Raw genomic sequence first — 215,703 nt, forward strand, 5'->3', positions numbered from 1 at the left:
TTCATTCAATCTCCTCCAAACTCACACAACATGAAGTAAATATATGGAAGATCCTAAAATGTTGTGGTAAAACATATTAGAGCGATTTTAAAATATTCTCCGGTTTAAATGCAATGTGTAAATACAAATAATTATTAATAAAAATCTATATGAATATTAAAAAACATTACTAACAAAGGAAAAACACAGAATGAGTTCTTTTGAAAATGTGAAAATGCAGAAAGTTGTGTGATGGGTAGGTTTAGAGGTAGGAGCAGTGCAGGAGGACAGAATATAAGTTTGTACAGTATAAAAACCATTACCGAAAAGAGTCCCGAAAAAGATAGTGAACCAGACATGAGTGTGTGCGTGTGTGTGTGTGCGTGTGTAAGAGAGAGAGAGAGCCACTTTTCTGTCTAAAAAGATTACCTCTCAATGCTGTGCTTTGGCCTGCATTAAATGATTAAACATATTATTCTGGGTTTGAATAAAAAAATAAATGTATAGAACCAGTTTATTTGTAGGGCATTGACAATATTGTTTTATATAATTAGTTAAATAATTGTGGTAATACAAATAATTATAAATAAAAAAATATAAATATAAAAAAACATTACCCCCCCCTCTCAGGATCACTCTGTGTGTGTGCGTGTGTGTGCATGCGTGCGTGCGTGTGTGCGTGTGTGTGTGTGTGCGTGTGTGTGTGTGTGTGTGTGTGTGTGTGTGTGTGTGTGTGTAGGGGGTCTCTCTCACTCTGTGTGTGTGTGTGTCACCTTGTCTCTTGTTTTTTCATAATTTAACCATTTCATATCATAGGCTATCACAAATATCTATCACTTTATTGTGAAAAATAAGTAAAACAAAAACATATATTATATCTTTACTTAAATACTGGTCTTCTGAACTTTTTTCAGTATTTTCAGAAAAAATTTTGAGCTGCAAAAAATACATTTGCACATAATTGAAAGTGATATCCTAATACTTTAAATTGTTTTCTATAACATGGGCTTTAAAGAAGGTCATGTGCTGTGTTTGCAAAGATCACGTATGACACCCCCATTAAACTAATTCTTTATTGATAGAATTCAAATGGATAAAAAATAATAATAATTTCACATGATTTTATAAAAGTGGCTGTTTATAATAAACTTCCATAAATTATATGCACGCATATTACTCTTACCTGACACTGATATTAAAATCATTGTTGCGGTCTCTGTGATTTGGCTTATTTTTAAGAGAAATGTAAGGATAATACAACTTCAGCATTTGGACAGTATTCTGCACTCATTTTGAAATTGACATTTGACATCATCTGACATAAAATTAATGAATAAAATGTAATTGATCTCAGAGATGTGACTGTTGTGGTTCCTGGTCATAGCAGCACCAGTTGCTGCAGTTAATGAGGTGAATTCAAATGACTTTGACATAGTCCCTTTATTTATTTTTTCCCATATTAAATGCCTATTGCCTGCTGTGCACAGTTAAGCTGTTGCCACCGGGGTGGCGGTGCCCCCGGCTTGGGCCCGTCATCGCTGCTCGCAGCTTTAATTATTATTATTATTATTATTTTAACCCGACTATTTGGGCATTTTGGGGGCCCTTCCCATGCTCGAAAACTCTTGAAACTTTGCACACGCATCAGAATGCGCGGCCATCAGGGCCGGGCTGAGGCTGGGACCCGGGCGTGGCAGGGGGGCTCGACAGCGCCCCCTAAAGTGGGGTCTGAAAACGTGGTCTATAAATGAAACACACTTTCACGTACACATATGAAACTCGGTACACATATAGAGTTCATCGGGCCGAACAACTTTCGTGCTCTAAGTTATGTGTCAGCCCAACAGGAAGTGAGCTATTATGGGTTGTTCGGAAAACGCATGCTCTGGAATTTGCGATACTCCTCCTAGACGATTCACCCGATCAGCACCAAACTCGGTCAGCATGAAGTCAAGACACTGAGGATGCTAAATTGCAAGCAACTTTTTGATATCTCAAACGGTTTGGCCGTGGCGAAGAGACAAATTTATGGCGAGAAAAGGGAAACAGGAAGTGTGTTATAACTTTTGCATACATTAATTCATTTTGATGAAACTTCAGCTGTGTGTTCGTTGTAAGAGGCTGATCACATGGATATGACTTTTGTGAGTCAAAGTTATAGCGCCACCAACTGGCAGCAGGAAGTGTGTCACTTTTGTCCAAAGTGGGGGGGTTAGTTTTATCTACATTCACCAAACTCGGTATATATATTGTACATTTCGAGCCGGACAACTTTCTAATTTACAGTCATTAGCTCTGACCAACAGGAAGTCAGATAATTTGGTTGGAAGATAACAAGAAGTGGCAAAGCGAGCTCTGAGTTTTTACCTTCTCCTCAAAAGCGATTCATTCAATCTCCTCCAAACTCGGACAACATGAAGTAAATATACAGAAGATGCTAAAATGCGAACGGTTATTGGATATCTCAAACGGTGGTCCCGTAGCAAAAGCCTAAAAAACACAAAATAAGAACACAAGTGCCTGGTTCATAAATAAGGCTATACTCCCACCTGCTGGTTATTCTCTATATCACACTGTTTTTTGTTTTTTTTTTTTTTTCAACACTTATGCTCTCACTTAAATGACCAGTAGAGGGCAATATTGTATAAGTTTTCAAGCAAAAAAACCTTACCTCTGTGTGTGTGTGTGAATGGTTTTCTAGCCTGGTGGGGACTTAAACCTGAATGCACACAGACTCATGGGGACTTCCCAATGGGTACAAAAGCTTATAAATCAGACAGAATGAGTTCTTTTGAAAAGGTGAAAATGCAGAAAGTTGTGTGATGGGTAGGTTTAGGGGTAGGAGCAGTGTATGAGGACAGAATATATGGTTTGTACAGCATAAAAACCATTACATCTATGGTGAGTCCCCAGAAAAAGATAGTGAACCAGACATGAGTGTGTGTGTGTGTGTGTGTGTGTGAGGGGCAGGGGCAGGGGTGGGGGGGTGAAGGGGGGTGTTGTGGATGGGGGGATGGGCTGAGCTGATTTGAGTTGCCTGCAGCATACTTCAGCATTACTACTGTGTGTGTGTGTGTGTGTGTGTGTGTGTGTGTGTGTGTGTGTGTGTGTGTGTGTGTGTGTGTGTGTGTTGTTCTAGCCTGGTGGGGACTTAAACCTGAATGCACACAGACTCATGGGGACTTCTCAATGGGCACAAAAGCTTATAAATCATACAGAATGAGTTCTTTTGAAGAAAGTTTTGTGATGGGTAGGTGCAGTGTAGGAGGACAGAATATATGGTTTGTACAGCATAAAAACCATTACGTCTATGCTGAGTCCCCAAAAAGATAGTGAACCAGACATGAGTGTAAGTGTGTGTGTGTGTGTGTGTGTGTGTGTGTGTGTGTGTGTGTGTGTGTGTGTGTGTGTGTGTGTGTGTGTGTGTGTGTGTGTGTGTGTGTGTGTGTGTGTGTGTGTGTGTGTGTGAGAGAGAGAGAGAGAGAGAGAGAGAGAGAGAGAGAGAGAGAGAGAGAGAGAGAGAGAGAAACTTTTCTGTCTAAAAAGATTATCTCTCAATGCTTTGGCCTGCATTAAAGGATTAAACATATTATTCTGGGTTTGAATAAAAAAATAAATGTATAAAACCGGTTTATTTGTAGGGCATTGACAATATTGTTTTATATAATTAGTTAAATAATTGTGTTAATACAAATAATTATAATTAAAAAAATATAAATATAACAAAAATTACCCCCCCCTCTCCCTCTCTCAGGATCACTCTCTCTGTGTGTGTGTGTGTGTGTGTGTGTGTGTGTGTGTGTGTGTGGAGGGGGTCTCTCTCACTCTGTGTGTGTGTCACCTTGTCTCTTGTTTTTTCATAATTTAACCCTTTCATTTCATAGGCTATCACAAATATCTATCACTTTATTGTGAAAAATAAGTAAAAAACAAAAACATATATTATATCTTTAATTAAATACTGGTCTTCTAAACTCACAAAATTTTGAGCTGCAAAAAATACATTTGCTTATAATTGAAAGTGATATCCTAATACTTTTAATTGTTTTCTATAACATGGGCTTTAAAGAAGATCATGTGCTGTGTTTGCAAAGATCACGTATGACACCTCTTTAAACTAATTATTTATTCATAAAATTCAAATGAATTAAAAAATAAAATTTACATGATTTTATAAAAGTGGCTGTTTATAATAAACTTCCATAAATTTTATGCACGCATATTACTCTTACCTGACACTGATATTAAAATATCAATGATATTAAATTATATTATGATATTATATGATATTAAAATCATTGTTGCGGTCTCTGTGATTTGGCTTAATTTATTTTTAAGAGAAGTGTAAGGATAATACAACTTCAGCATTTGGACAGTATTCTGCACTCATTTTGAAATTGACATTTGACATCACCTGTCATAAAATTAAAGAATAAAATGTAATTGATCTCAGAGATGTGAGTGTTGTGATTCCTGGTCATAGCAGCACCAGTTGCTGCAGTTAATGAGGTGAATTCAAATGACTTTGACATAGTTTACATTTGACTTTATTTATTTTTTCCCATATTAAATGCCTATTGCCTGCTGTGCACAGTTAAGCTGATGCCACCGGGGTGGCGGTGCCCCCGGCTTGGGCCCGTCATCGCTGCTTGCAGCTTTAATTATTATTATTATTAGGGCCCAAGCCCTGAAAGGGCGCAGAGCCCTATTGTTCTTCTAAGGACAATTTAGCTTTTTCGACTATTCGGGCACTTTCGGGGCCTTTATCATGCTCGAAAACTCTTGAAACTTTGCACACACATCGGAATCTGCGGCCATCAGGGCCGGGCTGAGGCTGGTACCTGGGCGTGGCAGGGGGGCTCGACAGCGCCCCCTAAAGTGGGGTCTGAAAACATGGTCTATAAATCAAACACACTTGCACGCACATGTATGAAACTCGGTACACATATAGAGCTCATCAGGCCGAACAACTTTCGTGCTCTAAGTTATGTGTCAGCCCAACAGGAAGTGAGCTATTATGGGTTGTTCGGAAAACGCATGCTCTGGAATTTGCGATACTCCTCCTAGACGATTCACCCGATCAGCACCAAACTCGGTCAGCATGAAGTCAAGACACTGAGGATGCTAAATTGCGAGCAACTTTTTGATATCTCAAACGGTTAGGCTGTGGCGAGGAGACGAATTTATGGCGAGAAAAGGGAAACAGGAAGTGTGTTATAACTTCTGCATTCATTAATTCATTTTGATGAAACTTCAGCTGTGTGTTCGTTGTAAGAGGCTGATCACATGGATATGACTTTTGTGAGTCAAAGTTATAGCGCCACCAACTGGCAGCAGGAAGTGTGTCACTTTCAAAATTCTTTGAAATCACCATCTTATTTTTACCCGATTTACTTCAAACTTCATCAGTATAATGTCAAACCATAGCAGATATAAAGCTGGTAAGCACTTCCTGATATTGTATATACTGTTGCCACGGCAACACATCAAACTATAACATTCTTTTTCGCTCCTTTTGAGACTCTTAAAATGCTTCAAATTACATGAAACTCAACACACACATCAGACATGCTGTCCAGTAGATATGGGCAAAGACTTAAAAACGGGCATGGTTGAGGAGCTCAGTAGCGCCATCTTTTAACAAAAGTAATGCAATCTTTTGTCAAAAGTGGGGGGGTTAGTTTTATCTTCAGTCACCAAACTCTGTATATATATTGTTCTCTTTGAGCCGAACAACTTTCTAATTTACAGTCATTAGCTACGACGAACAGGAACTCAGATATTTAGGGCTTAAGGTGTGAGGACCTTATTGTAATTGCTAAAACCATCATTTTTCTTTTCCCAAATTAATTACATTTTTGAGGGCCTAAACACGCATGAAAACTCATGAAACTTTGCACACGCATCAGAAGTGGTGAAAACATACATCTGATATTGGTTTCAGAATTAGGTGTGGCAAAATGGTTCGATAGCGCCACCTACAAAATTTAAATTAAGCGTCATTCGCGCTACCATTCATGTATGAGTATGAAAATTCAGTAGACGCATTCAGCAGCCCAATACCTACAAAAAAGACCCAAGGCGCAAAGTCTGAAAAACCAACAGGAAGTGAGATATTTTGAATTTTCTTTGGTAAATTGGTGCAGTTTTTGCCATTGCCAGACGTTGTATTTTAACAAACTCCTCCTAGAGATTTAATCATATCAACATCGTATTTGCACAGTCTAATCTAAAGCCCTTTGTGGTGTTAAATTGGGAGGATCTTGAGTTTTCCCTGAAGGGTGTGTCTGTGGCGGCCTCACAAATGTTGATGTTTCGCCATGACACAGGAATTTGTTGTACCTCAGGCATACAATGTCCGATCTGCCTCAAACTTCACATGTTTGACAAGAGTCCTGGCCTGAAGACATCTACATTCCAATATTCAGTCAAAGTTATAGCGCCACCAACTGGCAGCAGGATGTGTCACTTTTTGAAAAAATTTTAAATCACTGTCTTACTTTCACCCGATTTACTTCAAACTTCATCAGTATAATGTGAAAACCCCATACGGAAATGTAATATATGTACATATATGTCCCTATATCCGAGTAGTGATGTCATATATGTTTCATATAAGGCAATACATTATTAGCACATATATCCATTCTCATGATATATGAAGATATAGGTTTATACCATGTATGAAATACCCATAGAAGAATTATTATATATACATATATTAAAATTATTTATATGTTGACTTTTTATATGGTACTGTATGTTAACGCCATATATGCAAACAATACATGTTGAATTTATATATATATATATATATAAGTTTATTTAAACATAATGTATGCAAACATTCAGTATGCTTGTTTAGGATTTTATAAGGATTTATATAGTGGTGTTTGAATCCTGGCATTTCATTCTAATTTAGTTTTGGTTCAGGCTTCGGACATTAAAAGCTCCATGTGTGTTTTTCTCCCCGTTGTGAGTGTACAGTTTGAGCATTCACTTGGTCTCGTGAGCATCTAGTTTTGCTTGGACAGTATATACTCTTTTGTCCATGTGTTTAGGGTTGTTTGTTTAGCATGCGGCTTCTGCTCATCATTAGCCATGGCGTGTACACTCATGACATTTTTCATCCTGTCCTCTAGAGGGCAACAAAGGGAGGAAGGGGTTTTAAGGTTACGAGTAGCATAGAGAGGAGAGGCATTGCAATGGAGCATGGGTGAAAATGCCTGGAATCACATTGCGTTTGAGAGTTAAGTGAATTGTACATTCTAATGCTTTACAATCTTATTCAAATGCACATTTTGATGTACCCATAAAAATGTTAATTCATAGTGCTTGGAAGTTTGCAGAGAAGCTAGCAGAGGACTCTGTTATGGGGCTTGAGTGCACTGATACCTACTTCTGACCTGTGTTGGATTGTGCCAGTGCCTTATCTGTGATTTAGGATTGTATATCTTCATTGCCTGCTTGGACTGGGCCTTCTACAACACTCATATAAGAGACTTGCATTGCAGACTGTATATCCTTTTCCTTCTACGGCATTTTGAATTGTTTGGTACTGTTTTTTGTTTGTGTATCACTAGTATTTTGAGTTTGGAATTGATGTACTGTTGTTTTTTTTACTTATAGTGTTAAGCTTCGATATTCACAATGCTGTCTTGGATATCTGTCCATGTGCTAATTGTTACTATGTTATCTAATTCAGTGGTTAAATAGATACAATTTATTTCCACTCCCACATTTAGAATCTTACAGTTAGTTTGAACACAAACTATTGGCAAAAGTGAATTCCCGTTTTTTTTAGGCTTTCTTGTTGTATAAAAAACTAAGGAGAGACAGTTACAAGCATGACAGGGTTTGTTTGTTTCGATTGTTTATTTTTGAAGTATAATAAAAAGCCCATTAACCTCTGCACCCTTGAGTCCTTCATCTCTTGCCTCACCTGACAATAAGTAACATTATAAATATTTTTTTATTTTAAATGTCATTTGTTTTATACATAGTATATATTTTAAGACCCTACGACATTTGACATTGATAGTGATTTGTCACATATATAATTTAAACATATGTTGACTAAAGATATATGTCAATATATGGAATTTCTGATGCTGTGCATATATGTGCATTTATGTTTTTACTCTATATGAGCATAGTAGGATATTTCATATATGAGACCTATATGTCAAAATATGTATTATACATTCATAAACATATATAATATATGGGATACATTTATATGTCAATATATGGAATTGTTCCAATTTCTAATATGTTTCATATATGTTTTTACTTTATATATCACATATATCGCATATATTGATATTTCATATATACACATGTATTGCATTTCCGTATGGGAACATGACAGACATAGACATACGAATGGATTCCTGATATTTAATAAACTTTTGCTATGGCAAAGTGTCATTTTAATAATTTTTTTGGGTGTTTTTGAGACTTAGCATGCTTGAAATTGTGTGTGTGTGTGTATTTGTGTGTGTGTGTGTGTGCGCGCGTGTTTTCTATACATGGGCTTTACAGAAGGTCATTCTGTTTTTGAAAAGACACATGTCTTAAAATTAATTATTTACTGATAAAAATCAAATTGATTTAAAAAGTAAATTTCACATGATTTTCTAGTTTATAAGTTGTCTGGGTATCACCAGACCAAGCTCAATTTAATATTTGATCAATGAGCATTATTTGAATGACTCTGTATGCAATTGGATAGTCAACTAAACAGACTACTAAACTCGCCAATAGCGTGCCAGGTGAATAAGTTAGTCTGTGATTTGTTCCCGCAAAAGTGTAACAGAAGCAGTAGAAATGAATGTACAGGTTTTCAGACTGTGTTGCAGGGCGAAGTCAAATCGCTGGCAGATCAGGCTGGCTTTACCCAGTCAGTCTAAGTAAATTTTATAATAAAGTTTATAATAAACTTCCATAAAATTTAGACGCGCATCTTACTCTTACCTGACACTAATATTAAAATCATTGCTGCAGTTTCTGTGATTTGGCTCCAATTGGTAATTTTGTAATTAACATTTTTTTATTGGATGCTACAAATATTGAAATGAAAGCATGCTTAATTGCATAAGATTGTAAACAGCTAAGGTAGGTCAAAAACACATGTAGAGAAGTGTTAGGATAATACAATATCACCATTCGGACGGTATTCTGCGCTCATTTAAAATTGATGTGACATCATCTGACATGAAACTGATTCATTAAATTGAATTGATCTCATAGATGTGACTGTTGTGGTTCGTAGTCATAGCAGCACCAACTGCTGCAGTTAATGTGGTGAATCCAACTTCATTTGAAGGGCAGTAACAATATAGTTTTATATAATTCGTTTAACAATTGTGTTAATAAAATAAAAAGACCATGAATTAAATACTGGCCTTCTGGACTTACAAAATTTTGAGCTGCAAAAGATAACTTTGCACATATTTGAAAATTACCTATTATATCATATTACATTAGAATTCATCTATATTTAAATTCCATCATGGGTGTGGCTTGTGGTCATAGCGGCACCAGCTGCTGCGGTAAATGTGGCATATTTGAGCGATTTTAAAATACTCTCCTGTTTAAATGCATATTGCCTGTCTTGCACAATTTGCCTGAAGCCACCGGGGTGGTGGTGCCACCGGCTTGGGCCCGTCATCGCTGCTCGCAGCTTTAATTAGGGCCCAAGCCCTGAAAGGGCGCAGAGCCCTATTGTTCTTCTAAGGATTATTATTAGGGCCCAAGCCCTGAAAGGGCGCAGAGCCCTATTGTTCTTCTAAGGATTATTATTATTAGGGCCCAAGCCCTGAAAGGGCGCAGAGCCCTATTGTTCTTCTAAGGATTTTTAGGGCCCAAGCCCTGAAAGGGCGCAGAGCCCTATTGTTCTTCTAAGGATTATTTGTTATTAGGGCCCAAGCCCTGAAAGGGCGAAGAGCCCTATTGTTCTTCTAAGGATTATTTGTTATTATTAGGGCCCAAGCCCTGAAAGGGCGCAGAGCCCTATTGTTCTTCTAAGGATTATTAGGGCCCAAGCCCTGAAAGGGCGCAGAGCCCTATTGTTCTTCTAAGGATTATTATTATTATTATTATTATTATTATTATTATTATTATCTTTTCGCCTTTTGGGCATTTTTGGGGCCCTTCCCATGCTCGAAAACTCTTGAAACTTTGCACATGCATCGGAATGCATGGCCAACAGGGTCTGGCAGAGGCCTTTGACCCGGGCGTGGCAGGGGGGCTCAACAGCGCCCCCTTGAAAAACTGGGTCTATATATTAAACACACTTGCACGTACATGTATGAAACTCGGTACACTTATAGATCTCATCGGGCCAAACAACTTCCGCACTCATAGTCATAAGCTTCGCCCAACAGGAAGTGAGCTATTATGGGTTGTTCGGAAAACACATGCTCTGGAATTTGCGATACTCCTCCTAGACGATTCACCCGATCAGCACCAAACTCGGTCAGCATGAAGTCAAGACACTGAGGATGCTAAATTGAGAGCAACTTTTTGATATCTCAAACGGTTTGGCCGTGGCGAAGAGACAAATTTATGGCGAGAAAAGGGAAACAGGAAGTGTGTTATAACTTTTGCATACATTAATTTATTTTGATGAAACTTCAGCTGTGTGTTCGTTGTAAGAGGCCGATCACATGGATATGACTTTTGTGAGTCAAAGTTATAGCGCCACCAACTGGCAGCAGCAAGTGTGTCACTTTTGTCCAAAATGGGGGGGTTAGTTTTATCTGCAGTCACCAAACTCGGTATATATATTGTACATTTCGAGCCGGACAACTTTCTAATTTACAGTCATTAGCTCTGACCAACAGGAAGTCAGATAATTTGGTTGGAAGATAACAAGAAGTCGAAAGCGAGCTCTGAGTTTTTACCCTCTCCTCAAAAGCGATTCATTCAATCTCCTCCAAACTCGGACAACATGAAGTAAATATACAGAAGATGCTAAAATGCGAACGGTTATTGGATATCTCAAACGGTGTTCCCGTAGCAAAAGCTTAAAAAATACAAAAGAGAGACACAAGTAACTGGTTCATAAATAAGACTATACTCCCACCTGCTGGTTATTCTATCACACTGTTTTTTTTTTTTTTTTCAAAACTTATGCTCTCCCTTAAATGACCAGTAGAGGGCAATATTGTATAAGTTTTCAAGCAAAAAAACTTGCCTCTGTGTGTGTGTGTGAATGGTTTTCTAACCTGGTGGGGACTTAAACCTCAATGCACACAGACTCATGGGGACGTCCCAATGGGTACAAAAGCTTATAAATCAGACAGAATGAGTTACTTTGAAAATGTGAAAATGCAGAAAGTTTCCTGTGATGGGCAGGAGCAGTGTAGGAGGACAGAATATATGGTTTGTACAGCATAAAAACCATTACATCAATGCTGAGTCCCCAAAAAGATGGTGAACCAGACATGTGTGTGTGAGTGTGTGTGTGTGTGTGTGTGTGTGTGTGTGTGTGTCTGTGTGTTGGGAGGGGGGGGATGGTGGATGGGCTGAGCTTAGCTGATAAGGGTTGCCTGCAGCATACTTCAGCATTACTACTGTCTGTGTGTGTGTGTGTGTGTGTGTGTGTGTGTGTGTGTGTGTGTGTGTGTGTGTGTGTGTGTGTGTGTGTGTGTGTGTGTGTGTGTGTGTGTGTGTGTGCGTGTGTGTGTTATTTTTTCTAGCCTGGTGGGGACTTCAACCTGAATGCACACAGACTCATGGGGACACGTGTCAATGATTTCTACTGTGTGTGTGTGTGTGTGTGTGAGTGTGTGTGTGTGTGTGTGTGTGTGTGTGTGTGTGTGTGTGTGTGCGTGTGTGTGTGTGTGTGTGTGTGTGTGTGTGTGTGTGTGTGTGAGCCACTCTTCTGTCTAAAACAATTACCTCTCAATGCTGTGCTTTGGCCTGCATTAAAGGATTAAACATATTATTCTGGGTTTGAATAAAAAAATAAATGTATAAAACCAGTTTATTTGTAGGGCATTGACAATATTGTTTTATATAATTAGATACCCCCCCCCCTCCTCAGGATCACTGTGTGTGTGTGTGTGTGTGTGTGTGTGTGTGTGTGTGTGTGTGTGTGTGTGTGTGTGTGTGTGTGTGTGTGTGTGTGGAGGGGGTCTGTCTCACTCTGTGTGTTACCTTGTCTCTTGTTTTTTTTAATAATTTAACCCTTTCATACCATAGGATATCACAAATATCTATCACTTTATTGTGAAAAATAAGTAAAAAACTAAAACATATATTATATCTTTAATTAAATACTGGTCTTCTGAACTTACAAAATTTTGAGCTGCAAAAAAATACATTTGCACATAATTGAAAGTGATATCCTAATACTTTTTAATTGTTTTCTATAACATGGGCTTTAAAGAAGGTCATGCGCTGTGTTTGCAAAGATCACGTATGACACCTCTTTAAACTAATTATTTATTGATAGAATTCAAATGAATAAAAAATAATAATTTCACATGAATTTATAAAAGTGGCTGTTTATTATAAACTTCCATAAATTATATGCACGCATATTACTCTTACCTGACACTGATATTAAAATCATTGTTACGGTCTCTGTGATTTGGCTTAATTTATTTTTAAGAGAAGTGTAAGGATAATACAACTTCAGCATTTGGACCGTATTCTGCACTCATTTTGAAATTGACATTTGACATCATCTGACATAAAATTAATGAATAAAATGTAATTGATCTCAGAGATGTGAGTGTTGTGGTTCCTGGTCATAGCAGCACCAGTTGCTGCAGGTAATGAGGTGAATTCAAATGACTTAGACAAAGTCCCATTATTTATTTTTCCCATATTAAATGCCTATTGGCCTGCTCCGCACAGTTAAGCTGATGCCACCGGGGTGGCGGTGCCACCGGCTTGGGCCCGTCATCGCTGCTCGCAGCTTTAATTATTAGTGAAACCATACTCAACAGAGCATGAAGACTAGATGTATCAAAGCTCAACAGCGCCCCCTTGAAAAACTGGGTCTATATATTAAACACACTTGCACGTACATGTATGAAACTCGGTACACTTATAGATCTCATCGGGCCAAACAACTTCCGCACTCATAGTCATAAGCTTCGCCCAACAGGAAGTGAGCTATTATGGGTTGTTCGGAAAACACATGCTCTGGAATTTGCGATACTCCTCCTAGACGATTCACCCGATCAGCACCAAACTCGGTCAGCATGAAGTCAAGACACTGAGGATGCTAAATTGAGAGCAACTTTTTGATATCTCAAACGGTTTGGCCGTGGCGAAGAGACAAATTTATGGCGAGAAAAGGGAAACAGGAAGTGTGTTATAACTTTTGCATACATTAATTTATTTTGATGAAACTTCAGCTGTGTGTTCGTTGTAAGAGGCCGATCACATGGATATGACTTTTGTGAGTCAAAGTTATAGCGCCACCAACTGGCAGCAGCAAGTGTGTCACTTTTGTCCAAAATGGGGGGGTTAGTTTTATCTGCAGTCACCAAACTCGGTATATATATTGTACATTTCGAGCCGGACAACTTTCTAATTTACAGTCATTAGCTCTGACCAACAGGAAGTCAGATAATTTGGTTGGAAGATAACAAGAAGTCGAAAGCGAGCTCTGAGTTTTTACCCTCTCCTCAAAAGCGATTCATTCAATCTCCTCCAAACTCGGACAACATGAAGTAAATATACAGAAGATGCTAAAATGCGAACGGTTATTGGATATCTCAAACGGTGTTCCCGTAGCAAAAGCTTAAAAAATACAAAAGAGAGACACAAGTAACTGGTTCATAAATAAGACTATACTCCCACCTGCTGGTTATTCTATCACACTGTTTTTTTTTTTTTTTTCAAAACTTATGCTCTCCCTTAAATGACCAGTAGAGGGCAATATTGTATAAGTTTTCAAGCAAAAAAACTTGCCTCTGTGTGTGTGTGTGAATGGTTTTCTAACCTGGTGGGGACTTAAACCTCAATGCACACAGACTCATGGGGACGTCCCAATGGGTACAAAAGCTTATAAATCAGACAGAATGAGTTACTTTGAAAATGTGAAAATGCAGAAAGTTTCCTGTGATGGGCAGGAGCAGTGTAGGAGGACAGAATATATGGTTTGTACAGCATAAAAACCATTACATCAATGCTGAGTCCCCAAAAAGATGGTGAACCAGACATGTGTGTGTGAGTGTGTGTGTGTGTGTGTGTGTGTGTGTGTGTGTGTGTGTGTGTCTGTGTGTTGGGAGGGGGGGGATGGTGGATGGGCTGAGCTTAGCTGATAAGGGTTGCCTGCAGCATACTTCAGCATTACTACTGTCTGTGTGTGTGTGTGTGTGTGTGTGTGTGTGTGTGTGTGTGTGTGTGTGTGTGTGTGTGTGTGTGTGTGTGTGTGTGTGTGTGTGTGTGTGTGTGTGTGTGTGTGTGTGTGTGTGTGTGTGTGTGTGTGTGTGTGCGTGTGTGTGTTATTTTTTCTAGCCTGGTGGGGACTTCAACCTGAATGCACACAGACTCATGGGGACACGTGTCAATGATTTCTACTGTGTGTGTGTGTGTGTGTGTGAGTGTGTGTGTGTGTGTGTGTGTGTGTGTGTGTGTGTGCGTGTGTGTGTGTGTGTGTGTGTGTGTGTGTGTGTGTGAGCCACTCTTCTGTCTAAAACAATTACCTCTCAATGCTGTGCTTTGGCCTGCATTAAAGGATTAAACATATTATTCTGGGTTTGAATAAAAAAATAAATGTATAAAACCAGTTTATTTGTAGGGCATTGACAATATTGTTTTATATAATTAGATACCCCCCCCCCCTCCTCAGGATCACTGTGTGTGTGTGTGTGTGTGTGTGTGTGTGTGTGTGTGTGTGTGTGTGTGTGTGTGTGTGTGTGTGTGTGTGTGTGTGTGTGTGTGTGTGTGGAGGGGGTCTGTCTCACTCTGTGTGTTACCTTGTCTCTTGTTTTTTTTAATAATTTAACCCTTTCATACCATAGGATATCACAAATATCTATCACTTTATTGTGAAAAATAAGTAAAAAACTAAAACATATATTATATCTTTAATTAAATACTGGTCTTCTGAACTTACAAAATTTTGAGCTGCAAAAAAATACATTTGCACATAATTGAAAGTGATATCCTAATACTTTTTAATTGTTTTCTATAACATGGGCTTTAAAGAAGGTCATGCGCTGTGTTTGCAAAGATCACGTATGACACCTCTTTAAACTAATTATTTATTGATAGAATTCAAATGAATAAAAAATAATAATTTCACATGAATTTATAAAAGTGGCTGTTTATTATAAACTTCCATAAATTATATGCACGCATATTACTCTTACCTGACACTGATATTAAAATCATTGTTACGGTCTCTGTGATTTGGCTTAATTTATTTTTAAGAGAAGTGTAAGGATAATACAACTTCAGCATTTGGACCGTATTCTGCACTCATTTTGAAATTGACATTTGACATCATCTGACATAAAATTAATGAATAAAATGTAATTGATCTCAGAGATGTGAGTGTTGTGGTTCCTGGTCATAGCAGCACCAGTTGCTGCAGGTAATGAGGTGAATTCAAATGACTTAGACAAAGTCCCATTATTTATTTTTCCCATATTAAATGCCTATTGGCCTGCTCCGCACAGTTAAGCTGATGCCACCGGGGTGGCGGTGCCACCGGCTTGGGCCCGTCATCGCTGCTCGCAGCTTTAATTATTATTATTATTATTATTATTATTATTTTAACCCGACTATTTGGGCATTTTGGGGGCCCTTCCCATGCTCGAAAACTCTTGAAACTTTGCACACGCATCAGAATGCGCGGCCATCAGGGCCGGGCTGAGGCTGGGACCCGGGCGTGGCAGGGGGGCTCGACAGCGCCCCCTAAAGTGGGGTCTGAAAACGGGGTCTATAAATAAAACACACTTGCACGTACATATATTAAACTCGGTACACATATAGAGCTCATCGGGCCGAACAACTTTCGTGCTCTAAGTTATGTGTCAGCCCAACAGGAAGTGAGCTATTATGGGTTGTTCGGAAAACGCATGCTCTGAAATTTGCGATACTCCTCCTAGACGATTCACCCGATCAGCACCAAACTCGGTCAGCATGAAGTCAAGACACTGAGGATGCTAAATTGCAAGCAACTTTTTGATATCTCAAACGGTTTGGCCGTGGCGAAGAGACAAATTTATAGCGAGAAAAAGGAAACAGGAAGTGTGTTATAACTTTTGCATACATTAATTCATTTTGATGAAACTTCAGCTGTGTGTTCGTTGTAAGAGGACGATCACATGGATATGACTTTTGTGAGTCAAAGTTATAGCGCCACCAACTGGCAGCAGGAAGTGTCACTTTTGTCCAAAGTGGGGGGTTAGTTTTTTCTGCAGTCACCAAACTCGGTATATATATTGTACATTTTGAGCCGGACAACTTTCTAATTTACAGTCATTAGCTCTGACCAACAGAAAGTCAGATAATTTGGTTGGAAGATAACACAAAGTGGAAAGCGAGCTCTGAGTTTTTACCTTCTCCTCAAAAGCGATTCATTCAATCTCCTCCAAACTCAGACAACATGAAGTAAATATACAGAAGATGCTAAAATGCGAACGGTTATTGGATATCTCAAACGGTTTTCCCTTAGTAAAAGCCTAAAAAAGACCAAATTGGGACACAAGTAATGGTTCATAAATAAGGCTATACTCCCACCTGCTGGTTATTCAATATCACACTGTTTTTTTTCCTGGTTTTTTTTTCTGTTTTTTCAACACTTATGCTCTCCCTTAAATGACCAGTAGAGGGCAATATTGTATAAGTTTTCAAGCAAAAAACCTTGCCTCTGTGTGTGTGTGTGAATGGTTTTCTAGCCTGCTGGGGACTTAAACCTGAATGCACACAGACTCATGGGGACTTCCCAATGGGTACAAAAGCTTATAAATCAGACAGAATGAGTTCTTTTGAAAAGGTGAAAATGCAGAAAGTTTTGTGTGATGGGTTGGTTTAGGGGTAGGGGCAGTGTAGGAGGACAGAATATATGGTTTGTACAGCATAAAAACCATTACGTCTATGGTGAGTCCCCAAAAAGATAGTGAACCAGACATGAGTGTGTGTGTGTATGTGTGTGTGTGTTGTGGATGGGGGATGGTGGAATGGCTTAACTGATAAGAGTTGCCTGCAGCATACTTCAGCATTACTACTGTGTGTGTGTGTGTGTGTGTGTGTGTGTGTGTGTGTGTGTGTGTGTGTGTGTGTGTGTGTGTGTTCTTTTTAGCCTGGTGGGGACTTCAACCTGAATGCACACAGACTCATGGGGACACGTGTCACTGATTTCTACAGTGTGTGTGTGTGTGTGTGTGTGTGTGTGTGTGTGTGTGTGTGTGTGTGTGTGTGTGTGTGTGTGTGTGTGTGTGTGTGTGTGAGCCACTCTTCTGTCTAAAAAGATTACCTCTCAATGCTGTGCTTTGGCCTGCATTAAAGGATTAAACATATTATTCTGGGTTTGAATAAAAAAATTAATGTATAAAACCAGTTTATTTGTAGGGCATTGACAATATTGTTTTATATAATTAGTTAAATAATTGTGTTAATACAAATAATTATTAATAAAAATATATAAATATAAAAAAAAACATTACTAACAAAAGAAAAAACACATTTTATTGTCTTTAAAAAAATAAAATAAAAATAAGTAGTGTGTGTAACTTAAAAAATGAGAAGATTAATGCCTTTTGTTTAAGGACAAAAATGAGAACCAATAATCTACTGGTATATAGAATAACCAGAAGGTGGAAGTGTAGCCTTATTTAGTAACCAGGTTGGATATGTCCTAGGGAACACTGTTTTGAAGATAAAACTATTGTTGTTTTTGCAAAACAGTGTTTTCAGACAGTGAAATAAAAACAATGTTCTCTCACTGTTTAGATTTTGTGTCTGTCATTCCCCTCCCCCCTCACTCTCCCTCTCTCAGGATCACTCTGTGTGTGTGTGTGTGTGTGTGTGTGTGTGTGTGTGTGTGTGTGTGTGTGTGTGTGTGTGTGTGTGTGTGTGGAGGGGGTCTCTCTCACTCTGTGTGTGTCACCTTGTCTCTTGTTTTTTCATAATTTAACCCTTTCATATCATAGGCTATCACAAATATCTATCACTTTATTGTGAAAAATAAGTAAAAAACTAAAACATATATTATATCTCTAATTAAATACTGGTCTTCTGAACTTACAAAATTTTAAGCTGCAAAAAATACATTTGCACATAATTGAAAGTTATATCCTAATACTTTTAATTGTTTTCTATAACATGGGCTTTAAAGAAGGTCATGTGCTGTGTTTGCAAAGATCACGTATGACACCTCTTTAAACTAATTATTTATTGATAGAATTCAAATGGATGAAAAAATAATTTCACATGATCTTATAAAAGTGGCTGTTTATAATAAACTTCCATAAATTATATGCACGCATATTACTCTTACCTGACACTGATATTAAAATCATTGTTGCGGTCTCTGTGATTTGGCTTAATTTATTTTTAAGAGAAGTGTAAGGATAATACAACTTCAGCATTTGGACAGTATTCTGCACTCATTTTGAAATTGACATTTGACATCATCTGACATAAAATTAATTAATAAAATGTAATTGATCTCATAGATGTGAGTGTTGTGGTTCCTGGTCATAGCAGCACCAGTTGCTGCAGTTAATGAGGTGAATTCAAATGACTTTGACAAGTCCTTTTATTTATTTTTTCTCATATTAAATGCCTATTGGCCTGCTGTGCACAGTTAAGCTGATGCCGCCGGGGTGGCGGTGCCACCGGCTTGGGCCCGTCATCGCTGCTCGCAGCTTTAATTTATTATTATTTTTTTACGCGACTATTTGGGCATTTTTGGGGCCCTTCCCATGCTCGAAAACTCTTGAAACTTTGCACACGCATCAGAATGCGCGGCCATCAGGGCCGGGCTGAGGCTGGGACCCGGGCGTGGCAGGGGGGCTCGACAGCGCCCCCTAAAGTGGGCTCTGAAAACGTGGTCTATAAATCAAACCAACTTCCACGTATATATATGAAACTCGGTACACATATAGAGCTCATCGGGCCGAACAACTTTCGTGCTCTAAGTTATGCGTCAGCCCAACAGGAAGTGAGCTATTATGGGTTGTTCGGAAAACGCATGCTCTGAAATTTGCGATACTCCTCCTAGACGATTGACCCGATCAGCACCAAACTCGGTCAGCATGAAGTCAACACACTGAGGATGCTAAATTGCGAGCAACTTTCTGATTTCTCAAACGGTTTGGCTGTGGCGAAGAGATGAATTTATGGCGAGAAAAAGGAAACAGGAAGTGTGTCATAACTTTTGCATACATTAATTCATTTTGATGAAACTTCAGCTGTGTGTTCGTTGTAAGAGACTGATCACATGGATATGACTTTTGTGAGACAAAGTTATAGCGCCACCAACTGGCAGCAGGAAGTGTGTCACTTTCAAAATTGCTTTAAATCCCCATCTTATTTTCACCCGATTTACTTCAAACTTCATCAGTATAATGTCAAAACATGGCAGATATAGACATATGAATGGATTCCTGATTCTAGAAAAACTGTTGTCATGGCAACGTGTCAAAGTCTAATAATCTTTTTTGGTGTTTTTGAGACTCTTCACATGCTTGAAATTGCATGAAACTCAACACACACATCAGACATGCTGTCCAGAAGATGCAAGCAAAGATTCAGAAACGGGCGCGGTAGAGGGGCTCAGTAGCGCCATCTTTTGTCCAAAGCGGGGGGTTAGTTTTATCTACAGTCACCAAACTCGGTATATATATTGTACATTTTGAGCCGGACAACTTTCTAATTTACAGTCATTAGCTCTGACCAACAGGAAGTCAGATAATTTGGTTGGAAGATAACAAGAAGTCGAAAGCGAGCTCTGAGTTTTTACCTACTCCTCAAAAGCGATTCATTCAATCTCCTCCAAACTCGGACAACATAAAGTAAATATACAGAAGATGCTAAAATGTGAACGGTTATTGGATATCTCAAACGGTGTTCCCGTAGCAAAAGCCTAAAAAACACAAAATAAGCACACAAGTGCCTGGTTCATAAATAAGGCTATACTCCCACCTGCTGGTTATTCTATATAATCACACTGTTTTTTTGTGTTTTTTTTCAACACTTATGCTCTCCCTTAAATGTCCAGTAGAGGGCAATATTGTATAAGTTTTCAAGCAAAAAAACTTGCCTCTGTGTGTGTGTGAGAATGGTTTTCTAGCCTGGTGGGGACTTAAACCTGAATGCACACAGACTCATGGGACTTCCCAATGGGTACAAAAGCTTATAAATCAGACAGAATGAGTTCTTTTGAAAAGGTGAAAATGCAGAAAGTTTTGTGTGATGGGAAGGTTTAGGGGTAGGAGCTGTGTAGGAGGACAGAATATGGTTTGTACAGCATAAAAATCATTATGCCTATGGTGAGTCCCCAAATAGATAGTGAACCAGACATGAGTGTGTGTGTGTGTGTGTGTGTGTGTGTGTGTGTGTGTGTGTGTGTGTGTGTGTTCTTTTTTCTAGCCTGGAGGGGACTTCAACCTGAATGCACACAGACTCATGGGGACATGTGTCATTGATTTCTACACTGTGTGTGTGTGTGTGTGTGTGTGTGGGGGGGGGGGGGGGGGGGGGGGGGTTGTTGTGGATGGGGGATGGTGGATGGGCTTAACTGATAAGAGTTGCCTGCAGCATACTTCAGCATTACTACTGTGTGTGTGTGTATGTGTGTGTATATGTGTGTGTGTGTGCGTGTTCTTTTTTCTAGCCTGGTGGGGACTTCAACCTGAATGCACACAGACTCATTGGGACACGTGTCACTGATTTCTACAGTGTGTGTGTGTGTGTGTGTGTGTGTGTGTGTGTGTGTGTGTGTGTGTGTGTGTGTGTGTGTGTGTGTGTGTGTGTGTGTGTGTGTGTGTGTGTGTGTGTGTGTGTGTGTGTGTGAGAGAGAGCCACTCTTCTGTCTAAAAAGATTACCTCTCAATGCTGTGCTTTGGCCTGCATTAAAGGATCAAACATATTATTCTGGGTTTGAATAAAAAAATTCATGTATAAAACCAGTTTATTTGTAGGGCATTGACAATATTGTTTTATATAATTATTTAAATAATTGTGTAAATACAAATAATTATTAATAAAAATATATAAATATTTAAAAAAACATTACTAACAAAAGAAAAAACACATTTAATTGTCTTTAAAAAGAAAAGGAAAAAAAAGTAGTGTGTGTAACTTAAAAAAATGAGAAGATTAATGCCTTTTGTTTAAGGACAAAAATGAGAACCAATGAGCTACCGGCATATAGAATAACCAGAAGGTGGGAGTGTAGCCTTATTTAGTAACCAGGTTGGATATGTCCTAGGGAACACTGTTTTGAAGATAAAACTATTGTTGTTATTGCAAAACAGTGTTTTCAGACAGTGAAATAAAAACAATGTTCTCTCACTGTTTAGATTTTGTGTCTGTCCTTACCCCCCCCCCCCCCCCCCCTCACTCTCCCTCTCTCAGGATCACTCTGTGTGTGTGTGTGTGTGGAGGGGGTCTCTCTCACTCTGTGTATGTCGCCTTGTTTCTTGTTTTTCATAATTTAACCCTTTCATATCAAAAGCTATCAGCAATATCTATCACTTTATTGTGAAAAATAAGTTTTAAAAAATGTATTATACATATATATAACACTGGTCTTCTGAACTTACAATATTTTGAGCTGCAAAAAATACATTTGCACATAATTGAAAGTGATATCCTAATACTTTTAATTGTTTTCTATAACATGGGCTTTAAAGAAGGTCATGTGCTGTGTTTGCAAAGATCACGTATGACACCTCTTTAAACTAATTATTTATTGATAAAATTCAAATGGATAAAAAAAATATAATTTCACATGATCTTATAAAAGTGGCTGTTTATAATAAACTTCTATAAATTTTATGCACGCATATTACTCTTACCTGACACTGATATTAAAATCATTGTTGCAGTCTCTGTGATTTGGCTTAATTTATTTTTAAGAGAAGTGTAAGGATAATACAACTTCAGCATTTGGACAGTATTCTGCATTCATTTTGAAATTGACATTTGACATCACCTGACATAATATTAAAGAATAAAATGTAATTGATCTCAGAGATGTGAGTGTTGTGGTTCCTGGTCATAGCAGCACCAGTTGCTGCAGTTAATGAGGTGAATTCAAATGACTTTGACATAGTCCCTTTATTTATTTTTTCCCATATTAAATGCCTATTGCCTGCTGTGCACAGTTAAGCTGATGCCACCGGGGTGGCGGTGCCCCCGGCTTGGGCCCGTCATCGCTGCTCGCAGCTTTAATTTATTATTATTTTTTTACGCGACTATTTGGGCATTTTTGGGGCCCTTCCCATGCTCGAAAACTCTTGAAACTTTGCACACGCATCAGAATGCGCGGCCATCAGGGCCGGGCTGAGGCTGGGACCCGGGCGTGGCAGGGGGGCTCGACAGCGCCCCCTAAAGTGGGGTCTGAAAACGGGCTCTATAAATCAAACACACTTGCACGTACATATATGAAACTCGGTACACATATAGAGCTCATCGGGCCGAACAACTTTCGTGCTCTAAGTTATGCGTCAGCCCAACAGGAAGTGAGCTATTATGGGTTGTTCGGAAAACGCATGCTGTGGAATTTGCGATACTCCTCCTAGACGATTCACCCGATCAGCACCAAACTCGGTCAGCATGAAGTCAAGACACTGAGGATGCTAAATTGCGAGCAACTTTTTGATATATCAAACGGTTTGGCCGTGGCGAAGAGACGAATTTATGGCGAGAAAAGGGAAACAGGAAGTGTGTAATAACTTCTGCATACATTAATTCATTTTGATTAAACTTCAGCTGTGTGTTCGTTGTAAGAGGCCGATCACATGGATATGACTTTTGTGAGTCAAAGTTATAGCGCCACCAACTGGCAGCAGGAAGTGTCACTTTTGTCCAAAGAGGAGGGTTAGTTTTATCTACATTCACCAAACTCGGTATATATATAGTACTTTTCGAGCCGGACAACTTTCTAATTTACTGTCATTAGCTCTGACCAACAGGAAGTCAGATAATTTGGTTGGAAGATAACACAAAGTGGAAAGCGAGCTCTGAGTTTTTACCTTCTCCTCAAAAGCGATTCATTCAATCTCCTCCAAACTCGGACAACATGAAGTAAATATACAGAAGATGCTAAAATGCGAACGGTTATTGGATATCTCAAACGGTGTTCCCGTAGTAAAAGCCTAAAAAACACAAAATAGGGACACACGTGCCTGGTTCATAAATAAGGCTATACTCCCACCTGCTGGTTATTCTATATATCACACTGGCTGTTTTTCTGTTTTTTTTCTTCTGTTTTTTCAACACTTATGCTCTCCCTTAAATGACCAGTAGAGGGCAATATTGTATAAGTTTTCAAGCAAAAAACCTTGCCTCTCTGGGTGTGTGCATGGTTTTCTAACCTGGTGGGGACTTAAACCTGAATGCACACAGACTCATTGGGACTTCCCAATGGGTACAAAAGCTTATAAATCAGACAGAATGAGTTCTTTTGAAGAAAGTTTTGTGTGATGGGTAGGTTTAGGGGCAGGAGCAGTGTAGGATGACAGAATATATGGTTTGTACAGCATAAAAACCATTACATCTATGAGTCCCCAGAAAGATAGTGAACCAGACATGAGTGTGTGTGTATGTGTGTGTGTTTGTGGGTGTGTGTGTGTGTGTTGTGGATGGGGGATGGTGGATGGGCTTAACTAATAAGAGTTGCCTGCAGCATACTTCAGCATTACTACTGTGTGTGTGTGTTCGTGCGTGCGTGCGTGTGTGTGTGTGTGTGTTCTTTTTTCTAGCCTGGTGGGGACTTCAACCTGAATGCACACAGACTCATGGGGACACGTGTCACTGATTTCTACAGTGTGTGTGTGTGTGTGTGTGTGTGTGTGTGTGTGTGTTTGTGTTTGTGTGTGTGTGTGTTTGTGTTTGTGTTTGTGTGTGTGTGTGTGTGTGTGTGTGTGTTTGTGTGTGTGTGTGTGTGTGTGTGTGTGTGTGTGTGTGTGTGTGTGTGTGTGTGAGCGAGCCACTCTTCTGTCTAAAAAGATTACCTCTCAATGCTGTGCTCTGGCCTGCATTCAAGGATAAAAAAATTTATTCTGGGTTTGAATAAAAAAATGAATGTATAAAACCAGTTTATTTGTAGGGCATTGACAATATTGTTTTATATAATTAGTTAAATAATTGTGTTAATACAAATAATTATTAATAAAAAATATAAATATAAAAAAACATTACTAACAAAAGAAAAAACCCATTTAATTGTCTTAAAAAAAAAAGTAGTGTGTGTAACTTAAAAAATGAGAAGATTAATGCCTTTTGTTTAAGGACAAAAATGAGAACCAATGAGCTACCGGTATATAGAATAACCAGAAGGTGGAAGTGTAGCCTTATTTAGTAACCAGGTTGGATATGTCCTAGGGAACACTGTTTTGAAGATTAAATTATTTTTGTTATTGAAAAACAGTGTTTTCAGACAGTGAAATAAAAACAATGTTCTCTCACTGTTTAGATTTTGTGTCTGTCATTCCCCTCCCCCCTCACTCTCCCTCTCTCAGGATCACTCTATGTGTGTGTGTGTGTGTGTGTGGAGGGGGTCTCTCTCCCTCTCTCAGGATCACTCTGTGTGTGTGTGGAGGGGGTCTCTCTCCCTCTCTCAGGATCACTCTATGTGTGTGTGTGTGTGTGTGGAGGGGGTCTCTTTCACTCTGTGTGTGTCGCCTTGTTTCTTGTTTTTTTTCATAATTTAACCCTTTCATATCATAGGCTATGTCAGCAATTTCTTTCACTTTATTGTGAAAAATAAGTTTAAAAAATGTATTATATATATATATATATATATATATATATATATATATATATATATATATATATATATATATATATATAACACTGGTCTTCTGAACTTACAATATTTTGAGCTGCAAAAAATGCATTTGCACATAATTGAAAGTGACCTATTATATCCTAATACTTTTAATTGTTTTCTATAACATGGGCTTTAAAGAAGGTCATGTGCTGTGTTTGCAAAGATCACGTATGACACCTCTTTAAACTAATAATTTATTGATAGAATTCAAATGGATTAAAAAAATAATTTCACATGATCTTATAAAAGTGGCTGTTTATAATAAACTTCTATAAATGATATGCACGCATATTACTCTTACCTGACACTGATATTATAATCATTGTTGTGGTCTCTGTGATTTGGCTTTATTTATTTTTAAGAGAAGTGTAAGGATAATACAACACTCAGCATTTGGACGGTATTCTGCACTCATTTTGAAATTGACATTTGACATCATCTAACATAAAATTAAAGAATAAAATGTAATTGATCTCAGAGATGTGAGTGTTGTGGTTCCTGATCATAGCAGCACCAGTTGCTGCAGTTAATGAGGTGAATTCAAATGACTTTGACATAGTCCCATTATTTATTTTTTCCCATATTAAATGCCTATTGGCTGCTGTGCACAGTTAAGCTGATGCCACCGGGGTGGCGGTGCCACCGGCTTGGGCCCGCCATCGCTGCTCGCAGCTTTAATTCTTATTATTATTATTATATATTATTATTTTTTTTACCGACTATTTGGGCATTTTTGGGGCCTTTCCCATGCTCGAAAACTCTTGAAACTTTGCACACGCATCAGAATGCGCGGCCATCAGGGCCGGGCTGAGGCTGGGACCCGGGCGTGGCAAGGAGGCTCGACAGCGCCCCCTAAAGTGGGGTCTGAAAACGGGGTCTATAAATCAAACACACTTGCACGTACATATATGAAACTCGGTACACATATAGAGCTCATCGGGCCGAACAACTTTCGTGCTCTAAGTTATGCGTCAGCACAACAGGAAGTGAGCTATTATGGGTTGTTCGGAAAACGCATGCTGTGGAATTTGCGATACTCCTCCTAGACGATTCACCCGATCAGCACCAAACTCGGTCAGCATGAAGTCAAGACACTGAGGATGCTAAATTGCGAGCAACTTTTTGATATCTCAAAGGGTTTGGCCGTGGCGAAGAGACAAATTTATGGCGAGAAAAGGGAAACAGGAAGTGTGTTATAACTTTTGCATACATTAATTCATTTTGATGAAACTTCAGCTGTGTGTTCGTTGTAAGAGGACGATCACATGGATATGACTTTTGTGAGTCAAAGTTATAGCGCCACCAACTGGCAGCAGGAAGTGTGTCACTTTCAAAATTGCTTTAAATCCCCATCTTATTTTCACCCGATTTACTTCAAACTTCATCAGTATTATGTCAAAACATAGCAGATATAGACATATAAATGAATTCCTGATTCTAGAAAAACTGTTGTCATGGCAACGTGTCAAAGTCTAATAATCTTTTTTGGTGTTTTTGAGACTCTTCACATGCTTGAAATTGCATGAAACTCAACACACACATCAGACATGCTGTCCAGAAGATGCAAGCAAAGATTCAGAAACGGGCGTGGTAGAGGGGCTCAGTAGCGCCATCTTTTGTCCAAAGCGGGGGGTTAGTTTTATCTACATTCACCAAACTCGGTATATATATTGTACATTTCGAGCCGGACAACTTTCTAATTTACAGTCATTAGCTGTGACCGACAGGAAGTCAGATAATTTGGTTGGAAGATAACAAGAAGTCGAAAGCGAGCTCTGAGTTTTTACCCTCTCCTCAAAAGCGATTCATTCAATCTCCTCCAAACTCGGACAACATAAAGTAAATATACAGAAGATGCTAAAATGCGAACGGTTATTGGATATCTCAAACGGTGTTCCCGTAGCAAAAGCCTAAAAAAGATAAAATAAGCACACAAGTGCCTGGTTCATTAATAAGGCTATACTCCCACCTGCTGGTTATTCTATATAGCACACTGTTTTTTTTTTTTTTTTTTTTTTTCAACACTTATGCTCTCACTTAAATGACCAGTAGAGGGCAATATTGTATAAGTTTTCAAGCAAAAAACCTTGCCTCTGTGTGTGTGTGTGAATGGTTTTTTAGCCTGGTGGGGACTTAAACCTGAATGCACACAGACTCATGGGGACTTCCCAATGGGTACAAAAGCTTATAAATCAGACAGAATGAGTTCTTTTGAAAATGTAAAAATGCAGAAAGTTTTGTGTGATGGGTAGGTTTTGGGGTAGGAGCAGTGTAGGAGGACAGAATATGGTTTGTACAGCATAAAAATCATTATGCCTATGGTGAGTCCCCAAATAGATAGTGAACCAGACATGAGTGTGTGTGTGTGTGTGTGTGTGTGTGTGTGTGTGTGTGTGTGTGTGTGTGTGTGTGTGTGTGTGTTCTTTTTTCTAGCCTGGAGGGGACTTCAACCTGAATGCACACAGACTCATGGGGACATGTGTCATTGATTTCTACAGTGTGTGTGTGTGTGTGGGGGGGGGGGGGGGGGGGGTTGTGTATGGGGGATGGTGGATGGGCTTAACTGATAAGAGTTGCCTGCAGCATACTTCAGCATTACTACTGTGTGTGTGTGTGTGCGTGTTCTTTTTTCTAGCCTGGTGGGGACTTCAACCTGAATGCACACAGACTCATTGGGACACGTGTCACTGATTTCTACAGTGTGTGTGTGTGTGTGTGTGTGTGTGTGTGTGTGTGTGTGTGTGTGTGTTTGTGTGTGGAGAGAGAGGGAGGGGGGCTGATTTCTACCTTCAGCTTACTACAGTGTGTGTGTGTGTGTGTGTGTGTGTGTGTGTGTGTGTGTGTGTGTGTGTGTGTGTGTGTGGAGGGGGGGTGGGGGTGGGGGTGTGGGCCGGTTTATACTTACTACAGTGTGTGTGTGTGTGTGTGTGTGTGTGTGTGTGTGTGTGTGTGTGTGTGTGTGTGTGTGTGTGTGTGTGTGAGTTCTTTTTAGCCTGGTGGGGACTTGAACCTGAATGCACACAGACTCATGGGGACACGTGTCACTGATTTCTACAGTGTGTGTGTATGTGTGTGTGTGTGTGTGTGTGTGTGTGTGTGTGTGTGAGCCACTCTTCTGTCTAAAAAGATTACCTCTCAATGCTGTGCTTTGGCCTGCATTAAAGGATAAAACATATTATTCTGGGTTTGAATAAAAAAATAAATGATAAAACCAGTTTATTTGTAGGGCATTGACAATATTGTTTTATATAATTAGCAAAATATTTGTGTAAATACAAATAATTATTAATAAAAGATATATAAATATAAAAAAAACATTACTAACAAAGGAAAAAACACATTTGAGTGTCTTTTAAAAAAAGTAGTGTAACTTAAAAATTAGAAGATTAATGCCTTTTGTTTAAGGACAAAAATGAGAACCATTAAGATATTGGTTTGATTTTGTGTCTCTGTCACAACCCCCCCCTCAGGATCACTCTATGTGTGTGTGTGTGTGTGTGTGGAGGGGGTCTCTCTCACTCTGTGTGTGTGTGTGTGTGTGTGTGTGTGTGTGTATGTGTGTGTGTGTATGGGGTCTCTCTCACTCTCTCTCTCTCTGTGTGTGTGTGTGTGTGTGTGTGTGTGTGGAGGTAGTCTCTCTCACGCTGTGTGTGTGTCACCTTGTCTCTTGTTTTTTCATAATTTAACTCTTTCATATCGTAGGCTATCACAAATATCTATCACTTTATTGTGAAAAATAAGTAAAACAAAAAAAATATATTATAACTTTAATTAAATACTGGTCTCCTGAACTTACAAAATTTTGAGCTGCAAAAAAATACATTTGCACATAATTGAAAGTGACCTATTATATCCTAATACTTTTAATAGTTTTCTATAACATGGGCTTTAAAGAAGGTCATGTGCTGTGTTTGCAAAGATCACGTATGACACCTCTTTAAACTAATTATTTATTGATAGAATTCAAATGGATACATTTTTTTTAATTTCACATGATTTTATAAAAGTGGCTGTTTATAATAAACTTCTATAAATTTTATGCACGCATATTACTCTTACCTGACACTGATATTAAAATCATTGTTGCGGTCTCTGTGATTTGGCTTAATTTATTTTTAAGAGAAGTGTAAGGATAATACAACTTCAGCATTTGGACAGTATTCTGCACTCATTTTGAAATTGACATTTGACATCATCTGACATAAAATTAATGAATAAAATGTAATTGATCTCAGAGATGTGAGTGTTGTGGTTCCTGGTCATAGCAGCACCAGTTGCTGCAGTTAATGAGGTGAATTCAAATGACTTTGACAAAGTCCCTTTATTTATTTTTTCCCAAATTAAATGCCTATTGCCTGCTGTGCACAGTTAAGCTGATGCCACCGGGGTGGCGGTGCCCCCGGCTTGGGCCCGTCATCGCTGCTCGCAGCTTTAATTATTATTATTATTATTATTATCTTTTCGCCTTTTGGGCATTTTTGGGGCACTTAACGTGCTCGAAAACTCTTGAAACTTTGCACACACATCGGAATGCGCGGCCAACAGGGTTGGGCAGAGGCCTTTGACCCGGGCGTGGCAGGGGGGCTCAACAGCGCCCCCTTGAAAAACTGGGTCTATATATTAAACAGACTTGCACGTACATGTATGAAACTCGGTACACTTATAGATCTCATCGGGCCAAACAACTTCCGCACTCATAGTCATAAGCTTCGCCCAACAGGAAGTGAGCTATAATGGGTTGTTCGGAAAACGCATGCTCTGGAATTTGCGGTACTCCTCCTAGACGATTCACCCGATCAGCACCAAACTCGGTCAGCATGAAGTCAACACACTGAGGATGCTAAATTGCGAGCAACTTTTTGATATCTCAAACGGTTTGGCCGTGGCGAAGAGACAAATTTATGGCGAGAAAAGGGAAACAGGAAGTGTGTTATAACTTTTGCATACATTAATTCATTTTGATGAAACTTCAGCTGTGTGTTCGATGTAAGTGGCCGATCACATGGATATGACTTTTGTGAGTCAAAGTTATAGCGCCACCAACTGGCAGCAGGAAGTGTCACTTTTGTCCAAAGTGGGGGGTTAGTTTTATCTGCATTCACCAAACTCGGTATATATATTGTACATATCGAGCCGGACAACTTTCTAATTTACAGTCATTAGCTCTGACCAACAGGAAGTCAGATAATTTTGTTGGAAGATAACAAGAAGTGGCAAAGCGAGCTCTGAGTTTTTACCTTCTCCTCAAAAGCGATTCATTCAATCTCCTCCAAACTCGGACAACATGAAGTAAATATACAGAAGATGCTAAAATGCGAACGGTTATTGGATATCTCAAACGGTGGTCCCGTAGCAAAAGCCTAAAAAACACAAAATAAGAACACAAGTGCCTGGTTCATAAATAAGGCTATACTCCCACCTGCTGGTTATTCTATATATCACACTGTGTTTTTTTTTTTTTTTTTTTTTTAACACATGCTCTCCCTTAAATGTCCAGTAGAGGGCAATATTGTATAAGTTTTCAAGCAAAAAACCTTGCCTCTGTGTGTGTGTGTGTGAATGATTTTCTAGCCTGGTGGGGACTAAAACCTGAATGCACACAGACTCATGGGGACTTCCCAATGGGTACAAAAGCTTATAAATCAGACAGAATGAGTTACTTTGAAAAGGTGAAAATGCAGAAAGTTATGTGATGGGTAGGTTTAGGGGTAGGAGCAGTGTAGGGGGACAGAATTAATGTTTTGTACAGCATAAAAACCATAATGTCTATGGTGAGTCCCCAAACAGATAGTGAACCAGACGTGTGTGTGTGTGTGCGGGGGGTGGGGGGGGGGGGTGGATGGGCTGAACTGATAAGAGTTGCCTGCAGCATACTTTAGCATTACTAGTGTGTGTGTGTGTGTGTGTGTGTGTGTGTGTGTGTGTGTGTGTGTGTGTGTGTGTGTGTGTGTGTGTGTGTGTGTGTGTGTGTGTGTGTTCTTTTTTCAAGCCTGGTGGGGACTTCAACCTGAATGCACACAGACTCATGGGGACACGTGTCACTGATTTCTACAGTGTGTGTGTGTGTGTGTGTGTGTGTGTGTGTGTGTGTGTGTGTGTGTTCTTTTTTCTAGCCTGGTGGGGACTTCAACCTGAATGCACACTTCAGACTCATGGGAAATCTTTTACTCATTTGAAAATGTAAAAATGCAGAAAGTTTTGTGTGATGGGTAGGTTTAGGGGTAGGGGCAGTGTAGGAGGACAGAATATGGTTTGTACAGCATAAAAACCATTATGTCTATGGTGAGTCCCCAAATAGATAGTGAACCAGACATGAGTGTGTGTGTGTGTGGGGGGGGGGGGGGGGGGTGTTGTGGATGGGGGATGGTGGATGGGCTTAACTGATAAGAGTTGCCTGCAGCATACTTCAGCATTACTACTGTGTGTGTGTGTGTGTGTGTGTGTGTGTGTGTGTGTGTGTGTGTGTGTGTGTGTGTGTGTGTGTGTGTGTGTGTGTGTGTGTGTGTGTGTGTGTGTGTGTTCTTTTTTCTAGCCTGGTGGGGACTTCAACCTGAATGCACACAGACTCATTGGGACACGTGTCACTGGTTTCTTCAGTGTGTGTGTGTGTGTGTGTGTGTGTGTGAGAGAGCCACTCTTCTGTCTAAAAAGATTACCTCTCAATGCTGTGCTTTGGCCTGCATTAAAGGATTAAACATATTATTCTGGGTTTGAATAAAAAAATTCATGTATAAAACCAGTTTATTTGTAGGGCATTGACAATATTGTTTTATATAATTAGTTAAATAATTGTGTTAATACAAATAATTATTAATAAAAAAATATAAATATTAAAAAAAACATTACTAACAAAAGAAAAAACACATTTAATTGTCTTTAAAAAGAAAAGGAAAAAAAAAGTAGTGTGTGTAACTTAAAAAATGAGAAGATTAATGCCTTTTGTTTAAGGACAAAAATGAGAACCAATGAGCTACCGGCATATAGAATAACCAGAAGGTGGGAGTGTAGCCTTATTTAGTAACCAGGTTGGATATGTCCTAGGGAACACTGTTTTGAAGATAAAACTATTGTTGTTATTGCAAAATAGTGTTTTCAGACAGTGAAATAAAAACAATGTTCTCTCACTGTTTAGATTTTGTGTCTGTCATTCCCCCCCTTCCCCCCCCCCTTCTCTCTCAGGATCACTCTGTGTGTGTGTGTGTGTGTGTGTGTGTGTGTGTGTGTGTGTGTGTGTGTGTGTGTGTGTGTGTGTGTGTGTGTGTGTGTGTGTGTGTGTGGAGGGGGTCTCTCTCACTCTGTGTATGTCGCCTTGTTTCTTGTTTTTCATAATTTAACCCTTTCATATCATAGGCTATCAGCAATATCTATCACTTTATTGTGAAAAATAAGTTTAAAAAAATGTATTATATATATATAACACTGGTCTTCTAAACTTACAATATTTTGAGCTGCAAAAAATACATTTGCACATAATTGAAAGTGATATCCTAATACTTTTAATTGTTTTCTATAACGGGCTTTAAAGAAGGTCATGTGCTGTGTTTGCAAAGATCACGTATGACACCTCTTTAAACTAATTATTTATTGATTAAAATTCAAATGGATAAAAAAATATAATTTCACATAATCTTATAAAAGTGGCTGTTTATAATAAACTTCTATAAATTTTATGCACGCATATTACTCTTACCTGACACTGATATTAAAATCATTGTTGCGGTCTCTGTGATTTGGCTTAATTTATTTTTAAGAGAAGTGTAAGGATAATACAACTTCAGCATTTGGACAGTATTCTCATTCACTCATTTTGAAATTGACATTTGACATCATCTGACATAAAATTAATGAATAAAATGTAATTGATCTCAGAGATGTGACTGTTGTGGTTCCTGGTCATAGCAGCACCAGTTGCTGCAGTTAATGAGGGGAATTCAAATGACTTTGACACAGTCCCTTTATTTATTTTTTCCCATATTAAATGCCTATTGGCCTGCTGTGCACAGTTAAGCTGATGCCACCGGGGTGGCGGTGCCCCCGGCTTGGGCCCGTCATCGCTGCTCGCAGCTTTAATTATTATATATTATTATTTTTTTTACCGACTATTTGGGCATTTTTGGGGCCCTTCCCATGCTCGAAAACTCTTGAAACTTTGCACACGCATCAGAATGCGCGGCCATCAGGGCCGGGCTGAGGCTGGGACCCGGGCGTGGCAGGGGGGCTCGACAGCGCCCCCTAAAGTGGGGTCTGAAAACGTGGTCTATAAATCAAACACACTTGCACGTACATATATGAAACTCGGTACACATATAGAGCTCATCGGGCCGAACAACTTTCGTGCTCTAAGTTATGCGTCAGCCCAACAGGAAGTGAGCTATTATGGGTTGTTCGGAAAACGCATGCTCTGGAATTTGCGATACTCCTCCTAGACGATTCACCCGATCAGCACCAAACTCGGTCAGCATGAAGTCAAGACACTGAGGATGCTAAATTGCGAGCAACTTTTTGATATCTCAAACGGTTTGGCCGTGGCGAAGAGACGAATTTATGGCGAGAAAAGGCAAACAGGAAGTGTATTATAACTTCTGCATACATTAATTCATTTTGATGAAACTTCAGCTGTGTGTTCGTTGTAAGAGGACGATCACATGGATATGATTTTTGTGAGTCAAAGTTATAGCGCCACCAACTGGCAGCAGGAAGTGTGTCACTTTCAAAAATGCTTTAAATCCCCATCTTATTTTCACCCGATTTACTTCAAACTTCATCAGTATAATGTTAAAACATGGCAGATATAGACATATAAATGGATTCCTGATTCTTGAAATACTGTTGTCATGGCAACGTGTCAAAGTTCAATAATCTTTTTAGGTGTTTTTGAGACACTTAGCATGCTTGAAATTGCATGAAACTCAACACACACATCTGACATGCTGTCCAGAAGATGCAAGCAAAGATTCAGAAACGGGCGTGGTAGAGGGGCTCAGTAGCGCCATCTTTTGTCCAAAGTAGGGGGTTAGTTTTATGTACATTCACCAAACTCGGTATATATATTGTACATTTCGAGCCGGACAACTTTCTAATTTACAGTCATTAGCTCTGACCAACAGGAAGTCAGATAATTTGGTTGGAAGATAACAAGAAGTGGAAAGCGAGCTCTGAGTTTTTACCTTCTCCTCAAAAGCGATTCATTCAATCTCCTCCCAACTCGGACAACATGAAGTAAATATACAGAAGATGCTAAAATGCAAACGGTTATTGGATATCTCAAACGGTGTTCCCGTAGCAAAAGCCTAAAAAATACAAAATATGGACACAAGTACCTGGTTCATAAATAAGGCTATACTCCCACCTGCTGGTTATTCTATATATCACACTGTTGTTTTTTTTGTTTTTTTTTCAACACTTATGCTCTCCCTTAAATGACCAGTAGAGGGCAATATTGTATAAGTTTTCAAGTAAAAAAACTTGCCTCTGTGTGTGTGTGTGAATGATTTTCTAGCCTGGTGGGGACTTAAACCTGAATGCACACAGGCTCATGGGGACTTCCCAATGGGTACAAAAGCTTATAAATCATACAGAATGAGTTCTTTTGAAAAGGTGAAAATGCAGAAAGTTGTGTGATGGGTAGGTTTAGGGGTAGGAGCAGTGTAGGGGGACAGAATTAATGTTTTGTACAGCATAAAAACCATTACGTCTATGAGTCCCCAAAAAGATAGCGAACCAGACATGAGTGTATGAGTGTGTGTGTGTGTGTGTGTGTGTGTGTGTGTGTGTGTGTGTGTGTGTGTGTGTGGAGGGGGGATGGGCTGCAGCTTATACCTGCAGCTTACTGTGTGTGTGTGTGTGTGTGTGTGTGTGTGTGTGTGTGTGTGTGTGTGTGTGTGTGTCAGTCACTTTCTCTCGATGGTAATAATTGAACCGTTACATAACATAGGCTAATACAAATGTAAAAAATAAGTTAAAAAAATACTTTTGAATTAAATACAGGTTTCCTGGACTTACAAAATATTTCCCTGCAAAAGATAACTTTGCACATATTTGAAAATGACCTATTATATCCTATTACATTAGAATTCATCTATAATTAAATTACATCATAGGTGTGGCTTGAAACTTTTCCCCACCGTTTAGACTTTACTATGATTGTTTTGCTGAAAAATATGTTTAATCTAAATCTCACTTTGCCTCTCTCTCTCTCTCTCTCTCTCTCTCTCTCTCTCTCTCTCTCTCTCTCAGTATGTGTGTGTGTGTGTGTGTGTGTGTTTGGAGGGGGATGGTGCCAGCTTCATTTTGATTGTAAAAAGATTAGCTCATTGCTGTGTGCTTTGGCAAGCATTAAAGGATAAAAAATATATTATTCTGGGTTACAATAAAATTATAGAACCAGTTAATTTGTAACAATAGAAAAAACACATTTGAGTTTCCTTTTCAAACAATGAAGTTTGTGTAACCTAAAAATAAGCAGATTAATGCCTTTTATTTGTGGACGAAAATGAGAGCAAATGATATAGAATAACAAGAAGGTGGGAGTATAGCCTTAGTTATGAACCAGGTTGGATATGTCCTTGAGAACACCGTTTTGAAGATAAAACTAATGTTATTGCAAAACAGTGTTTCCAGACAGTGAAGAAAAAAAAAAAACTTTCTCCCACTGTTTAGATTATTATTTTTTTGTTTGTTTCAAATCTTGTTTCTTTCGGAATTAGACTCTGTCTCTCTGTCTGTCGTTCCCCTCCCCCCTCACTCTCCCTCTCTGAGTTTCACTCTGTCTGGGTTGTTGTGTGTGTGTGTGTGTGTGTGTGTGTGTGTGTGTGTGTGTGGAGGGGTCTCACTCTTTGTGTGTATCACCTTGTCTCTTGATTGTCATAATTTAAACCTTCATATCACAAATAACTATCACTTTAGTGTGAAAAATAAGTTTAAAAAAAAACACAAAATATACTATATCTTTAATTAAATACTGGCCTTCTGAACTTACAACATTTTGAGCTGCAAAATATACATTTGCACATAATTGAAAGTGACCCATTATATCCTAATACATTAAAAAAAATCTATATTTAAATTTCATAATAGGTGTGGCTTGTGGTCATAGGGGTACCAGCTGCTGTGATACATGTGGCATATTAGAGCAATTTTCAAATATTCTCCTGTTTAAATGCATATTGCCGGTCGTGCACATTCTCAGCGGTATACAAACATGCTGCATGTTTTAGAGAGGTCGACTTTGACCAGTAAATATGGCATATTCAGATGACTTTGATATCGTTATTTTAAATTTAATTACATTTAAACATTTAAAAGTGGCTGTTTATAATACACTTCCATAAAATGTATGCAGGCATATTCCTCTTACCTGACACTGATATTAAAATAATTTTTGCGGTTTCTGTGATTTGGCTTTATTTTTTATTATTTTTTATTTAAAAAAAATATTGAATGCCACACATATTGAAATAAAAACAAGCATGCTTTTTGCTGCATAAAATTGGTGAACAATCACAAGCTACGGTAGGTCAAAAACACATAAAGAGAAGTGTAAGGATAATACAACTTCAGCATTTGGACAGTATTCTGCACTCATTTTGAAATTGACATTTGACATCATCTGACATAAAATTAATGAATAAAATGTAATTGATCTCAGAGATGTGACTTTTGTGGTTCCTGGTCATAGCAGCACCAGTTGCTGCAGTTAATGAGGTGAATTCAAATGACTTAGACATAATCTCTTTATTTATTTTTTCCCATATTAAATGCCTATTGCCTGCTGTGCACAGTTAAGCTGATGCCACCGGGGTGGCGGTGCCCCCGGCTTGGGCCCGTCATCGCTGCTCGCAGCTTTAATTATTATTATTATTATTATTTTAACCCGACTATTTGGGCATTTTGGGGGCCCTTCCCATGCTCGAAAACTCTTGAAACTTTGCACACGCATCAGAATGCGCGGCCATCAGGGCCGGGCTGAGGCTGGGACCCGGGCGTGGCAGGGGGGCTCGACAGCGCCCCCTAAAGTGGGGTCTGAAAACGTGGTCTATAAATGAAACACACTTTCACGTACACATATGAAACTCGGTACACATATAGAGCTCATCGGGCCAAACAACTTTCGTGCTCTAAGTTATGTGTCAGCCCAACAGGAAGTGAGCTATTATGGGTTGTTCGGAAAACGCACGCTGTGGAATTTGCGATACTCCTCCTAGACGATTCACCCGATCAGCACCAAACTCGGTCAGCATGAAGTCAAGACACTGAGGATGCCAAATTGCGAGCAACTTTTTGATACCTCGAACGGTTTGGCCGTGGCGAAGAGACAAATTTATGGCGAGAAAAGGGAAACAGGAAGTGTGTTATAACTTTTGCATACATTAATTCATTTTGATGAAACTTCAGCTGTGTGTTCGTTGTAAGAGGCCGATCACATGGATATGACTTTTGTGAGTCAAAGTTATAGCGCCACCAACTGGCAGCAGGAAGTGTGTCACTTTTGTCCAAAGTGGGGGGGTTAGTTTTATCTACATTCACCAAACTCGGTATATATATTGTACATTTCGAGCCGGACAACTTTCTAATTTACAGTCATTAGCTCTGACCAACAGGAAGTCAGATAATTTGGTTGGAAGATAACAAGAAGTGGCAAAGCGAGCTCTGAGTTTTTACCTTCTCCTCAAAAGCGATTCATTCAATCTCCTCCAAACTCGGACAACATGAAGTAAATATACAGAAGATGCTAAAATGCGAACGGTTATTGGATATCTCAAACGGTGGTCCCGTAGCAAAAGCCTAAAAAACACAAAATAAGAACACAAGTGCCTGGTTCATAAATAAGGCTATACTCCCACCTGCTGGTTATTCTATATATCACACTGTTTTTTTTTTTGTTTTTTTTTCAACACTTATGCTCTCACTTAAATGACCAGTAGAGGGCAATATTGTATAAGTTTTCAAGCAAAAAAACCTTACCTCTGTGTGTGTGTGTGAATGGTTTTCTAGCCTGGTGGGGACTTAAACCTGAATGCACACAGACTCATGGGGACTTCCCAATGGGTACAAAAGCTTATAAATCAGACAGAATGAGTTACTTTGAAAAGGTGAAAATGCAGAAAGTTGTGTGATGGGTAGGTTTAGGGGTAGGAGCAGTGTATGAGGACAGAATATATGGTTTGTACAGCATAAAAACCATTACGTCTATGGTGAGTCCCCAGAAAAAGATAGTGAACCAGACATGAGTGTGTGTGTGTGTGTGTGTGTGTGTGAGGGGCAGGGGTGGGGGGGGTGAAGGGGGGTGTTGTGGATGGGGGGATGGGCTGAGCTGATTTGAGTTGCCTGCAGCATACTTCAGCATTACTACTGTGTGTGTGTGTGTGTGTGTGTGTGTGTGTGTGTGTGTGTGTGTGTGTGTGTGTGTGTGTGTTGTTCTAGCCTGGTGGGGACTTCAACCTGAATGCACACAGACTCATGGGGACACATGTCACTGTAGGGGCCTAAATTGAGGTCCCAATGGGTACAAAAGCTTATAAATCATACAGAATGAGTTCTTTTGAAAATGTAAAAATGCAGAAAGTTTTGTGAAATGGGTAGGTTTAGGGGTAGGGGCAGGAGGACAGAATATATGGTTTGTAAAGCATAAAAACCATTACGTCTATGAGTCCCCAGAAAGATAGTGAACCAGACATGAGTGTGTGTGTGTGTGTGTGTGTGTGTGTGTGTGTGTGTGTGTGTGTGTGTGTGTGTGTGTGTGTGTGTGTGTGTGCGTGCGTGTGCGCTAAAAAGATTACCTCTCAATGCTGTGCTTTGGCCTGCATTAAAGGATAACACATATTATTCTGGGTTTGAATAAAAAAATAAATGTATAAAACCAGTTTATTTGTAGGGCATTGACAATATTGTTTTATATAATTAGTTAAATAATTGTGTTAATACAAATAATTATTAAACATATAAATATTTAAAAAAAATTACTAACAAAGGAAAAAACACATTTAATTGTCTTTTTCAACAAAAAGTAATTGGTGTGTGTAACTTAAAAATGAGAAGATTAATGTTTAAGGACAAAAATGATAACCAATGAGCTACCGGTATATAGAATAACCAGAAGTTGGAAGTGTAGCCTTATTTAGTAACCAGGTTGGATATGTCCTAGGGAACACTGTTTTGAAGATAAAACTATTGTTGTTATTGCAAAACAGTGTTTTCAGACAGTGAAATAAAAACAATGTTCTCTCACTGTTTAGATTTTGTGTCTGTCATTCCCCCTCCCCCCTCCTTCTCCCTCTCTTAGGATCACTATGTGTGTGTGTGTGTGTGTGTGTGTGTGTGTGTGTGTGTGTGTGTGTGTGTGTGTGTGTGTGTGTGTGTGTGTGTGTGTGTGTGAGCCACTCTTCTGTCTAAAAAGATTACCTCTCAATGCTGTGCTTTGGCCTGCATTAAAGGATTAAACTTATTATTCTGGGTTTGAATAAAAAAATTCATGTATAAAACCAGTTTATTTGTAGGGCATTGACAATATTGTTTTATATAATTAGTTAAATAATTGTGTTAATACAAATAATTATTAATAAAAAAATATAAATATTTAAAAAAACATTACTAACAAAAGAAAAAACACATTTAATTGTCTTTAAAAAGAAAAGGAAAAAAAAAGTAGTGTGTGTAACTTAAAAAAATGAGAAGATTAATGCCTTTTGTTTAAGGACAAAAATGAGAACCAATGAGCTACCGGCATATAGAATAACCAGAAGGTGGAAGTGTAGCCTTATTTAGTAACCAGGTTGGATATGTCCTAGGGAACACTGTTTTGAAGATAAAACTATTGTTGTTATTGCAAAACAGTGTTTTCAGACAGTGAAATAAAAACAATGATCTCTCACTGTTTAGATTTTGTGTCTGTCATTCCCCCTCCCCCCTCACTCTCCCTCTCTCAGGATCACTCTGTGTGTGTGTGTGTGTGTGTGTGTGTGTGTGTGTGTGTGTGTGTGTGTGTGTGTGGAGGAGGTCTCTCTCACTCTGTGTATGTCGCCTTGTTTCTTGTTTTTCATAATTTAACCCTTTCATATCATAGGCTATCAGCAATATCTATCACTTTATTGTGAAAAATAAGTTTAAAAAAATGTATTATATATATATAACACTGGTCTTCTGAACTTACAATATTTTGAGCTGCAAAAAATACATTTGCACATAATTGAAAGTTATATCCTAATACTTTTAATTGTTTTCTATAACATGGGCTTTAAAGAAGGTCATGTGCTGTGTTTGCAAAGATCACGTATGACACCTCTTTAAACTAATTATTTATTGATAAAATTCAAATGGATAAAAAAAATATAATTTCACATGATCTTATTAAAGTGGCTGTTTATAATAAACTTCTATAAATTTTATGCACGCATATTACTCTTACCTGACACTGATATTAAAATCATTGTTGCGGTCTCTGTGATTTGGCTTAATTTATTTTTAAGAGAAGTGTAAGGATAATACAACTTCAGCATTTGGACAGTATTCTGCACTCATTTTGAAATTGACATTTGACATCACCTGACATAAAATTAAAGAATAAAATGTAATTGATCTCATAGATGTGAGTGTTGTGGTTCCTGGTCATAGCAGCACCAGTTGCTGCAGTTAATGAGGTGAATTCAAATGACTTTGACATAGTCCCTTTATTTATTTATTCCAATATTAAATGCCTATTGCCTGCTGTGCACAGTTAAGCTGATGCCACCGGAGTGGCGGTGCCCCCGGCTTGGGCCCGTCATCGCTGCTCGCAGCTTTAATTTTATTTCTTTTTACTCACATCTGATCGGAATTTGTTGCACACTGTTAATGTGCTCTGTTTCTGTTGTGAGCTCGTGAACATGCACACGAACTGCACAGACGTCCAGGGTTGTTTTGAGAATAGTGATCTTTGGGTTATAATTTTGCTATTGACTGTCCTAATAATGCAGCAACAATCAAATAGGGATTGTTTTTTATTTCATTTTAAATCGCTAAGGTATTGCAATAGCGTCACTGTATGTATTGCTGCGTTTTGTCCTGACCACAGCTGATTGGCTGAATATCGTTTATATATGGAATTCATGTTTCTCTCCTCAGGAAAACCTCACATCAATTGTTGTATATAAGAAGTTTATAGAATATTTATTTATTTCCCCTCCATAATACAAAAATTACTATGAATAAACAGCGCTTGAAAAACAACAACGAAGACCCCCCCTGCGCATCTAGCTACATCTAGAATCAACACTTGAATAAAAAAGAACAAAAAGCTGAGAAAATCTATTTGTTTTAATAATTCCTAAGAGATTTTACGATAACCTTGACATGTTCACTGATAATGAGGCAGCATATGCATAATCGAATGGATTTATTGTTTTCCTCAAGACATTTTTCAGTAATTTGGAACAGTTAAGAGACCTACTGCAGGTCATTAGCACAAAAATAAAACAGGGATACTAATTATATCATTGTATATCATACTTTGTCCTTATTATAGAAAATTAAGAGGAACAACCGTAGACAGTGCAAGGCCTTCTTTTGTGCAAATCCATCATTCTAGAGAGAATGAGAAATATTTCTGTTGTTCATTCATCATATGGCTTGTGTAACAGAATTTCCTGTGAAATTGTGTGTATCCACTGCTGGATCTGCTCTGTCACTTTCTGAGATGAGCTCAGTAGCTTAATATATGCTGTACCGTTCTCCATCTACAGGATAATCATTCAACAATTAAGAACACTGCGATAGACATATATGCTGAGAAAAAGCATCAAAGCACATGATGGTTTTGTATTTAAGGGTCTCATGTATTTCATATGAAAACATATTAAGCATTCAAGTAAATCATGAAAATGAATCCATGAACTCAACACACTTATTAAGAATATGGAATTATTAGGAGTCCCGTCCGCTCTTGTCACTCTCATCGGATGACAAGTTCTGGTGCTGGTCGGAATCAGAGTCAAACATGGGGCTGCACTGTAAAGGATGTGGCAGACGACTCTGTTTGGAGGTGAAGGGAGGGGGCAGCGGGCAGGACAAATGATCCTCTACACGGGGGATCCTGGCAGGAGACTTGCCGGAAGTGCTGCGTAGGGCTGGAGCCATGGTGGCTGGACTCAGTGAACTGCTCCTCAACACCACCTCTTTCAAGCGCTGACTCTCTCTGGTCGCTGCCTCCCAAACCACCTCCAATTCACCTTCCACTTCTCTGAGAAACACACAAAGAGAGAGAGACGGGGAGGGGGGGATTGTTTCATTGCAGTATGGATAGGCTAATACAAGCTACCATCAAGCACTCTAAAAAGGATAATGCCTTGCTTCACACTCAAGCAAACACACACAAGCATTGAAAATACACATGATCACACACAAATCTCTGTGACCTTTCAGTCATTTTGTACCCTCCAGTCAATAGCAGTGGATTCGCTCACCAGGATTCTGAGGACTCAACTGTGCAATAATAACAGGTATTAACTGGAAATGTGCTGAGGCACAAACATGAGATGACCGAGTGGCAGAGGGGTGTAAGCTGTCATAATGATAGATCAATTAGCCCAACCAACTGTTGACGCACAACCTCGCTTCCACACACACACACACACACACACACACACACACACACACATGTCATGTTTCCATGTTTTATGGGGACTTTCCATAGGCGTAATGGATTTCATACTGTACAAACTGTACATCCTATCCCCCTACACTGCCCCTGCCCCTAAACCTACCCATCACAGGAGACATTCTGCATTTTTACTTTCTCAAAAAAACTCCTTCTGTGTGATTTATAAGATGTTTTCCTCATGGGGACCTAAAAATGTCCCCACAAGGACAAGGATTTCGGATATTGCCATCTTTGTGGGGACATTTTGTCCCCATAACGTAGGGATTACCAGGTCACACACACACACACACACACACACACACACACACACACACACACACACACACACACACACACACACACACACACACACACACACACACACACACACACAGAGTTAATGACAATTTTTCTTTGTCTCTCACCGTGTGGAAAGCGGAGAGTCATTTCTGTAAGTGCCCTTTACTTTGCGGAATTCTAATCTGTTATTAGGATGTGTTTTTTAAGCTGCCATTTTCTCCTCTGCCTGCCTCAATACATGGCATTCTCACAGACTTAAGCAGTGTAAAGCAGGTCTGACCTAGCCTAGAAATCTAGACGCACCCTAGCGGCAGCAAATTTAATTTGCCCGCAAGTGTCGTCTAGGCACTCTCAATACCCTTCTGAGCTGTGTTCCTCAAAATCTGGACGGCCCAATCACATCATGTATAGAGTCGGCGGGCGGGGCCATAATGACGACGGCCGAGTTGCGTTTGCGTGCTTCTAGTTAACACAGAAACTGGCGAACGGCGGCGGTCTTTCAAATCAGCTCTGACCGCGACTCTGGAAGACTTGGAGTTAAGCTTTTCTCTGAGAAAAGAACAAAGAGCGGGAAGATGTGTTCGTAGTTTAGCCGACCGGATACGGCGAATGTTTAATCAGTCAGCGAGCTCTGCTTCACCTTCGTTGCTCTGGTTGGTGTAACGTAGCGCTATCCTATCGCGTGCAGAGGGAGTTTGAAAGACAACCGTTTATCCCGCCCCTCGGATTGAGCCCTGTCTATGGTGAGTTTCCAGACCAAACATCTTGACGTGGTTCTGTCTCCGTCTGTAGAGCAGACTTGGTCAAGCTCATCTCCACTCACCACTTCAGACACCACGTACCTCAGAAACAGAATGAAATGTTTATGTGTGAATGTTTGTGATGATCAAATACAATATTTTCCCTTTCAAATGTTAACTCTACACTGTGTCTTGGAAGGATGCTATGGGATGCCATCACAGTAACCAGCGTTTAAAGTGCAAGTGAGAAGTTAAATAAGAGGACATCTGTAGTACACTTCATCAGCTTTTTTGTCTTCAGGAGCTGTTGTGTTGTTAGAGTGTACTGAAGGCAGGATCTAAAATGGAGAATCCTAGCAAGTATTTTGGGAAGTAAGTGCCTCTGTATCCCAGGTTTCAGAAGTTCACACTTTATAATTTATGGAGAGTACATTTAAATGCGTATTTGGCGTGCTGTCCAGGGGGAGGGAGGGCTTCAAGCTCGGAATTTGGCCTGAACCCAGAGTACCCCCGGTGTATGTATTGATTAAAACTAAAAGAGAAAAGTGGAGAGGGGGTGGTGGAGGGATTCTGATAACTCAACAAAATGGTGGTAAGACTGCTGCGTATATATACACCTCTTATTGCTGATTTAGCTGAGTGCTCTGCACCTGTGTCAATTATCTGAACGAGCTCCTCCTGAACCTTGTTTAACAAAAACATAATTTCTGATACCTGAGGCCACACGATCTGTGTTCATAGCTTGGGAGAGGAGCATGCACGGCCATTGTGAGAAATTAAAAAATGAGAAAGCTCCGTTCACGTTTGTCCCTATTCTCGAGGGATGTGGGATAAGCATCTGCGTCTTAGGCCCTGCTTTTGCAGAGGCACAGTGGAGACTTAAGTCGTGGGGATCGCAGGTCGAGCTCGCAGAGGAGTTCAAGAAAGGGATAGTTCTTTCTCGTACCTTGATCATATCGCTGGCATTATCCAGCCAGGAGGAAGCAGACATGGTTGAAGAGGTTGAGGAAAGTGTGTTTATTGAGTTCTCTCAATCTGCTCACCATGCATATGAGAGATTGCTAGACATCATGGCCTATGCAACAAACAGATTGGATCTTACTTGTAGGTGTGAAAAATTAGGAAGTCACTCATTGGAAGCCTGAACAAGCGCTTCCTGATAGGCCATGTTTGGTTCCCCATTGAGCCTTCTATTTCTTCCTAAACTCCACTGTGACATGGAGAAGTCCTGGATGAAGCATTATTCAGGGTGGGTTAATGCTTTTCAGCATCCAAACTATGTGAATGTGGAAGGATTAACCGAGAAGGGATATGTGAGTATGCCCCCCATGGAAGATATGTTTGTGAGTTATCTCTACCAGGGTGAGTCATTCTATTGGAAGGGCCCTATTTAGAGGCCTACCAGAGAGGTCTGCTAAAAGATGTGCCAAGGACTGTTGCCTGAAGCGGTTGCTAAAATGTGCCGCACCACAGACCTAGCTCTTTGTGTCACTAAGCAAACAGCCGCTGCTATAGGTCACTCGATGGCAGTAGTGTTGGTCACAACTCCAAATTAAAACCTACAAATTAAGAATGAGATATCATTAAGGTTCATGATCTCACCACTACTCCATTTCTGGACCTTTAAGGTTTAAGGTAAAGGGTCCAGAAATGGAGTGGTGGTGAGAGTTCCATTGATTCCATTTCTGAATCAAACTCAAAAATGCTTATTTAAAAAAAATATATCCACGTTTCAGTCACAACAGTTCATGACAGCAGATTTGTTCTAATACTGAATATTATACATAACTTCATCACTCATGGATATAGTGCCTGGTGTTGCTCTTTTCACATCCAGACAAAGAGTCAGGTAAATATTTATATTTAAAATAATGTATATTTTTCATATCTTTAAATACCTAATGAGATTCCCAACTCAAGAATCTTTTATTTCTCCTTGCAGGTGCCCTTTTCCTCTCCTTCCTCCTTTCTATTCATCACATATTGTGCAGTCTCAGCAAAAGCCAAACAAGGCCTTATCTATGCACACAGCTATCCTGCCCCTGTCACCTTAGAGATTTATAACAGAGAGGAGAAACAGAGAGATTGCTGTCAGTGGGTGGGTCAGCTGATCAATAGTGTCAGACAGTAGGACAGAGTGATGTGGGGAAGGCAGAAGTGAGAGACGAATAAACCCACAGACTGACAGATCAGTAGAAGAGACATGTCTGACAGATTAATATCAGATCTGAAGGTATAAATGGTATTCCAAATGGTATCATCAGACTTGTGCATTTTCTGTGCTGAAAATGGGGCTGAGAATATACTACACTATAATTAGTAGCTAAAAGCATCATCATATTATATAATAAAACTTTAATATGACTGATCAATGCATAGATTCTGATCAGTGCACTTCAACAACCCATACAGGAATTAACGTTGGTAGAAAACATTTCTCTCCTAATACTGTCCTCTTAAAATACATGAAGACAGAAATAATAATCATTCAGGTAATTCAATTCAATTCATGCTTCCTGCAGGCCCCTCTCACCATCTAATCGATTGCTAGTGTTTGCTTTCACTCTCATTCTCATGACCTAGTTGCCAAAAGAAAGAGGGAATAGGACCAGACGGCGCGAGTGGGCGTGAAGGAAAGAAGTGACACGTCTGAGTGCTGAACGTCAGGAGATGAAAGAGAGAGAGAGAGAGAGAGAGAGAGAGAGAGAGAGAGAGAGAGAGAGAGAGAGAGAGAGAGAGAGAGAGAGAGAGAGAGAGAGAGAGAGAGAGCAATATTGACCGGGCTGGTTTTAGCATCAAAGTCTTCTAGAAGAGATTAAAAAAGAAATGAGAGAGATGGGAGAGTACTTTGTGAATGCTGCACCGAGGAAGTAGGTTCATGGGAGCAGTAGTAATTTGAGTAATGAGGTTGTGCCACTTTCTGCTGTGTCACTGTGTGTAAAAAGCCACTTTGAATGATGCCATACATTTTATCTTCGTCAGACCAACCAAACTGTAATTTAATGGTGAACGGCTAATGTCAAAGATAGGAAATGTTGACTTCATGCTTGGTTTCTTCCTCATGGGGTTACTTAGTGGTTAAAGACATAGGTTGGCAACCATATGCAGCCACATACATATTGTTTTTAAAAGGGCACCAGTGGGAGTGTGAGGCACCAAAGAGGGCACTCGTGTGATATTGCATTATATTTAAACAAAATTACGCAAGTAAGTAACCGGGTGGCATAGGTAATCAAAGCCATGCTGATACTGTATATAGAGCGCTATTGCATGGCTACTTTGACAGCACAAAGTATAAATGTGTAAATAAACAACAACGGAGTGTCTTTTAAAACACTATTTTGTGCAGAACAACTTTCGTCCACCATGGATTCAAAATCTTAAATTGACAGTTTAACAGTTGAGACAAGGCCTCCATTACCAATTCTAAAACATCACTTTATAACTAGCAACGAAGGAACGCTAACTGTCTTAATTGAAGCTTATTGTGTGTAGCGACTCAGGCGAATCAAACACACAATCGCCAGTTACATTTAACAAATATGTTTTGAATGCTTTGTGCTTAGTAACAGGACCTTCCCCCAACACAACAGAGAAAGATTCTCCGTTACCCTGGAAACCATCTGATATGACGTTTTACGGCCCAAAAGAATTTGGCCACATGAAAAGTCCAGAGTTAAAGACACAAAGCTTGTAAAACACACGCTTTTGCCTCAAATTATAGACAAACCATCTATAAATGAACATGCACCCCAGGGCATTGTATGTAAACACAACTGTCTTGTAAAATGTTTCTTCTGTATGGTATTTTGCATCTTTTTGTCTTTGTCTTAACAACTTACTAGTTCAGGTAACCTCATATATGTCATGTCTCCTATCAAATTAATGCTCACTTCACGACTTACACTTTCATGTATGTCACTTATTCAGAGAATGCAGTGTGTGTTTGTTGCATTAATTAGAGTATGAATGGGCAGAGACCCATTGATTCAAGCTTGAAACAAAGAGCCATAAAATCTCCAGAGGAATTTCCCGCTTGGAAATCCCAACAATCTCATTGGTTAAGTCTAACCCAGGAGGGTGTGACTACTCCCAGACCTTAAAAAGAGAGGTGCTCAGATGCCCTCCCTCTCTCTTCTCTCTCTGGCTGAACCAACTCGTCATCGTGGCTGGCCTTTGAGCCAGGCCACCAATGCAGGCCCTCCAAGGAGGGAGGGTCTCCATACACAGAGCCATGTGCTGTGTGGGACCAGAAACCCGAGGCCCACACATGACTATTGAGCCAGCAGGCCCCAACACATCATGTGGACCTTCTTCGACCATCAGAGACTCTGCAAGTTCAGCATCTTTCCTTCACTCACCATGGAAGGAATCATACGTGGTAAACCCATCAGACCAAACCATCGAACTTTCTTCTGCGATTTCCACCTGGACGGTCTTCTACGGCTCAAGCCATATGCAAGTATCGTACGCAAAACAGATTGCTGTGTAGTGAGTAAAACTGTAAACCCCTTTGTTCAGACCAAGCGGCAACCTCCCGCGATCTCTCTTGAAGCCAATACGGAAGTAATGTAAACTGCAATTCCTTAACTGGCCGCTAGAGGCAGGCTCCAGAAGGGAGCAGAATCTCATTTAGCCCCATGTTAAAATTCTCAACTTTACAGCAGAATAAAACATGTTTACAGCCTGGTACAAATTGTGGTTTTTGCCTATACGGCTAATTTTGATCTTCATGACAACTGGGAGGGGGGTAAACTTTTTTATAACTCATTCGTTTGCGTTATATAAAGCCTTACAATTCTGCATAATTAAGGGCGTGGTTACAAGTGGATCGCCATTTATCTGCCGTCTATAGCCATTGCGTCACCTCAGCTCCGCGCACATCCCGCCTTTTTGCCCATTTTCTGTTATCCGGGAGTGACACGCAATGACTCGCTCGCAAGATGGTGACGGCTAGCTCAACTCTACTTTAAGCTTCAGAACGGCTTATCAGAATCCTATGGGTGACGTCACGGACACTACGTCCATATTTTTTTACAGTCTATGGTTCAGACAAAGGGGCTTGTAGTCATCGATGGTTTCTCTCAAGGTTTTAGACCCTTTAGACTTCATCCCTCTGTACTGACCCGGTTCCTCTAACCACTTTCACTTCAACTCTTGCTATGTATGTTTTGTGTATGTATGTGTTTCATGTCTCGTTCGTGATTTATAGATATTAAATTTTGTGCACAATATATGTTTGGTTCTGACTCCCTGCCTGCAAACAAATTGTCCCTTAAATGATCGATCTGGTTATGCGCTCTAAGCGCTTATATAAATACAAAGGAAGAATATTTTTTCTGTAGCCATGAAAAATATCCTTTTCTTAGAATTAAGTAATAATCAATACTAAATGTTCACAAATTAACTGATTGATTGATTGCAATATTAATGTAGCTACATAAAGTTAATCTATTTAAATGATTCAAATAGTCATAATTAATCATAATGAGTTATGAATAATTATTAATATTTCCCTTAAGAGCTAATTTGCTACATGTATTAGAGCAGCGTTTCCCAACTGTTTTTTGATAAGTAAAAAAAATGTATTAAGGACACCACTAAAAATTTTGTACAAACAAAATGACACAAACATACATTGCTTCAAATGGCATATTAAAACTATATATATTAAAAGTAGTAGTCACGTCACGGTAGCTAGCTATATTTTGTTGATGATGATAAAACAACACATTATATATTGTCGCTGTCAGGCAGAAACTGTGTATTAAATTAGGCACAGTGTTGTTGAATTAATTTTGGCTTTATATAAGACACTTGCACATGCCATTATAATTTCAACATTTTATGAGAATCAAGCTCAAATGCATTACAAGGTTTTTGACCAGCAAATGACAGATACTGTATATATTGTCTGTCACTGGAACAGCCATATCTGTGGCAGTAAGTGCACTAGGGCTGAAATGATTAGTCGACATTATCGACAATAAAAAATTCTTGCTAAAAATTTATCGTAAAAAGTTGTCAAGTAGTCGTTTGATCTCACCTGACCTAAGGGCCTGCAATATCACGATTTGACTGCTACGGCACTGTGGCGCTAGAGTGTAAGGCAGCCCTTACAAATGCTATTGCGGTAGAAGAAAACAGGGCATATTATGACAGAGTGCAAACGAATCCAATCTGGCAAAGTGTGGGAAAGTTTCACCAAATCAATTGTCATGTAAAAAAGATTGTAATTTGTATACTTGTAATAATAGTTTGCAGATTAATATTTTACCATTCTTTGTGTCCTGAAGTAAATGTCCCATTTAAGCAGAACCTATTATTGATCACTTTTTTCGTCAAAAGGAATTACAGCTAATTTTTAAGAGAGTAAGAGAACAGAATATTTAAACAATGTGTAGAAAGCAATTGTGTGTGATTTGAGTTGGACAGAAATCTGAGAACTTAAAGAGAATGAACTGTTAGGTTGTTCAAAGTTCATTAAAACAACCATTTCAAAAAGCTAAAGTGATTTTCTTTTTTTATATTATAGTTAGAATATGTATACCTCAATGTTTTAACTAATTGAATAATCGCTCAAAACTTACAATAATCGACAATTAGTCGATGAATCGTTCTAATAATCGGTAGATTAGTCTATTTAAAAAAAAAAAAAAGTTTGTTGCAGCCCTAAAGTGTACTGCATTACATTTTCATCAACTTACAGGTTATAGTTTATTGTACGATTTAGGCGAAAACTCTAATCATGATTTTTCTGGTCAAAATTGTGATCAAAAATTTGATTTTTAAAACAAATAAATTTTTTTTTATAAAGAACTCCAAGTTTGTTGAGCATGGATTTAAGGGTTGCACAATTTGCCCCCAGATCTTGTGCTTATTAATATGACTAATAAATTAATAATTATTATGTAATAATAATAATAATAATAATAATAATAATAATATAATTTATTTTATTTTACAGAGAACTTATTTTACGAAAAACTGCAGGGTTACCAGTTAACATGCTGATAGCCTATGACTATCATGGCCTAATATTATATTATGATAAAAATATCACTTAAAAAATATCATTTAAAAAATAGATAACATCTTTAACATCTCAAAAATGAGATTACTTTAACATCAAGTGGGGACTTTTCTTGAGTCTCCTGGGACAAAAAAATCTCACAATGGACAACTTTAAAGTTTTTGTAGAGATCTCCACATCACATACTATGCTCACATTTTTATCCTACCTAGAGTCTCTGCTGGTATTACATTTGTCTCCTCTAAAGTTTAGAAGTACTAGTACCTTTAGAAGTTAAGTATTTTCCTGTTCCCTTCTCACTTCTCTCATTGTTCCTGTCTCTACTCATACTGTCCTGTCCTTTAAAGATGAAAAAAAGGCATACAATAATAATAAAAATAGAGCAAACTCCAAGACAAAGAGATCTCCCATGTTTTTCACAGCCCATTCTCATGTTGGACTTTTTTCTCTTTCTGCACAAATTTTCCTGTGTCTCATTTGTCTGTCTCTTTTATTTCTCCTAAGGAACTTCTTAGACAACAGGAGACTACAGGAGTCTACAGGAGAAACATCTAAGACAACGTTTTATTAAAATGAGCGATATATGAGAATCTGATACAAGGCGAGACATTCAGGCAGGTAAAGCAGCAGGATGGGAAGCAGATCCAAATGCAGGTTTAGGTTTATTAAAATAATCCACAAGGTCATAGAACGAAAGATAACTGGCCTAAACAATTAAAACATGGAACAGGAGAAAACATGATAGACCAGAGAACATGCATTCAATGTCTGACAGAGAACAAGGGCTATATACACATACAGGGGCAGACAAGCTTTAAGTCCTCAAGAAATCAAAATTTACCATATTTACTTTGTGAGCACATATTACAGGTCTTAGAGTGAACAATTAATCTGTGCAAGTTAATACACAGAAAAAAAAATATTTGCTGCAGTAATCTTTAATCAAAATCTGAGAAGTAACTATTGGTCTGGAAACAGTGTTCCCTCTCACGGCTTAGTGATTTTAGGTTTGAAGATATTTTAAAGGGTTACTTCAGAGATTAGCATATGGCTTTCTATCAGTAAAGAGCCCTGGAGTATATTCGAATGATCATGTGAAAAATTAAAGTGTGCCAAGAAAACATCCCCCACACCATTACACCACTAACACCAGCCTGCACAGTGGTAACAAGGCATGATGGATGCATGTTCTCATTCTGTTTACGTCACATTCTGACTCTACCATCTGAATGTCTCAACAGAAATCGAGACTCATCAGACCAGGCAACATTTTTCCAGTCTTTAGCTGACAATTTTGGTGAGCTTGTGCAAATTGTAGCCTCTTTTTCCTATTTGTAGTGGAGATGAGTGGTACCCGGTGGGGTCTTCTGCTGTTGTAGCCCATCCGCCTCAAGGTTGTGTGTGTTGTGGCTTCACAAATGCTTTGCTGCATACCTCGTTTGTAACGAGTGGTTATTTCAGTCAAAGTTGCTCTTCTATCAGCTTGAATCAGTCGGCCCATTCTCCTCTGACCTCTAGCATCAACAAGGCATTTTTGCCCACAGGACTGCCGCAAACTGGATGTTTTTCCCCTTTTCACACCATTCTTTGTAAACCCTAGAAATGGTTGTGTGTGAAAATCCCAGTAACTGAGCAGATTGTGAAATACTCAGACCAGCCCGTCTGGCACAACAACCATGCTACGCTCAAACTGCTTAAATAACCTTTCTTTCCCATTCTGACATTCAGTTTGGAGTTCAGGAGATTGTCTTGACCAGGACCACACCCCTAAACGCATTGAAGCAACTGCCATGTGATTGGTTGATAATTGCATTAATGAGAAACTGAACAGGTGTTCCTAATAATCCTTTAGGTGAGTGTATAGTACTAAGTGTAAGGTGTTAATCTATTAAAATTACATGGTCTTGTTAATGAATCATCCGCAGCATGTATCCAATATAATTTGCAGTATAATCTACATTTTACAGTCTCATCTGTTGATTTTATTTCCTTACATTACAAAGTTAAATTAGGTGCACAAATGGCCACTCTGCAGCATTAATCCAATTCACACACATGACTAATATAATTCATTATTGGTGTATAATGGATTACAGACTTGATTCAGGGATGAGGGATGATTCAGCCATACTGCTGGAACAAATCACCATATAGGCTAGCACATGCACACACACGAACACAAACCTGTGCTCAGGTTTGAGAGAACAACAAAGACTGAATGTTACTGCAAGTCATTGCTAATCATGTATATTATACACAAATTATGGCCACTATTGACATCAAATTATTTAATACTTATACAAGTATCTTCTACGCTGAGTGTGTGGAAATGAAGTCAATGTTTCATCTGACCTGCAGCACTGCAGAGCGACATTTAGAATGTAATGCAAGGTCTCAGCTCACACAGAATGGCTGGTAGGCAAATTAATGTTTTAACATGTCATGAGTCACGACCTGTCTGGACCCAAAGAAAACGGAGCGTCATTAAGTGTGGTAGGGTCAGGGTGACAGGGTGCAATCACAACGGCTACAGGTCTCTAATTGCATAAGAGTGTCTCAATAAATGTGTGTGTGTGTGTGTGTTTCTCTAATGAGGAAAAAATATCCTGATGTAAATACACATGAAAAATAATCTCAAGCAGAGATGTGAGACGTATGTTGATGCATTGGTGTATTTTAAATGGTGTGTTCTGCTAAAATCACTTACACCAAACTGACCTACAAAATACAAAAACCTTTTCATACTCCTTCATTTTTAAAATGCTAACATGACAAGAAAGGTAAACAAACATTTTTAAAAACTGCTTTTTCAGATCCAAACACATTTTCCTTCTTTTAATCGATGCCTAATAACTTAAATATTTAAATAAATAAAAATTATTTAATAAATCCACAAAACTATTATTCAAACTATGCTTTTCTGCAAAAAGGGTTGCACATTATTAGAATGACAAGCCTTTCTGCAGGCTGTAATTTGTAAATGACATTTTTCCATTGTTCGTCCATCAGTTCTGTCAGTCAACTCAACAAAGCGATACAAAATACAGCCATGTTCACCTCAAGCTAAGTAATGTAGCCATGAGAACATCTGTCCCCTGCATTAAACTGTATTTAAAAAAATAATGATTAAAAGACACAGTTTTATGCAGAAAGACAAACAGGAGAGGGATTAGCAGGAAGAGAAAACAAGACATTAAAGGTCCCATGGCTTGACATTTTAATTTTGAGTTTTAAAATGAGTTTGAGTAAATGAGTTAATTAGTTTTTTCAAAATAATATGAGTTCCCCTAGCTTGAATATTGTCCCCAAGTGGCTAGAAATTTTTATCGGTGTAAACCGAATTCAGGCTGTCTTTCTCTGCCTTTGAGAAAATGACAGCCCAGACGAGCTGATCTTGAATTATCCTGCTATGACGTCATACCAGGAAAGGTTTCCTCCCCTTCCTCTGCTTTGCCTGCCCAGAGAATTGTTTAATACTGTCAGTCCCGCCGCTGGCCGCCTTGATGCATCAGTGAATCAAGCCAGTCACTAGAACGATCAACTTAACGTTGTTTCTGTTAGTAGCACGAAACAAATCTGTTATTTAAATGATCAACTACAGAGAGCAATCAAAGAACACCCTTTATAATGTTTGAAGCACACCTCGCGAGAGTATCTAAACACTTGTCCAAACTGCTGTTATAATAACTGACACTGTTAAGCTGCTCAACAGAAGCGCTTACTGTATTCATGTCGATGTTGTGTTTGTTGTTAGTTGTGGTAAAAGCATTTTGTGAAAGAAATAATGTTTAAAAGTTCACTCGTGTTTATTCAGAGCTCTCATACACTCACCTAAAGGATTATTAGGAACATAAGTGGCCTCGTAGGGCAGTGAAGCATTCTGGGAATTGTTGTCTTTCATCCCCATGAGACAAAAATACATTTTCTGTTTTTTCTTAGTCTAGAAAGAACTAAATAAAAAAATAATTTCACATTTCTACTACATTAATGACCCAGAAACAATGCCCAGGTAGGCCGTGGCATTTAAACAATGCCCAATTGGCACTAAGGGGCCTAAAGTGTGCCAAGAAAACATCCCCACACCATTACACCACCAGCAGCAGCCTGCACAGTGGTAACAAGGCATGATGAATGCATGTTCTCATTCAGTTTACGCCAAACTCTGACTCTACCATCTGAATACCTCAACAGAAATCGAGACTCATCAGACCAGGCAACATTTTTCCAGTCTTCAACTGTCCAATTTTGGTGAGCTTGTGCAAATTGTAGCCTCTTTTTTCTATTTGTAGTGGAGATGAGTGGTACCCGGTGGGGTCTTCTGCTGTTGTAGCCCATCCGCATCAAGGTTGTGTGTGTTGTGGCTTCACAAATGCTTTGCTGCATACCTCGGGTTGTAACGAGTGGTTATTTCAGTCAAAGTTGCTCTTCTATCAGCTTGAATCAGTTGGCCCATTCTCCTCTGACCTCTAGCATCAACAAGGCATTTTCGCCCACAGGACTGCCGCATACTGGATGTTTTACCCCTTTTCACACCATTCTTTGTAAACACTAAAAATGGTTGCGCGTGAAAACCCCAGTAACTAAGCAGATTGTGAAATAATCAGACCGGCCTGTCTGGCACCAACAACCATGCCACGCTCAAAATTGCTTAAATCACCTTTCTTTCCCATTCTGACATTCAGTTTGGAGTTCAGGAGATTGTCTTGACCAGGACCACACCCCTAAATGAATTGAACAACTGCCATGTGACTGGCTGATTAGACAATTGCATTAATGATAAATTCAACAGGTGTTCCTAATAGTCCTTTAGGTGAGTGTATACAAACAAAATAAACTCACGCTCTCAACAACTCGGTACAATAACCCTTTCTCAGCAATCTTTCCCCAGCTCCGTCTCTCTGAAGTCTCACAGCAGACACACCCCTTGAAACAGAGCATTCAAGCCAGAAGGCTGATATCAATATAGAAAAATGCCTTTCATTTCTAAATTATGAAATTTTTTGATGTTAAAACAGTACTAACAATATAAGAACACCACAGGAAACATAAAATAAAAAATGGGTTCACCTCTGACCTGCTGCCACAGACATGTCTTTCTATCACCAGACAAAGCTCAATCTGTTAAGAGTCTTCACTAGTTGTGTCTCATTTCATAAGGCTGCGTCCTCCGGAGGCATTCGAAGGCTGCATGCGTCATAAGGCTGTCTCATTTCAAAAAAGTGAGTAGGACACTCCAAATGCAACCTTCGAATGCACCCTTCTTTTACAGGAATTCAGATGTGTGCATGAGGTATATCCTTCGCTGCTGCAGATAGCCTACAATTCTTTGCGTCGCCATAAACAACCATCAAATATTTTTTTATATTATTTGAAAAAATGGCACCATCGCCAGATGTTTTTTAAGCTGTTTTACCTCAAACAGATTGTGGTTAACAGGATTACAAGTGTTTAGAGCTTTTTAAACATTTAGAACAGTACATTGCTGTCAAGGCAATAAACATTTCATAGTCATTTTCAAGTTATAAATAATTTTCATTCATATAACTGGTGTGAGAGCACAACGAGGCTGAACATGTTGGCATAGCAACCTGATACTTCCTGCCTGTGTGTCCTACAAAGGACGTCTCATTTAATTCTGATCCAGCACACTCTGTATACTGCGATGTGTCCTCCGGAGGACGCATCCTTTAAAATTAAATGAAATGAGACACAGCTTATATATTTTTCTACTGCACAAGAGATGTGATCAACGAGCATAATTCAAATGACCATGTATGCAATTAGATAGTCCTTCAACCAATCACACAACAAGAGGCGTGATCAATCCTTCTCTATCCATAATTGTGTTAAACCGCCAATAGCGCGCAAGCTTGATAAGCCAGTCTGTGATTGGTTCCCGCAAATGTGTAACAGAAGCAGGATTAATTAATGAACAGGTTTCCAGCCTGAGCTCCAGGGGAAATCAAATCGCCGGCAGATCAGGCTGGGTTTACCCGGTCTAGAGACACACAGTTGTCATTCAACACTACTGGGATGAGGAAGAAGGAATTACTATAAATGACACATACTCATAACAATAAAATGAGGGGGAAGACTATATAATTTGACAAAGCTAATATGTAATTTATTTATGTCCATTAATCTTCCCTTTCTTTTCTCTTTTCATTCTTTTCTTTTCTTTATGTTCTGTTCTCATTCACACAGCAAGGTGACATTTAAGTTTAACCAAGCTTTTTATCTCTCTTTCTTACTCACAAATCTCAGAGCACACACACTAATCTCTATATGATTGGAAGCTAATGTTTCAGCAGCCTACAGAAGCAATATGAGCAGTAAAAGATTAGCTAGATTAGATCTCTCCAGATCCCCATGAGTGCCACCTTTGGCCCACAATTGAACTTTTTCTCTCACTTGCCCCCACATAGCACTGCAAACTAGCCCATAGTTGGAATAAAATTCTCCAGAAATTTAGTTAACCTAAAAATTTTAATTATTTAATTTAGCCATCCTCATGTCATTCTAATCCTCTATAACTTTCTTCCTTTGGCTCTACACAAAATACATTTGATGCGTTTTTACAGTAAAAGTCAGTTTTAAATACTTTTCGAAAGATTTCTATTTTAAGAAATGTGGTTCTTTCACGATTTTTTTAAATCAAAAATTCCAGAAAAAAATAAATCAGTTTCCACAAAAATATTAAGCAGCACTGTTTTCAACATTGATAATAATAAGAAATGTTTCTTGAGTCCCAAATCAGAATATTAGCATGATTTCTGAAGGATCATGTGACACTAAACACTGAATATTCAGCTTTGCCATCACAGGAATAAATTACATTTTGAATTGTACATTTCACAATCTTACATTTTTTACATTTTTTACTACTGTATTTTGACTTTGAAACAAAACAAAAAAAGATCCCAAATCTTTTAAACAGCAGTTTGTATTATTTTGTTCTCCACATAAATCATACAAGTTTGGTAGTGAGTAAATTATTTTTAGTTTTCAGTTTTTATGTCATTTTAGGAAGCTCATGAACATGGCATATATCTGTTTTAATAAATCTGCCATGTGTGCGTATGCACATTGTTTGTATTGAAAAGGTTCCACAAGGACCCAGTTGAGTAAGTGTTTATGAATACACAGAGCACTCGACCAGAGAGCATTCCACCACAAACAATTATAAATAAACTTGTGAAGAAAAATAGGAAAAAAGAGAAAAAGTGTGTGATGGCAGCATTATGAGCAGTGGTAATCACAGACATGATCATTTGGTGAATTACTACAGGTTTTAAGGCCAAATAATGCAACATCAGTTCCTGAAAACAGCTCCTGTATTCACTGAGTTTAGTGCCAAAAGATAATGTCAAAAACAATAAAAAAATAAAAAATAAAACATATCAAGTGGTTGAAGCGGATGGGTGACCAGCTGCATATTAAGAGCATAAACGGTGAATATGAATAACAGAGTAGTCATTTCCGTTTAATATGATTCACAATGTCAAACACACATGTATAAAAACACATTCTTCTAAAGAAGATTTTACTGACGTATCAAAGCTGACATTTAAAACCCTCACACTCAAGCTTGGGAAGGGAACTGACTTCAAAATGAGCTTTGATGCAGGGTTGAGATAGAGAGAGAAAGACTGTAAGCATGCGAGTGAGTGCACTGCAAGGAGTTGAGTTGGACCAGTATTTATATATATATTACAAATAGTACATTACAAATAGCAATGTATCCAAACTTTTGGCCTGTATATGTGTGTGTGTGTGTGTGTGTGTGCATATATATATATATATATATATATATATATATATATATATATATATATATATATATATATATATAAATATATATATATATATAAATATATATATGTCTAAGGGAGTCGCCATATTTGGCATAAGTTACCCTTATTTGCTTATTTGGCAGAAACACTTTACTCTAAACAGTGTGCAAATGTCACAGCAGTCGCTAAGCGAACGCACAGAGTAACATCATATTATCTTTTTAAGCACACTTAAATGTATCTGATATGATAAACAGAGCTGTGTTACCTCTGTGTCAAAACGCTGACAACTGTGTTCCTTCATAATAAAAGTCCTGCTGCTTGCGAGCTGTGTGTTGCGCAACAATCGCTTCAGCAGCCTTGGTCAGCTCCCTCAACACTCAGCCCTGCTCGATTCTGCGCTCAAACCTGGCATCATCAAACTATGCCTTTGTTTTGAATAAGCACCCTTTAGCTGACCGAAAAATTAAATAGTGTAGCTTTAAATCAGATCATGTAATTGAACTCAATTTTTGAATTGTAATTGATTTCAGTTTTTTTTAAACTCTACTCTGTACAATAAACAAAGTTTCAAGCAAACTTGAAAAGGATGCTTTGTGAGTTGTAAGTAGGGGTGCAATATTTCCAGACCAGAAAACCATGATAGACCAACTACAGTACATACAGTTCACTCATGGCGCACTGAACACCCCCTGCTAAGAAATTTTGTTCGAGCGCAAAAGCATGCAAAACAACTCACTAGTGTTCGCCAACAGTTTTCTTTGACAGAGAGACGAGCCACGTCACATGTGACAATGCACAAGATAAAATTTGCTAGCTTGGAAGTTGCATCCTCACGAAAGTTTGTTAAGTGTATTTGTGTTTTAAGGTTTGAACACTCAAGCGATTTTTGACTATTCAAGAGCAACAACATGCAAAACAACTAAATTCAGTGCTCGCACGTTGTTTTCTGTGACATAGAGAGCAACGTCTCAGACAGCACGAGAGACACTGCACAGAACGACCAGTAAGACTAATCGCTCTCTCTCACTAATGCATTCAAATAAATGTAATCTAACTGTGCCAATTTACTTAGAACGGGCACAAATCTGTAGGAAATGTTATGACCTATAGACCAAATAACTGATGAAAGACATCTGTTATGTCAGAGCAATAGCACTGTGGGTATAGAAATTCCAGCGCTACCAAAATAATACATATGCCGCAGCACTGCACAAAGATCTGACTTCGAGTCCCCCTTCAAGGACAGGGCTTTCTCAAGTCAACATCAAAGTTTGTTTACAAACTTTAGCCTCAATTTTCTGACTAGTCTGCATTGGAGGTATATTTATTTTAGTTTTCTAAGCTAAGCTGACTGCACTAAAGAGAAATGTGAAGCCAATGTATATAGTTAATAAAGATAAAGTCATTTTATGAATCCAGTGTTCTTTAGGATTGCTGGTGCCATGCTATGAACCCTGCCCCTACAGCAAACTGAACTGTGGCATTGTTATAACGTTACAACCTTAGTTGTAACATATATTTTGGCTCTTGTCGGCCCTGAAGAAATGGTATTTATTTAAAAAAAGTGAAAATTATGTTTTTCAAGACAGGTAGGAAAATGTAAAACCCATTTTTCAAAGCTGCCTGGGGCATCTGCAAGCAAATACAGATACACAAACATAGAATTTTTTACTATTTAGAAAGCAGCAAAAAGGTCTCTGCTCTTCCAAATAGATAAGTAGTTAATAAATTGTTTTTTTTGTTTGAGCAACATTATTTAAAAAATAAATAAAAAGTAACACTTCAAAGTGTTTCTTTAATTAGTTATAATGAACTAAGACTTAGGGCCCTATCTTGCACCCAGCGCAATTGACTTTGTACACCGACGCATGTGTCATTCCTATTTTGCACCCGCGCAAAGCCCGCTTTTCCCCAGAAACACGTCGCTAAACTAGTGAATGAACTTGCGCTCCCTGGGCGGTTCAGCGCAAAAAAGGAGGCGTGTTCCGGCGCAAACAATCCCTGGTGCTATTTTGCTGTTCCATTAAACAATTGCGCCACTGACCAGAAAAAACCTAGTCTAAAGTCAGTGGCGCGTTGCGCGTTGTTCATTATGCTATTTTAAGGGCACATGCTCGACCATAATGTATAGCGTGCACAACGCGCATACAACTGCTCATGTAATCTACACAGATGCAACAGTTATTTTTGCAAATCATAAATTGTAATCATAAATCATAAAGATGTCCTCTGCTGGCGTCAGGTCCTGAGTAGAGGCAGATCCACCTCCCGTTACACGGCGTGCCCGATTGATGCTGGCAAGCTTGGACTTTCCCTGTCTTCTGATGTCATTGTAGCTTGCGGCACTGGTGCGACGTCCTGGGGATGCCAGCTGATGAAACAATTGTGGCTATTTCCTCCCACGCCTTTTTAACCAACGCTATTTTGGGTGGGTTTCTCCCATCCCCATATAACACAACTTCTCTGTCTTTCACTGCTCTTACAAGAACATCAGTCTCCTTGGCTGTGAACCGCTCCTGGCGTGCGCCTGGTAAATACGCCATAATAATTGCAATCCATAATGGAACTAGCGCACCTGCTTTTAAAGGGAATGTTGGATGATGCTCTGATTGGTTTATTCACGTCACGCCCAAACCACACCTATGAATAATGAAGCTACTTCAGACCAACCCATTTTAGATTTGTGCCGGGCGCAAGAGCCATTTATCCCGCCGGGAAAATAGCAACAGCACCGAGACCCGCCCACAATGTTACTTGTGCTTCGCGCTTTGACACTTGCGTTTCAGATAGTTAAAATAGGGCCCTTAAACTTTTTCCCATCAATTATTAAATCTAGGTTATGCTTAGACATGAGGGAGTGCGGCACTGATACCAGTTTCTCAATTTAACATATTTTTCAGTCAGAAAGTGGAAAACCCAAAACTAAAATCTAAACCGCAAGAATAAATGGTATACAGGGCCATCGAAAAGAGAAAGCAAATGTAATTATGAGAGCTCAAAATTATGAGACTACATGGAACATTTATACAGATGAGCCTGCCGCTGTGCCAGCTAGTCTAGAGTCCCTCCCCTCTCTCTCTCTCTCTCTCTCTCTGCTGTCTGTTATTGGTTTGTGCCTTTGTGACAGCTGCTCCACTACTGCTCTCACCTCTTTCTGCTGCATCCCTCTATTCACAGACAGCAAGAGGGGGAGAGAGAGAGAGAAAGAGTGTGTGCATGTGTGAGAGGATCACCTCTTCTGCTGCAGAGCTCCGTGCAGTTGTTCCTGTCTGTCTCTTAGTTGGCTCTGCAGGTGCTGGATCTCTCGGTGATAACTCGCTGCTTTCCCCGCAAAGTCTTCCTCCTGTTCGTGCAGACGCCGACCCAGCGCATATACACTTGCTGATGCCTTCTGCTTGTACACCTAGAGTGGACGGGAGAAAGATATGAAAACAGTAGTGCTGGAGAGCATTGAGGAACGGTGGAGTACCACTTAAAACTAATAAAAAAAATCAAGGGGAAACAAAATAACTGAAACAACCCTGGAGGAGCCAGAGACAGAGACTACACAGCACGGTAAGACTAGAAAAGCGCTAATATGTGTACAGAGACATGTTTATCTGTTTGGATTAGATACAGGAAAAGTGACAAACTGTTATTACCTGTAAATAGAGGAAAGATGAAGAAAAGGGAGGGTTTTGGGGCAATGGAGAAGGTCTGAATTTACAGTTTAATGCTCGAGGTAGTAAACATTTATGAGGGAATATTTTGCCTTCAGCTGGTTACCTTGTGGATGAAAAATGAACCAGCATACACACACAATAAAAAAAAAAAAAAAAAAACAGGTTGAAGGAAATGGAGTTAATGGTGATGAATGAGAGAGAGAGATCTGATGTGTTGGGATATTGCAGTGAAACGTTGAACTGCAGACTCAGGGCAGATGCATTATGGAGAGGAACAGATGTTGGCATGTCTGCTGCTAAAACAGATGTGAGCTATTTAGATAAACAAACATGCACATTTGTGCAGCACTTGGGGTTTCCAGGGAGAGGCAGCCTGTTGATATAACTCATCTTCACATAGCAAAGGGCAATGAGACAACTACAACCGCATGAGTAAACGTGAGTAGTCAGATATGCTCAGTCCATAAATGCCTCATGGTAAATACATGACACTGGGGAGGATATGAGTAGGATCTCTGAGAAAAATTAAGTGCAAAAAAAACCCAAAAGAGATAGACAAAATGAATAGAAGGTCAATAAAAGGGAAAGAAGCAGAGCAACAGATAAGTTGATGCTGAGAGTTGTGCTCCTTGGTAACTGATTTCTGGCACCATTGTTATTTCCTTCAGAGATCAAAACCCAGAGGGAGGAATGCACAAATTAACACCTAACAACATCCAGGAAGAAAATGTCCACATGCATGTAAACGTGAAAACACATATGCATGCATTTAGAGAGCTGATTAGCAATGATAATGCTTTAAATGGACCCCCTGTGTTATCATATCTGTTTCGAGCAGAGAATGAGCATGTGTGGAGAAAATGGGATTGTGTGTGTGGAAGAAAGGGAGAGGTTTGACTGTAACCCACTGTGGGGTTTTAGAACATATAGGGTCCAACCTTTCCCTCACATATGGATCAATAACACTCCACACAAACAAGTCTCAGTCAACAGCTCTTTCAGTGCATGTGTGTGTGAGCATTCAATTACAGCATTTCTGAGTCTCTCTGGTTCTCTCGCCCCTTTTTCTTCTAGAGATATTAGGCTTGTCTTGATCGTGTTAAAGACCATCTGAGCAGCCACCAGACAAACCACAAAACAATAAGGAGTACCAGAACTAATATTGCAAACAAGCGTGCCAACATGAAGCGATTTCAGTGACTGTGTTGGACTGCAATGAGTGATTTGCACCATTATAAAGATGGTGCTAATATGATTTCACTTTGTGACATGATAGTGATATATTCAATTTGAGCTTGTGATAGCAAACTTCTGGCCATACTGCTCTTCAGGCATGCTTGCTTGCTTTAGTAATTCTCACCATCATTGTAAATCTATCAGCTGGAGCTCCTAGTAGCATCGTCCATTTGCCGTTTGGACATTTCACTTATGTTCTTCAGTTTTTCTTTTTGGAAAGCATCATATGGTCTCCTATACTGATACGCTGATAAGGCATCCTAATGATATACCAAAACTAGTGTTGTTAAAATGTTAAGTTCATGTTAAAATGAATAGGCCCTATTAGTTTTTCTCAGATCACAACTGAAATTCTTAGAACGACTTGGTCAAACTCCACATCATCTAGTCATCAAGCAGTTTTTCATTGTTTTGAACAGAATACGAATGCTTTGGTACATTCTTAAATAGTGGTTAAAGGGGTACTTCAGCGCTGGGAAGATATGTATTTAAATACTCTGTATTTATACTGGGTCATCAATGTAGTAGAAATGTGAAATTATTTTTGAAATTGGTGCCTTCTAGACTGAGAAAAGACAGAAAATGTATTTTTGTCTCATGGGGATGAAAGACTACAATTCCCAGAATGCTTTGCTGCCCTGTGAGGCCACTCCCAAAGTCACCTACTGGATTACTGTGACTGAGTTGGAGAAGACACTACAATTAAAAACTGAACGTGTCCGTTCAATATAAAGAGTGAGTCACCGCGCGAGTATCAGCACTGAGCACTAACTGTAGGAGTGAAATAAATGAGCTGATGAGCTCTCGTGATGAGAGCTGAGGTAATCGCGACTACACTCGCGGCATACATTCACAACGCGAGTTCAGTCTGGCACGTTTCAGTTCATGCCTTTGCAAGCTTAACTTTCATATAAACTAATTTGAGAAGTTAAAAGACTTACATTGCTCCCCATAGCTCCGTTTAAATGAGTGCCTGTAGCTGAGCTGAGCTCTGAGTGTGATCTCCATCCCCCATGCGTTCAAAACATGCAGAAATGGCTCCCTCTGCTGGCTGTAGTGTTTAGCCTTTGGCCAAACATTCCTCCTATGATACAAATATCACAAATTTGCAAATATCGTCAATTTGCATCATAGGAGGAATTTTTCCTGAAATAAAATGCATAAATCTCTTGTCTCAGGGGGATATGAGGGGGTAAAGCACAATCATTTGAATATACTCCAGGGTTTCTACTGATACAAAGCCATATGCTGATCGCTGAAGTAACCCTTTAATGATGAAGCATTTTGACTTATTTAATTTTGATGACAATAATGAACCTATCACTCACTTTTGAAACAAACTTTTGCAGGTAATCCATTGTGTGGTGCTGTTTGTATGAATTGTTTGGAGAAATGCACTTACTGGTTTGCAAATCTTAAGGACAATGGCCAGATTCTTTCAGACAGTGGTCAGAATGAGGGTAAACACTAGGTAAATCTCAATCATTATCGATCTTTCGTGTCATTAATTACTAGTGATAATATTAATAATAATAAAAATAATAATATGTATTGTATTGAGATAGTGTTTGTTCTAATGGTTAATATTTAAATAAATTAATTGAAAGGCAAAATATGTAGCTTTTTCTCCTAGAGGTTGCTTATTTAAAACAAAGGGTATAACTTGATGACGCCATGAATGAGTGTGGAATCATGAGAGCTGTTGTCTTCAACTTCACAGCCGATGGAAAGTCAACGTGACTCGGCCAGAAATCATGTTTACAGACGAGCTAATGTATTAAAATGTTATTAACGTTACTGTTGTATGAAACAGGGCGGGCCAAAAGTCGTGGGAGTGAAATGAGGCCGGGGGAGTAAATGCTAATGAGTGATACACACCAGTCTCAAGTCCAGAGGAACTTTTATTATGCTTATGATGCAGCCAGCTGCTTCCGCTCGTTTTATTGCATATGTGGGTGTAACGCAACAATGTTTTACAATCATACTTAACATATTTGAGTGTGTTTAAAGTTATGTTATAATGGTACTCTGTGCATTCACTCTGTAAATGGTGTGAGACACTTGTTGGACTTTGCAGTAATCTAGATCAATATTAGAATCTCACATCAATAAAAGCTGGATGACTTGTGTTGCTAAATGATATGCAATTAATTTCAAAATATATTTTATGATGATAAAGCGGTCTCTGATTATGCTATGTAAGCCATTCTGAAGAATGGTAAAACATGTTACTCGCGGTAAATCAAGAAAACAATAAGACTAAATTGTGTTCAGCTATAAAACAATTATTCGTTTTCTGTGGATAAAGGTATCCAAACAGTTGCTCACCTATCTAATAAAACATAATATATCAAAGTGGTGTTTCCATGGTTTCTACAACAGTAAGACAATCATAAAAAATCGAGGGTAAAGCAGATATGACGTAATTGACAGGCGATGCCATGACAAGGTGCGTTAAAAGACCTTTATTATTAACCCCCTTGAGCCGTGAGGAGTACTTTTATGATCAAAATCTCGACTCCCTTTCACTGCCATTATAAAGTTTGGAAGAGCTGGGACTTTTTTTATTTTTATAAAACTCCTATTGTATTCATCTGAAAGAAGCAAATCATATACAATTAGAATGGCTTAAGGGTGATTCAATTATAGGGTTATTTTCATTTTTGGGTGAACTATCCCTTTAGGTGGGAGATTAAGTAGTGTTTATGTTTTGGTATGCTAATTTAGAAGAGTTTCTGATTTTTTTTTTACTATCACGGTGACAAGTGGAGCATGAGCTTGGTTTGAGAACAGATACAGTGAGGGAAAAAAGTATTTGAACGCCCTGCTATTTTGCAAGTTTCTCCCACTTAGAAATCATGGAGGGGTCTGAAATTGTCATCGCATGTCCACTGTGAGACACATAATCTAAAAAGAAATCCAGAAATCACAATGTATGATTTTTTTTAACTATTTATTTTTATGATACAGCTGCAAATAAGTATTTGAACACCTGAGAAAATCAAGGTTAATATTTGGTACAGTAGCATTTGTTTGCAATTACAGAGGTCAAACGTTTCCTGTAGTTTTTCACCAGGTTTGTAAACACTGCAGGAGGGATTTTGGCCCACTCCTCCACACAGATGTTCTCTAGATCAGTCAGGTTTCTGGCCTTTTGCTGAAACACACAGAGTTTGAGCTCCCTCTAAAGATTCTCTATTGGGTTTAGGTCTGGAGACCTGGCTGGGCCACGCCAAACCTTGATATGCTTCTTACAGAGCCACTCATTGGTTATCCTGGCTGTGTTCTTTGGGTCATTGTCATGTTGGAAGACCCAGCCTCGACCTATCTTCAATGCTCTAACTGAGGGAAGGAGGTTGTTCCCCAAAATCTCGCAATATATGGCCTTGGTCATACACTTCTTAATACAGTGCAGTCGCCCTGTCCCATGTGCAGAAAAACTCCCCCAAACCATGATTTTACCACCCCCATGCTTCACAGTAGGGATGGTGTTCTTAGGACGGTACTTATCATTCTTCTTCCTCCAAACACGTTTAGTGGAATTATGACCAAAATGTTATATTTTGGTCTCATCTGACCACATGAGTTTCTCCCATGTCTCCTCTGGATCATCCAAATGATCATTGGCAAACTTAAGATGGGCCTGGACATGTGCTGCTGGTTTAAGCAGGGGAACCTTCCGTGCCATGCATGATTTCAAACAATGACGTCTCAGTGCATTACTAACAGTAACCTTGGAAACGGTGGTTCCAGCTCTTTTCAGGTCATTGACCAGCTCCTCCCGTGTAGTTCTGGGCTGATTTCTCAACTTTCTTAGGACCATTGAGACCCCACGAGGTGAGATTTTGCATGGAGCCCCAGTCCAAAGGGAGATTGACAGACATGTTTAGCTTCTTCCATTTTCTAATGATTGCTGCAACAGTGGACCTTTTTTCACCAAGCTGCTTTGGCAATTTCCCTGTAGCCCTTTCTAGCCTTGTGGAGGTGTACAATTTTGTCTCTAGTGTCTTTGGACAGCTCTTTGGCATTGGCCATGTTAGAAGTTGGATTCTTACTAATTGTACCGTCTTTATGTAGCTAACGACCTCAAACAGGTGCATCTAATTTTGGATAATAAATGGAGTGGAGGTGGACATTTTAAAGGCAGACTAACAGGTCTTTGAGGGTCAGATTTCTAGCTGATCGACAGGTGTTCAAATACTTATTTGTAGCTGTATTATACAAATAAATAGTTAAAAAAATCATATATTGGGATTTCTGGATTTTTTTTTTTACTTTTAGATTATGTCTCCCACAGTGGACATGCACATAAGATGACAATTTCAGACCCCTCCATGATTTCCAAGTGGGAGAACTTGCAAAATAGCAGGGTGTTCCAATACTTCACATAAGGCAGTTTTTGCATTAACTTCTAAATCTAATTATTAAAATATATTTTTTCTCCAATTCAGTGTTGAAAAATAATCATTTATACACTCATTTTTATTTTTAAGTCATTTTCACGACAAATTTATTTAAACATAAATTAAATAATCAAGACATCACTAACAGGTTCAGTAGAATATAATGAATATATAGCCTAATATAGTGCATATATTTAGTAAGAGTTCATTTCTCTAGTGAACTAACCAGCTGGACACTGAATGACTTCTGATGTAATGATACATGACATTGTTTAACAGCTCTTTTATTGACGTCTTTCTACTGTTTAAACACTGACTGAGCAATTACACGACATATTTTTCAGTAAGATGTAATGCATCCTCAACATACCTTAGGATATGAATTCATGTTTATTCTTAAAGGGGGGGTGAAATGCTGTTTCATGCATACTGAGATTTTTAGACTGTTAAAGACTTGGATTCCCATCCTAAACATAGACAAAGTTTCAAAAACTAATGTTGGGCGTTTGATGGAGTATTTCTGTGTCAAAAATACTCCTTCCGGTTTCTCACAAGTTTCGGAGAGTTTTTTTAGAGTATGGGTCCGCTTGACGTCGACAGAGCGGAAGGTCCTTGTATGGGCCGTATGGGCTCTTGTCCCGGTAGGGTGCGCGCGCGTGACCAGAGCGAGAGAGGAAATGCACGCCCGTAAACACTGCTAGTGTGCTCTCAGGTGCAGAGCCACTCGTCTGAGCAACACTTCTGTGGCACCGCGCTCCACTTCATTCCTGTGGGTGACATCAAGCGACTTCAACGCTTACGCACAGCATTCCGGGAAGGCAGCTCCAAGAGGGGTTGGATCGAAGGCTGTCTCCTTCCACCCTGAAGGTTTATGTGGCTGCTATCGCCGTCTACCATGACCTCTTGGACGGTAAACATCCTCCTCGTGCTCCTCTCGTACCCTCTTGGGACCTCTCAGTAGTTTTAAGTGCACTGCAGAGGGCCCCATTTGAGCCGTTGCGGTCAGTAGATGTTAGTTTCTTGTCGATGAAGACAGCGCTCCTGACCGCACTGGCCTCCATCAAGAGGGTAGGGGACCTGCAGGTATTTTCGGTTGACGAAGCATGCCTGGAATTCGGGCCGGGTGACTCTCACGTGATCCTGAGACCCCGGCCTGGATATGTGCCAAAGGTTCCCACCACTCCGTTCAGAGACCAGGTGGTGAACCTGCAAGCACTGCCCTTGCCCTTGGAGGAGGCAGATCCAGCTTTGGCACTGCTCTGTCCAGTACACGACCTCTGCGCTTGCGTAGACAGGACACAGTGTTTCAGTCCCTCAGAGCAGCTCTTTGTCTGTTATGGTGGGAAGCTGAAAAGGAAGGCTCTCTCAAAGCAAAGGTTGTCCCACTGGATAGTGGACACCATTGTTTTGGCATACCAGCAGCAGGGGCGCCCATGCCCCCTTGGGGTCAGGGCACACTCCACTCGGAAATGGCATTGGGGGAGGGGCCCGCAGCTGTCGAGTGCCACCTCCAAAAACCAACCGCGAGCACTATTGACAGGGCGGAGTTCCACACCAGCCCGAGGCTTGCGGCTGCCCGAGATAACATGGCTGTCAACTCTAGGTCAGATTCTACAGTGCTAACACACCCGGAGGCGGAGCATAGCTGAATTGTCATCCCCAAAGGACTCTAGCCCACCTTGAGATGCGGCAATCGGCCTCTCGCCGCTATCCGGAGTGTGAACGAAACGAACAGGGCATCAGCAGACAGTCCCGCCGCTTCAGGCCAGCACTCGCTGGAAGCGATGTTCTTAATACCACAGCACCGCCCTCAGGTCACCCTGGCCACCAGCCAAAATACCACCTCTCTCGGAGATGGTAGATTGGGGTGTGGCAGAGGGGGCTCTCTCTCTTTACAGAGATCATTGAGTCTCGACCACAACATCGCGATGATCATGTTCCCGCAGAGGGAACACAGCACCTCCACAAACACTGTCCGGACGTGCTGAAGCCCAAACACGTCGAGCAGTGAATGCGTCCCAAAGACAGCAACAAACATCTACCGCACCCGGAAGTGCGCAGGCAAACCGTCTTGAAAAACACGCGCCACACGCAAGCTCTTTTTGTGAGAGGAAAGATCTGCAGAGTGCCGAAGCGCCCAGGAAAAACACACACAGCTGTTGCAGATTACTGCACAGATCAGCAGGCAGGCAATGTGAGATCGCTGGAACGTGCCGTTGCACCAACACCCTGGAGAACCGCTCGTCTCAAAGACTGAAGAGAGGACTTCAGAATTCAGGCTTGCAGGAGTGAAGAGATGCTCTTGGCTCCGAAGCAGAAACATAATGCGATCATGCCAGCTACTTCCTTGTATACCCATGTGGGTAGGCGGAGTTACGCGTGCAAATCTCGCATGCCCATGGCATTGGGACTGCCATTGGGCGTTTTCTAAGATCTCAAAGATGATTGGCTTCTAGGCGAACCGCCCCATTCGTCAGTCACTGACGTTACGTCGGAGTGACTGAACGAAAGGGAACTATTGTTTCCATAACCTCAAAAACACTTTTCTCATTATTTTGTATATTTTTAAATGACTTTGGTGTCATACCCATTTACTAACTTTATTGTATTATCAAAAACCCTGGGACTGCTAATATTTAATAGTATTATCATACAAATGTGTGTGTATGTTTTAGAAATTAGGCAAAATTTCTAAAAATAATTGGGTAGCGGCATAACAATCATGCAAAACCACTGATATTAAAGTATAGTACAACATACTTTTTAATGGCTGGGAAGTACATTTTTATTCAAATGCAATAATAAATATAATAATAAATAATATAATAATAAAAATAAGAGGTTCCAAAAAGAGATTTTCATAGCCATGGAATAAAATAACCATTTTGGGTATCCCAAAGAACCTTTCTGTTATTTATTTTTTATTTGTGTGAAGTTTATTTTAATAATATGAAGACCTTTTTCACCATGAAGAACCTTTTGTTTAACAGAACGTTACCTTACAGGTGTTTAAGGTCTTCACTGAACCATTAATACTAATAAAGTACATATATTTTTATTTTTTATTTTAAGTGTGTGCTCGGAAATAATGCAATTTCGGATGCAATATTTGTGCCTTTTTTAATGCGATAATATTGTAGAATTGTAAAATAAGCATGAATAAATTTCTGAATAAAAATGTGTCAAGGCTTTCAAAGTAAAATGTCAGCTGTTAAAGGTGCCCTAGAATGATTTGAAACAATATGTTAAATTTTTCTCTGATATCTACATATTTAAAGGCAAAAATTGTCCAGTTTTGTCCAGTACAATTGTCCATTGTAACGTTTTACAGGTCCATTTACAACCCTATAAATTGTCCCTAGGATGTAATGCTCTGTTTTTGCCTTATTTGAAAGGGTCATGAATTTTAACGTTGAGCTCTGCTCTGATTGGCTTATTTTAGCAGCTCACAGCTCAACACAGTTCAGTGAAGCGGCTCGTGAGTCCTGACCGTCCTGACACAACACAGACCGACTAAATGACACTTTAAGCAAAACATCTCAAATGGAGATTGATAAAATGCGGCTTACTTGTTAACTGGTGTATCCAGATCATCTGCGCGCGAGAAAGAGCCCGCTTTCGTGCTGTTGCCAGATTTCAGTAATTAAATCCCCCAAACAGTGTGGAAAAAAACATGTATACATCTGGTGTTTTACCTAAACATGTCCAATCTGGCAACCATATGGATGCGAGCTCTCTCTCACGCGCGCGCACAGATGATCTAAAAACACCAATAAACAAGTAAGCTGCATTTTATCTCCATTTGAGATGTTCTGCTTAAAGTGTGTCATTCAGCCTACATTTTAGACTTGTCTTTTTCGTCAACGATATTGCATGTTTATATAACGTTAGTCACAATGTAGGCCAACGTTACGCAGTGACTGTGATGTAGCCTAATCTAAAACACAAATAGGCAAAAGCATCATAGAAAACACCATACTTCAGTTCTCAAAAATATAAATATATAACATATTTTTACAAAATGAATAGCCTTGTGAAATGACTATTGTTTTAACTTATATGGTGAAAAAAGGTGATGTTTGCTAGAAGGATTGAGTAAAAGATCTAAGCAAAGTATCTACGGTTGTGTTTTGTAATACAAAATAATATTACCCTTTGTCATTAGACACACTATTTAGTTTGGTACTTGGTGTTTCCTATTGTTACTGTAAGCATCTTGCGTTATCTAGACAATGTTGTCTCTCTAAGAAACTTTCAATTTAATCAGAAATTGTTTAAACAGCCAATAAGTGGATAAATCGCTACTTACTGCTTGCAGGTATACAGTTGTAATTGCCACTTTCTTCAGTTTAAGATGCTGAGCAAAGCTTGCTTGAAATGGGCCGAACAAGCGAACAATCTTAAATTAAACTGCTGTGGTATCGGATTATAAACATCAACCATGACTGTTGACATTTTTTATCTGTGGGAAGGGTAGAAAAGCCTCCTGAACAGCCTGGAACATGAAGTGTGTCCATGCAAACAGCTTGTTTTGATAATTCGCTCCCATTTCCGCCTGACAATGCACATGTTTGGACAGATGCAAATGTTGGGGGTGTGAATATGAATGATCCCCAATGCTTGCGTCACTTTTGGCTTTATGTTGAGAAGCATTTTTTTTTTCAGTTGCGTTATGGATTCATGAGATTTACATAAAAAAGTAGGCGGCAATGATGTTTGAGACTCACAGTATGTGATGTCCATGTACTGAACTCTTATTATTTCCCCATGGCAAGGTTAATTCAATTTTTCATTCTAGGGCACCTTTAAAACTGAAAAATAGGCTTTGGAGCATATGCTCAGTCTAAGTTTTTTTTTTTAAGCATATAAGGTGGCTTGTTGATTTGCACCATCAGGTCTAACGCAAAAAATTTTAATTTCATCCCTTGATCATTAAAAGCTAGGGACATTTGTGCATGTGTATGTCAGTGTTCTATGCAGTTATTGGATTCTTTCAGGTGTGCATTCCTTCAGCTCAACTGTGAACTACAAATAACCCTCATTTTCAGTAGAACATCCCAAAATGATCAAATTAAATAAAAATCTTGTTCCCTCAAGCTATTCCCCATTTCCCACATAGCTTCAACTTAGACACTGAACCTAGAAAGCCTTTTTTTCCTCAAATCCTGGTTACAAAAGCATCTTTGAAGCCAAGGGTCCCGCTTAGGGACTTGTGAGTTAGGGTTGCTACAAACCACACACACACACACACACACACACACACACACACACACACACACACACACACACACACACACACACACACCAGATACCTCCCATAGGGACTCGTTACATACAAAAAGACCGGACACGTGATTTATGGCATTTTCACTCTGCCTGCCCTGTTTGACACATACAGCACTGTCACTAAGGTTGTCTATTAGATCATGGAGATCTAGTATGTATGAGATGTATAGTACTGATGGGAGATTACAGAAAGATAAAACCGAATGAATAATCTGATTGAGTTCAGTCCTCCAGTCTCATACCACTCCAATCTAAAGGTTTTAGGGAGTAATCATTATTATACTAAAACCCTCAGGCCCAAAAGATTCTAAACTTCTTTCATACAGTATGCCTTAACAAAAGCACCTCAACCCCAGATGCATCTTCTCTCTGACATATTGATACAAATAAACAGGTTAATAGGATGCTAAACAAAGTAAGAGAACACGTACAGTTAATGCAACTGAAAACTGCAGGGATGTAATTTAGGAAAGGGCAAGAAAACATTCAGGAAAGAATCCATTCTATTTTGCCTTTGTATTTTGTGAGTATAGATGGGAAACGTAAAAACATTAAATGTCTCTGGTTCTTTTACGGGTGTGTGGTACAGCAAAGATGAGGAGATCCAGGACTTCCAAACAGACAGGCTTTATTATCATAAACTTTAAACAGCCCACCAAACACTACTAATACAACGTGTAACTTAACTCAAGACCGGACAAAGACAAAGTGAACAAGAGGAACTTAAATACACACACTGATGACAGACTAAAAGAGGGGGACAGGTGACACAGGTGATAACTAACTAAACACAGCTGAAACTAAACTGATGACGGTAACCAAGGGAACAGACAAGTGGCACGAAACTGAGAACAAATGAACATGTGACAACTGAAACCAGGAAGTACAGGGGCCAAAACACAAGAAACACAGACCATACATGTAACAGGTTCTGATTCCTTGCATGTCTTCAGTTTATTAATGGTTTTAGTACTGTTACCAAATAAATATTTAAAATATATTGTGCCTATTCGGTGGTACACATACAAGCCAAAATACTGGCCATAACTATATATTTTGCCCCTATTATGCCATTTTAAAGCTTCCTAATTTTGTTTCGGAGGTCTCCTATAACAGGTGTACATGCCTCAAAGGTCAAAAAAGGTTCCTTTTCTCATAATATACATTGCACATCACCACATTTTTCAATGATTTTAAACACCTGACTTGTCCATGCGCTTACTCTGCTCTGATTGGTCAGATTGCGTGTTGTAATTGGTCGACCGCTTACAACGCATGTCGGAAACTTCTGCTCCGGAGGCTTCCTAAAGCTCAGCGATTGTACACACTGTAAAAATAGTAATGATGGTGTTGATTTTACCATATCAGTCTGAGCACGAATCCAATAATGAAATATTGGAATAACTTGTTATTAAACCCGACCCATCTTTCAAGAGCAGGTATTTTTTGCGACTCAAACGATTTGAGAAGCAGTTATCAGTAAAATTACGTGTTTGAAAGCAGGTCAAGTTGTTCACAGGCAGACAATGTACTACACAGGAGGGCATTATCACATGTAGCTGTAACTGATTAGGACTTGAATTCCTGGCAGCTCGTTTAGGCGAGAATCCATCCTCAAGTATACAAATAAACGTTTAACCTATTGACAGAAGCTGATGAGCAGGAACAAATGTTCACCTGTGTGTATATGAAGATTCTCTCACAGTGGTGGCAAATATATTTCTTTCTTTGTTCTCAGAGTACAGAAATAATGACATAGTCCAAATCAAATTGCCTGTCATACTGAGAGGATCCAATTATTTTAGCTGGCAGAATAGATTAGCAGCACAGACCTGCAATCTGCTTTCGAAAAGGGCCCAACAAAAAACACTTTCACTGTCTTCTGAAAAGCTCAGTTTACTCTATCATCGTCTCCATCCTTTCATTACATTACTATCTCTCCACAGAGGCAAACGTTACTGCAATACTTTTAACATTTCAGATTCTCTAACGGTGCAGAACTTGTTCAATCCAGTCAAATTTTCATTAAGTTGACAATAAGTAGCAAAAAGTGGATGGAGCAAGCAGGAAACAATTTTTCCACTGCTGTGCTCCAGTTAAAGATACAGCAGAAGACAGTGTATGTATATATGAATCCATGATTCATATATTAAGGGGGGGTGGGTGACTGAAACTGAGTGAAACACTGAGTGTCAGTCAGTCTCCTGTCAATCTTGAGTACCTATAGAGTAGTACTGCATCCTTCATATCTCCGAAAAGTCTTTAGTTTTATTATATTTATAAAAGAAAGATACCGTACCGAGTCATTCCGAAAAAAAACGTGTGGGCGGAGCTAAAGAATGACGAGCGCGCAGCTACAGCAGATTCAGATTCAACTAATACATATATGATCCAGAATCAGATCCGGAGGCTAAAATAAATTGAACAGGAGAAGCAACAACAGCAGGACGTCCGTCTCTGTGATATGTACTGTATTTAGTGGCTTGTCAACATTTGTGTTTGTTTACTTGTGGATTGTGAGGACATGATTTGGTTTATGGACTATTGTATGCGACTAAACCTTAGCAGTAGCAACCAAAATGGTTTTGCACGTCAGACTAGTGTAATAGTGGTATATAGAAAAACAGTAGTGCATTTGAATGTGCTTTGTGTGAACATCCCCATGGTTTATGTTTGGGGTGGTTTTACAATAAACAAACAGACACCTATAGTGTCTTTAGCTGTAGGTAGACACCTACAGCTAAAAAAAAATATTTAAACACACGCCATACATTTTTTCTAATCTCAGTTATATTTCATAGACCAATACAGAGTTGTATGAATAACTAGTGAATAAGAGCATTATGGGCTGCTTAGTATTGTCTGTCACTGAGGTCTTGATTTGTACCCCTTTCCTACAAGTGACTGAAATGCAACAGACAGTTATTTATATGTTATTTATATAGATAGGCATTAGTCACAGGCGAGCCACACTCCAATCCAAGGCAACCCACAACAGGAAAAAGAGCAGAAGAAGAAGAGACGATCTATGCACCAACCTAAAAGAAGTTCAGATTGCACACAATAGCCTATGTGCTGAGTTTAGATTTTTGGGACATGCTTCACTAACTTCATGGTAAGGAACCCGGGACGGCAGAAAGTGTCCAGGTTGTCTTCTTTATTTTACAAAAGCATAATGTTTCTATTATTGAAATAAATATATTTTAGATAAATGCTGTTCTTTTGAAATTTCTATTCATCAAAGAATCCTAAAAAAAATGTTTTACACAACTGTTTCAACATTGTATAATCATAAATGTTTCTTTAACAGTAAATCATCATTTTAGAATGATTTCTGAAGGAAATGTGACACTGAAGACTGGAGTAATAATGCTCAAAATTCAGCTTTGCGTCACAGGAATAAATTACCTTTTAAAATATATTCAAATAGAAAACTATTATTTTATATTGTTTTTTTTATTTTAAATATTTCAAAATATTTTATATTTTGTATAGTTTTTTTTCCTTTTTTTTCTTGTTTCTCTATGCGAAAGAACTGTACTCTATCACGATCGCATGTTGTCTGAAACAATAGACATCATATTCAGTTCAGAGTCCTACAGCGCGAGCACATCCACTATTTTCTCATGCGCACATATTTCTGTTGCTTTCTTTGTCATGTGCTGCACGTATATATTTAACTCTTCTCATTCCAATGTTTAGTGAATGGTGAAAGCTAAGCTCTGTAAACACATCATGACACCTTCTGTCACATATAGACGCAAATTAAGAAATACAGCTGATATTAGCACTGTCCTCCTTAAAGTACCGGTACTAATAAAATTCCACATCGTACCGTTTGTAATAGCAGGGTATCGCAATACTTTTCTAGTACTGGTCTGGTATATCGTGCAACACTACAATACTCTTAAGGCAGCTGTACTGTACCAACTACCTCAGGGTGGACTAAATGTCACTAAGTGGATTCTATTCTATGTACCGTCACACCCCTATAGAATAATAAAAAAAATTGTTAATTTATCTCAAACAATTTTATCACAGTATGAGAACTTAGAGCATACAGTTTTAGAAATCAGAATAAAACCACAACCTTGAGTAGTGAAATATGAACAAATCTGCATGTGCCTAAAATAAGATCCCAGCATCCAGTGAGCTTCCCTTTGTAGCTCAGTATTCACAAGGCATTCAAAATCATCATCTATAAATGAATGAACACAACTTTAAATAGCTCCGTCTTATCATTATCATTAAAACAGATAAGCACTCACAGTCCCACTTTCCCCCCTCATGCTCAACCCTTGTATCTTACATATCCAAGATGGTCTAAATAATTGAATTGACTTTGGTTTCTCAGGTCTCTGGAGAGTAAGATGAATGAAGCGACTAAATTTAAGAAGTCTAAGTGATTGCATTTAAAAGCGATTTAATGAACTGCATGTGTTGCTGTATGTGACGTAACTGACTTGCTGACATTCATCCAATAAGGAGCTTTAATTCACTTAGCTGATCACACACTGCACATCTCCTGGAGTATGATTTTATCTTAAAGGGATAGTTTAATTAAAAACTAAAATGTTGTCATCATTTACTCACCCTCGTGTTATTCCATACCTGTATGACTTTCTAAAGTATGTGGTACACAAAGGATAAAACAATACTTAACCCCATTGGCTTTGATTCTATGGACAATAGTACCAACAGGCACTGTAATAACATGAGGGTAAATAAAGATTTTTATGGTGATCTCTTATTCACTACCCTGACAGTAAAGACTTCTAGATTGTCACATTAAGACTTCTTTTTCAAATGAATTCGTTTTTCTTGATTTGTTCTATTCATCAAAATCCCCAAAAGTTTTTGTGTCACTGTTTCCACAAACATATAAAACATCCTCCCCTTTTAATATCGATTTTGATAAGTCTATATTGATACTCAAATCCAACAATTAATTTTTTAGTGCTGTTTTCCATTGATGTGTGTACAGTGGTAAACTAGAGAAGAACTATTTGCTAAATATATAAGTATATAATATATACATTAAATTATATATTCATATTTCTTAGCCTGTCGTACCATCTTTAATATATATCATGAAAAAAAGATATGACAGCCACAGTTACCGTATATATAAATATTTAGACTATGCTTCAAAAGACAAATTGAAGAAGAAACATAATTATATCAATAAAGGCCCACTGAAGTGCCTTGAAATGTGCAGCATTATTCAATTTGTTGATGTAATTTCCCCTGAAACGACTCCAGGGTTGCGTTCAGCCCCGACAATAGTTGCAAAATGCAGGGTCGGCTCCATGGGGGGAGAAGCTTGGCCCACCATAGACCCATGCCAAATAACTATTTCATTATTCAGCTCCAGATTTTGAGAGAGAACATGGTTTTCGGTTGCTTTGCTTGCCATCAAACAATCTGCTTGTTATTTAGAAACTAGAAAGCCTGATTTAGGTCTCTTTTTTCAAAGCATTTAAACGATTTAAAATAATTTTGTAGAAAGACTCACTCGCATAGCCTACACCCAAAGGTAGAGGGGCAGAAATGTCAACGAAATTTGTTTTTTTTTAAAAAGTTCTACTTTATAAGTTCCTTTTCTTTATATTTATAACATAAATCTATGATATATGAGTAATCACACAAGCGCCAGTGCTGTCTTTTCGAACATCTGCACTGTGACAACATAAAACAATAAGTTACTGAGTAACTCCCATAGACGCATTCTGTTTTTGCTCTATCAAAGAAAACAGACCAAACAGCACAACTGCTGCGCCTCCGAGCAACACTGTTTTATTCCTCAAAGAGAACAAATCAGATGAGTAAATTATTAATTTAAGATACCCATTCATAAATACAGTCATTTGCCAAGTTAAATAAATTAGCACTTTGAACAAATCAGTTGAATTCAATTCATTAATACAGTAGCTAACCAACTGGAGGTTTTCGTTTCATATTTAAAAAGTATCTTATTATTACAAAAAAATAAGTAGGCTATTATTGAATTAATTACTAGCTACTAATTTCATCTTCAAAAGTCTAATTGGATTACCTTTGCATTGAGTCTTGTAAATATAGAGAGTTCCTTTCAAGACTGTCCTCTTTTGTTATAAAATAGCTTTGTTAGTAGGAAAAATGTATAATACCGGATATATTTCCACATTAATCAGTATCAAGCTGAATCAGAATTTAATAGAATCGCAAACTTGTGAACTGAAATCGAATTGAGATGTGAAACGTGTCTCAATGCCCAGACCTAAATAAAAGCATCAAACAGTCCCCATGTGTGCTGACAAAACCGCAGTGCATTAGCCTGCGTCTGCTTCACTGTGTGGAGACAAGCTATTATATCCATTAGGCCAAAAAAACATTTCATTTATTTGTGAAATCTCTGGACCAGTCTGGATGTTTCTGTTAACTAACAAGATTGCACAGTTAGTTTAGGATAACAGGAAATAGTCAAATTATTCAACCTAAAAAACAGCTCAGAAATATTCTGTAGGAACCCACAATTTTGTTTTAGAACAGAAAAACACTGTAGAAACTTCCGCCAGCTTGTCCTTCTACTAACAGATTTTTCCAGGAAGATTGCTGCCCCAAGTACACATCAACATTTTGCTTTCCTGAGTGACATATAATGGCCCGTTACATTTATAATTTATATTCCATGACATTCATTAGGAGGACCTAATTCCAATGCTTTTTGTGAGATACAATTACAATGACAAAATTGCTTTTGTCCATTTGAGCTACAAATGAGCTTCTTATATTAGATTTGAAATGTAAAATAAGACGACCTTTCAGACTAGAACACAGCTGTCGTCTGAAAAGCATGTTAAAACACCACATGTCAAGAAAGGGAAGCAGTGAGAGAAGAACAGAGAGGAAAAAGAAAAGCTTTCATACCCTAACACATATGGGATTCACAAATACTGCAGTATATTACAATTACTACATCAATATGCCCTTCTCATTCAAACTCATTTCTAGCAAATATTCATTATAGTTCAGTTTATCTGAATATTTTTATTTCAAATCACACTGACATGCAGAAAAACTGATGATACTATAATAACAAATAACAAAACAGGCACTGGAAAAAACTACTCTGTAAACTGCTCATTTGAAAAGGCTCTGCTAATACAGTTTGAACCCCTAAACAGCCTACAAGCCTGCTTCTACTGACAGCCTCTGCTGGCTATATTCTTCTATCCAGCAAAGCAAAACAAATTCCTTTCAGAAATACAATTATGCATGGGCATTGTTATCATTAATAATAGAGAGGTTTGTATTTTGGAGGAACATGCTCTTTGCCCAAAGGGCCACTATTTTATTAATCTAGCAATCGGCATCCCTTTCTTTAGTATAACAATGGCTGGGTGACATTAGGGAAAAACAGTTGGCTCCCCAAGACAATGAAGCGAACTCACTATGTCGATCCCACATTTCTTTCCGTAATTAATTTCACAAACAGCGATTAACAAAGCAGCCTAATTAGGCCTTTGGAGAGTTGGAAACTAAATGAGACATAGAAAACATCCATGTGGCACAGTAGGATACTTCCTATGAAGACTTAATAGCATGGGTGTTAGTATATTACAGTGACACTAACAATGCACTACAATGCTTGATTGAATAACACTGTGGAAACCTCTTCCTGTATGAAATCACCAACAGTAACTAAACCCACAGATTCGTTTGCTGTTGTCAATGTCATTCATTTTTAATGACAGCTCGTTTCAGCTAGATATGAATGGTGATATAAATATTTCTGTAATAAATTATGTAATTAACAACTAAAACAATCAAGATCTAACATGAATTAACAATATTAAACATCTAGTAAACTGCTATTAAATTCCTTTAAGAACAGTGTGCATTCATTGTTGAACTGTAACATTTAGAGATGAGTTTAACATGTACAAGACGACTGTCACGCCTGTCAGCTGGAGTGGCGAAGCAAGCCACCAGAGGGCACTAGTCCTGCCTCCTTTATCACGAGTATCATGAATTGCTTTTTCCCATATTCATTGCCTGGACTCAATATTTTTTTTATTTCTAAAAGAAATTTATTTTAGTTTTTATTTCTTCTTTTTTTAAACAGGTGTTTGATTATCTAATTTATGTTTGACTATATAAGCCCTGCATTCTGTCAGTCTTTGCAAAGTCTTGGGGTGTGTTTGTGTTGCACTGTATTTTGGAACACTATCTCTGGTTTCCTTGTTATGGTTTTGTTCTTCTGGCTGTCTTCCTGGACTACCCTGCTTGCCTGTGCCTTGGACCTCTTGGATATTATCTGGATTGATTATCCAATGGTTTTGACCTTATGCATGTTATATGGATTACGACTATATATTAAACTAAATAAATCTCCTAGGGTGCATCTCAATCAGCTTCCTAGTTTAGTTGTCAGGGCACTGATCAGGGAGTCAGCCCATTGACTTATGTCCTGATCAGTGCCCTGACTAGTGAACTAGGGAGCTGATTGTGACGCAGGGCTAGTCTCCGAGCAGTACTCGTTGTACCAGAGCCATGTCATGAAATGACCGCCATGCCAAAGCCTTGTCATGACAAGGCCACTATGTCAGAGTCTTCAACTGTAATGGCAAAGACCATTCTATTCACCCATGTTTCGCCAGTGTTCCCGAAATGGCCGCATCGGCTCTAGTTGTCTAAGGTAGCGATTTTTGTTTCTGAAGCCTTTGTATGTCCTGCCTGCCATGCTCAAGAAAACCACAGATGAACTGTTCCTCTGTCCATCAGTGAAGTTCCTGCCTATTCTGTCAGGACCACAGTCTTTCACTGTCTGTCTTCCTCGAGTGTCCTGTCTGCTCTAAGCTTATTGTCTGCCTAGATATGACCACGGAAGTCGTCCCATAGTTTCCTGTCTGCCTAGATTCGACCACTGAGGTCACCCATGAACTTCTCGCCTGTCTTGTCTCTGCCAGCGAGGCTGTCATAAGTCCCAGAGTCTTGTTTGAGAAGGCCACTATGAAAGACTCTACTCACCTTGCATTGGACAGTATTCTTGGATGTCTTGCCTGCCCTGTTATAGCCACAGAGGCCATTACTGAACTTTCTGCATGTCTTGTCATGGCCCCGGGCCCAACCCTAACCTCTCTGTGCTTTTTATTCTAGTTCCATCTGCCAAGCCTTGGTGGTTCCCAGTCCCACCTGCTCTACTTTGGTGGTCCTAAGCTATGCCTAGGAGATCCTCAGACTCGTCCGCTCTGCTATGGTGTTTTTCTGCTATGCTGAGATGGCCTTCAGTCCTGTCAGCTTGGCTCCTCTATCCCATCTCAGTTCCAAATCTTGTATATTCATTGTTGCACTGCATTATGGGACACTATCCCTGGTTTCCTTGCCATGGTCTTATTCTTCTGCCGGTCTCCCTGGATTACCCTATTTGACTTTGCCTTGGACCTTTTGTTATTATCTGGATTGATTACTCTGTGGTTTTGACCTTATGCATGATACTGTTTATGGATTACGACTATGGATTACACTCAATAAAGCTTGCGTTTGGATCTCCTAGTCACATCTCTGAGCAGTATACATTACAATGACAATGCCATGGTTGGTTGGCAAGTTGAAGATCTATAAGCAGCAGACCTTATTAAACTCAAAAACACACAGGAGACCAGGAAACACGCAAAAGTACCATAACCTTAAAATGACGAGAACTTAGAAAGACCAATCTTCACATAGACCCGCGAAAATGGCTAGTACAGTTTTAGTACAGTGCACTCGAGATGAACCTATAGACACAAATTACATAATCTATAAATAATCTGTTTGATTTTCATTCAAAGGATGTTTATCTTGATAATAATGTATTATTACTTTATTTCAAGGTAAATTTCATTTTCACAAAGCCAGAAACATTCACTGTAATCCTAATTTTAGAATGTTCTCCTCTGATATAAAATTCATTTTTACCTCCTCTAAGAAAATGTCAAAACCTTTGAACAAAAAATGCTTCAAAAACATCATCCTTGAATCTGTTGTAAGGAACCTTTCATTTTTTATAAAGACATAATGTTGTATTGTGTTGATTTGTGCAATTTTTATAACCCTTATTTCTCACTGTTAATATCTGTATCCTTACATTTGCAAAAAACGCCTATAGACCAAACACGTAATTAATAGCCTAATAATAATAGCCTACGTATATGATGTCACCGTTTTCAGAGAGAGTTTTTGTAGTTTACACAGAGATGATAGTTTATGAAATGTATTTAATAGGGACCATACACAACACAAATGTTGTGCCACGGTAAGCTAAATAGCTAATTTACATCTGTATGTGGTCCCTGGGCAGGATGATGTTACATAAAATTACAACATTCCATTATAATCCAGAAAAAAAGAAAATAATAACATTATATCACAAATATTGATCACGATTGATTTTTCTTTAACCATAATTTAAGTTCAGTTTTAAAAATACTAAATGATGTACACTCTCTAATATGAACAGGCACGAATGAATTCTATCTTTCTGCTCTTCTGAATGAGAAAGCTGATTGTACAAAGGTCGTTTTCTTAAATTTAACTGAACAGTTGCTCTGGTGTCCCTAGAATTTTCTTCACAGAAAGTCACACATTGTTTAAGAGGTGGTGGCGCAAGATCGTTAATTAATTTATACATCAAACACATCTGCAAAAAAACTGTCAAACGTCAATGATAATGCATTAATGATTGCATTTCAAAAGTTTAAGTTTTGAGGTCACAAAAACGGTGTTGTTGTGTAAATAAACAGTTAAAACACATAGAAAGTCTTCAGCTTTTTAGTCGAAAACAACGGCTGAGACAAGAACTAACACATGAAAAAAGAGTAAAACAGAAACCTTGCGTGACAGATAATGCATTATCCAATATTTTAGTATGGGAAATTTACAAAATTTCCATACTAAAATATTCCATATTTCTATAATATGATTTTGTTGTTTATTATATATAAATATACTTATATATCTTTAAATGTGCCATTAATATACAATTATAAATACAAACAAAACAAAAAATCTGTGCATTTTGACATGTTAGTAGTAATAATGAATAGTATAATTTTTAGTTTGTTTGTGATAATTACTAGATTAGATCATTAGATTAGTATAACATGCCATTGGGAACCTTCTGCCCAATTTCTTTAGTAGGCATCTTATCCTAGGGGTCTAATTTCAATTTATCACTTCAAAAGATAAAGACTATTAATAATGCTATTGTACAAATCTAAATTAATGAATGGGTCCACAAATCAACAAATAGTTATTAAAATTCACAGATCACTATAATGTTTAAATGAAAAGTCGGGATTATACATAAATGTGTTGAAATTAGATTTAGTGGCATCTGTAGTCAAGATACATTTTTACCTTGCAACTTAAAATAAAAATGACTTTATGCTGTATATCGCTATATTAATGAATGTTGTCGTAATCTGTGCTAACATCCTGTTCTTGTTTCCCAGAGCATGAGGCCACGATGAGCTGTGCTCAGGCTGGACCAGAGGAGGGCTCCGCTAATGCCAGTGTTAATACAAACACCAGCCTCAATGGCACCACCAACGATGAGTTGGAGTGCAAAATCTGCTATCAGCGCTATAATGCACACAGCCGCAAGCCTAAGATTCTGGACTGCCTGCACCGTGTGTGCGCCAGATGCCTCAATAAGATACTGGACATTGGGGACGGTTCAAGCTCTATTAGCTGCCCTTTCTGCCGCCACGAGACGCAGGTTAGTGAGTATGATGTGGCCGGGCTGCCAGACGACTCGAACATTATGTCCCGTCTGGCCGTGCGCGACAAGTCCTGGAGCTCGGACCACAGTAAGGAGGTAGTGCTGACGCCAAAGAGCCTGTCCTCTAATGACAGCCCGTCCCACGACTCCTCCAACTGCCTGGTCATCACCATCATGGAGGTGCAACGAGATCAGCAGCGCTCGCCCAGCCAAAATGGCAGCTCTGATTATTACGGCGACCACAGTCTGGACTCAGTCTCTGTAGCATCCAACAGCGGTGCAGTGGACCAAGACGCACTATCCAAGTTCTGCAATCACGTGCCACGAGTCTTGGTGTGGCTGCTGGGCTTTTTCTACTTCGGTTCGCTGCCACTTGGCATCTACTTGCTGGTGATCCAGAGAGTGACTCTTGGGATTGTGTGCGTGAGCCTGGTGCCATCCAGTCTGACAGTCTGTCTAGTCTATGGCTTCTGCCAGTGTCTGTGCCATGGCATGTGCGACTGCTCCAACAGGGGGTGACTGGTACGAAACAGGCCACTGGTAATCAGGCCACATTATCTCACCACACCGAGAGGAGATAAAAATAAGCTCTATCTATCTGAGTCTTCTCTCTGCAAATGCTATGTGTACCTTCTTGCTTTAAAAGGATGTGTACAAGCAGCTGTGATAAGAGGATAAGTCAAGCATCAAAGAGGAAGGTCAGTCTGGAGGAAACACTATTAGCTTAACATAGCTTCTGCACACACCCTTCAAGCTCATTCTGAAGTAAAAAAGCTGACCTAAGAAAGTTCTCCATGCATATCAGATGATGATGCATGAGTGAGAGTTTAGCAAAGTGGAGTAGATGGACTTTATGTGTACAGCCAGGCAGAGTGGATGGGCCATCAAGAATAAAGTTTTATTGTGGTTGAGTCTCATTGCTGTGAAATAAACTGTGTGACCTGATTATCAATGAAAAGGCTCCATGAGCAGCACTGTTACAGGTTAATAAGACTGGAATAGTCTGTCTGTTTAAAGACTTCTTCTGTAAGTATTACCAAGTGAATGGGTGGGTAACCACTGAGGTATGAGGGGTGGTCTTTAAATTAATAAAAAGTTGTTGTTCTGTCCATCTGTTTAAAAAGACTCTATAGGACCTGATGCCGCTAGGACTATCATAACCAATCTTACAATTTAGTTTTCCCTCTCCCACTCTCAACGACATCAGAATGTGAAAATGTCCCTTTGAGATTGTGACACAAATTGAAATGTTGTTCCACACTTCCTGGCCAAGCTGACATGAAAACACTCCTAGAATTCAATAGAAGAGCACAAACTGTCCATTTAACACCACATGTGCTGGAGTGCAAGAAAAGTGGGGGTTTGCTATTGCACTAGCTAGTGGAAGGTCTTATACATAACCTTTGAGCCTTAACTCTTCAAAAATCTATATCTTTAAAGGTAACATTGACTCTAACAACTACAGCGGCTCTATAACCCTTCACTCAAGCCCAGTGTTTCTTCTCCCTGCAGAATATTTTTACAGCGTTTTTAACCTTGAGTTCCAATGGGAGCCATTCATCATTCAGAACTTGAACTAGAGACAGAGTTTGAATTCTGCCAGACATAGCTTACTTGGTCAATTCTACAACAGTATACACCACCATAGGTTTGTATTGAATCAAAACTGTAACTGTTTCCAAGCTCTCCTCTGGCCAATTAATAATTTTAGAGACTATCCTTTAATAATTTCAGAAAGCATCAATGTGCTACATTGAAAACAATAAGAAACTATGAACTATGTTTGGTAACCTGAACTCCGCCATGAGAATTGTATTTCACGAGTATTTCTGAGCAACTGGATCAAACCACTTTCTAATCACCACACAACACATTCTCGAAACATAATTTAACAATCAGAGAAGGATGGCTAAGCGTGTAATCTAAAAACAGTCCTCATCATCACAAAATTCCATTTAGGACTGTATTTATACACACAATCAAATATTCAACATCTTTTTTTCTTTCTTCCTTTCAGGCAAATGTGCTGCATAAATTTTAATAACCTGTGAATAATTTATACACAATATTCTCTCCTCTTTCACATCCCTCTATTTCCAAAAAAGTCCTTCTTCTCTTTCACCCACCTCCTCATCTCTCACTAATTCAACAATCCATCCAATTATCAATTTCTGAATCTTTATGAATCCTTCCTCGTCTTCACTTCAAATATGTTTTATTTTGGAAAACTTTTTAAACAGACACAGCTCTGTTTATCCCACTCAACATACATCACACAGACACACACACACAGCCACACACACACACAGCGCCTGAGGTCTTAGTCACACTGCTCTTCTACTACAGTCAAATCTGAATCTGAAATCTTAATTGGTGCCAATGGAGTGATGGTTGTCTGTAAACAAAAGTGTGTGTCTATGTGTTGCAGCTGTAAAAGGAGGTGTGCTAAACACTACTAAGAAGCCTAATTTATACAATGTTCATCAAGCCATGTCAGGTTTAACTTACCTTAAGCCTTTTTTTAGATCACAAGCTCTGCATATTGCTATATTTTCGAGACAAATTATGCACACAGTTACTGACTGTGCAAGGAATTCCACACAACTGTTTCGCATAACAGCATGTGTTTAGTTGTCTGGCTATCACAAGAAAGACCAAGCTTAATCTTTTAAGACAGAACACTGGTCTGGGGAGTCTTCTATGTATTTTCTACTGCACAAGAGACGTAATCAATGAGCATAATTCAAATGACTGTATGCAATTGGATAGTCCTTCAACCAATCAGACCACAAGAGGCGTGATCAACGGGCATCGATCCATCTTTCTCTATCCGGCATTGTGTTAAACCCGCCAATAGCACAGGGCTTGTGAGCAGGACTGAATTCTGATGGGGTAAATGGTGCTAATGATTATTGGAGCCCCCTGGGATTTCAAGACAAGACATGTCCGTTTTTAAAATGCAAATCAAATGTTCATACGGAAGCATTGCATTAAATTGGTATAGCATGTTTTATGATTTTATATCAAATAATTTATTTATATTTACAATTATTATGCATGCATTTAAAATAATTAACTGTATAAAATATATTTTTTAATCATTTAAAAAATAATCTATTACATAAAATATATTTTTTAAACTTACTTTAAATGAAATATTACATTGTAATCCCTAAAATTCTGAACGAGATTACAAAAAGAAACTGTCCTTTAACTTCTTAATCCGCACCGGTTCGTGGGCGGGGCGTCTAACGCAAGTGGGCGTGTCTCTACTTATAATTACTTTTGTTTTATACAAGCTGTTCAATCAACTATCACAAACTATGCATCATTTGAAAGCTAAAACACTCAAGATTCATGTTCAGAACTCGTTTTTGCAATAAATACACCAGAGAGGAAAGGGTTAAATTAAATGCTAAAGCAGTGGCTATTTAAACATTAGCATAATGAACGCGGTACTCATCTTTCATCTCCTGACGTTCAGATCAGATCGGACGAATCCACGAAACAACAGCATACATGTCTGTGTAAGAGTCCACTCTTCAAAATGCATCCCACTTTTAATCCAAAACAACGAAAAATAAGGGGAAAAAACTAAAAATCCTCCGTTGTTTGCATAAGCGCTTTGTGTTAAGAGTAATCAATCATGTCCATTTTCAATGAAATAGCGATTGTAAGCCTTATTTTGACAATCTCCCCTGTACTGTGGACTGTTCCGGTTATATTAAACCCTCCCAGGTCTCTCTCCTTCAATCAAAAGCTGACTAGGACACATAAATAGAAAGGGAGCGCGTCACTGGGTGATACATCTGTCAGTCAAACTCGCCGGTCCTTTGTTGGATAAGCCAGTCAATGCCTAGCCAATGCATAGCCAGCATAGATTTGATTGATGGATGTAGTAACGAATCAAAAGACAATATTTTGCGTAGTTTCTGTAAGAGATGTCGTAAGAAGCATTGGTGAATACCTCATGCTTACTTAGCGTCGTCTTCAAGGTATTCATTAGTATCCAGCGCCTGCCAGTGTAAGAGCCTGCCAGCCGCACACACTTACCATACACAACGCGCAGACTAAATTAGAGACTGTTTTTATCAACTAAATGAGTTTTTTAACACTTGTAAATTCTGTAAATAGTTGTTTTAGTTATCAGGGCCTGCAAATGCATTATAATTAGCAGTTTATTGCAGATTTATTTGAATAAAAACTACTCTTTACTATTACACAAATGTTCTAATATAATTGGACTTTATTGAAAGGACGCCCAGTCTTTTTTGACATAAAAGCTTACAGAAGCTACATTTTTGAGAGAATCGTCCTCAAATTTTAATCAAAGCATGATCAGACATTCAGTTTTATATTTAGGTTATTTTCAGGGCATTAAAATTAAAATCTCATATTTTTTCCATAAGGGAATAATAAAAAAATAAAAACGTGAGTCACTTACATGCATATTTCCCCTTGTTTTAATCTGTCCCTATACTACTTTGAGTTATTATGACTTTTGGGTAACATAATTTGAAGTGTCTAGTTTAAAATAAGACCACATTTATGGATATAGACCATAGGGTTTAAGAGCTGCAGACATTTTTATTTGGGGTATGTCATTTTTTAATTTATTTCTTGGCGCAGGGCGAAGGTTAAGAGGTTAAATGTCTGAATGGAGTTACCACAGAATGATATCACTTGAAAAGATGCAGTCAGATTAAGTAAAATATAAATGCCTCTTATATAATTTCATATGCTGGAACATTTTACCACACAAGCACTTTTCTTAAACATAGCCTATGCATTAAGCTCTTCTATTTTCTTAAAAGATCACACACACCATCTCATGCAATCTATCACCTGAGAGAGCACAGGAGAGAGCGAGAGACTCAAAAATAATCTTAAAGAAAACAATGTCTGCAACTAATGGTTCTTTCTTTCTTTCTTTCTTTCTTTCTTTCTTTCTTTCTTTCTTTCTTTCTTTCTTTCTTTCTTTCTTTCTTTCTTTCTTTCTTTCTTTCTTTCTTTCTTTCTTTCTTTCTTTCTTTCTGTGATTGTGTTTAAGGCTAAATATTTTAATAGCTGTGTGATTTCACTATATGGACTTTTTTTTTTTTTTAAATGACAAGAAAAGAAGTGATTATCATCCATCTGTTCTCAAGCACACACACACACACACACACACACACACACACACACACACACACACACACACACACACACACACACACACACACACACACACACACACACACACAGCAGAAGCAAAACAGCCTGTAGCTTTGAACACATATCATCAGAGCGCTCAGGAGCTATGAAGACTCAAGTCAGCCAGTCTCCTGTGTTCCTGCTGTTACTATAGAGACAGCTTGCATCAGAATGGAACGAAGGAAGCATGTGAACCTTTCTGTGTGCACAGAACAGAACTCACATGCCAGAAACAGAAAACCCCTTCTGCTGCTGAAATAAGACACCGACTAAAAGCAGGCAATTCAGATAATTTCAAATTCACTGAAGAAGTTCAGCTAATTCCAATTCACATATCATAACAGAATAATAAATATTTACAAAATAACAGACATCATTACAGACAGGAATCCATGAAGGACTGTTTTTCCTATTACTGTGAAACTGCTTTGAAATTATCTTATATAAAGTGGGACATAAAGGAGACTTGACTAACAAAATGCACTAACCTAATGTCATCAGAAATGTTAAAAAAGTGGAAAATACCCTCGCTAGCCATTTTGTTAGATACACCTAGTACTGGGTCGGACCCCCTTTTGCCTCCTGAACTGCCTTAATTCTTTGTGCCATTTATTCAACAAGGTACTGGAAATATTTTTCAGAGATTTTGGTCCATATTGACATGATAGCATCACTTGTTGCTGCAGATCTGTCAGTGATTTGAGATCTGGTGATTATGGAGGCCATTTGAGTATACTACATTGATTGTCATGTTTTAAGAAACAGCTTGAGCTGTTGACTGATTTGAGCTTTGTGACATGCCTTTTTTAATAATGCTCAATGGTCCAAAGTGTACCAAGAAACACACGTGATCACTGGAGTAAGTAGTCTTACTGCGCTAATACTGTCAAATACACACAAGGTTAACATCGGTTATTATCTAAAGTCAAAGTAAAATCGTGTGTGTCCATTATATGACATGCAAGCAGGTCGTGAACACTTGTCCTTAAAGGGACAGTTCGCCTCTAAAATTATGTTAATAAAACAACAAAAGAGAAAGAGAAAATCACTCTGCTCTTGAATAACAAATAAAAAACTTTAATACATTAGCTTTTAATCAATGTATATTGTATATTGAAGACTATGTAGTTTTAATTTTAGCCTAAATTTATTCATTCAATTTCATACTTAAATTCTACTGTACATCTCTGAGCTCCCACTGTAAATCTTTATACACTCCTGAACAATATCTTGAAACCAGGGAATGCATTGCAAGTTTTACACATTTCGCACTAGTGGATCATAACCGGGTTGTAAGTGCTGGTTTAAAATGCCACAAGAAGAAACAGGAGCAAGAGACAAAAAATAGAGAGTAGGCAATTTATTGAAAACTGCATTTAAACTCAAACAGGCCGTTCATCAGCTGATCAAAAGTTTAAGACCATAGCCCAAAAATAAACGCACAACAGTACTAAAAGTGTCAAAAAAGGACTCAGTAGTGAGTAGCCCCACCGTTCTTGTTGATCACTTCAAAAACTCGTTTTAACATGCTTGATGCGACTGTTTCCAGGAGGCTGGTGGGAATGTTGCTCCATGTGGTGAAGATGGCTTCACGAAGGGCATCCACGGTCTGGAATTGACGTCCATTTTTGTAAACTTCCCTTGCCATCCATCCCCAAATGTTCTCAATGGGATTTAGATCACGGTAACACGCAGGATGGTCCAAAAGAGCAATGTTATTTTCCTGAAAGAAGTCCTTCGTCAGGCGGGCTTTGTGAATTGCAGCGTTGTCCTGTTGAAAGACCCAGTCATTACCGCACAGACGGGGGACCTTGGTCAAGAGGGATGCCCGCTGCAACAGATCCACATAGCCTGTCGCCGCTTGACGCCACTGCACAACCTGAAGCTCCATTTTCCCATTGAAGGAAAAAGCACCCCAGATCATGATGGAGCCTCCTCCACTGTGCCGCGTAAAAAACATCTCAGGTAGGATCTCCTTGTCATGCCAGTAACGTTGGAAGCCATCAGGACCGTCCAGGTTAAATTTTTTCTCGTCAGAGAATAAAACTTTCTTCCACTTTTCAATGTCCCATGTTTGGTGCTCCCTTGCAAATTCTAAACGGGCAAGTTTGTGTCATAGGAGGAGACGTGGCCTTTGAAGACGTTTTTTGTTCTTGAAGCCCTTCTCTAGCAGATGACGTCTTATGGTTGTTGGGCTGCAGTCAGCATCAGTAAGGGCCTTAAACTGAGTTGAGGATCGACATGTGTCTTCACGGACAACCCGTCGGATCCTGCGGCTCAGTGCAGGTGAAATCTTTTTGGGTCTACCACTTGACTTTTTTGTCCCATAACTCTCAGGATTTTTTAAGAAATGTAAAATGACTGTCTTACTGAGTCCAACCTCAGCAGCAATGGCGCGTTGCGAAAGGCCTTGCTTGTGCAGCTCAACAATCCTGCCACGTTCAAAGAGAGAAAGCCTTTTTGCCTTTGCCATCAGGAGATCTTGACAATATGTCTGCTTGAAGGACAATGACATGAAAGCCATATTTTTGTGCAGATTTTACCCTTTTATGGCTATGGTCTTAAACTTTTGATCAGCCGATGAACGGCCTGTTTGAGTTTAAATGCAGTTTTCAATAAATTGCCTACTCTCTATTTTTTGTCTCTTGCTCCTGTTTCTTCTTTTGGAATTTTGAAGCAGCGCTTACAACCCGGTTATGATCCACTAGTGTGAAATGTGTAAAACTTGCAATACATGAGTGTATATATATACTTTATATTTTACAATACACTAGGAATATTTTAAGTAAAGTTTTAAGTTTAACGGTTTAAGGTTTTTCAAGTATTTGAAATAAAATAAAGAAAGAGTATTGTAATACAAAAAATTTCTCCTTGATCTCTTTTTGTTCCTGTCACCTAAGAATTGAATAGCAAAAAACCGAACTGAAATGAAAACGTGGTTAAAAACAGAGGTATGTATTGAACCATGGACTAACTGTATTGTTGCATCCCTAGCGCCAATGATGTGCTGAACACACCCTGTTTTCAGACTAGCACGCCTATGGGCGAACAGATGGGTGCGAGTGCATTTGCTATTTGACGACATGGCGCTGGACGTAAAAATGATAACTGCGTCAGGCTGAAACTAGCAAAAAAAAATACTTGCGTCGCACCTGGCATCACATTGCGCCGCGTGTATGATAGGGCCCCTAGAGGGGCATCAGAGGTACTAAAACACATATTACTAATCTGAATTCAACATTTTCCCCAAGCAATAGTGATGAAAAAGAGAAAAAAATTCTAAAGATCGGCATGCTCATAACCTATAAATCATCTACAGCTCATCCATTATTTAGCTATATGTGCAAGAGAATTAAAGAAACCTCATACATCATAATTATCCAGGACTTGTGTGGGGAAAAAATGGTTTCTCAGCTGGATGAACTACCATGGCATATGGTCCTACAGAGAACAAATGGGCCACATAATATGAATGACCCCATATGCCTCATGCTTTTGTGAGTCTGTGTGTGTCTAGAGCAAAAACAGAAGAACAGAAGCTTATGTTAGTTTGTTCAGCTGCTCAGTAAGGAGAATGACCCTTTGGGAAGGAACCACACCAGAATACTTGCCCTGACAAGCACAGTACTCTGTCCTCTCAATGTAGTTCACAAATAATTATACAAACACGGACACAGAAACCACTCTCAGGATACAGATTTGCTATTATAACTGTACGCACTTTGCCCTCAAAAATCTAGATTTCTTGTATTGTTCTATCTTTACTTTAAAAGCCTTGCTCAATTTCAAATAGCCAATGAATATATCCATAGTTACAAGAAATACTGAACGTTTAGATTTTATTTACATTGTCAGTGTGAAAGCAGCAGTTGTGTCACTGCTTTGCTCACATATTGCTTATGTCTATGGAATGAAATAGGTCGTACTATGTGTTTTTTCATGTTTTGAGTTCACACTTTCTTTTACGATCTTGTGTTTCTCTGTGAGGTAGTGATTAGTGATTTTCTGCATGTATTTACTCTGCGTGAGTCTAGCATCTGTTCTGTCTAATTAGCCACCAGGAGACGGATGAAGAGAGAGACAAACAGAGAGAGTAGAGGAGAAACAGAGAGAGAAAGAGAGGGAGTTGAGAGTGGAAGAAAGTAGGAAGAGAACACAACAGGGTGGAAAGGAAAGTGGAGTAATGCATAAAGAAAGTGGCTGAGGAAATAAAGAAGAAAAGAGAAAGAGAGCAAGAAGTGTGACAGATAATCATAGGGGTCCGAAAAACATACACAGAATTATTAAAGGGATAGTTCACTCAAAAAAATGAAAATCCTGGCATTATTTGCTCACCCTCATGTCGTTCCAAACCTGTGTGATTGTATTTCTTCAAAGGAACACAAAAGAGGAATTATGCTCGTTATTCTCTTCCATGCTATTAGTCTCCATGGGGACTGATGCTTTTAAGCTTCAAAGACACCATAAAAGTATCATAAAGTAGTCCATGTGACTCATGCATAATAATCCACGTCATCTGAAGCTGTAAGATAGCTTTTTGTGGTAAACTGATAATCTTACCCTCCAGTGGGCTGTCAGAGAGAACTGGTCAGAGAGAACTGGATGAGGTCTGTTTATGAAAAAAACAGTTCGGAGAACTTCATCAATTGACTCTCTGAAAAGACTTTACTCAAAAGAACAATTCACCAGTTACAGTGTATGATTCATATAAGATTCAGATCGATTTACTCACAAATCATACATCACCGTATATGGACTACATTTACTAAAGACTACTTCTTTGGTGCTTTTTGAGGCTTAAATTAAGAATTTTGCTGCTCACTCTGTTCCATAGAAAAATAACAATGAATGAGGATTCATTGTTATTTTTCTATGGAACAGAGTAAGCAGCAAAATTCTTAATTTACTAATTTTGTGTTCCAAAGACATATAGATTTGGAACAACATGAGGGTAGGTACATTTTTTTAATTGTATTATTTAGAAAAACTATTCCTGTAAGATCCACAAATACATCTGGACCCACTTTATATAAGGTGGCCTAAACTACTACTAACATTTTAATTCATATTTTGATATAATGCACTTATTGTGTAGCCCGACAAGCCAGACCCACATTAAGATGTTTGGTCTGGAAACTCACCATTAACAGGGCTCAATCCGAGGGGCGGGATAAACGGTTGTCTTTCAAACTCCCTCTGTGATAGGATAGCGCTACAAGCAACCAGAGCAACGCTCGTTGATAGATTAAACATTCGCTGTATCCGGTCGGCAAAACTCCGAACACATCTTCCCCTTTTTAAGAATGACTTCAGTGCCGTTCTTTGTTCTTTTCTCATAGAAAAGCTCAACTCTAAGTCTTCCAGAGTCGCTTGTCAAAGCTGATTCGAAAGACCCCCGTTCACCAGCCGCCGTGTTTACTACAAACACGCATAGACAGTAAAAGCACACAAGCGCAACTCTGCCATTACTGTGTTAAGCCCCGCCCACTGACTCTATACATGATGTGATTGGCCCGACCAGAGTTTGGTTTTTACAGCTCAGACGTGTATTGAGAGTTGCTAGATGATACTTGTGGCAGATAAGATTTGCTGCTGCTAGGGTGCGTCTAGATTTCTAGGCTACTTATTGTGTTCATACTAGGGATGGAACGGTATGTAAATTTCATATCACGATTATAATACCAAATTATCACGTTTATCAATATTATCACGGTTTTGTTCAAATGAGATAGTGTTCAAAAAGAACAGATGCACACACTGAAAACATTTAAACAAGTTCTATATTTGAAAATCAACAAACAACAAATAAATCAAGCAGCTCTATGCCCATTTGTAAAGCAAGATTATATTCTGTGCGATTTCCTTCCTTATATTGGCCGTCGTCAATAGCACCACATAATGCATAAATAATAATTTGGTGTAAATATAATCGCTAATATTATCTACATGTTACATATAAATATGTTCAAGCAATATTCTTATCAGTGTCCTATATCAGCTATGATGCATTTAAATCTAGCATGTTTATGAGCCCAAACAGTATCCCAGGAAAATAAATCAGAGATTAAATATATCCATATTTTCATATGATTTGACAGTTTATTTTATTAAGTATCAAAAATCCAAAAGTTGTGCATTATACCCGACACCTAGATGAACACTTTACAGTCAGTTTTATACAAACGCGCATAACAATGTTGTATGTAACTTTAGAGACGGTCCTTTAGAGACGAATCTCGAACGTCAAGCCAACTTTATGCCAGTCATATCAGATGCACTATGGTTCTGTGGTGTTTTTTTTTTTTTAATTTATTTTCGCTGCTGAAATAGAACAAAAACCACAGTATGCTGAATGAATCTCCTGCGTACATCGCACGTTCATCTCTGCTTTGAACATTCAGTGAGTGAGAGCGCGCTCTGAACAAAACTCCGGCTAATCTGAACGCATCTGATTATTAGACATTGCATTCATAAACTCAATAGAAACACGTGTGATAGGTGGTTAAAATGCACAACGTGATTATAACAGATGGCTTTTGAGAAGCCTTTAATAAGTAGGTGACTATAGATAGCAACAGTGACTAGTGTGAGAGTATGTTACACGACGCCACAGCCGAAATACACCAAAGAAACAGCGGGTGTTATGTCAAGCCCTGATTATTATTCCTTAAATGTCATCCTAGTCGTGTCTGAACGTGTTCGTTTGTCTTTGGCTCAAGTTTCCCGTTATTATTTCCCAGACATAGTTTTGGTATTGAGGTCAAAGTCCACTTGCCTTGCGTTCGCAAATCTTCACAGATTTGAAGTGTTTCCCCTATTACAGCGACTTTCTTCTGACATGTTCTGCTGCAGACAGGGTGACCAGAGCATCTTTGATTAATTTTCCCTCAAGACTTTTGTAAAAGCCAAAATATGGCCACACCTCAGATTTGGTCCTTTTAGAAGGCTGAATCTCCCGGTGCTGTCACTACCTTCTGTAATTTCTTCTCATTTGGAAAACAGCGTTGCGTACTGCGCGCGCCAGCACCAGACTGGATAGGATTTATCGCAACCTTTCAAAATCGTGATTATCACTGACGGTTTTAATGATAATTAAATTGTATTACTAACCGGCAGTACATTTTATCGTGGTTTATCGTGAAACCCGAAATCATTTAATCCCTAGTACATACATGTTTTTACTTTGCACTTACATTTTTTAAAATACCTGCATGTAATTACATCTGTAATTAATTTCTGTAATTACATTTATAATTACACTGTTGACCCTTCCCTTACCCCTAACCCTACAGCCTTAAACTTACCCACAAACCACACCTGTCCCTAACTTTACCAGTATCCAACCTCAATATCAGCAAAAGTGTTTCGCAATACAATATGAACACTACACTGTAAAAAAATATTTAGAAAAAAAGTTACCTGGTTGCCTTAAAATTTTGAGTTCATTGAAATTAAAATTTTGAGTTAATACAATGAACATTTTTTGAGATTCGACAGCCTTTATTAAAATATTATTAAAAGATTTTGTAAGCATATTGGGCAATTATGTGTGTGTTATTTCTGATGACGCAGTGAAACATGCCAAATTGTGCTATTTTCATGATTTATCACATTTTTTGTGTGGTTCAGGTCTGGACTTTGACTTGGCCATTCTAACACCTGGATATATTTATTTTTGAACCATTCCATTGTAGATTTTGCTTTACGTTTTGAATCATTGTCTTGTTGAAAGACAAATCTCCGTCCCAGTCTCAGGTCTTTTGCAGACTCCATCAGGTTTTCTTTCAGAATGGTCCTGTATTTGGCTCCATCCATCTTCCCATCAATTTTAACCATCTTCCCTGTCCCTGCTGAAGAAAAGCAGGCCCAAACCATGATGCTGCCACCACCATGTTTGACAGTGGGGATGGTGTGTTCAGGGTGATGAGCTGTGTTGCTTTTACGCCAAACATAACGTTTTGCATTTTTGCCAAAAAGTTCAATTTTGGTTTCATCTGACCAGAGCACCTTCTTCCACATGTTTGGTGTGTCTCCCAGGTGGCTTGTGTCAAACTTTACACAACACTTTTTATGGATATCTTTAAGAAATGGCTTTCTTCTTGCCACTCTTCCATAAAGGCCAGATTTTTGCAGTATACGACTGATTGTTGTCCTATGGACAGAGTCTTCCACCTCAGCTGTAGATCTCTGCAGTTCATCCAGAGTGATCATGGGCCTCTTGGCTGCATCTCTGATCAGTCTTCTCCTTGTATGAGCTGAAAGTTTAAAGGGATGGCCAGGTCTTGGTAGATTAGCAGTGGTCTGATACTTCTTCCATTTCAATATTATCGCTTGCACAGTGCTCCTTAGGATGTTTAAAGCTTGGGAAATCTTTTTGTATCCAAATCCGGCTTTAAACTTCTCCACAACAGTATCTCGGACCTGCCTGGTGTGTTCCTTGTTCTTCATGATGCTCTCTGCGCTTTAAACGGACCTCTGAGACTATCACAGTGCAGATGCATTTATATGGAGACATGATTACACACAGGTGGATTCTATTTATCATCATTAGTCATTTAGGTCAACATTGGATCATTCAGATATCCTCACTGAACTTCTGGAGAGAGTTTGCTGCACTGAAAGTAAAGGGGCCGAATAATTTTGCATGCCCAATTTTTCAGTTTTTGATTTGTTAAAAAAGTTTGAAATATCCAATAAATTTAATTCCACTTCATGATTGTGCCCCACTTGTTGTTGGTTCTTCACAAAAAATTACAGTTTTATATCTTTATGTTTGAAGCCTGAAATGTGGCAAAAGGTCGGAAAGTTCAAGGAGGCAGAATACTTTTGCAAGGCACAGTATATATATATATATATATATGGGCGGCAGTGGCTCAGTGGTTCATGTAGGTTGTCTACAAACCAGAAGGTTGGTGGTTCAATCCCCGGTTCCACCTGACCAAGTGTCGAAGTGTCCATGAGCAAGACACCTAACCCCAGCTGCTCCCGACGAGCTGGATGGCGCCTTTCATGACTGACATCGCCGTCGGTGTATGAATGGGTGAATGCGAGGCAAAAATGTAAAGCGCTTTGGATAAAAGCGCTATATATAAATGCAGTCTATATATATATATATATATTGATGTAAGTACATAGTAGTTAAGACCACCTAATATAAAGTGGAGCCATGCATCTCTTAGAAAACACAGGTCCTAAGCAATTCCAGGTCTAAGGCCCCACCACACCAACTATGCACCCTTTTACCTTTAACTCTATTTTTGCGGTCTCTTTTTCAAAACACTTAACCTTTTATTGTACATTTGTAAATAATCTGTAGGTCGAATCCTCATGTAACGCAATCTATTTTACAATAAATGAACTGGCCCCTTCTTTTTTCTGAAAGGTACTTTGGCCAGAAAGCAGTCATCATTCATTGACACTGTATGTGTGCCATTTGCATCCGTTTTGTGTTGATCATGAGCTACACTTACCGGCACACTGTAATTTTCCAGTATATCCTGAGTCTGGCAGGAGAGGGGCTGCTGCTGCACTCACTGTGTTGGCTAATAAGTGTGGAGTTTGTGTGGAAAAAAGAAGAGGCTCTGAGAAGTTTGGCCAAATTCCTTTTCTGTCTCTTTTTTCCCCCTCCTTTTCTGCTCCGCTGGGGAAGCTGTGTTTCATTATTAATTTATTACTGACAACTTTAAGTTTAACTTCACTCCGCTGCTAGCATTTTATGCATGCTCACTCTAACTATACTGACTCTTTCTGCTGTATCTTTCTCTAACTCTGGGCAGTTTTAAGCTACTGACGAATGTGCAGTACTAAAAGAATGATGGGGGGGGGGGTGCACAGATGTAACAATGTTAAAACCTTAATGTTGATAATAAAATATAATTAAAATATGAATACATTTGATATGATCTATATAGGCTTCTGAGTATTCTGGGTACTGGGGTCCAAAGCGGCTGCTTAACTTATTGTTAAGTCTGCCCCGAGAACACGTACATACACATGAGAGAGAAAGTCTTTGATATTTAGTATTTCTTTTCATTAAAATACGGTGAAACACCCTGAGAGGCTTCTGGATGTTTTACACCACAATGCTCTCATGACTTTACTAAGGAGGGAGGGTGTGCAGATCATATTATACTATGGGGCTGTTGAATGCTTGATTCTGGAGAAGAAAATGAAAATATGAATATATGAAAATGAGAAGGAAAAACAGAGCACTTTAAGAGAGACGTAAGGACTGTCATTCTGTTTTTCTGTGCAGAGACCATCCAGTGGGCAATCTCACAGCTCAGTGGACTGCACAGTGACTTTTAAAACTAATAACAGTCCACAAACAATCACAGCACAGGCAGACAGGCATTCAATTTCAGAAGAAAGATAAAAATACTTGCATTCATTTTCTGGTGTAGAATGCAGGTCACACGTACACAGTTTCCTTCATGGCTGCTATAGTGTTACATTGCGACTATACTGTAAGTGAGCAGCGAAACTTGACACACAAAAAACTATAACGATCCCACTGTACTAAAAAAAAAGCATTGCATGCTTAGTGTAAACAGCTTTGTTCATTACAATGGGAGCAATTTCGTTTTGCCACACCACTTCCTGCAAGTGATTCTTCTTTACAGAAGAATATTTACATGCATTCTCATAAATCGAATGGCATACATAAACAGCTTGAATCTGGCAGTAAATTAAACTGTATAGCCAGACCCAAACAGAACCTTTGTGTGCAGAACTTAAAAAAAAAAAGTCCAGAAAGCTCCACCTATTAATGCCGCCAGATGTTAACTACATCTTATTCACTAGACATCCTCTTGTCCACAATGTGTGTGTTTAATAAATATTTTGACTAATCTGCTTATTCTTTCTGCTAACCACACTACAGTCTGAAGTCTCAAAATGTATACCTTATACATCATAGACACAATCTCCATGTGTACAGCTTTGGTTCAACTTTTGTTGTCCAGTGTGTGAGCATTGTTGTGAATGTGGTTTTTATGTGCTGCAGAGCAGGAACCTGCTGAAAATCAGTTTTATACTGAGCCAGGGCGGATTGTCCTTAATTTTTCCTGTTTTAAAAATAAATAAAATAAAAACTTTGAACGATTTTGTCCATCGAAGTAGAATTAGGGAGTGGATCTCACTCAAGGGAAATAACACAAATATAGACTGACAATTTCATTCACTTGCCGTCCAATCACTCCATCCACACGGACACAGACAGCATCTGAACTGAAGCACAGTTAAAGGAGAGGGAGAAACATTCACTCTGCAACTAAAATAACCCTCCATTTGAAATGTTAATTATAGACTTGCTGAGTGTTTTGGCTTGTGTGTGTCTGGATTGACCTCTTATTGGATATCTCAGATGGCCAAGGTCATTTAATTAGTCTGTTTGTATCTGTGCATGTCAGCATTCTCTCTGTGTGTTGAATCTTTTATAAGTGTGTTAAGGCAAAGAGCTTGTGGTGAACAACAGTTCAGATAGCATTCCAAGGACCAGTTCATGGCAGGGCCCCTCTCTAACTGCCGGTGTGGAAGAAGATGTGTTACACTGTGATTGGATCTTTGGTGAATGAACATAAACAAATGTTCAGCAACATCAGATAAGATGCTAAGACAACTGCCAGACACCCAGGGCAGGAAGGGGGACCTTCTGCACCCACAACCACCAAGGAGAGGACTTCTCATTCGACAACAGGTTGACTAACCACCAAACTCTTTCCTAAGGTTTAGGCAAGAACTGCAATAAAAATGCCTTCAGTACCTCCTGGATGCAGCAGCAGTGGACAGAGATTTATCTAAATCCATTCATACATATGTTTGGAGGCCTTAAATTGATATAAACTGCAACACATCCACTTCATCTTCATGCAAAGAGCAGTTTATGTTAATGGGTATTGACTTATAACACAACAATTCACGGGACAGACCTATTATTCTTATCTTTATCTGTCTTTATCTGTTCCTTACGATGCCTTTAATAATTTGAAAGACACTGTTTTAAGTACTTTATGCTATGCAAATGAGTTGCACACTAGGGTGGGCAACAACGTGGCTACTTCAAACACCAGTGGCCAATCACACTACAGATTTGGAAAGGTGCCAGATTCCAATCTCCTCCTCATCTAAAAAGAATAAAAAAGTCCCCCGGGTAGACACACCCTTGTTTTGCATTTCCAACTCAACGGGGAAGGAGACACTAACAGACACACCACATGCTGAGTTTCTGACCAGACAAGGAAAGAGACTACACAATAGTTGAGGTTAAGCTTTTGCTATAAAAAAAAAAAACTTTTATATTGCTTTTGGCTGCACTCTAGCTGCGAAAGCTGCCCCAGCATTGAGGGACCTCAACTGATCATTATGGTTCCTCCAGTCCACAAAGGACATTGCCTGTCCCACACGACACAGCCAGCCTGCAAAGGACCCTGTAAAGATTAAACTAACCCAGCTAGTCTACTTTTTAAGGACACTATTGGTGCAACCTAGGTTCAGCATCCTCCAGCCTAGCATAACAACAACTACAACTACTCGTTTTGCTACAATTAGTTCAACAGCTTTGCATTTATCCATTCTGTGTTCACATAATTTATTTGTTATTATTGTTTAATTCCATACCTTCCTTTTTGGATTTTAGTTTATTATCTTTTAGCAGTTCATATTCATTATTAGTATTAGTAATAGCTGTGGTATTTACTCTTGCATTTCTAATGTTAATATATGTTTTATCACACCTGTATCTTCCTTTTGTTGATGATAAAATACTCTACTAGATGTCCAGAGTCTTACAAATCCTTACTAAATCAGCTGACCAACTGCCTCCAGTTTACACTAACTAAGTGTTCTTATTTTGTTAAGATGGTGTTCTTGACTGGTGCCCCGTACTCAAAAGTGGGAGAGTGGTCATTTTATACACTCAAGCTATCACACCTTCAGTGAGGTTATCAAAAATCACTACATCATCAGTGACTTGAGTAGAAAACAACACCATCATGCTAAAACTAACTCCTGATCCTCAGTCTTGGTGTGAGTGTACTGTATGTCTGCTTATGTATTTGTGAACCTTCTAAGGCCCTCACAACGACATTCAAATGTCCTATGACTTTAAAAGTTGTTTGTGAATTACAGGATAAGTACAGGATAAAAAATGTTTTTTCACAAAAATGTTGCATTATTAGTTAAAATAAGGGTACCTCATATATCCATGTTTTTCAAACAGTGGGATCTCTAATTCTTCAAAGAAAAACATTTTTTGTTGAGGAAGTTAATTAAAAAAATAAGCATTATGATTTTTAGTAGCTTTGGCTTATTTTACTGCTTATGTTGTCTTATTTTAAATCAATTTAAGCCATCTTGAGGTCTCCTTTGATGTTTGCTGAGGCCCTCTGTTTGAGAACTACTCTAATTTAGATCCAGAATCTAAAGTTCATTGTAAGGACACAAAGCCTTTTCAAGCATGGAAAATTCACTTCCCTTTTTGCAGTATGTGAATTGCAGGCCTCACCTTTACTTTTTCCTGCAGCTTTCCCAGGCTGACAGTGCTTTCTATGATGCGTGTGAGTACGCCCTGCTTGTCTTTCTCTAGAGATGAAGCCTGAGGATGAAGAGAGGGAACAGGAAGGGTTACACAGCTACAGGGAGGCAGACAGACAGGAAGAGGAGGGACATTTAAGATATACATAATTGAAGAGAAGTCACAGGGGCAAGAGCCGGGAAAAAGAGAGAGACATATGCCAGTTACTTTGATAAAAGTGTGAAAGGAGCAAAGCAAGAGCAGCAGAGCAAATCTTTAAAAGTTTGACTACTTATGGGTACCAATATTCTGTTGAGTACAAACATTTCCCCGAGTGGTAGTGAGGCTCACTGTCTGTAAAAAGAGGAGTATGAAACTTTCATAATCCCTTAGCTTAAGGCTCTGCCCTAAACACAAAAACTGCCGTGGAAATGATTTGATTGAGGGTTTGAATGTAAACTCCTAAGGCAGAAGAATTCAGGGAATATGGAGTGTCCTTGGCTAAAACATGCTTTGTATCTTAACATAAACTATGTGAAGAAACGCATTTGTGGCATGTGAACTGTGCTTATTTTAGCACAGCAATGTTGATGATTCTCAAAAAGCAAGTTTTCAGCCATATTTAACTGCTATCATCCACAATCTTTCAGCCTTAGAAGTTAAGGCTGGTGAAGAAATTCTCAGTTTGATTGAGCTGCTGCTGGAGAGCACAGATAAGAACTAACCAGAGATCAAAACATATAGAGACAGAGGGCTTTGGGCCACACCCACAGCGAAACAATCCAACACTTTTCATTGAATTTGTATTGCATGAAGTGGTCGCCTTGTCTTTTCTTACTTATAATGAATGCGATGTAAGTCGCTTTGGATAAAAGCATCTGCCAAAATGCATAAATGTAAATAATAAAAAACAGAACAATGTCTAAAAGCTGATGTTACAAGGTGAACAGCAAACAAGCTAAAAAAACACATAACTACGCTTTTATAAGCTGTCGACCCCCAAAAACGAGCGTTTAAGGAAAAAAGTGGATACAGGCATTAAGACGTGAAGCTTCAACAGGAAGAATGGGTACATTTTGGGATCCTGACACTCAGTAAGCCTCAGTATGCCTACGTGTAAACATTTGGTCAAATATCCAAATGTCAGTTTTATATATTATATTTCCTGTCGCTGACTACGTTCCCCATCCCGTGGGTGTAGTTTTCAGTGTAATTCAACGTCGCACTCTGTCTCTATTGCATGTATGCACTTTTATGTCTTTAAACGCTTATTTTTTTGGGTCAACAGCTTATAAAAACCTCTGAGTTTTTTATATTGTTTTCTGTATACCTTGTCAGATTTTTGCAATAAGTCAGAAATGGCAAGGAGGTCGCTTCCCACAATAGAAAGTCAATGGAGAAGGTTGGTTTGTTTTCCCCCTCGGTGGGCGTGGTTTTCTGATGAAGTCGCTCTGTTTCTATGGTGATGTAAACAGATAGCAGCTCACAAAGCTTATGTGCAAGTTTCTGTAAAAGTACCATGTGCATGAGCTGGTCTCTTTCATGGGTGGTTTTTTCTGCCAGTGTGACAATGTTGGCAAGGTACTGATGAGCGATGAGCTCTTTCTCTAAAGAGTCTTCAACCTGTTGCTTCAGGACACATATACGCCTCTGAGCCTTCCTGAGGAGACAGAGAGAGAGAGTGAGATGATTTTTGAACTTGAACTTGATTTTTTTTCATTTTGAACTTGGTATTCTACAAAAATCACAACAATTTTCAACATTAAAAATAATAAGAAATGTTTTTTAAACAGCAGTTCAGCATATTTCTGAATGATTTCTAAATGATAGTGTGACACTGAAAACTGGAGTAATGATGCTGAAATCAGCTTTACCCTCACATTAATAATTACATTAAAACATTAAAATAAGAAAACAGTTATTTTAAATTGGAACAATATTTCACAATATTACTGTTTTTGATCAAATAATTATAGCCTTGGTGACCATAAGAGACTTCTTTAAAAATATACAAAATATTACATATCCCAAACTTTTGAAAGTAAGTGTATGACCAAAATTAAAAATGTATGTTACGTCACAATACGTTAAAAAAGGTTGGGGTAATTATTATAGCATACACTGTACATTTACATCAGCTCAGCCTCTTCTCCATGCAAGGTCTCTCATTGATTTCTACCATTTAATGTATTCCTTATTTTTGCCTTTATAAGCTGCCAATTGAGTGGCCTAAATCTTTCAGCAAGCAGTCCTTGTGCATCAGAGTTAACCGGTATTGGTTGTTTGCTTGATTTAGAGTTTCTTTTTCATCTCTCCTTTAACACAGCTGCTGCTATTACACATCCTGTCTGTTCTCTTTCTGTTTCTGCAGCCCTCTGGCCAAAATAATCTGCTTCTGCTTCTGTTTCTATGGCCTATTACTCATCCTGATCTACCTCCTCCCAGCTAAACATGCTCTTGCAGTCAGAAACATCAAATCTCAATATTGCCACTTTAAACAGACTACTAAAATGAAATGTTTCACAATATTTCCCTGAGCAGTTTTCTTCACCTAGACTGACAAAGGCCAGAGGGTGCATCTCATTCCAAAAGCAGAGTTTTGGTATCAAATCATAGTTAGTTGATCTTAATCCAGCCATCCATTCAACATTAGCCAGAATAAACAGACTGAGCACACAAGGCTTTGAGAATATTGCATAAGTGAGACTCTTCCATACACACTTCACCTATACATACACACCAGAGAGAGTGAGAGAGACACACAAAGAAAAGAAATATCGGCAGATATTAAAAACATCTTCTGCATGTTTGCATTTATATGTGTATGTGTGCACCTGTTAGCTTGCTGTGAAAGCTGTAGCTCTGTTTCCATGTGTTTGAGATCTGTGTTAAGGTTGCTTTTGTCCATAAGCAAAGTCTTTTTTTCTGCCTCCAGCGCACTCACACGAGCCAACAGCTCTTCAACCTCACAATTCTTCACCCTCTCATGATCCTGCAGCTGTCTGAAATGCAAACATACTCAATTCAAGGTTAAAGCATTCAGTATATTCACCTTTACAAACGGACGGAGTAAACAGCAGTGCTATTCCAAGTTGCTTCACTAATCTTTAAGTTGTGCTTCCTGATATGCTGTCTTGGAATAAACTGACACAAGTGTTCAGTTGATGATGCATGACTAGCAGTTATCCATGATTCTTATTAATTATTCAAAAAGTAGAATTATTATTTATTCAAAAACTATTTTCAAAAGCACTTTTAATCTATTTTTAATGAAGAAATAAACCACAGGATGACTTTAAAAGAACTTTGGTAAAAGGATATTTTATTGTATTCAAACACTCATGTATTTTGTATGTTTAGAGCAACATGAACTGTCCATATGTATGATTGTGTGCGAATTTGTGTCCTTGTGTGTGATGAGTACATCTGTGCCACAGTATTTCCATTCATTCTATCTGTTCTTTTGTTAACTCACTCACACAGACAGTGTATAGGGTGAGAATGTGTAGGCTGTTTTTTCCCCACAATTGTCTGCTTAAGAAATGGAAAGAAGTTATTTTCTCTCCTTTTATCTTTCTCTAGGTTAATTCCAAAATTAATTACATAACCTTGAAAAACTTAAATTATGTTTTTGAAAAACTCTGGTGTTACTGGAGTGAAGTATTAGCCTGACGTGGTCATACTCGATTCTAGTCAGAATATGAGTCTGAAACTGCTCCATTGGGATGTAATTATAGGGTGTGTTTCAACCGAACCAGGAAAGACATCAATTGGATAGACCTACAACCAATCAGAGCAACGAAGCGATGCATAACATTAGTTGTCAAATGTCAACAGAACTCAACTGCGCTGTGTTGCCAAGTCTGCGTTTTTTCCGCGGGTTGTTTTCCATATCCTCGGGTTAAAGCGACTTCAATTATGTCATATTTAGACACGAATTTGAATTTTAGCAGGCAACCGTGGCAAAATAACACACATTTAACCCCCAAACACCATTTTTTCAGGAGAATTCCCCCCAAGAAGCTATTGTTTAGGGATAGTAGTTGGCGGGTTTTGTTGTAAAAACTGGGCAACCCCGTCTGCACGCATGCTGAAATAAACGATCTTTGCCGGTGTTGTAAAAAAAAAAAGAATTCAATGATACACAGAGTACTTACCAACACGATCATCATTTCAGAGAAATAGTGAAGGTGAATGCATATACAAACAAGCTCTTTGTTTAGGATTTTAACAAATACAATCCAAGCGCCTTTGATGACATTCATGATTATGTTAGTTTACTATCCGTCTGTTATCGTCTAAAGCCCACCCTGAAAATTTCAATGGTCCAAACAGTTTCTGTTCAGGCATAATTACTCCTCTATGAATCAAGTCCAGAGCGAACTGCCCGAGCTCAAATGTTTTGGCCGCGGCTGAGTTCAGCTGGCATCCAGGCTAGTGAAGTATATTATAGATAACACACACCTACTAAAAAGAATCTACAGCAAAATGTTTTAAAATACATTTATTTGATATTATGTATAGTACATATCCATTAACATATTTACTGACATATCGCTTGAGATTTACTGATATTGATATTTGTGGGTTTTAAACAAACAATTCTTTCAATGCATAAGGAGGATCAGCGACTGGTGTGCTGTGCATTTGTCATTATTTGTGATTCTGTGTGTTTTTGTACCATTTTGTACAAGCCTGGATTTTCTATTTCTTTATTATGAAAGCACGTCGGTGGAAAAGAAGTTCATCTTTATATATTATCAGTAAAATCAGGCGTCTGTATATGAGATATGAGCAGGTCTTCAATTAGCAGCAGTGCAGCTTAGTCCTTAAAGGGACAGTTCACCTCTAAAATTATGTTATTAAAAAAACAAAAAAACTTTAATACAGTAGCTTTTAATCAATGTGGTATATTGAAGACTATGTAGTTTTAATTTTAGCCTACATTTATTCATTTAATTTCATACTTAAATGCTACTGTTCATCTCTGAGCTGCCACTGTAAATCTTTCTATTTCTATTTCCATATATATATATATATATATATATATATATATGGAAATAGAAATAGAAAGATTCACAGTGGCAGCTCAGAGATGAACAGATTAATATATATATATATATATATATATATATATATATATATATATATATATATATATATATATATATATATATATATATATATTATACAACTGGGAATGTGTAGAAGGTTTTTTTAAGTTTTAAGTATAAGTAAGGGTTTTCAAGTCTTTAAAGTAAAATCAAGAAAGAGTATTGCAATAATAACATTTTCTCCTTTTTCTGTTCCTGTCGCCTAAGAATAGAATAGAAAAAAAACGAACAAAAAAACGTGGTTAAAACGAGGTATGAATTGAACCGTCGACTAACTGTATTGTTGCATCCCTAATATTATATATACATATACATACATACACAGTATTTAAATTAGGGCTGTCTATCAATTTAAATATTTAATCGCGATTAATCGCATATTGTCGTGAGTTAACTCGCGATTAATCACAATTAATATGCGTTTACGTTTTTAATACTATATATACAGTTAGGAAAATAAGTATTTGAACACCCTGCTATTTTGCAAGTTCTCCCACTTAGAAATCATGGAGGGGTCTGAAATTGTCATTGTAGGTGTCCACTGTGAGAGACATAATAAAAAAAAAACATAAAAATCCAGAAATCACAATGTATGATTTTTTTTTACCTATTTATTTGTATGATACAGCTGCAAATAAGAATTTGAACACCTGAGAAAATCAATGTTAATATTTGTTACAGTAGCCTTTGTTTGCAATTACAGAGGTCAAACGTTTCCTGTAGTTTTTCACCAGGTTTGCAAACACTGCAGGAGGGATTTTGGCCCACTCCTCCATACAGATGTTCTCTAGATCAGTCAGGTTTCTGGCCTGTCGCTGAGAAACATGGAGTTTGAGCTCCCTCCTTGGGTTAACTGTATTTGTAGTGCGGTTCTGTACTTGATTGCATTGTGAGTATTTGCAGCACATGTATCATCAAACTGATGTGTCTATTTGTGGCACTTTTGGCCACAACATAATGCACATTTCTTAATATTAAACCTAAAATTTACTAGTTGTTGAGTATAGAATATACCTAGAATATACTCCAGGGTTTATACTGATAGAAAGCCATATGCTAATTGCTGAAGTTACCCTTTAAGTATATATTTAGTTGGACCTCTGCACTACTTCCAGATAACCAAAGTGCACAAAAGTACAAAAGTAAGTGTACTTAGCATAAAATAAACGCATATAAAATTAATTTAAGTACATTTAGTTTTCACTGGGGACTACCCTCCTTCACTCAATACTAACGCAAACATTTCTGCAGCAAACCCTCACATACAAAAAAAAAGATGGATTACTCTCCTTGATACTTTTCTGTCTGTTCTTTATTCTTTCTTTCTGTTTGTTTGTTTTCTATTCTAAGCATTTGCCGTCCAGTCTCAAAATGTGTAGTTCATTAACATAAAATGCATGATTGGTACCTTTTTAGTTTGTCAGTCACGGCATTGTGTTCAGCCAAGCTCAGAGATTGTTCTAGAGCCAAGCGCACTCTCTGAAACTCTGTCTTCAGGGCACGGTGTTCTTTATACTCCACCTCTAGCTCTTTTTCCACAGCCTGTTTCTCTGACTCCAGCAACATCATCTGTTTCGAGACCTTGCAAACTACACACAAACACAAAAAAAGGTGCTTTATATTTTTATCTACATGAATAATATGTGTACAGTATATGCTGAATAAAGACAGTAAGGAACATGGTGATGAAGACAGGTTAATTTTTAAGATACGGACTATGTCATTCACAATTATTTTCAAAACATTTATGTACTCTTAAGGCCCTTTCACACTGAGTGTGATGCAAAAGGTAAGCGAACGGCAGAGATTTCACAATGAACGCAAATTCATTGCTTGTCTTCAGCTAATTCACACCTTCACGTTAGGTGGCGCTGACCAAGAATACTTTTATGTGTCATTAATCATATTTATACAATAATATCTTGTAGGTTTTCCCATTCGCCTTCAATCTCGTCCACTGCACAAAATAAAGAAATAAATTAAGATAAATAAAGTGGTGCTACACAGAAACCATTGCTGAGTGAGTATAATACCTTCAGACTTTGACCTAACGTGGATTTAAATTAATTAATGGGCAGACATAGATTATTTGTACTGTTATAAAAAACTGAACGCTATACCTGCTTAGCATTTATCATGTACGCATTTCTCATTATTTATTGTTATAAAATACCCAGAGCCACATAAAAAACCCATAGAGGTAATCGTATATTTATTTGGCTTCATATTTAGTGATATGCTAATATTTTATATATGTTTTGTAAATTCTGTTATAAGTCATTTACAAGTGACTATATCATCTGAATCTACAATATTTAGTAGATTCAGTTAAGTATTTTACAACTGATTAGTTAATGATGAACTGATCATTTACAAAACATGATTATGCGTTTCATAAATGTAAATAAATTGTAAATTTTCTGTATGTTTTGTAGATTAAGTTATAAATTATTTACAATTAATTAGATAATGATAAACTAATCATTTACAAATCATGACTATACATTCATAAATAATTAAGTAATATGCTAATGATTTACAAATCTGTCATAAGTATCTTTAAAAAAATAGCATAGCAGATCCTTAGTAAATGGTTAAGTTACTAGTTAATATATTATTAAATGTCAGCATGCAATTATCTCAATAAATTTTTAATTATGAAAAAATGATGATCAAACCATTAGTAAATGATGAGTATATAATTTATTGATGCAGATCCCAATGTGTCAGCTCAAGACGCATTTAATCCTTTGCATTTGTAAAAGTAGACATGATTTTATAAATATATATAGACTACTTTATTTATATTTTGGAGCAACTTACCACACTCCTACCCTAAACCTACCCACTTCTATACAATATAAAACATGTAACAGCTGACCAAAAACAGTATAAAAGTATTAACTCATGTTGCATTCTAAGTCTTCTGAAATCATACGATACCTTTATGTGCAGAACAGAGTTCCGTTTAAATGATGATCCTTTTATGAACGCATATTTATTATATTTCTCATTCAAATAATATACCCGACTCTTTAGCCTGACGCAATTGGTCACATGACACACGAGAGCCAAAGGCATTTTACAATCAAAGCTGATGTAATGATGCAATTGGTCACGAGACACATGACACCCAATGCTGTCAAAGCTGACGTGATGTTTCTTCCGTGAAATTTTTAAATGTTTTTATCTTCGGCCGTCAGATGGACTCGGCGCTACAGGTCGCTTTTGGGGATTTACTTCACACAAACCAATCGTTTGGGCTCGGGCACTTGTAATATTTGTACTTTTTGAAAAAATTGTTCCTGCAGTCGTATCTGCATGTTATATTTTATCTGCCTGTTTTTTTCTTTTTTTTATAGTTTTTTTTTTTTATAATACACAAAAAAGTAACGTTAGGTGTAGAGAAGGGATTGGGTTACGTGACAAATAGGAGTTATAAGCTTAAAGTAATTAGATCAATTACCCATTTACACATTTCTATTGCAACAGGTGAGGAATAGCAGAATTTTATTTTTGCACGTACATTTTTTGCAGCAATTAGGGGACGCATTTGTAACGGGTGAGAAAGATCTACGAATTATGTGTATGACATTTGCAAGTGATAAATAGCCTACACTTTAGATTAGGGGACGCGGAAAGGGTTGTAAATGTCTTGTACACATGTAGAGATGATTTGTAACATGTAAGAAAGCTCTCGAATGATGTGTAAGACATTTACAAGTGATGAATAGTCTACACTTTAAATTAGGGGACGCAGAAAGCGTTGTAAATGCCTTGTATACACATACAAATCATTTGTAACGGGTGATAAAGCTTTGTAAATGATTTATTCCTCTGTTTACAACATCATCTATAACAGGTGTTGAAATCTTTGTAGTGTGTACTTTAATGTAAATGCTGACTGCTGAGCTGACAAACAGCTGTCTTCTCTGACACACATGGAGTCTTTACCGTGCACCTGATGTGAACTTCAGCGGAGGGTAAAACCAGTTCACATTATCACTAGACACCACACAGAACACAAGTCTGCACCATTGAGTAAAAGGATTTGACTTTTAACGCACTGCAATTCCCCTGACTTTAAGTCATTTTAAAATGTTTATTAATTTGACAACTAGTAATTTATCATTCTTTAAAAAAAGGCTTTAGCATAAATGCGTTTTTGTGGGTTTTAACAGACCAGCGTGCAAATTTAATGATGCATCTATAAATTATTTAATAATTATTAACTAATGGTTTGATCATCATTTGTTCATGATTAACAATTGTTTATTGAGATAATGGTACACTGACATTTAAGTGATTAAAGGAGGGGTGAAATGCTGTTTCATGCATATTGAGCTTTTTACACTGTTAATTGTGACTTGGATTCCCATCCTAAACATGGACAAAGTTTCAAAAACTAAGTTGGACGTTTGATGGAGTATTTCTGTGTCAAAAATTTTTTGTTGGAGTTTTTTTCGAGCATGGGTCCGCTTGACGTCAACAGGGCGAAATGTCCTTGTATGGGCCATTGGGCCGTACGGGCTCTTCTCCCGGAAGGGTGCGCGCGCGCATGACCAGAGCGAGAGAGGAAGTGCACGCCCATAAACACTGCTCTCAAGGTGCAGATCCACTTGTCCGTGCAACACTTCTGTCGCGCCACACTCCACTTTATTCCTACATTTGTTTAGCTGACCACCGTGTCTGTTTGTTTATTGTAAAACCACCCAAACATAAACCTACGGGACGCTCTCACAAAGCGTGCTTCTTCATTGAAATGCGCTAACTTCCTCCATTGTTTTTCTATACAGTAGTCTGACGTGCAAAACCGTTTTGCTTGCTACTTCTAAGGTTTAGTCGCATACAATAGTCCATAAACCGAATCATGTCATCATAAACCATGAGTAAACGCATGCAAATGTTAACAGGCCACTAAACATACCACAGAGACGGACGTCCTGCTGTTGCTGCTTCTCCTGTTCAATTTATTTCAGTCTCCAAATCTGATTCTGGATCATATGCGTATTAGTAGTTGAATCTGATTGATAGCCAAGGTTTATTTAGGGTAACGTGTTCTTTTCCACGCTTGAGGATGGCACAGCTTTCAGACGTTCTCATGCTGTAGCTGCGCGCTCGTCATTCTTTAGCTCCGCCCACACGATACGCCTCCATCCGCTCGTTTTTTTCCGGAAAGACTCGGTACAGCCTATCTTTCTTTTATAAATATAATAAAACTAAAGACTTTTCAAAGATATGAAGGATGCAATACTACTCTATAGGTACTCAAGATTGAAAGGAGATTGACTGAGAGTGTTTCACCCCCCCCCCCCCCCCCCTTAATAATATATTAACTAGTAACATAATTTACTAAGGATCTGTTTGATTATGCTATTTTAAAAAAAAGATAACTTCTGACAGATTTGCAAACTGTTAGCATATTTCTGGCGTTCTGGCGCAATATGGCTCCCTTTGCATCATCCAGGTGGATGCTGCACATTGGTGGTGGTTGAGGAGATTCCCCCCTTCTATATGTAAAGCACTTTGGGTGTGTAGAAAAAGCTATTAATTATATTAATTAGCTAATAATTATAAGTAAAATTATTATTATAATTTTAATAAATTATTAGTTAATCATTTACTATAATTCACATAATATGACCGTTCTAAATCATAACAGACAAGCACAGAAGAAAACAGCGCTCTGTAAACTCAGTGGAAATGAATAGAAATTATAATTCTGTATAAAGAACATTAGTCAATTATAATTCTGTATAAAGAACATCAGTCAGACAAGATGTTTTGTATGACTTTTAGGAGACAAGAAAATAAACAGGAAAAAAAATCAAGAGCATAGTATCCAAGAGTTTATGTGTGTAACATACCCTCCTGTGTGTGTTTGCTGTGAGCTTCTTTAGCTTTGGCATGTTGTAATTCCAATTGCTCTATCAACACTTGATTCTCCTCCAGCACCAAGCGAGCCTGTTCCTGTAGTTGCCTCCTACAGACAATACACACACACACACCTCTGTGAGTGTTTGAATGAACAGTGAGTTTGGCAACAGGGACGATAGATCCTTCACTGATAAAGAAGATGAACTGACTTTAAACAGTTTATACAATTAATACAGACAAAGAACCTCTCAAGGACATTCAAATGACAGTTAACACAAACTATCTTCCTGAGCTCTGGGTTAACACACACACACACACACACACACATACATACATAAATTGTTCTACTCAATGACAGGGTTAAAATTCAGAGAAAGGGAAAAAGTATTGTTGCAGGACCAGTGTAGTGATGTAATGTCGTTTCGTTTTCATTTTGATATTCCCACTAACAATGCAGAAAAGAATGTTCTTCACATTCACATTTACCAAACACAATTTGTATTTGTATCAAACTGAAAATTTACTGTAAGTCTGGCATGCTGATGCAAACATTGCTCTCATGGCAACAGAAACCTAAAACATGCTATAAAAAAAACATAACCTGAAAAAGATAACAAGGGGAATGATATTTGTGTGAAGAATTCTTTAAAAGGTACAATTAAAAATGGATAGAGATATATTTTTTTCAGTACTGTGATGTATAGCCAAGTAAAACAGATTATTGTGTAAGAAAGAAACAAAAAACAGAGCGGGCCTTGGTTCTTTCCATTAGTTGTTGATTGGATGGAGATAGATTTGAAAACAAACTTGCATTTGTTTGTAAGAAACAGGTGAGGTTTAAGCAGATTAAATGATTGGAAAAGTCTTGCATATGTCACCAAAAAAAAGTCTGTAATTTCATCAGAAGATCGACTTATGATTTTGATTAAACATAACAAGGTCAAAAAAAGAGAAACAAATGATGAATTTATCACAATATGATCAATAACATGTATTTAGAAATTAGACAAATGGATGAATTTACATTTCTTGTCAACTGTCAGTAAATTCTAAACTGGAATTGCTTGCACCACACTGGTTGCACTGAATACTTTTGCTTCACAACAAAAGACTGATTGATACAAGTCATTCATTTGACTACACTGGTTGCACTGTTCGTGCCATGATTCACAAAAAAGGATCGCTATTCTGTTCACATAGGCGCAGAATGCTATATATTATCTGAAATAACCTTTAACAGGACATCAGATAATCTTTTCTAGTTTTTAACCCCATAAATGACATATCCTGACTCTGTGTTGACACATCCTCACTCTTATTATCATAACTTTAGCCCCATGACGTCAGCCATAATCAGCCATAATCATAAACAGGACCATGGGGCACTATCAGTCCTGTGGTAAAAAAGCTCGGCTAGTAGAGTGAAGCATGCCTCAAGGACAAGATGCCTAGGTTTCAATCTCCTGGACCAAATAAAATTATCGGAGGGAATGTCAGCATAAGTCCATTGTTACTTCATTCCTAGGCACAAAAAAACAAATGCAAACACACACTTTTACATTACACAGAAACACACTCAAACTCACCATTCTTTGTTGCTCACAGTGCTGGTTTTGTTAAGCTGAGCATGAAGTTTCTCATTTTCCTTAATGACCTCCTCTGCACGTGCTCTGAGACTCTGTAGTTCGACCTGTCAGAAGAAGAAATATAGGCTTGTTTATTTTGCCATGGGGAACCTCCACAAACTGCTAAACTACTTTAAGTAAGGTTATTGGTATCTTTGCATGAACATCCTCTGTTGCATTTGTAAATGTATTCATCTCACCCAGATATCATCAAGTAAAAATCAAAATATGTCCCTTTTAAAAATAAAACATGACTCTGAATGGAAAGATCTTTAAATTCAGGGCAGGTAAGTATGGTGGGAGTGGGAGCGAGAGAGCGAGAGAAGCAAAGTAAGAGAGCAGAGAGTCAAAGACGGAAACTATTAAAAAGATAGTATTACATCCTATGATAAATGAGGCTAAAAATCTGTTTCCTGCATTAAAAACTTCACCATATTCTCATTTTGTCCAAAATCTCATTATTACAAAATTACCAGGCTAGCAGTGTCATCTCTCATTGGTAATTTGTGCATATTAAAAAAACACTAAATTTTTCTTTTGAAAATAGGCTCACTTTTCTACCTTTCCCAGTATCTGATTTTTTTAGGTTCACAAAACAAGATCAAAGCAAGCATTATTACGCCATTGTTATTTAATACACACTTTCGATTGTCCAAAAGAAAATTAATTATTGTATGTAAACAATAAAATATGTAATAAGAGTGAACTGAATTTAACTTTCCCCTTCTAGCATAGACACAGACACACACAAGCTCACCTCACAGGACTTGAGGAGTTTGTCTTTGGCATTCAAATGGTCCTCATAGGCCAGCAGCAGGGGTGATAAATATTTCGTATCCAGCTAGGGCAATACAGAGTACAACTATAGCATTAAACAAAATAAAACATGCCTTTCTGCATTTCTCTTCTGTCTTTTCATAACAACAACAAAAACAACAACAAGCTGTGAAATATTCTGACAAGAGTTGGCCATCACCCTCTTTGGGAAATAATAAGAGACACAGTAGAGAAATGTGAGACTATATGAAACACATACACAATGAAAGCTCAAGAATATAATAAGTTTACGCACCAGCCAAGGAGGTGCAGGTCCTTTCACTGGCAGGCCTTTAAGCTGGGCATTCTGGGGAATTCAGGAAAAGAAATGCATTTGAGTCCATACATTATCTCACTTCCTTTATTCCTATAGATAGACATTATGATGTAAAGAACTAAAATTACTGTAATTGCACTGAAATATAATTACAGACCAGTGCCAGTTCTTAGACAGACAGCTGATCTGTAGAATTAAAAAAAGAATGCAACAGACAGAGGGCCTTTCACACAGAATGGGTTTTTTGCTTTTAAAACCTTCAGACACAACACACAAGGCAGAGCAATGAAAAAAAAAAAAAAAAGAATAAAAAGAAGGTATACATCTGAAATATGCTGTGGACATCTGTACACAGTTTCATATGTAGCCAAATTGTTGTGCCCGGGCGGACAGCGCGCATACAGCAGCGCATGTGCGAGTGGCTTGAAAACAAAGTCCACCAGACATATGCCCTGAACGCTCATGACCAAAGGAGAATACTTTGAAAGAATTGCATGCTGAACTGTGCACATGATGGAGTGTGGAAAATACTCAGTCCTTTTGAGACACATTTATAAAAAAAAATTCTGACATTTAGAACACTGTGTCATGAGTGAGACCTTGCTAAATCCACAAGCGAAACACATTAATCTAGAACATATTTACATCATAAAACATGTAAAGAGTGGGACAGAAGAAAAAAAACAAATTCTGTGTGAAGAGTAGCTTTAGTTTCTTTCCAAGTAAAGAAACAGTTGAAGGGAATGTCAATAACAGAACGGTGTGTAGTCATTGAGATTAGTAATATTGGATTAAATCTGTGACATGATGGGATAGAGTCTGACAGCAGCGTGGAGCATGTTTTAGCGGGTGTGTGGATATATGCTTTAAAGCAATGGGAGATGAGCCTCTTTTGGACGTTGATGCAAGAGGGCAATTCAGAACTCACAAGTGACATGAGCCAATGGCCCCCTCAGGACAATAAGACAAACACACACACACACACACACACACACACACACACACACACACAGAGCTGACGTAGCTCAGAGGCTGCTTAAGGACAAACTGCCATTGTGAGTTTAAGAGACATATTTTATGAGCGTGACATGGTTTGCAACCTTCTCTCGTCCTCTAAAACACACCCTTTTGTTTTTATATTATGATAACCTTGACTGATGTCTAATGACATTCATTATTTTTTACAGATAAGGGTGGGTTGCACCAATAAGGATTACATTTAAATCTATATTAAATCAAGGATTATCTAAAAATTCTGTTGCACAAAACTGTAAACCTTGTTTAAAAATAAGCAGGTTAACATTTAAACCATCATTTTGATCCAGGATTTAATTCATATTTAATTTTAATCCTTTTGCTCCATAACTTTAAACTCATATTTAAATCTCAATTAGGGATTAACTTTAAATTTACAGGTTAAAAAAAAGTAAACCTAAATTAAATAATTAATTGATACACTGATTCATTAATTGATACACTGAATCATTAATTGATACACTGAATCATTAATTGATACACTGAATCATTAATTGATACACTGATTCATAACGGATCAAAGCTTTGTTTTGAAATTGGCAAATTACTATATATATTGCTAACATTTTTTTGGACTAACACTTTAATGGTGCAACCCACCCTAAGTGTGATACAGGTGAGTGACCTCTCTGACTCTCTGAGTCCTAAGTCAATTTACAACACACAGGGCAGATAGCAGGTTGTAAGCAGATGTCCTGGGTGCATTTCCCATGCAACAGTGTAACTCACTGCTGAACTACTAGTATGATGCACAAGAGAAATAAACTAGCTAGTCACAACTATTTCCAGAAACCACAGTAACTTTGTCAGAACATCCATTGTCATTTGAATAGCTTTTGTTCAAGACTGTTACTCACAATGGTTCAGAGCTTCGATTCTACTCGGATTTATCAGCTGGCCTGTTATCAGCTGGCGAATTTATCAGCTGGCCTGAGTTCGCGTCCGTGGGTAAATCTCTGGCTGCCTGCGGTCTGTATCTCTACTTCTTTATGCTGAATGCTCTTAAATTAGTAACTTGGAACGTGAAGGGCATAGGTCATGTAAAATAAAGGAAGAACATTTTAACATTCCTTAAAAAAGAACATGTATCAATCGCACTACTACAGGAAACTCATTTATCATTTTAGAACATATGAAGCTGAAAAGAGATTGGGTTGGTCAGATTTATTTTTCCTCATTCTTCTTAAATAGTAGGGGCACTGTAATTCTTATTCATAAAAACATACCATTCATTCTCGAGCATGCAGAACATGATACTGAAGGAAGATTTGTGTTCAATTCAGGATTAATTCTTGTAGGAAACGTATATGCTCCAAATACAGATTGCCCTAATTTTGTCTTAGAATTTAATTAGCACCACAAGAACTTTGTTTTTTTGAGAGGTGACTTCAATTGCGTACTTGATGGAAATTTATAAAAATCATCACCCCAGGTTTCAATTTGTAGTAAATTCTTACACATTTTGCGCAATACATGCAAGAATCTCAGCCTGGTGGATATTTAGAGGGAGCTGCATCCTAAAGACAGAGATTACACTTTCTACTCCCATCCTCATAACTCATATTCAAGACTGGATTTTTTTTCATTCCCTCTGAATGTATACATCGTGTGAACTCTTGTCATGTTGGCCCTATTTTGTTATCTGATCATTGTCCTGTTTATTTAGAGATCGATATTAATATATTAATGCAGAAGTCAACCTGGAAATTTAACACTTCATTTTTAAGCAATAATAACTTTCACTCTTTTTTAAAACAGAAAATAATTCAATATTGGCAGGACAATCATAATTCGCCAGTTTCCCCTGCGCTGAAATGGGATGCTGCCAAAGCCGCGTTGCGGGGGCCACCTTATTGCCCATGCTTCTCTGATGAAGAAACTTAGAACCCAAAAAAGGAAAGAATTAGAAGCTGAAGTAAATTTCTGAAAAAAACATTTCTGGAAAAACAACATAAAATAACTGGATTCTGTTAAACAATGCCAAAGCCAAGTGTAATCTAGATCATACAGAACATGTTAAAAAACTATTATTTTTCAGTAGACAGCATTATTATGAGTTTGGCAACAAGCCAAGTCACCTTTTGGCATATCATTTAAAAAAAGAGCAGAACGATAGAACCATAAAAGCAATTAAAACGTCTGAAGGCAGATTGATCTTCAATCCCTTGGACATAAACACTGCTTTCTCTAATTTTTACAGAACACTTTATACAGCTGGGTCCAGTGGTTCCAGTGAGGATTTGTTGAATTTTTTTAATGAGATCTCTCTTCCTAGCATTTCGGAGGATACTAGAGCTTTTTTAAATTCCCCCTTTACTAAAGAAGAAACTTGGCAATCTATACAATCTATGCCAACTGGTAAAGCTCCCGGCCCAGACGGGTTTCCGTTCGAGTTTTATAAGCAATTTTGGCCTGAACTTTGTCCAATTTTAATGCAAGCAATTAGTAGTACTCTAGATTCAAGTTCTATGCCTGAATCCTGGTCACTGGCGGTGATAAGCCTGCTTTTGAAAAAAGACAAATATCCAGTAAATTGTTCTTCTTATCTCCCAATTAGCTTACTCAATGTGGACTACAAAATTAATGCAAAATCTCTTACATCGTCAACCCAGATCAGAAAGGTTTCATGAAGTCCAGATATGTCACTGATAATATTCGCAGAGTAGTAAATATTATTGATCATTTAAATACCACCAAGGAACCTGCCTTCATTGTATCCCTTGATGCCGAAAAGGCGTTCAAAAAGAAAAATAGATCTAGGATCTAATTTTATCGGTTTGGTTAAACTTTTGTATTCTAAACCTATAGCTCAAGTTAACACTAATAAAGTGTTGTCTGACAGAATTTCAGTAAGCAGAGGCTGTCGTCGAGGCTGCCCACTCTTGCCATTGTTATTCTCTTTGGTTATCGAACCACTGGCTGTTGCTGTGAGAACTAAGACTAATATACATGGTATTAAAATAGGCCTCGAGGAACATCGTATATACCTTTAGTTTATGCAGACAATGTCCTGCTCTATTGTAAATATCCTGAGACCTCTATAGACGCAATATTTGCCGTAATTGAAAAATATAGTAATTCCACAGGATATAAGATCAATTTGGACAAATCTCAAGCACTGTATTTGCACGTTCCCCCTGAAGCCATGACAACCCCCTTTTAATTTAGCACTTTCCGGTGCACTTTTCATTATTTCATTATCTGGGAATCAATGTTACACCTAATTTGCTCGATTTTTTATAAGGCTAACTATCCCCAGTTAATTACAAAAATCAATCAGAACCTATCAGATAGATTGTGGTCGATTCTTCCAAATTCCAAGAACCTACCTGGTCGATTCTTCCAAAAAAAATTGAATTTCTTCTTTTCAAATTTCTTTTTTTGGTAGGATCAATGTTATAAGAATGAACTTTTATATTTCAAAATTTGCCATGTTACTTAAGTACAGATTTTTTTTTTAAAGAATTAATCCTTCAATTTCAAAGTAGATTTGGAATCATTAAAAACCTAGACTCAAACTCTCTGTTATGATGAAACCAAGGGAATTAGGTGGGGTTTCGCTCCCTAAAATTGTCAGTTATATTTTGGGCCTACACAAATTAAACACATGTTAAGTTGGTTTCTTAACAGATCTGATTCATGCTGGACTAACATTGAATATTTAAGATGCTCCCATCCTCATAACTCATATTCAAGACTGGATTTTTTTTCATTCCCTCTGAATGTATACATCGTGTGAACTCTTGTCATGTTGGCCCTATTTTGTTATCTGATCATGGTCCTGTTTATTTAGAGATCGATATTAATATATTAATGCAGAAGTCAACCTGGAAATTTAACGCTATGACGTAAGAATGAAGCTCACGATCGTTTTCTGGTCCTGGTGTCTATAATAGCTTTTCTTTGACTAAAAAGGAAAGTTTTCAGCTCTGAAACTTACAGTATAATCTTATATTATCATGAACTTTTATATATCAAAAGCTCAAGGGAAAGTTGATTTCTCAATTCATCACCCCTTTAAGATTTTGATATATAAATGGTCATGGTAATATAAGAATATCCTGTAAGTTTCAGAGCTGAAAACTTTCTTGTTAAACAAAGAAAAGCTTTTATTGACACCAGGTCCAACAAATGATCGATCTTAGAATGTGCCACACCTTGGCGTCAATGTGTGGTTAAACACCGCATCAACAGAAGATGAACAGATCCTGATTCTGTAGCCCTGCCCACCGACTCGTGTCACTGACATGACAGGCCTACACAGGGCTAAACCGGATCCAACTTTTTAAGCAATAAACATGCCGCATAAGCTTCCTTTGGATTTCAATATTATGCATGCATGAATGAACTTTATTTTTAATGAACATCCAGCTCACGTGGGAAAAACATTGGCGTTTGTTCCTTCCTTTCTGATCACGGATTCATTTGTAAACAAAAGACTTGATTTGCAGACTGGATGAGATTACATGAATGAATGAAGCAACACACTTATGTGAGTAAAAAATGTGATAGAATTGCATTGTTACAGATCTTTTGATATAGATCTATTAATTATGTGTACATGTTTAACAGAACACAACTTAGCACGCTGTCAAAGACTAAAGAATCCTTTATTTGTGGCATTGTTGGTTTATCGTGATTTGGGATCAGACTCGGACATGTATGGGCCAGGGCTCACAAAGCCTAACGTCCCGGGGCTATGTGTTCTCTAGATGGGCTACCAAAACATAAGCCGGGCCTGCCGACACCTATCATAAATAGTGAAATAACATTTCTTTCTTGATGCGAGTTGTTCACTCTCTTCACTTGATATTTGATGAAAAAATACAATCACGGATGTTTTGATCATACTGTCTGCAACTTACTTGGTGTCTGTGTGTGTGTAATGCATGGTTTGCGCTTATATCCACCGATTGGGTGAGCCTAAGTAATACAAAAAATTACATTCCAATCAATAGCGGGTGAATAAGAGATAGCTCATTGTGTTTGTTTGATAAAGACGTTTTGCGAGCCCTGTGGGACGAATCATTCCAGTTGATGTTTCTCCACACGCTTTCAAAACAATTCCCACATGCACTGACGAGGGAGCTGCAGCTTATTATATATAAGCTTATCCAATCTGGGCATTTACTTCCAAGTCTACAGTGTGACACACCCATACTCCAAGTCTGAGCGTAGCAGGACAGAGCCTCAAAACCAGGCTAGAAAATAGCCTATTACTTATTCATTATGATGTTTTTGAATGTAAAAACCACGCAAACATCATAAGTTGACCTCAGACAATGGTGGGCTGTCAGGGCCAGCAGGGCCTTCTCTGCTGGCCCTGTCAAAATCATTATATATATATATATATATATATATATATATATATATATATATATATATATATATATATATATATATATATATATATATATATATATATATATATATATATATTTATATATATATATATATATATACTTACGATTATATTTACAGAAAGAATGTATTTATTTTTGGTGTATTTTCCATATGTCATCATCTAAACGCATCACAGCCCCGAGGACCAGCACTAGTAGAATAGCTTGCCTTCCGTTGAAGCTGCTATTTTCCATTGGACCATAGCTTTGACTGACATGGGTCATTAGCCAATCAAAATTTGATGTGTAGTGATAGAACGGCCCAGAGGCCCAGCGATGTGTCGGTGTGCTACCCCCTGCTGATGTCATCAGCCGTCTGAACTTTTCGCGGGTTGTGAGAATTCTGTGTGAAATAAACTATGGCCGCTGCGGATGGCAGGCTGCGTGCGAATGATCGATCCTGATGTCAAGCCGGTAATGTTAGCTAACAAGCAGTGTTTTTTCTGTTTCTTTGGATGTTCTGTATGTTCTTTGGATGGTCCGTATTTTTGTTTCTTTAAGAGTATTTGTGCCAGCTGATTTTGATTCTTTTCACCATTTGCCTAAACGGTGACACGTGAGTGCAGTATCATCAATAAATAGTCAAATTGCCTTTTTGTCTCGCATGTACTTTTTGCTTGCCCCCTTCCCAACGAACACTATGAAAGCAAAGTTCGTAGTAGTATTGCGTACAGTGCATTATTGTATTTTGCGTGTGTGTGTGTGTGTGTATTATGACACACAGGAGAGGGTGAAATATGAGGACATTGGCCATGTCACTTTTCAAAATGCTTATAAATCATACAGGATGAGGTTTTTTTTATAAAGTAAAAATGCAGAATGTTTCCTGTGATGGGTAGGTTTAGGGACAGGGGCAGTGTAGGGGGATAGAAAATACGGTTTGTACGGTATAAAAACCATTGCGCCTATGGAATGTCCCCATATGTCACAAAAACAAACGTGGGGGTGTGTGTGTTGTTCTGGCGACGGCTTGTTGATCGTGTGTGTGTGCGTGTGTGTGTGTGTGCGTGTGTGTGGTTAGTGAAGGCCCTGACTGAAACCCCACAGTACGCTATTGCAGACAACAGTATAAAATAATAAAAAGACCAGTTCATGACACCTTTAAATGAATGTTTTGTAATACGAACAAGAATTTCTTTGTAGCATTTTTACATTAAATTGAATGTTAACATGCCCTTATGAAACAGCAGTCCTCATTACATACGTATATTACCTACTATGCATGTTTTTCAAAATTGTTTTTTGATTGTCGCTGTCACTGATTGTCAAAAATGTCACTGTGGCTTCGCAATCAATCACAATGCTTATTTGGATTATTTTCTAAATCTATAATTATGTGTTCTATAATTGCGTGTGAATAATGAGTAGAGTACATTCTAAGTGCTGATACAAACTCTTACAAAAGCCACATGCGTAAACCACAACCCTGTCCCTTTTGTGAAAAAAAGACATCAGCAAGAAGCAGCTGTTATTATTTCTCTCAACTATTGTATATGTACCTATATAACATTTAGTTTAATTTCATTATAGGTCAATAAATTCATAGGGGAAAATAAAAATAAAATAAATAAAAGCTACTTATTTTAAAATTATTTTATTTGTAAGGTGCTGTGTGATCCTGTTTGCAATGTACTTTTTAATTCTAATTAGAGGAAAAGTAACACTGCTGACAGTCCCCAGATTTAATGACTCAATCACATTTCAGCAATGTTGCCACTCACTGTCCTAATCACTCCAACAGACCTCCCGTACACGATTCCTGTTGCCCGCTCCTTCAACAGAGCATTCAGACGCATTCAGTGTTACACTGATCCACTTAGGGCTAGAAAGGGAAGCAATCAACAGTGCTGTAAAAAACAGAGGCTTTTGCACAGAGTTACTCAGAGAGAGCCAAGTTTCTCCTTTAACTAAAAAGGTGACATTTCCTTAAGTTTCAACCCTACTGAGATGGAAGGAGAGACGCGGGAAAGAAAGAGCAGAAGGTCCAGGCAACTGACCTGAAACTAAAGTGACAAGAGTATATTTAGCCTGCCGATTGTCTCCTTTCTCCCCATTCATTCACTTCTGCCCAACCACACAACAGCGTCCTAATTAAAACTTGTCTCTTTTTTTTAACAACCAAGAGTTCGAGAGTCAAGGAAAATCAAATGTTCAATCTCGCTAAATGAACATAAACAATATGATTTTTTTTTTAAATATTCAAACTATTAAACAAAGCCTTTTGAGATATGGAAAAGGGAATTTAAATATTTAAAAAACAGCTCTGTGATCAGCAGATTTCAAATTTACTGCAGTTAGGGACTGTTAACCCTAAGCTCATCTTTAAACGAGGAGCATGTCAGTCATCTGAGTACTATGTACAGATAAATGAAAAACAGATTAATATATTATACTTAAGTATCTAAGCAATCAGGAGAGTCACTGGTTCTCAGTGAACCGGTGAGCCAGACAGCCCTCATCAATATAAAATAAGCTCAATCTCAACCTTCAGCCTTAATAAAATGACACCAGCGGGACAAATCTGAGATCTTTGATCCTTTAAAATACGGATGGCAAAGAGGTCACGCTGCGCTCTGGCTGTCACACTCTTCTGAAGCATGTTAAAGAAGCTTAGTTATGCAATTCCTCTGAGTGCTTTCCAATTATTATTCAATGCAGAAAGGCTCATTAAAACTTACGATAACTCAGCTGTTTAGTTACAGGGTTCTTTTCAACATTATAGCTCCTACTTGCAAATCCCTGCACGTTTAAACACCAAAGTCAAGAAGGTATTCGTTAGAAGGGATATGGTTAAATAAAGGTCTATGTAATTTATAGCTGTGGATATTTTCTCAGCTGCCCACTATCTCAGAGGCGCTAGAAGATAACAAATGAATTTAGATGGCTAAAGCAAGCTGCACACCAGGGTAAAGCAGAAACGATCTCTGATTCCATGCACACACACATATCTGATCTCAACCTCTCGCTGGTAGTGCTCCTTTGAAATTATAATACCCCACAAACTATCATCTCTGCATTAAACAGGAAGTAGGAGATGAAAGGAAAAGCTGCATATCATTACTGTGGCATTAGCTAATCACACCCTGCAAGACTGAAAGTAGACAGTGTCAGATAAACTGCCGAAATTCTGAGAGCTCTTTTTACAAGGAAAAATTAACTAGTTTCCAGCACTACTCCAAAATCAGTCAATGCAGATTTGTAGCAATTAACTTCAGTTCACATCAAAACAGAACAAGGCAATTGAGACTTTAGTTTTAATTAAGGGCTGTGTGGCATTTTTATACCCATAGTATGTGAAAGTAGTGCACACTCTTTTGCAAGCACTTGTAGCATTAGTGGCTTTCTCCTCTTTTCACCTCTAGTAACTTTGAGAACTAACGCAAAATGGGAAAATGTCAAGCTTTTATATACCATTAAATATAGTTAACATTAATATGTATGACCAGTAGAATGAGAAGATTGAGAGCTGACGGGAGGGATTATTCACAGTAATTTTGCACAAAATTTCCTAAGCCAGTGAAAATCACTAGGTGTGTTCGACATCGGCTGCGGCTGGATGCATGCGATCGGCGAGAGTAGCCGAGTGCAGGCGGGGAGGAGCTGCAAACGGAGACGTGAAGTCGGACACTTTCTGCTTCCCGTGGTGACGCTTGCACTGCGTTTGCAAACTTTATCACAGCTGAAGTTAAATAAATGCAATATTTCTCAAATACACAGATGTTTCAAATGATATTTTCATCCAATACTTTATGTACTGCTTAATAAAGCATCTATTTGGACAAGATTAAAGTTCAACATATAAACCTACAGTATTAATGAAGTGTTGTCAACGGTTTTTATCAGTTTTAGTTTGATAAACATGACAATATAACATCGCGACTACATGAAAAGAGGTTTTACTGTTATAAATAAATGATTTGTGAGCATTAGCGTGACATAAGTTTTTAGAATAAACACGAAACGCACGTGATCGCTGTCATACGGCGAATTGGCCAATCGTGGATCAGCTGTGTCGTCATCAGAGCTCGAGCAGCCTCCTGCAGCCACCCTTGAGAATCTGCAGCAGCTGCATCAGCCGCCTGCTCTCGAATCGCTCTCGCGGTACTTTGTTGACATACGTCACAGTCACGTGCCGTAGGCGCTGTCTCAAGTCGGACAAAATTTCTAACCGGCATGCACTGCTTTAAGTCAGCCGCCGATCGGCCTGCGCATCGCTAGGTGAAGTCGAACAAGCCTATAATCATGTAGCGTGCCAGGAGGGGTGTGGTTTGGTGAGGTCTGTGACAGGAGAGAAAGTTGGGAGACAAGTGGCATAAGTGGATCAAGTTCAAATGATTAACACCTGTGTCTTATTCCAGTAGTGGGTGTGGAGATGGCATAAAATCAGCTCAAGGAACACATACAGGGAGAGAGACCGGCAGGAGACTCAGAAGCTGTGGGAGAAGCTACAGTAAGCTCTGGAGAGCACATGGACTGATTTATTGAAAGTGTTGTCGTATTGAGAAATGCTACGGAGCGTTGTGTTTTGTTTGGAAATAAACACTTACAGAGTATCCTGAAAGCCGACTCGGTCTTCTTCCTTCCTTCCAAACTGACTTTTGTTACATGTAGTTTTAACATTGAGCCTATAGACCTGTCTCTAAAACATGCCTCTGAAAGTGGTATACAGTGAGCTTTTTTACCTCATCCTTGTTGAGCGGTCGGAATTTAGCCTGGTATCTGCTAAGCTCCACGTTGAGACGGTGGACTGTCATCTTCAGCCCATCATTCTCATCCACCAGCTCCTGAGCTTGCTGCCTCAGACTCAGCAACTCGGAGCTCTCGCCTTCACCTACGCACACACACATACACAGTTAGACACATACATCAGAGTTGATTTATGCAAAACCACACACTGAAAGAGCAAAAGAACTCAGGAAAAGGCAATAACTCCCACCCAGACAGTTTCTTCAACTATGGACCCTTTGGAACCAGTGGAAATGTAGGTACATGCATCATGGGAGAATTCCGTCATTGCCACCACATGTAAAATAGCCATTTATTTAATGTTGGAAATTATATTTATTTATTATTATATAATTATTTATAATTATAATTATATATATATATATATATATATATATATATATATATATATATATATATATATATATATATATTGAAGGGGGGATTCTGAAATCCACTGCCGCTTCAATATACCTGTATATATTTATATCCTAATTAACTTTATAATCAAAACATTAATCAATATTTATCCTGTATTATTATAATGATTCTATCCAGTTATGATTTTGTTTTAGTTTCTTGTTTTCTAAAGTGTATATTTGGTCTCTGAGGAGTGACTGAGGGTCTGGCCTAGAGATGTGTGATGTGTCACTAAACACTGGCAACAAGGTCGTGTGTTTGTGTTTTTGAGGTATCACACACCCCTAACATGTCAGGAGTGCAGTAACAGAGTTTGCTCACTTAGCCCGGCTTCCAGATAGGAAATATGGATTTGTCTTTCATTTAATTTATTATGTTTTATTCCTTTTATATTTCCTTTTACTGAAACACTAAAGACTCAAGATGAATATTGCCTGTACTATTGTGTGTCCCTCTCACTAAAGGAAAGCACATGTTATCAGTATGTTTTGGTAAGAACTGGTTAGAACTGGAGCTTAATCAGCTCCAACCTTGGAGAGACTGTGTATCTGTGTATGTGCGCAATATTCTGTTACAGATCAGAATGGTGTTCAATGGGCACCCTAAGAGATGGGTGGACTTGTTGTTCTGGGCAAGCTGGCGCCTGCTCCAGATCTGGAAGGTCACTACAGGCCTAATTCTGCTGTGAAAGCGTCAACAAGTGACACGTCAGTGGAAACGTGCATCAGATTAACTGACTCGAGTGGAAATTTACCATGACTGTGCATTTTCTCTGAGCCAATCAGAACCATCCACAGTGCAGTAATGACGTGGATAAGACCTTGAAAATGGTATAACTGTTGGGACAATTGTATGTACGATAGGGCGAGGCAACGAGACGGTGAGAGAGGGAGCGCGGCCTACGAACTCCTTGTGAGACTTGAAGCTGGCTTCTGCTTTTGAAACTGCAAACTATTCTTAAGTAAATTTTTCTTTTATTTAATTGCAATCCTGACTCTGTCTTCATTTCTTCACTACTGGTCCTGGGTCATAAGCTGTTAACCCCTAACAATATATATTCAACATTTCTGGAACAGACCTGCAGACAAATTTGTCTTGCCTTAGGGTAGGGACATAACAAACAACGCCACAGAACTAGCGCTGTTGAAAGCCTACTATGTTGTCGCCTTGTATCGACTCATTCGGGGCAAAAAAGCTGCACTTGAACAGAGAGAGAACTACAGCCAACTGTCAACTATGCGCATCCTGTACCGCTTTGACTTTTTTGCTCGCTGTTTTGCTTTTATTCTCATGAACTGCCTCATTCACTAATCTGACCAAACAACCAGAGTTTTCTCTATTACCAACGGCCCACCACTGATTCTAAATATTTTTATACACCAATATTTACAATTTTAGACATCCTAAAACCACAATAATATTTTACTTTATTCATATAAATTGTTCACAAGTAATATTTCTCTTGACTTGACACTGACAGTCGTTTTCTACACACATCACGTCTCACAAATCATCTCTTCACTGACACCATTGTCTCCTTGGTAACCAGGTAGACTATTTTTTGTAAAAAACGTTACTGTGGGATAAATTGTTGGTTGTCATGGGAATGATGCCACAGCTGAAGGACAGTTGTGTGAACGTTGATGAAATCTTTTTCACACAATAAACAATTAAATGGTTTAAGTTTATTTCACTCCTACTTTAGATTATCAGTTTTACATCTCTACGCTTAAAGGGTTAGTTCACCCCAAAATTTTATGTTTATCTGCTTACCTCCAGTGCATTCAACATGTAGGTGTCTTTGTTTCTTTAGTAGAACACAAATTAAGATTTTTAACGTTGCTGTGCCAGACATAATGCATGTGAATGGGTAACAATTCTATGAGAGCAAAAAGAAAACATGCTTAGACAACATGCACAAAGAGCCCTGTGGCTCATGAAGACACATTGACAACGTAATTGTCCCATAATAGAATAATATACTAATTGACGTTTTAACAATGTGCAATCTGACATTATCGAGTATATCCCTCACACACACACCCAGAGTGTGTGTGTGCGCGCGTACACTATGTGATGTAGTCTTAAAGATTAGACTAGTGCAGGTGAATGCTTTTACTGCATGTATTTTTAATAAATATCACAGGAAGAATCCAGATATCCGCATGATAACAAATATGAGTTTACTAAACAAGAATTTAATAATGACTTGCATTTTAGACACCATATTGCCCATTTTTACTCTATTTCAGATACAACAGATACAAAATCGACATAGATTATTACATAAAGAACAATCCGATGCATGTATCACAGTGTTTATAGCCAGGGCTAATTCGCAACACTTGTCCCTAGTAAGGCTTTTAACAGTTAAGATAATTTCACATTTAGAGAATCTTTTCACGTTTTAAATAATTTCAAATATCAATATTCAATGTTATGTTTAAAACATCAAAACGTTATTTATGCATTACTACAGGTTATTTGTCACCTCTAAGCTCATTAAACAGTAAATGTAAATGCCACTTCAAACGCAGCTTCTGCGCAGATGAAATTTGTTGATACTCATTTAATTTGATTGTAACAGCCCTATTGTGTATTATTATTACAATTGAATTACATTAAATTCATGAAATTAACACAAAAGATGATGCATCCATATAATTAGGTAAACAAATGTTTACCTATATATATATATATATATATATATATATATATATATATATATATATATATATATATATATATAAAGGTAAACATTTGTTGTCACCAGCACCAAGGTAGCATTACAATAACACACTCAGCAAAATATTGTCTAATTATCGTTATCGAGAAAATCCCACATATTTTTTTTAAATATCGCACACCCCTAACTGGCACACCGAAATGAATTGAGTTAAAAATCTTAATTTGTGTTCTACTGAAGAAACAAAGAAACACCTACTTGTTGGATGCACTGGGGGTAAGCAGATAAACATAAAATTTTAATTTTTGGATGAACTATCCCTTTAAATCTCTAGCTTCAATCTGAATACTTTTAAAAGCCTTCAAGCGGCCCTTTCATAACAGAAACATACATTTTACAATAAACGTAAATAGGCTGCACTCATGTATAGTGGCAGATAAGGCCTTCCAAGAGATGCCATATTCATAATACATTATTTTATAATTAATTTTTAATAATTAATTATAACTGGGTTATAAATAATTAACTTTAACTGGGTCTGGGATGAGGGTAAAATGAATGAGTAAATAGAAGGTATTTATAAAAAAAATTAAATGAATGTAAAATGAATGTGGAAGTCATGCTAATCCATTGTAAAGAGATTAAAGTTGAAATGTGAAATGTTATAATAATAATAATAATAATAAATCAACCCCTGAGACAAAATTCTTGTAGTTTAAAGGGACAGTCCTGAACATGTTCATTGCGAGCTTTCTGTTGAATAATGACGTATGTGCAGGTGCTCAAACATTGTGAATCTGTGAAATGTTAAAATTTGCGCAAGCCAACGCAATTTTTTATGTGGGTTGAGGGATCCAGGATAAGCACAAGAAATATCACTTTTATGAACAAACAATGTCTAGAACAGGTGTTCCTAATAATCCTTTAGGTGAGTATATATGATGCATTTTTATATTTAAGCACCTAAAACCATATCAGTTTGACTGAAAATTATTCTCATTATTAGAAGAACTCATTCTACATATGGGGAAAACCAATTGTTTAGTCAATTCAAGAAAGCACATACTTTAAAGCTCTTTTTCTTACTTGTACTTGCTCTTATGAAAAAAAGACATAGTTCTTGTAGTTGTTTAACAATAGCATTTGTTACAATAAGGACATAATCGCAGGTAAAACCATTGATGGATCCTCTTTACAATGCTACAGACAAGTGCTGCGTTCCACTCCACTAATAGACATGCACTTGCAAACTTCCCTAAGCACTTCCCATCGGGAAAATCCCTGCCACCATTTTGAAGTGCGTTCCACTTCATGAAGTGAACAAGGGAAGTTTATATGGACAGACCCTTGCTCCCTCGATTTTGACAGAGGGAGCGAGTCTACTTCATATGTACACATCAGGCAGCTTTATATACTACAATGCAATGCGATTGTGACGTCACCGCATATCGCGTTCAATTTAACCCACCACAAACAACTCTATGATATTTTAAATATTTTTTTAAACATTTAAAACAACCCAAATACACCTATATACATATAGAATGTTGCATTAAACAATTTCGTAAAGGAAAAAAATAATAATAAATACACTCCATAGTGGATTCCAAATGATCAAGGGCTTAGGGCGTTCCAGTTCAGTCGATTGCAAAGGTTCAGCCAGTAGTGGGCACTCATGCAACGTAAGCAATGATGCACATCCGAGAGATGGAGGGAAGTTCGCGAGTGAAGGGCATATTAAAAACGAACTGGAACGCAGCAAATGTTCACTCTTTTCTTTAATTTATGAAATTGTAATATAAATATTTAGTGAAAAATCTATTACCTTAAAGGTCTGTTCACAACAAGAATGAGAACTATAAAGATAACTATAATAACGTCTACACCAGTGGACAATATCATGTTTAAGTGTGTGCCTGTCTGCTGCTTTAAAAGCTAGTTGGATTTTGATTGGCTGTCAATGTTTTTATCATTCATCAGGTGGACAAAATCTTTTTGAAAATTATTCCAACGATATTGTTTCTCTATATCGTTATCGTTATAGCTGTGGTATGAACTCTGCTGTTCATTAATGTTGAGAATTATTTTTAGAACTATATCTTTATCTTTATAGTTATTGTCCTTGGTGTGAACAGACCTTAAAAGATTATCTACCGGTATTATAAATTCATTATACAAACAAGAATTGTTTGTTTTGGTTACTGGTGGAGGGGGTTACCGACCAAATGAATTAGAATGTTGTACCTTATAAAGGGGACACCAAATAAGAAGAGAGCAAAAGTCAAAACACACCAAACTTTACCCTCATTAAAATGGCTTATTTAAGGTTCTTTACAGCTCAGCTTCATTGTACAATGTACAATTTAAGATGCTGCTTAAAATACCTTCAAATAGGCATATGTTCAAGATTAATGCCAATCTGCATTTGCATTTTAGAGTCACAGTAGGTTGCTAAAAGGGATAGTTAACCCAAAAACTTTAAATTCCGTCATCATTTACTTCTCATGCTATTCCAAAACCTGCATGTTTGAGAATGTTTGAAGACTGTGCAAGTCACTCTTACTGTACAATGAATGGGGACCGGAACTTTCAAGTTTCAAAAAGGACACAAAAGCACCGTATACATTTCATAAAACCCTCATTAAAATGGTCTATAAGATTTTTATATCCTTCTGAGATCATACAAAAAATGTGATTTTTAGACCCCCAGTTAGTAGAGTCCTGTGTGGGATGGATTTTTCAGTCCAGCGGGATTCTGTCCCGCTCCCACCACAAATATATTACCTTCTCCCGATCCCACCCACAACATTTATGTCTTGTCCCACTCCTGCCTGCCAAAGCCAACAGGTATAGGTATAAATACATTTTTTCAGTAAATTACATTTATATTAAATATTTTTAAGTAACATGTCACCAAGCCGCAACCTACACATCCCAGCATAAACACTCCCGATAAATGATTTGTTATTGAAGCATCTACATTCACAAATCACTGTTAATATTAAAAGGAAAGCAAGCATTGGTTACTGTATGCGTGATTTGACATAAAAGCGCAAAGAGCGTTCTCTTTAAAATCACAAAAAAGCTGTAACTCATTTCAATTAATCACAATCTCACAAAATTCAATATATTATTATAATCAATGAAGCAGGCTACACAGCACATCGTGTCTACTTTGTTTGTTATAATGAAAGGATTCTCAAGCTTGCAGAATTCAGCACTGAACAAAAACTAAAGTGCTCTGATCGGTAAGATCCTAAATTAAACACATCTGTTTGGCTATTGGATTCAAGAAATCAACAGATATATTTGGGATGGGCTACATTGCTCATAAATGCAAAAACATGTTTTATAGAATACTTTGACGATGTCTAGAGCAACCATGCTTGCGGCTGTAAATTTCTTTCATTTTTATTTCAGTTGTTCTTGTCTCGATTCATTTTATTCTCCCAGCAACCTGCACACAAATGAGTGTCTTACTGCAACCGCACTCTACTATCAAATCACATCCCGTGCTACTCTTTGTTAGTGTCAGGTCCTGTAAGTTTCTAGCCCCAGTCTAGCCTAGAAATCTAGACACACCCTATCGGCAGCAAATCTAATCTGCCGCGAGTGTCGTCTAGCAACTCTGTAAAAGCCAAACTCTGGTCGGGCCAATCACATTGTGTATAGAGTCGGTGGGCGGGGCTTAACAAAATGACAGCCAAGTTGCGCTTGTGTGCTTCTAGTAAACACAGAAACTGGTGAACGGAAGAATTGGAGTTGAGCTTTTCTCTGAGAAAAGAACAAAGAACTAGTCTGACAAGCCAGACCCACATCAAGATGTTTGGTCTGGAAACTCACCATAGACAGGGCTCAATCCGAGGGGCGGGATAAACGGTTGTCTTTCAAACTCCCTCTGCACACGATAGGATAGCGCTACAACCAACCAGAGCAACGAAGGTGAAACAGAGCTTGTTGATACATTAAACATTCAGCTAAACTCCGAACACATCTTCCCTTTTTAAGAATGACTTCAGTGCCATTCTTTGTTCTTTTCTCAGAGAAAAGCTTAACTCCAAGTCTTCCAGAATCGCAGTCAAAGCTGATTCGAAAGACCGCAGTTCGCCAGTTTCTGTGTTAACTAGAAGCACGCAAACGCAACTCAGCCATCGTCATTATGGCCCCGCCCACCGACTCTATACACAATGTGATTGGTCCGGCAAGAGTTAGGGGAATACAGCTCAGAAGGGTATTGAGAGTTGCTAGACGACACTTGCGGGCAGATTAAATTTGCTGCCGCTAGGGTGGGTCTGGCTTGTCAGGCTAGCCCCAGTCCTCATTCACTTTAAAACATTATACTGAAATATTATTAAATGTCACTTCTTGTTCCACAGAAGAGAGAAACTCACATCGTTTTGAAGCAAAAACAGGGTAAGTAAATGATGACAGAATTTTTCATTTTTGGAGGAACTACCCCTTTAATGATGGATATCCCCCAGTGATCGCAGTAGGATGTGAAGCAGCAAGTGAGGAGGCACCTGTGGAGTTTCCTCTCTCTGTGTGAGAGTGGCAGAGCTCCTGACGGAGATGCTCTATGTGCTGACTCTGTTGTAAACATCTCTTCTCCAGTGTCTCCTTCTCCTGAGCCAGAATTTGAGTCTGTTCCCTCAGCTCCTTTACAAGCGCTTGCTGCACCTCTAGTGAACTGGGCAACACTTCACTGGTCTCTGCACCACACAGCCAAACACAGCACATAGCGCAGGGAAAAACACGGCAAATTCACAAAAAAAAATAAAGCACAGCACAGAAATGCAAATACATTACATAAGAATATGACAGACAAAAAGCAAAGTATAAACCAAGATAGCAATACAATACAACACAGCACAAATGTAGCACACCACCAAAAACAGCACAAAATGCAAAGACAGGACAGAGGGGAGATTGACAGGATAGACCAGGGGTCCCCAGACTCAGTCCTGGAGGGCCGCTGTCCTGCAGAGTTTAGCTCCAACCAATCAAGCACACCTGAAACAGCTAATCAATGTCTTACTAGGTCCTATAAAGACATTGATTAGCTGTTTCAGGTGTGTTTGATTGGGGTTGCCGCTAAACTCTGCGGGACAGTGGCCCCTTCAGGACCTAGTTTGGGGACCCCTGCAATAGACAAAGAAATGAAAACGTGACGGAAGAAAAAGGAAAGCGAAGACAGGATTATGTGAAGATGAGACAGATTTTCTTTCTGAGACTGACTATAGCCTAATTATTCCACTTGACATGAAAATAGTACAACCATATAGTGTGTATGACAATCTGTTTAAAGCCATATAGTGTGTATGACAATCTGTTTAAAGCCATATAGTGTGTATGACAATCTGTTTAAAGCCATATAGTGTGTATGACAATCTGTCCAAAAACACTTTCATGAGTCTGCCGCTATATAGTCTGTTGAGATTATGCAATACATTTATTCTATTAGCGGTAGCTGAACTTAATGTCAGCCTAATCACATTAGCACTGAATAAAAAAAATCCACACTGTGTGATCCTATATCTTCATGAAAATAAGCAGCATAAACAATACATTAGAAACAAGCAAGCTTATTATAGTTAAATAATTTGCATATCTAATGAGATCTAGATCTTCTTTCATTAGTCTTTTGTGCTCTAGTCTTTACCTGTCATTTTTCAAACATGTCCAAACTATTGAGATGAGTCTGGTTCAATACAGTTACCGCCAGTTTCACAGACAATACTTAAAGGGATAATTCACCGATAGGGGTGCTCATATTGAACGTTTAATAACCGTTAACAGTTATTAAGAATTTTGACTGATTAACACTATCAGATTAATGGTTTAAAGGTTTTTTTTTTTTTTTTTTTTTTTTTTTACACATTTGTTTGTTTGCTGCATGGTAAAAAACTGTAGGCTATTTGTTAAAGGGTTACTTCAGTGATTAGCATATGGCTTTGTATCAGTAGAAACCCTGGAGTATATTCAAATGATTGTGCTTTCCCCCCTCATAACCCCCTGAGACAAGAGATTTATGCATTTTATTTTTCTGGAAAAATTCCTCCTATGATACAAATTGATGATATTTGCATCATAGGAGGAATGTTTGGCCAAAGACTAAACACTACAGCTAGCAGAGGGAGCCATTTCCGCATGTTTTGAACCCGCGCATGCGGGATGGAGAGATAACACTCAGAGCTCAGCTCGCAGTTACAGACACTCATTTAAACGGAGCTATGGTGAGCAATGTAAGTCTTTTAACGTCTCAAATTAATTTCTATGAAAGTTAAGCTTGCAAAGGCATGAACTGAAACACGCCAGACTGAACTCGCGTTGTGAATGTATGCCGCGAGTGTAGTCGCGATTACCTCAGCTCTCATCACGAGAGCTCATCAGCTCATTTATCTCACTCCTACAGTTAGTGCTCAGTGCTGACACTCGCGCGGTGACTCACTCTTTATATTGAACGGACACGTTCAGTTTTTAATTGTAGTGTCTACTCCAACTCAGTCACAGTAATCCAGTAGGTGGATTTGGGAGTGGCCTCACAGGGCAGCGAAGCATTCTGGGAATTGTAGTCTTTCATCCTCCTGAGACAAAAATACATTTTCTGTCTTTTCTCAGTCTAGAAGGCACCAAATTCAAAAATAATTTCACATTTCTACTACATTGATGACCCACTTTAAATACAGATTCCTCTTCCCAGTGCTGAAGTACCCCTTTAACTTACGGGGCGCGTCAACACATGCAACCGTGCCGACACAGACATATTTTGCAAAATGAAGCAATAGGAAAGAAGCAGCATAGTAAAATAAGCTATGCGGTATTACAATACAGGAGTAGTGCAAGCTCCTGACTGGTGGAGGAAAGCAAACGAAAGTTGCTTGTATTCCCCAGCACCAGGCAGTGCCATATGAAGCCTTGTTTAATGCTTTTCGTAGTGTGGTTTTGTCCGACAGCTTATCAAAAATCTCGGCCCGAGTCCAACTGGAGCCTGTGTTTTTTTTGTTTTTTTTAGGAGATTGATTCAGTGGGAGTTCAGTAGGAGGTTACCACATTATATTCCGTTTTATTTATAATTAATTTGAATGTGTTTAACAAATCATTTAATGTAAGAAATGTCTTACCGTGCGTTCACACCGCCGCCGACGAGAGCGTCAAAATTCGCTCTTGCCGCCCTGCCAACGACGCTGTAGAAAGCTTTGTGGATGTGCTGCCGCTCTGACATAGATTGAATGTTTTTTTCTTTTTTAAACTGTATTTAAAGAGGCCGCAAATCAAACAAGCATTTTGATGGATAGACTGACCACAAGTAGGGTATAAATGAACCTCCTGAAATCGTTTAAATGTGAAAGTAAGAATAAATTGCATACTCGCTGAAAAACGAGTGTTCTGGCCCCTGTAAAATAGTGTTCCGCGACTTCTTAACAAATTACACATCACTATGAATGATCTTGTCATAAATGATAGGGAAACCCGCACAGCAATGATCAACTTCTCTTACATTTTGCTTAGGAACTAATGGCGTCGGAAACAACCTTTACAGGCCTGCGTTCTCTGGATTTCTCTCAAGCGGAGCACTTCTACATTCTGACTGGTTGCTGCCGAACCGCGTCATAGCTCATTACCATAAAGTTGAGCTGATTTCAACTCTCCTCGATGCCCAAATCGTCCAAGACGCGCCCCGCCGCTCTCACCGGAGCTCACCGCCCGGCTCCCATTGAAAATGAATGACTTCCGGCCACCTTGCCGCTCTCGCCGCCGGCGGTGTGAACTAGGGATGTCAACGATTAATCGATGATCGATTAATTGTCGATAAGACATTTGATCGATAAGGCTTATCGATCATCGATTAAGCAGGGTCATGCGCGTGCGTGCGGCTCAACCGCGAAACGGGAGGAAAAATGATGCGAGTGTGCCCGAGTTCTGTTTAGGACCATTTTACAGCTGGAGTTACCTACACCTTCATCATGACTGCAAGTTTGCATGTGCATTCGCAGCCTTTTGTTTTGGGCAAATGTAAGTTGTAATATTGTGTTTATTTTGTGCAGGCCTATAGCTGATTATCTCATAAGGATGCATTTGTTTAATAATTAACGTTAGAGGCGAGCGCGGTAGTCAAAGCGTGGCGGTAATCAGCTTCAGCTCCAACAATAATGACTAGGATTGGCACTGTCATATTACACAACATTAATGAAAACACTATTGTAATAAAACATTGTGATTGTTAAGTATTTGGGTTTATTTGCCGTGTGTTTCATTACGTTGATCCAGGAAGAGCGCGTGCACAACATGAGTCACGCACTCTGACTCGCGCATGTAACTTAGTTCAAGTTCACTTGTGCATTCGCATCAGATTGTGCTGAAGTAATTTTTAATATTAAATGTATTTTGTAACGTTATATATGTGATCAATCATATAGGATGCGTTTCTTTTAGTAAAACGCACTAGCAATTGTCTTCAGTCAGGGATGGCTAGGTTTTCATTCAGTGCTTCGGCTTTAGCGCATACAGAGCAATGCATAATAACGATGATTGGGACAGTCATATTATATAACAGAAATGAGAACACTATTTTAATAAATGGTTGTAAAGTCATTGGGTTTAGGTGCCGTGTTCAGAGCATTGTTCCAGGAAGAGCGCGTCTCCCATTCTGCATATGAATATCAGCAACTCAATTCAAGTTCACTTGTGCATTCGCATCATTTTGTGAAGATATATAATTTGTAATATTTTGTTAACTTTATATAAATCTGATTAATCTCATATAGGAAGCTTTTTGTTGAGTTAAATAACGTGCTAGCAAGCTCAGTGTAACTTACCAGTGTTGATCCAGCGCATCTGCTTCAGCTCGCGCAGTTCAAACAGCAACGCGCGACTAATAATAACTATGATTGGGACTGTCACATTACATAACATTAATGAAAACAATATTTTAATAAATCGTTTTGAATTAATTGGGTTTAGGTGACGTTTCAGCATGTTGTTCTTGGAAGTGCGTCCACACATTCTGAATAACAGATCTGAGGCGGCATTCGTGTTGTATTAGGCCTACGGGTTATATTTGGTTATCAAATAAGTAATTTAATTAAATTATAAATAACATCGACTAATTTTACAATCCCATAGCCCTTTGTTTAGATAAAAAAAAATCCTTCTCATTCATTTGGTGAGGAACATGCATTTTGAGCAGAATTGCACATCCTGTCGGCTATAAGCCACTGCTGTAGACGCATATTTCAGTATTATGGTTAACGATTAATCGATTAATTGATCGTTAATTTAAACGATGATCGATCATGGGAATTTGTGAAAATTGACATCCCTAGTGTGAACGCACAGTTAGATTATTGGCACCACAAAAAACGAAACAATGTGACAGCAATGGGCAGAAACATATAAGTTACAGCTAAAATCCATCGAGCATATGAACTTGTTGCCCAAAACACATCAACAAGAAAGAATGAAGCCAGCTACCCTGTAAAACAACTGCAATCATGTGATAGAAAATTACTCTATTGATCACTATCATCATCCCCGCGATCCTCAATTACAAATTTATTGCCGAATTCCTCCTCCTCGTCGCTCTCCTCCACTTCTCCCTCTCCGGCCTCCGCTGATTCTGCCTGCCTTGCTTGCACTAACAGTTCCCACCCAGATGCGCACGGCTCTCCCTCTTTGAAACAATGGATAAGGTGGCCCTCTTGCACTCTTTTTGGATCAACCGAGAAATATCTTGCCGCTGCTTCTCCTGAAAGTTTTTCTTCCTTTTGTCTCCATGGTGGTATTGAGAGAATTAAGAAAAACTGAAGACTAAAAGAAAGTTTGTTAACCTCTTTGTTATGTTGCCATAGTGATGAGTCGAAATCTAATCAAGACATAGAACAGATGATCTATGTTTAAAAAAGCAGATTACAATATCTAAAAAACTATTTGAGGCCGACCTTTATTTACCCAAACCTGTCATCACACCAGGCGTTTAAAGAGACAGGCGTCTATTTGGAACTCGGCTATTATTTGAAGTTTTACGATATTATTGTATTTTTATGCTTTACTAATGTGAAAAACTTACATACAGCACCTTTAATATCACTCTGTAATACACCTAGGATGGCTTGACTGTGAGTAAAATGGGCTAATTTTCATTTTTGGGTGAACAATCCCTTTACAGGGTATATGCAGGAATCCTTAAGTTAATTTCAAGACCTTTTTAAGACTTTTTAAAGACCTTCTCAAAATATTTTAAGACCTCATCGCACCAAGTTCTAATCGGCAACAAACCTTTAATAAACAGTTGTAGTCGAATGTAGACTTAAAATCTCCATCGTAGGCCAGTTTTGTATCGTTTATATTGCATATCTGTTTCGCGACGTATGGAGGGCGACACATTACCTAACTGCACATTTAGCAAAATACATGACGTCACCCGTAGACAGCGCTCGCCAGGGATGGAAATTAACTTTTTTCAAAGTCTTCCACTCAATATTTTTACCAGCCACTTTTTTGTTTTTAACTGACAATGTGTAACTGCATGTGAAAATTAATACTACAAGCTCTACAATACTTAAGCAGTTTATTTAATCTCAAGTCTCAATGAAATACTGACATTTTCACGATGATTTGTGGTCTTTTATGGCTTCCAGTTTTATGGTTTTTAGTCCCATGAATGAAACTATTCGCTCTGGCATCTTTGAAGCGTGTTGACAACATACTGAGCAGAACATTGTCAGTAGGGATGCACCGAAATCACAATTCTTGGCCGAAACCAAAAAAGAAGAAACCAAAGCCGAAAACCGAAGAAAAAAAAAATTCAAACTAAAATGTTTAACTCGACCTCACTCATGTGTACATTAAATAATAATGCACAGGCCTACTGGCCTGCAGAAAGGATTGAATAAAGTAATCAAATGTAAAATAACTGCATATTTAACTGTTTATATGAAAGATTAATCCTTATTAAACTTACAAAAGCTATTCAATCAAGAGCATTGTTTAATGTCAAACTAAATATAAGGACATCACTCCGGCAGCAGTAAAGGCTACTGCGCCTTTAAGACCTGATGCAGGGATATGCTCGTCTTTCTATTAAGGCATATTCAGACTGTCTGCTAGGATACTCATCAAGATGGACATGTTGACATACTTCTTGTGTGAGTTTGTCCGTTTTAACCGCAAGACTTGAAAGAGAACTCAATATTTGCGCGCTGTGAGACGAGTGCGCGCTCTCGGATGATGCACAGCGTCAGATCTTCTCTCAGCGCGCGCGAGTCTCACAGCGCGTCTTCACGCGAGTGATGACGGAGAAAACGACTGGTTATATGCGCACATACGGCAGCACTCGCATGCAGTGCCGTTTCTGGGCATAGGCAAACTAGGCGGTCGCCTAGGGCGCCAACAGCTGGGGGGCGCCAGTGAGCCCCCGCCCCAACAAGATTTTTTAGTTATTTCATATATATTTTATTATTAATATTTCGTACTTTTGCTATTTCAAGGCATTATGATTAGTTGCGATTATTGGAGTGAAGTCGCCATGGTGATAGTGGCGCTGCTGTAATGAAATGAGATCATGTAGAGGACGGCAGGGAACATCGTCATTCGTGGCGTTGTAACGCTTGTGTCAGAGTGAATTTTTTTTAACTGGAGTGGATGCAAACATGGAGGCAATTAACATCAAACAGATCGCACTTTATTCGCCGCCGAACTCTCATCACAAACTCCCTTTCCGTCCACAGCATTACTTAATAAAACAAAATAACTGACTGTTAGCAACAGAAAAGAGAAAATAATCCCCACACATGGGAACTCAGTGCGCACATACACAAAATGCAGACTTCGTTTGCAGGGAGCGTGCGCAACTCTTAAAGGGGCCACACTATATTTCTACTCGTTACAGCGTGCTTTAGTTTCATCATCATGAAAAGGTCAAAGCCATCAGGGGCTCAGTATTGTAAATAGAAAAAAGAGGAAATATATAAAAAGAAAGCGAAATATACAGGTATGTTAGCCTACTTGGTTACTTGTTCTCTACTAAGCTGGTCGCTCTATCATAACGTTGAGCAAAACAATACACTGAATATTAGCACTGGAAGGACCACACGCCATGCTCATTTCAGGTGCAGAACATTATAGCAGTTAATTTGAATAATTTATTTTTTTACATCAGAGATAGCTGTTTAGTGCTGTTAAGTTATGAACTTATGCATCAGCCCCCCCTAAAAAATTATGTGATTAACCTTTAAAACATATGAAACTGGCGCGAGGCTTCGGCTACGGCTTCGTCCCGTCTTTTAGTCTTTGTGTCACTGTGTTCTTCAATCCGCAGCGGCGCCGAGTGACATGGTTTTCAAGCTATTGTTATCTAATTTTTTGGCTTTCAGAACATCTTAAAATACACACATGTAGATCATAGAAATCAAAATTTTCTCGGGGGAGCATGCCCCCGAACCCCCCAACATCTGTGATCTCAGTGATAATAAACCTAGCTACATTATTCGATTAATGCATGTACAATATGCCCATGAAATAAGGAAGTCATATTTACTTAATAAGTTGTAGGCCTAGTTTAAAAAAAAAAAAAAGGGGGGGGGGGGGGGGGTGCAACATATGAATCTCGCCTAGGGTGCCAGAAAGGCTAGAAACGGCCCTGCTCGCATGCATTGAACAAAGTTTACAAAGAGGTGAAACAGCTCGGTAGGTGAAGCGAGTTTACCCGCCACAACTCTAAATCAGCCGCATTTGGCAGGTGGCGGGTGCTAATTTCCACCTCTGCCGCGCGCGCTCCGAGCCGATCTCAGACTGAGCGCCCCGTTGTTTTTTAATACTTATGGGGATGAAAATAAATATATTCATAAATACTTTTTGTAGTCAAACTCTTTTGACAAAGCTCGAACAAAATACTTTCAAAATTTAAGACTTTATAAAGCCGTGATAAGACTTTTTAATACTTTATAAGGGTCTTAATTTTCCCAAAATTGATTTATCACCTTTTAAGACTTTTCAAGACCCCGCGGATACCCTGCTTTAAGCCTAGTCCCAGACTAAAATGCATGTTTGAGCTGTTTCAACTGAAAGCAACTTGCACTGACATATCTTCAAATATGTCAGATCCATTGTTTTGTCTCAAGGTGCACACCAGTTAAGTTTTCTTCTAGGGCATGTTTATAAAGCTACTTAAATGTCCTAATTGAACTAAGGCCTAACTCTGGTTTAATCTAAGCAATGTCTGTGAAACCAGGGCTGAATCATTTATTAAACACTGAATTTAAGCAACAAGCCAATTCGGGCCATGCGTTCCAGTAACTTTAACATGATTAAGGAGATTTTAGCAGCAAAATTAATAATTAGAAGGAGAAAAGAGCAGGAAATGTCAGATGTCAAAGAGTATAGTTCAAGCCCCTCACCTGGACTGATGTCTCTCTCTTTCCCTCTCAGTGGACTCGTCTTTATCCGTGAGGTCTTCCTTTTCGAAGTATTCAGTGATCTGTGAGACTGAGAGCTCCAATCATCATTAAGCTCTGATAAGAACAATATGAAAAAAATGCAAGTGAATAAGTAAATACATTTTTCTTACAGTAAATGTAGGTGGACCATAATCTAAATAAAAAACAAATTCTACATACACTATCATTCAAAAGTTTGAGATCATACGTTTTTTAAAGAAGTCACTTTTGTTCACAAAGGGTACATTCATTTGATTAAAAATACAGTAAAGACCGTACAATTTAAAATAACTTTTATATTTTTAAAATGTTACTTTTTTCTGTGATGGCAAAGCTGAATTTTCAATAGTCAAGTCTTCAGTGCCCTTCAGAAAACAATATAAACATATTAGATCTATTAAATCTACCAATATTGATCTAATCAAAAGCCAGAGAGAACAGATGAGATTTAAAGGTCCCGTTCTTTGCGTGTTTTCGAAGCTTTGATTATGTTTACAGTCTGCAATATAACATGAGTTCATGTTTCACGTGTAAAAACACAGTATTTTTCACACAATTTACTTATCTGTACAGCGCTGTTTGCTCTGTCCTAAAAATGCCCTGCTCTGGCCTGATGATTTTCTTGTTCTATGAGGTCCTTCCTTCAGAAAAACGTAACGAGTTCTGATTGGGCCAGTGCTTCCTGTGTTGTGATTGGACAGCAGCTTAGCGCACTTTGGGAAGGAAAGGTCCCGCCTCTTACCATAACGGGGAGATGCAAGCGCTGAATGTGCGCTCTTCTCCACGTGGGAGCTATGCGTGGGAGAGCAACAAGATCACGCCCCCTATTTTGCGTGTACTTTTGGGCGGAGGGTTAGTCAACAAACGGTTCTAGTGACGTCATTCCTGAAGAAAGTGCAGGGGTGTAGTCCAAACCAGCCGTTCGCTGTAGGCTTTGAAAGGGAACTTCTGTTAAAAAAAATATCTCGCTTGGCATTGAACCTTGAGCTTTATAATTTTACAGGTATTATTTATGCTCTAACAGCAACATTACACACTAACTAAAGTTTGAAAGATGGAATAGCGAAGAACGGGACCTCTAAGAGCCGATTTAAAGCTGGCTAATGAAGGAGCAGACCTCACATTATAGGGGAGACTGTTGAAAGTTTAGGTGCTGCAAGGAGAGAAGGCTCTTAATTTTACATCGAGAACATGGGACAGTCAAAAGAAGCTAATTACAAGAAGTTCTTTGGGGAGTGTAAGGAATCAGAAGTTCACTTATGTATTTTGGTGCAACACCAGGTCAAGCCATGTACACAAATACTGCAACTTTAAAATCGATTCTGAACTTAATAGTAAGCAAATGTAAAGTTAAAATGCATACCTGCAAACTGACAAGTGGTGAAAAAGTTCACGTTTCCTAATTAAGTACTTTTAGCGGGATCTGGGGGCATTGCCTCCCAGTAGAAAATCGTTGTGTTTTTAACATGTAAACGAAGCATTTTGGTGCACTCTGACAAGAAAATAAAGGTGGGTCTAAAAAGTAACATTTGCTTCAAGTAAAAAACATTTACACTATAGCACTGGGCATTGTCACAAATTTCACAATTTGAGAGGGTAAATTCTGATAGGCTGACTTAACAACCTCTCACAAGACTCCCTGCATTACTCTACAGCAGACAAGGAAATATACATGGTGGAAATATACATGGAAAATCAAATTTAACACTGTTATAAAGTCTTTGACATTTATTTCCAATTTCAAATCTCTACCATTTGGCAAAAAAACAAACTATCTTATTTTTTACTAAATTAATATCAAATTGTATCGATAATAGTTCTTCTTACTGATCTTTAAGTTATTTTTAAGTTATTTATGGTCTCCATGGTTACACAGTTTCGGAAATAAAAATGGACAGACTTTTCCCCTAATTAATTAATGAAGTGTGAACAAATATGGCCTCAGAATATTTAAAAAGTTGAAGCCATCAAATAAACATAGAAATGCAATGTAAAGACAGTAAAATAATAATAAATATACTTCATATCCTTGAATTTATAAATATATTAAAAAAAACAACAACAACAAAAACATTTACGAAATATGTTCTTTGAAAAATAATAATAATTTGATTGTGCTAAAAAGATTGGATTACTCATTTTACATACTATTTAGGATGTATATTGTGCACATTGGAATGCAGGCTTGTTCTTCCTCATTGCAAAAATAAATATAAAAAAATAAAAATAAAATTGTTATGTGGGTAACAATTGCAAATATAACATTAAGTGAAGATCTTGGGTTTGACCCCATACACTACTTTGTGGGTTACACACCCAAGATTTTCACTTATTGTTATATTTGCATATGTATTTAGCAGAATTTAGCAGTCTCATATCTGATTGGCTGGAATTATGTCATATTGTAACGTTGAGCTTGAGTTCTGTTGATCAGCCTCATCTGTTACTCGATCAAATCGTTGATGTTAAAATGTTACTGTCAAGTTCTGTTTGTGAAAAATATACAAAAAATGTTTGTATATTTTTCACAAACAGAACATAGCATTGGAGGTTCGGCATATGTATTTTGGTAGCTACTGTCATGATGTTTTTAAAACGTTTTATTCCAACGTTCAGATTATGTTATTTTAACACCTGAATAAAACGTCTACCAAAGGTTGTAGTTTGGTCTAGTTTTGTTTTCGTAGTAGACAAACGTGATATTTACGTTTTTTTGACTACTTAAAGAAAACCTCCCAGGTTGGTATTTTCACAACATTGTACTACAACATTACCTAATTGCAACCAAAATACAACGTTGTGAAAGTTGTAAAAACGTTTTGTGTTTGCTGGGGAGCAAACGAGCCATCGAGCAGTCAGAACGGGTTTCATAGCGCAAGCAAACGAGACGTTGCACATATGAAATATAACGTTAGCGAACATCCAAATAAGCTTATTTGAAATGCAAAATTGATTTTCGTTCGCTCTAAATACTTTCTTATTTGCGAGACAAACATTTCTCGGCAAAACTTGCCCTTTTGCGCGCTCAAAATATGATCTTGCGCGTGCAGAATTGTGGCAGAATAGTGACCCCATACTTTTGTAACATGACTGAAGCACGATGTTGTGATGCTTCCCCTCATTTGTGCGTTTATGGGCTTTCCTTAAGTTTACCACTATGGCCATGATTTTGAGCCAGCGAGGAATGAAAAACAAACGACCCGCGAGAGACTTCCCCCAGTCTCCATGTGCTCTACTTGTATTGGATAATCGCGTCACTTTCAACGGATTCATTTTTCATAAAGATGGGAATCGGTCAGCTTTTTTGATGCGCAGCATTTTTTCAAATGCTGCCTTCTCGAAATGCTATGCAGGCGCATTAAAGTCGCAGTCTATAGGAAAATAGCACATTTCCAATTATTATTGTGAAGTTAACAATGCATTCAACTTTACCCACCCATCCCCCCCGAAAGAAAAGTCATCGGCTCTACAGAAAATCACATAAATTACATATTTTTATTCAAAATGGCGAATTTTGCCAAAAAGTGACTAGTTTGCAGGTATGTGCAGGTAAGAAGTCTCGTTGCAGCATTCTGAATAATTTGCTGGTGAGAGATTGAAGTTTGAGGCAGGCCAGTGAGGCCACAGTACAGAGGATTACAGCAGTCCAGACGTGATGTTATGAAGGCGTGGATTACAGTCTCTAAATCTTTTGGAGATAAAAACTCTTAATTTCACCACACAAAAAAAAAAACAGAACCAAAAACCCAGAAGTTTTTATAAGCTGTTGACCCAAAAAACAAGCGTTTAAAGACATAAAAGTGCATACATGCAATAGAGACAGAGCGTGATGTTATATTAAACTGAAAACTACACCCACTGGAGGGGGAACATAGTCAGCGAAAGGAAATATAATATATAAAACTGACATGTGGATATTTGACCAAAATGTTTACTGCACACATAGGCATACTGAGTGTCAGGATCTCAAAATTGACCCATTCACGTCTTATTGCCTGTATCCACTTTTCTCCTTAAACACTCGTTTTTTTTTTTAAGTTTTTTTTTTTTTGGGGGGGGGGGGGGGGGGTCGACAGCTTAGTTATGTGTTTTTGAGCTTGTTTGCTGTTCACCTTGTAGACAAGAGGCAAGGTGCCCGCTTTGCGCAATACAAAGTCAATGGAGAGCGTTGGATTGTTTCCCCCGCCCAGTGTGGGAATAGCCTAAATACACTCTGTCTCTATTACAGTTCATCATCATGAAAGTTTAATGTTTACATGTATTTTAAAGCCATACAAGTCTAAACTATTGATACATGGTTTTCTGAGCACTCAGATCCTAAGCACATGCACAGAAAGCTGGATGTCAGACGGCGCGTCCCTTGTGTATTAAACTAAGTTCTCTTTCATGTCCTATTGCACTTAAACTGTTAAATACACACAAGGTTAAGTAAAAAGTTCACATAAACACAGTCGCTTATGTCTGTGAACAAAAAACAGCAGGGGCAGAAATTGCATGCGTATATTAGATTTGTGTATTAAACTGGAAGCAGTGTACATACAGTGCCTACTCATAAATATGCTGTTAATTTGAATCAAACAACAGAAGAAAAACAGAAAAATAACTCACTGCTCTTGATTGAATAACTTTAGAAGCTTTAATAAGAATATATTTCTTACTTGAATGCTGCTGTTAAATGCTTTGGCAGTCTGGACAGTAGTGTATATATTTTATTTTTTGGTCAAGGAATTCTCAGGCATATTCATATATTTACTGAACAGAAATATAATAGCCCGGTCCACAGATAAGGGCTCTTCATGCTTTTCACAATAGTTAACCCTGGGTCATCCTAAACCCAGAGTGAATGGAACACTGGGTTATCTTGCTTCACATAGCTCATAATTTACCTGGGGTCAATAATCCTTTGTTCATAAACTGCCTTTTTACACTGTACACTCCTAAAACCTTCGGTTAACAGTCAAATATTTGCATGTGCATTGTCAGTGTCATTGATCGGATGAACAACACATGACCTGTCCTGTTTATATAAAGGCTCTAGCATTGCGCATCTATGGAGGACCAACCCTGCACAAATTAAAAATAAATAAATGAATGAATGAATGAATAAGTAAATAAATGTATAAATAAATAAATATACACATATGTAAATTAATAAAAACATAAATAGATAAGTAAATGTGATAATAGGAAAATAAATAACAGAATAAAAGACTTGATAAAATAAATAAGATTCATTTTTAATCAAATACAATCTTGTATTATCTTTCCCTTAATTTATTATTTTCTGCTTTTATAAAAAATTAAAATATCTTTTTAAATTTTATTTATTTGTTCATTAAATTTAACATTTATTTTTATATTTATGCGTTCATTTATTTTTTACATTTATTTTTCCCTCATGTATTTATTTTTACTTTTATTGATCGATTGATTCATTTCTTTTTTCGTGTGCAACATAGAAATGAGGAGGGCGGTCCTTGTGTAGCTTCAGCACATCATTGGCTAAGAGCTCACCACAGCTTATGAAGCTCACGCACGCAGAATCAGACCAGCTGAGGAGAGTTGTCAGTAAATGACGGCCGCATAGTTCTTTCACTAAACAAACTTATCGATGTTTCCAGCAGTTTGACCCATTGAGAGATACGTTTCAATGGTACTTATCAGAAGAAAGTGCGATGGTCGTCCCACCTTACTACCATCTGACTCACGGGTTTTGAATGTGCTGGGACATACAGTGTTTTGCTAGCCTAGAAATCTAGACGCACCCTAGCGGCAGCAAATTTAATCTGCCCGCAAGTGTCGTCTAGGAACTCTCAATACCCTTCTGAGCTGTATTCCTGGAAGGGCCAATCACATTGTGTATAGAGTCGGCGGGCGGGGCCATAATGACGACGGTGGAGTTGCGTTTGTGTGCTTAGTAAACACAGAAACTGGCGAACTGCGGTCTTTCGAATCAGCTCTGACCGCGACTCTGGAAGACTTGGAGTTAAGCTTTTCTCTGAGAAAAGAACAAAGAACGGCACTGAAGTCATTCTTAAAAAGGGAAGATGTGTTTGGAGTTTAGCCGAGGACCGCCCTCCTCATTTACATGTTGCACACGAAAAAGAAAAAGAAATGAATCGATCAATAAATACATGAGGGAAAAATAAATGTAAAAAATAAATGAACGCATAAATATAAAAATAAATGTAAAAATAAATATCAAAATAAATGTTAAATTTAATTAACAAATAAATAAAAGTTAAAAAGATATATTTTTATAAAAGCAGAAAATAATAAATTAAGGGAAAGATAATACAAAATTGTATTTGATTAAAAATTAATCATATTTATTTTATCAAGTCGTTTATTCTGTTATTTATTTTCCTATTATCACATTTATTTATCTATTTATGTTTTTATTAATTTACATATGTGTATATTTATTTATTTAGTCATTTATTTACTTATTCATTCATTCATTTATTTATTTTTAATTTGTGCAGGGTTGGTCCTCCATACGCATCCTCATTATTATACATTGCCAACTATAACCACAAGATTATAATGACTTTTTACTTGGACTTTTCAGACTATAAAGAATTAAACTTTTCTTCACTCCAACTGTCGCATTTTCGGTCACCATTTTAATTTTCCCCTCAAACGCTGAAACATAACCTACTGTTTTTACAACATGCTGTGTTTCAGTGACTATACATGGCATGTGAATAAGAGGCATGTAATTGACTGTTTATTGCTAAGCATCTATCCGTAACATTCTAACGCTGATTTGTTTCTCATTGCACACGCTTGTCACTGCAATGTAGAGTTAGCACTGCATAAGTTTCATAGCCTCGGGTCACATTATAAGTGTGAAATGTTTCTTCTTCACACGGGGTTAAAATTGGGGTTTAGAACAATGACAACCTGGGGTTAAGCACTGTGTGAAAAGCCCTATAGGCCTTTATCACAGTCTGCGTCATCACATCCAACTCTGATTAGTAGCATAAAAAAAATTCTGCCTGCATTATTGTCAATAGATAGCCTGGATGCCAGTCGAACTTAGTCACGCCCACAATTTTTTAGGTCGGCCAGTTCGGTCTGGCCTTGCTCCATAGAGGAGTAATTATCTCCGAACATAAATTGTTCGGACCAATGAAATCATCAGGGCGGGCTTTAGACGATGACGGACAGATGATCAACAGTAACGTAATCATGCACGTCATCGAAGGGGCTTGGATTATATTTGTTTGAATCCTAAACGGAATCCTAAAGAGCTTCCTTGTGTATGCATTCACCATCACAATTTCTCTCAGAAATGATGATCATGTTGAATAAGTACTCTGTGTATCATTAAATAATTTTATTTTTTACAACACCGGCAAAGATTGTGTATTACAGCCTGATTTCAGCATGCGTGCAAACGGGATTGCCAAGTTTTTACAACAAAACCCGCCAACTACTAGGGGGGTTCTCCGGGGGGAAAATGGCGTTTGGGGGTAAAATGTGTGTTATTTTGGCAAGGTTGCCTGCTAAAATTCAAACTCATGGGTCTATATATCACATAATAGTCGCTTCAACCTGCAGACATAGAAAACATGCGAAAAAAACGCGGACTTGGCAACACAGTGCAGTTGAACTATGTTGACATTTGACATGGTGTCACTTCGTTGCTCTGATTGGTTGTAGGTCTATCCAATTGAGGTCTTTCCTGGTTCGGTTGAAACATACCCCATAATCACAGCCCAATAGAGCAGTTTCAGACTCATATTCTGACTAGAATTGAGTGAATAGGCTAGTATAATTCAGGCTAGTGAATAGTAATATTCAGGCTAGTGAATAGACGGACACCAGTTTTGAGAAGAAAATTCAACTAATTTAGTTCAGTATATTTTTATAAAAAAATAAATATAAATATTTAAAATGGTTTAATTAGACTTGCATAATACCCTACTGTGTATGTCATTTTTCATTTTAATGTGTAGCCTGACATTATCTGAGAGACGCTATTGTCAGCGCTGCCGGTGCTGCCAGTCATGAGATTAACGAGCAGCACACAGCTCAAGTTACTGCCAGAGGAATAATGTTATTTTTAAAATCAATTTGTTTATTTTGCAATATTTATTATGATTAACCACCCATTTTTGTCTACAGTATAATGCTATCCAATCATTGCACTAAAGCATGGAGGATATAACTCATTTAAGATTTATAAAAAATGTCCTTTATTTAAACAACTTGAAATTGATCTATTTATTAATGATTGCATTGTAAAGTAAGTGTATCATTTTTTTAAACTTTTCCCCAAACCTTTAATCCTCCCAAAATAGGATTTAGTTGTCTAAAAATTCTAATGATGTTTAAAGTGATGTTGTTTGTATTGTATTATTGAAGTTCTGTGATAAAATAAGGTGAACAGACTCTAGACTACATACAGTATGGCTTGCTGTCCCCTTTAAATCACAAAATATGCATCAGAATATTATGACACCTTTTTTCTTTGTTTCACAATACTCAATTAATGATTGTAAACGGAGGTTGGTGTCTTTAGATATCTGGGATCTATAAGTATCTGGGATCTGTTCTTCTTACGTCGCTAACTCAGTTAGCTGGATTTGATTGTTGACAAGTTGACATAATGTTGGATTGTTTGGTCCTTCAACGCTCATCCTGGACTTGCTGTCATAGCCACAGGTCCATAAACTTAAAGCTGCAGTCCATAACTTTTTGCACTCTTGTGGTTAATAAACAGAACTGCATGCATCTAGCGGAAGAACATTGCAGCCGGAGCTGCTTCTCTCTGTTTATGTCTATGGCGGATCACGCAGGGACTGTGCTCCTCCGCAGGATATATATATATATATATATATATATATATATATATATATATATATATATATATATATATATATATATATATATATATATATATATATATATATATATATATATATATATAGCCTACATTTAAAAATAATAAAATATCCATTTTCAACTGCCATTTCATAAGCATGCGTGTTTATTTTCTGCCTGTGAAATATTGAAATAATTATACGTAGATAATGGTAATCTTAACAATATAATAAAATGAAATATTTGTTTAAAAAATATTTGTTTTATTGCCTATTGCCCCGCAAAGATGCGTCATGGCGGTCTGCGCTTTAAGATGAATGTAGGACACGAGCTGAATAGACACCGTCTCGAATATCTTTGTCTTCATGTTTTCTCCTGATGTTGCAAAGCAACACTTGTTGTAAAACGTCTGAAGAGCGAACTTTATCTTCCACAAGGTCAAGACTTTTAGGCTATGTTTGATTATGCACTGCTAGAGAAAAAGAAAGCAAAATTGCTGCGTGTGAACTGCGCTATTCAAATAAACTTGACACCCCTCAAGTCTAATAACAAGCACAAACTGTTTTAAATAAAATTTCTACCCAATCTGGATTAATTGGCAGGTGTGATCTCACCACAGTGTACAGGATTAAAACAGAACTCCAAGCTTCTCTGTATCAGGACAGGCCACTCTGGGGGGCCATGACAAAGTTTTTCTACTTTATCACAGTAAAAAATGTGAATGGGTATAAAAAAGACTTTAGCAAACAAAAGGAATAAACGTTTAATTCCCTGCGAAAATGAGTGCGACGCGAGTGAAGATTTGGGAAAAGAAACGAGAGGTCCCATGGGATCAAATGGATTAACGTTAGGCCTTTCGTTAAATTTCATCAGAATTTTGGATGACCAGATCGCAAAACAGAATTAAAAAGTTGGCAAATCTTAAATTGGTTTTAGCCTCCCTCATGCGGCACGAATCCATAGCCTATGTTTTCATGGCTGCAATGAAAATTTACATGGAAAACTTCATGGCTGCAAATTCTGCGAATTTATTTCCCTTGTAAACAAAGCTTTGTGCTTCACCCCTGTGGTAAAAATCACATAAAACAGCATTCATATACAAAACACTGGGTCAATATTATAGTTAAAAATTATAGTTTTAAGTTGAAAATAGTATGAAAGGAAATATAAAAATAAAAAGTACAACTCCTTGTAAGTAGAAGCAAGCTGCTTTTTCCCCTAACGTGTAACCTACTGCGGATGAGTCCTTATTTGGGTTAGTAAAATAACAAAATTTAGTTTTTAAGTAGAAAATAGTATTTATGTAAAGAGATCAAATACAGAGTAGCCTATAGTAAATTATATATTTTTATACAAATAAAAAAATCACGATAAAGTGAACATGCTAGTTTGGCTGGAATGTAAACTTTTTTCTTTTTTTTTGCGGTGATGATCTCAGACCCGCGGTAGGCATCACGTGACCACGGTATTGTGGTAAAACGGTAACCATCCCAGTCCTAGGGGACAGCTGAGATTAATATGGAAAAAGGGGCATAATAGGTCCTCTTCAATAAGCTCAAAGCAATCTTAGCCTACTATTTAGCCTATTTTCTAAAGACAGTGTTCTTCTGTTATTTGCCGATGTCTATAAACCTTTCCAGTACTCAAGTCCAGTTTACTTCAAAATCTCCTTGTACAATTAATCTTTCATATACATTTGTCTGCCAAAAAACACATGGCTGGCAACCAACCTCGTATTGTATCAGTTGCTTCTCCCTTAAGCTTGCTCTTATACCCTTCATTTGGCTGATTACTTCTGATTCTCACACCCATAGTCTAACACCTTCCTATTACCCATTCACAGATAGCTTCAGTGAAATTCTCTATGGATTCTCACCTGCTTCAACCACTTCCTCGGACTACAAAGTACTTACAAACAGTACCCACTTAAACCTGATGTAGTGCATCATATAGTGTGTCTCTGAACTCTCTTGCTGCTCCACTACAAGTTGTCTACAAGTTTTCCACTTGTATTTTATAAAAATGAAACAGTGTTAGAGAACAATGTGCAGATACATTCCACAATTAACAATTAACACATGCAGTCAGGTCTATCCCACTTAAATCATTCTCCATCCTTCAAATATCCACTGTGACTGTACCTATGGATGTTGACGTTTCTCAAACACAAGGTCCTTTTCTGTTAAAGGAATTCACTCAGACATTAATAACTTACCCTCATGTAGCTCTAAACCTGTATTACTGTATTGTTCCGAATATAAGATGACCCTGAATATAAATGGTAAATGGACTGAATTTATATAGCGCTTTTAACAGACCTATGGCCATCCAAAGCGCTTAACATTTTTGCCTCACATTCACCCATTCATACACCAATGGCGATGTCAGTCATGTAAGGCGCCATCCAGCCCGTCGAGAGCAGCTGGGGTTAGGTGTTTTGCTCATGGACACCTCGACACTTGGTCGGGTGGAACCGGGGATCGAACCACCAACATTTCCGGTTTGTAGACAACCTACATGGACCACTGAGCCACTGCCATCCCAAGACAACCCCCCCTTTAAATAAGTATTTTCTTTAAATAAAGAGAAAATACTTTATTTAAAAGTATTTTCATATTGCATTTTTTTTGTGTAAAATTATGTTTAAAATTTAAATGTTTGTATTTACATTTTTGTAAACACTGGTAAAATGTACCAACAGCAATTATATTCTGAAATAAATCCTTTATGACATCGCTACCATTGAAATAGTAGATTTAACTATGACTGAACTATCACCTATTTTCAGTGCCAGATGCTGGCATGTCAAAAACATAGTTGTTTGATCTGCATTGCCTATCTGATCCAGGGGATATGAAAGTTCTTACCTTAGGCCGATCACATAGAGCTAAAGTCGGAGGGCAAGTGCTAATCCATTACGCCACATAATACTTACGCCACATCAAATCAGCTGCTTCGAGGATATTGACAGGCAAGTGCGTCAGTACTTAGCTGAAATAAGAAATGATGGGCCTTGCTGGCGGGTATGTTCAGTTCTTTGGAGATTTCCACTGCTTTTATTTGGATGACAGCTCTGGTTATGGGCAACCCCTCGTTTCTTTTTCCGGCTAAGTGCTGACACACTTATCTTTCAGTTTCTTCGAAGCAGTTGCTTCAAGGACCGCTGTAAGCTTTTTTTTTTTTGACTGCTACCATTAAAACTGTCTTATTGGGCTCGCCATCTTCTAACATTAGACATACCGTATTTCTTGGCTGCTTAATGAGAGCTGTTCGATGACTTTGCAGCGTTTAAAAGTCCTGGGGGAAATACTCATTTTACATTTGTTGCTCCTATCATTGCGGAAGTATTACTGAAATGTAATGTTTGGACACAGAATATAAGACAACAACATTTATTCAGATGTATTTCCAAGAAAAAAAATGTTTTCTTATATTCGAAACAATATGGTAAATTCTTTCATGAAGAAATTTTGAAGAATGTGGAGGTAATTTTATATATACACAATTAAAAGTAATAGAGTCTACTCTAGAGCTTTCAAGAATGAACCTTCAATAAGATACAAAAGAACCCTAACGCATCAGAAAAGTGGGTTTGAGTACAATTTTCCAAGTCAATTTTGTAAAGTCATATAATAAACCTGTGTGACAAACAACAAAATTCATTATTCACTAAATTTGTAACATTCACTCAAGCGCTCATTAGCACATTCATTTATTCAGTTCACTCTGTACAACGACATGACTAAGGGATATCGCACTCTTGCGCGATACAACTTTACAACAACTTTATTTATGCCTGAAAGGCAAATGGCGCATGACGAAGTGGGCGGGACCACCTGCCCACAGAATGTAAATGCAGTCACATGCATCATTCCCTTTGTTCTTCAGCTCTTTACCATGCTGCTAGAACACCATCACACAACATTTTTGCAAATAAAAAAGCCCATTGTGGTGATTCTTGTTGAAAGCATGGCAGAGACAGGAAGCTTTTAGCACAAGTTCAGCTTTGATAATGAAGGGCTAATACGCTTTACTTGGACAAAATGTTGAAACGCCACAGTCACAACAAAACCCACAGTGGTGACTCCAGTTGAAGGCAAAGGCATAAAAGAGTTTTTAGCTTGAATTCAGCACATTTAACAAATGTATAATAAACTTTTTCATGAGAAATATCTGAACATGAGTTCTTGCCCTTGTCCTATGGCACGAGCACTGTCCAGTGTGTTTGTAATTGTCCACGCTAGGCTGAATCCCTCCAACCCCAAAGCATGTGCACTGCCGGCAGCTCAATTGTTCTTCGTCTCTGGGTGCTAATCCAGATGCGGTGATTGCCATCTTTGAAGGCCATAGAGAGTTCATTCTGTCTCGCTGGATACTCTGGATACTCGCATGAATACTCTGATTATATCTTTTTTCAAGCAGGGCAGATCATGGCCCCCCAGAGTGGCCTGTCCTGATACAGAGAAGCTTGGAGTTCTGTTTAACTCCTGTTCTAATGCATCTTGATTTTTCAAAATCAAGATGCATTAGAACTGCTAGCCTCATAGTAGGGGTGGGCGATATCTCGATATTTAAAATATATCGAGATATTTTTTCAACTCGATATGGATTTGGACATATCGTATATATCGATATATTGTTTATATTTAATTCTGATTCCGCCACTTCGCTTGTTTGCCTTCCTTGTGCTGTGCTCGCTCCCGCTCGCGCGCCTCCCGCCTCATTGCTTTTGTTCCCCCTCCCCTCGCGTGTCGTCTCAGTGCACACGGCGGCGTCCGCAACCAGGTTAGGATTAGTTATCATGTTGAGAAGCGCGCGCGTTGTTCAGGACTCAGTTAAGAGACCATGTTTTCCTTCTAACACAACTGCTTGCTAAAATTTATAAAGAAATATTAATGTTCATCATAGTTCAAATCGCACGTTTCACCCACAGTCAGGTGATTGACACTGGTGCGAGACGCACTCTCAGTCGCAATCATGCCAGTTTATGATCTGTGTCTAACTGATCGCATGGTTTTCGGTTAAAATGTCAAAATGATCGCATATCATTTGAAAACATTTAAAAAGTATTGCAATATCATTACTATTTTGTCAGCTTTATCACGGGATTATGATGAACAGGTCTATTCACGTTTTAACCAAGAGGGAAAAACGCGACATCCCGGGTGTCCTGAGACACGCGGTGCTCTTCTGTCAGTTGTAGGCTACTGTATCATATTATTATATATAGCTTACCTTCTGACATTCATATTTCGTTCTGTAACTGGAAAAGAAGTGAAATTCAGCTCATGTGTAGCCTGCATGATCCGCATGATGAGTTTGAATTTGGTCAAACTCATGACAAACATCACTGTTTGAATTTTGATAAAAAAAATTAACAGGAAATGGTGTTATGACAAAATCAGTATATTTATATCTCAGTCATGCCCCCATCTTACTGCAAAATGCTTACTGTTTTACTGTTAAGTGTAAAAAAGGGAGTCTTTGATTCATCTTTTGAAAGCATGAAATAAATGAAAAGAAGGCAATATTATTTATTTTCTTTTACAGTTAAATTATCATTATTTATGTAATCAGGGAGTTTTTTTTTTTAAATGTCGCAAAAGCACTTTGTTCCTACATGAACTGACTACCTCTTTGCACTTCAATAAAAAAAGAAAAGAATTTGTGGTATTTGGCATATTTGTTTTTGCTGTAGTTTTTAGGGGGTTATTTTTCCTGTAAAGATATCGAGATATATATCGTATATCGAGATATAGCAAAATATATCGAGATATATTTTTTGCTCCATATCGCCCAGCCCTACCTCATAGTCTGGCCATATACCAACAGAGTATACAGCGATGTCTGCAAAAGCAACATATCATGACTTTGTGTAAACATACACGCCACTTTCTAAAGCCAAGTAGCGTGTGTGGTGTGACAGGCAGCGGGGCGAGGGACCGCGAGAGCGGGCCGGTGATTAGTGTTGACGAGTGCCAGCTGCATGGCACACCGGTCTCGTCTCGCGGCCATGTGACAGGAGCATAAAAGGAGGAGCAAGGGCTGCGGAAGACGAGAGAGGACCAGGCCTGGACTTTATGTTGAGTTTTGTTTATGTTTTATTATGTTTATGTGGGCAGTCGTCCGTGAGGGGCTGCCCACGTTTTATTTAGTGGGTATTTGCGGGTAGTCGTCCGTGAGGGGCTGCCCGCGGTTTTACTTTCGTTTTGTTTATTTATTTTTGCATTAAAAGAGTTTTGAACGTTCGCCAGTTCCCGCCTCCTTCCTTCCCATCTAAGTTCCTTTAAAACTATGTATGTCTGTGCCGTGTGATTCCGCGTGAATGTCTATGCCGAAACTAACCATTATGTATGTTTGTGTGCGTGTGTGTCCACAATGTAAATGGATCTACAAACATACTAAATTATGTTTGTTTTTTTTAAAGTAAAAATGCAGAAAGTTTCTTGTGATGGGTAGGTTTAGGGGCAGGAGCAGTGTGTGTGTGTGTGTGTGTGTGTGTGTGTGTGTGTGTGTGTGTGTGTGTGTGTGTGTGTGTGTGTGTGTGTGTGTGTGTGTGTGTGTGTGTGTGTGAGTGATAGGTAGGTTTAGGGGCAGGAGCAGTGTGTGTGTGTGTGTGTGTGTGTGTGTGTTGTGTGTTGTGTGTTGTGTGTGTGTGTGTGTGTGTGTGTGTGTGTGTGTGTGTGTGAGTGATAGGTAGGTTTAGGGGCAGGAGCAGTGTGTGTGTGTGTGTGTGTGTGTGTGTGTGTGTGTGTGTGTGTGTGTGTGTGTGTGTGTGTGTGTGTGTGATAGGTAGGTAGGTTTAGGGGTAGGGGCAGCATAGGGGAAAGAATGAAATGGCGTTGATAAAGACGCTAAAAAGCTGTTATGCATCTTGATAGCACGCCAAAATGGCATACGAATTGGCATGTCATAAATACACCATTTCATGAGATCAGTCTGGCAAAAGGACACTGGGTTTCTCAGGTAATGCCTTTGGGATCCCCATTGAGCAGTGGCATGCACATGCACTAACACTGTGACTTTTTCCCACAATTCCAGTGGGGCTATTGATTATGTTTTTTGGTGTGCCCCTTCTGTTTCAGCAAAGTAATTGCAACTTCGGTGTCCAAGAGGACCTCCTTAGTAAAGAGAGAGAAAATCCATGTTCTCCGCAGCAAAGTTTTAATTCAGGTGGTGCCACAAAGGAAAATGAAGGAAGAGGAAGAGCAGTTTCCTTCTCCGAAAGAAAAGAGTGGATTTACCCAATGCATAATGCCACATTCCACCCAGGGCATATACAATTTTCTGAGGTCTCTGTTGAGGGGATTGCCTACAAGTTAGGTCTCTACAGTGCAATACATATCTGCAAGATGTGCAAAGTGCCATCAGAGCATAAGATTGTTCGCCTATTTAAGCAAATTGCTCCTATTTGCAGACAGCAGAGAACAAGCAGTAATACAAGCATATGCACTTGATTTCCATTTATGAGCTCTGGGATTCCAGATAATTCTCAAAAGGGGCTGTTATATCTCAGTCTGTTATATCTTGGTCTAGAGATAGATTCAGAGATGAACAGAGGGCAGAGGATGTTCATGGCTTTCTGGCTCAGTTTCGGCTAGGGAGACAACCGTGATTTCTTCTTACATTACTGCAACTGCTGGGACTCGATGGTAGTATGGCTGGATCTCCTATTTATGTGTCAGCGCTGGGTGCTCAGTAGCTTGCAGTATGCCACACATTTAAGCAGACATGTCAATAGCGCATTCAGGCCCTGAACTCCTGGGAATTCTGTTGACAAAAGGAATTCCCTTATGCCGTCATGTGTAGTGATGACAAATGAGTCCCAACATGAACAAAGAACTCTGTAAGCAGACAGAGATTAGTCAACAGCAATGTAAGAACTTTTGGAGTAGTTCTTCTGGTGCTGAAACACTTGGCCCCTAACACGTGTTAGTTGAGGGACATGGAAACGTTATGGGCAATATTTTAAGATTTTCATGCGGATGCCATTTGGGAATCACCGTGCCGGTTTTATCTGGTTTAGGAGCTAGACATCATTGAAAATCAGTCCGTGCTCACCGGAGCTTTTTGTAACCTGGGGCAATTGCTCCCTTGAAAAAGTGTATATGGCAGAGCTGGTCCCTTACGTTTAATTCAGCAACTTTGCAGGGTGTGAATATATACTCACCTAAAGGATTATTAGGAACACCTGTTCAATTTCTTATTAATGCAGTTATCTAATCAACCAATCACATGGCAGTTGCTTCAATACATTTAGGGGTGTGGTCCTGGTCAAGACAATCTCCTGGGGGCGTATTACAGAAATATTTTACCTTTAGAATCCTACCTTATCTGTTTGGTAACCATGGCAATTTCAGTTAGGACCGAATTTAGGACAAAGGCTATTACAGAATGACATTTCTTAAATGCATAATCCTATCTTAACTATGGATAGGAAATGGGTATTACAGAAGCATCCTAACTCGACAAAAAATCCTAAAAGCTGTTTTAACTTTAGGACAACCCCACTGGTGTCCTAACTTCAAACCTTGACGTTTGTGCAGCGGTAAAAATCACAGTACACAAATCCTTTTTCGAGAGCGCGTTGCATTTATTAATTATATAATATGAAGAGCAGCGATGTTTTGATGGTGGAGATACTTTTTGAAGACCCAGCTAGCGCTGTGCATTGATGATAAAATGCTTGTAACGTTAAATATTATACAGACTCCCACGACACATGATTTTGCAGTTAGTTGACAAATTGCGACCAACATTACAGAGCCCAACGAGCCGTCATGGAGCATTACCTACCAGTCCACTGTGGCATAAAGTCGTGGACGTATTCACAAATTTAAGGACCGTCTTTAAAGTTACATACAACATTTGTTTAGTACACATTTCTTACTTTAATAGCGTTTGAACGGACTATGTAAAAGGTGTGCATCATAGCTCACACTTAGATGAACACTTTACAGTTGGTTTTGATACCGTCATTCCGTTCAAATGCTATTCAAGTAAGAAATATGTATAACTTACCAATGTCATATGCAACTTCAGAGACAGATCCCAACATTTGTGAATATCAAACGTTTTCTTGTCTTTTTTCTTTTCTTTTTTAAAACGCGATTTATAAAACAGGCTTTAACTTTTCAAAATGATCAAAATATAAATTTCTTCTGCACTGGAATTAAAAGCACGCCGTTGTTTCTCCTTTTTGATTTTAGGTTTACCTCAGAAGCAGTTTGCGAGTTGTTGGTTGCTTGGTAACAGACCTGAGAGTTGATTACCAAACTTGATTGAGCTGTTTTTCCTAACTACAGAAAAGATGAGATTTTGTAAGATAGGATAAGAATCCTAAATCAAGTTAAGATTTGCTTCTGTAATATGCCCCCTGAACTCCAAACTGAATGTCAGAATGGGAAAGAAAGGTGATTTAAGCAATTTGAGCGTGGCATGGTTGTTGTTGCCAGACGGGCCGGTCTGAGTATTTCACAGTTCATCTGCTCAGTTACTGGGATTTTTCACACACAACCATTTCTAGGGTTTACAAAGTATGGTGTGAAAAGGGAAAAAACATCCAGTATGCAGCAGTCCTGTGGGCGAAAATGCCTTGTTGATGCTAGAGGTCAGAGGAGAATGGGCCGACTGAATCAAGCTGATAGAAGAGCAACTTTGACTGAAATAACCACTCGTTACAACTGAGGTATGCAGCAAAACATTTGTGAAGCCACAACACGCACAACCTTGAGGCGGATGGGCTACAACAGCAGAAGACCCCACCGGGTACCACTCATCTCCACTACAAATAGGAAAAAGAGGCTACAATTTGCACAAGCTCACCAAAATTGGACAGTTGAAGACTGGAAAAATGTTGCCTGGTCTGATGAGTCTCGATTTCTGTTGAGGCATTCAGATGGTAGAGTCAGAATTTGGCGTAAACAGAATGAGAACATGGATCCATCATGCCTTGTTACCACAGTGCAGGCTGCTGGTGGTGGTGTAATGGTGTGGGAGATGTTTTCTTGACACACTTTAGGCCCCTTAGTGCCAATTGGGCATTGTTTAAAAGCCCCGGCCTACCTGAGCATTGTTTCTGACCATGTCCATCCCTTTATGACCACCATTTACCTATCCTCTGATGACTACTTCCAGCAGGATAATGTACCATACAAAGCTCGAATAATTTCAAATTGGTTTCTTGAACATGACAATGAGTTCACTGTACTAAAATGGCCCCCACAGTCACCAGATCTCAGCTCAATAGAGCATCTTTGGGATGTGGTGGAGCGGGAGCTTCGAGCCCTGGATGTGCATCCCACAAATCTCCATCAACTGCAAGATGCTATCCTATCAGTATGGGACAACATTTCTAAAGAATGCTTTCAGCACCTCGTTGAATCAATGCCACATAGAATTAGGCAGTTCTGAAGGCAAAAGGGGGTCAAATTAGTATGTTGTTTCTAATAATCCTTTAGGTGAGTGAATATCCCATAGTTATGTGTTGTACCGAGTCAATCAAGTTATGCATATAAAAATTAGGTACAACACCCGCCCACTTCATCAAGTGTCATTGGCCTTTCAGGTGTGAATAAAGGGGTCTTCAGCAGATGATGCAAAAGCACAATATCCCACCTCGTTCCCCTAATTCTAGGAACAGTAATTATATGCATAACTCAATGCTCTGTTGAATCAGAACTTGATTATTCACTTGATCTGGTTCACAATACTAAACTTAACTGATTAATTTACAAATCGGACAGTACCATTTCACTCTGATCCAACTAAAATGGCATGAATAAAAGACATTACACATTATTTTTTCTTTCCATGAAGAAAAGTCTCAAGAGTTTGGAACAACATGAGGGGATATGAGTAAATGACAAAAAAAAAGTCTTCACTAACCATAGACTATCCTGAACAATATCAAAACCAAGAATTTAGATCTCACTGGAGGTGGAATTAAAAAAAACACTGCAGTACATGATATATTACATCATGTCAAACATCCTTACCAAAGACATATTGATTGACTCTCACAAGGCTTAAAATCGCACATTGAGATGAAAACTCTTTATTGTGACTCCTAATGGAGCTATATCATCCTTAATCTCCTTCTAATCAAGTTGAATTCTCCTTGATCTGTTTGTGCCTTCGGTTTCTAAAATGACAAACACGGATTGAAGATTTTGTCTGTGTTTCTGACATTTCAGCCCTAGATTAGAACTCAAGGTCATCCTCCAGCAAATATTCTTCCTTCACTGAAGTCTCTGTTGGTGTTAAAGATGACACAGAGCTGTGTCTGCTGGTGCATAAAAAGCTTGGCAGTTATCCATTGATCACTTTGCAGCAACTGCCCAGACCTGCTGTTTCATGCTCTATTTCAGAGGGTAAATCCATCCTTCCTGCAATCCTCTAGGCTAGACTAAAGCTGGTTTGCTTTCATCTGCCACTTGACCTCTTGAGTGAAACTTAAAAAAAAAACACGTTTTTAAGTAATTTTAAAAAAAGGAAGGTAAAAGTAGGCTAACTGACCTGGCTGGCTCTTTTCTAGTCAGAGCATTATAGGCACCAAGAAAGTTGTTCCACATGGTTAAATTGTACTTGAGTAAACCAGAACAAAAGGTCAAAGCACAAATGGGTCAAAGGACAATGCCAACATGACAAAAATGTGCATCCTACACACCTGCTGTGTTTATCAGTTGCATTGTATGATTTTTCTTTTGGTCAAAATCAACAGTTCCAATTACTGGCTCACAACAAAAATAATTGACTTGTAAAACACAACATTTAGCTTGTATTTGGCAGGTAATGTAGAGTTAATGTATTGTACAGCTAATAATCCAGTTGACAACACAGCATACTGCATACTTATATTTAAATCTACTCCTAAACAACTGATAGCAATTTCCTTTAGCAATAACTTCTTTAGGAGTGGGTTTAAAAAAACTCTTTACTGTCACCACTGAGGACAATAGAAAGAAACAAAACTACTACCGTGGAGGAAGAGGAGAATATATCAAAAGTCAAAGTAATTCTGTCCACATAGTCATTATAGTTATAGTCTCATCTCTCATTGCTGACAACAATAAGCCCATGAGGGAAGCTGAATGAGAAGACATTTTTTAAATTGGCACAGGCATTACTACCTTTTTTATTATTATTATTATTATTACCTCTCACAAATGTGTCACACAGTAACCACCTAATTTGTCTTAGTCTTGAAAGCTGTGCTTGAATAAATTTAAAATCAATAAGATGTTCACAATGTCCTTAATTTGCGTTTTTTTTTAATGAACCTGAAATTATGCTTTTCTTTCAAGTTTTGAGGATTTATAAAAGGGGAGACATTTCACATGAACTGACAAAAAGACTTTGAAATGGGCACAGGTGACATTGCACATGATTTGCTGAGAAGGGGTTTGCTGTGGAGTTCAGCTGTTGTGATGGATAATGTATGGCAGAGAGGGGAAGTACCTGGAGATGCCATGCTCCCACGGGAGACCGATCTCGGTTGTCGTAGCAATGACGGCTGCTATGGAGACAGAGGGAAGTTCTTACTGATTAAAAGGTTCTTACTGCAGAATATCAAAGACCACAGACTGAAACAGACTGAATTACTAAGTATATCCAATAGTGAAAAGTGCTGTGTGCTTGCTCAATAGAGGCAGTTAAACTCTACTAATGAGCAATTTTCCACATTAAGAGTTGAGATTAGAGATCTTCTGGTAAAGGTCTCCAAGCACCTACAGGAATGGTAGCATACTGATCTGACAACATGGAGTTATATTTATAGACAGTAAGTGGCTGGCCAGCGTGCATGTGTACGTATCTGCTTTGCATATATGCATACCGGTACTTTGCAGAGCACAGGTTCACATGGCCAAATTGGTGTATGCGTGTGTATGTGAATACATGGTTATATTAGCTGTCCAATCAGAGAACCAATTACTGAATAGTGAATCAGAATTGTTGTGATTGCCTCTAGTGTCAGAATTAAGCTGTGTGTATTAAGCTGTGCTGTGTGTATTAAGCTGTGTGTATTAAGCTCTCTCTTATGTTCACCTTCGCACAAAGTCTAAACATCTACCCACTCTCTATCTCATCCTGTCTGATTTTCATTAACACTTCTTCACAGATAACAACCGGTCTTGAGCTTTCTAACAGATCCTTTAACCTCTCTCTTTATGCCAGTGTCATTTTTTCCCTGTCTTTAGAGAATTTGTTGAGCCCTGGGGCAGAATGGCCTTTAGTTCAGAGTAAACCACTCCAGGGTTCAACATAATTGACATTTCTACAACCGCTTTAGAAAATGAGCTTTGAACTCTAAATTTACATAATCAAAATAATGACTTCAGCCTTTTATTGTAGATGATCTGATGAGAGGTTCTCTTACCATTTGAGCTGCTTCTTCCTGAACCCCAATTTCCTCTAAAACACAAAATTGTTTTAATTATAGCCATTAGGCCAGCGCTTTTAAAGTCAATGATACGCGTTCCAGAGTAAGACATTTTTCACAATAATACCAATCTGTACTTTTTATGAAATAAACAAGCCTTGCTATAAGAGACTATACACTTTCTTATGAAAACAATGCATGTTATTCCAAACCTTCAGTCTGTAGTGGAGACACAATATCGAATGCAGAGTCTTCTGTCTCTTCATCAACATCTGAATTGGTCTCGTCCTGAAAAAGATATTTTATATATATATATATATATATATATATATATATATATATATATATATATATATATATATATATATATAATAATAATAATAATAATAGATTTTATTTATAATGCACTTTTCATTCCGAAGAATCTCAAAGTGCAACAAGGGGGGGGGGGGGGGGGGGAAAATAACAACAAAAAATGAATAACAAGTAAAAATATAGAATACTACAAACAATCAACCAACACAGAAAACAGAACAGAAACAGAGCTATAGCTGTATATATATATATATATATATACAGGGCTCGACATTAACGCTTGTCCAGGACAAGTGGATTTTTTGAAGGGACAAGTGAAAAAGAATTTGACTTGCCCGACGAACAAGACCCTGATTAAAACCAAAAAATAACTATGAATTATTGTGCATTAATTTAGTGTAAGTGGCGATCGATAGTGGTGGATAATAATATACGATGAACTGACGATAACAAGGTCGCGCTGTTGACAGTCGTGCAGCCTCTCGAGGAGAAATTACAACACTAGAGAGTTTAAGCTGTTTCCTGAATACCATCACGACTGAAAATGACACTGCTTTCATATGACAGTTTCATAAACAATTAATTAACATTCACTTACATTTACATTCACTTACAGTCACTTACATTTTAGATACAATATTGAGTGCTTTTGTTCGATTTCAGCAGCGAAAATCGTTCACACACAGCAGAACCGTAACGCGTCTCACAGCAACAAGTGTGTTACTGAACGATTCAGTGTTTGAAATAATCGTTTGAATGAACAACTCAATGGCTGACTCATTAAGACGGCCACCTGCTTCCACCTATATAAATATGCAGATTTAAATATGTCAAAGCTGATTGAACACTGGTAAGAATATTGCTTCAGAATAAATTATAGTTACAACACACACACGCAAAATTAAAAAAATATCGAACTTTTTTCCGGACAAGTTTTAAAAAACAAATTTTTTACTCGGACAAGTGAATGAACGATTTCATGAACATGCTTAATGTCAAGCCTTTATATATTTATATTTATATGTGTGTATATATATGTATATATATATATATATGCACACTCCTGAACAAAATCTTAAGACCAGGGGATTCATTGCAAGTTTTACACATTTCGCACTTGTGGATCATAACCGGGTTGTAAGCACTGATTCAAAATGCCAAAAGAAGAAACAGGAGCAAGAGACAAAAAATAGAGAGTAGGCAATTTATTGAAAACTGCATTTAAACTTTCATCAGCTGATCAAAAGTTTAAGACCATAGCCATAAAAAGGTAAAATCTGCACAAAAATATGGCTTTCATGTCATTGTCCTTCAAGCAGACATATTGTCAAGATCTCCTGATGGCAAAGGCAAAAAAGCTTTCTCTCTTTGAACGTGGAAGGATTGTTGAGCTGCACAAGCAAGGCCTTTCGCAACGCACCATCACTGCTGAGGTTCGACGTAGTAAGACAGTCATTTTACATTTCTTAAAAAATCCTGAGAGTTATGGGACAAAAAAGTCAAGTGGTAGACCCAAAAAGATTTCACCTGCACTGAGCCGCAGGATCCGACGGGTTGTCCGTGAAGACACAGGTCGATCCTCAACCCAAATTAGGCCCTTACTGATGCTGACTGCAGTCCAACAACCATAAGACGTCATCTGCTAGAGAAGGGCTTCAAGAACAAAAAACGTCTTCAAAGGCCACGTCTCCTCCCACGACACAAACTTGCCCGTTTAGAATTTGCAAGTTTTCTCTGACGAGAAATTTTTTAACCGGGATGGTCCTGATGGCTTCCAACGTTACTGGCATGACAAGGAGATCCTACCTGAGATGTTTTCTACGTGGCACAGTGGAGGAGGCTCCATCATGATCTGGGGTGCTTTTTCCTTCAATGGGAAAATGGAGCTTCAGGTTGTGCAGTGGCGTTAAACGGTGACTGGCTATGTGGATCTGTTGCAGCGGGCATCCCTCTTGACCGAGGTCCCCCGTCTGTGCGGTAATGACTGGGTCTTTCAACAGGAAAACGCTGCAATTCACAAAGCCCGCCTGACGAAGGACTTCTTCCAGGAGAATAACGTTGCTCTTTTGGACCATCCTGCGTGTTCCCCTGATCTAAATCCCATTGAGAACATTTGGGGATGGATGGCAAGGGAAGTTTACAAAAATGGACGTCAATTCCAGACCGTGGATGCCCTTCGTGAAGCCATCTTCACCACATGGAGCAACATTCCCACCAACCTCCTGGAAACAGTCGCATCAAGCATGCCGAAACAAGTTTTTGAAGTGATCAACAAGAACGGTGGGGCTACTCACTACTGAGTCCTTTTTTGATACTTGTAGTATTGTTGTGCGTTTATTTTTAGGCTATGGTCTTAAACTTTTGATCAGCTGATGAACGGCCTGTTTGGGTTTAAATGCAGTTTTCAATAAATTGCCTACTCTCTATTTTTTGTCTCTTGCTCCTGTTTTTTCTTTTGGCATTTTGAACCAGCACTTACAACCCGGTTATGATCCACTAGTGCGAAATGTGTAAAACTTGCAATGAATCCTCTGGTCTTAAGATACGATTTTAATCCATATCTCTTTATGATCTTAAACTAGGTTTTGATTTTTAATAAATCGACAGCACCACCTCATGGTGAATATTAGTAAATGAATCAAACAAACAGACACATGACTGTACCTTCCTGTGTTTTAATGGCACGGCGTAAACACCATTTATGTCATCAGCTCTGCTCTGCCTCTCAAGGGGCTGATACACATGATCTTCATCTCTCTCTAGTCCCTCCACCTTATCACTGTCATCACCTTCATCATCATCAGTATGTCTTGGGGAAGGCACAGGGGGTCTTTCTCTCATTGAATCTGACCATCTGTCTCTAAAGAGAGAGAACAAATTCATTATTTAATGTGTCTGGCTTAAGAAAACTAGGTCCACATATTTAAATTGCATAAAATCTAATGACATCATATCAAAGAGTGCAATCAGACCAAAGACTAAATCTGCAAGTAAACTACTTTTTCCCCTGCTGAACCAAAAATGTCTAACAGTTAAAATCAATACGGCCTTCTGTTATCCTTATTAGAAGTCATTCTGTTGTATTATTGATGATTGTGCTTTCAGACTCATTTAACGTATTAGTTCCCCTAAAATAAAATGTATGTCATTCAACACTGTGACATTCTTTCTTCCATTGAACACAAACGAAAAACAAATTACATAAAACTATACTAGTCGCTTTCAAACTTGAAGGGGGGGTGAAATGCTGTTTCATGCATACTGAGCTTTTTACACTGTTAAAGACTTGGATTCCTATCCTAAACATAGACAAAGTTTCAAAAACTAATGTTGGGCGTTTGATGGAGTATTTCTGTGTCAAAAATACTCCTTCCGGTTTCTCACAAGTATCGGAGAGTTTTTTTTTGAGTATGGCTCGACTTGACGTTAATAGAACGGAAGGTCCTTGTATGGGCCGTATGGGCTCTTCTCCCGGTAGGGTGCGCGCGTGCGTGACTAGAGCGAGAGAGGAAATGCACGCCCGTAAACACTCTCAGGTGCAGATCCAGTCGTCCGTGAACACTTATGTCGTTATGGTCCGTACCGCGCTCCACTTTTTTCCTATGGGTGACGTTGAGCGACTTCAACGCTTCAGCACAGCATTCCGGGAAGCCAGCGCTGCATTTGAACCGATTTGAACGCAGAAATGACGGGAAGCTTCACAACATTGCTTCAGTCGCATCGCAAAGTGGATTTCCACGCCACTGCTGTCACAGGACTTCACCAAATCATACCAAAGAAGTGTGTTTTTGACGGAGCGGTCCCAGCGATAAAGGTTCGGTCCTGCTTTGGAAGCAGCCGGTGAGTAAAACTGCTTCAAATGTCTATGCTGTTGAGCCCTGTCAACAGCATAGACATTTGTAAACATCAGTAAACGACACGATCGCGTGCTTCGTCATTCAAATGCGGACTCCATTGCTGTTCTCTGTATAACGCTACACTAGTCTGACGTGCAAAACCGTTTTGCTTGCTACTGCTAAGGTCTAGTCACATACAATAGTCCATAAACCGAATCATGTCCTCATGAACTGCGAGTAAAGACACACAAATGTTGACAGGCCACTAAATTGCACACATAGACGAACGTCCTGATGTTGCTGTTTCTCCTGTTCAATTTATTTCTGCCTCAGATTTGATTCTGGATCATTATCTGTATTAGCTGAGATAGCGATATGTTTCTCCACGCTTGAGGACGTCACCGCTTTGTTCGCGATCGTCATTCTTTAGCTCCACCCACACGATACGCCTCCAGGCACTCGTTTTTTTTACGGAAAGATTCGGTACAGCCCATATTTTTTATAAATATAATAAAACTAAAGACTTTTCAGAGATATGAAGGATGCAATACTACTCTTTAGGTACTCAAGATTGACATGAGATTGACTGAAACCGAGTGTTTCACCCCCCCTTTGAGAACTTTTTGGAAAAATTAGGATAAAGCACAACAGAAGTCATAGCTTTCTGTGATACTCTGCTTAAGAAGCAGGCACACTCTAAATCTAGACTAAAACACATCTCTTTAATCTGGCATACACATAGAACAGGGATGGAAATTAACTTTTTTGTCCACCGGCCACTGTGGCTGGTGGATTTCAAAATCTACCAGCCACTCCATGTTTTTACCAGCCACTTTCTTGTTTTTAACCGACAATGTGTAACTGCATGTGAAAAATTAATACTACAAGCTCTACAATACTTAAGCAGTTTATTTAATCTCTAGTCTCAATGAAATACTGACATTTTCTCTATCTCTCTTATACACACACAAACCATGAACTGATATACATTTCATTAAGGCCTCGTCCACACGAAGCCAGCGCTTTCCTAATCCGATCTTTTTTTTTTCCTCGTTTCAAGAAATATCTGCGTCCACACGGGATTAAGAAAACGGTCTAAAAACGATGTAGTTTGCATGCCAGGCCAGTGTGTGGCGCTGTAATTCTGCCACAGAAATACACAAAAAAAGGAGAAGAAGAGTTGTGGCTAGCAGGGGTATAACAGTGGTCGGAGGTGAGCCCAAATCTCACAATTAAATAACAATAAATACATTTGCTACTTAACAGATGTGTTTTATTAATGCCTACACCTACCCCAACCCAAAACATACCCTTACAATAATGCAGATACGTTAATTAAATGACACAATATTGATGTGCGCATGCCCAGTGCCCGCAGTTGTATCCATAGACATGGTTGTATCCCTTAAACTCTTTCACCGTGCTGGACGTAGTGTGTTGACATCACCGTTTCAGAAAATAAACGAATTCGCCGTAAACACGAAGACGGAAGATGACCGTTTTCAGATTTATCCGCTTTGGGACCCGGTTTAGAAAAATATCGGATTCATGCTTCAAAACGCCGGATCCGTGTGGACGAAACGCTGATACGGTACAAAATTTATACGTATACAGCGAAACACGTCTCCGTGTGGACGGGGCCTAAATGAGTAGGGCTTTGTGCGCTTTTTTTTTTACCTGGATGTGGCATTTGGATGATACGTGATCTTTTATGGCTTCCAGTTTTAGGTTTTTAGTACCAACAATGAAACTATTAGTTTTGGCATCTTCTGAAGCGTGTTGACGACACACCGAGCAGAACATTGACAGTAGGGATGCAAAGAAATAAAAATTCTAGGCCGAAACCGAAACACCAAAAGAAATTATGCCAACTATTAGTACCATTGCATTTATGGCTAATGCTATGACTGTAACTTTACTAAAAATCAAGGCATTGCGATTGCATAAATTAATATTAAAGTTTCAAATATTAATAAATTACAAATTATGCAAATATTTATTTAGCACATTGCAACAATCCACAGTATAAAATACAATTCAAACTAAAATGTTTAACTTGCCCTCACTCATTTGTACATTTAATAATAGCTAATGTACAGGCCTAATGGCCTGCAGAAAGGTACAGAAATTCAATAAAGTAATCAAATGTAAAATAACTGCATATTTAACTGTTTAAATTAAAGATTAATCCTTATTAAACTTACAAAAGCTATTCAAGAGCAGTGAGTGATGTCCTTTTGTTTGACATTAAACAGACAGCAGTAAAGGCTACTGCCCCTTTAAGACCTAGTGCAGGGATATGCTCTTCTTTCTCGACTATATAACGTTCACTTGAGGCATATTCAGACTATGTCTGCTTGGATACTAATCAAGATGGACATGTTGACATACTTTTTGTGGGAGTTTGTCCATTTAAGCGCAAGACTTGAAAGAGAACTCAATATTTGCGCGCTGTGAGACGAGTGCACGTTCTCGGATGATGCGCAGTGACGGATCTTCTTTCAGTACGCGCGAGTTCGTATTAGCGTCTTCTGGTACTACATCCGGGTAATGACAGCGAAAACGACTGGTCATATTCGGACATACGGCCGCACTCGCATGCATTGAACAAAGTTTACAAAGAGGGGAAACAGAATGCTATTTTTATTTACCCGCCACGGTGGCCGGTAGGTGAAGCGAGTTTACCCGCCACAACTCAAAATCACCCGCATTTGGCTGGTGGCGGGTGCTAATTTCCATCCCTGACATAGAACATTATCAATTTATATTATTCAAATCAGTTAAATGATTATTAGACAGCAAAAACTATGTCAGCCGGAACGGGAACACTTCCTATAACAATCAATGTACTTGTTACATCAGAAGAAGAATGGCATCTACTCTAATGTTAGTCTCTGTTTATCCCAAAGTTTACTGTAGTCAGCCGGATCTGGGCCGTATCCTGATCAGATGGTGGACCTGCACCTAGACACCACCGCAACACATCCTATTAAAGCTACATTGTGTAACTTTTTTAGTTTATGCTTAGCTAAAAACACTTAGTTCTTTCAAAAATATATGTGCTCATTAATGTATATTTACTTCTTTCAAGTAATAAAGTATTCTCGTAAGTTTATAATTTGCCATTGAAAATACATACGGGTGAGGGGTTTGAATGCTGGTCGCTATGTTGCCCCTCCATCTTGAAAGTACATTAGCCAAAGAGGGACATACCCATAAATTCAAGCTTCGCCTTTCACGTTTTAACAAGCCAGACTCACATCAAGATGTTTGGTCTGGAAACTCACCATTGACAGGGCTCAATTTGAGGGGCGGGATAAACGGTTGTCTTTCAAACTCCCTCTGCACGCGATAGGATGCATGACCAACCAACCAACCAGAGCAACGAAGGTGAAACGGAGCTTGTTGATAGATTAAACATTCGGCGTATCCGGTCGGCAAAACTCCGAACACATCTTCCCTTCTTAAGAATGACTTCAGTGCCATTCTTTGTTCTTTTCTCAGAGAAAAGCTTAACTCCAAGTCTTCCAGAGTTGCGGTCAAAGCTGATTCAAAAGACCGCTGTTCGCCAGCTTCTGTGTTGACTAGAAGCACGCAAGCAACTCGGCCGTCGTCATTATTTTAAAGGGGGGGTGAAATGCTGTTTCATGCATACTGATCTTTTTACACTGTTAAAGACATGGAATCCCATACTAAACATAGACAAAGTTTCAAAAGTTAAGGTGGACGTTTGATGGGAGTATTTCTTTGTCAAAAATACTACTTCCGGTTAGTCATAAGTTTCGGCAATTTTTTTTTCGATCATGGGTCCACTTGACGTTAATAGGTCGGAATTTCCTTGTATGGGCCGTACGGGCAATTCTACCGGAAGAGCGTGAGAGAGAGAGAGAGAGAGAGAGAGAGAGAGAGAGAGAGAGAGAGAGAGAGGGAGAGTGCGAAAGCAACAGGCTACGCCCATCAAAGCGCTGGCTCGTAGGCTGCGCTGCACAGGTGATGTGACTTCAAGAAATTAACAATGTCACCAAAAAAGTGCGTTTTGGTTGCCAGACCAAGACAGTCCTGTACAGATTGCCAAAAAACCCCGCGTTAAGGCAACAGTGGATGGAATTTGCTTTTCCGGATCAGCAACTGAGTTCCGCAAAGGTTAATGTCTGTTCGCTGCATTTCGGTGCCGACTGTTTCATAAACAAGGCCCAGTTCGACGCCGGATTTTCCGATCGCCTAATGCTGAAGGATGGAGCAGTCCCAACGATAAAGGTCCCAACGTTAGAACCGCAGGCGCTGAGTGAGACTGCTTCAAATGTCTGTGTTTTTGCCTATGCCCATCAAGTAGCCCAAACATGATCACATATAGTTAATTGATCAATGGAGCATGCGATGTGTAGTGCGTGTACATTTGTTTAGCTGGCCACTATATGTGTGACTTTATGTTTGTGTATTGTAAAAGCACTCCAAACAACAATACACAAAGAGTGGGGAAAAATGATGAACTAAATAAGCGCGCTTCTTCATTCAAATGCGCTACTATTCCATGTCTTTCTATGTAAACACTAGCCTGCCGTGCAAAACCAGTCCGCTTACTACAATTGTCTACACAAACCACGCGTAAACACACACACACACACACACACATACACACGTGCACAACTGCACTTCCCACATGTACACCTTCAAAGAAAAAAAATACGACGATATAATTCAAGTATAAATATGTAAATAACACAAGCCGCTAAGCATATTATATAGTTAGTGTATAACTTGTACCACATAGAGACGTCCTGCTCGTTTTTGCTGCTGCTCCTGTTCAACTGCAGCCTCTGGGTCTGATTCCGGATTATAGATGTATGGCTGAATCTGATTAAAAGCCATTTTTTTATTTTGAATAAAGTTTTTTCCCGCTGTTAGGGATGACACAGCTTTACGACGCACTCAACACAATAACAGCGCGCGCACTCGTCATCTGCTCACACGATACGCCCCCACCCGCTCGGCTTTTTTCGGAAAGACTCGGAACAGCGCATCTTTCTTATATAATTATTTAAAAAATAAAGACTTTTCGGAGATATGCAGGATGCAATGCTACTCTATAGGTACTCAAGATTGACATGACACTGACTGAAAGTGAGTGTTTCACCCCCCCTTTAAGCCCTGCCCACCGACTCTATACACGATGTGATTGGCACGACCAGAGTTTGGCGTTTACAGCTCAGAAGGGTATTGAGAGTTGCTAGACGACACTCGCGGGCAGATTAGATTTGCTGCCGCTAGGGTGCATCTACATTTCTAGGCTAACACTCGATGACTCTGTCGAATGTGAAGAGAGGGATTGCCATGTTAATCTTGGACTAAATTGGCCACCATAGGAATTAAAATGAAATCAGAATTGAGAGGAACAGAAACTAATATTCACTGGATGGTCATATACCATTTCACCGCTAGATGGGGGAAAATATCACACAGTCTAGCTTTAAGTGTCAGAGATTGTATCAACTAGACCCTGTGAAGGCCTCATCGACACAACAGCCAGTGGCCCTAGTTCTCAAGAAGCCCTTCTCCATACCGGCATGATTACTTCGATCTTTCAACTAGATAGAACTGGATAAATATTCTGAATGTTTTGATCCAATCTGACTTCTGACCTGTAATGCTGCCTGAATCACAATCATACACTGTTCGTTCGTTGGCCAGAAGAGAACTGAGCCTGGTTTCTGCCAAGATTTTCTTCTCCATTATGTCACCTGATGGAGTTTCAGAAAGTTCTCAGATTTTATTAAAAAATAACTTAATCTTTGTCTGAAGATGGTTTTATGATTTTGGAGCGATGTGAGGTTAATTAATAGCATAATTTTCATTTTTGGGTGAACTAACCCTTTAAATAAAAGCAATCCAGATAAATCAAACACTTGACAAAAATTATTAATATTTGTTTGCCTGCATGTCATATAATCATTAACTGATATCAGAGAACCATAAACATGCAGATGTGTTGTTAAATTATTAAAATGCTAACAAAATCTCCTGTACTGACCAAAAAAAAAAGTTTGGGAATCCCTGATCTAGGTCGATGAAACAATGTACTATATCACCTGGTATAAAGTGCTGTGGCAGCGCAGGGCTCAAAGCCAGTTTGGCTGTCTTCCCGTGAACAATCACTCTCAGAGTAAGATCGTTGGCGTGGAGGAGGAATGGCAACAGTACGGCCCGTCAAGGAGGAAGACAATATGGCAGCTGCCAGGGCAGACCTGTTACAGTAATAAGAGAGATTACAAAATGTAAAAAATAAATGAAAAGATATTGGAAAAATACACCTGAAACCGGCATGTTCGATAAACATTATGACTAAAAATTAGTGAATTATAGGACCCTCAAAAATATTGAGAGATGAGTAACATGACTGAGGGGACCAAAGTGAAAAGAATGGATTGGGATATGGTATGTGGGTATACCTGGGTCTCTCTGGAGAGGGGTTGGGGCTTCGTGGGGGAGGAGTGCGGGGAACAGCAGGTCTGGGGGCAATGGTGGCAGCAGGGATCAAGCCATGAGATATATTCCGCTAAGCAACAACAACAAACAAGATTACACATTTTACTATACAACTAACGTTACATCACAGGATACACGTTAAATCGTAACGTCAGTAACTAACCATTGGTAAGAAAATAAATACGTTCTGAATTAATGTATCTTTTTATAGGTTGCTTAGTAACACGACCTTAGCCACAGTACGCCACAAATGTAGCTTATATTAGTTATATTTAAGCAATAGAAGACTTACAAATTCTCTCTTCTCTTTTCTCCTGAAGCTGAAGTTGAATTTTGATGACATAGTCCTCAACAAACTTCCTCGCTTCGGTGAGAGATTTGACATTAAGATTTATGAAAACCGCGGCCAGGACTGATCTTTCCAGAACTATCGGTGTAGAAAAGCTATGTTTTATAGCTCATAACTGACAATTTTATAGGTTATTTTTTATAAACGACTATTTTTTTAATCGAAATCTTACTGGATTCAACTCAACTTCACGTAACTAGACGCTTTCCATAAAAAACCTTGAAATATAACAACTCCTCCTATTGGTTTGCATGTGCTCGCGTAACCAATCAGCGTTGCTTTTTAATCGTCTTAGCAACGGCGTCGTGCCACGTGTGAGTGCTGCAGTTCTCCAGCAGAGGGAAGTCTTGACCGCTCTCTTTCTGCCTTCGCGTGCTATTGGAAATTTGACTTCTGATGTCGGGTTCATAATGCAAGTTTTGAAATGGGAGGGCGTTCATGTGACAGTTTTTTTTACCTGGGAAATCTCGTATTTAAGATCATTCCAAAAGCACGTGAAGGTAGCATCTTCAAGCACGTGAAGGTAGCACGTGGTAAGGTGTTTGAGAAAAATAATAGATGATTTATAATAGTTGTCATTGCATTATTATGCAATGTTATTAATGTATAACATGTAGTTTTGGCTTTCAACCAGGCGTTGTGTCCTCAGTATCTTAGTTATAGTATATTTGAAAATATGAAGAACTATCTAAAGACTTAATGATCACCTTCTTTGTTGTGCAGTTTACGTCTGACTATAGATTAAATTTGACAATTTCTAAAAATTAAACCCCACACATACTTTGACCTTTAACAGTGGAGTTAAAGGCCACAGTTAAATGTAATTGTCACCAAAAACACTAAAGGCAACCACTACATCACTTTCCTAAACACCTATAGTTTTGCAGGGGATTTTGTGAAATATGCATTACCTAAAATTGTACCTATACAATGAACACTATTTAACAGCAAAATATGTTATACATTTGTAGCTAAAATTATGAAATGCTAAAAGTGTCTTTTTATTTTATCACTACAACTATTATTGTTTATTTGGAATAAATCCATAGAACATACTGAAAGCAGTAAAGAGGTCAGTATTACTGTCACATCTTAACAGTTTTTAATCCTGTTGTGTATCTGTGGAGTCAGCCCAGCTGGAGTGAAACCTTCTATACTTAGTAACTATCTAATCTTCAAATGAGAGTACTAACACAAATACATTCACTAGATAAAGTGTAATGGCACTGAACAGTGCCATGTTGTTTCCATGTTGACGACAATTTAAGTCGTCATAAATATTTTTGTTGTACTAGTATTAATTCCACTATGTATGGATCAACTTGTCTCCATTAGAAGGTGGCTTAAATGTATGCTTCCTGTGCTGAAAAACTACAAAACTGCTGAAGAGGATAAAGTGGGCGAGTCGATTCATATTAGAAATCACTCTGGCAGAGTGTTCCGGTTAAAAGCAGACTCACATGGGATATGTAAATGATTCCAGTAAAACTTCAGAATAGTTAAATAAGTCCTGAGTCATTGTATTTCTGATATTAATGTTCTCGAGCTGTAGAAGATGCGGATACATTTTCTCTATCTTTCTCTTACACACACAGACACACTTAACCACTGTGACATCACTGCTGGCATTGGTAAGCAATCTCTCTAATAACCTAACCAAAGCCGCACCATCAAATTCCCCAGTCTGTGAGTGATTTAAAATCCATTAGTCCACCACACCATTTTCACTGCCCAGATTCACATGCGCACAGAGCACAACACAAATTATGCTTTTCCTTTACTACAAAGAAAGGAACAGAATGTGAATCTCTTTCTGCTTTACTGGGGTGATGTTCACGATCGATCAGTATTACTGCATTTTAATTTCTAATGGGGAAATGACTCCATTCTGCCATGCCTTTTAAGTGATTTTCACATGTGAGTCAGAGTGCGACAATTCTTTGAAATATATACTTTAAAATTCTCTAAGAAGAAGTCGGTAGAATAAGAGTGGTTGTGGACTATAGCCACATCATACTCCTACATTCATACTGTCAGTTTTTGGTCTTGAAAAAAAATACAATTTGGAAAAATAAAGATGAATTAGGGCAAAACTAGAACCGTGACCTGTATGACACTTCATTACACAATTGTTACTTTTAACCAGAATTGGCATGGTTGGGATGGTTACACAGTCAATCATTACAGTAGCCTCTTGCACAATAAAACAACCACAGGTTTGACCCCACATTTTATTTAGATCAAGATTTACATATACAACATAAAAGAAGGCAACAATATAGATTTCATTATAGTCCAGACATTACCTCAGAAGTATCCCATTGGTAATCTACATACATTGTAGACACAAGAGCAACTAATCTAGAAATCTGCTTTATTATTATGTTACCATTTGTAACCAAGCTAGAATTTAGGGACTTGATGCAGATACTGGCTTTACCCTAAAGAAACGGTCTGTGAACATTAATGTTCATTAATATGTCACCTTACAATATCAACATCCTCTCAGAACAGTGTTTGTCATTATAATTCCAAATGTGGCACTAGCAGAGTCATAAATGGTAAGGATACATTCATTAACAATAATAAAAAATATTTACAAGCAAGGAGCAGAGGCCCACAGTTAAATACGATTTTGTCAGTGTAGACTGTTGTAAGGCATTTTAAAGGCTTCTGACTTCTAGGATTCTGAGAGGCAGTGTTTTTTTTTACAAATAAATGAAAAGTTAAATATTGTCAGAAAGACAAAAAACACTTAGCCATCTGTACCGTTTTGAGCTATACCATATAAACAGAATAACATACACCAAGTAACAGATAAAGATATGTAACCAAAAAAAGATCCAGGTTACAGTTTCACGATACAAAACCTAAATACTTCCAATACTTAAAATGAATACATGTTTACTTTATATAGATATTTTTTCTCTTTATTTTGCATATAAATTATTTGATTATCAAATGTGCATAAAAATCTACTTTGTAGACAGTGAAATATTCCAACACTGAAGAAGTGCCAGGTAAAACACATCGAACAAAGGTTAAAAAGAACGGCATTTGTATTCACTGCTATATATTCCATCCTTCTTGCTTGAATTTGGTGCTTAAATACTTGAGTTACACCAAATCATATTACTGTTTGTAATAGACATTCCGAGGGCAAGAGCTATTCACCATCCTCTCCTACATTCTGTTCTTCTACAGTGATTGACACAGGATTAGAATTCTGTTTTGATGATGCAAGATCCTCACAGAAAGGCTGTGGTGGTCTGTCTGTAAGCTACAGGCTCAAAAAAGACTGCATGTTAACTGCCAATCTACCAGCCTTCATTTTAATATGAATAAGATGCCTGTCTATGCCACTAATGTGGATTTTTACAACAACAAAAAAAGCAACAAAATAAAAAAATATTCCTTCATAACACCGTTTAGCCATTCAATACAACAATAACAAAACAAGTACAAAAAAAGTAATCAAATACTTCAAGCAGCATGCACGTCGTGTTTTTATCTACTGATTTGTTAAAACGCGTAATTCTTCACCTTTATTGGTGCGATTTTCGAGAAAACCAGACTAGTGAAGGAATAAAAGTATAGCTTACATCTCTGTTTACAGGTCTGTGCAAAATGTACATTTTATTTTCCATTTGTAATTTATTTGACTCTGTCTAAAAATCTCTCCTTGTAATATAGTGTGCTTTTACGCTATCAGCATACATATAAATCCAGTTCAGTTTAGTAGAGGGCGCTTTCATTACATGAGTTGGGATAGGTAGGTCTGTTCCAGGGTCCACTGTAATCTGCTGTAGGGAGACTTAGCGTGCTGTTGCTCTTCTTGTTCTTAAGACCCCAGCTGAGGAATGATGGTTTTTTGGCTACCTTGCGAGACTTCGGGTTCTTATCATCCTCATCGTATGCCAGGCAGATCATGGAGTAGGTCTTCGGCAGACCACCGCAGTATGTAGCACTCTTGGTAGGCTTCAGAGATTAAATAGAGAGAGGGGCAATTAAATAAAATAGCATTTATTTGAAATAAATATTTTGTGATATTACAAATGTCTCTACTGTCACATGATCAATGTAATTCATCCTTGATGAAGAAATGTATTCTTTTTTTTCGTACTGATCCTTTGAACAGTAGTAAAAGTATATATATTCCTAACTATATTGTTAATATTAGTGCATCTAAATAAATATTATTAAAAGCAATTCCTCTTTGGGATATTAAACAATCCCTCAACCAATCAGATAATGGTAGGCAAAGAAAACCTTGAAAAAAAAGCAATTACCATTGGCTGGCTGCTGCTATCCATCATGCTGACCACTCTGATGTTGACGCCCTCCTCATCCACATCCTTTAAGAGCTTCATAACATCACTCACTCCCATCCATTTACACTCTGTGTCGCCCACAGCAACAATGTAATCTCCCTCTCTCAGTCCCTCAGCCTGGAGATGAAGAGATAGTGTAGAGAAAAAGAAAGAAGGTCAGAGAAGTAAATCACGTCTTGCAAGAGTGACGCTTTGACCCTTCAGATATTTATGGTATGAGTTTATCAGCACAACCTTATTGCGGTTACCATAGAGATGAGCTCTGAGAAGATTCATTCATGTGTACCAACAAAATAAAAGGAGTTATTTGTGAGAGATACACAGCTGTTTGAGACAGCTTGAGATGCATATGGTCAAAAACAGGTGCAGTGGGCGTGGATTCATGCATTTTGTTTTCATTCAATTGCCGTGGTCAAAGATTAAATCTGCCCTAAGCCTCAAGGACAATCACAATTTCACACGTATAAAAGGAAGATTAATTGAAACAGGAAGAAGTTCTCTACTGATAAATGTCACAATCTGTTTCTGTTTGCTCTTCTCAGTAAGACGACACAATCAAATCGAGGAGGAGGGAGAAGTATACAACACAAGGAACACAAAAGAAGGTATGCTGACAAATGTTTCAATTTCTTTTTGTCCATGTAACTTTAGACAGTGGGGTCCAATTATTGTTTTGAACACCATTGACTGTCTTTTGTGTTCAGCAAAGCAGCTTAAGCATTAGTGTGTTTTCACACTTGAGTCCTATTTTAAAGAACCAAATTCCTTTAAGTAGAATCAAGTGAAAAAGAACCCAGTTCTTTAAATTCACACGGTCCCTGTCCCTTTTTTTCATCCACTTAAGTTGGAAAGTGGTCTCAGACTGTGCTTGTTTGTGTTCATACTGTTGCTTTTTTGATCTAGTCCAGTTCAGTGTTTGATAGCTGACCCCATGGCCTCGAAAATGTAATCACATTGTATGTGCCTCATCAAGATATCTGTTTGTAAAGATTGTAAAGATTATTATTATAATGAATGATTATATATATATTTTGTAAAACAACAGCGCATACAACAGCTATAATTGTTGAATGAGCTTATATCAAATATATCATTTTTTTTGTTTTGTTTTTTTGCAGAAGGTAATGATAACATCAGCATAGGAAAAACAACAGACAAATACAATCAAAGGAAAAAAAAATAATAAACTTCTTTAAATTTTCCAGGTACAGGTGGTATACCTAAAAGCAGGATTCAATAAAGAAATGGAATAACCACTGTGACATCACTGTGAAAAAAACTGTATATTCTTCACTGCATGAATAAAACTTATACAGGCTTCTGATCCTCAAAGTTGGGTTGGGAGCTGAGTCTATACTACGCAAGCTATGACTCCCACTTTGATATTAGCCAAATTGCAGTCTTCGAACCTGTGTTTATGCCTACTGTGAAATTACCACCACATCAAACGTGACGTGCTAACATGGAAGCTACTATGAAGCTATTGGGTTTGCTTCAGGGAAAATTTATTTTTAAGAAGCTTCCCAAATATGGAAACCTCGACAAGACTAAGGAACACTTACCGCTGCAGGACAAAGGGGATCGAGTGACTGTATCTGAACGGGTGCATCACCCTTCAGAGTAAATCCGAGGTCTCTGTCCTGTAGTCTCAGCCGGACGGTGCGTGGAGCTGACCATCTCTGCTTTGCTGAGAACACTGACAAAGGCCCCTGCACAACACAAAGACAACAGCAAATCACTATAGCAACTCACCTAATTCAAAGACACACAGGGTGTTTTTAAATTTAGCCTGCCACCCTGGTTGTCCTTGGCTATAAATCCAACCTGCTCACCATCCAAACATTTGGCTTACTGACACACTGACTTCACACAGTATATGTGAATGTGTGAACTCATATGGTGTGAAGGTTTACTTAATATCATCATGAAAAGCACCGCCATCTGAGGTGATGGTCAGGTTGAAGCATTTAAGGCAGTGGTCCTCAACCAGAGGGCCCATGAAGTCTTACTTCCAGGGAGGCGGAAAAAAAAACCTTTCTTTTTTTTAAATTGAGTTATATTAAAAATCGTAACTGTAATGATTTAAAAAACACTAAAAGAAAGAATGTATGTTATAAATATTTTTGACCTTATTTGATTACAACAGAACTACAACGGGTACATACTGTATTAGCTTAGATAGGAGGGCCTCTCTAGGAAAATGGAGTCAAAGGTCCAGAACCACTGGTTTAACTATAGGTAAAGGCATGTGCAGCATATGGTTGACCCCTTCCTAAGAAAGGTCATTTGACTTCATTAAGGACTTGCAAAGCTTATACGTTAAACTGGCCTACGAAAAAAAAATTCAAGTGAGGGTTCATTTAAAAGTGCCCATAGCAACTGTTACAGGATCACAGCAGTGGTTCTTTGAACTCTCTGAAGGTCACTCAGACATCTGAAGGTGGTAAAACTCAAATATATGCTTCCATAAAACTAACCACATCATAAACTCTGCCTCCTTCACCTGAATTACCCTGCTCCCCACAGCCTGAGGGAACGGAATATACGTCACTGTGGTTCTCGAACGTTCCAGTGCTGTACAGCAGATTTACAATTCTAAGATTCTAGAGTCAAAATTATTCTTCCAGCTTCACAGAATCTACTGCAGATGAAGACTTGAGGTTTAACAGAAATGAAACTCTTTTTTAATATCTTAAAATTAATTAAATAACACTAATTAAGTAGTTCAGAAGAAAAAAAACTATTAAAACCTAATAAAAACACAGAAATGATTCGTAAAATATAATGTATTTTTTCTTTAAAGTAATTTTTAATCAAAAGTCTTAAATAAGGTCGGTGGTTAACACAAGCTCAAAATATTTTTATATTTTATTCTATGACATGATATGCAGCATTAATACACCCCTAGTGATTTTTTTCTAAGCTTTACACGTCTTGAAAAATGTGGTTGTTAACAAGTAGCTAAATGGGACTATAGAGGTTTTGAGGATATGAAACATCATTGCATGAACAGGAAAACTCATCTACTCGCAAGTCTGCTTTTACAGCCTTGTGTTTATACTTGCATTGCTAAAAACTATTCTAACTCAAACTTTCCAACTTGTAGACTTTAAATAAAGATTTAAAGGGTTTTCAGAAGCTTTGTGGTGGTGATGTTGAAGTCATAAGAACACAGTGTAGTTCTTCTAGCTTTTTACTTCTGGTGATTGTATTTAGGCATCATAAAAGTTGTGTTCATTTGCAAAGATTATATGGAATAAAACATTTAAGAATCAGAAACATTTGTTGGTCACAGAGCTTATTTTCTGCAATAATCTAAAATACAATGTAAAAATCCTACTGGATATTGTTGAGAACTAATGTTTAAGTGGGAATCACATTAAAAAGAAATCACTTTAAAAATGGCACTTGAGTTTCAGAGTCATAGACTGAAGATGTCATAACACTCAGAAAAGGTTCAAACCAGGGTTATTCATATTAGTACTGTAAGTATCATACTCTACAGACTGACCAAACAGATTCCCCAAAAATTCAAAAAATATAGCCTTGGATTGTGAGGCTTTGGTCTGTTTGGCCAGTGTGTACAGGTCAAATCAACATGGGTCTGTTCAACAGCACATATGCTTACAGAATACTTGGATATTTTGCTATTTTGTGTACTAATAAAAAGTTGCACATTTGCACAAGCATTTCTGTGCTGTGAAAAGAGCTCAAACTGTTTTTGAGTAAAATTAGTAGCCCACATACCAGCCGATGGAATAGGTCTGTGACTTTCACCTTGGTGGAAGCTGGAATCTCCATCTCAGCTTTCTTTTCTGTTTTAGCTAACAGAGAAGGAGGAGGGGAAAAGTTAGTGCATGTTTACACCGTCAACTGAACTTACCACTCTTGTTCTCTGCTTTAAGATGCAGGTCGTATTCTGAGAATCTCATACACAGTTCAAAATGTGATGCTTCGGTGAACAAAAAAAAACTCACTGCTGCATATAGGTTACATTTTAGATTTAAAAAAAATCTGCAGCAGAATTTTCAAAGTTTAATGAGCAAATAACATCAATCCCCATTAATCCAATCATGTGATCAGGAGAAACAAAACATTTGTTTACACCTGGAATTATCGCAAATGTACTGGGACACATCCAGATGCATTAGTGTTTATAATATAAAATTGTGATATGGTTACATTGGTTACTGACAGAAGGGGCGGACACTATACTTTTAGTCCTGTACGTTTAGTTCCACTGATTTTCAGTCATACGAATACAAATGTGAGAGACAGGAAGCATAATCTCAGCACTAGTAAATCTCACATCTAGTAGTAGATTGCACATTTTGCATGCATTATGCTGAAAAATTTTAAATCCTCAAAGTCTAGTGCCACCGTGGCTTAAATGTAGTCTGAATGGTCACTTCATTCTGAAACTGACCACTTGTGATCAGATCACTGGTGGGTGTTAATATCATGTGCAAATGTTGTCGACCTCTGACTTACAGATAATATCTGGTGCAAGCATGTAGTCTGTAAACTCATCTTCCTTGTCATTTTGGTCAAACTTGGTAAGAGAGCGTTTGAGGCTAGCTTGCAGGATGTGACTCAGAATGTCCAGTTCTTTCAAGTGTCGACAGCAAGAATGCGTGCGGATGGCCTCTTCATGTCCCATGATGGAGCGCTGCAGATGAGCTTTACCTGAGCAAACAGACAGAAAATATTAGTTTAGTTTACTAAAGTGGAATATCCCAATCATTTACACCTCACAGGTCTATGTATGAGCATCTCACCTATTCTCCGTCTGTCGTCCTTATTCTTCAGGATGTCAAGAGGAGAACGTCCCTCCGGCATGGCATCATATAGTTGTGACAGAGCCTTCTCTTGCTTGTCCTCATCATCAGTAGGCGTCACTACACGTACAGACACAGGTATCATCAATATTTAAACACTGCATTGTTTTGGTCAATAAAACAGGATACATGTACATTCCTGTAAATTTCATCTCATTCCACTGAGGCATTTACACGTCCCATTGTGTATTTATTCAGTTGGCTGAGTCCAAATAAGCTCATTAATAGCCAAAACTCTCTGTTATGGTTATGGAGATGTAAAGCACAAGAGAGGGGGAGAGGATGGAGGGGTAACTGTTTAAATAACAAAGAGAATGTTACATAATCCCGTTCAGTCTTTCAGCACACTGTCAAAAGTAGCCAAGATACTGAACCGTCTCTGGCTTTCATCTGCCTCCCTCTTTACGTCCTCAAAAAAGCTCCTCAGAATAAAGTCCATTAAAGCACTGATACCTGAATCCTTCTCTGCTCTCACAAGGAAATGAAACAGTTTCTATGAATGAGACACAAAGGTAACCTTTAAAGGTTCCAATGGGCTGTCAGCCAATGGGAGATGGCCAAGAGCTGTGATTGGCTACTTGACTTACACTGGTGGTCAAGCAGAGCGGTGGAAACAAAGTAATGGGCCAGTGAGGTGTAGTGACTGGTCTTCAGATGGGACATGGTAGTCCAGAAAAAGGGCACGTTGTTCTTAATGGGCGTCTGGATCATGGACTGGTGAACTTGACTGTAGGTCTCCCCCACCTGAGAAAAGAAAGCAGAGAGGGGTAAATGTCACAACCACTCTGGACGGAGAAGAAACTAGGCTTTAAAAAAACTGCATACTGATAGGATCAATAGGTCATGTACTTATATGTGAAAATGTTTTTGATCCCCCAAGGTTGAATTAAAATTGAAAGAACACCATGGCAAAATCAATGATTATAACTTATAAAAGTTATAAAATAACTATTTTCTGTTGTACTATTTATTAACATGTAATTGTATTCCTGTGATGGCAAAGCTGAATTCAGTCTTCAGTGTCACATGAATCTCCAGAAATGATTCTGATATGCTGATTTGGTACTCAATAAATATTTCTTCTTATTATCAATGTTAAAAAAACATTTGTGCTGCCTAATATTTTTGTTGAAAATAAATATTAAGGATTAGAGTATTCTTTTGATGAATAGAATGTTAAAAAATAATCTTTATACTTTACATGTCTTTACTGTCTCTTTTGATAATAATATCAATAAAAGTATTAATTACTTTAAATCAAATTCAATCAAAGCTAGTGAATTTAGCCACCAATTCATTATAATGAGATTATTCAATTATATAACAATATTATTCAATTCTATAATGAGATAATTCCGAGATTTGCTAAAGATTACATTTAACAATGTTATTCAATTATTAGTCTTTAAAAAAATACTTTAAGATGACAACAAAGCTAATCAAAATGGAAAAAAATGGAAAATGAACATGAATAATTAAATATCACCTAAGACCAATATAAACAAAATATACTGTCCTATAATAGATTGATATTAAAAATCGATTTGTGCATCCCAACTGTAATATCATTATTTTTATTTATTTTTTTAAGTACCTTGGCAGCCTCTTGGGACATTTTGAGCAGGCTAAAGAACTCATTTCTGATTCCTGGCAGGGTGATCTGCTCAAACATACACTCCTGCGCCTGTGCTAGCATCAGCCGGATCAGCATGCTCAGCATTGCAGGACTCATATCATAACTGGGAGTGTGTGTAAATGTCTCCTTCAGGAAGTGCAGCACACCTACAGCAGAACATACAGAAACAAAACCAGAAAGAATTCAACATTATATCTATACAATATTTGCCTTTGTGTCCTTATATTTGCCACCCACAGCAAAGTGTAAACTAAACAGAAAATTCTAGATAATATCTTAAGCTTCTCAACAATATAGCTTAATAAAATAGTATTGTCATTTCCTTCATCTAATGCTTTTGCAAAAACACAGAGCTTCGAGACAAAAAAGACTTGTAGGACAGTGTGTCAATCCATTTTTGTCATAAAGACAACAACAAAAGGAGAGAGTGCACATATTTGGACATTATTTCCGGTGGAGATGTACAAAACATTCTAGGTGATGAAAGATAGCGGGGTTGGCTGTTGTGATGGCTTAAGAAAGCCAGCCAAATCTCTCTCTAGGCTGCTGTTATTTTAAGGAGGTTAAAAACCAACACAAGCCACTGAGTTCCCATGAGCCTGTGACAGATCTGCTGTTGAGGGGGAAGAATTACATCATGTTCACTCCACCTAGTTAAAACACAACCAGAACCTGAATACATGTCTGTTCTCATGAGGCAGGAGTTCATCCACGGTTTCTCATGGCTGGTTTTGGATACTTTGCCTTCTCAAAAACTTATCTGCATATAATAAGTAAATCTGCACAAAACCCCTCACCTGCAGATTTCTGGAAAGCAGCGATGGCGTCCTCGAGTCCAGCTTGTGTCTGTCTGTCAGCACGGGTGCCAATCTGGGAGTAGAGAGCTGCCATATTGAAAAGCATGCTGGCTTTCTCCAGAGAGATGTTTTGCTGGCACACAGGCATGCCAGTAAAGGAGTCATACCTGCGTAGGCACAAAATATGTACATTAAAACCAAGCGGAAACTTACCCCAGTTTCTGTTGAAGCCAATACGGAAATAACTTAAACTGCAATTCATAGACTGATGACTAAAGACTCTCAAGAATCTCATTTAGCCTATGTTGAAATTCCCAACTTTACAGCAGAAAATAACATGTTTACAGCCTGGTACAAATTGTGGTTTTGGTCTATATAGCTAATTTTGCCTTTCATGAAAACTGTGAGGGGCTGAATTTTTTTATAACTCATTCATTTACATTATATAAAGCCTTAAAGTTCTGCATAATTAAGGGCGTGGCCACCTTGAGAGACAGGTAGATAGCAAATTATCCACTGTCTGTTAGTCATTCCGTCACCTCAGCTCCGCCCACATCCCTCCTCTTTGCCTAATTTCTGTTATCCGGGAGTGACACGCTATGACACGCTGGCAAAATGTCTAATTTACACTTCAAAACTGCTCTTCTAAATCTTATGGGTGACGTCACAGACATTTTGTCCGTATTTTTTTACAGTATTATTTTATGGTTAAAACTCATGTTGACAAAAAAAACACAGGTGAGGTTTTTTTTGTTTGGTTACATATATGCAATGCTGTGTTAAAAGAAATTGCATACTTTATGTTTATTGTTTATGTTTAACAGCTCAATTAATTCTCTACACGTTTTTCTTTATTTATCCTGTCATCTCCCTTTGTCTCTAGGGTATAAATGAAACAAAAAAGCTGATGTATAAACAGAAACAACAAAAAAAGCCTGACAGCCCAGTCAGACCAGTTGTGCATTTCCTCTGAAGGAGTTATGTTTACAGCTGACAGAGTAGTGTGTAAGTTCATTACAAGCATATTACTGCTGGTGTGAATGAGATGCAACCTACCATGTGAAGAAAATACCAAGCTGGCGTGTAGGGGAGAAAAATCGCGTCTCCAAGAAGGAAAGTTGACTGAAGTAGTTGGCAAGCAAATCCACACCAGAAGGATTACGACTGGGGGTTCGGCAGGCCTGAAACACACACACACTTACTTCAGGACCTTTAATAAGACCGGTCTCATTGGTTAGACTTGTGCATCTGTTTTTACTGAACAGATTTATTTAATCCTAAACTTGGCACTTCTCACAGATGTTGTATAATACCTGTCTCAGGTCCATCAGGTCATCGATCTGATCCTGAAAGTTTGAGCCATCTTCACTGTAGTGTTCCAGGATGAAGTCCTGTTCAAATAAAGCATCAATTCATTCATAATGTCAACACAAACACAAAAAGGCCACAGTCACATATTCACAGGCCTGTTCTCCTTGTTAAACTTGTCTGCAGTAAGAAAACAGATGTAACAATGGCCCGGTGTCATATATTCACCTGCATGGCTGTGTCATTATGGATCAGCTAAATTACAGGTTGGAAGCATCTGACTGATTCTTGTCTCTCAACAAACATCTCAACACCCACTTATTTATAAGATAATAAATGCCATGCATCAGACATCACTGTAGACTTTCAAATTCACAATTAAAGGCTTTGGCTTCCTTGATTAAACTACTTTCTATTTTTAATTAGAAAAACTTTAAGAATCATGAAATCCCCCTAACTGAACGCCTGATAAGGTAAACAATGAGGCGTTGTGAAAGAAACTGACCTTGAGAGGAACAGAGAAATCAACATCCTTTGTCTCCTTCAGTCCCAGAGGGATGAGCGGGATGATAGATGTCTCTCTGTAAAATGAATAAAAGAGAGGAAATTACATTTTAGAAAAACCAACAGAGAACACTTACGCATTTCAATAAGAAATAATAAGACTTCAAGGCTGACTCAGAAAGGCACAACCTCCTAATCTGTGTGTGACTCAGAACTGAGACATGCTTGTGTATGTGACCCCTTTCACACATTACAAATCTCTGCGAGATTCAATCAGCTCTAAGATTGAAACAGCTGATTCTGAAATAGAGGATGGTTTACCATCACAAGCCTACGTGCGTTCTAGAAAAATATTGACTATTAAAATGTGACATAAGAAAAAGGTGTGTGTATGTGTGGGTATGTTTGCTACATTTTGCACTGATCAAACTTCGTACACTTCAGCACAATATAATTATATGCAAGTTGTCATTACATCAACTAGTGCTTGCACTGGTGGGACACTAGCCCAAAGCAGTCTGAATGAAGACAGACTAGAAAACACATGAGTGTGAACTGATGACAGGCAGTCCTCGTCTGTCCTGATTGTGTCTTGATGACAGATAACAGTGCAGCACCAGTGTGGTACTGGGAAATGTTTCTGAGAAATATGGCAGGAAATGTAAGAGAAAACATCACTTGTGCTTCAAGGAAATGTACCTGTAAACTAAATTCTCTGTGCATAAAAAAACCCAAAGCAGCAGAAAACTTCTCAAGAATTACAATAACATTTCCATGTTGTGTAGTGTCGCAAATCTCAGCATCATGGTGAATCCTCCATTTTTTCAGTGCACTATGTAATGAAAACTTCAAAGAATGCAAACCAATCACGGTGCAGAGTATATTCACTGCAGAGAAACAGAGAACAGAAGACAGGTTGTTCTTGTACGCTCTTCAGGCCATGAGAAGAAAAGTTTTATTTTCAAAAAACAGTCAGAGGGGGATAGAGGGGGTGCAGGGCATGAAAGAAATGAAAGAATGCAGTTTTGTACTCTCTCTCTCACACACACACACACACACACACACACACACACACACACACACACACACACACACACACACACACACACACACACACACACACACACACACACACACACACAGAGAGTAAGCTGGCAGCCAGGTGCAAAAGAGAATGCCACATTGTGTACAGCTACAGGAAGACCATGTTCTGTTTGGTCTTCTGTGCATTAAAAACACAGGTGATAACACTACACCAATGGGAATTTTCATTTTCTCACACTCATGTGGTGATATAGGCTTTGTTTGTTTTAAAGGACAAAAAAGCAGGTTTGTAGAAATTTTAAGGAACATATTTGCAGTGCAGAGGAAGAGAGTAACCGGAGCTTCTGGAGAGAGAATGCAGGCTGGTATGCACAAGCCCTTCAAAGTCAAAAAGCACCACCTCAAATATACTCTCAAATGCAATACCTGTCTAAAACTGACACACCTACTGTTTTATCACTGCTATTAGTAACATTGCAAAGTAACAGAAAAGTAAAAGCATGCAATAGTAAAAGTATGCAAAAGTATGCATTCATTAAAAGTATGCAATAACAGAAATGGAAGTATTGGAAACACGAAGGGACCCAAAATCAAACAAAGTGAAATCATTTAGATTCGCATCCCTTTGTCTTCTACCTATGCTAGGCTTCTCTCAACCAACACCAGACAACTTCAGATTGTTGAATTCTGATTGAATCATTATTTGAGTCATTTGTTACAGAACAGATCATAGCACAAGAGAGCTAAAAGGTTAGGGTTTTTTATTCATGAAAAAGAAAAAAATATTAAAAAGTTATAAGCTTATAAGAAACATTCAGTCAACAAACTTATGCCTTGGTTGAACTAGGAAAGAAAAAGAATACAATATGATGATATTATATGGTATTTTTGTCCAAGCAATGGTGTTGTTTTGGACTCTAAATATTTTAATTATATGGACTAAAATAGTTAAAACATTCTTCAAAATATATTCCTTTTGTGTTCAGTAGAAGAAAGTAAGTCACAAGGAACAATATTAAGGGGGAGTATTTTTCATTTTTGAGTGAACTATCCCTTTAATACATACCACACTTTTACTTCAAAAAGAAAAAAGGGTGACTGTCTCATGTTTACAGCTTTAAAATGAGTTATAATTATGGATGTAGGTCAGGGGTTCAGAATCAGGTGCAGATGTCTGCAAGAGGTTTTTCTGGTTTACTATGAACCTTTCAGGCACAGGGGATAAACACTCTTTCATTAGTGCTTGGCCTAGAGGAACAAACTTCAGACTATATACAACATGTTATGAAGCTAATGCTGATGAAGAACTAGGCCAGCACTGCTCAGTTAAGCAGGGTTTGAGCTGAAAATATGGCTGAGCTTTCTAAGAGCAGAGAAAGATGGCTGTTTTCGTGAAGAGAGTGAAGCAGGCCAAAGACACTCAAGGGTGCATACGTGCGCACACACTCTCACTCACAGTGGTCTGAGAGGCGAAAGAGGGCTTAGAGAGGATTTAAAGAGGACAAGAATCCAACCGTAACCAAGGAAACACTCAAAGCCTACAAAATAAACAAAACATACACAGTATGACAGTCACAAAAGCATGACTGCAGTGCCACTAATGAAGCCTTTCATTTTGGCTATAGGGTTTACTTTGTATGCCTAAAGAAAGAATCACTTAAACATCCTTGGATATGCATGTTTTTCTCTCCCTATTGCATTCAAATTACACTACGACCATTCTAAGCCATACCTTTTTTTTCACATAATGATTTAGAAAGAATTTGAAGCAGTAAGATAATATACATGCTATAATTGTGATACCATGGAAAAGAAAGCAGAAACACAAAATTAATGGCATGTGGCATGTGTTTGAGAAAAGAAGATGAGCCTAAGGATTCACCAGAATCATCAGCCTGTCAAACCAACTCAGCATAAACCTGTCTGACCAGTTGTGTGGAGTGGAGTCTCTTTCTATTGCGAATGTAAAGGAACTCGAGAAGATGTACCCGATTGACCATTGAACCTGCAGGCTATGTCTTATCAACCAAGTTTAGATTATTTATCAACAGGGCTTGACATTAACACCCTCCAAATGCGGGTAGATTTCAGATGTGGCGGGTATGGCCTTATAAGTCAGTTTTATTACATTCACATACATGGTACGGGGGCCCAGCAAGATGGTTTGTACCCAGGGCCTAAAATTTGGTGCTACGCCGTTGGTCACAAATATTACATCCATGCATTAAGCAGCCCAATTAAATACCTGTCTGTCATTAATGTTAATCAAACAACTACAGATGTTAAATAAATGTATACATATTAAATAAATATGTATTAGTATTTAATATAATTTGCGTAGGGTATTTTTTAAATATATGTATATATATATATATATATATATATATATATATATATATATATATATATATATATATATATATATATATATATATATATATATATATATATATCCTAACTAAAATAACTCATAGCCTATCATATTACATTTCTCATATTAGCCTATCATATTGCCCACCCCTTGCCCACCTGCACATCCCAGCTGATATACAATGTAGTCTTGATTTTTTTTTTTTTTTTTTGGGGGGGGTCACTCTGCATTTGGTTTGAAAGGGTTTTAAGTTTGAAAGTTTGAAAGGGTTTTAAATCTTCTAAATCAAGTAAAATGACTCAAAATAAAGTAATTTTATGCATGCCAAAGTCAACTTTAAACATATACAATGTAATTTCCAAACAGCAAAATTGTGGTCAGTAAAAATGCTGAGTGGCTAATTACTTTGGAAAACAACTAGCCACAGTGGCTGGTGAGCAAAAAAAATTATGCCACGCCCTGTTTATCAAGTATAGACAGAATTTATATAACTCAATTATAACTTATTATTATTATTTGTTACTGTTATAATAGCGCTTTTCTAGGTACTCAAAGTGCTTTACATTTAAAAGGGGAGAATCTCTTCAACCACCACCAATGTGCAGCTTCCAATCGGATGATGCGACGGCAGCCATATTGTGCCAGAACACCCACCACACACCAGTTTATTGGTGAAGAGGAGACCGAGTATGAGGATGATTAGGAGGCCATGATGGACAGGTTAAACCCCTACTCTTTTTCTGAAGGGCATCCTGGGATTTTTAATGACCACAGAGAGTCAGGACCTTGGTTTAACGTCTCATCCAAAGGATGGTGCTTGTATAAAGTATAGTGTCCCCATTAGGAGTGCTCATATTAACGTTTAACTGTTAGTTAGAATTTTAATCCATTAACACTATCAGTTAAACGTTTTTTTTTTTTAAATGACATGCAAAATAAGCTAAAAAGTATTAAAATACTGCAGTAGACTAGTACAAGCTCCTGACTGGTGGAGGAGAGCAAATGAAAGTCACTTCCCAAAGGCTGGCCGCTCTAGCGAGACGTCTCTGTATTCCCCGGGCATCAGTGCCTTTTCGTAGTGTGGTTTTGTCTGACAGCTGGACAGCGAGTCCGATTGGAGCCAGTGTTTTTTTCCGTTTTTCGTTTTTTTTCTTTCTTGGCTTAAATTGTTGCAGCCATTTAAATAGTTCAGTTTTGTTTTTAATGTCAAAGTAGTTATATTTTGTTTAGTTTCTTTGTTAAGTTAATTTAGAAAAATGTTTAGAGCAATTTTTTTGTTTGTTAAATGAAAGTTTTAATTGTTTTAAGTGACAGCCATGTGACCAGTAGTCGACAGTGACTTAACCACGTTTAATCAGTTTAGCCTCTCAAATCAGCTCTAGACTTGTCTTGCCTATAATAAAATCCATAGATATAAAACACTTCAATGTTAGTTAATTTAGCCTACTATAATATTACCTCCACAGTAAAAAGCATTGACGAGCTGATACTGCTCACAACGGCGCTCACAAACGAAACAAGCTAAACAATCTAATCAAATAAAAAAGTTTTTGAGCATCTAGGACTTATTTTAAGTTTCATTTACGGCCATTTGCTTTGGCTCGCTTTACACACACGTTTATTTTTTTAATATTTGCCAGGAGTAAAATTTACACATGTGGTTTAAACAACCAGATACATTTACACTTGTCCAGTTTTGTCTGAAATGCTTTCAGACCACCTTCTGAAATGGTTTGTTTGGGTAATCGGAATTAAAAAGCCTAACTCTCGAAAGAATCTCGGAAGTCATTTAGGCCAATTCCTGTTCATTTCGCAATCAGATAGATGCCTGGTCAGAGAAAACAAATGAAGGAACCAGTTGTAAAAAGGCCATAACTAGCAGCAGCTGAAGAAACACGCGCTGCTGCTGACGCGTCAATGTCTTGACAGTCACGTAAGCTATTATGGTCTTGTGTTGTTTCCACCAGTGCATCACATCTCATTGTTTCTTTTAATTAATAAAATAAATATAAAATGACGGAGAAGACTAAAAAAAGGTCTGAAGCCCAGCCTGCGTTTAGGTATGATGTGAAAATTGGCTCGAAGACCAGCCCTAGGGGTGTAAAAAAGTCGGGTCCCGTCGAGCTCGGGCATAAATGCAGGGCTCTAGTGTGAATCTAGGTTCTGTTGTTGAGCTGTTCTGTATGTCCTTTAATATGTGCCAACAAAGTAAATAGGGTCCATTTTGATTTCATGATGACTTTAAAGCTACACTGTGTGATATCTTCCCCCATCTAGTGGTGTAAAGATATATGGCAATCCAGTGAATATTAGTTTCTGTTCCTCTCAATTCTGATTTCGTTTTAACTCCTACGGTGGCCGATTTAGTCCAAGATTAACATGGCTTCCAGCTCGACCTCGTTCATGACTGCCATCGAGTGTTAAAATGCGAAAAGCGAAGCTTGAATTTACGGGTTTGTCCCTCTTTGGCTAATGTACTTTCAAGATGGAGGGGCAGCATGGCGACCAGCATTTGAACCCCTCACCCTTATGTATTTTCAATGGCAAATGATAAACTTATGAAAATACTTTATTACTTGAAAGAAGTAAATATACAATAATGAGCTCATATATTTTTGAAAGAACTAAGTGTTTTTAGCTAAGAATAAACAAAAAAAGTTACACAGTGTAGCTTTAATGAGTGCATAGATGACATGAAGCTGTCCGAAGTTAGCTACATTGTAAACTGAAGGGTGTTCACATCCTAAACAGCTCTCGATCGGATAAAGTTCAGGTGGTTTTGACATCAAAATGATAATAGTGCACATACAGCTTTTATGGGGAGTATTTTAACTTAAAGGGATAGTTCACCCAAAATTTTGGCTCATCTTCAAATTGAACACAAAATAATAGATATTTTGAAGAATATGGGTAACCAAACCCGTTGATGGACCCCAATGACTCCCATGATATGGGGAAAAAAATATTATGGACGTCAATAGATCCCAACTATCCCTTTGAGTGCTGCAGGCAATGCTCATCTATAATAAAACTGCAATATTCCAATAAAAAATTTCATGTGACTTAAAAAAAAAAAACTGAAATTAGCACAAAAAAATATTCATCTGACCATTACTCTAAAAGCTATGTGTATGCATTTAGATTACAAACAATGATTGGGCCAACTTTTTTTAAATTTGAACTTTCTTAAAATTCCTTCTGGAAGGCCTTATGACTATGTAGCAAGAGCAAATTCCTTCATAAATAGCATGACATTTATGTGCAGGCTTACATGGAATCATTAGCCACCGAATTTCAAGAAAAGGTTTGCTGATTTCCCCTAAATTGAAACATCTATCATTTACTAAATTCTAGACATTCCCCAGGCCCCTCTACATTTTTTCATTCAATATTTTGGCCAATTTAATTATGCTTTCATCAACCAATAATTCTGTTTAACACTCATAAATCATGTTTAAATACATTCCAAATTTCTTTCAGTAGAGAAAATGTGATACAGGGCAGTGAGTTCATCAGGGAGTTTACTCTATCATTCTGCACACACCACTTACATTACTGTAATTCACCAGGGAGTCAGATAAACTGGACGTGTGTGAGGATTAACTGTGCATTCTGTCTCTAGAATGGATCTTAATCTGCCTTGAGTTCTCACTGTATCTTTCTTCATCCTAATCAGTGATATGTGCATGTACTTACTGTACGTTCTGATAAACTTCCACAGAGCTGTTGAGTAGTTCCAGCTGTTCCATAAGACGCTGTAGAACAGCGTTGAAATAACTCAACTCCAGCACCACTTGCTCCCGAACCTTATTATTGGATGTCGCCCTTGAGAGGGAGAGAGAAAGAGAGAGAGAATAAGTGGAGGTTATATCTACAGTAACTATCTACATGGTCGTACAATTTCACAATGCCTCTGGTTTGAAATGTCCTGTTAGTTCAACATCTGCAGTACAGAAGGGAAAGGCTGATACACTCTAAAATGTTTTGGGTGGTTTTAACCCAATGTTGGGTCAAATATGGACTAACCCAGCAATTGGGTTGTTTTAATCCTGCTTAAGACAGGATTAAATAATTGGGTTAAATAATTGCTTAAGACAACCCAATCGCTGGGTTAAAACAACCCCATTGCTGGGTTAGTCCATATTTGACCCAACATTGGGTTGTTTTTTACCCAGAATTTTTTAGAGTGTAAGACTGGAGCTTTTATTATTTTGTGTGCTTCCAGGCAAATGATAAAGAAGTGCAGAAAGGTTAGAATTAAAACTAAGAAACAAAAATACATAATACATAAAATGCATATATACATGTTGCAATCGCATAATGATGAATTTATGATGTTAATATTGTGTGTATTGTTATTATTATTTTTTGATGATGATGAAAAACAGGGCAAGTTAAAAAAAACTAAATTGTACATTAATGAGACAATTTACTGATTCAATCTGTTAAATGTAGTAAAATTATTTCATATTTCATTGGGTTCCTGAGGCCTGTGACATAATGTGGATCAGGATGTGCTTTAAATTGAGAAAATATTACTTTTATGAGTCCTGTTTGTCCTTGTTTGATACCCTCACATCCCTCACTGACAGAATCACATCAACCTGAGTGGGAGATTAACCTCTCATTGCTTTTCACATCTTCTATTACAATGCAGTGGTTCAGTTTCAACAGCAGAAGGTGTCTAAAAAAATCTTAAAGTCCTCATGAGGTGTATAATATATTATTCCGTACACAAACCCAAAGGCACGTTGGCAGGGCGGGACACCACAAAATTAGCACTCATTGAAACCGGTCGGGCATGTGAGCTCACTCAAACAAACACACAAGAATGTGGATTACAGCCGCTTAGATCAGAAAGATAGAGAAATACGGGGGAGGGCATTATGCTAGCCATGTGGGGGAAGGGAGGTTAATAAAAGCAGATGACTTCGTTCTTACAATCGATCTATTATGTGGTTATCCTTTCTTCCATGAACCACAAACCTCTGAGACCCATGAATGAGAACACATTCCATATCGCCACTGAAGATAGAGCAGCTATGAATGAAAGGTTAAGAGATTGAGCAAGCATTCACACCCGACCCAATATCAGGTAAAGAAAAACACTCTAATGATGTAATGAACTCTATAAAACTGACTCATGTACATCATTAAAATACATACCAGGATTCTTTAGATCTGACTAACATTAAACAGAAGTTATAAGAGTGTTTCACTTATAATCGACAGAAAGATCCTAAGGCAGCGTTTACATGTGTGTGAGAGAATTTTAGCTTCTGCTGACATGCATTTATGCAAGTCCGTGTATGTGCCTGCATGGATGTGTTAAACAGGCTGACCGAAGACCTCAGGGCCATTTGCACACCCATCACAGCACTGACCTGAACAATGACCTCACTAGTATACCCATTACAACCGTCAACTGGTGGGAATTTGACTAGATCTAGAAACATTCCTTTGGGATTAAAAGCAACAAACTGCTCTATGCCTTATATGCTTGGATCCAGCCTACTTTCAGTCAGCCAGCTTACAATATCCAACCAAACGCCACCCAATACCAGATGACAATAAAAGAGTAAAAGAAAGGACTCGCTTATGATTTCTTAGTCAAAAGAGCTTATCCAAACTTTATTGTTCTATCAAGATTTAAAGCCACTTTGACGTCAGTGCCAATGCTATGCTCCAAGGACCAACCTAGCAGGTGTGTCCTTCAAAACCATAGAGACAACAGACACACTTAACATCCCCATGGCAACCAATTTGTCCAATGTTACAGTGTGTGCTGAGCTCATCGTACAGGGAAAAACATTGGGAGCTCTTGAGAGAGGTAATGTAATGTATGAGCTGTGATTTTCACAACAAGATGCAACAGCAGTTCTGTAAACTTCACAAATATCTGTCCTTTCTTAATGCCTTCACAGACATGAGCGTGGGTGTTCCCTGAGAAGATGTCAGTGTTTCTTGTCCGCCCGAGCTTCATTTATATAAATACTTCCTTGAACAGAACTGATACAAATCTGACAGACAGTCCAATAGTACTGGCCAGTTACAAATCAGGCAAATTGTGTCCCACAATCAAACCAGAGTACAATCAGGGCTTCCGTGTCCTGACACAATTTCCATCAGCAGTTACAGTTTTTAAAAACCAGAGATAAACTGAAATTTCAGCAGCTGAAAGAAAAAATAGGATATAAAAAGTGGCCAAAATATACATAGATTACCATTCAACTTTTGATCAGTTATTTTAAAGAAGTTAATCATTCGATTCAGCAAGAACGCTTTCAATTCAAAAGTGGCTGTGTAAAGACTTTTACATTGTTACAAAAGAATTTCTCTTTCTAATAAATGCAGTTCTTTTCTCTATTCATCAAAGAATCCTTATTGTATTATGGGTTCCTCAAAAATATTAAAGTAGCACTGTTTCAACATTGATTATGAGGATCATGTTACACTGAAGACTGGAGTAATGCTGAAAATCCAGCTTTGACATAACAGGAATACATTACATTTGAACATATATTGAAATAGAAACACTTGAATTACTTTTTTTAACAAAAAAAAATTAAAAAATGCTGCCATGGTGCGCATAGGAGACTTTTCAAAAATATAAAAATAATTTTAAAAAAAATTGTGTAACTAAAAAAATCAGTGTGAGAGTTTTTTGGAGCTCATGACATTCTGTTTACTGCACATCATATCAGCATGCCCCCCCCAAAAAAGATTAGCGAACAACAGTGATACATGCGTAATTATAATGTTTTGCCAATTTTGTTATTAAGCCATACCCACTGAAGAAAGTCAATGTACCCACTTGGACAAATATCTATTATATTAGTTGTTTTAACAAGGGCTAATTTAAAGGCTCATTTTTTTTGGTTTATGTTTTCAGCCCAGTGGACAATAATTAGAATCTCACTACTCAAAATACATTACTAGTTACAAACTGATTAACAATTAATTCAAAATTCTAATTCACAATGATTCATTATAAACACCAAAAGCATTAACAGTCTGTTAAGTGATGTGTTCTTTATTATGAACACTTTCTTCCTTTACGCCATACTAGCATGCTACAAGACACCAGAAAGGTGACAAAAAATGATTTGCATGATATTTTGCATTTTTTTTAAGTCATGCAGTTTTTTCCTCTCTTGTCTGGTTCAGCTATAGTATGCATGGCTGACCAGCGGTTACCATTCAAATCAGTGCCAGCATTTCATAGTTGACAGCTGGCAGCTAGAATGTTCAAAAAAGGACTTGCATTGTAAATGTACTTCAAAGAGCATACTTTTCAAAACTGATCAAAAGCAAAGCAAGTTTATAATTCAGTTTAAGATATAAAGGGGTACTTTATCGCTAGCGTGGCTTCCTATAGAGTTGAGAAGACTTTTGAAATCGGTGCTACCTGGCTAGAGAAAACACAGAAAAACACCCATAAATGCACTTGCATGTTGCTGTCTAAGTTCACCCCCACTAGTCTGCTATGGATTTGCTTGGACAGAAGAATCGTATGCAACGAATTGTATAAGAAAATGTAGTGATGGAAAATCTGAAAAACCACTGTGTTTGCATTTGCAGTCAAAATTTCAAAATGGATGACTACACGAACACAGTGCTTCAGGCCAGGGGGGGTCAGTTCATTCCAAAAGCAAGACTTTGTCATGTACAGGTAAGAAAGTCATTGCCATTGTATTCCGATTTTACCATTATGCAGTTTAAAGAGTAGATAAAGTACAATACAATTTTAATTTTTGTTAATAACCCTCTGTCCATCCGACTGTCTAAGGGTGAGGATACAAAAATGCAAACTATTCTGTAGATGTTTTCATGAAAGCCCTGGAGCAAACACATCATCCAGCAGACATTTGCTGACAAATAGAAGTTCATTTCTTGGTCTAGGTAACACAGAGAATGAGTAAACATTGTTCATTTATTGACATTGTAACAATACACTTTCAGGTTTCAGGTTTCAATGTCCTAGATCTGAGCTTCACTGGTATATATCAGGTCAGAAAAATCTCACATATTGCATTCCCAGGCTCCTTAGTCATTAGCTTTAACAAAGGCACAATGTTACTGTGTCTATCATCAACTACAAATCTAAAGGTAAAAAACACTAAAGGCATGCCTGACGATCAGATGGGAGTGTAGATGAGCTCCACACACTGGCTTCTACACAAATAGAGAAATTCTTTGACGACAGGTTAGCAGCAAGGCTTCTGCTTTCACCACAAAAAAGAGCAAAGGATTCCTCCAAAACAGGGGTGTGATTTATCCAACAGATCACCCGGGCTGTATGATCTTCAGCTCCACTCAACAGATGCTGTTATGTAACCAAATGGTCAATGAAAGACTACATAACTTTCTTTAAAAAAAAAAAATCTTCATTCATCAATATGTTTAAACATTACTGGGTTATTTTGTGAAAGATGTCCTGCATACGTCTCGCCTGACAAGCCAGATGTTGGGTCTGGGAACCCACCATTGGCCGGGCTCAATCCGAGGGGCGGGATGGTTGTCTTTCAAAATCCCTCTGCACGCAATTGGAGCGCTACAACCAACCAGAGCAACATCAAGCGGAGCTAGTTGATAATTAAACTTTCACCGTATTTGGTCGGCAAAACTCACATCTTCCTTTCTTAAGAATGATTTCAGTGCGTTCTTTGTTCTTTTATCTTTTTCAAAGAAAAGCTTAAAGGGGTACAGCTCAGCGCTGGGAAGATTAATCTGTTTTTAAACTGGGTCATTAATGTAGTAGAAAGTTATTTTTTTATTTGGTGCTTTCTAGACTAAGAAACGACAGAAAATGTATTTTTGTCTCATGGGCATGACAGACAACAATTCCCAGAATGCTTCGCTGCCCTATGAGGCCACTCCCAAAGCCACCGCTACTGGATTACTGAATCACTGGATCACCACGACCACGATCATCTTCATAAAATCAGTTTAGTTAGAGAACAGACACTACAATTAAAATTAGAATGTGTCTGTTCAATATAATGTGATTTAGCCGCTGAGGGAGTGCGAGCTGAGCTATGAATGCGATCTACCATCCCCCATGTGCGGGGGTTGAAAACATGCGGAAATAGCCCCCTCTGCTGGTTGTAGTCTTTAGCAGTGATGCGCAGGTCAATGTATTAACAACCCGCACCCGACCAACGTTTTCAGCTAACCCGCCCGCAAATCGGACCGCAAAAAAGAAAATATTGTAACGTTACCCGAGTCACATTTTTTAAAAGTAGTAAATGCTCCCTGGCATAATATCCATTAATCCAGCCTGTGGAGGAGCCCTGATGTGCTCTCAGAGTTGCAGCGACTGTGATGCATTTCCAAGTGAAACAGAATATTGAATAGAGGGCAGGGTTTTACCTCAGCACTCCTCTCCATCTCTCACTCATAGCAGAATAACGGTTGGAGGGGAGTGGTTACTTATTTTAAAACACAAGTCGTCAAACTGACATCAGCTGAGAAGGAATGCTGTTTCCAGACCGGAAATAACTTTTCAGATTTTGATTAAAGATTACCACAGCCAACAATTTGTGTGTATAAACTTGCACGGATTAATTGTTCACCCTAAGACCTGTAATATGTGCTCACAAAGTAAATAAGATCGATTTTGATTTCATGAGGACTTTACCTCTAAGTCTTTCAGAGTCACAGCAAAGCTGTTTCGAAAGATCGCCGTTCGCTAGCAAGTAGCACACAACTCTGCCATCATTATGTCAAGCCCACCCACCAACTCTATACATGATGTGATTGGCCTGACCAGAATTTGGTTATTCCAGCTCGCAAGTGTATGGAGAGTTGCTAGACCACACTAGTCGCAAATTAGATTTGCTGCCACTAAGGTGCATCTAGATTTCTAGGCTAGCATGTCTGCATATCCACACACATGCCTGTAGACTTACATGCGAGGTGAAGGTGATAAATGAGCTCTTGCCTTTGTGTTTGTGTCCACATAAGTGTGCTTGACTTACTTGAGAAGGTTCTCTGCTCCAGCTCTCAACCTCATCTGTTTGATGATATCCTGGTTAAGAAGCGCTCTTTTATTCTGCAGTTTACTGCGGCCCGTCTGAGCAAATGGATTACATCCCTGTCAGGGAAAGAGATAGCGAGAATTAGCAACAGTTTACATGGTTCTTGGGGGGAGGGCTCCTTATAAACAGCTAATATAAAATAATTTATTGCCTGTTTTTATACACCGTGAACATTTCACAGTCTTATAAACAACAACTGCATGCATTCCATTGTTCCTATAAATGATAAACACACAAGTACATGTCAGCCGACGCAAATACCTTGTCACGTCAGTAAGGTGTGGCATACACAGTACATGATGTAAGGATCAATCACCCAGACACACCTTTAGAGAGAGTATCTATCTGTCATAAATCTTATAGCTGAGGGAGGAGGAGGTCTGATTTATAGGAGGCTGGTATCAATCTAGATGGTTAAAATAGCAAACTATTTACTGCTCTTATCTTGACAAACATTCTATGGGATACTGTGAAAACTATTTCTGAAAGTATGTACACTAGCTAGCCTATGACTGAGCACAGAGGAAAGAGCACCACCTTTGAAGGGTGAAATTGATCTAAATTTTTTATTTCATTATAACCCAGTCCTAATGTATTAAGTTATGAAAAACTGACTGCCTCAAATACTGATAGTGACTGCTGCTTGACCAGCAGATTATTTTATGGAAAGCCAATCTGTTACCTACAGAGTTTAATGTATAAAGGCAGCTACTGACTACATTCACAGAGTCTGTTTAGGATAGACAACCAAGCTAAAAGTGAGATCACATTTTTTATTGTTGGCAAAATTTCATGTTCAAAATTCAGCAATTTCAATAAGAGTCCATGCGATCAGGAATTTCGAGTGAGGGTGAAAAAAATTCCCTGCATAGATTTCACATTGTGTTCAAGCTGGCCACATGAAGTATAGCCATGGAAAGCTGTTTGGTTTGAAGGTGACCTCTGTAGAGTGAGGCTTCATGTGTTGCTATACTTTTAGGACTTTGTTTGCTCACAAACTTTCACCCAAAACACACTAATGAGACTCTTGAATTGATATGTCACAGTAGCAGGTTGAATACCATCTGTATAACCGAAGTCAATCCCATTTTCCACTCTTGTAACAACCATGAATAACATCTGAAAGCACAGTGACTAAAGTAAATGTTAAAGATGGTGACTTTCATACTACCTGAATGTCTTATTTGACAATTGTTTAATAATGATTACGACCGAGATTTATCTATCAAATCTTAATTAACAGAAATTATAGTGCAGATGAGAACAGCTCCGGTGGAAGAGAGACAGCAAATACATCTAAAAGTTTCAGATAACACACAGCTCATATCTCCGTCTCTGAGTTACGAAAACCTCTAATGAAAAAAAAAAAAAAAAACGCAACACACGTGATACGAACAGTGCAGGGTGCCTCTCATATTGCATGACATGACAGACTAGATGCCTGTGAGGTTGTTCACACAATACAGCTTGCCTGCTCAACTAAATTAAAATTGTGTATGTCAATTGTTAATGTTAAAAATCCAACTTAATATAAATGTAGCAACTTTAAACAAGAAACCCATAGTCTGCTGCAGTGTAAACATGGGCAATACAAGCAATAGTGGTTGTCAAAGGGACCAGACGTGACCTCTGCACATTCTAGAATACTGACCAGAGTGATGTTTAGCGGAGCAGATCCAAAGAGCTGCCAGTGCAACTGCGTCCCACAATCACACAGCAATTACCATGGACTAACAGCGCACACAGAGCTGAAACAAGGTCTTTATCAAACCAGAGCACAAATGAGACCAAAAAGAGGGCCTCAACTGAGTTGTATAAGAGTTCAATATTATGCAACTGTATGGTGGGTATCCAAACAAATATGAGACTACAGTAAGAAAACATGTTAATTTCAATTCTCAGCCTTGGAAATCTCTAAATAAACTAACCGTTTGGTCTCTGCATTGGGGTAACAAAGTTGGGTTTCAGTAAACATTAAATAATTATGCAACAGAGAATGTATGCCACTCTAATGAATGTTTTTTACTTTAGTTTAAGAGACACTCTTTCCGTCTTACTCATAGCTGTTCGATCACTTTACTTAAGCTTCGTAATGCTGTGAGATGTTTAGAAGCCATGTTATACTAATCCTAAAGCAACGAACAGCTTATCCTGCCTATGTCAGAACATGGGATGGGAGCATCTGTGTTTCATTAATGTTTGTGGTTTGGCTATGCACTGTCACTGGGCAGATGCTAATATAAGGAAAACTGAGGGGGGAAAATGCTGAATCTGCAATTCAGTTTCTCCAAGCAGGATCAGCTCAGGAGGAAATGGACCAAAACCACATCACCAGTCTGATCCAGCCCCCACCTGGTAACAGGCCTAAAACCTTCTCCCTGCAGAAGGCGACCACACTCATTTTCAAAAAAATTAATGTAATACATGAAAATGAGACACAGGAAATGTACTAAACAAACAAAAACTGCCTTTCCTTAAAAATCCAATCAGTTTTGCAGTACCATAACCATATCTGCCCACATTAAAAGCCCAATAGATAGTCTCAACACAAACAGAGGCAGGTTCAACAAAGACAATAGACCTCTTCGGCTTTTACACTAACAAAACATAATAACAAAATAAATAATATACTTTCTTAGATATAATTCACCATAATAACCACAGTTTCCCCAAAAATATAATTGTTCTGCAAAAGCATTGGCATATAATATGGGATTGTCTTTGGTCATCATGTTTATAAATGTATGATAGTAGGTCCTAATAATTAGTGACTCTAAATGAAAATTGTCAGCAATACATTTGTATAGATTAATCTTCACATCAGTAAGCAATGGTAGGCTATATGAATGAATGCAGGTGAGTCAGACAGAACACAGCTGAACAGCAATGCAATAGTTCTAGTTTTCTAAAATATTTCTTGCTAGACAAATTCTACCCCAAATAGATCAATTCCAACCCATTTTATGTAGCCTACATTATATTGAATAGCACATAACCTACAGAGATACATCCACTGCGTTTGTTTTCATTGCCTTCAAAATTGATTCGTTTCTAGTTAGCATAATTTATTATACTATTAACTGAATAAATAATCGACAAGAAAAATTAACAAACACACACTACTTTAAGTATTGTTAGGTATTTTTTAATTTTTAATAAGGGACATTGGCATAAAAATTGTAATTAAAACAACACACGATTAAAATACAAAAATCAGTAGGACATTATTGCTTCACATAAGAAATTATATGGTTCTGAGTCTAAAATGAGTTCTGAGAGTTTGCCAACGTCCACATGCCCCGCAGATGTGCGTTCATCTCCAACAGATCCTATTACAAACACCTTATGAAGGAGGGAGGCTGAATGCCTGGTCCCTTTCTTCACTTGTTATCTACACTTCACGTTTTACAACTCATGAAAGAACTTAAAACAATTAAAGTAACTGTTATCTTTTTTAAACGGCAATATTAAACTGCAGTGATGCTATCTAATAGCGTGACTAATAAAAGTTCTCGAAGAAATTAACCTCAGCTCCGGAACCTTCGAGTAAACAAGGTCTATTTTACCTTTTTGAAGTAGCCATTCTCCACCGGTCCGTTGGTCTTGCAACCATTGGGAATAAGAGTGTCCGTCATTTCTGAATTCTCAACCGATGTCTTCGATGAAATTCAGAAAGCAGAAGTCGTAAGAAGTTCCTGTGGCTCAACGGGTGTGTGTCTCCGAGGAGATCTCTGATGTCTGTTGATGCTGCACTGTTGTCCAAACTCTCCTAATCACATTCAGCATTCGCTATTTGCGCTGCACTTCCCCGTCCCGCCCCGCTACCGGATGCGTCACGCGTCAGGGGAGCTGCCCCTTAGTAGGCGGGGCCTGTGTGGTCTTACCTGCACTGTTGCCACGCCCCTGATTCGACTTGCGTATAAAAGCTGAGCATCAACGCTATATTTAGCTCAGCAGAGATTGGTGACTGTTTAACTAGACGGATATTCCATACCAGCTGCCGACAACTAATGTTATAACAGTGCAATATTTTGCAAAATGTTATAACATTTTGTCAACTCAGTAGCCTATAGGCTAGTCTACATCTCTAGGCTATAAGGAGTTGCCATATGACAAATTAATTTGATTTTGTACTAATTTCTTTGTTATTCAGAAAAATATACAATATATAGGCCTATTGCACTGTGGAAATTAAAAGGACAGGCCTTAAAAATAGCCAATGATGTGCTTTTGTGTGTTACATTTGAATATCCCTTTCCTGTCGCACGGAATACATTTAAGAATAACCTCATTTTTAAACATCTCTTCTCGAGGAGGATTTTTTGCATCATCTTTGGAAAGTAATGTAGCCTATACATTACTACATAACATATAAGCATATATGTTCAATGTATCAATGTTTCCATGTGGCAATGCTGTATCACGGTGGAATTGCATGGAAAGTATTTCCCCACTGGGATTGTTTTAATAAAGCATCAATAATCATTAATATGATTGCAGTTATTTTTGTATAAATGACAAAATATATATTCTTTTTATAAAATGAATAGCTCCATGTGATGAGAGTGAGGATGAGTTAGCCATTAGCCAAGGTAAGATGATACGTTAGAAGATTTTTTGTGCATTTAAATAGAAGACAAATTCATAATGTTATAGAAAAACTACTGACCCCCCAAAAAACAATTTTTTAAGTGTCTTATTCCGGTAATACATTTTGCTAAAATATATAATTAAAATATGTATAATAGCTTATTTTATTATTATATAATTTTTTTCCGTGTAAGTGAAAGCATTGACAACAATTTTCATTCTGATTCTGTACTGCCAGTGACAGTGCTGAAGAGTATAAGCGCCCTCTAGTGACTAGATTCTCTAAATTCACGAAAAAGTGTTAGTCACGTTTGGCCTAAATCATATACTATGCCGTTGGATCAGGTTTATGGAATGTGCCAGACACTCTCTAACACAAGCAAAGTGTCTTATGCATTGGGGACATTTTCTGTACATGTTTTAGAGCTTATATGTCAGTTTCTCTTCAGCCTAGGATTATTACTTTTTATAGGGTATGCTTAGCTGTTACAAATCCGTCTCTGATTTTCTGTTCAGATCCCACAGCCACTTATTAATGCCTGGGGTTTATTTTTGTTCTTGCCCTTTCAGCCTGGAGAATGAGTAAATTCTCTCACAACAAACACACATACCGTAAACACACACTTGGTTTCACTGTCTTTGTGGGAACTCTCCATAGGCATAATGGTTTTTATACTGTACAAACTGCCTATTCTATACCCCAACCCTACCCCTAAACCTACCCATCACACTTACTTACTTACTGCATTTTTATATATATATAAAAAAAAAAAAAGTAATTTAGTTATATTTACCTATATGTTAATTAATGCATTTGCCTCGTGGAGACCTTTGATGTGACCAATGTGATTTTAGGTTTTACTATCCTTGAGGGGACATTTGGTCCCCACATTGTAATATAAACCTGTACACACCCACACCCTATGGGTAAATATCATAAACATAAAAGCAAATGGAATAACAGTAAACCATTTTTAACTTGTTTATATTAATGTAAAAATGAGAGTATTCATAAAATACTTATCAAAGATAATCAACCGTATGTAATCAATAACGTGTATGTACATGTATGTGTCTCTTTTCTTCTAAGATTTTGCACATACTTCAATTTTATTTTATTTGCTGCCTTATTTTAATTTCCTCATGTTAGCCATGTTTCTGGAATCTGGATTACACTGGGGCCAGTGATTTGAGGTCAAGCTGTTGTAACTGGTCTCATGCAACACTGTAGCCCCATATGAAACTTGTTTACTCATACTTACTGAGCAGTGCTTTGTTTGTTCGTGCTGTTCTTAAAACCATTCTGGGTAATCAAAATAGCAGAGGTGGACAGTAACTAAGTACATTTACTTGAGTACAGTACTCAAGTACACTGTCTGAGTATCTACACTTTACTTGAGTATAATTTTTTCTGGAAACTTATGACTGTAACTTCACTACATTTGAAAGACAAATATTGTACTTTTTACTCCACAACATTTCTATCAAGGTCCTCAAACTCAAAAGTCATCTCTGTAGCAGCTTTTAAAGTGGATGATTTTTTTTTCTTCTTTAAAATGTGTTTGAGTTTTGCAGAAAGTGGAAGAAGACGGATGTCAAAATGTTCATTTTGGCGAGTATTCACATAAACAAAGTTGATTATGTCTTCAGTGAAGATAAACTGTTGGGAGAATATTAGATGTGTATCAGTATATTGGATCCATGCATTTGGCCTTAAAGTGACAGCAGCTTTGTGACTTTTATACAAGTATTTAAATTAGTTTAAGTTAGTCGTATGATAGCATGTCGGATGGAGCATCACTTACTGGCTTAAACCATCATGATGGCATAATGTGCATTTATACAACAATAATAAAATAATGTCTTGACATAAAGAAGGAAATGTACTTTTGATACTTAAGTACTTTTACAAATACTTCTGTACCTTTACTTAAGTAAAAATCTGTTTTTACAACTTTCACTTGTAACGGAGTAATATTTGACCGGTAGTACTGTTACTTTTACTCAAGTAATGAAGTTGTGTACTTTGTCCACCTCTGCAAAATATTTGGGACAGCCATGACTGGCTTGTGCAAAATGGCCTCAGACCTTCACCATGTCCATGATTTCTAACTGCCTTCTTCACTCCTCAATAATTGAGATTACATTTTGGAATATGAGGAACATTTAATGCTACTGGTAGTTTCAAACTGGAAGATTTTTTGTTATTGTTGCTTCAGAGTCTGTGCGTGTTTATCATGTGGAACATTCCACAAAGTCTAGCTTCAGGCCTGCTGAGAGTCAGATGTGCTGTTTTTCCACTCCAGTAAAGTGCACCACTAGATGGAGCAAAAAGTATACAAAAGACTCAAGAATCACTGAGGAAAAGGTACTCAGGAATCCAAATTTCCCATTACTTCCCATTAAAATAACACTTACCAGGCTTGCCTTTCCAGTAAAAATGACTAATATGTTAATGTGCAGTAAAATGTCAACATATGATAATACAAAGCACAAAGAAGCAAATATGACAATTTTTACACAAAAATAAGCAGCCAAAAAGTGTCTGTGAGAGTGACTATCTGTCAACTTATTGTAAAGGAGGCCGAACTACTTTTAGAGAGAGGAGTTCCTCCTCTGAGCCTGAATGACTTTTACAACAACAGGTTTCCGCTCATTTCTCTCCTCTATTCGGCTAGGCACAAAGCTGAGTGCAAGGCAGTGCTTTTCCTGCTCTGAATGGGCTGAGAGTGAGAAATGTCATGTTAAACTGACCTCAGATCAGTGGAAACATAGAAGCGCTCATGGCTGGTGCAGAGTTTAGTTGCTATGCAGCCATAGACCTCACCCCAAGAACTTTAGTTGCTCACTGGACAAATTATGTTTTGTGATCCATAATGGCAGACCATTCGAGGCAGTGACATGATCTGAGTAAAATTTCAAGGATTTATTTTTGGTCTGTTAAATGTGTGTGTGTGTGCGTGCGTGTGTGTGTGTGTGTGTGTGTGTGTGTGTGTGTGTGTGTGTGTGTGTGTGTGTGTGTGTGTGTGTGTGTGTGTGTGTGTGTGTGTGTGTGTGTGTTGATGTGTGTGTTTGTTGCTCACAAATTGTGTTTGTGAGAATGGGGGATGAAGGGGGTTGGCATAGAAAGTTGTGATTGTATAATTAATGTGTGTGTGTGTCTGTGTATATGGAAGTGAGCATGTATGGGTGAGAGTGTTTGTGTGTGAAAGACCACACCAGTTACATTGAACATTAGACAAAGTGATTGATGACAGAATCGTTGGGTCCACCAGTCTTACAAACACAGATGCATTTTAGAGTTCAGGAAGTGTCTCAACCATTAAACAGCCTGTGTATATTCACTCCAAACTGCCAGGAGGACTGTAGCGCGGACTGAAAAGCCAAGGAAAAATGCATTCTTTTCTTTTTTTCATCATGGCTCACATAGTGAACCATATCTGGAGATAGAGCTATTTGGTTTAGACGCCTGATAAAATTTTCCATGACAGTGGAATAAAGGTTTCCACTCTGTATGTCCAAATGGTTGTTCCTCTACTGCACTAAATCCATTAAAATGAGCACAATTACTGTATTAATTTAGCATTTTCTGTATTATTTTTAACAGGTGTTTTAGTTATATTTAAAATTTTAAACTTCACTGCGTTCTATATAAGGGTTAACAGAAATGTCCGCAAAATTACTTGACAATGTCCAGGTAATAAGCTGCCAGTACTTTTTCTGCTATTTTGTGGTGTGGTGATCAGAGGTGGACAGCAACTAAGTACATTTACTTGAGTACAGTACTCATGTACACTGTCTGAGTATCTACACTTTACTTGAGTATAATTTTTTCTGGAAACTTATGACTGTAACTTCACTACATTTGAAAGACAAATATTGTACTTTTTACTCCACAACATTTCTATCAAGGTCCTCAAACTCAAAAGTTTTCTCTGTAGCAGCTTCTATAGTGGATGATTTTTATTCTTCTTTAAGTGAAGTTAATAAACCTAATTTCGGGAGGAGTACGCCCATCTAATCTTTCAATTAATACCAAGGTATAAAACCAGCAGCTTACCTCTTCCCCTTTTTAGTTCCTGCAGCATCCCTCCTCCTCCCCTGCTCCTTTTGTACAATTTTGTACACCACACTGGTGGGGGTTGAGGAGAGATCCCTGACACGAGTGTAAAGAGCTTTGGGTGTACAGTAAGCGCTATATAAATGACCTATTCATTCATTATTTTATTCATTCAATTTGCCTGTTATAGGGGGGCAATCGGAGCTCGGGTAGAATATCCTTTCCGAGCCCCTCTATAGCAGACAGTAAGCCAAATCTGTTTACCACTTTCACTAAGATTATATGGGCACACAAACTTGTGAAAAGGTGTTTGAGTTTTTGCAGAAAGTGGAAGAAGACAGATGTCAAAATGTTCATTTTATACAAAATGAAAGTATTCACATAAACAAAGTTGATTATGTCTTCAGTGAAGGTAAACTGTTGGGAGAATATCAAATATGTATCAGTGTATTGGATCTGTGCATTTGGCCTTAAAGTGACAGCAGCTTTGTGACTTTTATACAAGTGTTTAAGTTATTCGTAGGATAGCATGTCGGATGGAGCATCACTTACTGGCTTAAACCATCATGATGGCATAATGTGCATTTATACAACAATAATAAAATAATGCCTTTACAACTTTCACTTGAAACATTAAGAGTAATATTTGACCAGTAGTACTGTTACTTTTACTCAAGTAATGAAGTTGTGTACTTTGTCCACCTCTGGTGGTGATACTATTAAGTTCTCACAGCTTATAAGCTGTTGTATGAGTTATAGAGTACAATGTATATGATGTAATATATATTTTTACTATTATATTTAATTATTGTAAGGTATTTAAATTACTATAGGCTCTATCGGCTCTATTATATATAATTTAAGACTGAAGGAGAGAGCAAAGATCACTGTACACATTAGACTGGGGCAGAGCTTTTGTCCTCACATGCTGAGATGTATTCGTTTACTGACTCTCCATCTCATACTCAGTGTCATGTGTTTTCTTTTTCCTAATGTTCAACCAAACATTTGTATTTTTTATAGGCCTAAAAAATTGTTGTTTTTCTTTAAAACTACTATACCAAATGTGTGTGTGTATTATATATATATATATATATATATATATATATATATATATATATATATATATATATATATATATATATATATATATATATATAAATAAAGTAGGATTATATGAAGTAAGAGAACACCGCATTTCACTGTGCGTATTGTTTGCGCATTGTGCAAACTCCGTTTGAGATATTGTTAACAAGCTTTCATCTTTGTTCTCTGTTAACAGTCTGTTCATGTCACAGCCACGATAGAGTTACAAGCTCCATCAGAAGGGAATGACTGGTTGTTCAGGTGTCATTGTACCCCATAGCAGTCTGTATCACCTTACACAATCAGTCACAAGAGGGCCACATCCACAATAAACATGATCTTTTTCATTTTTTCACTCACTTACAAATAAATGCATTGTGATAGCAAATAGCAAGGGTAGAGAAGTGAAGAGTGTTTGATGATGACTAATATTTAGACAGATAGAGAGATCACTCATACAGTTAGTGTCAGTGAAGAGAATGAGAGGGGGAGGGATGGAGTGAGTCATTAAAAGGCCCACACATGAAATTCACACAGACATAATTCACACAGATGCAGACACCCTGCACACTTGAAACAATATGATGAAACAATTCTGTTTCCTTTTTCACTCCAAATATCTAACAGGCAAATAAAGGTAAGCAGGCATTCCTAATATCTTGACTTGAAAGCAATTTGCATTTGCATAATTTTCAAGTTAAACCTGTCATGCTCCAAACAAGTTAAACTAGTACTTGATCTTTTTGAGGACTTTTACATCCCCTACACTGTCTCAAGACAATATTATCTTCATGCTAAGTTTTGCTATACAGTAACAGAAAAGTCCAAGATCACACCACTTCAACAAAAACACAGAAACACACCCGATCACTCGTAACACACCCATAAAACCTCCACAGCAAACCCCCACAGAGCAGAAGGAGTGGGTGGCACTGTCTAGGTTTAGCACAATGTTTTCTCTTACAACTATTGAAGTCATTCCAACTACCGGATCTAATGTTAGAACAGTGTGTGA

At 38.2% G+C, this 215,703-nt stretch overlaps 3 protein-coding genes across 6 annotated transcripts; 1 reads left to right on the plus strand and 2 right to left on the minus strand.

Moving 5' to 3' along the window:
- Nucleotides 1-41,193: 41,193 nt before the first annotated feature.
- Nucleotides 41,194-178,285, minus strand: cep89 (centrosomal protein 89). Of its 3 annotated transcripts, none has more exons than XM_067439805.1 (20): nt 178,027-178,285; nt 177,698-177,804; nt 177,338-177,493; nt 170,080-170,275; nt 167,313-167,388; nt 167,098-167,132; nt 166,179-166,233; nt 144,849-144,962; nt 135,975-136,163; nt 128,306-128,454; nt 117,166-117,216; nt 116,851-116,934; nt 116,055-116,158; nt 114,459-114,574; nt 110,000-110,180; nt 106,312-106,479; nt 104,996-105,137; nt 103,469-103,558; nt 61,672-61,841; nt 41,194-42,170 (listed from the first exon to the last, which is right to left on the minus strand). In XM_067439805.1, the coding sequence occupies exons 1-20, from the start codon at nt 178,117-178,119 to the stop codon at nt 41,855-41,857; spliced, it is 2,592 nt and encodes an 863-aa protein (XP_067295906.1). In that variant the 5' UTR covers nt 178,120-178,285; the 3' UTR covers nt 41,194-41,854. The 3 variants fall into 3 exon arrangements, with proteins under 3 accessions (XP_067295906.1, XP_067295919.1, XP_067295914.1); XM_067439818.1 differs by having other exon boundaries at nt 166,179-166,236; nt 178,027-178,092; XM_067439813.1 differs by lacking the exon at nt 135,975-136,163 and having other exon boundaries at nt 166,179-166,236.
- On the plus strand, nt 61,837-85,730 carry zgc:165481 (uncharacterized protein LOC100073327 homolog). Its single transcript, XM_067439840.1, has 2 exons — nt 61,837-61,993; nt 84,503-85,730. Exon 2 carries the CDS (start codon nt 84,517-84,519, stop codon nt 85,288-85,290), a length of 774 nt encoding a protein of 257 aa, XP_067295941.1. The 5' UTR covers nt 61,837-61,993; nt 84,503-84,516; the 3' UTR covers nt 85,291-85,730.
- A 2,023-nt stretch (nt 178,286-180,308) lies between the features above and the next one.
- On the minus strand, nt 180,309-208,756 carry rhpn2 (rhophilin, Rho GTPase binding protein 2). 2 transcript variants are annotated; one of them, XM_067439828.1, is made up of 15 exons: nt 208,519-208,756; nt 204,893-205,008; nt 198,609-198,737; nt 191,499-191,574; nt 190,999-191,076; nt 190,742-190,866; nt 189,686-189,852; nt 188,847-189,034; nt 187,840-187,996; nt 187,193-187,312; nt 186,906-187,100; nt 186,192-186,238; nt 183,977-184,123; nt 182,373-182,531; nt 180,309-182,061 (listed from the first exon to the last, which is right to left on the minus strand). In XM_067439828.1, exons 1-15 carry the CDS (start codon nt 208,585-208,587, stop codon nt 181,819-181,821), a joined length of 2,016 nt encoding a protein of 671 aa, XP_067295929.1. In that variant the 5' UTR covers nt 208,588-208,756; the 3' UTR covers nt 180,309-181,818. The 2 variants fall into 2 exon arrangements, with proteins under 2 accessions (XP_067295929.1, XP_067295924.1); XM_067439823.1 differs by having other exon boundaries at nt 186,162-186,238.
- Between the last annotated feature and the right edge of the window lie 6,947 nt (nt 208,757-215,703).

The sequence above is a fragment of the Pseudorasbora parva genome, chromosome 1 (assembly GCF_024679245.1).
Source record: "Pseudorasbora parva isolate DD20220531a chromosome 1, ASM2467924v1, whole genome shotgun sequence".
Taxonomy (NCBI): Eukaryota; Metazoa; Chordata; class Actinopteri; order Cypriniformes; family Gobionidae; genus Pseudorasbora; species Pseudorasbora parva.

Coding starts and splice junctions, on each gene's coding strand:
- zgc:165481 (XM_067439840.1), top strand. CDS start 84,517: ATGAGCTGTGCTCAGGCTGGACCAGAGGAGGGCTCCGCTAATGCCAGT.
- rhpn2 (XM_067439823.1), bottom strand. CDS start 208,587: ATGACGGACACTCTTATTCCCAATGGTTGCAAGACCAACGGACCGGTG. Junction 205,009..208,518: donor AGAATGGCTACTTCAAAAAG/GTAAAATAGACC, acceptor TTTCCCTGACAG/GGATGTAATCCATTTGCTCA. Junction 187,313..187,839: donor CGCTCTGCTTGACCACCAGT/GTAAGTCAAGTA, acceptor CTGTACGTGTAG/TGACGCCTACTGATGATGAG.
- cep89 (XM_067439805.1), bottom strand. CDS start 178,119: ATGTCAAATCTCTCACCGAAGCGAGGAAGTTTGTTGAGGACTATGTCA. Junction 167,133..167,312: donor GTCTCCACTACAGACTGAAG/GTTTGGAATAAC, acceptor TTTGTGTTTTAG/AGGAAATTGGGGTTCAGGAA. Junction 116,159..116,850: donor AACTCCTCAAGTCCTGTGAG/GTGAGCTTGTGT, acceptor TTCTTCTGACAG/GTCGAACTACAGAGTCTCAG.